The following is a 236,450-nucleotide window of genomic DNA, read 5'->3' on the forward strand; positions in this document are numbered from 1 at the left end:
ATCTTGCTGTAAGTGTCGGTTAGAGTACTTTTACTCATTGATTGTTGGTTGAGAGGTGGATCAGTGGATGGCTTTGGTGAGTCTTCAGTTGATGGGGTATTTTGTGGTTGACTGGGAGGTTTGGGTATCCTGGGCTTGATTGAGAGCGTTCAACAATAAAATGGAATATATGATAATAACATTCGTTGCATAAAATGTAGTCAGCACTGTGCTTAGTGGCTGTAACTATTTGGATAAATTTGGTGGCTTGAATGGTGTATTTGGAGAAAATTCGCTGAACAGCGTATATCTCGGACTTAGTTTGGCTTTCAATGGCACACTTGATTTTGTTATGGTGAATGGGTGGGTCGACGCCTCTAAGGAAAACAGAGACGAGATTGGGCTGACTTTAATTTCTGTATTCCAAGGTTTACATAAGTAGGTTAGGTCTGCTGGTGTAGAAGGCTGGAGGAGAATTCTGCCTCGATGAAGGAGTCGAGTTTTGGAAGGATCAATGGTGGCACCAGGCTTGTCACTAGTTTTCTTCCCGTTTCTCCAATGTATGTATCATTGCAAGAACACAGAATTTCATAGATGACGTTTTTCAGATTCTCTTTGGTAGGTCACTGTTTGTTTTTACCTGGTAAAACTTGCGACAATAATAAAAGAGCATAAAGATAATACAAGACTCATGAAATCACAAAATTCAGCAATTGCAGAACACCCCACGTCAACTGGACAAAAAATAAACTAGGAGAAAACTAAAATCATCGACACAGACAAATTCTGGAAGACAAGAAAAATCAAAGAATAATTTTATATTAACACTATCAAACCTTCACTAAACAGTGATTCCGGATTAGAGGTGAGTAACCTGTGGCTGCCAGGAAATCTTTCCTCCAATCAGAAACGATAATAATCCAACCAATCATAACACGTTCTTTACAATCCACTAGGACATTATTAAATATCGACAACACATACACACACACTGCGCTTGTCCTGTGAAAGTGGGTTTTTTAGGGGCAATCCCGTTTCCTCCCACATCCAAACATCAGACATTGGATCTTTAGATCACAGCCAAGGCAATATTCTTGCCCAGCCCTGTATTGGACTTTTTTCAGTTGATATCTCATCGGCTTTTTGGACTGTGGGCTCTGGCCTGGATTACTTCTCTTGTGCCGCCTTTATCTCGCTCCCGCTTTCTCATCCATCATTTTTATAATGCTCGACTGCACTTCATCACCTTAACTAAGTCAAAGTAAAACACAGGTAAATTCCCAAGCAAAATTAAATCTTTCATGTGAGGGGTCGAAGAGAACCACAACGTTCCTGACTACCCGTGTTGGGTAGAGAATTCTTCAGACTTCTCTCTCTAAACTAAACCCCTGCCAAGTTCGTTTGCGTTTACACACACATACTGACCTGAAGACGAAAGGCGGAAGACTTCCGAAACATCGTTCTCTACACGTGTCTCCACAACAGACAGTTGCCGTCTGTTCTACAAAGTTGCAACAAATAATATTTAGTTTAAATACTAATGAAATAATATTTATAAGGTCTCTGATCCCTTCTCAGCTCTCCATATAGTAAGTAACCCAAGTTAATTTAGGTGTGTGAATAGTATTATTGGATCTGTTGCTCTGTGTAGTATTGCTAAGTACGAATATTTTGATAACGTGTGATGATGTCAGTAAGAATAAATTGTTGCGTTTCTGTTGGATATTTATGTTTCAATAATAATGTTGTATTGTCAATGTTTACTTTTCACTCACCAAGTTTAAGTAAGACATTTTGATTAAGCCAGATCCTATCTTTATAATTTATCCACGTTTCATGAGTTCTCAATGAATTAAATTAATTAAGTATATAGCTCTGTCATTCCTTTATTTTTGGATGGATTCTCATTTTAATTCAATTATTTCAAATACAATACAATAAAAATTAATGAGGGCCTGTTAACATGATTTTACAATTTGGGAATTTAGATTTTAGTAATAAGATGTGTTTGTTTTTTGAATTTCACACAAAGATACTCGAGGGCTATCTGTGCTAGCCGTCCCTAATTTTGCAGTGTAAGACTAAAGGGAAGGCAGCTAGTTATCACCACCCACCGTCAACTCTTGGGCTACTCTTTTACCAACGCATAGTGGGATTGACCGTCACATTATACACCCCACGGCTGGGAGGGCGAGCATGTTTGGCGTGACTCGGGCGCGAACCCGCGACCCTCAGATTACGAAGCGCACGCCTTAACGCGCTGGGCCATGCCAGGCCTCAATAAGATGTGTAATGTAAGAGTAGGAATAGATTGTAATGATAGATAAACCAATAAGTCTAACTATACAATTTGTAAAGTTTATGAACTCGTTCTAGTGAAATTTAAAATAGTGTTGCGACGTTGTTCTTTTGTTGACAGGTTCTTTTATATTATCTCTCGAAAATTATTCAATGTATAGTGGAAGAAGCATTAATAATTTATTTTATATTCTTTAATTAACGTTTCAATAAACTTGAAGACTTGCACACTTCTGTAAACTGCTATAATTCTACTTTATAGATGGCTTTATACAACGTAATAACTGTTAATCAATTCATATTTTCAATTAATACTAACTGGCTCTCCTTTTATCTTCAAATAATCATACGTCTTTTACTGTCTTTCAACTCACTTTCTAACTGATCTGACGTTGCTTTACAAAAGCCGTATTTTTAGTCTAGTTTTTATACCTTTAACTAACAAATTGCAATATTAAAAATATAATTTACAACAGTAAGTTATGAAGATTTAAGAAATGAATAACATATCTATAAAGATAGAGGAATTAAAGACAATATTGACAAGTTGTATGTAAAATAAATATGAATAGCATTAAGGGCGCCGTGGCAAACTCACAGGGACACCGCGGGATATTTCAAATTTTCGAGTGTAACACAGTGATATCGACATCTATCGGACACCGCGAGAACTACCAGCTCGAGGTAGTTCACAGTTTTAATACTAGATTGTGCTACATTCCTTTCGATGACGTTCTTGAATTTTGATGTATGCTTCTGATTACTTGAATTTTCGGCTACGCCACTAACTTCTCGAACTTTGTCGTTCCTTAGATTTTTTATATAAATACCTGTTGACTCTCCGTGTCCGTTAGTAATTGAAATAACTGAAGCTATCAAGTGTCTGCGAGGTCTAGCGAAGTTCAGTGAATTATTTTGTTCATTTTTAGTCCTTGTGGATAAAAATGGAAATATTTAAAACGTTAATAAGAAGTGTGGGAGTGAAGAAAAAGATGGTAAACTACAGACCAGTGGCAAAGTTGTGAAGAAATGGAAATATCGGAATTATTAGATTTTGGTTTTATCTCAGTAGATGTGAATCATGAAGAACGTCTGAAGTGTGTATTATGTCTAAAAGTTTTGGCTCCAGAGTGCATGCTTCCAAGTAAACTAAAACGCCACTTAGAAATCAGTCATCCTAACAGGGTTAGTAAATCCTATGATTATTTCACCGGAAATTTAAAAGAATAGAAAAAAAACAAAAGGTACATTTTTTGAAACAAGCATCAATACCAAGCAATGCTTTACTAGCATTCTACAAGGTGGCAAATATAGTCGCAAAATGTGAAAAGCCTCACACCATCAGAGAAAAACTGACTTTATCGGGTGCAGTGAATATGGTGAACATTATGGTTAGTGAATCTGTGGGAAGACTGCTTTCAAAAGTGCCTTTATTCAATAATACAATCAGTCGTAATCCAACACATGGCCGAAGACCTCAATGATTAGCTAATTAAAAAATTAAAGGGAAGGAATTCGGGTTACCGCTAGATGAGGCGACGGATAGTAACAAGGATGCTCATTTGATCTGCTACGCACGGTTCGTGATAACATTGTTGAAGACCTTCTCTTTTGTAAAAGTATCACTGCAGGTACAAAGGCTCAAGACTTGTTTGAGATCCTTGACACTCTTATGTGTGAAAATAACTTAGATTGAACTAAGTGCATTGGCATCTGTACCGATGGTAGTCGCTCTATTATGGAGTGGCTGTTATGGAGGATTGCAGGCACTCATTCAAAGCAAATCTCTTGATGTACTGTGGACCCACTGCATAATCCACAGAGAAGTTCTTGCATCAAAGTACCTGAGTTCTCCACTGAACCCAGTCCTGGAAAGTGTGTTGAAAGTGGTGAACTTTACAAAACTCGGCCACAAAAAGGCGAGATTTTTAGAAAGTGCGTGAGGATATGGAATTTGAACACATCTTTGTTGTACTACTGTAGCTCGCGATGGCTCTCCCGTAGGAATATACTGTTCAATGGGTTCGAAGTACGACAGGAACTCTATTCTTATCTCAAAGAAGAACACGAATGTGCTAAAAACTTCTTGTATACTGATTTTATGTCAAAATTAGCATACCTGTGTAATCTCTTCGAAAAATTGAATGCGTTGAATCTCTCTGCAGGGAAGTAACATGCACTTTCTGAAACTCGCAGAGAATGTTTCAGCCTTCAGAAAAAGGTTACTACTATGGAGAATAAAAATGAATGAAGATGATGGTAAAGCCTGTTCTCCCTGTTGCAGCAGTTTGTTACATCCAATGAAGTTGACTTGACCCACGAACTAAAATCTGTTTTTAAGGAGCACCTAACACAGCTCAGTGACTGGCTTGAAAATTACTTTCCAGAAGATATGGAGAAGTTTGCATGGATCCAAGATCCATTCAAAACTAAGTCCCAATCTGAATTAACCTCTGCAGAAGAAGAAAATCTCATTGAGCTTTCTTATGACACTATTTTAAAAACAAAATTTGGCAGCATACAACTAACTGAGTTTTGGATATCAGTAAAAGATGAATATCTGATGCTGAGTGCTAAATCTCAGTGAATCCTGATTCCATTTGCGACGTCATATCTCTGCAAAGACGGCTTTTCAGCGGTTGCTGTGATAAAAAGCAAGTACTCCGTGAAAATCAGTGTGGAATAGGAAATGATGGTGGCGGTATTCAATCTGATTCTAAGGTTTGAGAAGCTATGCACACATCCCATTAGTAATTGTGGTTATTTAAAAATGAAATACAAATATTGTTTTTACTTTCAATTTACGTGTATTATTCTTTCAAACGGCTACTAAGTTATTATAACATAAACACTTATTGAGTATTAAGTTGTTTGGACCTAACTATCAGGTCATCCTAACAGTAATGTTCGAAAATTTAATACAAAAAGTGCATCATCATTTCTCTCTTTGTAGAATGCTTTAATGACTAAAATATGTAGTAGGACATGTATAAAATTGTTCAGACAAATAAAAGAAACTAACCCAACTCCACTTTTTCAGATCATTAATCAAATAAACCCTTATAAAGATAGATGTGTCTGACGAGCACATTAGGCGTATAATACTTTATGAGTTTAAAAAAGGCAATAGTGCACAGAAACTACATGAAACATTCAAGGTGTTTATGGTGAGGAGACTCGGTGAAAGAAAATGTCGAAGGTAGTTTCAGAAGTTCAGATCAGGTGGTTACAGCTTAAGTTATGCATCACGTTCAGGTTGTCCTGTTGAGTTTAATGATGACTTGCTGTTGGCTGCATTTAATGAAGATTGTGCTGTAACAGTTGAAAAACTATCATAGAAGCTTAATTCAACCCATTCAACAGTTCACCATAATCTGCTACTTGGAAAATGGAGTCCCCCATGATTTGATAGAAGCCAACCTTAGAGCAAGAGTGGGCATATGCATGTCTCTGCACTTTCGTGAATGTAACTCACCTTTTTTGGACAGGTTAGTGACTGGATATGTAAACTGGATATTTTATAAAAATGTTAAGCGCCGCAGACAATGGATCAGTGCAGATAAACCAGCTAAAGCACAGCCCTAAATGGACCTCCATCCTAGGAAAATCTTATTAAGCGTTTCGTGGGATATTGTTGGTATGATCCACTTTGAGTTGCTGCCATTCAATGTAACGATTACATCAGACTTTGTTGTCAACAGTTAGAGCGCTTGAATGTTGCACTGAAAGAAAAGAAGTCTGCTTTGATCAGTCGTAAAGGTGTTGTGTTACACCAGGATAATGCACGGTCTCATACGGCAAGGACCACATCTGCAAAGATTGAAGAGCTAGATTGGGAGAAACTTTTACATCCTCCTTATTCTCCAGACCTTTCCTCATCTGATTATTATCTATTCCACAGTTTGCAGAACTATCTTGATGGAAAAGAGCTTGGAACACATGAAGATGTCAAAACTACCCTCTCTACATTCTTTTTCTCCAAACCCCAAGAATTTTATAGAAGTAGCATTCAGAAACTTGCGAATCGTTGTTAGGAAGTAATTAATAATAATGGAACATACATTATTGATTATATAACATTAAAAGCATTTGAAATCCTTTCTCTCTTTCTGAACCTAAAATCGTACATTACTCAAGAGATGAACTGATACTTAATAAACGGAATTGTTAGGTTTTTCTTTTTGCCTAGAGGCGTCATGAACCGAGAAGGTTTGTGATACGCTGCGCTAAAGTATTTCGAACATCGCATTTAAAGGTCATGGAGATTTTAATGTGTAATGTATGCAAGATAATGTTCCTTAGATTTATGCAAAATAAAAGTGAACGATGCTTAAGTAAACATTATTTCTGTTTCACACGTTTCATAAGTTGAAAAAATGAAGCTTACTTATTAACATAAAATAATATAAAAATATCCCAGTGATGTAAACGAATATCTGTAATACAAGGACGAATACAGATAAACGTCATAGAACAAGCATTCATAAATATGTTTACCCAGCCAGTGTGCTTATTTAATATTTAATAAATTTTAAACACGAAATGTTAAATTAAATTGCAAATATAGTTAATCAGGGTTATTTAAATACACGGTAAAGTAAAATGTGAAAAATGTAAAAAGCTAAATCTTAAAAGGTACTTTTCTATATTTGAAAGAAGGATTTACAGTTCACAATGACTTCTGTAGTTCTAGTAAATATCCAGTAATTACCTAGCATAGTAACTTTTTCGGCCAACTATAAACAGACGTCTAGAAAACCGTCTTGAATAATTTTTTTAATACCCACTACAAACACAGAAAAAGTAGTCCGACGTTGCTGTATTATTTTAAAAGGTTATGCAGTGCCTCCCTTATGTACCTGCATGGTTCTTCAGAAATGACATTCCATTACTACAATTAGTTGCTTATCGTTCACACTTGATTCTAAGTATGTTTTCAAGAGGCTTAATGAACTAATTAGTGTATTAATGTTTTTGTAGATTATCAGTGATTATCGTTAATTTGTTATTATATTCTTTGTTTTAATCAAGCATATTTAGTGTAGTTTCCGTGAAATAATTGAAGATGAAATATGCATTTATTAAAAATGTAGCATATTCAGGGTTTGTCACGAAGAAATGATTCACGTCGATTTCACTGTGACCAGACTTCCACCCAGGAAGTTCTTTCCATTGAAAGTTTTTTAGATTCTGAGAAATCTTTGTCTCCACAACTGTCAAGCACAACGGACTTCTCTAAATTTGGCATTACTTTAACTATAGATAAAAATAAGGTAAGAAATAAATCATGATGTTATAATTATTTTTTCTCTCTGTTGTTAATCTAAACATTGCATTGATCTCTTAATAGCAGATTTTTGAATAACTATAGATAATAACGAAAATATTAAAAACTATGATTAAAATTTAGGGTTTTTTTTAAAGTTGAGAAAATAAAAATGTTGTTATTGAGGATATTGTAGAATGAAAAAAATATTAATATTTTTAATATTTTGTTTTTGGATATAAAATATAGTTTACCTCTAAAGTTATTCTGAGTTAATTACTATTCGGAAAGATTTTTATAACTATTGAAATTTAAGCTAAGGAATTTATTAGCTATAAGTTACTTTATGTATTCGTATTGAAAATTTTTCTGTAATTTGTCATGTACAAATTAGTCTTACTAAGGAAGATTTCATTAGTTATCTCATTAAATTCAATGTATTTCCAGACTCAAGCAGCAAAGTAAAAATAGCAGGCTTCTGAGTTAACTAAGCTCGAACTGACTTGCAGCTTTGCAGCCAATTTATTTCAAATTAATTATTCTGCCATCTGTTCAAAGAGTTATTGGTGACATTTGGATAACTTCCAACAATTCAATGTGAAAACGTCCTTAATTGTAATTTTTTATGAGTAATTACAATGTTTTGGATGAATTTAGTAATTTGTTTATAAAAGTGTTAAAGTAATTTACAATTTGATTTTTTTAATACATAGGTAAGAAAATACAAAATTGTAACACCAGTTGCATTTTAATTACCTAAGAATTATCTATTAACAGTAACGGAATCATAACAAATAGGTTTTAAAAGAAAATATTTATAATTCTCAGGAATTTTTCTAAGTTTTAAAATTTATGTGAAATTTTACAAGTTATGTATATTAACATATGTATATATATATACGGTTATGAGAGTTAAACGACTCTATTATATATATATAGTGTTACTATAGTTGAATCAATAGTATGAATATTTGGTTAGGTGAAGTATCAACCAAAAAAGTATAGTTACTATGTTACTTTTTATTTGCCTTCAAGAGATTATAAAGTAAGTGTTGTTTATTACACATTGCTCAACTACTCTGTATCTGTGTATATATATGTATTTGTATGTAATAACTGTATTTATTAAATGTATGGTTGCATACAAAACATGTTTAGAAAATGTATACGTTTCTAAATATTACTTAAGTGGAGTTAAAGGTTAGTAAATAAATACTATAAAATGGCAGTTTTGCTTGTCATGTTGTACGGGATTGTGGAAAAAGAAAATCATTCTATAATACAAAAATGTTTTGTTACTGATATCTAGTACTTATAAAAATATGTATACAGACTGAATGTCTGAAGAAAGATATTGAAAGCAGCTTAACCACGGTGATATTTTGTCAGTTAATAATATGTAACTATGTATATCACAGTTTTATCAACTGCTTTATACATATTTAAAAAGAATAAATATATAAAAACTGGATTAATGAAGAATACTAATCACAGTTTCTTTCTTGCGATATGTGATTGGTTAATTAATATATGTATATAAAGAATAAAATAAAAAATATATATAAACTAAATACTATTCCGTGGTTATTAAATTTATACTTGGATCCTAAAATTAATATAAAAACAATAACACATGTTTTAATATATACACTTACCAATTGAGGGAATTGAAAAAAAAAGGAGAGAGAATACGTCAAAAGAAAGGATAGCCAAATCATAGCAACACCTTGGATGAAATGTAACTAAATGTAAATTCACGAAAAAGAAAAAAAAAAAATCGTAGCCATAGTACAAACATTCAATACCGGGGTATAAGGTGTATCATTAGGTAATATGCCCTGGTTTTCTGAGGTACTGGCTGAAGTAAATATTGATTTGGGAGTACATCGTCCATCCAGTTTAACTTCAACTTCATTGGCTTCACATCATTGAAAAGAAAAAAATGAATAAATCTGGGTATTCTGGCTCACAACGTCCCACATCTTTTATTACCTTTCGCTGTTTGCAGCCAGATGTGATTGCTCATGAGAAAAAAAAAGAATACAATACATCAGTGGGCAAGACAGCAAAACTCTATTTAAAATTAGGACACTACATACGCAATGTACATTTAAGTGGGTTCCCCCGCTAGTACAGCGGTAAGTCTACAGACTTATAACGCTAAAATCAGGGGTTCGATTCCCTCGGTGGACTTAGCAGATAGTTCGATGTGGCTTTGTTATAAGAAAACACACACATTTAAGTGGGACACAATCCAAATGTCCATCTGAACAATAAATAAGTTTCTGTGATCCCATATTGTTATGAAATAATAATAATAAACTAAATACACAAAAATAAAACGGGTGAAATTAGTTTTAAAACATTCAAACTAAATAAACGCAAAACATCGTGAGTAAATCAACACTAAAGTTATGTCAAAAAGCGGTACACATAAATTATGTATAATAAACTGGTTAAAAATTCATCAACTGAGGAAAACCATGATATATATATCATGTCCAACATTTAATATTAAAAAAGAAACTACAACACAAAAGCGAAAGACGAAGTCAAACAGATAAGAAAATTGCTTTAAAATACACAATAAATACAAACATATCAATAAAATACAAGAATAATACAACGAACAAAAATAATTGAACAGTTAATTCATACAATATGCATATACAACGATAAAGAAAATTGATATGGCTATATACATATATTTAACTTGAAAAAATAAACAAGTGACATATTTTCTGAAGTAAATTTACATCAGGAAGTCCGTGGGATATACTTGAGGGTAACTGGAAAATGATTCAAAGCTACACCATGAAAACAATGTGTGTCAATATCAACTGCAACTTTGGATGTTCTTCCAATTAGCCTCAGTTATATCCCATACATCTCCTGATGTAAAATTACTTCAGAAAATATGTCGCTTTTTATTTTTTCAAGTTAAATGTATCGCACAGGCGATACCACAATTTTTTTATCTACACTCTATGACAGCTAATCATTTAATGGTAGGGTGCTATTTGCTGACTTGTTTACTTTCCTTTGATCAGTAAATTAAATATTATGGATGATGAAAGACTGTCCTAGCAGCTTTGGCATTACTATAAATACAGTTGATTTTATCCTTTCCAATAACATCTAATGAATGACGCTGTGGCGGAGCACAACTTTCATTGGGTCATATGTTTCAGCCTCTCAGTTTTCTTTTTGCCATTTTGTTCACTCTCCTAATTTGAGTCGTCTTCTGTGAGTGTTCAGATAGTCATCCACATAATAATCTGAGCTTGAAAGTAATGTCACCAGTTCATCATTCTCCTGGCTTCGAAATTATGTAAGATAATAGCCAAAGGAAATTAAAAAGGTCAATAAAGCTGATCTAGAGGATGCAGCCATAGTTGGAATCTAGAATGGTGGTGGTTTCCAGACGGAGCTTTGTTTTACCTTTCTTGCTGAGCAGGGCTTTTTTTCAGAACTAAGTGGAAATTTGCTCATAGTTCTTATATCGTCAGCTCAATAAACTGATAGTGTGAACATTTTAAGTTATCTTCCTTTTGGACGTTAGAACAGTTTTCGTTTTTGGGTAGTACCTTTCCTTCCCCTCTCTAATAGACAGAAAATCCATCTCTTGGTTTTTAGTGATCTAGATATATCCTGTGCCATCCTTTATAATTGCTGTTGGCCTGATTCTTGTTGACAATGAATTCATTAACTCCTTTGACTGGAAGGAAGATGCACCTGAATTTGTAAATGACAAATCCTATAACAAAAATAAAAAATTGACACGTTACTAGTCGGAGTAAAATTGTTTTCTCGTATTGTTCATCTGTATGTGGGAAAATGAAAGCAACGAGGTCCTCACTGACCACCTTATCCTGTGACAGTATAGGGTGATGACTAGAGAAACTTACACTATAATTACATATCTAAGCTTCCTCAGATCTAACAGTGTACAGTTGAATGCTAAAGTTTCGTTTATTTTATTTAACAAACTTCTTTATGCTGTAGGAACTTAGACTTTTCACCACACTTACATGCACATCGACATACAACAGTTGAGTACTGTTTTCTCAGCAGGTTAAGTACATAGTTCACAGACACCATGAACTAAAAGAAAACGTGGCACTCTGAGTAGCACAAGAATAAAAAAAAGAAAAGTACAGTTGTAGACTGTAAATAATAATTACAAATTCATCATTCTAGTATAGACTTTACTAAATTACTTTATATTGTTGCCTGGCCTAGCAGTAACTGAGAAAAGATGCTCGCTCTTCATTTGACCAGTAGTGATAGCAAGGGCATTAAATTAAATGCATACTCTGTGTCTTTACACTTCTTTATTACTGAGATGACACAATTCCAAGCAGAGTATCCATTTTTATAAGTACTGTTAATATTAGTAGTAATTTTAAAAATCACAGTTCTGGTATAAACAATACTATAAACGATATATGCTAACTGTCAGACCTCTGCAGGTAATTAGTATCGTTTCGATATTTGAAAGTAATCCAAATTTTCAAAATTTCTTATGAATTATTTATTTTATTGTTAAGCACAAAGCTATACAATAGGAGATTTGTGCAACGCCTATTAAGGGTGACGAAACCAAACTTTTTATTATCACAATTCCAGAGACTTACAGCTGAGCCAACGAGTGCTTTATAAATAGAAAAACTATGTTGAATTTGCTTCCTTTTTGAGCCATACTTTATAACTGTTAAGGTTAACTTTCCAAAGTTTATTACTGTAAAGAAGAAACAATTATGCTGTAACGATAAAATTTTTATCCAATATTCCAAGACCCCAATCACATCTCAGTAGTATATTTTTATTCTACGTACTGTTTTGTTTTGAACGTAGGTGCTTTAGCTAGCTTGTGCATTTTGATTGATGTGATTTATTATTATTATTACAGATAGTTGTGCATGTATATATATACGCACAACATAAACCCGCAAATTTTGATTAGAAGGAAAATATATATCACTTGGCTTGAACTTGTTCACAACACAATAGCATCATAATCCATGAATATGCACAATCATCAAAAACCAAAGCAATGAGGTCAACCAACTTCACTGAGATGACACAATTCCAAGCAGAGTATCCATTTTTACAAGTACTATTAATAATTAGTAGAAACTTAAAAATTACAATTTTAGTGTAAAAGACATTATAAATGACAGACGCTAAGTGTCAGACTACACTATGAATAATGTTGTCACGCAAATTTTAAATTTATACATGTATATAATGAAAATCTAAATACGTAGCTCTGAAGAACCAACATTATTTCTGAAGTGCAAATATAATTTTTCCACGAAATGCGTAAAAGTACACAAAACATTTTTAAAAACTACATTTTGTGAAAGCTACTTTATGGTATTAGGCATCAACTTTTTTGAGGAAATTAAAATATCACATTAATGTTCAGTATTGATCTTTACACGCAAAATTATCTGTTAGGATAAAAGCATGTAGTAAAGTACTTGTAACACGGCTTACTAACAGACCATGTACATTATACATCTGCTACTAGGTTCTGGTCAGTAAAACGTGTGGATCTAAAGTTGATGAGGAAGTGTACGTTGATGGTGACTAAAACTGTTATTGAGATTATACTATCCAGCTATTAAGTTCAAAGTATATTTTAGTTCTACTTCAAACATTGTATGAATTCCATGTTTGGAGACATTATTAATCTGAAATTAATAAAAATTGCATCTTCCAATATTTTCAGTATGGGTGTTAAGAAAATGTTTTAGGCAACTATAATCAGAGTGTATTCATACAACTTAAGCATATGGCAGAAAACCTTTTATGGTCAACAAATGTCAAATTATGTTATTTTCTTTTTAAGTCTGCAACACATCATCAAAATTCAGTCACATATTTCTGCTTGTATAACAAAGTCAGAATTATTTGGTATGAATAATAATAAACTGATTATCAATATCATCTAAAAAATCCAAAATACAACTAATATGTAAGATTAAAGAGGCCAACATTTCTGGGCAAATGCAACATGCTTCTGCCACACAATTCTAACACTGCTAAAAACACTGAAAAATCAATCACTCTTTCTATCACTGCTTGGGACCTGCAAAATGTATCATTGTACATATTCACATATAAATAGATCAAAAAAAGTTAAGTAACTGTTTAGAGTCCTTAAAATTATGGATTTATTTAAACTTTCAACCACCTTCATAAAATGACCAAAATGTGCATATTCCACACTGTTGTATGTACAGGACCCATAAAAAGTAGTTTGTACCTAATCCCATGTAAACTGCTTAAAATACAATGAAGTAATTGTCAAAAAAATCCTAAAATTGTTTTTTTTTGTTACTTGACCCTCCTATACTTAATAAAAATGGGCAAATCCAACATTTTTTTCTCATTGTGTGTTGCTTACAGCAAAATATCTTTGTATCACATTCCATATAAACTGGACAAAATATCAAAGTATAATTAATAAATAGTAGTTATTTTTAAAAATCATAATTCTAATGTAAATAATGTTATCATTATCCCTTGAAGTTAGCTTTCTTACAGAAATTTGGTGTCCTTATTAAAAGGTGAAACAGGAATTACAAGCCAATAATAGATAAACAATAAATATTACAGCTGAAACCTCACTGTATTGAGAACGTGGTTGCAACTACAACCTTACTATGTCCATTTAAACAAAAACTTTTCATGAAAGGAAATAAATATATTGGAATGGCTAATCTCAATACTTTAAAATCATGCAAAAAGGACAGTATGGGTGGTATTTAAATCATCCCTACATTATAACAAGGCACGAATTAACTTATAGTAATATATACAATTATTCAGTCACAGTTGAGTTTATCCTGTTTTTGTTTGTCAACATTCTACTACACTGTGCCTGTGCTGTTATGTTGGGATGACGCAAATGCCATTCATCCAATATTGTTTGCATTATTTTTGAATGAGAGATAATAGACATATCTATAATTATTTCCTTTTTTGAAAAGTGTTTTCTTTACTTGTTCCAAATTAACCACTAAATACGATCTTCTCTGCAAATGTATGAATATAGAGAACTGAAAACATCATGTTATAATGTTTTTGGAACTACACCATTTTATTGTAACAGTCTATGTTGTCACATCCTGACAATACTATCATATCCAAAGCACATCACTTTTTACTGCATGCTTTTCATAATCCATACAGTATACAAAGATGATGATTTCAACAGTCTTATCACATACAAATGAATAAGCATTGCATCTTCGGTGACTTAACCAGTATGTTTTCATATAAGATAATGTAAACGTCCATTTCATCCTCTAACAGCTCAAGGTATGCAACAGTTTAATAAAAGGTATGCTTGAAAACCTTATCATAGTAAATCTGACATTGTTAACCTCGGATGAAGATATTTTTTGTTTATTTTACAGTTGTTCTTCATGGTTTCTTTTTTTTTGTTGGGGGGGGGGTTACATGGACGATTTGTGCTAATGACCTGTGTGGTTGTGAATTATCACCTGTTACAAGACGACACACTTTGCTTGCCACAACTAGGGTACGTTGTAAGTCTTTTCCTGAACGATCCATGACTTCAAATTTATCCATATTTCTTTATTTTCCAATGTCATTAAGTATAAAGATTAATTCTGTCATTGCATTTCTACATCTTTATGATCTGAGTGTATAAATATTTTGCTTAGGAAGGAGGCTGCTACATACCCTTCCATAAATACTTAATATTTAATCGTATTGCACTATTTACGAAACACCTAACAATTTATATCTTATGATGACATTATATCATCTCTGGTTCTAACATGACTTTCTAACTTGTATTTTCAAAATAATTTTGATATAACTTGCTTAATCCTTTGTTTACAAGGCTATTTGTAAAATTAATTGGTCTATACTGTTGTACTTGCTAAAACAAATGATGTATAAGAAGGTTATAATATTTAATTGATGAGGTAACTAGAAAGTGGGAAAGGTAATTCTAATAAAAGTTTTACCAGGAGGGTACTATATTGTAATTTACATAAATTAATGTATAAAATAGTATCAAACAGTATGTATTCTGCAATAACAAATTACACTTGTTCAGTGTTGATTTTGTACTGTAAGAAAAAACAGTAAAAAGTATATTGTAATGACAAAGTACAGTATACTTATAGAGGTGCTCTGAACATAAAAGCTTTACTTCAGGCATCGTAATAACACTGGTACACCAGTAAGGTATTATTGATTGAAAGTGGCGAAAAAAAGAATATTCATTAATTAGGATTCTATTATGATTATAAAAATCAAAACAACAGGACAAGTTGTTCGTTTATCATGGAATTTGTTATTATCACATAATTTCAGAGAAAATAAGTTTCAAATAAAGTGGTTTTCATGTCAGATGTAGCTCGACCACAATTTGCATGGACTGTCAAAACATTGTCGGCGATGAAGCAATCAGCAATTATTTTTCATGCACACGACCTGTGTGCAAGTCTATCTGCTGTAGATTTATTTGCTATGAGGCCATTTGAAGTCTGATTTACTGTGTCGTGCCCGCTAACTTGACGGACCTTAAGCACGCCATGTAAAATGCAACTGCTGGAAGTGGAACATTATTATTCAGATACATATTACATCCTCTTAAAAACAAAAGCAATTCTGGACATGAAGATTTATAACATTTAATATTAATAACGCTGACTGTAAGTATTTCGTGATCTGTGCCCTCAGATGACAATCACTTTGATACTGGAATAATATTTTCTATCGTTTGACTGTTCCATCAACCAAACATTATGGCATTCTGTAGAAAGTATTTGAATTCTGGGCGTTAGAATAGAAGAATGAGCTTCATAATAATTTTGTACACACACATTTTCAGTAAGTAATAGTATTGTCATGTATAATATTTGTTCCATCTTTTCAAGAGTCTATGCACAATTCCGTGTAACTTATTCCAAAACTAGAGTAAGATAAGATCTTTTACTACTAATTTGAAATGTTTGGCTATTTTTTTTTAAATGTATTTCGTTTCATGTTAGAAGCAAAGGACTGAAGGTAAGAGAAAGGGAAAATGTAGTATGCTGAACAGAACAGATTCGGCAAAGTAGATTAAGTCTGTGATAAAATGTGGTTACTGACATTCGTTGTTTTTTGTTGTAAAATTCAAATCCTTCTTCGTCAAGCGTGTTAAGGCATGCGACTCGTAATCTGAGGGTCGCGGGTTCTCATCCCCGTCGCGCCAAACATGCTCGCCCTTTCAGCCGTGGGGCGTTATAATGTGACGGTCAATCCCACTATTCGTTGGTAAAAGAGTAGCCCAAGAGTTGGCGGTGGGTGGTGATGACTAGTTGCCTTCCCTCTAGTCTTACACTGCTAAATTATGGACGGCTAGCACAGATAGCCCTCGAGTAGCTTTGTGCGAAATTCAACATCAAACAAACAAACAAACCTTCTTCGTCACCTTATTAACGGTTTCACGGTATATAACCAACTTTATTGGAATAACTTTTATTGGGATGGAGAGTTCTTTTACATAACTCTAACAGTCACTTCGGGGAAAGGAAATTGTGTTAAAATGGCATAATGTGTGGTATTGGAAACTGTTGTGGATCCACATTCTCGTCTATGAGAGTTTCTCTACTCCCACTGGAGATTTATTTGAGTGTTTTATCTCGTCACTGTTTCTCAGACACGTTCTAATAATGTACTGAAAACAAGTTTCCATCACCCTTCTACATGTTTGTTATCGACATGTACACAGTAATATTTTCCATTACTATCCCTAATATATGCTCTTGTCACGTAATGAATAATACATCCTATTATCGTTCGTCTCGCACATTATAGTTCCACACCACTTCTATAAAGCCACGGCCTATTTCTCCAAAGTGTAACGTTATTAGCTCAATAAGAAGCTATCAATACCATACAAATACACTAATCCATTTAAATCTAAACTGGAACACTGTCATTCTTAAATCGAATATTGATACACATGTTTAGAGTGCATATTAAATGAAAATAATATCAAACATTCTTGAGTTTATACTGTTACAACAAATCAAACCAACAATACTAAATAAATAACATGTAAACTAATAAGAAAACTATTAACATCATTGGATTTAAAAGAGAATACAATACATATCCAAACCATTTCTTTATAATTGTATTGTTTAGTATTTTTCTATCTTATTATATCAATACAACATAAAACAACATCTTATCATATATTTCAACCCTTATAGGTGTGCATAAAGACTTCATCAAAATTAAAGCTGTTAAAATAAAACGCTATCAATGTCTCTACACTAAAGCCAACCTTTGTATTTATTAATTTCAGATTTTTGTTCTTAATTGAAATGGATTATTTATGTTTTCTCTCCAGAAAATTGTCATTTAGATAAAGTCTTGACATTCGAAAAGATAATATCCACTTGTGGTGGGCTATGCTCTTTACCATAACAGTCTGCAATGTCATTGTTAGAATTAAGGTTATGAATATCACACACGTGTTTAGATTTGTTTTTGAATTTCGCGCAAAGTTACTCGAGGGCTATCTGCGCTAGCCGTCCCTAATTTAGTAGTGTAAGACAAGAGGGAAGGCAGCTAGTCATCACCACCCACCGTCAACTCTTAGGCTACTGTTTTGCCAACGAATAGTGGAATTCACCGTTCTATTATAACGCCCCTGCGGCTGAAAGGGTGAGCACGTTTGGTGTAATGGGGATTCAAACCCGCGACCCTCGGATTACGAGTCGAGTGCCTCAACACGCTTGGCCATGCCGGGCCTATTTACTTGTTACTATAAACTTTATCAATCTTATGAATGTATACAATAACGACACCTCATTTTACAGCAAAGGGGAGAAGACGTGAATGGAAATGCAAGCAAACCGTTTTAATGGATGGCTTGCTATAAATACCAGTAATGATCTCTCCTTTCCTGACATGAACTGTAGTATATAAAAACGGTAAATTTTTACCTGATATGGCATAAGCAAATGTAAATTTTATGAATGGGTAAACAGTACTCTTAAAATCTTAAAACAGTAAAATCTTACGGATAATTTCAATAAAATTGAAATATATGTGTATTTTCCTCTTTAATTTAATGTTTTCAACCATACTTTAAAATGCGATTTTAACATTGAAATATAATGGTTAATGTATGTATTTTATGAGATATTTGTATTGTGTGTGTTTGTTCTAATAATATAAATATTAACGTTTCATATCACTATTAGCTTAGTGTGTCCTTACTACATGATGAATGGCGTATCTTGTTACTATTCCGCATTCAGGGTCTAGACATGTAATGAATAGCACATCCCATCACTTTTCCACATGTACTAGTCGTGTAATGTTGAATATTTCTCTTCAGTGTTCCAACTGCATGCACTAGACATGTACTGAAAAACACTTCCTATCACTGTTCCTCGAATATTTTCTATTCATCTGACAAATAATATTTCCAGTAGCTGTTCCGCATTTATGTTTTAGTCACGTAATGAATAAAATTTCCCATAACTATAATAAATCTATTACTCATATTTGTGGCATTATGTAATGAATAACATATTCTATTCCTGATCATCATGTATATAATGAATGAAATATCCCATCAATTTTTATATTTTTGTTCTTTTCATGAAACGAATAATAATTCCCTTAAATGTTCTTCGTGTATTTTATAATCATTTAATGAACTATATTGCCCTTCCTTGTTCATAATGCATATCCCAGTCTTGTAATGAATAATAGTTGCCGTAGCCATAAAGGTGAATTTTCAACAAATTTAATAATTGCCTTAGAAACTGTACTTTGGTTAGGTACAATTCCTGTGTAGTTGCCATGTTTTTAAACACTTTAATTTTTGAGTAAAAAATGAAACAAAATATGCGGGTCCTCGAACTCAACTTCCTCTCCGTCGTTCGGCTGTTTCCGTAACGTTTTACAACTATGACGTAATAGTTGCCAAACACGCTTCGTTGCACGCCGACCGTTTTGTTCCTTTCAGTGCTGGTGTTTTATGTAAATCTATCGGTGCTTTTTTCGGATTACATACTTTGTGAGACTATTTTTTGTCTTGATATTGCTACTTTATATTTGTTTTATGATAACATGGTTTACTGCGTTGCTTATGTTAGTAAAAACAGTTCGGCATTGGGCAAAAGCTTCTTTTCGTTTCCGTGCAAGAAGGAACCGGCAAAGTGGCGACAGTGGGTGCGGATGGTTAATAGGAAGAACTGGACTCCTTCACACCATGCAAAGCTTTGTCAAGATCACTCTGAACGCTCATGTTTTATGTCGGATCCCACTGTTTTGGATTCCGTGGGTTTCAAGCTAGGCAGGGTGAGACTGAAAAAACCATTGGCAATAGACAGGATCGTCCGCACCATCTCTCCTCATGTAGAGCTGAGGACTGATCTCAGCCTGCAGCGTACAGTTCCACCCCTCTGAAGCCATCCCTTGCCATCACGAAAAAAACAAACTTAAAGGTATGTGTGCAGTATAAAGCAATAAACAATAACTAGTATAATATTATAATTTATAAAGTACAAGTTTTTGAAGAATGTAACCAGACATACACACTTCACATTCATGAGCGTGTTTTGCATTTGTGGCACCTGAAAGTCAGTGAAACCTTGATTTCCTAGTCAAGACAGTGGACAAATCTATCCCAAATAGAGTATATTCCAAGTTTAAAAGCTGGTAGATCATTCTGTAGATGTTTTTGTATCATTTTTAAATATGGAAAAGTTTGAAGAATACCATTTTTCAAATTTAACATTTCAAGATAAATTGAAATAAGACTATGTCTTGAACATGTTGAAGTAATCAAGTACATGTAATGTATTTAAAAAAAACATTGTAAACTTGTAAACAATCAAATGTAAACATAACATATTTCCATAACTCATCATAATAAAATTAATCTTAACACAGTACTTTGACATTGTCATATTAAATGTAAATCTTATAAGCCTCATAAAGGATGTTGTTTTAATATATAATCTTATTTCTTCAGTACCACTCACACTTCCGCTACTCTCGCTCGTGGAACTGTCCTCATCACTAGAACTTGTCAGACCTGTGTCAAAAGTAACTGTTTTGGGTTCGTTTAGAGTAGATTCGAATTGATATGGCGCTACTCGACACTGTTCAGAACATAAAGTCAAAGCAGACTCCGCCTCTGTTTCTCCGTATGCGCTGACCACGTTTATTTACATTCAACGCGCTGGCGTTGGCGGTTTGTTTGGCAACTATTACATCACAGTACTTTTCCTAGCGGCAAACGTAAAAACTAAAACGTTCGGATTGCCGCTCGGAAAGGGCTCTTTCTGCACCAAGTTCTATGTTTCATTTATTAGTACATATGTTTTATAAAAATGTGAACCTGCAAAATTAATCAGTATGAGTAGTTCTTTTGACTGCAAAGTTTTCTTTTTTCTGTAAAATTCACCTTTAATAGACTCTTCTCGTCACTGTTCTTTATATACATTTGTGATTGGTAATAAATTACATATCCCTTCACTGTTGTTTGTATACATTCTAGTTATTTGCTGAATTACTTTCCATCACTGTTCCTCACGTTTGTTCCATTCATGTTTGCTTTTGTTTCTCATTTATTAAGCGATTCAGCGTGCACTAAAATATATTGAGTTTATGGTATAATGCATAAAGATGTTTATTTAGTTTTAAAACGAATAAATTTTGTTTGTTTAAATACATTCTATCTAAACTTTTCAATTGGTATACATATATATATATATATATATATCACTTTATTTAAGTAAATAACCATCAGATAAATTTCTCTTCCCACTTTAGTTAATATAAATAAAAAGGAAAAATTATTCAAAAATATCATAATAATATGTGGTAGTGTTGCACAAACATCGGTACCGTTGGTTGTTTGGCGTTTATTAATGCAAAAAATTAGGCTATCTGCACCAAACAACCGGTAAAAACATAAAAGCAAAATTATCATAACATGTAAAAAACCAACTTAGAACAAAACAATTGCTAAAATTTGGATAAAAAATTTAAATAGCCTTAAAAAAAACAATAGCCCTTAAACACTGAAAAATTATTCACTGATACCAATATGATAGGAGTAAAGAAAAATAATTAGTCCTGTCAGTTGGTTTCTAAAGTAATTGAATCAGCCTATGTGAACTTTTGTCAAGAAAAGATAATTATTTAGAGTTTTAGACAAAACTGAGATATCCTATAGAATAAAAACTTTTGTATATACATTTAACATGTTTTGAATGTACATACATATTATTTTAAAACAACTAGATTGTGTGCTGTCCATTTATTGTTGACATTTATTGCCAACAACTCACAGACATCTGCTGTAGAAAAACGTGCATATACCAAAAACCCTGACAATTTGCTTATTTAATATTGTACTCAAACCTTTGCAAATCAAAGTTTAAAATTTTAAATTCTACATAAAATAAAAAATGGTTTAAAATAGCATTCGTTATCAAACCATTTTATATCCATTCCTCCCCATCCTCCAGACTTATAAAGCTAAAATCTGGGGTTCGATTTCCAATGTCACTTTAATGTAAAAGAAGTAAGAAATCAAACAGCCATTGTCATCGAGTGGCACAGCAGTAAGTTAAAAAATAAGTGTCCTTACTCCTGACGGGCACAATACATATAGCTCATTTTATAGTCTTGTGTTTAATTACAACTGAACAAAATAAATGTTATATTCATTGTTACATCGAACTATAAAATAAAATTACTAGCTGCTTTTTTAGTAATTACGTTAATGAAAATAATATTTGGACAGGGATTTTTGATAAACATTTCATCAGCTTTTTCGGAACACATTTACGCAAAATGAAAAGTACAAAAATAATCCCTTATCTGAATTTTTTAACCTGTATTAGTAAAATATAACTGGGAGGTTAGGAGTGCAAAGGTTTATGCATTGCATAATTACAAAAAACAAAAATTCTGTTTTTTCTTATAGTAAAGTTAAATTGGACTATCTGCTGTGTCCACTAAGGGTAACATATCTCTCATTTTAGAGTTGTAAATCTGCAGACTTACCGCTCTACTAGTTGGGGACGGAAACAAAAATAAATAAATTGTTAGGAGTAATATGGAAGTTATAGAAATTAGAAAAGCTTACATAAACAGAGATGTATATCTTTGATTGAGACTTTTGATCATTTGTTTGTTCCGGATAATCAAAAACAAAAAGCTACACAAGGACTGATTGCTCTTTCTGTTACTAATTTTAATATCTAGTTCAACAGCACTCACTGCCAACGGCCTGGGCTGCTGAAATAAATTGGTAGAATTTCACCATTATTTTTATAATTCTCTCACGACTTCAAAGTGTGGAGTGTAATTTTGTGGCAATGAGACATAAGCCATGGATCCTTGTATTCATAGTCTAGTGTATTGTTTGTTTTTGAATTTCGCGCAAAGTTACTCGAGAGCTATCTGCGCTAGCCGTCCCTAATTTAGCAGTGTAAGACAAGAGGGAAGGCAGCTAGTCATCACCACCCACCGTCAACTCTTAGGCTACTGTTTTGCCAACGAATAGTGGAATTCACCGTACCATTATAACACCCCCACGGCTGAAAGGCGAGCATGTTTGGTGCGACGAGGATTCGAACCCGCGATCCTCAGATTACGAGTCGAGTGCCGTAGCCACCTGGCCATGCTGGACCGTCTAGTATACTAACCAAAGGAAAGTGCAACAAAGCAGTTTATGATATACACGTAAATTTAAGATTGTGTTTTTCAACACAGTCTTACTGCTTATATAATCTTGACAGTTAGTGAGTTATTTTTTTTTTTACCACTGCCTAGCTTGACTGCCAAAATAACAATGAGGGCGTGAATGTGTATACTGTTATAAGTTATATTTTAGTATAATTTAGACATTAACTAAAAAAAAATTATTAAGGTCGTAATGAGGACGTTAACTTAAACTTTGAAAGTTCTAGGTTAAATTTTCCAATACATTTGAGGTCTGTAGAGCATTAACATTAAAAAGAAAGTCGAGAGATAATTAAGATTTCTTGTCTCTTTCATTATTGTTAAAAACAAAGTACAATGAGCTATCCCTGTTGTATCAAAACACAGTTTTTAGTGGTATAAGCCTTGGAGAATTAAGATGAGAGTAATTTCAACACTGTAGAGATCTTTCTAATATTACACTGAATAGAGGGAATTTGTCAATTTGTTTCCAGTTCAGCCGTGAAATGGTACAAGTAAGTTTATTCGTTACATTAATATAGTGCAGTTAGTGTGATTTGTAAACTTGGTCTACAGCTCTGTATAGTGAATGCTGTTTGTAAAAAGGTTAAGGGAGAATTAAAATACCTTGCTACCACTTAAATTATTTTACCGCATAGTTTAATAGAATCCTCCAAGAAATGGTTGGTTGGCATTTATTGGCACAAAGCAACTGGGCTATCTGTGCCAAAAACCAGTTTAAAAAAATCTTAAAAGTAAAATCGTTGTAAAACGTTAAAAAATTAATCAAGGTAAAAACTAAAAACTTCAAAGACCAGGTAAAAACTTAAATAGAATTTAAATGGCCAATGGCTTTTAAAATTTTTAAAAACATAAGTAAGGTGGACAGTGTCACATAACCAAAGACCCTGTCCAGCACCTGGGCAAATCCGTGGGAAAGAAAAAACATGTTTAAACGTGTGCCGTCATTAAACGTGGGCTATTGTGACTTTAGTGTCAGAAAAACCACACATTGATGTATCAGTCCCAAATAAAAGAAAATGGTGAGTTAAAAACTGAGACCAATGTGTAGCCTTGCCACGACAACTTCTTCTTTTTGATCTATACGGAAACAATATGGCTAAAGAGCAACAGAGGTTTGATGTAGAAAAGCTTGTTTTCATGTTGCTCAGTCCAAGTTGACTGCCAAGTAGTGTTGAGCCGAACTCTAAATTTAAGATCATTGTCCATATGTGTGATAGCACCAGAGTGGACGGTCTTAGCTGCTGTGTCAGCGAGCTCGTTCCTGCAAATATCAGCGTAACTTTGTATCCACAAAAATTGGATAGAAACAGAATATAAAGAAAAATAGACCAGTCGGTTTTGAATATCGGTGAGAAAAGGGTGAGAACGAACGTGAAATTATTCCAGAGCTGGTAGAGAACTAAGATAGTCAGTACAAATAGTGCAACTGGTATACTGCATATCTTCTATGTGATCCAGAGCAAGAGAAATGGCATACAACTCGGCAGTGAACACAGAAACTGTAGAGAGGATTTTGTGTGCAACCACTGAACTACGACAAACCATGAAAGAGCTTACAAAATCACCTGATTTTGAACCATCTGTATAAATGGGAATAAAAAAATGGATCAAAAGATGTTTGGTAAATAGAATATAGTACCTCCAATCAGAAGTATCCACCTTCCTCAGATGACTCAAAGAAAGTTCACAGGTGAGGATGGTAATCAGCAATGGTGGGATGGGTTGACCAGTAGAGAAAGTAACCTCACCCAATGACAAACTCAATTCAGCCAGCTGCACCTGGACAGGAAGGAGAAAAGAAAGAACGGTAGATCATCTATTCCAAAAGAGCATAATCCACTGAGGAAGTATAACACAACCCCAGGTGTAAAGTTGTGGTATGGATCACAGTTTGAAGCATACTATAAAGAAAGTTGCAAGTATCAGAGGTAAGAGAAAGTTTGTGAGACTTGATGTACAAATTTTGCACTAGATAAGTGTGGAAAGCCTCTGTATATAGCCTAAGCTTCAGATTGTAAATGGGATACATCATCAGAAAAGTGTCGATCCCACACATACTTGGAATCGCCAGTATACAAAACATTCTGGATAAAAATGGTTAAATGGCCACAAAACCCATATGAATGTAGGTTTTGCAAAATGCTTTACCTGCACATAGTATTTTAAGCCTTCTCTAAGTCAAGGAATATGGAAACAAGATGTTGTCATTTCAGAAAAACTTCCTTGGTCAACCTTCCAAACTGAATCAGGTGGTTCATGGTGGAGTACTGTCATTGCAACCCACACTGGGTAGGCAAGAGGAAGTCGTTTGATTCGAAGGTCCAAACAAGACAAGCATCAACCATCCTCTCTAAGACCTCACAGAGACAGCTCGTCAAAGCAATTGGACTATAGTTAAAAGGAATCTGGGAATTCTTTCCAGGCTTAGATAAATGGAGGATAATAGCCTGGCGTCAAGTATCAGGAATAAATTTTCCTGCCAGAGCTGGTTAAAACAGCTGAAAAAATAGTAGGAGAGGCAGGATACAAATGGCGCTGCATCTCATGGAGAATGGAGAAAGAGTAGGATACCTACAAAAGATATCCCAGACCCGTTTTTGAATCTTCTTTGCCATTGGGGTTATTGCCATCCCCACCTGTGACCTTTATCTGAGTCATGTGAAGATGGAAGAAACTCCCAATTGAAAATACTATCTTCTATTTATCAAACATCTTTGAAGCATTCTTATATTTCAATCCATTATATGGATGGTTCAAAATTAGGTGACTTTGTGGGCCCTGCCATGGTTTTTTATAGTTCTGTATGCCAAAGAGTGGGATACCTATGAAAGATATCCAAGGACCATTTTTTAGCCTTCCATGCCATGTGTCAGGCAGGACTCCACACCAAATGAGGATACCATGAAAAACGTGTTTAGGATTTAGGAATAGACTGAGCAGCTGCCAGACAAAACAGTCAATCACTGCTACCAGGCAGTCGTCTACTGATGGCAAACAGACTACAACAGAATCAAATTCTGAGAGAGCAGTAAAAGGGAACTAGCTGGTTCGGTCCAACTTTCACCAAGACACGTAGATGAGATTCTCTTGATCACAGTCAGTCTTTCTCAAAATTATAGGAAAATCATCACTGCCCTGTGCGTCATTGTTAACCCTTTAAGAAAAGTGAAGGGGAGCAGACAGAGAGATCAATGACAGTAAAATACTGACTAGGCACATGAAAATAAGTATAATAACTGGTATTAAACAGAGAAAGGTTATTATTCAAGAGCATATGTTTTATGGAACAACCCCACCTATCAATATCAACACCAACCCAGAGGGGATTATGTTCATTAAAGTTTCCAGGATTAAAAAGGGAAATGGCAACTGTTCGATGAGATTATCATAATCTGATTGATTATAGGTCTCTCTAGGAGACAAGTAGAGAGAATGAACAGTGATGGCACAATCCAAGGAAATACAGATGGTTACAGCCTCCAAAGGTGTATCAAGCAGAGCCACCCCTCCATGTACCCGTTCATCACACAACCTGTCATTTTGGTGTAAAGAAAACTTCTGAAAGACACACAGGATGATAGGTATCAATTAAAATGTTAATGGCATGCAGATTAGAAAAGAAACCTTGACAGTTCAATTGTATCAATGTGTCCATTTTTATTTGTATGGGGAAACCTGGGTTGAGAACCCTTTGGTTTATGACCACGTTGTTTTTCTTTATTAGAATGAGATTTTCCAACCTCCATGGATCCTGCTCAAAATCAAGCTGGCAGGCCTTCATCAGTAGGTGCAGATTTCAGCGACTGAGGGCAAGAAGGAATAATCGTTCTACATCTTCTATGACCTTGATCATATGCCAGTAGCCAGGACCAAAGGAAATATACATGAGCAGTCACTGAAAGGAATGGTTGTAACAGAGACAAGAATAGGCGTGCACTTGTCAATGCTCATATCCAAATATGGCAAAAGACACTGTACATGGTTTGAGAACTATTTCTTGGAAGCATGGAAAGATCTGCCTGCACTCCCACAGAAGCAGTGTCCGAGATAGGAGTGGAGACAATAACTTCCCTGCCTGAAATATGTTGTGAGCCATTTTGAAACATTGTACCTCTTTTCCTCTACCAATATAAAGCAAGAATGAACGTAAGAAGAGTGAGAGTCACTACAATTAAAATAATGAATATTCAATTCGACTTGTGGCCATCATGGTCTTTGCCACTGCAATGAGAATATTGTGACCAAGTGACCAAACCACTGACACTGGAAACATCTAAGAGAGTTGGGAATATATGGCTATACCTTATAGCTCAAATAACCTATATTGACAGTGGCAGGTGGATATGGTAGCATAAATCTCAAAAGCAAAACATTGGTAGACAGCATAATTTCATCCTTGCAAGTGAAGATATGCCTCACCGTAGAAATTCCTTGGTTGGAGAAATTAGCGAGAATCTCTGACTCTGGGATGTTCTTCAAATCAATCTCAACATTAACTCCTCATGAGTAATTCAAAGTAGCATGGGGAGAAACTTCAATGGGTATATCCCCAATGGCTTTTGAATTTAAGTGAAGTTCACTGTGTTTTGGGGTGGATGTTTCCACCAAGATGTTCCCAAAATATAGCTTTTTGACTGATTTAGGAGAGCCAGTAGGCCACTCTAATCCCTATTGAATAGAAAATGGAAAAAAACAAGCTCTGAAAATTTGTCTGACAAAAAAAATGTAGTAAGCGAAGATGATGTACAGGCATAGAAGAAGGTGAAGACTGCTGTTCAGAGACATCAAAACATGATTGTTTACCAATGAACTGTTTTTATTTGGATTTGGGGATCCATAACGAAAATAAAGATTCAGTATCTACTGACCCCACCCACCGTGAATCCCTATGAATGGATGCAAGGTAATGCCAAACAATGACACTGCGGTAATGCCAGGATTTTTTGAACATTACACCAAAACATCAGCAAGAAACACATGTCCATAACACCCATTGAGAACATCCAACATTGGTACTCGGTTGACCATAGCTCAATTTGACCATCTGACTGTGTTTGGGGGCCACCCCATGGCTATCCGTTTACAGAGGCTAGACCCTTCAACCACCATGATCCTCTTTCTCCTTCTCACTGGTTGCGACGGACAGCACACACGTGGGTAAATGTTCAGACCCCAAAGGAATTAAAAGGAAAGTGCAGAAACTTCTTCAAGACGTCCCCAAACCATGTACAGGAATCCACTTCGAGGAGTTCTTTAACGAAATTTATATCTACGTATATTATTACCAAAAACATTCAAGTAGTCACCTATAAAATTACATCCTATGAAGTAGTCTTCGAAGTTAGAAAATTGGTAGAAAATAGTAAAGAAGAGAGAAAAAAGAACAGTTAAATATTGTAGCATTTTATTATGTATTTATTTAGTATTTATCAATTTAAGGCAGAAAATATGACCAAAATTAATACTAGATCTTTAATAAACTAAAAGATAATAATCATTTATTGAATCTTATGAAAGACCGTGTAATAATGTATTTAAATGTTATTTTTGACTGCTACACGCAAATACACACCCACTCTGTTCTTGAAATCATTTATTTATTTTTCAAATATACATAATACCTTCCCTACCCAGGCCCGGCATGGCCAAGTGTGTTAAGGCATTCGACTCGTAATCCGAGGGTCGCGGGTTCGAATCCCGGTCGTAACAAACATGCTCGCCCTTTCAGTCGTGGGGGAGTTATAATGTTACGGTCAATCCCACTATTCGTTAATAAAAGAGTAACCCAAGAGTTGGCGGTGGGTGGTGATGACTAGCTGCCTTCCTTCTAGTCTTACACTGCTAAATTAGGGACGGCTAGCGCAGATAGCTCTCGCGTAGCTTTGCACGAAATTCAAAAATAACAAAATAACAAATAACCTTCCATAACTGCTTATTCGTGTATGTTCAAATAATGTATTGAATAATAATTTCCCTAACTGTTCCTCATATATGTTCTGGTAATTTAAAATGATATTTTCGTTTAGACTTCCTCGTGTATATTTTAGTCATGTAATGAATAATATTTCACGCTACTCATGCATGTTGTAATCATGTATTGAATAATGTTTCTTATTACTGCTTTCCATGCATGTTCTAACCATGTAATAAATAATATACCCCATCACTCACCGTATGTGTTCTGTTTATGCAGTGAACTAAACATCCCTTCACATTTTGCCATGCATGCTGTATTCATGCGATGAGTAATATATATACCGTTTCCTAACCACATATGTTCTAGTCAGGTATTAAATTTTACTTTTCGTCACTATACCTCATGTATTTTCTTATCATGTAAAGAAACACGTATTTCTCACGGTTTCATGATAATGTTCTTGCCATTTGATGGCATGTTCTAAACATATACTTTTAGAGTTCTGCAAAGATGTTCCACTTTTGTAATAAATAATCTTTCACTTGAAAGCGTATATGTTGTCGTCATTGAATATAACAAGCTCATAGTTCCAAGTTTTGCTACAGGCGGCGTGTAGCTAGCCCGCCATGACAGGCTGTAATGATGTTACTTTGATGAAATTGCAGCTCGATACCAGGGAGACAATTATGATGTTACAGTGTTGAATTTATAGTTTAATACCAGATAGATGACTATAATGGATGATTACATAATAGTACCAACAAAAATTTATTAAACTGTCTTAAAAAGGATTCTTAATCCTAATTCGTTAATTAATTAAGCCATCTTAAAAAGGGATGCTTAGTACTAATTATGTTTATAATTAATCGTCCTGAAATAGATGCTTAACACTGAAACGTTAAGTAATTTATAATTAACCCATTAAATTAATTATAAATAAATTGTCATAAAAATGAGTGTGTTTTTTTTCTTATAGCAAAGCCATATCGGGCTATCTGCTGAGTCCACTGAGAGGAATCGAGCCCCCTATTTTAACGTTGTAAATCCGTAAACTTACCAATGTACCAGTGAGAGACTCATGAAAGGATTCTTATCAATAAATTATTTACATTTCTTCACCATTTAACTAGTCTTGGACAATATCACCAATGTACCAGTGGGAGACTCATGAAAGGATTCTTATCAATAAATTATTTACATTTCTTTACCATTTAACTAGTCTTGGACAATATCTTAATTAAAACTTACTCAACCATCTGATTAAAGATTTTAGTACTATATTATTACATTTCCTGCCTTAAAAGATATTAAAAATTTCATTAAATTAAGGTAGAAATGAAAACATCTATTTCCCCGGAACACCTCAAAATAGTATCTTAAAGAACTTTTTCAAAATATTTTAACGCAAAACCATCAACATAATTTCACAAAAAAGAAAACTAAGAAACAACTTCACACGAAAATATATTAATTCTATAAACAACCTAAAAGAAGACAACAGCATCAAAATTCTAAAATAAGATAAAGGCAATGCTATAGTTAAAATGAACACAAATGAGTGCATCCAAAAAATGAACGACATGTTATCAGATATAAAGAAATGTAAACAAATACACACAAATCCAATAAAAACACATGAAAAGCAACTAAATAAAATACTACTACAAATGAAAAAACCAAAACCATCTCAGAAAACCTTTGTTCTTACCTACGCAAGACCAACTCACGCACACCACAACTATATCTCACCTCCAAACCTGACAAACCAGATTTTCCACTACAACCCATAATGTCGAGCTATGAACAATTCAACTACAACCTTGGTAAATACATAGCATGGGCATTTTCTAAATATGTAACATCAGCCAGCTCCTTTTTCAAAGACTCTTTTAACTTTAAATCTACTCTTGACCAACTAAACCAGTTTTGATGTAATTTCCCTCTTCACAGAAGTCCCAACTACCGAAGCATGCAAGATAACTTAGAACTTTATATCCAAGACCCCAAACCATTGATACGCATTTCCAGCAACCAATTAGCAACCTCTATAGAATTCACTATCACCAAAATTAACTTTATGTTCAATGACCAAAGCTGCTTACAAATAAATGGCTTAAATATGGGCAATCTCGTGTCACCAGTTCCAGCCAACGTTTACATGGCACAGGTTGAATCTCAAACGATCAATTTAGCCTCACGTCCACCATTACATTGGTACAGATATGATGACGATACAATTACTGGATTCACATCTACAGAACACACACTTAGTTTTTTAACCACATTAACTCCATACACTCCAACATTAAGTTCACCTGTGAACATCGAAATCTAGCCAAATAGCATTTCTCAGCCTTGAGATCACCAGAACTGATATACATTTCAAAACAGAAATCCACAGAAAAATTACCCAAGCTAGACTATACATTCCCTAGGACTCAGCACATGAAACAAAACAAAACTCGACATATCAAGAAACAAAAATACATTGCCACAAAATTATGCTAATCCGATAAAATTTACAATGAAAACAAAATAAAACAACACTTTTTCAACATCAACAAATTTCCTTCAAAAACCGTCGAAAAAATTATACACACACACCTAGATTAACAACACGGTCAATAGCAAACAAACAATAAATCCCAAGAAACAACAAACTACAAAACTTTTACACATGTTCCCGATATCAACGAAAAAATAATCAACATTCGGAAAAACTTGTAACAAAACACAACACTCCAGTAAACGCCAAATTTATTCAAAAAATTAGGTACAAAACTAAAGTCCATATTATACAAAAACACACCAACACTATTTATAAAATACAATGCAACTACTACCGTACCTTTTATATTGAAGAAACAAACAGAAAAATGGAAACCAGGTTCAAAGAACAAAAAAATCACCTTCACATGTTTTTGAACACTGCAAATCAAATAAACACAACATAACCATAGAAAAACCCAGATACTAAGTAGGGAAACAAACATAAATAAACACAAAATCAAAGAAGCCCTACTTATACAACAAACTCTCTTTGTTAACCTGAAGATGGCCATGAAGGTCGGAACGTTGTTTTCTGCTTTATTTTAATACCCATATCAGCCGTCTTGAGATACACATTTTACTCACATGCATACAATACATAACAATAGATTTAAATTGCCTTAAAAAGGACAATAACACGCATTGATTAAAATTTATACCATTTCAATACAAATTAATCATAAATCAATGTGATGTTTTTTATGATGATTTCATTATAATTGATTTAATGAATTAATTATAATTTTTTAATTGATTAGTGTTAAGCATCCTAATTCTAGTCATGGCGGGCTAGGAACGCGTCCCTAACGACTAAACTATGACATATTCATCTTCAATGATGACACACGCACACGTAATGGTCTTTGGAAAACTAAACTAAACTAAACTAACGTGGCAGGGGTTCAGTTTAGAGAGAGAGAAATCAGAAGAGTTCTCTCTCCAACTGGGGTGTTCAGGAAATTTGTAGTTCCTCTTCGTCCCCTTACATGAGAAATGTTTTAAAATATCCATGGAATTTTTACTTTATTTTTAACATTTCAAAAAATGGAGTTGTGTATTTGTGAGTGAGAGGAAGGACGGGAGAACTGGACGAAAGCAGCGAAAGTGAAGTGAGCCAGACCTTGGCTCGAGGATGGAGTACCCTGGCGGCTGGCGAATTGGTTTTTAAAATTTACTGTAATTGATTAGATACCCTTGACTGGGTAAACGGCCCTTTTCAGAATGAGGCTGGGACCTACAGGTCCGATGCCAGAGATTTTGCTGTGGGGGGAAACGGGAGTACCCCGAGAAAACCCACTTTCACGGCCTGGGCGCCGAATAATCTACCCAGACCGTGCCCGGAAGTAGCTGGGGAAAGAAAAAAAACAAAAAAACTGATGAACTATGTTGGTGGTATACGTGGAAACTGTTAGCTGCAGTCTTGTAGATCGGGTGGTAACTTCATCATGAACTTGTTTCCACACTTGAAGCCCATTGGTGCAAGTGAGAAACGTGGTCTTGGTGGTGGAACTACTGGCTGTTCTTCGGTGAGTTGTTCTTCGCTGGTCTGTGATGCTTTGTTTCTTCTCGAGATTTTGGTTTGAGTTTTCTGCGTGGAGGTAGATTGTTTTTCAGTTTGTGCTGTCGCGTCGATGGTTATCTTCGTAATGGTTTGAGTCTGGCTGGTTGTTGAATTCTGTGGAACTAGGATTGAAGTCTGGCAGGAACTGTCCTTTTTCTTTCTTGAACTACTGGAACTTGGCGTGTTGCTAACAATGGGTGTTGTCGTCTTCTGAGTCGGGTTGTCTGAATCCGTCTTCATGTTTCTTCTAATACAGTCTGGACTCGGCGGTATTTTGGTATTTTCATGTTGGAAGATTTTCGTTGGTTGTTTGCGATATCTGGGTGCTTGGCTTGAACCATTCTTGAGTGGTCGTCGATGTGGGCGTTCGGCTCTAAAATGAAATATATGATAATAAGAGCCATCTCGTAAAATACAGTCGGCACTGTACTTCGATGTTGTCACTATCTTCATGAAGTGTGTGGGATGATTACTGTTCTTAGAATAAATTCGATGAACTGCGTATACCTTGGCTTGTATTTGGGGTTCTATGGTTTGTCTAATTTCTTCTGGTTGAATTGATGGGTCGACGCCCCTGAGGAATACAGAATAAAGATTGACTGGACTTTTAGTAGGGGAACAACTTACTTTAAATTCAGTGTTCTATGGCTGGCACAGATAGGTTTGGTCTGCAGTAGTGGCTGGTTGGATGAGGATTCCTCCCCGGCGTAAATACGGGTCCTGGACGGTTCGATGGTTGCCCCGGGCTTCGCTCGGGCGATCAACGTAGCGACTTGGTACGGCGTGAGGTTCGGCGGTATGCCGTCGACGATTACAGGCGGCACTAACGGCCTGACTGGCGAGGATGAACGTTTCGTTCTGAATAGCATATTGGCACGTCTGACTTGCTCGGTGACTAGCTCCTCTAAAACCTCTTTGGAAAATATTGAACCATTACCTTATCATCTTTGATGACATCACCCTTCCCCTCAGGCAACCAATCAGCGTGAGGTGGCATACTTTGGTTGTTAAAGTGCCTACAGTACTACTACTATTCCTCGTTTTCATCCCAATTATGTACTGAATAATATTTATCGTAACTGTTCTTGATGTAAATTCTGTTCATCCCGTCACAGCTTCTTATGTATGTCCTAGTCATATAATGAATAATAGCTCATATAGCTATTGCTAAGTAATATTACATACAACTGATCTATATCAAATAATAAGTCTGGTTGAGGAATTCAGCTAGTAAAATTACCTGGATATATTTTCTATTTAATGAAATAGTGTTTGCTTTTACCCTTTTCTCATTTATATAATATTTCTTCCAAGATATAGACATCATTGGGGAATTGATAATATGTTGTAATTTAGATTCATAAAATGTTACAAGGGGTGGTTTGTAAAACGTTTTACACACTACAGTGATTAACGTCTATTGGCAGCATTTTAATACTGAAATTATACTAACTATTACATACACTGATTAAATTCAACTATAGACACTTTTGTTTTATTATGCATAAAAGTGAATGTCTTGTTATTTGATATAACATTGAAATTGATTAGTAAATTTTATTTTAGTACTGCTTTTAGGTCTACAAGTTTGAACTTGTTTTAAAATATTAAAAAAGTTTTAAAATGTTACTCCTTTCTTATCTTTCAAACGAACAACCCATGTTTATTTAGAAAACACATCAATACACGTCAGCATATACTTAAACTTTTTATTATAGTCATTTGACTTAGACAGATCTACTAAATCAGCATGCCATTGTTTATCAATACAGGCAGAGTTCACCCAGTTTCTTGAAAATGTATATTTTACAGGTTGTGTTAACATTCATGGTGGATTTTTATTCACTCTATACTTGTTGAAATACTGTGAAACCTTGTATTGTCAGTGATGCCCACATGCAATTGATAAGAATATTTCAAGTTAAAAGTCTTGATGGAGACATGAATACTGAAGCATTTACAAATCCTTATTATATCAGTTTTTCATAACTGACTGCATATGCTTACGTGAGATCCTACTAAACCTCAATCTACACTACAAAACAGGCCATCATCATGATGCACTAATTAATACTAAAAATAAAATGGCCAAAAATGCAAGTGAAAGTGGCTAAAAATAGATCTATTCCAGCCTGCCTTTATTATAGAGATTACAGATCTCCAGGGCCCAGGCTCCGACACCAAGTCAGCTTGGCCATTATGACATCATCTATGCTGGCTCTCGGCACTTGCCCTGCCTGTGATGTGTCAGTTTAGGGTCACGTATTCACTGAATTTATAGATCTGTCTAACGCTTGGACGTGATTGGGAACATGCAATGATACCAGTGTGGGTGTCGGGGATCAGCTTCTGACTTGTCTGGGTAGGGGTAGTACCAAGACTTGTTTTTGTTAATATTTTGCGTATTTGTGGGTCACAACTCTCTTTTATGTTTTTATCCTTGTGTTGTTTAAGAGGATAAGCACTGATAAAGATAAAATTAGTCTGTGAGACTCACTAAGTATGTTTGTACCTTCAAATTTTAAAACTCACAGAGCTAAACAATAATTAAATGATTATTAGCTTCTGCATACTAAAACAGTTACCAGCCTTTTCCTCTTCCTCAGTCGTCACCATTTCGGATATAGTTGACTCCCAACCCATACCCGATGACAAAGGGAATTATGTGATTTGGGCCTCTCAATATATTTTAGCGCTCTATCTGTCTTTCTTTATACATATGTATATAATTTCGTGCACATATTATAAAAGCAGCAAATCTTTAACAAATACATAACAAATTCCTTTTCTTTCATTTCCATTCTGTTATTTTTTCGGAATGCATATATCTGTTTTTTTTTACCGCCACATTAGAAAAATCACATAATTTAAATATTTGTTTTTTATTTGCATTATATATTAAGACCACATATATAGGTTTTTGTTGTGCATTGATGTCAGGGTGAATAAGTGAAAGAATGTTCTAAGACGTATCCAACCTTTAAGGTTATCAATCTGACTATTTACAGCTTGCATGTCCACGATTCGGATATGATACATTTATGAGTAGCTACTAGAATTAGACTGGAATACCCAAGGATAACTTCTCAATCATCCCATTACAAAAATATGATTCTTATATACTTGTGAGCGTTTGAATTTCTGGTGCAACTTGATGCACCTGCATGCAAGTTACCTCTGCTTTAGGACATTTGCAACAGGCATATGTATACTTGAACTAGAGTGTAATCTCATGCTTAGGTTGTGCATGTTATATGTTGAAGTAACTTTTGTACTGAATATATAAACATACACTGTATATCAAGATAGCATGTAGAAAATAAATGTATAATAAGTAATAGCTATGTGTAAAATGATACGTGCAGTCTGTAATGTAGGCTTAAAGAACTATTATATATTAGTACACATTAAAACATAATTGATCCCTTGTTTTGTATTTCTGGTACTAATATTACACTATTACTAATTGTTAAATTTACATGTATTTAAACAGTAGGCCTGTTGTTTAGAATCCATGACATTCTCAATACAAATAACTTACGACTTTCTTAACCAGTTATCTCCACTTTATTATAATTAGAAAAAATGGGTGTTGTTTATGAGCAAATGCGCATTTGATCAAAAATATCAGACATGCAGCATAAAAGGTTGTCACAAGATTTCTTTCTCAGCATGTGGAGACTTAGACTGGGAAAAGAGGAGTTCGTCTGAAAATTAGGAGTGTTGTGTTATACTCAGTGACTTCAATCATAGCTAATCTTGTTACTTAAGAAATGTACCTGACTTAGGAGAAGATATTTGGACTTTTCTTGATCAATACTATTACTTGGAACTAAATTCAGAGCTAGATCCTGAGGAAAATACAACATTAGGTTCCCTGCGCAACAATCCTCTTATTTGAACAAAATAATATCAGATTTCACACAGGGCTGTTGATGATTTTCTTAAAATATTATACAAGCACGGAAATACAAATCCTGGGATTGAATATTTAACTCTGGTTTGAAAATATCACTGGAAGGGTATGTTCTAAAGTATTTCACAGATGTGTCGAAGACAGAATAATGTTGAAATTTCTTTCAATATAGACTGTCTGCCACTTTTTAAGATAGCACAGTCTTCTCTTTGGCTCAGCCTTTGTGTTATTCTTTTGAATATACTAGTGATACTTTCAGTGGCACTCTTACTGGGTTCATCAAAATAAAATATCTAAAATTTCTGAATAATACAATACAAACCCTTGGCGAGCTACAGCATAATGATGTTGGTTGCATCAAGCATCAAATTTGGATTAATTTAAGATGTATTGTTTTGACATCCTAGCAAAGGTCAATGGTTAAAGTAATTAAATAATACTCTGGTTATTATGGGTGCAAGAGATGTATACAAAAAGAAAAGTGGTCAGCCACTTATCAAGAAATATATAGTTTTACTTTTCAAACAGCCTAGTGTTGCAGAGTGCAGATTCAACAAAACCAACATTGTAGCATCCTCTTTATGATTTATATGATTAATAAGTTTCTGATTCACTACATATATCAACCAGGGGCGTAGATCCTGGGGGGATGGGGATACATCCCCCTTCATTTTAGGTGGGGGTATGGTGCATACAATCATCCCCCTCTACAGTTTGGTCTGTTGAATTATTTTATTACTTCACAGGCCTACAAGTTGTGTGTTTGTTCTTGTAATTCTCGTGTTCTTACCAATCGAATTACATAATTAGGCCTCGATGTAGGCTTTTCAGTAGCCGAAATGTAAATCTTTAATATAGGCGTGCTTTTAAGCTTTTCGATCAAAGCGATAGTTCGTAAGTATCAGTCAGTAAGCCTATGTATATATGCAAGTATCGTGGCAACAAGATTACTCTGTGACTGCATGTTTACAGCTTTCAGGTCACGTAATCAAAGATTACCAATTTGCAAATTGAACGGTCCACATAAGTGCTTGCAAAAATCATCCCCATCGGGTGTAAAACATCTACGCCCCTGCATACCATCACATGTTTGGTCCACTCCACAAAGTTGGTGACCAGTTATGACTTAGGCTCTTTTAGTTTCCCAAAATTCCAATTGCAATAGCTGTTATCTACTGTTGGCTCTTATGAACCTGTTGCATTGTCAATCGAAACCTGTTGAACCTAGCCTCACCGACTCTCTACACCCGTCAAGTCTCTTCTAACACTAGTCTTTGGTGTTTGATATGTACTCCAGTTAATTTATGTCACCATTCGTTAGTCCTTGTATCTTTCTCCCTACAGATTGCTTCCGGGCACGGTAAGAACAATTTTATTCGGCGTCCTGGCCATGAAAGTTGGTTTTCTCGGGTTACTCCTGTTTTCCCCACAGCAAAGTTTCAGTTTCGTTGGATCTATTGATTCCAGCTTTGAAAATAAGTCCGTCTTTAAGAATCTAAATTTTCGTAAACTACAGTCACGTTTATTAACTGTACCGACGTACTCGTTTCATCTCACTGCTCTTTCTGTCATGACCACAACTACGCCAACAAACATTGTCGAGAAAATGGGTGCTGTAGCTTCACGTCTGACTCATCATACGCTTTCCGGCTCGCCGAGCCTTTTTCACAGCATCGACCGACTCGTATCAAAGAGAACGTAAACCTGTCAACGGTAACCAAAGTAATTTTCACTTCTACCACTCTAGTTCTGTTAATGTTTCACTCCTGTTCAGTTAATAAGTTTCAAAGTATGTGCTAAACTAACTTCAGCCGCGTGTGGGGTGAAGAGAAACAAGAGTTTCTGTCCGTCCCAGGTTAGTTTTCGTCCCCCCTTCGGGAGAAAGAAATAATAATTTAACCCAAATACCTACCAAGGAATTGGCAGTCGTAAGTATGAGTCCGTAGGCCTAAGTATACATGCATGGCTTGCAAGCACTATCACAGAATCTACCTACGTCTTGTACGTAGTGTAAGATTAAGTAAAATTTTCATCACAACAGATTGAACAGAGCATGAAATTCGAAAATATTACTCCCAAGCGTAAACTCCTGTGATCTAGATGTGGCAGGTCGTTTGTAGCTTATAGCTGCATCAATCTTATGTGTATATTGTACGGTTTTCCTACGCCATTTGTTCTTATACATGTCTAGCCGGTTTTATTATCGAACGCCTTACTCTCCTTAGCTGCTGAATCGCTGACCATAGTGTACGTTTAGTGTACAGTTAACGACAGGTTCGGGCCGCTCGGATCAAGACGCACCCTACATCACCCCCCTCCGCTCCCTTTATTCTGAGCCTCGATTTTACAACAGGGCTCAATAGAACAATATATTCTCTTATCATAGATAATAAAAATATTGTATTATCTTGTATAATTAGAATACAAAAGGAGCGATTTCAACAGCCTGAAGCCTCTACTCGAATTGTATTGCTAGTTTTTGTTTAGGTGTTTTTATTTAATAGACTTACTTATAGACATTATATTACAACGAGTTTGCCTTTTGATGAGCTTTAACAGGAATATAATATATTTGTGATTGTTTAAGTATTTTTCGAGAAACTTACAATTACTTGTGTTGTAACTAGCACACATAATTGTCCCAGCGATGCCCAGGCGGTCAGCCGGATCGGTAGTCACTATGAAGTTCGCGCGTTCGACTTAAATACATTGTAGAGTTCAGTCCTACTTCCATTCTGTTCTATCTTCGTTCATTGTACGTTAGAATTTTTCAATAAAGACTGTATATTAGCCTGTTGAATCATCTGGGAAACATATTCCAATTATGACAAGCAAGCGTCTGAAACTTTCCGATATTAGACAGTTCTGCAAGCCAGTTACTAGTACTACAAGTGACAATGCAGATGCAGATAATCCAACAACCTCAAGCAAAGGAATAGAAACTTGCCATACAGAGGAAATATCATGTTCATCAGAGGATGAGTCTGAAAATGCTTGTGCAACTATTGCACATCATGAACCACCAGATAGTTGTGAAACAAGTTTGTGCAGTAATGAAAAATCTGACACTCCACAGATACAGTGTGGAAAGCCATATCATCCAGATGCACAACTAATACCACGACAGAAAGCAAAATCTCAAAATCTCAACTTCCAGGGCAAGTAGTTTGATGAGTTACCATGGCTGCACTTCGACAAACAGACTCAAAAAGTCATATGCTTTCATTGTGCCAAGGCGGAAAATATAGGTCTTTTTACAGGGAAATTGGAGAGGCCAGTGGAATATACCTTCATATCCACCAGTTTTGGAACTGGAAAAAGGCAAAGCAGAAATTCTACGAACACCAATCCGCTGTATCTCCAGAAGGTTCACTTGATGTAACTCCAGTGACTGTCCAGCTACATGATGGAAAAACAAGCAGCAGGAAGAATGCAAAAAAAGTCTAGCTAGAATATTCAGAGGTTTACGTTTTTTACTGCGTCAAGGTTTAACATTACATGGACATAGTGATGCAGAGGGGAACTTCCTGCAGTTAATGAAGCTCCTGAAAGAGGAAGATCCATAGTTTACGGCCTACTTGTCAAAGAAAACCACATTCACATCACCCCAGGCTCAGAATGAAATAATGGAGATGTTCAGCCATCAAATACTGAGGAACATAGCACACGAAGTGTAGCAAAGTAAAATCTTTGCATTAATGGTTGATGGCACTTAAGATGTTACAAGTGCCGAACAGGAAGCAATATGTGTACAATACGTAGATGAGAACCTTGACGTCCATGAGACATTTCTTGGTTTGTACAGTGTTTCCAATACAACTGGTGAAACAATATCCTCGACTATACTTGATGTACTGACTAGACTAAATTTACCATTGTCAGGATTAAGAGCACAAACTTATGATAGAGTCGCTAACATGAGTGGTGCATCCAGTGCATGCCAGGCAAAAATAAAAGAGAAGCAACCATCAGCTTTGTTTTTTCACTGCGGAGCACACAAGACTAATTTAATAATGCAACATGCAGTTGAAGCTTATGAATGTGTTCGAGATTCTATCCAGTGGGTACATGAACTTGGTGTCTTGCTTCAGAGGTCAGGCAAATACAAGACAGTTTTTGAAAACATTGTATTGTCAGACAGCCACAATGGGTCTAGTTAAATGCATCCGCCCACTGTGTCCAACACGCTGGTTGTGCCGCCTATCTGCAATTACATGTACTAATGATCACTACAGTGACATTGTTGATTCTTTGTCTGAATTAGCAAATGAAAAATCAGATGTAGCAGTGAAAACACGAGGTCTGCTGGACAGATTTGACAAAGGAAAGACAGTTTTAGGATTGTTGATGGCTCAGCGTCCATTAGCTGCATTAGAGGAACTAAAGCATGCATTCCAAGCAAAATCAGCGACAGTTGAGCAATTGCGGGTCTTGCGAACAGAGGAAAATTACAACAAGATATTTGGTGAAGCTGAGAAAAAAAGGTAACTTTCCTAGATCTGGTGCCTATTGAACTACCACGCATTCGCAGACCCCCCAGAAGGATCACAGGTGATGCCTCAGCACACCATTCTACAACAGCTAGATATTACTACAGAAGCCAATATTTTGAATTTGTGGACACAGTCATGAAACATTTGACCACAAACTTCAATGCAGACAACAATGACTTGAGGCAATATCTAGCACTTGACAACATCATCACATCTGGCAAGATTGAGAACTCGGTTATAAACCTCTATCCAGAAATCTCTGTACAACGGCTCAAGTTTCAATTGCCCATGTTCAAAGGAACAACAAAAGAAGTATCTCTGAAAAGTGCGAAGGATGCTTACTGTAAAATGCATGAAACAAGCCAGTAGATGTTTAGTGAAGTGTTTCTTCTCAAGAAAATTTTGCTTGTATGTCCAGTATCCAGCTGCAAATGTGAACGCAGCTTTTCTGCATTAAGAGGGTTGAAGACATGGTTAAGGTCAACTATGTCTCAGTGCCGCCTCAACCATGTGGCAGTTTGTCACACTAACAAAGGTTGACAAGATAAATATAGAAGAGCTTATGAAAGAATTCATAAACAGATCATCACAAAGGATGTCTACGTTTGGGAACATGTAGACTAGAGGACTAAATGAATCTTACTTCAATGAAAAGTATGAATAATTATGTGCTACATTGTATTGATGTGTAATTTTCAAGAGTTCGCAAAGACATTTTAATTATTTTTATCAAACAACATGAACAGTTTTTCAGTAGATATAAACTTATCAAGGGTAATTACTAATTTTATTAATACTTGAAAATGTAATTCATGCAATGAAAGTTATTAGTAACCTTGTCAAGTATGATGGCCATCTTTTATACTGTGCAGTGTGCAGGAATAAATTCATGTGGCAGTTAATTTGTGACACATTTGTCTTTATTCTATTAACATTTTGAAAACTGTTCACATCACCTCACTTATACAAACCTACATGGAAACCTTGAACTATTGTGGCAACAAGATTACTCTGTGACTGCATGTTTACAGCTTTCAGGTTCACGTAATCAGAAATTACCAATTTGCAAATTGAACAGTCCACATAAGTGGTTGCAAAATTCACACCCCCCCCATCGGGTGTAAAAAATCTACGTCCCTGATGTCAACATTGTATCAAGATTATGAAAAACCTATTACTTATCTGGTTAGGGAAAAAAAGGAAAACCAGAATATCAACTGGTCAGGTTAGTTAAATAAATTAAAACTTCTCTGAGATGAAACCAATCATATCCAGTTTATTTCCCCATAAATTGATCTGAGACAATTACGTCTCCATGAAGAGAAAGCGGTATTGAAGGAAAGTCTCATGACCACTTCCTTGCTTTCATCACCAGAATTTACGTACTGATATGTTCCAGACTCGTGCAAGAGCACAAAGAATGTGCCAAAGGCTTACTGTCATTTCTTGTTCAAGAATTTGTCATCTATAACGTTTACAGTATGTTTCATATAACAGCAGTTGCAAATCAAGTGCATTTTCATTAGAAAATTAGTTGCACCAGATCAAGAAATTGTGTCAGTTTGGGAAAAACATTTCTTAGACAAACTGTGAAAAAGTTGGAAGACCTTGATTCTGGAGTCTGTAAATAACAAAAATGAGGATAAAACATCATTGAAGAAAGCACAAAAGGTATACATATTAAATGACAGCACCTTTTGTGAAGTTATTGAGTCCACCAAATAAAACGTTGATCATCATTCAATGTTGTATCTTTGCAGAGTGTATGTTCAAATTGAATCATATTCTGTACATCTATGTGATTCTTGATTGATTGGAGCTTTTAGGTGTGATTTTAGATATGCAAGAGTGGAGCAAATAACGTACTGGAGGTTGCTAAGAAGGGTAATATCGTTTGAAGAACATGGAAGAAATTCTGTATTTTTTTTGCAATTCTTCATCACACTTGATAATCAGTAAATAATTTATTTAGGAGCAGATGTGATGGGACACGTCTGTAACGGAAAGTAAAAAGAAATATGAATGGCCACACAGAGACATTACAAGCCAATGTGTGTTGCTGCATATCTAAATGGTTATCAATATTTTCGTGCTATGTGTTTAAAAAGTGTTTGATAATTTCATATATATATACATAGATACGTGTATTACTATAATGTAGTCATTAGAACTAGCTTTTCCAAATTTTCCTAATCCGACAAACTAGTCTAACAAATGAGTGATCAGTACCAGAAAGACAGGTAATAATTCAAATTCTGACCAATAACTATACTGAAATTTATAATGTTAACTTGTCTATGTATCAGGTTATTTAAAGTGATATTTAATAAGTGATTATTTCTTTTCACCTTCTCATAATCACGGCCACCGGATATATGGTTGTAGAATTTAAGATAGTACATCATTGTACAAGAAAGCTGAAAAAGGCAAATCTTTATTTATATCCAAATAAATTATGAACATAGCTTATATAAATAAGTAACATCATGGTATTACTTAATTAAAAGAAATTTTGTCCTTAATTTCTCAGAGGCACATTTTTGTGTGTAAATTTAAGAAGGCGTCGCTTATCATCGATATATCACTTTCAACTTCATGTTGTAAGTAATACCAATAATGTAAGTAATGTTGTACTTTGAAAGAAAACTGGAAGGAAACACTGAACTAGATTATAGGAGAAAAGTTTTGTCTTGCTTTAATAGCGATTGTAAAAAAAATGTATATATATAATGTATCCCACGATACGAATCATGTTAGTTAGAAACTGAAAACAATATTAAATATTGACTAGCGTTTTACTGACTATTTCCAGAACATGTCATCCAGGCATAATTCTTAGTTTTAGCGAGACTTGGGGTCTACCCATGAATTACGAAACTTTATATATGTTTTTATTGTGGTTAAATTGTAATTATAATATAAAAAATTGTAATTAGATAGAATTATTTGTGGGATCATATTTTCGGCTTCTGCCCGCAATTGAACACAAAATCTTATGCCTTATTTTAATATGTTGACCCAGCATTCCATCAAAATATTAACAGAGCCAAGTATATTTCTAAAAATATCACATGTGAAAAGTCTGCAAATGTAGATAGTGTACTAAGATTGAGGTCCTAATTATGACTGCATGACTACTATCAAAACCAGAAACTGTAATTATTCACTGGAAATTTAAGTTGGCAAAACATATAATGTCATTCAAAATAAAACTGTATTATATTTATTATATAAACAAATAACCTAGAGAACACTTATCATGCTTATGTAAAAGATAAATACAAATGTATTTACACAACTACTATCACATCAGATGGTTAACAATATAATATTCAATCAAAACAATTTGTTTTTTGTTAAGCATGAAATTACACAATGAGTTATCTATATTCTGCCCACCATGGGTATCAAAACTCGGTTTCTAGCATTGAAAGTCCACAGGCATACTGCTATACCATTGAGAGGCATTAAAATAATAGCTTACGAAGAATGAAATAAATGTTTATGTTAATAAAATTTCAAATTTTATTACAGACACCTGTGACACTGTTATAAAGAAGGTAAAAATTGCTAAATATATCTCAAACATGGAATTAAATGACAATTCAGCGTGGAAAGTGAGGAAGTCAAAATGTTTTTGCTATAGAAACCAAGAGATGCCAAGCAAAGAGTATGTAGATGGTGAACATCAAAATATCATATTCATATTATCTTGAGCCCCCTCCCAAATAGTATAGTGATATGCCTATTAATCTACAACGCCAACAGCGGATTTTGATACTCGTGATGAGCAGAGCACAGATAACCCATTGTGTAGCTGTGTGCTCAATTCCAAACAAACAAACAAACAATTCTGAAATTTTGCGCTTGTCTTTACCTCAACACATCTGTCAGTCTGAAATACTAATAAAATTAAAAATCAATAACATAACAGTACTGTATATTGATACCATCTGAAATTTTTCTATTCCATTTAATCATAATCTATTTCAGCATAAATTCACAAAGCCTTTTTTAGAAACAAAATTGATCCAATAAATCACTTAAATAATAAAATGTCGAAGTAATAAAATGAATATACGTAATAATAAAAAACCAAAAATTAGTTTTATCTTTGATGCATGACCAATATTGTATGGAGATTTAAAGAGGGACCAAGACCTCCGAGATGTGTAAACAACTTTCTCCATAACATCATGAAGTTCCTTTAAGGTGAATATCATCAACAACTTACCACAATTATCAAAATGTGTAAGAAGAATTGTGACTGGTCATATCATATGACAGCATCCCTGTCTCTTTTGATTTAATGTGAAAGTTTATACCATTGTGCAAAGTAGCACCACTACGAATATTGGCGTCAAAGTATCTACTTAAATTCTGGATTATTTTTTCCAGATTCTTTACACCATGATTTAAATATTATCCCTCACACCTTCACAAGGATCAAGTCAGATATTTTCAGCTTCAAAAATAGACAGTAGGACATCTCAAAGAGAAAATAATTTAGTAGAATAGTGTGTGGAAAATTGTTTAAAATTTAATAAATAGTAAAAATTAATGTTTTACATTTACACAATTTTTAAAACTATACTAGAGTCTTCAATAGCATGGCAACAGTAAGCTACAAGAATTTTATAGTTATTTAAATTGTAAAAAGCATATTTTCAATTCACATAGGAAATTCAAGAAAATGATAGCTTACATTTCTAGATATACTAATCAAAAAAGAAATAAATACTAACCCTTTGCTGTTATTATGTTCCATACCAAGGATTATGTTATATAAAAATGCAAAAACTCTTTGCCTTTTATAATTATATGTTTACAAATTGTTCGATATACAAGACTGTTTAGTTTATGAATTATTATTTAGTTTATTTAGTTATTTAATACTTAATTTACTTTTCTTAACAAAAGTCTTAAAATTATTTATTTTAAAAGCGATAGCTACGACAAATTTGGCTGCGTAAGTTGGGACGATTCTTAAGTTGTTCACTCCATTGTTGTAGTTCGGCATGGCCAGGTAGTTAAGACACTCGACTCATAATCTGAGGATCGCGGCTTCGAATACATCGTCCTTTCAACCGTGGTGGCGTTATAATGTTACGGTCAATTCCACTATTCATTGGTAAAAAAGTAGCCCAAGAGATGGCAGTGGGGGTTGATGACTAGCTGCCTTCCCTCTATCTGCTAAATTAGTGACGGCTAGCGCAGATAGGCCTCATGTAGCTTTTCGCGAAATTCAAAACAAACAAACCATTGTTGCAGCAGAGTTGGCGCCAAGTTACTCAAATCTTAGATATTTTTTCTTGTTACATTAAATCAGTATTGTTACATTATAGCGTCACTCGCGAAGTTTACAGAATGTTAGAGGCCTCAGTGAATGCTTTATAAATATGGGCGACCAAATGAGTGCAAGTCAAGTAAGTTCAATAAACTAAGATGCAGTGAAAATAAAAGTTCAGTCAGAAGAAACGTTAGCTTTTTGCTTTGCTTTTTGGAATTTCGCACAAAGCTACTCGAGGGCTATCTGTGCTAGCCGTCCCTAATTTAGCAGTGTAAGACTAGAGGGAAGGCAGCTAGTCATCACCACCCACCGCCAACTCTTGGGCTACTCTTTTACCAACGAATAGTGGGATTGACCGTCACATTATACACCCCCACGGCTGGGAGGGCGAGCATGTTTAGCGCAACGCGGGCGCGAACCCGCGACCCTTGGATTACGAGTCGCACGCCTTACGCGCTTGGCCATGCCAGGCCGGAAACGTTAGCAAACGGGAAGTTGGCCAGCGTGAGTGAATAACCATAACAGGCGATACATTAAAGTGCGTTTCACAGTTTAATAGAGATAAGGAATAAAACATGTCTAAAATGGTGCCGTTGTTCAGATTGTAATGCTATCATGACAGTTAAACCTGGGATATTGTGACTTGAGTGTCCCAAAGGTCAAACATTGGTGCATCAGTCCCAGATAAAAAAAAATGATGTGTTAGAAACTGTTAGCATTGTGTTGCTTAGCTAGGACAAGTTTTTTCTTCTGATCCTTAAGGAAACAAGATGGCCAGAGAACAACAATAGGTTTAATCAGGAGAAGCTTGTTATGCTGATGCTCACCCAAAGCTATTGCCAATTGGTACACAGTCGAGCCTTGAATAGAGGCCGTTTTTCCATATATGGGGCAGGAGTGGCTGTTATAGCACCAGACAGGTAGACTTAGCTGCTGTGTCATGGAACTCGTTCACATAAAAACCGATGTGATCTGATATCCAAAAAAAAAAACAGATAGAAACGGAAGATAAAGAAAAATGGGCCCGCTAGTTTTGAATATTGAAGAGAACAGAGTGAAAAATAACGTAAAGCGATTCCAGGACCAGTAAAGAGTCAAGAAAGTCGGTATATAAATAGTACAATTAGTGTACTGCAAAGCTTCTATGTGATTTAGGGCAAGTGAAATGGCATAACTTGGTAGTGAACACAGAAACTGTAAAGTGTATTCTGTATGCAACCACTGTCAGTTCACAGCATCATTTGATCTTGATCCATCTGTATAAACGGGAATAAAAGAATGGTTTGAAAAATGTTCGGCAAATAGAAGATGGCACTTCCAATCGGGAGTATCCACCTTCCTCAGATGACTCAAATAAAGGTCACAAGTGGGAATGGCAATCAGCAATGATGGGATGGATTGGCTGGTAGAGAAAGCAACTTCACCCAATGACAAGTCTGATTCAGCAAGCTGTGCCTGGAAATAAAAACCAAAATGAAGAATGACAGACCATCTATTCTGAAACTGCATTTCTCAGAGGAAGGAAGACACAATTCCACATTGGATGCATACTGCAAAGAAAGTTGTAAGCAGCAGAGGTGAAGAGGAGGTACTTGGGAGTAAGTGTACAAACTCCAAATTCTGGCGTGAAGAAGTGTGGATAGCCCCTGTTCAGAGCTAAGCCCCAAATAGTGAATGGGGTCCAACATCAAGGCCAAGGTCTTGGCAGAACAAGTTTGGATAAATGAGGACACAATATATCTTGAGCATAAAACATTAGTTTGCTCACAAAGAGGTGGAAAGGAGAACACAGAGAATGCCCAGTGCCCTTGTACACCTTACACGTATGTGCTTGATGTATGAAATGAAGATCAGCTTATAGTCAAAGGTAAGACCCAAGATCTTTGGACCAGGGACCACGGGAAGAACAGCATCAATTAGATAGAGCTCTGGATCTGGGTAAATACCCCTTTGATAGCAAAAGTGCATGCAAACAGTTTTAGAAAGAGAAAAGGTAAAACATTTTGCTGTGGTACACTTCAACAAATGATTGAAGGCAGTTTGAAGCTCAATAAACCTCACATTTGACGACTATCACGAAATACGGAAATCATCAAAATCGATCTCATTTTCAATGGTAGGAGAAAGTTATGCATTGATAGCTCTGGGGACTTTAAGTTCCTATTTAAAAGAAAGAAAATCGTCGAGCACCTACGGCTTAGAATCGCCATTTCATTAAAACGTTCCAGATAAAAGTTGGTAAATGGCTGCAAAACCCATATAAATATGGGTCTTATAAAATCCCATGCTCCATGTAGTATCGAAAGACTCCTCAAGGTCAAAGAATATGTAAACAATATGTTGTATCTTGAGAAAGTTTTGTCTGATCGACGTTTCAAGTAGAGTAAGGTAGTCCATGGTTAAGCACTGTCATCAGAATCCACATTGAGTGGGCGAGAGGAGGTTGTTTGATTCGAGACGAAGATCAACTATCCTCTCTAAAAATTTACAGAAGCAGCTCGTCAAAGCAATTGGACAATAGTTAAAAGGAATTTTGGGATCCTACCAAGGCTTAGATAAAGGGAGGACAGTATTCCAATGCCAAGTACCAGGAAAACATTCTCCTGTCAGCACTGGTTAAAAATAGCTGGACGAATAGTAAGAGATGCAGGAGAGAGATAGTGCAGCATCTCGTAGCAAATATCATCATGTCCATCTGATCTACTACCAGACCAAAAAAGAGAAAATTTGAGTTTTTCCACTGTAAGTGCGTGATTATCGTCTCTATGACTATAAGATATGACGATCGGCCCAAAAGGAAAAAGATGACTGCTTTGCCAGAGACTTGATGTCTAAAAAGATGAAGTACAAAAGAAGTGAAAGATTGACGAGAAAGCTCTCGCCAAGAGTATCGGTAATGTTCCCAGTATTACCAACTTCTTCGCCATAAGAGAGCAATTTCAAAAGAGGGAGGGAAATTTACTGCCCCTGACATTTCGAATCTTGTCTGATATGATTTTGGAACTGGTGGTAGAATAGATACTAGTTGTAAACTTAATACTAGATTACTTTGGCTTTGAAATTCTACTTACAGCCTCACTGGCAAACAATGCAGTTTGAAAGTGTGGGATAGCTACGAAAGGTATCCCAGGCCTGTTTGTGAAACTTTAATGTGATTTGACCAGCTGGATTCCAGCACGAACGAAGATACCATGGAAATCGTGTCAACGTTTTAGGAATAAACTGAGCAGCCACCTTGACAATACAGTCAGTCACTTCTACCATGCAGTTATCTACCAATGGCACATGGATAACGGCAGGACCATGTTCCGAGAGCACAGTAAAAGAGGACCAGTTGGCCAAGTTCAAATTCCACAGAGGCACGTAAGTCAGGTGGCATCGACCACGACCATTATCTCTCAAAATGATAGAAAAATTATACATGTACGGTGGTTCACTGTCAACTCTCAAAAAGTTAGAGAAAAGTGAAAAGGAGCAGATAGATCAATAGCAGTAAAAGACTAAGTGCCTGAAAATAAATATAAGAACTAGTATTAAAAATAAAAAGCTTGTGATTCGAGAGTATGTGGCCTATAAAACTATCCCTCCTATCAATTTCAGCACTGTCTCAGAGGGTATTATGTTCATTAAAATACCCAAAGATTAAAAATGTAGATTACAACTGTTCGATGAGACCATCAGGGTGTAAATAATCATATGTCTTTCCAGAAGACAGGTGGAGAGAACAAACAGTGATGGTACAATCCAAAGAAATAGAAATGGCTACAGCCTCCAAAGGTGTATCGAGTAGAAAAGACAGAGTGGGCACGTGCTGGCTGAACAGCAATGCCACCTCTTCATGCACTTGTCCATCATAGAACCTGTAATTCCAGTACAAAGAAAATTGCCAAAATATGACAGTATTGGAAGATTTCAAAACGTTTCCTTTAAGGAAAGGCACACAGGATGATAAGAATTAATCAAAGCCTTAATACAATACACATTAGAACAGAAACCTTGACAGTTTCACGGTATCAAAGTGGTCACTTTTACTTAGATAGAGGTGAACAGGGTGGAGAACCTTCTGCTTTCAAACATGCCATTTTTCTTTTGTAAAAAGAGGTCTCTTGATCTCCATGAATCATGTCTGGATTGAGTGGGTAGGTGTCTGTCTATGGGTGTGGATTACAGTGACCGAGGACGTGAATAAATAACCTTTTCTGCAGACGCCAAGAGGTGGAACCGAAGGGAGTGGATTTAGGGAGCCACTGTGGAACAGTGGGGGCAGAAACAAGAGTAGATTTTGAACTGTCAACTCTTTTAACCATGGAGGGCAAAATATTCTTCACATGGTTGGAGAACGACGCTGTCAGAGGCAGAAAAATATCTGTCTGTATGACCACTGTAACAGTGGAATGTATTACAATGGCATATGTTCGAGAAGGAATGTGGGACAGTAATTTCCGAGCAGCGGGATAGGAAATATTGTTAGCAATTTTTAAAACATTGAATCTCTTTCTCCTTCACCCACTTAGGGTAAAAACGAAAGAAAGAGTGGGGAACCACTACAGTTAATACAGTGATGTTCGAGTTTGTCCTCATAGGCATCTTGGTCTTTGCCACCACAATAAGCACACTTCAAATGACTGAACCACTGACAATGGAAACATCAGAGAGGGTTGAGAATGTGTTGCCATACCTAACAGTTCAAGTGATCTACTATGATAATGGAATGTGGACATGGTGATATAAACTTCAAAATAAGAACATTTATACGCAGCATAATTTCACCCTTACAAGTGAAGATATGGTGCATCACAGAAACATCTTGGTTGCAGAAACCAGCGAGGATATCCGACTCAGGAATTTTCTTTAAACCCCTCTCAACAATAACTCCTCTTGAGGAATTCAAAGTAGCATGGGGAGTAGCCTTTATAAGTATATTCTCAGTGGCTTTCAAATTCAGGAGGAGTATGTTTTATTATTAATGGTAACATTTTGATGGAAACATTAATGATGAAACACATCATAATTTTTAATGAAAAAGAGAAACAAGCCCTAAGGATTTCTCACATAAGGAATGAAGGAAGAAAAATCAAAATATTGAATCAGATTCTGGTGGTGATTGTTCAACAAAGTCGTACATGGATGGTCATTTTCCAATTAGCTGTATTTTTAATTTTTTTCGTGGATTGAGTTATTCATAATAAATAGAGAAAATGTCATTGCCTGTTGACCCCACCCACCATGGAGCCCTATGAGGAGTCGCACAACAATGCCCAGCAAGGACACTGCAGCAATGCCAAGGTTTCGTGACCACTATATCCAAACACCAGCAGCAGACACAATGCCCACAACATTCTCTGAGAACATTCAACACTGGTACTCACTCAATTGACCTTGGGTCGCCCATCAGTAGGAATTCCAGGCAGAAGTGGCGTGTTGGGGTTGGACCCTCAATCACAAACATCCTCTCCTCCATATCATGGGTTGTTATGTGTAACAACAAACACATGGGCGGATGTTCAGATTCCAGAGGATGTAAATGGAGAGTAAAGAGCCTTTTCTTGGAGGTCCTTTTACCATGTACAGGAATCCACCTCGGTGGGTCAGTATTAAAGAAATGCTATGGGAGTTGAAGAATATTTGGAGTGATAAACACTCTTTGTCTTGGATCATACACTCAATCTATACACTGATGATTTGAATTTAATTTGATAAATCATTACTTAGCATTATAAATGTTCTTGTCTATGCAGAATTTCAGTCCTATTTAAAATTATCAGTCTAGAAACACTATCACTGATATATGACAAGCAATGAATAGTGTAGAGATTTATTCTATACTTTCACAAGACTTGTGTATATGAACGAAGCTGGGAAGTGTGTTTGCTAGTGAACAACTATCTAATCATGCAGACAAACAGCACTACATTGTCAACTTAGATCCAAGTCATAAAACTTAAGCCAGTTGAAATTGAAAAGCAGAATATTTTGATTCCATAAAACATTCGTAAAAAAGAACTGTTATTAGAGATGTAAACACTTACCAAAACAAAATATTACATGCATTTGGATATCATAATTATATTAATGATATGTTTGTTCATGATTTTATTACAAGGAAATTTAAAATAAAATGACTTCACTAGATTAATTTTTATGTAGATCAAATATCAAATTTATTATTGTATAAAGGTTAATAAAAAATTTAAAAGGGAAAATATTGTCAGAGTGATTTTAATTAATCCGTTTTATAAAGCATTTATTAACATTTTAAATCCTAATAGCCTTAATTGTAGATCACATGATGAGCAAATGTGATGAAAATCTTTTTTATTTGTTATAATGACATAGAATACAATTTCTCAATCTTATGCGTTTAACCTTTTTAAAAGAGGAAATCAGATAGCTCTTGAATAAATTACGATTTTCAATAAAATCAATGGGCATTTAATTTTTAAAGTCATGTATGTTTAGTTTACTAGCTCTATTTTTAAAAATATCTTATAACTTGTTTTTCAAAATACTTTAGTTATAGTATAACATCATGCATGTATGAATAGTTTTACTAGGATCATTGATTTTCCAGCCCATCAGTTCTCCTTTCTTAGGTTTTCTGTCAACTTTGAATAACAATTGTTAATGTTATACTTAATGCAATTCGACGTAGTTTTTTATTGGGTTTGTTGTATTCGATTGAAATATATTTGTTTTTGTTTGTTTGGAATTAAGCACAAAGCTACTCAAAACCCGGTTTCTAGTAACATTGACATACTGCTGTGCCACGGTGGGTGAAGGACGATTTAAATATAAATCAATAAAACAAACACGTTCACGCAACCAACACAATTATAATTTTTTAAATTATAAGGATTGATATACAGTTATTAACATTATATTATATTGTTGACACGACAGAGATTTCTTGACACGTCGCATAGAATAGTAATATTTTTTTTACGATTAGACTAAAGTCTTCTTCACTGGATTTCAGATTATAGTTCTGGTCACTGATTGTATCAATTATTTAAATTATGAGTAAACTTTATACTTCTTTGCTAGGATTTAACATGCCATTTCCGTAGTCTCTATATTGACAGACATGTATCTTCGCTTCATCATTAACTAAAACTATGCAATATACTGGTAATTTCTCAGTGGACATTTGTGAGAATATTGTGATGGTTTATCTCTGAAAAGGTATGGCGAATCATGTTGTTACATCATGTGTGAACGTGGAAGTTTACTAGATGTCTGTTCAAGAAATTAATGAAATTTAAATATGTATGAGTCATAATTAATATTGTTATTTCTTAATAATAACAATGAAATATGTATAAAACAACAAAAATAACCGTAATGAAAACAGAATATTTTAAATAAAGATTAATTTTATCTTTGTGTTTTTCATAACGTACAGAATATATAAACTTTTTCTTCAACAATATGAAATAATAAACGTAAGCTCCTATTCACATCTTTTTATACATCTTCCACAGGAAACTTACAATGCCATATCCTGCTTTTACTCTCTGTTGTTATCAATAATTGATGTTATGTCATGGAATAACAGTTGCCAGTAGACTACCTTTATCTTCATTGACAACGGCAACTGAAGATTTATAGAAATCAGAGAATGAGTTTCTACAAACAGTTATTATCTGGTTTGTGCAAAGTGCTCAGCGTTGTGAAGGTTCACATTTCATTACACCATCCATAGTCCAATGTTTAACTTAATGATTAATACAGATGATCAAATATATGCTTGTCAAGTATGTGAACCTCTGTAGAACTAACTGTGATGAGTATCTGGGATACCATACAACTGAGCAGAGACCAAAAGATTACTTACCTATCATACTTATGTTTAATTATGCATGAACAAAAATGCATGTGGATGTGATGTTTAGCCTACATAATTTCAAGGCACAAATATGCCCTTGGGTACATGTGGAATGGTTGACAATGACCATGGCTGATGCAAAAGCATTAATCCACCAAACTTAGGTAAGACAGCCATCTGACACAGTTAAGGAGATTGAGTGTGACAGTAATATGTATTTTCAACACAAGAATCATTACTAAATTCTGGTTAGAGCCCAATCTAGTACCTGTACAAATTGATACTCTTACCTATGAGACCCACTATTTCGGGGGTGTGGAAGAACCTCTAGTACTCTGGCTACCCTCAAGTTAAGCAAAACTAATTGGTTTGGGAAAGACAAAGCTGTCAGTAATAATTCCAGCTCAGCTGATAACGATAATGAATATGTGAATATATGTGGTCGTCTTGATGAGTGATGTGAGCATTCACATGACAGTGTGATGTATAGCTTCAGTGGTCAGCCAAACTGCTAAGAACAACCTTCCTTGTTTCATATGGATATATTAAACCCATCTGCCATTACTTTGGTTAGTAGTTTGGTTGAAAACTAACGACTAAAAGAAAAATTGTGCCTCTTTGCTCTTAGAATGCATATGATCTTTCAAATGAAGATTACCACCCAACAAAATAACAGCCACTTGTTCACAGCTGTTACAGAATCTCTTTAGTATACAGCAAGCTAGGTTGACCTATGGGTTACATTTTGTGGCCAGTACTCAATCATTAATATGCATCCTTGTTGGAACAGTAGTGGGCTGTCCAAACCTCCTACGGCATTTCTCATTTGTAACTATCAAAGCTGTGCCAGTTCTTCTGAACCAGCTGCAGCGTTTCTCTTTTTACAGCTAGGAAAGCCATTTGTCATGCAGCCAGTAACTAAAATGGAGAAGTAACACTTATATTTCAAAGTCTTTGAATGATGATGTGCAATATAGGGTATTGCAATGCACTGTACACTTACACTTCATGTAATAGTTAGGGCAGTTCTTTGGTCAAGATGTCAACAACTGAAATATATGTGGTGCCTCCTCTTCTTTTCATACCCCCAGTATAACAGTAGTAAGTCTTCAGATTTACAAAGCTGAAATTAGGGGTTCAATTCCCCTTGATGGACACAGCAAATGGATCAGTATGGCATTGCTATAAGAAAACAAGTAAGTCACCTTTTCTTTCTAATATCAAAGTGAGCTTCAAAGTAAATAATGTCACCATTAGAGGAGTAGCAACAATTTGTTTGAGTATATTTTGGGGTCTCCAAAAAGCAAAGTATCAACTATGAGTGTAAGAATTTCATATTATGATAGGGTTTGTGTTTCTGGAAAGTATTGGCAGAGTAAAGGCTTTTGGCACAAGGATTGAGAGAATTTTAATTGACTTGTAGTTCAGATAATTCCACAAGCGTTTTTGCAAGGTGGAAAATCTGTCAGATCTCACAACTTAAAGATGACAGCATGTTACTGAATCTTAAATGCAAAAAGTCAGTTTATGAAAGTAGTATTTGTGGTTGCTATGGCAATACCATGTGTGTCTAAAGCTACTAGCACATGTGGCTATGTATTTAAGTTGGGCGTTTATATGTATATGAGAATGAGATGTGGGAAAGATATATGAAACTTTACACAAAAGTATGAAGTTGACTATAAATGATTGCCAGACAGGCATTAATAAAAAATAAGTGAATTTGCTGTTTTCATTAGTGTGACGAAGGAATAATTCAGTTTTGACATTGAAATGTTCCACAGGTACTCAAATTGGCTGGAAGAGCTGATAGTGTTATAATCTCCCTATACATGTGTATGTTAACATGGTTCAGAATTTGTTGCACATATGATAGCAGGTTATGTTTTAACTTTTGAAATACTGAAACATGAATAGCAATGTGAAATTGCTTGTAAGATGTATATTTAAAATACTATATTTGTGTGTGGTGAATGTAAACTTGGGTTCACCCAAGATATATCTTGAATGACAGATTAAAATATTTTCAAGGGTATATGTTTTCTTATAGCAAAACCACGTTAAATTATCTGCTTTGTCTGCTGATAGAAATTAAACTCCTGATTTTACGATTGTAGATCTGAATATTTACCACTGTTCCAGAAGAGGACATGTTTTTAAGAACTCAGTTTTAAATATATATTTGACATACATTACTTGGCAATATTGTTAGCAAAGTCAAAATTCAGATTTCAGGATACTTTCAATGAACAATGGAAGGTAAAAACAGGTAATACATCAACATTTTATTGGTCTCTATATTTAGTGCAACAGAAATTCAATGGAAGTACTTGAGTTCAGCAAACAGTTAATACTTCGTGTATCTTCCTTTTGCCTTAATAACTTTAGTAATTTTTGATTTCTTAAGTTTTTGATCTATCAAATCACTGACATACTCAATTAGGTTGAGATCAGTGTTCTGTGGTGGTCATTGCATTATTTTAATGACTCCAACAACTTGTTTCTCAGCTAAGTAATTTCTGCATAGGTTGGATGAATGTTTGTGGTCCTTATTAAATATTAATAATCCTTTACCAATAATATACAAACCAATGTATATACCATGACAGATCAGTGTCTGATGGTATTTGCACTGGTTCATTATTCCATCTGTTTTGTAAATATTTCCTTCCACTTCAGCACAAAAATACTCCCAAACCAACACGCTGTTTCTCTACATGCTTCATGATAGGTGCTATGCACTGTTTGTTTGTTTATAATTAAGCACAAAGCTAAACAATGGGTATGGAAATACGATTTATAGCAATATGAGTTCACTGACATATCACTGTGCTACTTGTGCAGAGGTGCTATACTTTGAATTTGGTAATCCTGCAATTATTTGAGAACAATGAATATTTAGTTCTATATTATTTTCTGTGGCATTACATTTTTCATTGAATTTTATTTGGTTCATATACTGTCATTTATAAATGAATTCAATCCATTATATTTCTTTATTTTTTAAGCATGACATCATATTTATAATTGAATGTGATAGGTATTGGAAGCTAGGAAGAAAGAAATTTTTAAACCAATTTTAATATTGAATTTTAATGTTTGGAACAAGAAAGACACCGAGATATTGGAGGAGTTGTTGAAGGTATGAGAACTACCAATTTATCAATCCATGATTAGTGAAAGAAAATATCTTTATTTAGATTTAATGTTTAATTTTGGGGACTTTTCATGCAAGTATTCTGCATTTACTTAGTTAAAATTATCATAAATAGGACATGAAAGGTGTTAGTTAACCTTGTTTTATTATTATTATATCATAGAAAAAGATTACATGATACTTATACTTACTTGATCATGTACCTGTGTCATTATTCCTCTCAGGTGCAGGTTTTATTTGATATATGATACAGAGATTTAATCAGTATAAACTGTGAGTTTTCCTTCAGTATACATATACTATTCACAAACATTACAATCTATTGATGTTTCTTAAATTTGTTTATTATAAGTTTATCAATTTTCTTCAAATTTGGCATGCTTACTGTAAAGTATAACACTAATCCTTGCATGTTTATGTACCAATGATTACTTTAGTAATAGGCTCTTGTTAGAAAGAGTACAAGCTCTAGAAACCAATTAATTGAAATTGAAATCTGCTTCAAGAGAGCCACACTCAGATTGAAGTGGCACAGGTAATCTTGAAATTAGATTCTGGTGCAAGCACTAGGCCAAAGAAATATACACAAGCAAGTGAATACAGATTTGTAAAAGGGTTACTGGTGCAACAGGTGATCAATATTTGTAGATTGTAGACATTTGAAACTGCAAAAACAGCACTAAGGGTCTCAGGAATGAGCTTCAGAATGCCACTGGAGTGCATAACTCTCAATAGTCAGAAACAGACTCCATGAGGTTAGGCTCAGGTTTGGAATACTAATTAGAGCCTCTGTACTAACCCTAAGATGCTGAACAGTCTGGTTGGTGTTTGCCCAGAAACAAGTCAACTGGACCCTTCAGTATTGGATTCCTATAACAGGTCAGAGAATAAGTGGCCACATATGGATAGTATGCAGCACAAAAATTATGCTGTCCAGAACATTGTGTTGTAACTGGATATTCTGACCAGTATGGTACTTGAAACCAGTATTTCAATTTATAATGTTGCTTCCAAATGTATGGCCAGTGAATTCAACCAGTTAGATCTGAAAACAAAATCAAATAAACACAGTATAATCAGCAGTACAATGTTCCAAAGCAACACTGATAAAGTTATCAAATGACTGATGACATGTAACCAAATTAGATGGCCTAGATGAAACTTGAGAGGAAATGGCACTATGTACTCAAGTTATCCAACCCAAAGGGCCACTTGAATACAAATTGACACATTCAAGCTTTCCAGAATGTAATACTTCCATTAGTACTTTATAAAATGAAAACTTCAAACACTAAACAGAGTAAACCTGCAATATCTTCCAGCCACAAAGTATATATTGTGCAAAACTGAATGTTCAAATAGAATGCACACATACCAATGTGTTCAAATTAACTTTGCCAAGTTTGGCAAAACTTTGGAATTACTGGAAACAGAAAAAAAATGAATAACTGAAGCTATGTCTTCTTGCTTATCTTCCCATTTAGATAACTCTGGAGTTCTGTGTTTGAGAAAATTCCTATCATATTGAATACTGAATTGTGGATAGTTAAAACTGAATTACTCTTGGCACGTGAAGACAGAGAAAAGACTGTGACTTCCCCTAATTTAAATGAAGAATTTGTGATTTAGAAATAAATGAAGTTTTAACCATTTTCATGCCATCTTGTGTAATACTTGTATCAAATACATTTGTACTGAAGTTACTGACAAATGGCATGAATTACCCACAACCTAATAAACATATCTAAGAAAACCTAGAGATTTTTAATTGAACTACTGTTATTTCTAGTCTCAAATGCAAAACTAGAAAGAATGTTTCCAATATTAATGAGAACAGAAATTGATTTTAGATATTCAGGTGATAAAAGGCTAACTCATTTTCTTAGGATCACAAAAGGTTTTCTACCTAATTCCTTTGATGTGATCCTAATAATAAGGCCATGTAGTGAAAGAAATGTAAGAGGCCTAATAAAAAGAAAAGGAAGAAATATAAACAAAGATATTACCATAAGGATAAATAGAATGAGTTTATCAAGACGTATGTAGTGTGTCATGTAACCCGCTACAGAACACACTGTGTCATTAACAGGAGTGATAGTTTAGTAATTTTCCACTTTCAGTAATTCAAATTATCACATATTTTCAGTAGATGTTCTCTATATCCCAGATTTAAAGGCAATCCATTAAAAAATACCTGCAACACAACATTTCCTAAAGTACTGAAACTTTATTTAAAATAAAAACATACAACTTTCAGATAGATCTTTCAAACCTACAAATAGGATTCTCATTTGGTTTAAATAAAAGCCATGTGCAAAACCACTCAAGTTTGATGAAAATTGTTTAGCATTCATACACACAACTCACACAAGCTATTGTGCTAACATGTTTACTATACAGGGTGGCCCGTAAATCCCTACCCATCCATATGTTATTATGTTATATTCAATAATACTAATGATGAATTGAAGGCAGCTGTTACTGCATCATTTGGAACAATAACCCCTGCTATGTTGAGGAAAATGTCTCACAGAACATGGCATTGCATAATATAATGCAGCAAAAATGAGGGACAGCACAAAGATACACTGGATATATAAGATGTATGGATGGGTAGGGACATATGGGCCACCCTGTAGATTCACCAAATTGTAAAAGTGGACTGTTTTAAATTTTTTGTTATCATTCAGAATAAAGGCAGCTGATTTAGAGCAGCAAAACTATAAGGCATAAGAATATGCAGATACATAAGTAGTGGTCAGGCCAGGTAAACTAGAATAGCAGTTTTATCTCAAGTTTTCAAAAGAATGACCTGCATGGATATTATTATTGACTTTTCACTGCTAACTTTTCAACACAAATTTACTAAAATTTATGTAATAATCCTAATATAAAGACAGTTTAGTGTCATGTAATAAGCAATCACCATAATTAATGATGCTTCACAGAGATGTATCAATTGCATGGGGATGACAACAAAAATACTCTCTAAGTTTTGTAGTGTTAGTAGTATACAGGAAACTAACAACACTGTTTTAGAGAAGAAAAACTACTGCAATAAATTTTAAAGAATCTCGTTGTTTCTGTAATGTAAAGGTCTGTTCGAAATAACAGGACTGCAATCCTAAAGCTAATACGAATTACTATCAATTGCCACTTTCTTACTGTGGTTTGTTGGTGTGTATTGACAAAAAGTCATATCTAATGAAAACCACCTTAAGTGTGAAAAAAAAACGAGTGAGTGTGTGACTTAAAAGAATGAGATCAAAACTAACATCCAAACTGATAGCTACACTTATAGCAAACATTCATTCATTAGTTAGCTGGATCGCATATTATGTTTTATCTACCATCACATCCAAAGTTTAACAACAACAAAAAAATGTTCTGTCTAACTAATGAATGAATATTTGCTGTAATGATGCCCAAAATTCTGTAGAGTAAAACATACAACCAAATTTTGACATCTGTGGTTGCCATACCAGATACTTTTTCTGTGATATTTCAAATTATTTCTCTTTGCAGAACTTCTGACACTTTTTGTTCTCTGCTGATATGGTTACTGTATACCCAAAATAGAAAGAGATCAAAAGTAGCTACAACACAAGATATATACATATGATTCAACCTCATGAACAACATAGCCATCAATGCAACAAATCCTTCACATCTATTAATTTTTCATGATAGAAACTGTGTAGTAACTATCTGCAATGACTGAGCATAGTTTTTCATTTACTAACTAGTTGTATATGACACTTTTAATGAGAAGTTATTTCCTTGCATGATAAAAATTTGCATAAAACACATCAAGTACTGTAAATATTTTTTTATTCCACTCTCAAAAAAATTGTGGTTTTATACACTTGTACAAATTATTTAAAATAAAAATAATTTCTTAAAGACATAACAAATTTTCAAATAAGTTTGTGGAATATCAACAGCAAGTCAAACAGCAGAACGTGTAAAAGAGCTCCAACATCTGAGTTCATGTTTTTGTAGGTGTTCCTTCCGTTTGAATGTCTTTGCACACATAGCACAAATGTAAGATACATTTCTATGCATGAAATAGTAGTGGTTCCTTAAATGACTGGTTGTTTTGAATACCTTCACACACAAAGGGCATTGGAAATACTCTCCTTGGTTGGTAGCTATGGCCATTGTCTTCCACTTTATTCTTCCTGTGATAAAAAATCTGAATTTAGCGCTTATTTAGAATTTAATATTCTAAGGATGTGATAATGGTATAAACACAGAGGTTCAAATTATGAACTACCAAATTTGAATAAGTACTGTACACACATCTATATATTTTTTCTACACTATAGCCATTTCAAAATGTTACTTCTAAGACCATAAAGCTTGTGCATATACAACAAAATTAGCTGTGAAATACGTGACATAAGTATCATTATATATTTGCAAAATTTATAATACAGGCAAGAAATTTCTGAGTAATAATTTTTAACCAGCCATTTAATTAGAGAAATGCTATGTTTTTCATGCATCACTACTTTGAAATTGGATTTAAGCTGTTCAGAAAATTCAACCTATGATTTTTGTTGTAAATGGATCTCGTATGTAGCAAGATCAGCAAACAAGATGAAATCAATTACCAGAATATTACAAACACAATGCACACACACAAGTTTTGTAGCAAAATACATATTTTTATTCTTTAAAAACATATACAATTGTATATATAAATATAAAATGTTTATCAAAAAATATCAGATAACCTTACTTTCAGGCAAAAGTGTATGGATTGTTTGGTAAAAGAAAAGTTTTTTAGTTGCATATATAATGGTTATACAGTGGTTTTTTGAGACAAGTTTCCAACCAAAAATTGAATCAAATTGGCAATTTCACACAAGTTCATTTTACAATCTTATCTGACATGATTTATGCTCTTTTTAAATGCATTATGTAAAGTTGGTTGATACATCCAATATGACTGTTTGCTTTGAATTTTTGCACGAAGCTACATGAGAGATATTTGCACTAGCCATCCCTAATTTACCAGTGTAAAACTAGATGAAAGACAGCTTGTCATCACCACCCACTATCAACTCTTGACTAATCTCTTTTACCAAAAAATAAGTGGGTATGACTGTTACATTATAATGTCCTCCCATGGCTAAAAGGGCAAGCATGTTTAGTGTGATGGGGATTCAAACTTGTAACCTTCAGATTACGACTCAAGTGCTCTAACCACCTGGCCATGCCAAACCTCAGTATCAGTGAATTGGAGGTGAATGAAAAGGTGTTTGAGAATTATAAAATTAGTTAGTTGAATTATAAAAATATAGTCAGACTAATTTTATAACTGACTTGTGACTACAACCTACATATCATATAGTTTTTTTAATGCTTATGTCTAAATGATTTTTGCTTTAGATAAGTTTAGCACCTGTAAAGCTTCTAATCATTTCTTTTTAATTCTAGTTACTATTTTGTGACTTAATATATTCTCTTCTTATATAAGTAACATCAAATTTACAACTTTTATGTAGAAGTACACAAATATACTACCTTTGGTATATTTACATCCATCCAGTTGTTAATACCTAGAAAGTGTCATTTTGTTCTTAATGTGTGATATCTTTGGTCAAGTATTTTAGGTTTTCGAATGACCTAAAAATAATGCATACTGAGTATATAAAATGATAAGTTTAAATGATTTTAAGTTGTAGAAAACATGAATTTATAATGGTATGTAAACATATATTTTCCATAATTTAGAATATTTTACTTGTTTAATTACTTTACAAAGTATATATATGCATACCATAATATTAAAACTTAAGCTATACAATATTTAATTTACAAAAGGTAGACAAAATTAAAATGTGAAATTTTTAGTTAACTATATTATTTTTAGTTAATTATATTATTTTAAAATAATATAACTGTGCTTAATTTTGTACAAACAACAAGTAATAGATCTAGATAATGATACACCCTTTTATGTATAAGGTTGTTATATGGTGGTGTCCCAAATTTTGTTGCTAAAGAGAAGCTCAAGAATTTTTAATGAATAGAGTTGACCAAGTGTTTCAAAGTTAGAGATGGCTAGCATAGATATCTCTTATGCAGCTTTGCACAAAATCATTTGCTATTCACAGAGCATACACGTTGTTTTCATGCTGACATGCAATAAATCAATGTATGAATGTTGAATATTGTTCCAAATACTTTGTATTGCTTCCCATAATTCAATATTACCTTTTCAATTTTTACACAATCCTACACAACCTCAAGAATGTTCAAATTAAAACTTTCTGCAGACAAAGTCATTGCTGTGGGTATTCCATCAACCTATTTACTGTTAAGATTTTGTTAAGGTATGCTTGGAATTATTGTCTCATCAGAAGATAAATCCATCCAACATTCACATTCCTAAGAAAATGTCATGACAAATCAAAATGCACATGTACTTGTCAGCTTTCAGGATACTATCAATTATGTGAAGATCACTGACCATATTGCAGCCTCAAACTTCTAATGACCCCCCATTACACTTCACTACATGTATTTTGTACTATAAAAAAAACAAAAAACTGCTACTGAGCAACTCAAACTTGCATTCATTTACAAAGGGCACAATGTCTCCACCACTGCTCATTTCACTGCCTTTTGGTTAATTGCATATTTTAAATTTTGGTTTACTTAGCTCATTCCAACAGTAAATTTCTATTAATGATAGTGCCTGTTCACTTATTTTCTTCATATATTTCATACAGCTCTTACTGAAACATGAAATCTTACTGCACTTTTTCACATGAAGCATCCAATGTTATATTTCTACATACTAGTTGTGCACTATTTATGCTTCTGAAGCCATGACTGAGTCACACTATAACTGCATGTACTTTTATAAGCTACATTCTGTTGTGACACTTTTTATTGGCTGGAGAAGAATCTATTCTAGTTTAAACTATCAACACATAACTGTAGTCAGGTGTAATTCATTTTCACTTACAGAGTTACCTTTGTTCTTTAGTTTCCATAACTATTTTCAAATTCTATATAATTAAACAGTATAAAATTTTTAAGTAATTTGAAATATAGCACATCCTAATGGGCAATATTTTTTTCTTTACAAAAGCTTTCAAATTTAAAAACAGCAAATATTACATTTTATAAAGGATGTGCTGAGAATTACCCAGCATCAAGGTAACAGAAGTTGTTGTTTTTCTTTCATCTTATGCTTGTTCCAAAATTTTAAAATTTCTTGTAATAACTGTTGTACATTATTTATTTAACAGTGTATCATATCACAAGCCTTACTTGGTGGTACTTACTATGTACCAGTGTACAAAATTTAATAAAATCTTTACTGCACCACCCTAAGAACTGTATATACATGCTAATTTCATATGCAGATGTGTAATGTGTATAATATTAAACAAAAGCACTTGAAAATAACAGTTTTTGATCATATCACTCTTGGAATATTTGGAACATTTTGATTAATCCAGATAAACAGGCAAAAAAAAAAACCCAATAAGATTACTATTTTAATTTAAACCAAAAAGTATTCCTCAGTTGAGATGTTAATATTTGTCACACTTTGTTTGGATTTATCTTGTCATTCACTTGTTCTACGAACCTTCTTTTCACTTCAGACATCATTGGAATTTCTCATAATGTCCAAAATTATACCAGGTATCTCAGAAATCAAGAGGTTCCATATAAGAAGAGATTAAGGTAAAAAATATATTTCTATAAGATAAAACATAATAATGGTTTTAGGGAAAAAAATATAGAAGTACACATTAAAAGGAAAATATGATAAATGCTAAAAAATCTAATTGTCCCTAGTGAAAAAATATGATAAATGCTAAAAAATCTAATTGTCCCTACTGGGTAAAAGTTGATTTCTTTTTCTTACTTTTGGTAGCCTTCAAACTGTTAAGTGCCAACTAACTGATCATAACAAATCATATTGATAAAATAAGAAAAATGTTTAAAATTTTAATTGGTCCTGTCAAGCAATTATTCTTTTACTATTTTACACAGTCTTCTAGCTGGTCAGCTCCAAGGCATCAAAAGAATGTATTTATTCAGAATTATTTTTCTTAGTTTCTTTTATTGTTTTCCTTGGAATATTTACAAATTAATGGCAGCAATCATAATTTCTATTAACCCTATATGTGCAGATGGGGGTCAAAGTATGCATGCCATGACCTTTTACAGATTGTCATTTAACACAGTATTATGTTTTGATTATAAATGTACCATCACCTCATTTTACCATACACTGCTGATTTAGTAACAGTTTATGGCAGAGGAGAGTAAATATCAGATATAATATACATGGACATTGAAAAAATGTAGATAAGCATTTCAATGGTTCTAGAGGTTATCTAAACACAATATTCAAACTGTACAATGAACAAAGGTATTTCTATTGTTCATATTAACAACATAACCTCACTCTTCAATTTGAGAGTCTGAGTCAGCTTGACATCTCAAGTACACATACATTTTAACACATCTTTTTGGCATACAGCAGACTTTTACATTTCACTAAAAGCTTGCCACATTTTATCTAGGTATAAACAGTAAATTTGAGAAGTTTGTGTTTGTGTGTTTTTTTTCTTATAGCAAAGCCACATTGAGCTATCTGCTGAGTAAATTTGAATTTGCAAGTATTATAGTCAATCGTCCTTCTACAATATGAGTTAGATCCAAAGGACCAACACCATGTGTACATATGGTTAAAGTTATGTATTTGATTGTGCACACTTGGTCAGTTGTTAAAAAAAGTTTCTGAATAGATTTGCCTATATATTTTCAAAATTATGATAAGTTAAATCTGGAGAATATTTACTATCCTAATAAATTTTCAGTTTCCCTTCATTATATGATATATATATAGATACACACACACAAACAGTTTTAGATAAAATGCCTATCTGACAATCATTTCAATACCACTTTAGGTTTGAGTGAACATAAATGCCCACTGGAATGTACACAATTTATGGGTAAATTATACAATTTAAAACATATTTAAATAATTGTTTTTCTAAAGACAAATCAAATAATATGTTATGATAAAATTAAAAAAAACTTATTTTAATTTGATGGCATCTATAACACTTATTAATTTGCTGGTGCTCAATGCTAATTTCTTTCTCTTATCAGTTGCATTGTTAGACACTGTTTTTGTACTACATGCTTCATGTTTTATTTATATCAAAGTTTTCTTTATAATTTCAACAATGCATTTAAAAATAAGAGTTGTCATTAGTTGCTCTAGTAACAGTAACTGTACAATCATTAAAACATTAGTAAATAAACAAATACCTACCTGCATGATTGGTATCAATACAAATAACTATGATTCTTACACTTTTAAAACTGCTTCAATGTCAAATTTAGTTTACAGAAAGGTTTTAATTTGTTTTTTCTGGTTTTCACTCTTGATGAAAGAATATTTATTTTGTTGTTTAATTACTCTTTCCCCAAAGAAGCTATTTTAATACAGAAAATGTATAAAATAAATTTTGATTTCATTTGGCAAAACAACAATAAAATATCAATAAACATTTTCAATATTTATGTAACAACTTATACCAAAGAAAATTCTTTACATTCAAGAATACTCTGAAATCTCTTCTAGTTATACTTAAGTTTTGTATATAGACAAAAATATTTTGAAAAATTAAGTTTTACTGTGTTAGCTATATGTTACACACATATATAGAGAATATTTGTACATATACAATTGTGTGTGTGTGTGTGTGTGTAATTATAAATTATTTTTAATGACAGGACAAACAAAAATGCTGCATTATTTTTTTTAGCTAAAAAAAACAACAAACAAAACTCATGACCAAACAAACAGATATATATCTGGATGCTTGGAAATAATTCTCAGTCCTGACAACAGATGGCTGTGTTTTCCCTTTTCCTGCTGTTTATACATGTACAGTCCTTTAGAACATCTTATGACAAACAGAACAATACAACACAGTTCTGTATTTGGTTTGTACCATCATTACTTTTCATTCTTTACATAAAAAAGTTACAAGTAATAAATGGGATGCATGATTTATGTATTGAAACTTTTTCCTACTATTTAAGGAAAATGTCACATTTTATAGTATAAGATATACCTATACCTAAAATACTCTCAGTATTTTATTTCCCAGCAAGACTGGTGCACACAAACAATTATACTCTTTGAGTAACTGCTTATATTCATTACAATCCTTCTCTACTGTTAAGTATATATTAAGATACTAAACCAAACTTACAATTTTTTAATCTGCTGATACTACTACACACAGACTTATGAATTATAGGAAATAAATACGTCTCATAATAAGTTTAAACATGAAACATCTTTAAAGATCTCATGTTCACTAAACAAATTTAGTAAACGGGTGGATATATATACGTGTGTGTGTGTGTGTACATATATTTATACACACATACATAAATATGTTTCTGTACATACATCGATACATATAAAGGGTGGGGAAAGTTAACTATGCATAAACTTTCATATCAAATAAAATATTACAAAAACAACTGAACCAATTTGATCATTTCAAAGTAATAACTGAAAATTACACTGTAGTAAATGAAACAATTTTATAGTTATTTTTGCTCCAACCTATACGTATAACACTCACTGTTTGTTTCAGTATAAATTTACAGCAACTTTTCTATCATGCCTTTTATGGTTATGATACACACTACAGAGGATTTTAGCAAAAGAAATGGCTCTTTTCTCTCCAATTATGGAGTCCTGTCACAGAATGTCTGTCAGTATGAAAACCAGATAGCACAGTACTGCTCTTAATTTTGATCCATAAACCACAGGAAACAAGAGTCAGCAGCAACCTAATGTTGTTTTTTTAATGTATGTTACTTCACTTATTTATTTTTAGTTTCTTTAATTATTTATTATAACTATGCATAATTTTTTACATCAAAATTCAAATAATATAGGATTATGATATATGAATTTCTTTATTAGCAGCAAAACCCTGTTATAGTGATGGTTGAGACAACTTGACTTTTAGGATAACTTCCATTTCCTTACCATGGACAACTTCTCTATCTTTTCTTCTTGATGTTAAAGAACCATTGGAATAAAATTTAGAAAAAAAAATACCTTTATACTCCAGATGTATATATTGTTTTTTATATATTTTAACCAATATTTCACCTTTGTGGATTCCTCAGGCTTAACATGCAAAGGGAATATCATAAAATCATCACTTAACATTTCCACTATCATGATTTGCACAACTTTACATGACACAAGTATTCACTATCACCATAAGGTACAAACTGATAAAACATTTACTTTCTTTGCACAGACAAATGACACTACTGAAAAGCTTGCCTTGCCATGCAAGATGGCCCACAACAGTATTATTGGTAATACTGTAAAGTTTCTCAAAATGTCAAGAACACTGTTTCTACTCATAAAAATATTTTCTTTTATATCATAGATACACTACCACTCATCACATGATTGTGCTCTCAATAATAATAAAGTAGAAAAGAAAATTACTAATGGTTGCTTGACACTATAATAACATGACAAACTCAAACCAGTTGAGCATGAACATATAATTGCATAAACTGAGTATAGTAATTGAAATTTATAAGTTTGCTGTCAAAATTAAATAGAATATTAACAATAAATAAAAGAGAATACAAATATTTTTAACAAACGCCAATGAAAACAATTTATAAAGCTTTTAATAATATTCCAAATACCTTTGACTCTGTTCATTTAGTAAAACAATTTTATGAAAATGAAGTTAGGTATTTTGCTTAACAGTAATCAGGGTCAACACAGTTTTCATTCTTCATTAACTAGTAATTTTATATTTAATGTATCTTCTCAACACCACAGCAGCAGAGCATATATGTATAAGCCTATTTTCATTCAAAATACCACAAACTAAATAAACTGATCCAAGTCCACTATGATATTCTAAATATAACATAGAATTAATAAGAATATTTTTAAGAAATTAAGAAGAATTTTAACTGAACCTCAAATAAAATACTAAGTACTGAAACTTATCTTTCTATAGTCACCATCATTTTAATAAGAAATTTCCTCTTTTTTAAAGTACAGTAACTAACACTGAAATCATTGTAACAATGAACACACTGTTTTTGATCTAAATATTTAAAATAAAGAAATATTTTGCTCTCCTCCAATTTTAATATGTATGACTTAAAATTTGTGGTTGTTCTGTTTCTTATGTTGATTAAACATCGTTATTACATATGTATACGTGTGTTCACACACTCATTATAAACATTAAAATATTCAACTCATATCCAAGTATTAAAACAGGAAACAAAGGCATTTTAATTAAATAAATGTTACACTCCTACCTAAAATTATACAACATAATAGCTTCTAAGCACAGTAAGCTATATACTAACTTAAGCCATCTTCAGTTAAAAAAGAGAGTTTACCACTAACCATAACATGAAACTTTAATTAAAATAAAGTACAGAATATGTTAGAGAAAAACTAACAATTTTAAGAGATACAAGGTGAATACTTTATTCCATCAAATCAAGTTCTGAAGTAATTGAACCAGCATGAGTACACTCTGACAAAAGGGACAGACAATATTTATTTAAACTACAAAGGTCAGACAATTACTGGTATGTAAACACAAGTGAATTATACATGGAATACTAGTGTGATAGAAATAGAAAGAGGTAATTCGGCTTGTCAACAGAAATTCTAAAGCAACTGAATAGGCCTAAGTGAACTTTTGACAAAAAGAAAACTATATAGTATTTATGATATACTTATGATATCTATAGCATAAAGAAGGTGAAGTTGTACATACATTTAACTAGTTTCTAATATATATTTTATTTTGAAACAAGTTGACTGCTGTTCATTGGATTCTTAATATAACACCAACAAGTCACTGACATCTACTGTGGAAAATTCCAAAGCCCAAAAACAACAACACAGTATATATTTACCCTATTAAGAAGTATAAATGCCTTTAATTGACAAATGGCAAATATAACACACCTTTAACATCTGACAACAGGTGAGCTACAGCCACAGTTATACAGTGGTAAATGACAACAGAAGAAAACACAAACAACAACAGAAATCATTAGTCCTATGTATGCACAGCTGAAGTAGTAGTGCAAATACTGTAGAGATTACAATCACCCTATATGACCTTATTAAGTGGTTTTGACTAATGGGTTGAAAGAGGAGAACATCTATGGTTAAAAGACAGTGGCCTACAGATGTATTAAAAATAACAAAAACTAGAAAGAAAAAACTACAGACAGTAAAGAGAGGAAGAAAGACTCAAAGTAAAAAGAGAAAAGAAAGACTGGAAAGAGAGAGAGAAACAATAAGCACAAACTGAGATCAAAAAGCTCACCCACTAGAAAAAAAAAAAAGATCCAAGAATGACAATGAAGTCAGGGCCAGCTGATTTAAGCTGTGTAAATATGACAAACTTAAAGATGATATGAATGCCTTTATGAAGAAATATGAAGACTAGCTCAAAGTCAGAACTGGAACAAAGGCAACTGAGCACTCTCTTAGCTCACTTCTCACAGAAACAGACCTACAAGTATATGTAGACATAACATCAGAAGACACCATGGATTATGACAAGTTTAAAGTGGTTTTACTGAAACAATATGAACTTGCTGAAGAACGTTTTATCAGACGATTAGAGGAGTCAAACACAACACTGGAGAAACTGTATTTTAGTGCATGGCATATTTACAGCAGTATTACACCAGATGGACTGACATGGCCAAATGTAAAAACAGTTTTGAGGGACTGGCAGACCTATTAATGTGACAACAGTTCATTCTCATGTGTTCAACAGACATGTGACTGTTATTAAAGGAGTAAGCACCAAAAGATGTGTAGGAGATGATTTAGCTGACAGAGAAGTGTATGGAAGCCATGGAGGTAATATAACAGGCAAGTCCAAGAATATCCAGTTAAATTTGAAACCAGAGATTGCTTACCAGAAGTAGGAATTTATGAAAGGTGACAGGAAGTTAATAAATAGAAGAGATGCTATGTTTGTTATAAAATTAAACATACTGCACAGAAATCATAGTATATCACTAGCAAACAACAGCAAAAATCTCAACATAAAGAAGTTGGAACTATTTACAAAGACAGTACTTGTAAGGAACAAGAAAAGCATGGCTTGCACTATGGATTCTGCCATTAGAAGAAAGAGAATTAAGACAGCTTGTCAAATTCAATATATGAAGAAAACATGATTAATTAATAAAAGACTAATGGTCAACTCAAGTAGGCAAATGGATCAACAGTGCCAGTAGTAATGGGAGCACATGACAGGTATCAAGAGGTGTCAACAAACGATATTATACCAATATGGAAAAGCTATACTGGGGACAAGAAAGTGATAGTTCTATGAGACATTGGGTCCAGTAAGTGCAGCAGTGGGAACCAGTCTACTATATGATGATCACATGTCAGATAAGGTACACCTTTTTGTGCTAATCAGTCCAACAACAAGAAAGTTCCCCATGACAAAAATAAAAGTGGCTACTCCCTGTTACGTAGGAGATCTTGAGACCATGTGTATCAAGAAACCACTATATGACTTGGTGATAGGATACATAACATGCAGTATAAGTTGAGAAAAACTAGACAGGAAGAAGGCTGTTGAAACAATGCAGTCACCAGAAGAGCTCAAAGGAAAAGGTCCAAGCAGGATATCAAATCTATCAGTCTTGAAGAGTGACAACTTGAATGTAGTTTTAAAGGAGCTGAAGGAAGTATGGAAAAAATACAGAAAGGAGACAGAATTGAGGACTGGAAAGGAGTATTAAACCAATCCTATCAAAATAATTTTGCTGGAGAAGCCAAACCTACAGAAAGTCAGAAACTTTTATTATAACAAGAATTGACATTTCAAGGTTGAATAGAAAGTTTTGGTTCTGCTACCTACAGACAACAATAAACTCCCCTGCAAATGAAAAGGACCTTTCTCACTACAAGAAGTGGTTAACAGAATTCATTACAGAATAAAAGTAAATGGAATGACTAAAGTCTACCATGCCAATCTGTTGAAAAAATACTTCAAGAGAGAAAAAAAAAATCTTGTTGGTGTAGCTATATATGTACAAATGGACATGCAGGATGTGGCTATCCTTGAAGCAGAATCTAAAGACAGTGACTTAATTACAAAAGAAACTGCTAAACCTGAGAGCAGTGAATGGAGATCGAGGATACAAAGATGTCAACACAAGTTTCAAGCCAACTGATAAGGAAGAGGAAGAAAATCTACTGTGTCAGTATACAGATAGATCATAAAATACAAGATCATAATAAAGATCCTGTTAAGGAGAAGTCCTAATGAAGGTCCTGCCCAAAAAGAGACAGAAAAGGAAACTGTAAATGTGGGTGTGGACTATATGAAAAGATTTAGTATGTGAACTGAAAACAGTTTTTGAAAATAGTGAAAAAAAAATATGTCATGACATAAAAGACTGTTCATTCTAGATTTTTAATTTATTTTGGGAATTAATACAGTATGGCTGTTTAGTTTTTAATTATTATTAAAAGAGGGTTGAAAGCAGATGCTTATTGGAAGTTGTATTTGTAACTTGCTGATGTCAAGAATATAGCAAACAGAGAACTTAGTAATAAACATATAAATAGTATGAGATGGACAGGAAACAGCAGACAAATAGAGACAATAGCAAAAGAAAGTAGTTATGGCCAAGGAAAAGTTCAATGTAAAAGTGATAGGCCTAACATTTAATGTAATAGGAAAATTAACAGTTTTAAAAAGAAACAAAGTGTATTCTACAGTACTTGAATAGCTTAAGTGCACTTTAACAAAAGGATCAGACAATACTTAAAACACAAAGAACCAGACAATCACTAGAAGAGCACTATACAACTGCAATAACTTACATAACATTTGTAAGTAAATTATACATGGAATACTGATGAAATAGAAAAGTAGTTCAGCTTGTCAACTGAAATTCTACAGCAGTTGAATAGGCCTAAGTAAACTTTTAACAACAACAAGAGAACTGTATAGTGTTTGCAATATGCCAATGATCTCTATATTGTAAAGAAGTTGTTGTACATATGTTTAACTAGTTCTGAATATATATATATTATTTTTAAAACAAGTAGAGTGAGTGCCTTTTATTGATTTTTGAATTTATCACCAATAAGTCAAAGACACCTAGTGTAAAAGAATCCTAGGCTCAACAACAACAAAGTATATATTCATATTATTAAAAAGTATAAGTAATAGCTTTTAATTGACAAGTGGCAAACACAACCTTTAACATCCAACACCTCAACCATTAACAATATTTCATATGAAAAACCTAATAATATCTCTCAAGGTTTGGGTCCCCGAGTGATATAGCAGTATGTCTGCAGACTTGCAATGCTAAAAACAGGGATTTGGTACTCTTAATGGGTAGAGCACAAACAGCCTATCATGTAGCTTTATGCTACCTACAAACAAACACAAGGTTTGGATTGCTAAGGATATTTAGATTAGTCTTAAATACATATACTAAACTAACAGTGCAAAACAATTTTAATACTAAGAATAAAACTAAATACATTAAAATTCCAACCAATACTATTACTGAAACAAGTAAGATATCAAAATACACAGATAAATAATATTCATTATCAAAAGTGTATATTTAGAGAATAATAATTTGACATTGCTGTGTCCCAAATGTGAATGAACCATAAGGTAACTGCAAATTTAATCAGAAAGCCTACAAAGAACTAAATAGTACATTTCAACTTAATTTTCCTAACCACAAAAAGTATGGATAAGAAGAAAAACAAAACAAAACAGTACAGCTTACAAGCTTAAAAAGCTATCTTGCAAGTGTGTATACAACATCTAATCACTAAAAAAGTGCCTTTTTAAGAGTAAAAGTAATATAAATACATATTTTGCCACCAAATTGTGTTCTACCACTTTTTTTACTTTCCTTTGCTAGAGGAATGAACTCATATGAACCTGGAGCACAAATACTTAGCAAATTAGAAAGCCAAACTAATGAATCTTCAATAAAGCTTCCAAAGAAAAATATACATTAGAGCATGTTTTAGCAAAGTATATCTAATCATGTACACATGTATATGCATATGTATTAGTAAGTTTGAAAACTCTTGAATTTAGTTCTTAAATAACACATATTAAAAAAAAAAGCTTTTCTTTTTTAATATTCTGTGTAATGTGGTGCACTAATGGCTACCTTCTTGACCACCTGAATCAACAGCTTAATTGTGATTACATAAAATTTGAACAAATGTTATAAATGTTATGATTACTTCATTGGATATTTACATTGAAATGTAATTTGTGTAGTAATCAACTCCCTGCAGGCTGCAACTATCAAGATACTAAGACTCTCAGTTAAAAACACTGACAAATAACACCTGAAGTTTAGAAATCACATTACTACATGAAATTAAATTTCACACTTTAAATGAAACTTAGAGCTATAAACATTTTATAACAGAAAACATCTGAGTAACACTTAGCTCCTGCAAACCAGGACTTAATGAGTAGAGATAAAGATAAAACAAAATGATTGTACAAGTTCATCTCAATCACATTTCTTAAAAGCAATAAACTCTATACAGCTTTGCTAAAAAAGTATACATAACCAGCAATATCTAGATGAAACATTATATTACCTAAATTACTAGTCTATATTTTAAGAAATATTTCAGTCATCCCTCTAGCAAGGCCATTACAAAAGTGGTTCATATGCATATAAATATGTATAGAACATGGTAATTATTCCTAACAGTGGTAGTCCAATACCAGGTGACTTCTATTTTTTTCATTAAATTTTCATAATAGATGCAAGACTGAAAACAACAAATCATTTGATGCATTAAGCACTGGGATGACCTAACAAAAGATTTACAGCATTACATGTTTCACACATTTGATTACATACGTTTGATACATTCTCAGAATCTCATAAAAAACAGTGAGACAATGGTAGTCTTACAGTTCACAGTAAACTTTCAGGAGAAATCTTCTCAGACCATTCTTCATGATAATGCATTAGAAAATAAGATACATGATAAAATAAAATTTTAAAAATATTCATATCAGGAACAAAACCCCTAAAACAATACCATAAAGCCCCTGTGAACTTTATAACAACTAAATAATTTCACAAAAAACAAATGATATATTTATCACTTTATCATATTCTATGGAAAAAATATTTCAAAAACTTGTTCAAAATAACTCTAATAAAATTTATTTTTGAAAAATAAATGTATTTAAAAAGAATATAAATATTGAGCAGGAACAAATACCCCAGAAAACCTTTCCTTATCAATCAAATAAACACAAATGTTAAAGTCTTCTAGATAAATCTACGTGCATATAGATAAATAACAAATGTTAATAAATGTGTGTTTGTGTATATACTTTAAAGATTAACTCTTAACAGCACACTGATGTCACATTACAATCTGATGCTCGAAGTTTTAAATCTTAAACTACAAGTTAATTATAACAAATACTTAAATTGAGGTTCACAGTACTACACACATCACAAAATTACAAGTAAATTATACTGTGTACTAAAAGTCAGAAAACAAGAGATTAAAAGATCAGAATTAAATTTCTTTGGCTAACATACTTTTTTTCCCTTCCACATATTTTGTTTTCAATATCTCATCATATGTAATTTTGTTTGGGTATCTGTTATTTGATTGTATTACATATGTAACTGTTTAATGTATATATTTTTCCTGTAGATTAAAGCTATATCATAAAAGGTAGTGTAGGTTCACATAAAGTCTGAGAAAACTGCATACACATCACTAGTTATACTCTCAGTAACAGAATATATAACATATTGAACTACTTTAGTACTAAAAGTGATTTTTAGAGAACAATGTTTTAGATTAAATTTTTATTAACTTTATGTAATATCACCATAACAAATTACTCTTAATAGCTCCTTGAAAATCTTGAAGTGTTTGTTTAATTGTTACTTCTGAATTTTATTCTCAAAAGCCAAATTACACTGTAGACTTCCAGTTTTCACTGTAGTGTATTACTATTTATATACATGTATGATACACACATTCCACTGTCAATTGCTTATCATTAATCAATGAAGCAATACATAGAAACAAATGGAATTATATTCTGCATGGAAAAATAAGGTATAGGTGTACCTTTTCATTTATAATAAAACAGTTTTTGCACCACAAGAATTCATCATATAATGCCTCTTCAGGGAGGAATTACGAGTGAAGACTCTCTCACACAACTTACAAGAGTAGATTTTTTGACTCCTGTGTTTAAAGAAGTGATGGTTTTGGAGTGAGTTCACTGACCGAAAAGTTTTATCACATAATGGACAAGGATAAATCTTCCCCAAAGGTGTGATTACACCATTCTTCCATGATGGCCTCCAGACCCCTAAATATAACAATCAAATCTTTATTCACTGAAGTTAGAAGTTTAATCACTTTATCATAAATACAAGATATACTTAAAATTTATTTATAAAAGGTGTGTTTTACAGTGCATTATGAAGTTGCAAGCTAAGATGCAGTGAATATAAGAAACAATAAAATAAGCAAAATTAAAAATATCTTGGTTACATTATGTATCCAATATTCATTATATATATATATATATACATTGAATGCTTTAAAGTATATGATGTACACACAGACGTGAATGTATAAATTCATGGTTTATTTAACATTTGTCACTTACATATTTCCAACTTCCAAAGTAACGATTAATGATTGAAATTAAATATATATAATATACATATGAAAAATCATCTACAATTATATGCATGACACACAAGTTTCCACTTTCGTTTGAACCTCTCCCCACAGTGTCGACACACATATTTTGTCTCTGCTTGATGCATGTAGGTATGGTGTGCCCGTAAAGTAGCTGTGGAATGAAATCTTTTGGGACATTCAGGACACTGATAATGTATTCCTTTGAAAGTATGAACAGCCATTGCTTTCCAGTTAAAACGAAATGATCCTGAAAAGCACAAAGAAAGTACATAACAAAGTATATTAATAACATTAATCAAACAAAAGTTAGCCAGCACAACTAATTTCAACATCTTGTGACTTTAAAAAAGGGATAAAGAATATTTTAAACTGTATTTTTACCAAGTAAGAAAATCTGAAATCTGTAAATTTTAATATGCAACTTGAAATACCAGATAGCTAATTTTTTTAATCATGCACAATTTGTATTCATAGTGTGATCAGTTCATATTACAGCATTTGTAATTTGCAATACGTTTTTATGTTGTCAACAGCATTTCCCTGTTTTTCACTCAAACACACCTGTCTTAATAGCCTATACATTGTACAACAAACAAAATTACCATTGTACAGTGAAAAAAAACCACGGAAAAAATTACTCTCTGTTTGCATTAAGTACTAAAAGTACCACTTCCTTCTAAAGCATGACCAAAATTATGAAATATTTCAAATAGTTATATGAAGGTTATGTGAGAACAATAAATTAAGTCTTACTATTGTGTCAAAATCCAAACATGTTTTTTTTTCCAAAAACTGTACTTTGAAAGAAAGTTTCCCATTTTACAAATATTAAAGTAAATATTGTGCAAAGTTTCAATATTAGGTACGTAGGTAAACAGTCTTAAAAAAAAATTGTACCAACTAAGTATGATTACAGATTATCATGTACAAAAAACTGATAACTCTCACAGTACTAGGCACTGCTTCAAAATTGTACACACACCAATAACAAACAAGGCAGGGCAATTTTACAACCTTCTTTTTTTCTCTCTTGTATTAAAGAAAGAAAAAAAAATATTTCTCACAATGTGGAAGTAAACAAGTGCCTTTCTTGACTCCATTTAAGTAACTAAATAAACATATGGAAATCTCTCAAGCTATTAAAAAAACAACAAAAAACCCTGAAAATGATATTAAAACCAAAAAGCTTTCATTACAAAACTATTATTTGATATAACGAGTGGTTCTTTAACAAATATGTTTCGTTACACAATCAAATCTTATACAAAACATATCAATGTGTTATTCACTTTCCAACTTAATCAGTTTTTAAACAACTACCCACATTTTCTTCTAGCATTTGTGCAAAAACAATGATTATTTTAAATTTAGCTGTAAAGTTCAACTGGCTAGCTTGATATCACCTTAGCATGTATCAAATGAAAACTAATCACAAAAAGCTCTCAAAAATACAAATCTAAACACACAAAAAATAAACATTAATGAAAATCAGAAAATAAAAGGATATTTACAATTGTATTGATGTAATTAACTTTTGAATAATTTGTAAGGCTGATAAATGTATATAGTAACCTGTAATAGTTCAGTAATATGTCCTCTTATAATAAATTCAGAAAGATATTCAGTTGGCATTCACACTTAATTCCTGGAAACAGCACTGGGTAGCTTACTAAGCTAATTTATCAAGAAACATTAACAGCTACACAAGTAAAACACTGAAAGATTTTATAAAAGTCATGTACATAAAAATTTTAAAACAGACATCTTCCAAGTTTAACTATTTTTTAATTGCTACTCATTGCACATAATGCAAAAACCTGAAATCTATCAAACATTAAGTTTTAATCTCTACTACACTCAGACAAATTACAGGAGCTCATAACAGTACAACTACATAATAAATAAAATATATACACAAAAATACTCAGAGTTCTGATACCTAGGTAGGATTACCAGGAAAGATTCACATACTGCATATTTTCCCTGTTTATCTTGCTCAAACATTAACTTATTAATTAACATAACATTTCTTCTATTATATATAAAATAGAATATGTTTTGTAATAAACCTGTTTAGTCACTTAAAAGGAGGTGGAATGCACGGTCATGGTTTTATTTACCAGAAACACTGACTAGTGTCTATATGTGTACCAAAGTTAACTGACATTAATCATATTGTATTTAGTTATGTTATTAGCAAAAAACATAGTGTTTGCATGGATGCGTAATACGTATATTGATATTCACAGTAACTTTTCAAATGTCATTCATCTAATAAACGTCAGTTCAAACACAAAAACATTTCACAGTGTGTTTGTTTGCAGTACTCTTCATAGCAATTACATTCTTGGTGTTATGACACCTTACCATAGTTTTGACACTTGTGGATCTTTTCCTTGATATGAAAACAATATATGTAGATATATTTTAATAACAATCTTCATACATATATCACACAGAGCCAAAGTAGACCACATTTTGTATAAATTCCAACAGATAACCACTCGGTCCTTTAACATTTAAAATTTAAGTTGATATAAGCAACAACCATAAAATGGCTCTATGGCCTAGGCAGTGTGCTGTTTATTGCATAAATGTATAAGAACTTTCTGAGCAAATGAGATGAACTATAAAATTTTAGAATGTAAAATTAGAAGTTTATTTATTAATAGGAACCATAAAAATTCAAATTTCAAATTGCAGTTTTACTCTTTTAATATTTTAAGTATGGTTGTACTTAATAGTAGGAACTGACCATGATTCCAAATAATTTATATGCATATTATATAATATTATGCATGTACGTAAATGTCCTTTCAACCTAATAAATGGTACTATATATGCTATATATTTATGGCTAGACACAGGACAATTTCTGAAAGTAAAGTATATACTTCATACAGATATAACAAAAATATACAAACAAAAGTATTAAAAACATGCATTTTAAAATTAAGTAAGGATACTGCTACAAGAAGTAATAAATCAAGAATTAAAACCATAATCACAAATTTATAAAATGTAATCCCAACTTTGGTTGCTTTATACACTTATTTGAAGATCACAGTAAGGACTATAAATTTGTGGTTCTAATTCTTCTTTCACTACATTTTGTAGCAGGATCCTTATTTAGGTTTAAAATCCATATTTTTAAAATTATTTTATCATACGCATTAGCTGTCACAAGTGTTTTTATAAAGGTTTGCATATTTCAGCAATAATTATCACATCTTAATAAAAATCAGCAACTAATAAAAAGAATTAGAAAAAGAAAAGAATGATCCAATGTTATCAATGTCAAAAGTACAGACACAAGGTAGGGATGGATGTACAAAATCCTACAAAAACCTCTACATAAGTAATCAAATCTTTCAAATAAAAGACTTTTAACTATAACTAAATTCTGAATTTCTTTCATTTGCATGAATCCAGGTTTGAATAATGCTAGAGTCTTACAATGGCTAATTCCCATAAGCTTGTAATTCTGAATTTGTACTGCAATTCACATTAAATCATGTGAAATTAAAACTCAGAGTTATACAAAAAAGTAACAGCATGCAAAACTCTTTGGCAGACATACAAGGAAGACAGCTAAACTGTGTGCAAAAATGAGATATTGTCTTATAAATTAAAGTACTCACTAACCTTTCTGTTTACATCAACTTAAATACAATACTTAAGCTTTCCTTTTTTTTTAATTTTGGTCAACAGTTAAAAACATGACAGAGAAAAAGTTAAGCAGTATTACATATCTACCCATTTGGCATTAATTTCCCAAAGTAATTTTTAGTTAAATGGTTGAATATTGTTTATATTTTGTAATATAAAAGTTAATATTTAAAGTAAATTCCATGTATATTTTTAAATGGTTTCTCTAAGTTCTTTAAAGAAAAAAAACATGTTACCCAAAATGACATTACACAAGTCAAAAAAATATGTTTAAGGTAAGGATGATAATACTAAAAATACAGGAAAAATAAGCACTTCACCTTATACATTAAATTCTTTAATTTAATATTATTTTTAAAACTCTGAAATTCATCAGCATTTAGGGAATAGTTCACAACTTAATACATCACATGAATATTTCCTGTGCAAAGCTTTTTATATTTTGAGTTTAAAAAAATTTATAAATGTATTTTAGTGTGTTGAAAATCTAACAAAAATATTTAATATTTATAGAAACACAAAACGTTTAAGCATATTTATCAGCTACATTACTCTGAACAAAATGATGATAAAATAAAAAGTTTTATTATTTGATATTAAATTGTGTATGGAAGATTATAATCACTGATGACCATTTCAAATTTCTTTTTACAATAAATAATAATAATACATTAAACACTAAAACAAATAAAAAAGCAATTTAAACATGTAACTGTTATATATCATTTTGACAAGCACAGATAATAAATCAGTAAATTCTTCATCTTGTTTAAAAAAATACAGAATCAACATTTTTAGTTGCTTATATTATATGGACTGAAAACCACTGAACTCCCCAAAACAAGTTTAAGGTATTTAATTTTTTTCCTACACTTATAACTATTTATTTTCAAATATGTGGAATCTTAACCAGCAATTTTACACAGTTTTAGATAACTTGGGAGGATCAACAAAAATATACAAACAAATTTTCATCAACTTAGTTATACTATTTAAATATTTTATAAATATGAGTTTGGTCTCAATACACCCAAGATTAAGTCAATTTCTTACATTAAAAAACATAAAAACAAACATATATAATGTAGTATTTGCACTAAATTGGGCAGGGTCGGTGTACTTGCAAATAAATACAGTAAAATGCACAATACTAAACAGATGAATAATGCCTCACTTTTTATTTTGTTTGTTTTAGCACAAAAGTACACATCTGATATATTAAAATATAGAAGTTTAGTCTTACAAGTCCTGAAAATACATAAGCATATATGTATCAACCCAAAATTTTAACTTGCACATTTTAATCAAAACAGTTAATAGGTATTTGCTTAAAATGAAGGCCATATATTACATTTAACTTGTTTGCTTGAGAATGATTTAACCAGTGATAAAAATGCTGTACCTGTACATAATCTTCCTTACTACAAAAGCTGTAATTTGTGATGAAATAAATTTCATACTCTGTAAGTAAACTCAAAATCTATAAAAAAAAAAAAAACACTTAGTACAATGTCTAAAAAGTCAAGTCACTGTGAGACATTTCCCAATTACCTGAATATATTTTTCATAGAAAAATGCAAAGAGCAAATTATATGAAAGTGTCCAAATTCTACACATTTGGTGCATGTTCATAAGGTGTATATGTGTGTTCCAGATCTCACTGTGAAATATTCTAAAATAGGCAAACATTGTTTCCATCATGAAATAGCTTATCAGTTGTTAACTAAAATATGGACTTTTTTTTGAGATTACAAGAACTCTTTTCTACAAAACTACAACGTAATGTTTCCTAGCATTTCATTATACTCATCTGTAAACATTTAGAAGTCTTTTAACAACACCTATATGAAATTGGAAGTAACAAACAGTAAATAAAACTGTTTTTGTCAATAAGCTTAGGTTTCTCTCAAAGACAAAAAAATAATCAAGCTAGAAAATAATGAAATAAATTATTGATGATAAGAATTAGTAATTTTACACATTATTCTGATGGAAAATAAAAGTTATACCATTCACTGCACTCTGAAACTGAAAACACAACAACTTATTTTTAGAAGTATTGAATGGCAAATTATTAGTTAGTTGAGCATTTTTTAAGTTCATATAAGGTATGAAATACATAAATAACCATGAATGTCTCACTTTTTGATTCGCATAACTTTATTACAAAACAACTATTTAATTAATAAGTTTACAGCAGAAGAAAGCTATGCAATAAATATATTTGTATCATATCTGTCCTCGACACTGATGATTCTTAAAATTACAGTTCCACTTGAAACCTTTTCCACACAAATGACACCAAAACCTTTTTGGAGTTCTATGTTCATCTAGGTGATGACATCTAAGTGAATTGGTGCTACGGAAACATTCTTCTACATATGGGACACATGTACTGGCACCCACTTCCTGTGGTTATTGCCATAGCTTTCCACCGGTATCGATATGATCCTGGAGAAAAGAGGTTATTGGTTTTAACATATTAATATTTACATAATGGAAACAAGCACCAAGTGAACAAAATCTGTATCCTTGAAAGCATCACCTACATTAAAATAGCTATTAAAATTAATGTTTTAAAAATATCATGTCCAGATAGCTGAAGAAATATTTTGTGTGTAATATTTTAATTGATAGAGGATCTTGTAACCAAAACGTTCCTTTACTCATTACATAAAAGAATAAATTGGTTTCATGTTTGAACCTAGCACCATTTCATTAATTGTTTTATACATAACATCATTCATTTCCATTACAACATTAATCAGAAATATGTGCTGCTTCAATTAGTAATCTCTAATCACACTTAATGTAATACTCCTGTTGTTAGAATGTAATTCTTGGTAAAAAGCATTCGTACTGGTGCAAATAAATCCAAAGTTAAAAGTTTTCATAAAAATAATATGAGAAACAGTGACTTTTTAACTTTGTTAAAAATACTTTATTAAACCATCAATTTTACAACTTACTTTTAGCAGAGGTAATGTACAACCAAAACAGTTATTCAAAATGAAAATTTATCTCTTCCAGCTGTTAAGTAATAATTTTATTGAATGCTTTTTTGCAAAAATAAAGCTGTATTTATACTAATCTATTATTACCTAATCCATTTTTCGCAATTTACAACCAAACGAATGTCGCTTCATATCACCATTCCTAAGAAATCCTCTACCACAATAGTTACAATGGTAAAGGTTTTGTTTCCTGTGCTGATAGTAATGGTGAATCCTTAAGCTCTCTGAAGATGCATAACACTTCCTACATGATGGACAGAGGTATCTATATCCCTGTGGTGTTTCAACCAACATTTTTTCCCACTCCACTTTTTCTGAACCTATAATATAAAACAAAATATAAAAAAAGATTGGGTGCTGAGGCTTTGTTACAAGATATTTAAACACAAATTTAATTCTTATTATAAGTAAAAATACTAAGAACCATACAAATATTTTGTTGGTTAAGAATATCTGCCTTGTGTTAGCAGCTAATTTTTCAAAAGCAAGTTATTTAACAAGGAGATGAATATTTAAAACTATGCTTGTTTTTAAATGTAATACACATTTCTGAACATGATATTTCTAATCTCTCTACAGTGAGTACTAATTTTCTGTCACACTTGTAACACGGACATTCAAAATACTTTATAACAGTGGATTATAATAATAAATATATAATTGTTAGATATTTCATTGCAAGAATAATAAATGTTATATAAAATTTATAAAGTGTTTGGACAATCCAAACATTTGTAAATATTCAACTAACAACTTCCTTTAAGGTCCACACACATACCTTCTACAACAAATTATACCTGTTCATTTTCAAAAAAAATTTACTCCTTCACTTAAAATGAGAGTACTGTAGAGAAATAACAATATCATGCTCCTTTCTTTTCAGAACTTGCAAAATGAAAAGCAAGTTTTGTTAAATGTTCAGTGAATTCACTGAAAGGTCACTTGTTAGGCCACATTTGAAGTACTGTGTTTAATCTTAGTCTTTTTGCATTAGGCAGTATATCCAACTGTTCGAATGAATGAAGAGGAGAGCTACTAAGATGATACAAAAAGATTGTCATGTAACAACAGTTTAAGAACACTGAAATTGCTTTATTTTGAAAATAGGAAGTTTTATGGGAACTGATTGATCTGTTCAATGCTGTTAAGAAAACCGACAGTAACAATGCATATCTTTTTCATACTTAATGGTGAGAATGGCATAATTATGGGATATAAATATAAATTACAGTAGGGTTAAAGTCACCTACAGATGAAACAGTTTTATTTTTCTGACAGGATGGTTAGTCTTTGGATATGGTAGATGCATTCAACTTAAAGGGAGTTTAAAGGAAAGCTTAATAAATTTTTGAGTGATAAAAGCCCATTTTGAATGTTTTATTTTTAAAGTTTAATTCAGTGAATGAAACAGCCTAGTTGAAAAAATTTCATGTTTCTTAGTAATTAGGTAGTATCTGCAGTTCAAAGCATACAAGTTTGGTTGCATAAATTAAATTGGCTTGATAAATACTATGCAACTTATGTTGTCTTATGATGTAACATGACAGATCAGATACTATAAAAAAAAGTTCCTACATTTAATTTCCTGATTTAATTCAACAACCTTGAAGTTATGTTCAGGTACTCTAACAGAAGGACTGTGGTAAATGTATCACCTCCAGATGTTAACAAAATTCATTTATGACTTTATTAAAAATTGTGTAGCAAATTTATCTTGAACAAAAAGTTCCTACTACTTTGAGACACATTTTATAATAATGTTGGATTATAATAATGCTTCAGAAAAGGTTTAAAACACAATATTTTTGAAACACTTTTAGCTAGTAAGATATGCATACACTTAACATAAACAATGAATTTCTGAACAAAGTCAAGTCTTTGGTACTAAAGAACAAATAAATCATAATATTATTTTTATATGTTTGTGCTCATGTACTGAGAAACATATTGAAACCTATCTGAAAAATAGCCTATAATGACACCATTCCCCACTCAAAAAAAACTGTTTATTGTCACAGAAATATTAATAAATTCATCATTTGACACCCAAATATCTATTACATATTTGTTCATATTGTATATAACATAATAAGAAAACTACCTGGCTGGTGATGTTGCTAATGAAAATTACATCAAAATAAGCACACACACAAATAAACAGTTATGTTTCACAAGTACATTTTCAAACTATAAAATAATTTCATAATTATAGATGTTAATTTTAATTAAAGTAATATCAATGGACATGAATAAGGAAACTAGGTTATGTTAAGCAAACTACCCAGTTTAGTTATGCATTTTTTAAAGGTTATTTTCAATTAATCATTATTTCTTGCTTTGTAATTATTTTTGTATTTTTCTTTTTTCATATATTTTTGTTCTGTCTTACTCTGGCATAATAATAAAAATATATTTATACTGGCATGATCTTTCTTATCTTAACTGTATGCATTAATTATATTATGTGCTATATTATAATTTTTAATGATACTTATAACCTATTATTAAAGACATATGTAAAGTTTATTAGCAAAGTAAAATTGTGTAAGTTGCAGATGATATGTTTTATTTCTTCCTTTTGCAGTTCACAGTCAGAAAGTTAATTGAAATAAATAAGTATCGAACTGTACACAATTAAAAATTAAGCTAATAACAAATACTTGTCCCCATTCAAAAGTCTACATATGAGCATTACTTTTTGAAAAAAAAATTTAACTGGTGGTCTTAACATACTCTCATCCTAGGAACAATTTTTATTTTTTACATGCCGTAATCATTTGAACTAATGTAAAAATAAACAACTTCTAAATCTGTAATATTAATTTTTCAGTCATCAGATGAAATAATAAATACTATGAGGTTAATCTGCCTACCATTAGTTTAATTTGTTTCTCTCAGTTTAGACAAAACAATAACTATTTCAATCTATTTGCTTATCTCACTAAGACCTCATCTGAGGACCATCACAGAACCTTCATCAATACACACACACACACACTTGAAATCAAATTGCACCTTCATGCAACTTTTAGCATCTTCTATTATTCGAGTCATATGTATAGACAAATAAAACAATACTTCTACTGTAAACAAAACATAAGAGTTAAAATAACAATTAAGCAGGTCTATTCATACAAATATACTAAAATTATATCTAACTAGCATACTGCAACAGGATTTGCACAGCTTACAATAAGCATCAAATCTGAGGCTTTTACAGAAAACTGCACTAGTGAATTGTTCACAGAAAATAAGAAAAGTACTATTTATAGTTTGAAAATCTAAAATTTCATATGTTGATCAAAGAAACTAAACTGATGTCCGTTCTTACACCTATTAGTAGCTAATTCAAGACATGAAAGTAAAAATTAGTTGAAATTTAGTAAAGCCTTCTTTTACCCTTGACCTCACAGTAACAAAAGCAAACAAGTAAAACTTTGATGAAGAGGTAAATGAAGCTCAGAAATTCATATATCCATCATTTGGTGAACAATTCTTTTGTGTTTGGCCAGACTAATTTTCCAACTAAAAGGCCTAGAACAAATTTCACAACGAAAACTCCAAGCAGCATTTTGGTGCACCATATACTTGTGTCTGTCAACCATCCATTTTCGTTTAAATGTTCTACGACAAACATCACAAGAAAATCTCAGAGCACCAATTATACAGTCTTTTCTCTCTCCAAGATATTTCCTTTCTTCTAAAGATGATCTCTCTTCCAAAGTAAAAGTACCATACAGGTTTTGTTCTACCAAATAATCTAAAATAAAAAATATAATCTCGTTACTTTAGAACCCACACTATTTGTTGATATTTTTATATGCATAATAAAATTAATTATGGAATGACAGTGTTCACCATTTTAGTCTTAATTAAAAATATAATGACTTCACACAAGAATAAAAAAAACTTGGAGTAGAATTTCAAAACACCCTATTAAATAATATGTTGTTTCGACAACAGAAAGTTACATCTGAATAGCTACTTAATTTTCTAATGTAATAAAAAAATTAATTTACAATAATCATAGGAATAACACAGAAAAAAAAATTCAAACAACCAAATTATAAATTAAAGTATTATCAATACCTTAATTTGTGAATAAAGGTTTTCAACAGTGATATCATTATAAAAGCATATTAACTTCAAATGTTTTCAGAAAAACAATGTTCATTCTTATTATCACTATTTGCTTGTATTTGAAATGAGTTTTAACACTCCTACAAAAAGACGTTTCTAGTCCTGATTTCTCCAAGCCCGTTCCCCTGGCTGTGGTTTCGCTAGATAGTAGATAGGGACAGTGGGAATCTCGTTAATCCATTCATTAATGGATTTAAATGGCAATTTCATTTAAATACAAAATTATTAGCCTAATATTAATAACCTTTCAAGTTGCTCTGGGGCCTATTAGGCCCCACTTTTCATAGGAGTGTTAATAAACATCAGCAAATATAAAAAATACTAATATAACACTTATATATGCAAATGTAGTTATGTATCTTTAAAATTTCATGACATGAATATAAATTCCTGAATATAGGACAAATGTCAAAATAGTTCTCTTATAAATCATCAAATTATCCATACAAAAAAGTGAAACAGTACTGTAAGTAATACAAGCTCTTTAATATTTCAGTTGAATACATTACATATAAATAGCAGCTTGTTTTGAAAATGAAGTTTTCTATTAGAATTTGTTTTTTGTATCTGAAAATATTTCATAATTGAGAATGATATGGAAGAGTCTTGAAAAGAAGCTGTAGCATTCAAAGTCTTGTAAAGGACTTTAATCAGCTGAACCTCGAAAATGAGTGTAAAGATGCTTCCCAAGATCTCCTCTACGAGTAAATCCTTTACCACATGTTGAACATACATGTTTTTTTGGAGCCTTGTGTTGATAAAGGTAATGATTTCGCAAAGTGTGTGTTGTAGCATATGTAGCATGACAAACTGGACACATGTAGCACTTTCCAGCATTTGTGATTACTGCAGTTTCTTCCCATCTCATCCTCTTACAGACTATTATGAAAAAATTATTACATTTTAATCTGCCTTTCAAGTGAGTGTATAAATAACTTCACAAATTATCAATACTGCATATTAAAAAGAGCAAAATGAAAAAAAATCACTTAATTCTAGTCAAATTTTAATTATGTCTTTATAATAATTTATAAAGTCTGTACATTATTTGTCTTCTTTTTTTCTCAATCACATGTAATGTTTAGTAACTTGAGGCTAGTATTAAATTTTCATATATATAAACACTCAAAACTAACTAGTCAAATGTCATTCAGCTATATATACATATATTTCAAAATATGACCCCACATAATTTCAGTTCATAGTTAACACGCTACAGCACTTCTTCTGAATCCATTCAATAAAACATACGTTTGCCCTTCATTAAACTAAGTGCTGTCAATTAAACATGTTCTACTTAACAAATATATTGAAAAAATTTGAGTTTTATAGAAAAACTTTATATAAGTAAGGAAGTAAACCAAACTCATACCCCAATTATGAAAAGTGAATTAAGCTTAGGCAGTGTTTTCTTATTAAAATAACAAAACAATAATATAAAACAACCATTTGTTAAACATGAAGCAATCAAAACACTAAATTTCTATTTAAAAACAAAGTAATGCAGCATAGAATACACATCTGCTTCTTGCATATTAACAGTTTTATATTTATCACTCTTTCAGTTACGAGATGAGAATAATTGATTCAGGGGCAAAGATGCTAACTGTCAGATTACACTATAAATAATGTTGTCACACAAATTTTAAAGTTATACATGTATATAAAAAAATCTGAATACACAGCTCTAAAGACCCAACATTATTTCCTATGCATAAATATATTTTTTCCAGTTACTTTACGGTATAAGGCATTAACTTTCCTAAAGGAAAACATAATGTTCAGTATAGATTCTAACATGAAAAATTATCTGTTAGGATAAAAGCATGTAGTAAAGTACTTGTAACACGGCTTACTAACAGACCATGTGCATTATACATCTGCTACTAGGTTCTGGTCAGTAAAACGTGTGGATCTAAAGTTGATGAGGAAGTGTATGTTGATAGTGACTAAAACTGTTATTGAGATTATACTATCCAGCTATTAAGTTCAAAGTATATTTTAGTTCTACTTCGAACATCGTATGAATTCCATGTTTGGAGACATTATTAATCTGAAATTAATAAAAATTGCATCTTCCAATATTTTCAGTATGGGTGTTAAGAAAATGTTTTAGGCAACTATAATCAGAGTGTATTCATACAACTTAAGCATATGGCAGAAAACCTTTTATGGTCAACAAATGTCAAATTATGTTATTTTCTTTTTAAGTCTGCAACACATCATCAAAATTCAGTCACATATTTCTGCTTGTATAACAAAGTCAGAATTATTTGGTATGAATAATAATAAACTGATTATCAATATCATCTAAAAAATCCAAAATACTACTAATATGTAAGATTAAAGAGGCCAACATTTCTGGGCAAATGCAATATGCTTCTGCCACACAATTCCAACACTGCTAAAAACACTGAAAAATCAATCACTCTTTCTATCACTGCTTGGGACCTGCAAAATGTATCATTGTACAAATTCACATATAAATAGATCAAAAAAAAGTTAAGTAACTGATTAGAGTCCTTAAAATTATGGATTTATTTAAACTTTCAACCACCTTCATAAAATGACCAAAAATGTGCATATTCCACACTGTTGTATGTATAGGACCCATAAAAAGTAGTTTGTACCTAATCCCATGTAAACTGCTTAAAATACAATGAAGTAATTGTCAAAAAAATCCTAAAATTGTTTTTTTTGTGTTACTTGACCCTCCTATACTTAATAAAAATGGGCAAATCCAACATTTTTTTCTCATTGTGTGTTGCTTACAGCAAAATATCTTTGTATCCCATTTCATATAAACTGGACAAACTATGGCCGAAAACCTATAAAATTATGTTGTTTTTTAGCTATGACCCACTATAAAGTAACTTGAAACAAAAAAATCTAACTTCTTGTATATCAGTGTGTCAGTCACATGAAAATTGATATTTGTGCCAATTTTCATCTTGACTGCTATAAATATAACTGCACCAGAGTTCAAAATATACATTTCTGGGTTGTTTGACCTCTGACACCATAAACTCCTAAATCATGGCCTAAATCAAAACATGAAAAATAGCTAGACAATTTGGAACAAGGTATAACCTTATTAAGTTTCAAGTTAATCCAATGAGAAATAAAGGAATGACAGTCAGTTGAAAAGGTTTTAGAAGAAGAAATAATAACAAAACAGTATACCTCTCTGAAGAAAGGTAAGTACTTAGTTTCCATTGATAATAACTACAACAGAGTCTGAATATATTATATTAGCCATGCAGTTGTATTGCCTGTGTGAGGAAGGCTCGATTGTTCATCAAAATGGTATTTTAAATATCTCCTCAATGGGTCATCAGAGCTTTAAAATACTCTACAGTGTTGCCTTTTATAACAATATCTATGTAATGATTGAGTCACAAATTCTGGAAACACCTGAAAGTATAATGGCAAAAAGTTTTAATTTCTTGTTCTTCTTTCTCCTACTTCTTCTTTATTACACAAGTCAAAAATCAAAATTAATTGTGTCAACCAATTTCTCTGAGGTGACAGTTTCAATGGAGTATCCACTTTTATAAACATAATTAATAAATAATAGTAATTTTAAAAAAATCATAATTCTAATGTAAATGCTATTAGCCCTCTTACATAAAATTGGTGCTCCTGTAAAAAGCTTAAGTATGAGGTGAAAAATAATAGATAAACAATAAATATTAAAGTTGGAACATTTTTAGAACTTGGTAATAAATTCAACCTTTTTTTGTCCACTAAAATACTGCATTAAAAAACAACAAGCAAAGTAGTAAAGAAAAGAGTTTCAAAGAAAGGAAGTAAATGTAGGGATGGCAAATATCAACCCTACAAAAACAATACAAACAAGATAGTAGGGATGGAAAGAATAACATATAGCCATATATACAACTATTATATCACAACTGAGTTTATCCTATTTTTGTCTGTTAACATTCTACTACACCATGTGCTTATGCTATTATGTTAGGATGATGCAAATATCATTCCATAACTTGTTAGCATTGTTTTTGGATTAATATTAGTCATTCCTACATTTACTGAAAAATTTCTATTTACTTGTGTATAATATGAATGCTTTTTTGGTTGAGTTAGAAGACTAAAATCTACTTACTGCTGGAACTACAAAACAATTTATAGGAACCAAAATGCAACAAGAATTGAAAAAGAAAAAATAGCTTTAATTCTAGTGAAAGTAGAAAAACATGAAATTATACAAATATTTTTCCAGATAATGAAATTACAGGTCAATGCAATGACTACTCCACTCAGTGCTCAATACATTTTTAACTGCAAAGTTATTTCAAATATAGAAATATTTCACGTTTATTTAATTTGGACAAATTCAGACCAAAAATTTTCAGTTTATTTATTTCAACACCTGCTGGAGTTGTAAGATTAGTTCTCTAAATATTTTATGTTCTGTTACTTACAAGCATACATGTAATAAAAAAACAACAACAAAAACTAAAACACGAAGATATTAGTAACATAATACAAAATACATAACAAAGTGGAAAACTGTTGATTGCATGATGCCAGTCTTATTATGTTCTAAATAATAAATTTTGTCATAGTAGGTCTTGAAAGAACAACAATGTTAACTAAGGATTGCTGTAATACCTAAATGGGTCATAATTTAAACCTATCTTCACATATAAAGATTACTGCAAACATTCTAACTTTAAAAATCAATAAACACTATCTTAAAAGTGAACTCTCTTTTAAACACATAAGTTTACTTTGCACATGCACAAAGTTGAGCATACGCTGTAAATTGAAGTTGTGGTAAATACAACTCAAGATCAAAACTGTAGTTTTGTACATTTTTCTGTATACTTGCCCAAGTTAAAAGTGCTTAAATAAAAAGCCTTAAGAAATGTTTGTTTGAGATTACACACAAGATTAAATGGCATTCCAACAAAAGATGCCACAATCATATCACAGACACAAAGATAACACCTTGAACTAGTTTTGTATTTTATGAAAAGGCTGTAAATTTATCTTATCAATTTAGAAATGAATTGGCTTGAAGAAAAATCTTTCAGGAGCTAGGCTGCCTGTTCTAAATCATAATGACTGTGTTTTTTTTCTCATTTTAACAATTATTATAAATTCAACTAACTTTGTTCACAATTATGCACTGAACAAATTAAACCCCAAATGCATTATTATTGTGTTACCTGATATTTATCTGATACATCAGTTATTTTTGCATATGCCCCCTGCTACTGGTTTTGCTTATCTTTTATTTTTGAAGTGCAAAAGGAGGAAACAAAATAAAAGTTGTCCAATTAGGGTCAAAGTAAAAGATACTGAATATATAACACTTACTGTACTTTTAAGAAAAAGGCAGCAAACCTCACAAGAAGTTTAACTGAATAAGTGTAGGCATTATGCTTACAATTAAAATTATATAGAATACAGGTATACAGCCTAATGTTCTGGTATGGAATGAAATACTTCTCAATAAGTAACTTGTGGGAGACAAAAGATAGATAAAAAATGTTATTTTTAAATAACTCAGATTTGAAACCCAAAATGGACAACCTATGAGGACAATCTATGTGATTTTTATCACAAATGTTGGGTCTACTGGTTTCTAGTGCTTTGTAGCTTTAAGGGCTTAATGCAATTTTGAATGGACTGGTTTCTTTGTAAAATTTAAACCCATGGAAATACAATCTTCAATAAATCTTATAATTACAAGCACTTCAGTATGATTTAAAAGTACACTTGTTCTTTTAGCACTTAAAGATAATAGCAAAAATTGTTGAGCATTGTTGGTTTTTGCTGGTTAAATCTAGTAAGACCAACAACAGATAATAACCTAATTGTTTACATCTGATCATAATAAAATTCCCCAAAGATACCTATGACCATACTTTAACAAAAAACATCAATAAATGTTCCCTACACCTTCAAGTCACTCTGATATCCTTTTTCACAATTTTGAAAAATCAGGTACTCACAAGGGTGGACTTTGGTCTGTTAAATAGAAAGACCTGGATGTAAGTTATCAATATAAAATCCCAATTATTCATTTCACTTTCTTTTAATGTTTCACAGTAGTGCAATGGAATTTTACATTATTCTGTAGAGTTATCACTATTAGAATTATTCTTATATGGATCATATGCAGACAAAAACATTAAGTTTGAAATAAACCAATCAAATTCACACATGAATTTAATCTCTTTAATTAAAGAAATGACTAATAGAAAAAAGACAAAATAATAATATTTATACACTATAAACTAGCACAAGAAATATTCTTGGACAGATTTCAGTATTACAGTAAAACAATTTATCCAGACAACTATTACTAAATATTTCACATCCATTTCTGTAATAACAATTTGAAATAAACATAAAAATGCTGTACTGTCCAGCTTTCTTACAAATCACAATATAAATATCTTGAAGTGAAAATACGAATAACGTTTCCAAAAGAATGAAAAAGTTTAGATGGTTAAAAAAACAACACTGTATGAATTCCCAACTCCAATACAAAATGGGTAAATATAAACTGTTGACTTTTAATGCTTACTTCACTGTCTGTTAAGACTATGAATTATACCATTTTAAATGCATTTATTAGGTTTACAAAAATCCTTCTGCACTGTTGTTTGACCTACTGATCACTACATAAAAAATTAATCATTTGTATAGATCATTCTCCTGCTTATCACATATCTAACAAATCATTGTGGGCATTTTTCTACCAGTCACTAAACATTTTACCTGGAATATCAAATCATTCTTTCATTGCAAGCTGTTAATCCATTTCATTGATCTCTTTTCTATTTTATAGATCTGTGTTAATATTTTATATAATTCATTCCAATGCTTACCAAATTCTTAATCTAATCACTAATAATGTTCTTTCTATTGTTTACAATTAATTATGAACACAAGTTCTTGTGTGATTCATTCTATTACACATACTCAGTAAACTTCTGGAATGGTTTTCCAACTATGATCTTGTATCTTTAAAACACTATTATATTTTCTGCAGTTGAAGTAGGCAAAACAGAAAATGTTAAGATACTAAAACTTAATTTTATACTGCTTTTTCCTATTTGGTTGTTCAGTTTTGTACAAAGATACTTGAGAGCTATCTGCACTAGCCATCCCTAATTTTTAAGTGATACACTAGAGAAAAGAAGCTACTCAACACCACCCACTGCCAACACTTAAAGTTTATTTTCCAATGAACAATGGTATTAATAATAATAAAGTGTGATTATCATATTCCTTTTATTTTTCTTATTCTGCACAGTAACTGAAAATATTTCATAATTCAGTACAAATGCCCTTTCAACAGCCAGTATATTTCCAACCTTTCTCTAAGTTGTATTGTAAATATAACTTGACATGGTATAAGTGTAGGAAATCTTCCTACAATGCAATTTACCCTCACTGAGAAAAAAGAAAACCACAAGTAGAAAAAAACAGGCTACTCTGAAAGTTTAGAAAATAAAAATAATCAAAACATTTTAAAACAATACTCATTAGAAATGCAAAAGATGTATTCATGTCCACCATGCCCCTTGTATTTATTTAAAAGACAATTTTCATTTTTGTGAAATTCACAATACTTGAAGGTATTATCTTTGTTAGTCTATTTAGCAATAAAAGAGAGGTGAACAAAAGATTTATTAGAAATTAAAAATTGAAGCTAATTTGGCTTGTGTTTCTATTTCATGGACAGTTGCAGTGAATACATATCAAATGTTTTGCACTTCTGTTAACAAACTTTATTTAAATATTTAATTAACAGAACAAACTTTCAAATTATTTTCCTTAAATGTTAAGACTTGCTTAAATTTTACCAGAAAAGTTATGATTCCTTATATTTAATTACTTCAAATTTCATTTCAATATTCACACTACATTAAAACATAACAAAGTATGATTACTCAACATTCATATTCACAAACTTAAACATAATAAATTACAATAATAACTGCTCTTGTATTTAAGGATAATTAACAAAGAACACTGAAAAGTTACCTGTATCAATAATTTATAACTAACAGATATTATAATTTTTTGGATACTACAATGAGTAACTTTACTCCAGCACAGACGAACAACAGTATATTACAGCAAAAACTCGGTCCTCATTTTTTCTTCAGTTTTTTTTCGAAATGCTCTAACCAGATCACATAACCGTGTTCTTGTAACACCAAAGTTGGCAGAGGCTTCTCGATATGACATGCCTTTGTCTATAACAGCATGAATAGCAAGAATCATTTGATGAGGAGTCCAGGTTCGATTGCTATAATCTCTTGAACAAGCAGTTCCAACAAAATCATATATATCTGTAAATAATAATAATAAAAGCAAGTCAAAATCTGTAGTTTAGTTCACAGTATAGACAAACATATTATCATGAAATAAAATAACTCTAGGCATAACTGCTGCTCAAAAAAACATTATTACATGTAGACATTGTACAAAGAATTAAACATTATTTCTTCAAAGATACATAACATAATACATATAATAAAATTTTTCATAAGCTTCCCCAAAGATAGCTGGAAGAGCTCAAAGAAACAGCAATAATCATCCATGCTTGAAAAAAAATATCCAGCTTACTGAGATAAACCTTCATATTTTCCAAAGCAAAAATACTTTATGAACGTAAATGCCATGATGTATTCAGCTAAAAACAAAACCAACAAGTATATGTAATTAGAAAAACTGAGCACAGAAAATTTGAAGAATCTTTATGAGATGTAACAAAACACTGATAATGTAACATGTATTTTCATCTTCTAATATTACAGTATTTACTACTTAATTGCATTAAATGAGATACTGCTGATATACCAAAGCATCTCCCACAGAAACTTACCTAATTAAGTCAATCTGTTTTAACACTGTTCACAACATAACAGCAATCAAATAATAATACAAAAACGATAACTAGAAAAAAGATAATAAAGATCACTATACAGGCCTATAGCACCACATTTTGTGTTAACAGTATTATCTTAATAATGCCTAGAAAGAAGATTATGAAGACTGCTATATAGCCCTACATCACCACACTGTATTAATAACAGTATTTCAACTACAAACACCAACTCAATATTGTTGTTTCAACAGTTTTGTGGTTAACAACATATAAAAACATGTTCAAAGAAAATTTACTGTCACTGTTGTGTCACTTTTTTTTTCTTCAAAATATGTACTTACAAACTGAACTTACTTTTTCTGTTGTTTTAAATTAGAAACTGTAATATTCAAGAAAAGTCTGTTAATATTAACCTAACAATCAATCCTATGACAAGGAATTTTGTTACACAAGTTATAATTTTCAGGAGGGGTTGGATGGACTCAAATTCTTGACTTCCTGCCCTTATGCCCCAATCCTTACTCATAAAAATTGTCTATAAATACTAAGACATCTTGACTGATTTGCACATTATTAAGGAAAAAATATTTAAGTCTTAAAATGAATACCATACAAGGATTTGAAGTATTAACAATAAAAAAAGAAATAATATCACATGCTATTAAGTGTAAAACACAAGAATCCATATTTAATTTTAGATTTTAAAAGTTTTTATAAGATCAACTGAATGGGAATAAGACAGAATGTTTGCTTACTTTGGCTTTTTATCTTACGTGTACCAAAAGAAACCCATGGTACCCACAGTTTCCACTAATTCACCTAAACATCTTGCTTTGAGATGCTTGAAAAGTACCTTGTTCTTGTAAATGAGCCCTACATTTTACTGTCCTCAGCTATTACACTCATTAGTAATTATGGTAGAAAACAAGTTTAAAACAGAAGAACTTTAATACAAATCTTGAGAAGTATTACGATCAGTGTCCTTGATTAACAGCATGCCTAATTATTATAAGAAAAGTATTTGTTTTTAGCCCAAATCTTATTACTATTTTATATGTCTGTTTTTGTAACACATTTGACATGCATTCACATTAAATGGTATACATTTACAAATCACATCACTATGGTTCCTGCTGATGTATCTGTTTTACCTGAAAATATAGTTCTCCAAATAACATTCTGAAAAACAAAAGAAGTCTGATTACACTTTACTCTTTAAAAGTTCAGTAGTACCTTCGTGTTCAAAAATAAAACTTTGCATGTGTAGTATATGTTAAAATAATAATCATACATTGATATCAACCAGTTTGAAAGTTGATCTACTCAAGAATGGGCAACTCTGTTATTTTTAACAAAAGGTACGTACCAGTTTCCATACTAATAAAAAACAATAATTGCATTACTGATCACAAAATGATATTAGGCAAATATGAATACATTATCCACTTTAATGAAGTAGGAAGAGTAAAGAACACAACTCCTGTTCTCCAAAATAGTTTTAAAGCAAAACTGGAATCAGTGATTAATCCAGTTTTTCTCATACTGCTTTCCCCACAACTTGAATAACATTTAAACTTAAAATAATTTTTGCTTATAGAAAAATCTAATTAAGTCTAAACTATTATTCAATTGTTTATGAGATAGCATATTTAAGAAAATGTTTCACATGATACCTCAATCATAGTAATATGAAAAACTGTCTAAAAATCTGGAAGACACAGAAATTTTTTCCATAATCAAAACATTTTTAAACTATCCATTTGAAAGTTAACAAATATGCAATTGTGTTTATAAGGTTCTTTTGTCTGTACTTGTAAACTAATAAAACACATACAGAAGCAAGTTATTTCTCAATACAAAATATAGAAAATGTGCTTAACAAATGACATCAATACATTAAAAGTGTCATTGACAATTATCTATTATTTCTAAAGAGTTACATATATATTCTTGAACCTTCTTGCAACACCTTCAGGTATTGTTTTTTCACTATTTTGCTAAAATAAACTGCTGTATTTATAGTTTCATGATAAGATGCTAAACTCCTGCATTACTGTTAGTATTTTAGAGAAAATGGAGTCTATACATGGTAAATTTCAAACATATATCATTATCAAAATCTTCAACAACTCTACCTTTTGGAAAGACAGACAGGATGGTAATTTTCATTTGTTCCTAAAAGATGGTACCAAAATATGTCTTAAGCTTGCATACATAAGAAATTTTTATACAATTTTAAAAATTAATCTTCTAAGCTACATGCTACGAAAATTATCCAGAAATCTAATTTACAATAAATAATCCATTCAACTGAAACAGTATTGTTGTTTATTGTTTTCTGTACCATTTTCATTAGACACTGTGGTTTCATCAATATTCTTTAATTAGCTTTCTGTTATTAAGGAATTAGTACAAACAGTGTAATCTACAACCTGCAATCTCCGAAATAATTTTAAAACTAGTTGTGAAAAAAGGTAAGAATATATGTATATAGAAATAAATTGTGAACTTTCTTTAAAAAAAAAATCATTAATCTAGTAGAGTCAACTATTTCTATATCTGAAATGATTTCTTGTTTACATTTTAATTCCACCATTTGCATGAAATAACAAATGAATTTATTTTGTTACCAAAATGAACCAACATAAATATCTGCATCAACTACTTACTTAAATCAATCTTATCACTGCAGGTCACATGTCAAAGGCCATGTCATGTTAATGAAGTACTATTTTATGAATTTATGTCAATAAGTTTAGCATCAAACTGCAGATTACAGTTCAAATTGCAGTAATAATCATTATTCAGTTTTTTAACTTAAAAGTAAATATAATAAAAAAACATATTTACAATGATTTTTGTGTTACCAGTGCTGCATTTAAGTTACATGTTTCTGATGTTAGAATACAAAGTCTAAAGCTTTATACTAATAAGTAACTCAAATTACTGATATTAAGAGCAATATAAAAAAAAAAAATTCTACCTTTCCTATTTGCTGAAATATCACCCATGTACTGAATCAAATACAGTTGCCAAACTTACCTCTTTCCATTTTTGAAAATGTTCCCTTATATACAATTTTGTATTCAAGATGTGAATAATTAATCAAAAGCCCATAATGTCCCCTTTGTGGCTTTTTCAGACATTTTCACTTGTTAGGATGCCATCTTGTTTTATCAAAACAAAATATTAAAAATTAAAATTTCATACTTTTTTAAGACTGAAAAATAGCTTAGTTACAAAACTTGATAAATTACACTGGAATTTTATGGTAAAGATATAGTAATTTATGATATTTTTGTCATTCATATGTATATATAATACCTAAAACAATTTTGTTTCACATCCTCCATGTGTAAAATTTCTTAAGACTCCACAACCTACAAGTAGCAAAAAACCAAGAACAAAGGTTATAACAAAAAGAAATGATTTGCTTACTTCTTCATTCACTGTTCTATGAGTTAAGAAAAATAAGTTTAAGAACGTATTTTTGAATAGTAATTATATACATGTATAATGTATAATTAATGAAATGTTACTGTATTTTACAAAATACTTGTCCACTAAAACAACCAAGACAGATCATTTTGTAGAGACTAAAGGTCAGCTTTATTTACTGGACATAAAAACGAGTGCATATACACCATATCATTGTATCTTCTTTAATATTAGCCAGGCATGACTAAAAGGTTGTTATAATAAAAATAATAAATATATATAAATGTATAATATTATGAGATTTAAGCTATTTAGACTAAATATATGTGTTTTCATGTTATAATCTGTAGAAATTCTGGAGTAAAAACGTATAATTTATATTTCAAAATTTTTATGGTTATTACAAGGTCAGTCAAATTGACAGACCCTCTATAATTAGGGCAGAAAAGATAACAAGCAAAATATAAAGTTACTGAAAACAAGCATTTGAAATGTATTTAGGAGGGTTTAGGGATTACAAAAATAATACTTGAGATTTGTTTGATGAAAAATAGTTTTATAATAATAACAATTTGCACTTCGAATAGTAATAAAACAACTAGATATTTTCACAAAATCTTTAGTAAAAATACTTCATTATTTGGCAAATCAAATGTGTATTTACATTAGTCTACATGATTTTTATTTTCTTATATTTAATATTTAAAATTATTTAAACAGTATGTTCTGATGTTTGTTTATGGCAAGGCTACTAAGGCTATCTGCCACCATTCCTAATTTTGAACTACCTATCTCTGGGAAGGAAATCAGCTTGCTGCATCCACTGCCAATTCTTGAGCTACTCTTAATCTACATAAAAGCAGGATTAACTATCACATTATTACACACTCATGGCTGAAAGAGTGAGAATATTTCAGGCCAACTTTTAATCTCAGGAATACAGATTGCATGTAAAACACCCTAAACACTATGTCAGTAAGCTCTGATGTCAACTATTTTTCTCAAAATAAAACCAAAGGGTGTAATGAACAATTTCAGAATTTGTAATAGTAAATAACACAAGTCTTGTCTACTTGTTTTGTGCATATTCTGCTAACATCTAAACTTATCTATGCTCTGACATCAAAACAAAATTACCTGTTTAACCTTTTCAGTACAGCCACATTTCAAACAATGATCAAGCAATATTACAATCACAATAATGTATCAAAACTTTGTTTCAAATTAATTAATTTATTTATTATTTCCAGAAAGTATTTAAAAAATTTCTTTTAAAATTGTATAGTGAATTTGACTACTCTTATCATTTTATGTAATGTTATTAATAAATTAATGCAACAACTGACACTTGACAAAATCTACCCAACATTTTTCTTGGGTCAAACATTACAGATGACTAAATTCTTAAAACTTTCATCTTCAATACCCATCAGACTCTGGAATTACAATAGGTTATTTCTACTCTAACAATACCTCAAAGTATAAAATGATAGAGGTAGGTGAAAAGATAAAAGTGAAAATAAGAAATTTTATTATTCACATATAAATTGAAAAATATTAATTTGGACATGAAACAATATGTCTGTGCTTGCAAATCTAGTAAACAGTATTATTATATGATAATTTCTTAAAATGAAAAAAATGGGTGATCTACGACAATAAACAATTGTAATTAAACAAACAAAATTAGATCATTATCTCACACAGTAATTACAACTGATATTTTCAATCCTTGTTCATAAATTCTGAAAGCAACACTTTAAGATGTGATGCATGAGAATACAGAAGAGATAAGACTTACTTTTAAAACTAGAAATTATTAAAATTTGATCCAAGAAGTAATATTATTAGATGTACTATTTTTAAAAATTTCAATATGATACACGTACAACTGATTGCTTCTGGGGTTATTTAAATAAATGGTATCACTGATGGATTTAAATCATTATCTAAAAACTATGGTTTGTATTCAATTATAGACAATACAATGAGTACAGATCACTTACAAAATATTATCTCTTTAAATCTGGATTACTGCTTGCATTCTCTTGTGACTAAATTATAATTACTGCTTGAAAGCTCTAGACAATAATCAAAACAATAAGTAATTACAAATATTGAAATTACAGGCAGTAAAAGTTATACAAAACTATGTTATCCATCTTCATAATGGATCACACAGATAGAAACTCCTAAAAATAATCAGTTTACATGACATTATTACTAATCCAAACTGACTTTCATTTGCTATATTTAAAAAAAAATCAAAAGAACTTTCAATTTTACAAAAACAGTTTGTCTACAAGAACAGTGCTAATACAGTATATACCTAGAAAGTAAACATTGAATAAAAATAGTGTTGCAATTCCAGGACCTTATATGCTAATGGGACACCCAGTGTACTGGAATTTATAGAAAAGAATCCCATGATTTATTAACTCTTTTTGGACTGGAGGGGTACAACTGATATCACAATTTTTTTTTCCTTCTCACACTAGTAATAACTTAACCAAATTGTATGAGACTTTGGATAACTTTCTAAATAATGTTTAGTTTCGGCTTTCAAAAATCAATAGAATTTGATTTAATATTTATTATTTTTTAGGTTAGGAAATGTTAACATTTTCCTTAATTCAAAATGTACTTTTGATATATATTCATCTCTGTACACAAAAAGTTATTTTCCTCTCAAAGTCATATTGTTCTGCCTTAAATGTGTGTCACACCAGAGTTGGTTGCTGTGAGAAAAGCCACTTCAGGTTATTTGCTGTGTCTACAGAGGGAAATTGAGCCCCTGATTTAGCATTGTAAATCTGTACTCTATCTGCTGTGCCACTGGAGACAAAATTCATGTAAAATACATAAATTTGTGCTACTGTGTGATGATGTATCATGCAACAAAACACTCCATCAATAGCAGTGTGACACAGATCCTTGCATAAATGTACCTCTCTGCATTCTTGCATGAAATTCTTTATTTTTGACAAGATAATGAAGAAAGGTGCACTGGGAAAGTGGAGAAGATGGGTGGGAACATGATGAGGAGAGATTCACAAAAACATTTTCAATTAAGGAAATAAATGTTAACTTCTGATAAAATCACTCACCATCATACACAGAAAACTAGAATCCCACACTGAGTTGGTAGCTGGTCCAGTGCAAAACTTACCTGGATTAGCTACCTTCAGCAAGCATCCAATGGGAGCACATGGGGTGTGACATCCAATGGCAGGGACTCCATAGATGTGCCCCTATGGAGTCCCTGCCATAGGGGAACATCTATAACAGACTACATTGCATCTCATCCAAAATATACCATTTGCCTGTGAGTAGGATTAGAATAGGTGAAAGCCTGACATAACAGATACCAGAACATATGTGAACCCACACGTTTAATGGTCATTAAATGTAACGAGATTGGGGCTCATTCATACTGTATCTCATGTGCACACCTCCACATACCATCAGTCTCAATGGGTAAAAACCACCTGTGGAAGGTCACTCGTGGTAAGTACACATGCTCAGCTCCTCTAGAGTCAGACATTTTGAGTCCCTTGCCAGTTGTGGAAGGAGGGCATTGTTTGTTCATTACTTTTTCTTTAACACAATTAATATAGATACTTATATAATTACAATTCAACCATTAGACACTATAGACCACTTGTCTGCTCAGAAAGTAGGGTGTGTGAGCAATACATTATAGTTGGGTATTATATACTATTATCTTCTCTACCACCAAACACAGAAAGAGGGTTCATGCCATTGCAGGAGTAGAAAGTATGATAAATACAGACAGATACACAAGCACGATACGTGTCCAAATTCTACTTTGAGATTGTGATGTAGCTATATGTAATAAGATGACCTGCATTATACCCTGGAAACACTCCTGCTTCATTCTCATGATAGAAGGATTCTGCATGGTCTGCAACCCCAGTGGCCGGGAGTTAGTAGGTGGCAATGGTCTCTAGCACTCCTCTCAAAGAGAGTAGGGAAAGGACAATTTAGTAGGAGAGAGCCAGAGGATGTGTCCAAATCTTTTTCAGGTATTTGCAATCTACTAAGGATAAATGTCAGAGAGTAAGTAGCCACACTTACACATTGATGATGGGTGACAACATAAGAGCAAATGCTGACGTCTAAACTTTACCTGTTAATGTTACACAAAGTAGTAATTAACCAATCAAATCATTATAGTCTGTGTGGACATGTGAAGGGGTAGAGAACCAGGATGAAAATTTACCTACAATTAGTACTATAAAAAATTATTATTGTCAATGTGTAACATAAAAAAGATAAACAATTATATGTAAACCCAACTTCCAATGTCATGTAAAGAAGTAAAGAGCCACCTGATGATGAACAGGGTCTAACATCTTGAAGGCTGAGGTCCTGGCAGAGCCACAGACCAGAGACCTATAGTTCAGTTTCAATCAAATGAGAGCACGATATATCTTTAGCAAAGAGCATCCATCTGCTCCCCAAAAGGTAGAAGAGTGGACACGGAGGATGTTCAGTGCCCTTGTACACTTGACTTGTAGCTGCTTGATGTGTGGAATAAATGTCAGCTTACAGTCAAAGATAAGCTCCAAGAACTTGGCCTAAGGGACCACGTAAAGCATAACTTCACGAACACGGAGATCAGGGTAAATACCCCATTGGTGGCAAAGTGCATGAAAACAGTTTTAGAGAGAGAAAACTTAAAACTGTTTGCTGTGGACCACTTCAGCAACCAATAAACCCCATGTTTGATGACTGACACAAGTGGAAGTTGTCAACATATAGTCCATTTGTAACAGTAAAAGGGAGTTGTGTCCAGTGATGACATTAATCTTTATACTGAAAAGTGTGACACTCAAGGCCTGAAGAACTCCAAGTTTTTGTAGGAAAGAATGGGAATGTGTCGAACCTACACTAAGTTGGAATTGCCTGCCCATTAAAAAATGTTTAATAAAAATGGGCAAATGGCCACACAACCCATATAAGTGGAGGTCTCGCAAAATGCCATACCTCACGTAGTATCATAAGCCTTCTCAAGGTCAAAGAATACTGACACAGATGTCACTTGAGAAAGGCTACTCTGATCAGTGTAGACAGTAACTTTTGAACCTCGAGGTAAGAAACGTGAACCATTTTCAAATGCTGTACCTCTTTTTCTTCCACCCTCCTAGGGCATGAATGAAAGTAAGATGGGTGGGAGCCACTATCATTAACACAATGAGGATCTATTTCACAGTCATAGATATCGTAGTCCTTGCCATCACAATGAGCGCACATCAAGGAACAACAACATGTCTTTGAGTGACTGAACCACTGCCACTGGAAACATCTAAAAAGGTTATGGAATTTATAGCTATAACTTGCAATTAAGATAGCCTACCTTGATAGTGGCAGGTGGATGTGGTGATGCAAGTGTCAAAATTAGGTCACTGATGGGCATCATAATTCCATCTTTGTGAGTGAAGATGCACCTCAAAGCATAAACTCCTTGGATGGAGAAATCAGCAAGGATCTCTGATTAAGGGATGTTCTTCACATCCCTCTCAACAATAACTCCTTGTGACAAATTCAAAGTAGCATAGGGAGTAAACTCAATGGATATATCCCTAATGGCCTTCAAATGCAAGAGGAGTTCACTGTCTTTAGGGGTGGATGTTTCCACCATGATGCCACCAGAACAAAGCTTTCTGACCAACTTAGGAAAGCCAAAAACCCCTCTAATCCCTTCTGAATAAAAAAGGAAGAAAAGAAGAATGCAGTATCAAAAAATGAAGTACAGGTGTTGAAAAGGTTGAAGATTGCTCCTCAGAATCTTCAAGACATGGTCATTTAACTATGGTCTGTTTTTTCACTATTTTATTTTGTGTATCCATAATAAAGAAAAAATACTTTGGTACCCACTGACCCCACCCACCATGGAGTCCTATAAGGGGACACACTACAATGCCAAAACAAGGACATTGCAGCAATGCCAAGGTTTCATGAACACTATACCCAAGCACCAGCATCAGACACAATGCCCAAAACACACTTTGAGAACATCCCACACTGGTACTTGGTTGACCATAGCTCAAGTGGACAAGCTGATTGACCCTGGGGTTAGCCACCCCAAGGCCAGCCATATACAGGGATTCAAGACCAAAGTTAAATGCACACATGATGCTTCATTGCAGTTTGTATGTCAGCAAGGCACGACTGAAAGTTCAATATAATAATATATAAGTATAATTTTATGAGACTTAAGCTACTTATACTAAACATTCATATTTTTGTGTTATAATCTTCAATCATTCTAAAATTAAGAAAGTATAATTTATATTTATTTCCTAATTTTTTATGGTGGCTATGAGATCAGTAAAATCAACTGAAGTATTTTTAATCTTAAAAATAAAATTACTCTGCATGTTGGACAGTCAATACTCAAAAAGAAAAAAAGACATGACAAAAACATTTAAAACGTAACTAAGAAATGAAGTTCTATGTATGGTGACATTATATATACACACACACACACACACGAGTAAAGTATTATTTAAACAATCTGATATTTTGCATACAGTCCTTGTAATGTTTACTGATAATTTACAAAATTTCATGAAGATGCATTTACTAATTTAAAAGTTGTAACATAAAAACTATAACAAACACAAAATCATTACAGTATTGATTCATGGAACTAAGCCCATGCTGAGAGAGTTAAAAATTATGTATAAATGGCAAGGTATAGCAAATTATGCCAAAAGTACATGTGAAGAAGTAATGAACAAGATGTATACATTAACTTCTGTTTGGACATATACAGGAGTAATAAACCAGAATGAAATATCAACAATTTCTGGCATGTAAAAGGGCAACAAAATGTTACTAAGCATTAATATCTGTTTGCATGGCTAAAAATAAGGAAATATGGCCAACCATCATAATCTATTTGCACATCTGTAAGAGACAAATTATGACTAAAGATAAAAGCATGGAGAACCACAATGATAATCCAATTAAACAAAGTAGATAAGGAAGGAATAAATGGCATAGGAGTATATGTTACAGAGTAAGTAGCTGCATCTGAACATTGTATGAAGCAGAACCTGTGTCTAAACCCCATTGCTAACGGTACATGAATTCACAGTGAAAGATCAAGAGAAGTGTCCAGATCCCCAATGGACCACCAACAGAAAAGGTCTTTTACTGGATACAATACAGCAGTTGACTGCAAAACCCTTTTTTTTTTTTAAAGGTGGGCAGTCACTTCCCTAGTACCAGCATTTTCAAGATACTTCACAGAAATGGTACAATCTGGACTGAATGAGTGAGTAAAATTTACACCATAAAGATACCTCTTATGATCTTGCAGAGCACTCCTTGTTGCAGTGGGAATTGGTAGAGTCATAGTGGATGGGTTGAGTGCTTTTTGTTACCCCTAGCTCAAAGCAGATTTGGGGAAATAAGTAAACCCTGAGAAACATCACCAATCTCCAGGCAGGATCCAAAAAAGAGCAAGATGGCTCTGAAGAGAAAAATGTAATAACCCTATCAAAGACCATACACAGATGCAGACAGGTCATGAAACAACAATATGAAGAAAATAAAGGAACACAGACGTGTACAGGTCCATCCACATGCTAATCTGAAAGGTCTTGTCCAAGGGCTGTTAAGAATTGGACACCAGAAAATAAGACAGTTTATGAATCTAATGCAATGAAATGTAAAAGGACAATTATCCACCTGGACAGCTGAAGTGTTAAAAAAATAACTTGGTAAGGGTAGAGGAAGAAACTATGGTGAAAGAAAGTGGAGGAAGTACTGAAAGCATAGACTTACAAACAATGATAACGGGAGAGAAAAAGAAAGATGAAACAATGAACATAAAATCAACAATTCAACACAGAAAAGTGTCAAAATTGCAAAAAAAGATCAAGTTAGGAAAGGAAGTAGGAGAAGATGGATGAAGAAGGATCAGAATAAAGAAGACAAGATAGGAAAAGAAAACCAAACAGCAACTGGAAATGCAAAATGTAATATAAAGCTGCTAAAAAGCCAGAAAACTGGCAATCTGTGGTCATACAACTAGGTGGAAAGAGCTGAAAGGTTATTCACAGTGAGACTTGTCAGAGGAAAGCAGAGGCAGATGGATCATTGTCAAAAACCCAATACAAATGACAGACAGAGGTGAAAGATGATATAAATGAAATTAGAAAAAAAACAACATGATTAAAGAGGACAGCCTTGTGGAAAATGGAGCAGATATACCTGATGCACAAAATGTAGGGACCACACCCTTGTAAGAGAGAGAGAGAGATGTGGTAGTAACAAGAGAGCAGGGATGGGGCAGAGAAAGAGGGTTCTCAGACACTAAATGAATGAGTAGAGTAAAGCACAGTTGAGCTTCCAGAGGCACCACCACCAACACACAGCAAGGAGAAAGGTAGGCATGCAGAAAGAGAAAGATCAGTCTTGGCTAAAAGAATCAGAACGATAAAGAACTGACAACCATGATATGTTGGCTGTCACGTCAACAACAAATAATGAGCACCATAACTCAAAGATGTAAGTAATGCATGCAGAAAATGCCATTCTTTACATTTGAGCTGCATAAGTAAATTATATAGACCCCAATAAATTACCACAAGTATCTCTCTAATCATCAGTCTAATGGATAGTTGCCACCCATTTTACAATCGATTCAATCTGAACACTCTGTCAAATAATACATTGATATTACTCATTTCATTTTGATTACAAAGTAGTTTACACTATTGGATGATGAAAATTTATATATAAATATGTCATTCAATGCAGTGGATGCAAGAAAAAAAAAATTACACACACACTCACTCACAAAATGCACTTTCAATCATTACAAAAGATTCATGGTAAAGCTTTTGGGATCTCTTGAAACAGTTTCCTCAATTTTCTTTCTTCAAAATCCACAAAAAATACATTACTGTTTCTTGTGACTGATTCATTGAAAGGGGAAGATAGTTTAAAATTAAAGATGACTATGCTGAGTAACATTTATTTATACAACTATTTCAAGTTGTACTTCATCCATCTTCAGCAATTCTAGAAAAAAAAAAAAAAAGAGTATAATATACACACGTGCACACAATTTTTCAAAAAATTTGTTTGTTTGTTTTTGAATTTCGCACAAAGCTACTCAAGGGCTATCTGTGCTAGCCGTCCCTAATTTAGCAGTGTAAGACTAGAGGGAAAGCAACTAGTCATCACCATCCACCGCCAACTCTTGGGCTACTCTTTTACCAACGAATAGTGGGATTGACCGTAACATTATAACGCCCCCATGGCTGGGAGGGCGAGCATGTTTGGTGCGACGGGGATGCGAACCAGCGATCCTCAGATTACCAGTTGCACGCCATAACACATTTGGCCATGCCGGGCCTTTCGAAAAATAAAATATGGAAGTTAAAACATTAAACTTATGAAAAGTAAACAGGCTAAAAGAAAGTATTCAATTGGTCAGAACTAACACATAGCCCAGTATGGAGAGCTAAAATAATTTTAGTGACAGGGAAATTAGGTTGATGTTAAGAAAATAGCAAATTTTTAAGATTAAAATTAATACTTTCTTTTATGAGGGGTTAACGATTTGTTGTAACAGTAGCTAAAATTTTAAACTGGTGTAAGTTGATGTTGTGATTGATATCCAATTTCTGTTTTTGAATGGCAGAGTTACAAGGAGAACCAGTCTTCAAGGACATTTTCATAATTCATGGGAATGTACAATCAAAACAGCAAACAATGTCACCAAAGAAGATATCCTTACAATCACAGTATACATGGTGTGTGTGTACACACACACCAAAAACTCATAGATGGTAGAAGGAGGTCATTCTGTTGGGAAAATATCAGTTGAATTTCAAATTAAAATTCTCAAACAAGTTTATTTGTTTTTAAGTAGAAAGTTTTATCTACCAAGGTAAGGTGTGCACAGGTAAAAAACATTTATAAACCTAAAGAGATTTAGGTTAGGTTGAAATCTATTCATTAGAAAATTGAAAATGATTGTGTTCAAAATAGTTAGGGGAAATTCAGTTAATCTTACAGTGTCTTTTATAAGAGAATTTTAACATGAATGTCAAAATAGTTATAACAAATATGGAAGGTTTTAGTAACAAACAGTATATATGATTCAGTTTGTAGTAATTTGGAAAAATGCTGTTGAACTATGTTTGTATTTTTTTCTTATAGCAAAGCCACATTGGAATATCTGACATGTCCACTGAGAGGAAATGAACCCCTGATTTTAGCATTATAAATCTGAAGACTTACAGCTGTCTCAGCAGGGCACACTGTTGAACTGAGTGAACAGACTAGTAAATGTTTTCTTCTGGCACACAGAGATTGAAAGACTGCTAGGCTTACATGTAAAAAGGATTAAGAAAGTTTAGGGAGATCTTTTGTTATTGTTCTATTTTAACTGTAAACCATATACTGTGGTGTTATGAGTTTAAACAGATTAAAATAAATTAATACATTTGTTCTTTGGAATGTAAAATTTGAAAGTTTCATCAACATATCTGTTGTACAGAAGTAGTTTAAAACAACCTGTAAAGCACTCTTAATCACTTGTGTTCAAAAGAAGATCTGATGGCTCAGTGTTCAAATACATAATGAATAATTAAAAACTGTCTTTGGTAAATATTTACACCATTTACTTGATATCATATCTTCATTAATAATATACAGGTCCTTTATATTTTCATATTTCAAATGGTGAACATCATACGCTGCAATGTCAACCTTACATGTTCTAACAAAGCAATTAAGTTTTTAATACACTAAATTAACTTGCACATTTTTAAAAAATTAAACACAATGTAACATTACTTAATACAGATAGTTCTGTTTTATGTTATTATGATATGCACACAAACACACACTATCTAGATATTATGCACATGGTCTTTTTTTAATATATAGTCATATTTTATCACCCAGATAACTGTTAGAGTTGAATAAAGTACCTTTAGTGGAAAAGCTATGTTTCAAAATTGTTCTGTACAACAAATAATAAACACATAAAAAGGATATCCATAAAATAAAACCAAAAAACAACTGAAAATATATTACAACATTTTATATTATTTTACATGTCAAATAAAAAATTAAAACAACATAAACTAACAGCAAAAATTGCAAAATGTCTGCAACTTAATTGGACTAAAACTCTTAAAAAAGGTAGACTGAAGAAACGTGGAAGTAGAGAAACTTGTATCCATGTAAATGTAGTTTATATATTTAATTTTATACTTTCAGTGCATAACTAACTGGACTTCCAAAGCTTACACTTACTACCAATAATATTCATGTTCATATATTTATATTTTACACATTTTCACTTCATACCCAAATAGGTCATCCATGTAGACATCAAAGTCTTCCCTCATTTGGTGTTAAAGAGAAAACATCTCTGAATCTTTTTGTTAACAGATATTTTTCTAAGATCCAATCTCTTCATTCTTAGCTATACAGCAATATCCTTACCGTAATACTATCAAAACATTACAAATACAACTTAGAAAGCATAGATAAAATTTAGAAAACTCAAATAAGTTTTAACAACATCTGAATTTGCTTAGTAAGTGTAAAGCTAAAAATCAATGTATCTGATATTGAAGTCCCTTCTAATAGTTGGTAAATACACAATACCATGTAATGTAGAGTTTAGATCCACTACTAAACAACAAGTAAAAATCCATGTGGATACATGTTTTGACACTATCGTGTGTCCTCCTGAGACTAACTTTGGACTAAACTCTAACAAAGTTGGAATGAAGAAACACGGAAGTACAGAAACCTGTATCCACAAATTTTATTGTTCTGTAACAGTGATTCTAAACTACTGAAGTCATGCATACAAGCAAGAAATTTAAAAAGGAAGGACACGAGAGAAAATGAATCAAAATGAATTGGAGGAAAGATGTATGACAAGGGATATTGTGAACTGTCCTGATATACGTAATTACAGAGAAAAGTAATGTCTGAAAAATCCTTATTTTCATAAACAATTCTTTCTTCACCAACAAGCAGTAATGATCAGCTTTTCATAACCTTGGCATCACCATAACATGAAAAAAAAAAGAAGACTTTGGTTAACTTTTAATGAACTGAAGTATACAAGTTTAACCCCAACATTTTAATTCTTTCACTGGGAAGTAAACGTCCCAGCCGCAGTGAATGGGTTAAAAAAATATTTAAACTGTTTAGACACAAACTATTTGTGAGTCCCTGTCTTTACTGGTTACAAAGGGCTAAAATCAGCATGAATTTAATTAAAAAAACTTTTAATAAAAAAATACAATAATATTGTAATTATTCCTACAAACTAATTCTATGGTGTGTATAAGCCCAGAATTCAGAATTTGAGGGTTATCACAAATTTGTTTTATAAGTTTTCAAAATTTTTTACTCAATAACATACCAACATTTCAGAAAAATACAGAACCAATTGTTTATAGTTTCGCTTTTTCTTATAACTTCAGTTAAAACTATGAACATGAACAAAAATATGGATCATTTTTTTCCATTCATCTAATTAACTAACTTCTAGCATGTCAAAACTAATAAATTTATAGTTTTCTTATTTTAGGAACAGTAAAATAAAAAGCCTAGATACAGCTGTAAAATCACTGTTGAAAAAAATTAAAAATTATGAGTTTTAAACAAATGTGCATAGGATAAAATCTAAGATGAAGGCAAAGTCCACACAAACACAGAAAGTGTGGGAATGTGACAATTGCCTGGCCTTCCTAATGTACTTAAAATAATGATTTAGTTCAGAATATATAAAAACTTGAAATTTATGTATATGTTGTCCAGACTACACACACAACAAAATAATTAAAAACATGATGACCTGACTTTCGAAACCACTTTCTTCTCTGTTACGTCAAGGGTAAAAAATACACCTAATTTCAGTGAAAAATAATTACACATAATTTAAAATACGTATAAAATTAAATTATTAGACTCATTAATTTGCAATTTGAAAACAGAGTTGATCAAATGTATTTATATATCATGTTAATGATGGATTAGTCTCTCAATCAACAATCTAACAAATATTTCAGTCACAGTAGATTTTAAAAATTTGGTTGGTTGATTTGGTGTTTTATGGAACAAAGCAGCTAGGCTATCTGCACCAAACATCTGATAAAAAGTTCATATTAAAGTAAATTTCGTAAAATTCATAAAAGGAAATTAAGGTATACCAAAACAAAGTTTAAAACAACATAAATAGCATAAAACCAATGTTTACATCGAGTTATGATAATTACAATTATGCTACAGAAAGTCCTTTACAGTCCTGGTTCCAAGTTATTTGATGTTATGGCCATTTTCAAAAAGTAAAGTAATAAAAGTTTTAAAAGACTTGTAGCAAAATTTTAATAATAACTCACCAGAATGACTAACAGGTAGTTCAAACAGCAGCATAGTCACCTGAAATTAGCCTTTCCAGTCCTGATTTTGAGTTATTTTACATTACAGCTATTTTCTAATTTTAAATCAAACTAGGTGGACTGTGATTCTTAAAAGGGAATTACATTAAAAAAGGTCTAATGTATAGATTAAAAACTTAAAATGGCACTAAAAAGATTAATGGCCTTTAAAAAACTAAAAACATTTCAAATTTTTAGCATCTCTGATATGTAGCACTGGGCAAAGGACCACATTCAGGGCATTCAGTTCTTTCTTGTCAATCAGGAATCAGTCCTGCAGAATTGTGTAAAGTTTGATCAACTTGAGCACTATGATAAATGCAAAACTGTGGCAGGTATTAGGTCACATCATAGCTTTATTCCCCACTCTACCAACAAATTGTATATGAGAAGGCTATCAGATGATGATGTGTACAGTTGTAACTGTTGGTAGTAGCAGTGAAAGTGATGCTGCAGCAGCTCAAATAGGGTCTAATGATAGCAATGACAATTATCAGCCAGGGAAATATGTGGCATGCATATATGATCATGAATGGTATGTGGGAAACATAAAAGATAGATCAGATGAACATTCTGATGTGTTGGTGTCATTTATGAAATCAAGAAACAAACTGTTCTCATGGCCTGTAAGGCAGTAGTGCTTGTCACTATGTTCTAAGTCAAAGTGATCTCAACATAATCAAACTTGAATTTCAGAAATTTATTCAAGCTGTCTGAACAAGGCAATATTTATTTGATGTTGTTGAGGCTAATTTATTGCCAAAGTCATTTTTGAAACATTTAATTGTCATGATTATTGCAGTTTGGTGTGGCTATAATCTTTCTCAGTTATCCCCTGTTGTAACATGGTGCTTTTTGTGTCTGATTTACCTTTGAGTTTAAGATTCATAATATAATAAATACAGCCATATCTGCATGACTGTACTGCACACACAATATATTTGCATTGCCATGTGATCTAACTAGTTATGCCAATAAACTTGTTCAGAAATGAATTAATTCTTTCTTATTCCTTACAACTTCATTATTTAACATTGTGAAAGGCTGGTTAGAATATTTCAGTGGGATTCATAAAATTCTGACAGGTATTTTTCAAAACTGTATGGATATATTTCCACACAGTAATGCACCTGAACTGAATTTTTTTTTCAAGTAAACAACGTATGGTCAGAGAATACTTTAAAAAATTATAACTCAAAAAGTAGGTTGAACACCATCTGGATTTATTTTGTAGATCATATTCAGAGATGTAAGAATATATGGTAAAAATCTAAAAAGGCTGAATAACTGGTGACATAGTCAAACTGTTGCCTGAAGTACAGCTATTTTTAGCTAAATCATAAAAAGTTGCATGCAGCTAAAACTTTTTACAGGAGATATAACAGACTTTTAATTTCAACAATTGCTGAGTTATCAACTGATATGTTATAGAAAGTTAGAAAAAAAAACGGCTTTGTGTCATATTAAGTCTTAAGAGTTATGATTTATTACATAAACCAATGTTTTTCACAATCTTGGGTTTTCAGGTGATTTTACTGCCTCACTATGCAAATCCTAAGAGATAAACTTGGTTTGAGACCATTTGTGAATTCTGTGAGATTTTCATTATATGGGTAGATGAGCACGTGAATTTTTTTCAAGGCATTCTGTAGGGGTTACCTGCAGCCCCCTGGATGATTTGACATGGAATGACCCTCATGAGACTATGTATAAGCTCTAAGCTGGGGAAGTGCAGAAAGCTCCAGTGTAAAGACAAAATCCTTGATGATGAATGGGGTCCAACATCTTTAAGGCCAAGGTTCTAGCAGAGCCATAGACCAGTGATCCATGGTCAAGTTTAGATCAAATAAGAGCACAATATATCTTTATCACAGAACATCGATCCACTACCTAAGTGGTGGAACAGAGGACATGGAGGATGTTCAGTGCTCTTGTACATTTTACCCATAGCTGCTTGAAGTGTGGTATAAAGATAAGCTTACAGTCAAAGATAAGACCTAAGAACTTTGTCTCAGGAACCACAGACAGCACAACTTCACTGATATGGAGTTCAGGATCAGGGTGAATACCCCGTTGGCAGCAAAAGTGCATGCAAATGGTTTTAGAAAGAAAAAAGTTAAAGCCGTGTGCTATTGTCCACTTTAGTAAATGATTGAGGGCAGTCTGTAGCTGCTTCTCAATATACCTCATGTTCGACGACTGACATGAGATGTGAAATTTGTCAACATAAGAGTCTGTTTGCAGCAGTGAGAGGGAGTTGTTCAGTGATGGCATTAATTTTCATACTGAAAAGTGTGACCCTCAAAACACAGCCCTGAGGGACTCTAAGTTCCTGTAAAAAAGACTGGGAAAATCCTGAACCCATATGAACTTGGAATCTTCTGTCCATTAAAATTTTTTTATTAAAAATAGGCAAATAGCCACATAACCCATATGGAGGTCTTGCAAAATGCCATACTTTCATGTTGTATCATAAGCCTTCTCAATGTCAAAGAATATTGATACAAGATGTTGTTATTTGAGAAAGGCTTCCCTGATTGACGTTTCAAGTCGAATCAGGTGGTCCGCTGTGGAGCGCTGTCTTCGAAACCCACACTGGGTGGGCTAGAGAAGGTTGTTTGATTCGAGGGACCAAACAAGACAAGCATTAACCATCCTCTCTAAGGTCTTACAGAAACAGCTTGTCAAAGCAACTGGATGGTAATTTGAAGAAATCTTGGGATCCTTCCCAGTCTTAGAGAAAGGTAAGAGAATAGCCTGGAGCTAGGCATCAAGAAAAACATTCTCCTGCCAAATCCAGTTAAAAAGAAACAAAAGAATAGCAAGAGAAAAAGGAGATAGATAGTGTACATCATCAGGTCCAACCAATGTACTGCCAGACCGATGAAGGGCCAGTTTGAGTTACACCAGTGTAAAGGGAAGATTACAGTCACAGAGACAATCAGCTTAAAATGAAAGAGGTGATCTCTCTGCCAGAGTTTTGATGGCTAAGAAGGTGGAGGAAAAAGCAGAACCACTAGACACCCAACAATAGCTATCCTCTAGAGGATCGGCAATGCTCTGGGAATCATCTAAGTCCTGGCCATCAGAGAGCAAGATCGAGAGGAGGACAGAATTATATTGTCCACTGACATTTCAAATCTTGTCCCATATGACTTTGTTACTGGTGGTAGAAGATATGCTGGTTGTGAACTTAATCCAAGATTCTTTCTGGCTTTGATGTCTTACCCACCAAGCATGTGCATGGGCCTGCTGGAAAGAGATGCAGTTCGAAAGTGTGGGATATCTACAGAAAGTATCCCAGGCCCATGTTTGAGCCTTCCGTGCCATATGGTAGACAGAAATCCACCACGGATAAGGATATCATGGAAAATGTGTGGAGGTTTTAGGAATACACTAAGCAGCTGCTTGTATAATACAGTCAGCTACTGTGTGGCAGTCATCTATTGATGGCTTACAGACAATGGCAGGATCAAGTTATGCGAGAGCAGTGAAAGAGAGCCAGTTTGCAAAATCCAGCTTCCACCAGGGCACATGGATGGGGTGGCATCAGCCACGGCCAGTCTCTCTCAATATGAAAGGAAAATGATCACTGCCTCGTGGATTACTGTCAACCCTCCATGAAAAATGGGAGAATAGTGAAGGGGAGCAAATTGAGAGGTTAATAGCAGTAAAGGACTGACTAGGTGCATAAAATAAATAGAAGAACCAATATTGAAAAGAGAAAGGTTGTGATCAGAGAGCATACATTCTACAGAGTGACCCCTCCTATCAGTATCAGCCCTTCCCCAAAGGGGATGATGTCCATCAAAGTCTTCCAGGATTAAAAATGGAGACAGCAACTGTTCAATGAGAGCATCAAGGTCTGATTGATCATATGTCTCTCCAGGCAACAGGTTGAGAGAAAAACAGTTGAGGTATGACCAAAGGAAACATGGATGGCTATGGCCTCCAAGGGTGTGTCGAATGGCAAAGACAGGGTGGACACATGCAGGTTTCAGAAATGTTTCCTGTAAGGAGAGGCATAAAAGATGGTAGGAAGCAATCAGTGTTTTAATATCATCCAGATTAGAACATAAACCTCAACAGTTCCTTTGTATCAAGGTGGCCAGTGTTATTTATGTGTAGGCAAATTGGGTAGAGAACCCTTCTATTTATGACTACATCTTTTTTCTTTTCTGTCTTTATTTGAGGGAGATCTATCGACCTCCATGGATCCTGCCCTAGGTCAATTGGGCAGGTCTCTGCTGTTGGAAGAGGATTCCATCATTTGCCCTAAAGGTTTGTCTGAAAGTGAATACAATATAAGAAAATAAGGTGCAACAGGTGGTACAGATGGTGAGGATTACTGCTCAGGATTTTCAAGACATGGTCGTTTACCTATAGACTGTTTTTTTCACTATTTTATTAAGATTTTTAAATTGAGTATCCATAATAAAGAGAGGGAAATTTTGGTGCCCACTGACCCCACCCACCATGGAGCCCTACAAGGGGATGAACTACAATGTCAAACAAGGACACTACAGCAATGCCAGGGTTTTGTGAGCACTATACCCAAACACCAGCATCAGATATAACGTCCACAACACCTGTTGAGAACATCTAACACTGGTACTTGGTTGACCCTAGCCTGAGTGGACCAGCCGACTGACCCAAAGGGAGCCACCCCAAGGCTACCCGTCTACAGGAATTAAGGGCCAAAGTAAGTGAATGTACCTATGACAATTTTTGTGTGTGAACTATGAAACTTGTATTAAAAAACTCAGGATTTCATGTAATAAAAAATTCTAATATACTAACTGCAGTCAGCCTGTCTAACATTTACAGCTGTCAATACTTTTCTACAGATAAACAACTTTTGTTAACAGTCTAAACTGGACATATCCAACACTTCTGTAAATCTCAAACCTATAGCATGCCTTACAACATTTGTAAGTTATAACATATATTGTCTTAGCAGTAATTTATGAATAAAAGTTGCAAATCTGTAGTACTCATACCTGTACTTGTTGACTCCTATGAGGGACTTAAAGTATTAAAAAAACTATAAAAACATAGTTTTGTGTGTAAAACCTCTTAAAGAAGATAATGATTTTTAAAGCAAAGTTCCACAGGTGTAGAATACTAATTGTGTAGCAGAGAGAAAACTCCCTCCTATTAACCCAATACACACAATCATTTGGAAAACAAACATGCCCAAGACGACACAAATGTGCAAATAAATTTCACTCTGCTGAATTTGATAATGAAAGTAAGAGTGTAGCTTCAAGTTCTTGATTGTTTACCACAGAACAAATAATTTAGGGGGTTATAAAAAGAAGCAACTAGGGGTTATTAGTGACTATTGTGCCAAAAAAGTAAATTATGCAGTTGGTGAAATTGCTACATTAGACATCCAAATTGTTACATTTGTTCACACAATGAAAAAAAAATCATAAAACCAAGCAAACTTTTTATCAGAAAAAATGAACAAGATATACATGAAAGATTCAAACTTGTAAATTCTGGTCATTCTTCAAATGTTAATGCTCTTTATCAAATTTCAATTATTTAGTTTCAACAATAAACAATGGTTTTTATTTATTTCCCAGGACAATCAATCATAAAACATATGAATTTGCAGATGCTGCTCTTGAGTTCCAAATATTTTCAGAAAGTCATAGTGGTTATGCAATAAGAAATATGTTGAATTATCTTGCAAATTTATAGCAAGTCAAAAACAAAAATATTTACCATTTAGAGAACAAAAATAGGAAAGAGAAAAAATTCAGCAAATATTATGAAAGGTCCTAATGAAACTGGATTAGAGGGGCCAGCACAGTAATTTACTGAGAGTAAACAAACATACTTGTAATATAAACAAAACTTTACAGAAAATAAAAGTTCCACACATTGTCTATAGCACCACAACAAAATGCAGGTAGACCCTTAATCTTCAGACAGTTCACTTTTTTCCATGGGTGGAAGACATACATTTTGCTTCACATTAACCTTTCAACTGCTACCTTTGTGTACCATGTGTGATGTTGCTATGCTACATTAATGAGTCATGCTGCTGCACTGAATAAAAGTGAAAGATTGACTTGTCACATTATAATTGATTATTTTAAAAAATTATACTTAATTTTAAGTATCTTATTGGTAAGAAATACATAAATAATATATTAATTGTAAATACTTTTTTCAAATATTTTCGAGTTTGCAATACTTGGCAAAATATGAAACAACATGTAATACCACACCATACACACTATACTGGACTCTTTATGCCTTTCTGATCTTCTTGAACTATTACTGCAAACATGCTTTGTAGGATTTTCTTTTGAAGCTGTTAGTGTAACTAAGGATGTAAAATACCTCTCTGTAAGGCATAGAGGCTTCAATGAATTAGATGGTCTTCCTCATTTCCTTCATGAAGATTGCATGTTCTATCTTATTAGTAACTGCTTCAAAAGTTGTAATCAAAAGCCTGCAATGAGATGAGTTTAAGCAATCACATACAGAATGTGAATTTAACAAAACTACATTAAAACAATAAAGAAACAACTTCTTATACCATTTCTCTACATTTTGAAGGCAAAAATTGAACTCAACATCATATGTGACGTATCTATTGCACCCAGTGTTCTTACTGTATTCCAAAACGTATTTTGGTTTCTTTCTCTCATCAATGTGATGATCTTTCATTCCAGTTTCAACTAATACTAATTATAGTCACCATATAAATTTATCTTTCTATTACAATCCTATCACTGAATCAGTGTGCTTCATTTCAACTTCACCTTTTTTACCAGTTTAGCATTTAGAAATAGTAATTCTTTTGTGTTTTTTATAGTGCTACAACAGGTTGTTTTGCTTCATGTAACCAAACCAACTAAATACAAATGGGCTTGTTTACCAATTGTCAATGTATAAAGAGTGATGTTTGTTAAGGCAAGAGACAAAATATTTGGATTTGCATCATAATTTGCAAATAAAAACAACCCCAGTTGCAAATCACTTTCCCCTTTGCTTAGCATATTGTGTGAATCATTACTTTCTCTCATATGTTGTTTTCAAGACCTTCAACAACACAGAGAAAGTGATGAATGTTTCCAGTTTTATATATCATAACTAATGCTCATTTCTCAGAAATTACCACCAAATGAACATACAGTATTTTCACACTTTGCCATTTGCATGTCGTATACACACACTTTGTAGTACTCTGTTCATAACATAAAAAAATGCCTAGTCGTCACTTGCAACCAAGCAAACTAGACCAGAGCATGTGCCAATGTATATACACTGCACATTTAGTATTGAGCCAATTACGAACTCACTCAATAATGGTTCAGTCCCAAGAATCAACCCTGTGAACATTTTTACCTATATATAGTTTTAATACCATAACTTTTGTTACAGTATGCTATTTTCACTAAATATGACCCACTTTTATAAGCATTACAAATTGCTTGTACACATAATTTGTACTGAACACATCAAGTCTTCTTTCTTTCTTTTTTTTTAACCTATCTGAATGCAAAATGATCTTCAGGTTATAATTAAAAACACTCTTCTTCATCTCAGATCCTATTTCTATAATCTTTAAAACCTCCTAAATACATTTCAAATATTTTTTTAGGTAAAACTTTATATTTTATTATTATATTCTAGCTATATATAAAGTTAGTCATATATCCTTATTTCTTTCTAGAATCCCTTGAAATTGTTACATGAAATTACACACACATATATATATATATATATATGTGTGTGTGTGTGTGTGTGTGTGTGTGTGAATTTTACTGTTTTATTGTTCTTTCAACCATGTCTAATTAGAATTACTATTCACAACATAAGTTGTAAGTCACTTGGGAAACATGAAGCTCATGTTATGCTATTAAATTACATTACCCACAAACTACTCCAACCTGTTCATGTGCATGTCTCCTGAAGGTTGTTTATTATATTATTATTATTTATTTTACCTAATTAACTTTATTTAACCTAAAGTGTTTCCCATTTTCATATTTCAGTTACTTTTACAATAACAAATAAAGAATACACATGAAAAACAAGAGAAAGGTACTTACCTGCATCTTGTTGTTTTTTGGGCTTTTTTCTGTCAACTTAGAATGACACTTAACCAAATAACCAAACAAACGAACTTCAAGGCAGTGAAAATCATGTTTTATCTGAATAATGACAATATTATAATAAGTAAGTTACATTAATTTCATACTTCTTGGAAAAGTGATAAATAAATTAAAGAAGAGGGTATGTCTAGAGTAAAAATGTCGCACTTCTCACATCAGAAAAAGCTTTTGTTTTTTTTTAAATATTGTCTAATAAAATTAAGAACTTAAAACTTGTATACTATTAAAATATGGATTATTAGCTATAAGTTTATGCTATACTAATTGGTATAACATTAATATACAAAAAGTAGTTTAATTCAATTTTAAATGCAACTCACTGAAAGCTTCTTAAAATGCATACTAAAAGATGGCCATGTGAGAGGGGTAATTACTGCTGAACAGTCATTAGACATTTTCTTTTTAAAAAAACAAAAAAAAACACATTGTGAAGAGAGTGAGGAGGTCTCGCCAAAGAAACGAAATAAACTAGATTAACCTGAAATATGACTTGTGGCAATGTAGTTCAGTTGCAATACTTTCAAGTTAGTTCCTTCTCTGGTTAAACAATTTTGCATTATGTTTTGATGACTAAGGAGTTTAGTATTTCTTGCAATTTTGAAGTTTCACTCTATATACCAGGAATATTATGTTACTGAAATGCTATATGTGGTAGAATATTAGGAACTGGAGTTGAGTAAAAGTATTATTAGAATAAAAACATCATTTATCTCTTTTTTGTTAGTGGATGTACTTACAAAGAGTTCAGACTTTTATTGCTGTATTTAGTTAACATAATATTGATTAACAGTTTTTGCTTATCAAGTTCACAAAATTATTTTGTTCTCTGCACGATAAGACTCTAATAACATTGTTATTATGCTTCCCAAAAACTCTAGTTTCCTAGGAAACATTAGCCTAATGACCAGTATAGAGTTTAACACAAAACCAGTTTCTACAAAGTACAAAAAGTTTTATGCCAAATAATTTTTTCTGAAGGAATATTGTTGCTTAAACCTCATCTGTCATTAGAATGAAATCAAGCTCTCACAGATTTTCAACTGGATACATTATTTCCTGACAATTATTTTTAGCATACATTTATTACACACTTTTTCTAGTCACAATTCTCATTCACTTACTCTTTTGAGTTATCCCAAAAATGTAAAAAATGGAGAATCAACAAAAATGTATATGTGGAACACAGTGAAAATGGGCATTTCCAAGATTTTATCTTGCAACCAGTATTAATTCCATCTTAATTTTTTTTCTCTAACCATCAACAAATGTAAAGCTATGAAAACATTGATTTTATTATCAGTTATGTTATTACAATGTTACAAATGCAAGTGTTCACTTGTGACCACCATTGCAACTACAAATTTATTGTTTCTGTTCATCCCCTCTGCAATAGTTGATACAAATGCAGGTAAGATAAAATGTTCAACACTTCACATGGTGTTGTGTTTTTGACAAACTTCCTACCTTGCAGTCCAAAACTTGTGTTGTCAAATGTGTGCACTTTCAGCTGAGAGTTACTTTCTTTTTCAAGAAACACCTTTTCAGTTTTTTTCCATTTTTATTCATACCATTGTGCTCACTCACTGTTTTTGACATTGAAGTAAGTGGTGAGTAGACCTTATCATTGACACAGTGGTCTTCCATTCAGAGACCTTCACTGTAATTTTCACCGCTAACTGTATATTCTATACTCATTTAAAATTCTGAATCTTCCTCCAAATGAGATTCAAGAGTTGTAAGCAATTCAGAAACTTCATTTTCTGTAAGAGATCAACATTTTCCCTTTCCATTGTATGACTGCAAGATTGAATACATTCTACTAGGTGCTAGAACAGTGCAGACATAAGACAATTCTGATTCTCTGAATAAAGCAGAAGAAAGAAAGCATTTACTGGATCAAAAGAGTGATAAACATCAGTACCAAATAGCTGCCCTTCAGCTCAACTGAGTTTACTAAGTAGACACAATGATCAAAAGTAAATAAAAATCAAGTATACCTAATCAAAGCACCACAACAAGCTAAACGAGAATAAAGTGTAATTGATAGGAATGATTAAATGGGTAAATAAAACAAGATTTAATTCAATGTTTAATAAGTATTAACTTGCACGCACGCACGCACACACACGTTTACCACTCCTTGTAAGGATGCTGGAGTTGTGCAAACCAAAGCTTTCATATTTAAAACAAGATAATTAAAAACTGTTAATTTAAAAATGGGAATGGAAATCATCAAAAGAGCACAGAAACAAATTGCAAGGATTTTATTTTAACACCTACGACTAGGAATCTAAAAGACGTAAACAAACTTAGCTGTAAATAGTATAAATACCTTATTTTCTCAAGCTACAGATCTCTACCTTGACTTCATGTTTAGAGTACTTGTCCATTTCAGTGGAGTCATAATTAGGATTTGCAGCTTGAAAAATTAAGAGTTATAAACTGGACAATATACATATTGCATTTTGATTCAACTTGTTTTGTTTCTACACTTTTTTTTTTATTCTCCTTTTTAAATTAACAATTTCTAATTAAGTATTATGTCTATTTATGGACAGTAAATTTTAAGCTACAATGTACACAATGCATTCAGTTGAATGATATATGTTTTTCAACAGGCCAATGAGCACTTGCTTTTTTTCTCCACCCAACCATTATTTACTAAGACAGGTGGTTTTGTGCCCGAGGTTTCATGTAAACATATTTAACAAGAAGTACTTAAAGCAGTAAAACAAATCTATTATGACAATCATCTACCATTAGAAAACTCACTCAAATAATGTTTGAAAACCAAATACAAAGTTCAACAGTGAAGTTGACAAATGATAAATCAACATGGAAATTTCCAAATAGTGCACTATTTGCATAAGTTAGTTTAAAATTTAAAACACTCAACATTTTAAATAGCAGAAAGTGAATTACTTTGAGAAATTCTTCAAGACAAAGAACAAAGGCACTCAAATTAATCTTAAAACTACCCTATGGCATACACAATACTGCATTCATTATTACTTTCCAGGTTTCAGTAAAATGATCATAGCCATTTTTTCTGTAGAAGCTTTTAAAACTATACACACAAATAATAAGGCTGAAGGAACTGTTACAAATATATGCATTGTTACTATGCTAAAATGAAGCATTTTCAACTAGCATGATGGTGCTTAAATGGTCTCTACATTTCTGCAATGCTTGAATGGCTTCAAAGAGTTAACAATAGCAAAGAAAACTTCAAAACAATTTTAAAAGGGTGGAAATCTCAGCTTTCAAGAACATTTAAAAAAATTAGTACTACAACCTTCACAACAGACTGTTCAGTAGCTGTGCATAGATTTTGGAGCAGTTTACCAAGGCATTTAATTTTTGTTGTAGGCTCAGTGCTTGAGTAGTTTCAAAGGAAAATTTGATCAGTATCAATGCAAAAACTGATAAAATCTCTCCTTCAAGAATCAACATAGCTTTATGACCTATGACAGAATTTTCTTAGTAGGTTTGTTCAAGTTTGAATAAAATATTCTAAAACCATTTATTCAATGGGCTTGTAAAACAAGAATAATAAATATGTGAAGACCAAATGGATGAACTTTGCCTGACAATCACAAAATCAGCTTTCTTTTTTATTACCAATATTTTAGTAGCCTTGGCTACTGAGATAGAAGGACTTGAATGTTGTTTCAAAAGTGAGTCTACATTTTAAGATACTCTTAATGTGGTATATTTTATTATAATAATTGGGAAATTCCTGGGCAAACTACTGTGAACCACAATTGTGGCTCATGTTAGAAGACAGTGGGGAGGAAGGGCGATATGTGTAAGTAGCAGAAAGTATCTATTGTAAATACATTTAGAAAAATTATAACTTTTGATACTGTACTCTCCCTCTGAGCATAATATTAACTTGAATCCAACATTAAATTAAAAGAGAGACCACTGCAAGGGAAGCACAAGCATATCCTCCAAAAATGGCCAAAGAACACCCCTTAACTGAGAGAAATAGATTCGAAGATCTGAGGAAGAGTACCACACCATATCTTAGCCAAGTACCTCTTAGCCATGACAAAGTGAAAATGTCAGAAAGACCAGACATGGTTGAACATGAAAAGAGAATATCCACATGGGAGATAATGGTGCAACAAACAGACATAAGTGGAATCACTCAATCCCATGATGGAAGGTGGGTAAGAAATGGCATGCCCCAAGGTGTAGGGCAGCTAGAGGCCGACAGACTTAGAATTAGTAAAGACTTATTTATATCACAGCTGTGCATAAATTAGGAAAATAGCCACAAGCAATAGGTAATACCCTCAGGAAAAAGAAACAGTGATGTGGTGTAGATAGTAGGAGATGACCATGTGCAGTGTCCTCTACATACTCTATTGCAGAATTGCCTCCAATGGCCAACAAAGATAAGATGCAAGAGAGAAGGAAAGATGATGTAGTTGATGAGAGGAAACATAAAAGAGGAAGACAAAGAGGAACAAGCCACCTGGATCAAACATCAAACCAAATTGGTTCGGGTAATCAGGGAAAGATAACAGAAAGAGGAAGGTTGCAAAGGGAGAAACAGGGAAAAATGAAGATCCCAGAAATAAGCTATGCAAACAACATAATAACAGAGAGCACAGACAGGACAAAGGAGGACATAATGAGAAACTGAGTAAAGGCAGATAGTAGAAAATTAGACCTGAAAGTTAGAAGCCACAGAGGCTGTAGAAAACAAAGAATGATCCAGATAAAAATAAGGGATAAGAAACAGTACAAGGACCTAGGAACACTGAGGGCAAAATTAACCAACTTATGACAATGACAGGCGAGGAGCAGGAACAAATATGCCATCAAAGAGAGGTGTAACAGAAAACACATTAACAGAGATTCAAACAAAGGTAAGGAGAGAGTATGAAGGACCACAAGAATTTCACAGACCTGGAGCAACAGATGCTTCAGTAACCAATGGAGCTGCAAGGAATGGATCAACATAGAAAGAACAAAAGGAAGAAAGAACCATGCAAAAATGGAAAAAAAAAGGCATGGGATAATGCCATCTGATACCCAAATCAAGGAGACTGAACAACCTCTCTCAAAAAACAGAGTGAGTCACTCAGAGACACAGGCAACTGTTGGGTGAAAAGCCTGGAATCCCTGAGTCAATGTCTAGGAGTAGCAAAGGCCACACTTGCATAAATAGAAGGCCAAAGAAGAATGACAAACTGAACAGGCTAAATGTGAAGTTACTCTGCAATAAAGACTGGAAAACCACACCAAAGACCTGACAAAAACAAGGTAGTAAGACAGAGGATGGATGTTGTGTGATGGACCATAGATGACTGGGTTAATAGGACATGTTGGAATGGAAGGGATGAGAAAGGAAAAGGACCACCTGCAGTTGGAAGAACTGAGACAACCAAGGTTAAGCATGCCAGGAATGAGCAACCAAAGTAGCATGGATGAAGGAGACACTCAAAGTAGTAAATGGATGGGAGGATAAATAGATGAGAACTGTCCTGGCTAAAGACATTGACTGTCAAGGTTGAAGGATGGGGAACTGGAACCAAACCCAAGGTAGCTGGGATTGAGGGCAGTGGCAAAGGTATACCAATAAGGTATCAGGATGCAGACAGACACCAAAAAAGCAGCAGGATACAGAGATCAAATCTGGCATAAACAAGACCTGGAAAGGAAATACAATTGACCAATAAAGTAAAGATACCCATGATATGACAAGTCATCAGAAGAATTTGGTTAAGTGGATCCAATAAAAAAGATCCATACTGCCAAAACACAAGAAATGGAACCTTGTATCCCCTGGATGATTGATAGAAGCCAACTGGTAACAATGTCAAAATGGATCATTTCCTGCCTGCAGTTAATAAAAGAAATCAAATGGTCCAAAGCCTGACAAAAAGCCAAGAATCCAAAATCCAAGAACACCGATGTTAAGAGAAATCTCCTACACAGACCACTGACCCCAAGTCCTTCTGCAATCGACCAATGCTGCAAAGCTCTGAAGGAAATCATCCAACACCAGGCCACAAATGGGGAAACTGAGGTTCTTGACAACACATGGGCCTTATCCAATGCTAATAAAGACTAACAAGCAAAAAGAAGGGAAAAATCAATAAAAGCATACAAGTGATCCCATAGAAGTGTATTCTCAAGACAACTGGGAAAGATATCAAAAAATGTTTAATTAAAATAAAGTACAAACAACATTTCCACCTTCTTAAGCCATCTTCTGGTAAACAAAGAGAGTTTGCAACTGAAAATTGCCAGGCATGTCTTGGGAACAAGACTGTAAATGGATACGGGATTCTAGGGAGCATTGCAGTTAGATGTTAGGTTATTCATCAGTATAGTTATAAAGGTATTCCTTTATATTGGTTTAGCTTTGTTTTGAGTTGTTGTATACATAAGGCTTTTTTGATTTTGCATTTGTATAAATTTGTTTCCCTACTTAGTATCTGGGTGATTTATATTATGTTGTGTTCATTTGATTTGCAGTGTTCAAAAAGCATGGAGGTGGTTTTTTGAATCTGGTTTCTATTTTTCTGCTTGTTCCTCCAATATAAAAGTCATGACAGTTGTTGCATTGTCTTTTATAAATAATGTTGGTGTTGCGTTTTTACACAGTATGGACTTCAGTTTTGTACCTGGTTTTTGAATAAATTTGGTGTTTATTGGAATGTTGTGTTTTGTTGCAAGTTTTTCCAAATGTTGGCTATTTTTTCACTGATATTGGGAATACATAGCATGCAGCAGTGCAAAGTTTTGTAGTTTGTTGTTTCTTGGGATTTATTATTGTTTGTTTGTTGTTGACAATGTTGTTGATCTAGGTGTGTGCATAATTTTTTCAATGGTTTTTGAAGAAATTTGTTGATGTTGATGAAGTGTTATTTTATTTTGTTGATTTCAGCATTAATTTTTTTATCGGGTTAGCATAGTTTTGCATCTGTGTTTATTTGTTTTTTTTAATATGCTGAGTTTTTGTTTTGTTTCATGTGCTGAATCCCCTATGTGTGATTTTTATGTGGATTTCTACTTTGAATTGTGTATGAATTCTTGCAATCTTGAGGTTGAGAAATGCTATTTGATTAGTTTTCTTGTCTCCACAGGTGAACTCAATTTGGTGTGTATGGAGTTAACATAGCTGAAAAAACTAAGTGTGTGTTCTGTAGATATGAATCCGGGAACTGTATTGTCAACATGTTTGTACAAGTATAATGGTCTGAATTGATCACTTGAGATAAATTTTGAGAATCGCTTGAATCTCAAGTGATCAATTGAGCCTTACACCCACCATTATATTGACAAAAACACCCTTATATACAAAGAATTAGAGAGAATAAAGGAAGGACCTCACCAAAGTAATCATCCATCCCACCTACACAGCTTTGAGAAGGAACTGACGAGAAGGACTGGCTGACTCCCTTTTGTAGCACAGTCTCCAAGTGATGAACATGCCAAGCAAGAAGGCAAACCACTCAACAAAAATGTACAACATGGAAGCAAAACCCAAATTAGTAGATTTACACTGCAACTTCATTATGTCATTAATAATTACTGAAAAACAATTACAAATCGCACCTGTAAATCAACCTTTTGTTCCACAAAACCTTCTTACTTAATAAAAAGTTAACACAATGTCAGTGATACATATCAAGTTGTAGATTCAACTGGTAGCTTGATACAACATAACACTCGTATCAAGACAAATAAAATGTAGTCCTAATAAAGTCCATTGCTTTCAAACTCATACACAAGTATACCTATTAACTAGAAAACTGAAATAAAAAATTGCCTATAACCTCAGTACCTATGAAGGAACAAAAAAGATTTTGTAGTTACACTGGTTGCAAACTTAAAAATACTGTGATGAACCTGTATTTACCAGCAGTAACCTCCACCTCGTCTATGTCACATCATGGTGCAATTGATACCTCATTCAGAGACTATTGTACCACACATTCTTTCACTCCAGCCACATTCAATAATATTATGTATATCAGGACAACATAGTCTCTATGCCCAAAGATATAAAGAAAAGCAAGCAGTGATCAGAACAATGCATTGGCTATTTTCAATCCCCATACATTATTTTATGACTTGCAATCCATTCAAATTAGGTAGATACATCTTTTATGAGTTTATGCTTTATGTAATCTGCACTACAAAGTTTATTGTGTGGCCTTATTTCTTGAAATTCAATGGCTAAAAAGAATTTTAAATTGTTTAAAGTTTTGTTTGTGTTTTTAAAAAGTAAATGGACTATTACAAACCAAAGTAGAGCATGAAAAAGACCTATCATTTGATGTCTCACTGATCCTTGTTAGTCCTGCCAATTTGAACCAACACTTTTTGGTTTTAACATTCACTCGTTGATCAGTAACAAATGGCAGACAATGGGTTTAGCAATCCTTATGATAATTTCAAAGCCAATTTAAAATTAGTGGGAGTACAGATATTTTGAAATAAATCATGAAAATTCAGCGAGTATTAGTACTGTCAATATTTCATTTGTTTTTTGTTTTTTTACTATATAATAATTAGTATTTTGTTTGCTTGAGATTTATATATTTGCAACCGAGATATTGCATTCACATACTTCTGAGGCCATGAACTATGCAATTTGCACACGTGAATCGCCGCATGACATATGTAGTTTTTTATGATAATGCCTGCAAGAAGTAAAACATATAAACTGGTGTATTTAAAAACATATAATAAGCCAAAGAGGTAACTATTTCTCTATACAAATTTTTAGTTACACATTAGTTAACACACTGTACTGAACAGTTTCAGTCTCCTTCTTTGAGAAATGATACTGACTTATAAAGAAAAAGTTTCAAATTACAATCAAAAGAATCATTATAGAGATGAAAAAATTATATTATAAGGATAAGTTAAGATCTTTTGACATTTTCTCTCATGAAAAGAAGAACTGATCTTTCAAAGTTTATAAGATGATCCTGGAAATCCATAAGGTAAATACCCAATTTCTTTATGTATTTTCACAACAGAGAAAAAGAGTAAAACCCTGGAAAATATTGGCTTGGATCCAGGCAATCTTATTTCTTAAGTAATGAGCTATGGAATGAGATGGCATAAACAGTATCACAGGTTGGCATTTTGCAATAGTTTGGAAAAATCAATGATTTTTCTTAAAAATAAAGGAGGGGTTTAAATGTTACTTTAGGGGTGGTGACACAAAGGCATTCGTAAAGTATAAAATGGTCCCTTGTAGTCCTTACAAATGGAATTTCAAAATAATGCCTTATATCAATGTTTCAGTAATTCTCAACATATCTTATACTTCCATTTCAAGAAAAGCCTTCAACTAATTCGCAACTAAAAGTATGTATTGGTAGTATCAACATTCTCACTAACTGTTTCTTACATCATTAGTTTCCTAATACCATTTTTAATAACTTCTCTATTATTTCTCCAGTAATTTGCCTTTTCACAAACACAACATACTTCTTTATATTTCCAGAAATATATTTATTCACACTGTGCATTTGTGAATTTGTTTGCTCACAAATTTAGAGCTAGTAGGATAAAACATAGCAGGTAGATTTGGGGGGTGTTCTTATTTTTATGGCATAAAAATTTAACTGGGGTGCTGAAGAAGTGTCTGAAAGATGCCCTGAATGTCACCCAGGTATGATAGGATTCTATAATTAAATTTGTAGGGTTGCTGAAATCAAATTTGACATGATATTAAGTGTTTATAACCCTTATGTAATCCTGGGAGGGCTATGTTGAAGCAGTGTTCACACCCCCACTCACAAGCTAAGGGAACCAAACTTGTTCTAATGTATGCATTTTTAAATACAACACTCCCTTTGAGGTAGTTATAGAAGTAATTGAGGATAATGGAGGAACTTGTTTAATACACTAGGGCCTCTGAATCCCACAGTAGACACGAGTATTTTATGCTAATTTGCAGTAATTTTGGTATAAATATTCCAACTCCAGACAAAAACACGTTAACAACCTGTTACAATTAACCTGATATAATTTCTTCTCTTCTTATAGAATTATTAAATAAGTACTAATAAATTTACAGTAGAAACAAATTGGCAAAAATGAAGAAAGTAGTACAAATAAAAATAGCTGGTACTTAATACTCAAAAGATCAATATCCAAATTGTAAAAATCAGATGTCTCCTACATTTGCATTATGATTAAATTAAGTTATAATTAACTCTATTATGTGAAGGTAAAAACAGAAAGCACCAAACTCATATGTACATTGGGCAAACATAACTTAGGTTCTGTGAGAAAGAAAAAATTCATTACATTATTTCTTTCAGTAACGCATAAAAAAAAACCTTACTTGTACAAGGTGTAAGCCTTTGAATTTAAATTTAAAGGGTTCTTTGCAAAACCACATTTAAATTATATATTAGTTTTTATTAAGACTTACTTGTATTGTTCAAGGTATCGGTATTTAGGTCTTATTATAAGTTGTATATCTAGGAGGGTCAGGTTCAAGAGTTAAGTTATTTAAAACGTAAATTCAAAATAACATCGAAGTCACTAATAATATAGTACTATTAACAGTAGTTTATCTGTATCATTTTTTTTAAATACAGAAAAACAGTTTTATAAATCATAAACTACAACTACAGATTTACACTGATACATTCATTCGTTATATCCTTTACGTACTATTGCTAAGCCTAGAAAACAGAGCCATCATAAACACATTCTGAACATAAAAACAAAAGTTTCGAGTAATACAATCTACTTACGAAGTCTAAAATCTATACGAACAATATAATACGTGATATAAAATTGAAATCCTGTGTACAATTTTTGGTAACAAATCGAAAATAAATAAATATAAATTTAGTTATTACAATTGAACACTGTTCCGAGTAGAGATACTAGGAATAGGATAATTCTGGGAATAAAAAGAAAAGAAAGTTGAACTTAGTTAATTTTTATTTTTCTTATAAAAGCTTTTCCTTAACGTCATAAAAAATGAAAGGACACATGAATAACAAATTTACCTAAATCTCCGAAAGAAAACCTTAAAATACAGTAGCATAAAGAATCTTTAACACAAATCATTGAATTTTTCAATGCTCTATAAATTCATTTAAAGTAATGTTTATACGTTATGTCATGAAGTTTAAAAGTTAAAAACAAATACGAAAGGGAAGATATGAACATTGGATACAACAAAATATTTCTTATGAACATAATAAATATGCTGAATATTAATAAATAAATACTCCAGATAAAGCCTGAATTGCACTTTAATGTTATTAATAAACACAACGTTTTTTTAGTTATTTTTTTTAAATGAAACATTTTCAGTATGTACAAAATGGATCACTTCACTCGAATCCCTTATTACTGATGGTTATTAAATTTAAATTACACTGTAACAACCATAAATAACGAATTATATTCAAAATTTTTCTTTTTATTATTTTTCAGAACTGTAGTGCATATTTAAGAGATTTTGACATTTTAAACACCCGTTAGATAAAGCGATTCTTACCTTTTTTTTTTTTTCAACAGAACTTGTAGTATATAATATCTCAACACTTAGTCCGCAGACTTAAGCCACAATGCTGAGTACCTAATTTCAATTCCCAGGGGTGAAAAGGGTTCAGATAGCCCATCTTGTAGGTGTGCACTTAACAACAACCAAACTAATCCTCCCAGTATCCACAACAAATTCTTTAAAAAATGTGAAAATAAAGTAATATTCTCAATATTATAAAAAGCATATTATGACAGTCTTGAAAAACAGAATATCAAAACTCCAAAAAGATTTCATGTGTTAATTTATCATTTCATATTAACCATTTTTTGTACGAACCTGGACGAAAATGCAGTGGTAGAACATAAGTTGAAAAAAAAAAATTATTTATTGTCTTCAAATTAAAAGTCGGTTACTTTTTAGTTGGGCCTGGCATGGCCAAGCGCGTAAGGCGTGCGACTCGTAATCCGAGGGTCGCGGGTTCGTGCCCGCGTCGCGCTAAACATGCTCGCCCTCCCAGCCGTGGGGGTGTATAATGTTACGATCAATCCCACTATTCGTTGGTAAAAGAGTAGCCCAAGAGTTGGCGGTGGGTGGTGATGACTAGCTGCCTTCCCTCTAGTCTTACACTTCTAGATTAGGGACGGCTAGCACAGATAGCCCTCGAGTAACTTTGTGCGAAATTTCAAAACAAACAAAAAACTTTTTAGTTTTGTTGTCAAAAGTTATATTCGAATTTAGCTTTGAAACTTAATAAGGCATTTTAATTTTTAAACATTAAAGCATAACCTGGTAGAATGTGTAACTTTGAATTTCCATGTGAAATTATACCATGGAATAAACTTCCTATCTAAAAGCCCCCCAGTGTCTCGGCGGTATGTCTGCGGACTTACAACGCTAAAAACCAGGTTTCGATACCCGTGGTGGGCAGAGTACAGATAGCCCATTGTGTTGCTTTGTGCTTAATTCAAAACAACAACAACCTATCTAAAATTATAGTTTTATTTAATTCGCATTTACGGTATATGACGAGTTACAAGGGATTTCATAGCTTTATAAAGCAGTGAGATTTTCAAACAGTATTTCACAAATACAAAAAAAAAAATCAGAACTTAATTGAAAATCTTCAGGTTGCACAAACATTAATTGTTCCGGTACAGATATCCCTGCCAAACGTGCTAGCCCTTTCAGCCGTGGGGGCGTTATAATGTGACGGTCAATCCCACTATTTGTTTGTAAAAGAGTAGCCCAACAGTTCACGGTGGGTGGTGATGACTAGCTGCCTTCCCTGTAGTCTTACACTGCTAAATTAGGAATGGCTAGCGCAGAAAGCCCTCGAGTAGCTTTCTGCGAAATTCAAAACAAACAAACAGTTCTTAAATCAGTGATGGGAATTTTTTTAAAGTCTGATAAAAAGATGTTTTAAAAAGTAATTAAATAAAACTTACGAATTCGCTGGACAGTCAACATTGTTTCATTAGGGGGGAATGTTACTTTACTACTCCTTTGATAATGTTTAAAAAAGCTACTACTTATACAAAGTTATGGATTTTGTATCTGAATCTTCTGAAACATTTAGTAAGATATCACCAATAAGGCTTCTTTTTAAAACAATTCTGTAGATGTAAGAAGAAAGCAGAGGGCCAGGTGATTAAGGGACTCAACTCATAATGTTCGAATCCCCGTCACACCAAACATGTTCGCCCTTTCGGTTGTGGGAGCGTTATAATGTAACAATCAATCCCACTATTCGTTGGTAAAATAGTAGCTCAAGAGTTGGCGATGGGTGGTGATGACTAACTGCCTTTCCTGAATCTTACACTGCTAAATTATGGACGGCTAGCGCAGATAGCCTTCGTGTAGCTTTGCGCTTAATTCAAAAACAAACAAACAGAAAAAAGAGGATTTATGTGACAAACTTGTTAACTCAGGACTTAGTGTTAAGATTTTTTTTCGTTTTCTTTAGAAAAACGGAGCTGGAAGGAGTTATCTTTAGATGTGGTGGTTAATGCAGTAAATTTAAAGGAATTTAAAGAAAGCTTGATAAATCTTTGAATTGCAAGGGTTGGCTTTCTGTTTTTATTTATTCTTTATTTTTAAAATTTTGGTTTGGTTGATTGGAGGGCCGAGATAGATGAATAGATACTTTGTTCTCCTAAAACATTGTATTATGATATTTTAATATTCTTTTTAATGTTATATTACAATTCAGTTTTCAGTTATATTACAATTCTACTGAAATAACTAGTAAACTAGAAATACTTTAAAATTATAAAATAAATCAGCAAAACAGCCAAATTCGTATCCTGATTCTTTGGATATGTGGGAATTCGTGTAATAAATTTGAACTTGGTAAATATGACGTTACTACTTTATTTGACATGTTACAACAGACTTGAGGACTGAGAATGAAATCATTAACACTTCCAAACGCAAATTTATACCTTTATGCAATGTGTAGCTTGAACTTATACGAAAAATTTCCATCATATCTTTTCATCTATATTGCAAAAAAAACAAACCGTAAATAACAAGTTGCAACTGATTCCTAAATTATCAATTCAAATAACGAAATTTCTAATTAATATTTTATAAATTATTTATATTAGTGTAAAGTTACATAATGGGTTATATGCGTTATGTCCGTCTCGTTTACTCAAACACCAGATTTTAGTGTTGTAAGTCCATAAAGTTACCGCTGACAAGAGAATAACTTGCAAGTGGAATATCAGTCTGGTGAGAACTCTATGACTCCTATAGAGACTATTTCGAAAAAAACATCAGAAATGGAACGATCGGTAGATTCACTTAATCGCATATATAGAAATAATTCCCCTGGCTATAGGACAGTCAGTGACAATAAGAAAAAAAAAAAAGGTCACAATATCCGTATAACACGGACCTTGGAAGAGAGGAATAACAAAAAGAGCCGGTGAATGAAAGCATAGTACACTGCTTTATTTGTATTAGTACTGTTCAAAGGAATTCACAATTCATGAAAGGACAGTGATGAAAACTATGTTTTATTTTTTTAGATATTTGCTAGAGAATGCATGATGTTAAGATAAAAAATATTTATAATAGTAGTCCTAAGATGTTCGTTAATTTTAACAATTTGGACACTGAGAAATATTTAAAAAAAGCTATATTATAAATACAGCTTTAAATCTACGGATTTACAATGCTAAAATAATGGGTTTGATTTCCCTCAGTGGACTCAGTTGATGGCCTGATATGGCTTTGTTATAAGAAAAACACACACACACATACATTATAAATACAAGAACCTGCAAATATCAAAACAAAACTCGGCTACCTCAAAAAAAAAAAAAAAGAATTTTTACATCAGCAAAATGAATGTAACAAATACAAACAAATTAGATATAAATCTAAAAGAAGAAAAGTTATCGTAACACATAATGATGAGCAATGGCAAGCAGATGTAGTTGATATGAAACAATTGAAATATTGCAATAATAACACAAATTCTATTTTAACAATTATAGATATGTTTAGTAAATATGCTTGGAGGTTTCCAATTAAAGATAAAAGCGAAGAAGAAATAACAAAATCGTTTAAAATCATTTGTAAAGAGAGAAAACTAAAAAACTAATAAAGGAATATAATGTATTATTCAAACATTATGTAAATGAACAAAAATATTCAATAGTTTACAACTAAAAGCGATGTTAAAGTTCAGATTGTTGAAATACTCAATTAAACTTTGAAGACTAAAGTGTGTAATTGATTTGATACTTAAAATGCAAATACACAGATTGATATCTTAAATAAATCAATAAAAAATATAGTAATGTTCATCACAGATCAATTAAGATGACTCGAGTTGTAGCAAGTAAAAAAAAACAACAAAAGTTAAAGAATATAATAATATATATAATTTAAAACAATTCCCACTACTAAATATAAAGTGGTGATAAGGGTACAATTTCAAAAAAAGGTAACTCTCAAACTTCACTGAAAAGATATTCCTTATAACTGACACTTTGCAAACAGATTTTATAACTTATAAAATGATCAAAAAATTGAAAGAAGCTTCTACGAACAAGAATTAATTAATTACAGTAAAAAGGTAAAGTTTGTAAGATTGAAAAGTTAACGTTGCAAATATATCTGAGATGTTTTATTTTTAATTGTAATATATCCATTACTAATTTTTCTTTCAAATCAGATTTGGAATGGTTTCCTTGATATTTTATGGGTAGTTATTCTCTCATTCTATTATATAGATTGATGCTATTACGTTCATGGAGAATTCTCAAAATACTTTCCACCTCTAGATAAACTCCTAATCATTCTTTTACTCTTGAATTAATATTGCACTTTCGAGTTCTGATAGCATAGTAAGAATACTTCCTCAAATTGTTCACCATTAAAACAAACTGTTGATGCTTATTAGTCCTCACTGTTACGTAGTGTTTAATTTCTGCATGTTGAATTATTCGTGCTGAGTTAACTAAACATTACGCGTTTACCATCTCTGATGCCTTAAATTGTAATATCTTTACTAAGAAGCTTTTCATTTAAGTGTTCAATGACCGAAGAAGGTCGAAACGTTGTTCGCTCTTCTATGTAAAATATTTTCTCAACCCAAACGAGCCGTTTATGCATATAAACTTATTATTAAATATTAATGAATTTTTAATACGTAAAAGTATTTGCATTTATTTAAATACTATTTTATTTATATAACCTGGATTTTAGTAAAATGAAAATATTAAAGGACTTCAAAATAGAACTCCCTTATATTAAGAGACCAATCTCTTATATTTACCATCAATTTCCATTTTTTTACGATTAATGGGTTTAGGTAGAACCATTGGGATTTTATAAGTTTTAACTTTTCATATGTTTTCACATTTTTTCGTTTTTACCTGAATTAATTTCTTTTATTAAGTTTAAAATGGTTGAGGGAGTTTGCTAAACGAAAATGACATAGTTGATATTATAAACTTGAAATCAATGATTTCATAAAGTTCCTTACTGATAGAAACGAAAGAAAAATATTTTCTAGAATATATTAGTTTCATGAAATTTAGTTTATAAACTGAAGATACTTGGTCAGAAAGAGATAAAGTGTGATATATGCGAAAGCTATTAATATTATAAATTATCTAACAATAAAGCTCACATCGAAAGTCATAGGAAAGCATTCCATAAATATTAAGCTTTTCAAAAAGTTGAATCAGCTTACGAAAAACGGTTGAAAACTTTTTTAATAGCCAAAGTTAATAATCATACTCATGAAAAATACAAACATTTTGATTTTCATAGAACTGATGAGCTATAACGGAAAATAAATTTAAAGTTAATGTTAAATGTTTCATGATTATCGAAGGCAAGAAAAAACATAAAATTTTCCTTAAAATTAAATAATTATAGTTCGACTGATTTGGCAAATTATCATAAAGATGTTGTCAACAAACTTTTAAGAGAAAAAAGACAGGTTTAAACGAAAGGATTTGGATGGACCTTAGAAAACATAGACAGGTTAAAATTTCGAATCAATATACACCATTAGGTGGTTCATTGTACATGGAATTACATAAAAAGATACAAGAAAACACCGTATTAAAAATGATTATCAGTATTGTTTCATGTATTGTGTATTAGTATATTAATATCCAGTAAAGAGAAAAAAATTATCCAAGACGAATTAATGATAGTAATAAACCAGAAAAACTGAAACATATTAAATCACTCAAAGGCCCTGTTGCCATAAATGGTATTAGAAAATTTGAAAAGGAAGAATATACCAGTAAATGTCTACAGTTATGATGAAGAACGTAGTATTTATTCATTAAGAATAACTGAATGTAAACGAGTTTGTGTTTTTTTCGTATAGCAAAGCCACAAAAGGCTATCTGCTCAGCCCAGCGAGGGGAATAGAACCCCTGATTTTAGCGTTGTAAATCCGGAGAGATACCGCTGTACTAGCGGAGGGCGAATGTAAACGAGAGCAGCATGTTAACCTTTTATATGTAATATAAAACTAACGCACATTACTGTCTTATCAAATAACAAAGCATGAAAGAAAAATATATTCATAAGATAAATGTTTACAGTATTTTTGTTCAGAAGATATTTAAAAAAACACGAAAAAGACTTATGAGAAAGGAAGTTGTGAAAATTCAGTTAAAGATTTTAAATATTCAATTATAAAATTTGTATATGATAATAATAGTAAGCAACTAGATTATTTAACTGAAGAAGAATTTAGAAACAATCATATTTTCATATCTGTGATTAACCATTTGATATTATAAAGAAAGTTCACGACCGTATCCATTTAACTGGAAAATACATAGGACCCGTTCATAATAGGTGTAATAAAATCCTTCATTCGTCAAAATATTTATTCATAATATGAGTGATTGTGATAGTTGTCTGTTTAATAAAGAATTACGTTAGGATGATAAAGAAATTTATCTAATTCAAGACAACGCGGAACAATATATTTTATTTTATAACAGAAATCGATATACGAAAATTAAAATTTATAGATTCTTCACAGAATATACAAAAATATTATAGAATATTATCGATGTCATAGTTGAATTTACCCAGGAAAGACATGAATCAGTTGGTGATCAAAAGAAAAGTTGATATGATGTTAATGCTAATAAAAATCGGTTACGCTAAGGTAACATTATATCGCTGTAAAGTTACCGCAACAAGAAAGGTGAATCTTAAAATGAAGTAGGGGTTGAAAAAGATGACATATTTGGTATTAGAAAAACCAGTGATTTGGTTCACAAAATTCAGAAGGATAAGCGATTCAAACCAAAAATTATGCACCATAATCACTTTTGGATTACATTGGTGAAAGAAAGGCCAATTTGATAATGCTAGTAAAGAATTTTTCAATGAAAATTTAACTCGAGAAGCCCACGGCTTCTGTTGAAAACACTTACAGTGATGAAACCGCTAGAAGATCCACTTGATCACTTGTCTAGAGAGATCTCCCCTAGCAAAGGACATTTAGTGACAACAAAGAATAAGATGCCATTCCATCTGTATCTCAAAAAGAGATAATATGAGTAATGGTGGTCTAAAAACACGTTCAGTACTTTGTGACATAATCATCCATTCTGGCTTCCAGTCTGCTATCAAACAACAATTTAAACCATCCATAAGCTAATTGCGCCTTTTGTAAGACACTCCATTAAACTATACTATCATTACCGCTTGTCAGGGTGGCCCAGCAACCTGTCTCTGAAGACGAGCTATCTGGTGACAGCCTTCGGAACTATGTTTGTTCCAGACTTACTACTGAGGTACCCGCGAAAGGGGAGATCGCATGCTACAAATACAATTTTTTAATTTTTCACGGAAGCAAGGAAATATATTCGATGTATATATAAATGTATATATACAAGTAAGTATATTCGATGTATATATAAATATATATACATAGTCTCTGTCAACATGGATCTTTATATTCTATTTTTATTTTGTTTATTTCCAAAATCATTGCATGTGAGTGTGTGTGTTTTTACAGCAAAGCTACGTGGGGCTATCTTCTGTGTTCACCGAGGGGAATCAACCCCTGATATTAGCGTTGTAAAACCGTAGACTTACTGCTGTTCCAGAGGGATACTCAAAATCAATACAGCTATTGTTTCTTTTTTCACAACGGTTTTTATAATTATGTAATAATCTGCTGATAGAAAAAGAACATTAGTGGACAGTAATTCTATATTTATACATCCTTCTACGCATGAGCGTCCACAGGGAGTGGCGAGAATTGGCACTTGCCCTTCTTAGAAAATTAGAAAAATAATTCTTCTTCATTCATTTAATATATGTATGTAATTTTTAAGTTTTTGTTATTCACTTCACTATTTCACTTTACTTATTACATTTAATTTTCAATCCTAATTAAAACCGCCAGGTTTGTCAGAAACATCGCTTAAAATCTCTAGATTCCTTCCCTGTAGCTAAATATTGAGAAGTGTCTCTACCATGGTGGCTATATATTAATTTGGCATGGCAATTGTCACTCGAGTCATCAAAGAGACTGACACGGCATTGAAAACATCTCCTGAGTCTCGACACAGTATGATCGGGGTCAATCTGTTGACACCTGATAGTAATACAGGCAGCATATCATTAAAGAGACCAACGTTGTCTTTCCAACACCTCATTAGACAGTATGGTTGGGGTCTACATTCCGCCGATATAATACAAAGAGAAGTATCAACGTCAAAGAGATCGACGCGGTCTTGAAGACATCCCTGGATCCTGACACAGTGTAATCGGGGTCAATCTGTTGACATCTGATAGCAATACAAGCAGCATTTCATCAAAGGAGTCAACGCTGCCTCGACGACATCTTCTGCAACAGTGTGGTTGGGGTCAACCTTCTGCCGATATAATACACAGAGAAGTATCAACGTCATAAGCGTCAACAACGATGTGTCATGAGTTAGATCATAAGTAATATGCCTGTTCTCAGCAAGTTACTGTAGTTTTGATTTTGGGGAGAAACACATTACATGTTGTCAATTTACTCATCATAAGGTAAAAAACATTCAAGCTAATTTTGTAAAAGCACTATGACTTTGAATATGAAGTTTTCGTTATGATTACGCTCAGAGGTGTATCAACAACTTCAAACTACTCGCTTCATTGTTATTAAGATTAATATTTGTTGTTTCTTGCTGTAATTCACGGTCATCCTATTTCTAGAACGAAAAATGCGAGGTCAATCAAGTTGAAAAAACCTTTACAGATGGCGCAGATAATTTAGTTGCTTTGCACCATACAACACCAAACCAACCAACCCTTACAGGCTCGGCATTGCCAGGTGGGTTAAGGCGTTCGACGCGTAATCTGAGGGTTGCTGGTTCGAATCCCCGTCGCACCAAACATGCTCGTCCTTTCAGCCGTGGGAGCATTATAATGTGACGGTCAATCCCACTATTCGTTGGTAAAAGAGTAGCCCAAGAGTTGGCGGTGGGTAGTGATGACTAGCTACCTTCCCTCTAGTCTTACACTTCTAAATTAGAGACGGCTAGCGCATATAGCCCTCGAGTAGCTTTGCGCGAAATTCAAAAACAAACAAAAAAGCAAAAAAACCCTTACAGAAATGCGATAGTGAAATTAACAGGTAACAAATAAAGTTTTTTCTTTCTAAACAAAATGTTTGATAATTATCAGGAGGCTACAAAGATTTTGCGTTTGAAATTTGAAAATTTTCTAATGCATAAAAGTGTTTTTGATCTAAAATTACTTTGCAAATTGCACAGCCAACATTCGAAAAGAAAAGGTGAAACAGCAAATTATTTAAAAATCTTAAAAAGGGATACAAAAATCAAAATTTTATGTACGATAGCCTTGTAATGTTTATTGATAGTCTGCACAATTTCCTAACGATTTGTCTCATTTAATTTTGAAGTTTGTTTTAGTTAACTTTATATTTACATGTACATTACTTACACTGTTAGATCTATATTGCAAAATTCCGGCTCATTTACTAAAATTGTAGAAAATTCTCAAGTGTAAGAATAAACACTGGTGCAGCAGCAACAGTGAATATATTTTTAAGAAACTTTCCTACTCAAGCATCAACACTATGTTAGACTTGAAGTTGGTGAGGGTGAACCAACCATCCACTCATCTCAATATTAGCATCCAGTGAAGTGGTGGGACCATCTTACTCCTCCCAGGGTTTATATGTTGCAACATACATTGGTAATGTCTCTGCCCTCGCATCATCCTGGAAGGGAGAAGCAAAGCTGTTGGTTTCGACTGCCAATTCCTTGGTAGGTATTTGGGTTAATTTTTTTTTCCCCGAAGGGGGACGAAAAATAACCTGGGACGGACAGAAACTCTTGTTTCTCTTCACCCCACACGCGGCTGAAGTTAATTTAGCACATAATTTGAAACTTATTAACTGAACAGGAATGAAACATTAACAGAACTAGAGTGGTAGAAGTGAAAATTACCTTGGTTACCGTTGACAGGTTTACGTTCTCTTTGCTACGAGTCGGTCGATGCTGTGAAAAGGGCCGGCGAGCCGGAAAGCGTGTGATGAGTCAGACGTGAAGCTACAGCGCCCATTTTCTCGACAATGTTTGTTGGCGTAGTTGTGGTCATGACGGAAAGAGCAGGGAGATGCAAAACGAATACGTCGGCACAGTTAATAAACGTGACTGTAGTTTACTAAAATTTACATTCTTAAAGACGGACCTCTTTTCAAGGCTGGAATCAATAGATCTAATGAAACTGAAATTTTGCTGTGGGGGGATACGGGAGTACCCCGAGAAAACCCACTTTCATGGCCAGGACGCCGGATAAAAGTGTTCTGAACGTGCCCGGAAGCAATCTGTAGGGAGAAAGATACAAGGACCAACGAATGGTATACTTAGGCCAACTGACTGATACTTACGAACTATCGCCTAGATCGAAAAGCTTAAAAGCACGCCTATATTAAAGATGTACATTTCGGCTATTGAAAAAGCCTACATCTGGGCCTAATTATATAATTCGATTGGTAAGAACACGAGAATCACAAGAACAATCACACAATTTGTAGGCCTGTGATGCAATAAAAAAATTCAACAGATCAAACTGTAGGGGGGATGATTGTATGCACCATACCCCCACCTAAAATGAAGGAGGGGATGTATACCCCCATCCCCCCAGGATCTAGGACCCTGATGGTATGTATACCTTGGACCTTTGTAAATGCCTGTCATAGAAAAAGAGCAAGACGTAGTTTTCCATTGACACAGGAACATCCAAAACACCAGTTGATTCCGTGGTATATCAGGCACTTTTAGCAAACCCACAACTTTGTTTTATTGAAACAAATTCAATTATGGCAAGTAGAAATAAACTAAACATGAATGAAGAGGTCATGCTCTAACTATGTCTATGAGATTCACTTGCAGAGTGAAGTAATTATTACAGGCTTTTGTTCTGATAGCACTCTTGGAATGGATATACTGCAGAGCTTAAAATCCAATTTCACCTTTCTAATTGATGACTGATGCTCCATGGTAGTTATTCAATGCCAGTCAAATGAACCCAAGGAGTAGAGAACTTCATGCATGTAAATGAGAGGGAGAGGTAGTCACAGTACTCCCATACACCAAAATGATGTTCAGTGGTTTACTATGTACAATTTAGGCCCAGCATGGCCAGGTGGTCAAGGCATTTGACAAGTAATCTGAGGGTCGTTGGTTCGAATCCCCGTCGCACCAAACATGCTCGCCCTTTCAGCCGCGGGGGTGTTATAATGTTATGTTTAATCCTAATATTCGTTGGTAAAAGAGTAGCCCAAGAGTTGGCGGTAATGACTACCTGCCTTCCCTCTAGTCTTACACTGCTAAATTAGAGACGGCTGGTGCAGATAGCCCTCGTGTAGCTTTGCGCGAATTTCAAAAAACAAACAAAAAATGGACAATTTCTTGTGATTCTAGTGTAATGAGATTATTGAATAAGACTGTTTTCTACCCAGAAGGTAAGCAGCATTTGCTTGAGTAGTCATCTGTCTAATGAATGATAAAGTCATAGCGTTGTTCTTTAGTTTTGAATTATCACTTATGTAACTACACGCTGCTTGATAAACAAAGCAGAAGTAGCTAGTGCTAGGAGGTTGTGTTCTTCACGCTGCATCCAAAATAACCACTTGGATGCAAACACATCCGAGATTTCTAGGTGAGGATTTTGCGTACAATCCGCACTGAATGTAGCAGTAGCAACTCAACTGGTTTGCAGAAAAAAAAAAAGCGTATTTATTAAATCAGAAGGCTCATTTGGTCGAACCATAATGACATAACATGACAAATACAAAGACATCAAAATTAAACAGTTACTACACAGCCTTCCCTGGAGCACCAGATAGATAGTCAGCAATAAGATATAGGCGTTAAGGTACGAAAATATATAGCCTTGTGTGTGTGTGCTTGGTCATCTCCAATAGTGATTGCTAGAAAGAAGGAAAATATTCCCAAGTTCTGCATAGATTTTAGATTAATTAAAACGGAACTTACATTGACACTTTCTCATTGCAGCAAACAGACAAAGAGGAATGAATCATTTAGTTTAATACTTTAGGCCTGTTATCTGGATAATGGCAAGTCGAATTGATTAACAAGAGCAGATGTAAAACTGCTTTTATCGTGAAAGATGTCTCGTACACGTTTTGCATTTCTCCGTTCAGCCGCTATAACGTGTCAGCCACTTTCTAGATGCTAATGAACCTTATACTCACGGAGTTTTAATGAGAAAAGTACCTGTTTATGTTCGCAATATCTTGGTTCGTGGCTACAAAGGATAACTTGAAATGATATTCTATTGTATAAAAAAGGCAGGCTTGAAACTGAAAATAGGAAAACGTGCATTAATGTGCTTGGAAGCAGAATTTATCAGTCATGCTTTTGGTAGAGAAGATATCTGCATGAATCATGCTAAAATAGCAATCATGCAAGATTGGTCTCAAGCTGTAATCGTTAAAAAGTCTAGTTTTCTTTGTTTCATGTTGCATTACTGACAGTGTGTGGTCAATTTCTTCAAAATTGTCTGATCTTTAATACTTCTTACTCAGGTAGAGATGTACGTAAACTAAAGTAAGAAATGCGAGCATATATTCTTGTCACTGTAATGTGCTTTAGTAGAATCCCCAGTGTTAGCATAACCACAAAAAAATGGTTAATTCCTGTTGTCAGTGGAAGTGAAATTAAAGTCGTGTTGTTGTAGTCGCATTTACTAGTCGTATACTCACAGCTACTGAACATAGATACTATGTGACAAAGAAAGAATTGTTTGAATTTGGTGGTACTTATATGGTAGAAATTTCATTGCTTAAGTGAACCATGAATTACTGAAATAGTTCGTGAACTTTTCAAAGTGTCTACTCATAAAGTGACGGGGTAACTGCACTTTCTTTAATTTTGGTTTTAGTTTCTGTCAGTTTAATCACGTATTCACATAATTTATTATCTCTCTTAAACGAAAATATATAGCATCTAATTTAATGTTTGTTTTTATGCGTTTATTATTGATGTGTCAAGTATGTGACTTAATAATAATGTGTCGTATGCTTTCTTTTATTAAGGATTTATTGCTGTAATGATTGGGACATAATATTAAAGATACTGTTAAAGCAATTATTGTAATCATTTATTGAAAGGTTTGTTTGTTTTTTGGGATTTCACGCAAATCTACACGACAGCTGTCTGCGCTAACCGTCCCTAATTCAGCAGTGTAAGATTAGAGGGAAGACTCAACTAGTCATCACCATACCGCCAATTCTTGAGCTACTCTTTTACCAACGAATAGTAGGATTGATTGATACTCTATAACTCCCACACGTTTAAAAGGGCGAGTATGTTTTGTGTGACGGTGATTATAATTGGTTTAGTGTTGCTTGTGTCACGCGTTTTGGGGAATAACTTCTTGTCTCCTGTAAAACGTAAATACTTTTAAATTTTTGTTACACTCTGAGAAAGAGACGTGATGTGAGTATGTAGGCATACCATGGTATTCAACCTCTAAACTAACGTAAAATGTTTCTAAATTACTGGTTACATTCCATACAATTGTGGTGGCAACACATGCTTACAGAGTTTACAATGTGATGGTTTCCACTAACCAAAAAAATCAAATTAAAGTTTAGGCTTCAGGCATAGTTTCTTTATCCAGTTTTCTCCAAGTTTATCTATAGTAAAGTCTTGTTTAGTATCACAATTTGTAGTATTTAGACTTAAGAGAAGGAATATTTCAACACAACACTAACTAGTAGGAAAGAGCAATGACTATCCACTATTATCTGTGGGTACAAGAATAAAGTTTTCTTTTTGTATTCTGTTTACTTGTTCAAAAACTTGTCCAGTATGTTTATTTACGAATTAAGAGCATTCAATCCCAGTATTCCATCAAATGCATTTTCGTAAACTTCCGGAACAAACTCTGCTGTCAGTGTGTAAAATTCTGTGTGCTACTTATCAGAAAATTGATTTTTTTAAATGAAATACCACAAATACATATTCAGCCTGCACACAACAACAGAACATGATTCATCTCCAAACAATGTCAATGATAGAGGAATAGGTTACATTACTCCAGCAACTCGCTGATAAATTCATTTTACGCTTGTCAGTTATATGTAATTTATATTAGAGGTAATCATTCTCCTTATTATCAAATGTTTTCTGATCATTTGTTGGAATTGAAATATCTGTACTATGAAATACATAATTGTAAACATAGTCTTCAGAACTGGTAATTTCTATATTACATAAAATAATGTCATCGTATACTATTTTTGAATAAAGATTATCTGAGGGGTGTCATTGCCATTACTTAATAACAGTAGTTGTGCCATTTACTGAACAGAATATTGAAGACTACATTTATCCTTTAATTCTTATGAGTAATGAGGTTAGTTGATCCTTGTACTAGTGACTGAAACTTCCTTCATGCATTAGAACTCATGTTAGGGTCATATTTATGTACAGAATGGCATAAAACTTGCACCCCATAGGGATTTTGAATAACAATGATAAACATAGTCACATTTTTATTTATCAAATGTTGAAATTGATAGCCATTGACTTTGAAGCACTTACTGATACAAAGTTAATGGCCAGCAATTCAAATATTTATAATAATTAATAAAAAAGTGTTTTATTCAAAATCACTATGGGTTGCAACTGTTATGCCACCATGTATACTTTCAGCTTTAGTTTCTTCAGCAAATGGTTTTGGTTTACGTTGCCATTTTCACAAAGCTATCAAGGGCATCAGTGCTAGCCATCACTAATTTTGAATGTAGAAAACGGTAATACAAAAGATTATTAAATTACTTGTTTTGACAAGTGCACAGTTTTGTTAAACTTTCAGAATAAGTTTCCTAAGTGACAAACTTTTTTATTCGTTTGACTTCCTGATATACAAACATAATCAATACGTACAAGTTGAAATGAGATAACACAATTCCAGCATTATGCTTGAGAAATTATATAAATGAGACTTTAGCAGAAATAATCTAAAATACATTTATTGCTTTGATTTAGACACTGTTTACAAGCAGAGCACAAGATAATCCTCACAGATATATCCAGTAGCCAATCTGCAACTGATATAACAATGAATTTTTAGTTATTCTGTGAATAATCAAATCTACATTTCATGTGAAAATTCAAACATTTCCTACTTTCACTTTATATACAGAAGTAGCTCATATTTTTATACATTATTCTGATACATTTTACAATTGTAAAAACAAATTAGTCTGATGTTCCTCCATCCCTTACTGAAATCACTATGGCATGCATCTTCTTCTCATGGGCTCTAAGATTAGCTTTCAGGGTATAGGTTTTTGAGCAGAAAGAACAATGAAAAACATCTCTGAAAACTAGATGGGATTGCATGTGTCTTTTAAAGGAGGATTTGTTGAAGAATCCACGGTTACAGTAAGAGCAATATGTTTCACTTTTACCAAAAGCAAGTTTGGACCTTAAGGACTGTTTAGTGGGCCTTCCTCTTCTTGGAATTACTCGAAACCCTCGTTCTAGGCTACAGTCTAATATCAGAAATGCATATTATATCATTAGATATACTGACATGTAAATGATTTATAAAGCTGTAGACATTCCATTATTGTAACTCATAAGAAATTATTTGCAAATAACTTTCTCTGATGTTATATTTTTTCACTATGTCAAAGAATATGATGCAAGAGATTAGAAATATATTTATCAAACTAAATAAAAAAAAAATATTCAAATTGGTTACCATTAATAAAATGGTAATGTATTACAAAATTTCCAAAACTTTATTTTCATTACATTAAAAACTATATTAGGTTATGTAATACAAACTTCAGAACTGAAAGGAGAGAAAGAAAAGTTTAATTTTATTTCTAATAACAGTAACAAAATGCTGATGGTAAATTCAACAGATGTTTTACTTATGTCTGATAACTATTATTGCTACCTTTACAATAATTTTTTCATTGCAAAATTGTTTTGTGACTCACTCTTTTTCAGCTAAAGAATTTAAAATTAATGATGGACAATTAATTATTATTGTGATTTAATAAGCAAAATATATTAAGGTTATTCTTTAAGTTTTTCAGTTAAGATTGTCACTAAATTATGAGATTGTTGGAAAAAATACAACATATATTTCTATCACCCAACACATACATTTTATCAGCTTCTCATGCTTTTCTCAAAATACCTCTTGCAAATTGAACGTGTTGTATTGTTTAGCTCGAGTGACTTTTAATACTGGTTTCAGTTTCACAACTCTTATTTTCATAAAACCCCAGCTGCTCTTCATCCTTAATTCAAACAACTATTATAAAGTTACTCTCAGGAACATGGGCAGTGCAACACTTATTTAAAATTTGTCATGTGTTGCTTAATGCTTCCTAGGAATATGTTCTTTTATATGAATAGATAGCTACTTAGTGGTATTGCCTTCATATTATTTCTTAGAAGTAAAATATGCAAACTTGCAGATAAGGAATGTGCAAGTTTGATTTAATCCACTTTATAATCTAATGACCCTTTAATTTTTCAAACTGAATTGTCGGAAAAATATTTAATTTCTGCATGATATTTTCAATAAATTTTTTATTCAACAGTTTCAGAACACCCTTTCCATAATGAAATACCATTAATCCTGCAATTTACACGCTGTGATAAACATTTTATAGACAATTAATGGAGATTCACTAATAACAAATGGTAAAATTTCAAACAAATTAAAGTGTTCTTATTTTCTTATATTCATTTTATTACTTCAACAGAGTATAATTTCATAATTTAACTAATTGATTATATGCTAAGAAAATGTTATGACAGTGTTACTATATATCCATTTGTGGTATTTTAACCAGTTGACACATATTTGAAGATCAATACAGTTTCATAACTACCAGCTTAATCAAAGCTCATCTTGATATTTTTCATTGTATATGAAAGACATTTTTGGACAAAACATTGTATTTCATACTTTTCCTCAATTATGGATATTTATTGTGCAAATGGTGAGAATTACAGGTATAAAGAAAGGAACCATTTAATTTTTCATGAACAAAGTAGTAATACCAGTGAACTATGAGAAGAAATCAAAGTAATTTTTGATGAGACAGTGTCTGGCCCAATTAAGATACCAAACAGCTGGAAATATTGAAATTATTTAACACTCCTACGAAAGGTGGGGCCTAATGGGCCCCAGAGCAACTTGAAAGTTTATTAATATTAGGCTAATAAATTTGTATTTAAATGAAATTGCCATTTCATTTGATTCATTTCATCAATTATTAAGCCCCATTAGGGCCCACTTTTCGTAGGAGTGTTAATTTCGAATGACTGATGATTTGAACATCTGTTCATGTGTTGGAAGTTCCACAAATTGCAGGGTAAACAAATTAGGGTTACCATATAATTTTATTGTTAAATCACCAGGATCATTTACTTATTTACTGTCAAGTTCTCTTTATACTAAGTTACTGAAATATTACAAGTTATTTTGAGTATTTTATGTTAAAGCTACAGTATGATAGTAGATGTTTATAATAATTTGATTTTTTTATTGTTTAAAGTAGTATTATTTCAAATAAGTTAAAATGCAACTCATATTTTACACTTACAGAAATTTATATCTTGATTATTATGACAAGTTTGTTAATGTTATCAATTTAGAACAAATCTACTCCCAGTGCAACTAAATAGAACAAGTATGTCTTTCCTTTGTTTGAATATAGTAGAAAAAATAACAAACTTATATACATGATATTATTTATATCTTTAAAAAATATGTATATAATTTATTGGTTATATTTTCAACTTTTCACAAATCTAGATCTATATGTAGTATATGAACACTTTTTTACCAACAATAATTATTTTCTGGTAAAAATATATACAACAGAAATGACTAAACATATTTACAAGTTATGAGTATGCATGTATGGTTTTTTTAGTTGCATGATTACCTCAAGAATAAAATTAAGAAAACAAGAAGATCTTGGGAAGGTATTTTTGCTAATAACCAAAATTTTTTCACGTAAGTATAATGTTTTTGTATTGTTTGGTGTGTGTATGTGTCTATATATTTACATATATTACAATTTAATAATATGTCTAAATAGTACTTGAAATTACAAAGATAACTGACCAGAATACTAATAACTTTTAAAAACGTTCTTCAATTCATCATACAGTATACAAATTTTATCTTTTGGCATGAACATGATGTTGAGAAAGCATTTAAACTTTTAAAAATCAGAACATGTTGTATCATGTCTTAATTTTATAAATTATTTTCAAATCTACTTGCATGTATACTAATAGATGTATAAACAAAACATACATGTATATTATCACTAAGATGGAAAACTGATTAAACCACATTTAAATCACTAGTTAAATAGTCTTCCATGAAACTTTCTTTCATGAGCTCTAAGATTCGTTTTTAGTGTGAAACCTTTGTGGCAAAAACCACAGTAGAAAACTTCCCGGAACACTTGATGAGATTTCATATGTCTTTTGTATGTAGACTTGTCAAAGAAGCCACGTTTACACAAAAAACAGTATGTGTCCAAAGCCATTGCTGTTGACTTTCGGGATATTTTAACAGGTTTTCCTCTGACAGGAAGTGGTCTCAGTCCAACTTCAAAGTGAAGTACTAAAAATTTACAAAGACTAGTTTAGGATTTACTACATAACAGTCATATAAATAAATAATAAACAGTGCAAGTTTTGTTTCTTTCTAGATGATTGTTTTTCATAGTTAGCTTGTAAAAAGAAATTTAAATTTCAAGACTAGTTATAATAAGCACAGCTTTAGTTACAAAGAGCATTTTGAATAAACCACTATATTAAATACAACAAAAAATATTAATATTTTTAATATACATTTCCAAGTAAAAATAATTTACAGTGACATAGTTGATACTGAAAAATGACAAAACAAATATGTTCTAAAGCATAAAACAGCTGAAACTGCTACCTCAGAAAACGAAATTCAGGCAATTTATGGCAACAAATTAATTTGTAATACAATGCAGTCAATGTAAACAGAATCATAATACAATATGAATAACCCCAAAAAATCTTTACAGGTCAAAAGTATGTATGCATACGAAAAGATGCAACATTCTACCTAGTGTCACTCAGATGTATTTTGTTGTTCACAATCTAGTTCATATCACAATAGTGCAATATACAAGTAAACAGCTAGATGAAGTTATAATCACTAAGAATTATTTTTAATGTCACCAAATATAACAAAATACCTTAATTTAAACACATTTTAAAACACAAGATAATTTATTTTATTTTAATGTGATTTCCTTGCTATTATGTTACAGCATACAATTTTACAAAGACTCTAACACATTAAAATACTTCACTGATGATTTTGCAGACTGATGAATTTTGAAATGTTTTCTGTTGATAGCAAAACAGTTGTATTATCAAAATTTTCATATAGTATATGGTTTTGTGAATGCAGAGACATCGGAACATAAATGACTTATATAATAACTGTAAATTATATCCAGTATTAATTTTCTTAAGAGCTCCTTATACCTGCAAAATGACAAATATGTTGGTTTAGCCAAGCATCCTCACTTTACAGCTCATTCAAACACCAATAGGTGAACAACTAGTACTGGATCATTAAATATTGGGATATATTATTATACGCTTTGTGTTACGGCAAAAAATACTTTCATTCTACATTGCACATAACAAGTCACTCACAATATTCAACACAGAATATACAGCTAATACTCACACTTAAATGTATGACTATCATCCATGTTCCCCATAATTATTGAACTATCCATATTGATTATTTATATGAATGGATTAGAAATCAATGTATCAATTACTGAAAAGCATAATATTTCTGAAAGGTACTTCCCTCTTCTCACATGATTAGCTTTTCCCATTTTGTGATGCCCTGTATATGTAAATTTTTTTATAATGCATGGCACAAGCCTTCTGCACTCCCCACCCAATTGGAATTAAAGATTCCAACGTTTCGCATGCATATCAACATGCATCATCTCTCAACAAATAAGAGAGCATCATCATGACATGACATACGCGACTATCTCCATGCACTACTACCAAACTATCCCTTCTCATTTAGTAGTACTCACGTTTCAGGTGTCTTTCTTCTGTCTCAGTTTTGCTATGAAGTGGTTTACTGTAGTTTAACATACACAACACAAATCACACTCTGTCATGTTGATTTGTTTGCTTTTTCCATAAGTCCACATGGTCACCTTTTAGATGGGATGTTTCAGAAGATGACTGGAAGGTTAATTAGTTTTGCAATATATGCTTCATAAATAGGCCCATCCTAGGCCATACCGTTCATGGATGGCATGGGTGAAGCATCAGACAATATAGCTGCCCATCCCTTGATTGTCTACTTTTCAAAATAGGGTATCATGATCACCCATTGCACGTTCTCAGGTGTAGTAGTTCCTCCAAACTCTACAATGCTCTTTCCCTCCTTTTTTCCAGTGAAGTATGAGAGTCTTTATCACTTACCACTTCTAAGCTGCTGGAGTGGTTAACAATGGACGTCCCCTGCTGGATATGTTCCACATAGATGGCTATAAACATGGAAGTTTAAAGTAGGGTGGTGATGTTCTGCTGGTGTAGAAAGTCTACCATCCTCTGGATGTAGTGATGCATATGGTAGAGTAAGATGTCTTAATGCAATTCATCCTTTCCATTGGGTGCCCTCATCCTACTCTTGTGCAAATGTCAGTGAACCAGTCAACACACGTCCTCACACAGGTTTGTGATTGTCCATCTTCTTCCCTTGATTCTTTCCTCTACATTGTGGATCATAGTTTTCTGTGAGTTGTTTCCATCTCTCTTCTGAATATTCCCTCATTTTTTCTCACAAAAGTGATATTATTGACCTGTGCACATTTTGAACCAAGCTCATTGTTGCAAGAATGGACTTCACTTGTAACCAGATGCCACATTCCCAGATCCCTGGCTCAATGCTACTCCTTTGTCATGTCACATGGACCTTGGTAACCAACAAGGATATTTGGGATGTAATTGAATTAATGAGTATGCCCTAGTCATTCTACACCATGGGATGTATCCTCCTTGGCCCACTTTTCTTCTGTGGGATTATTTATTATCACATTGGGATTACTTTCTATTTTTCTGCAGAGTCTCTCCTCAGATAATCTAACCTGGTTGTCTCATAAACAGAAGTATGCTTCGGACACTTTCAAGGTGTAGGTCTGTTCTTCCCTTGCACTGGTTCCTCCTCCTTTTCAATGTGGGATTGCAGCTAATCTTGGAAGTAGAGGGAAGTTTTATCAGAAATACATTTTCAGTTTAGGAATATTATAACTTCTGATGTGAGCAAATAGTTACTGACTCTGCAAACACACAATTTATCAAACATATTCATGTTCCAAGTGTGACATTAAACTTCTTACTACATATGTATATTTTATTCATTAAATTTGATACTTGTACACCTAAACCAAATAGAGCCCTCTAAAACATAAAATGTATCTTACAAGTAGGAAAACCTGTTAAAATGAAGACTTCCATTTGGCTTTATTGTGAAAAGTACTTTTCAACAGAGGTTTAGAAAGGTTTGCTTGAGTATGTTATCAACACAGAGATACACTGAAAATGTGGCACAGAATAATATACTACAAATATTTGCTGAAGACAAAAGCCAATTATATGTTCCAAAGATAGATACTGCTCAATGTTAAGAACTTTTTTTCATCAAATAATACATTTTCTCAGGGAAACAAGGGAAGCAATTATAAACATTTTCTAGGATAAACTACAGCTTTCACTGCAAAAGAGTTGAATGTAGAAGAAAATCACAAATAGGCTGTTAAAAACATCAAGCAAATGATGCCATATTTTAAGGAGATACTGAGGATAGTTATTCTTATCTAAAGGAAACTCAAAGAGAGAGAGAGATTTCAGCTGTAATTATTTGAATACAAAAACATCATTACAGTTTCAAATCATTGTTTAGGCAATAATCATTCAAAGTTTCACCAACAGTAAGTAGTTCTGTATTTTTTAAGTCAGATGAATGAATAAAAATGTTAAAATATAAATGAAGCACAGATAGATGAGAAATTTTAAAATTACTTTAATGAAGTTCAAAACACCTGAAACTATAAGTAATATGCTTCCTACAATGAAACATCCACATAAATCTATATATCATTTGAAAATATGTATCTATTGCTCCATTGGACAGGTACAGACATTAAAATAAAATTTGACTCTTAGTTATACATCAAAGAACGTGCCACAATGCAACACATTTTCTATATCTCTATTTATTCATTTTACCAATACATTAAAAAGCAATGGTATTGTCTATAAGGTATTTCCAACCCCACAACATAACTGCCCATGCAATACCTTAAATATAAACCTAATTTTGACACTTAATACTTCTAAATTTTAAATATTAGAAAGAACTATGTCTTTACAGTTCAAACAAGATTTTTTATCAGCTGTATGTAGTAAAACTTTAATTTTTATTCATAACATTTACCTGGCACAATCAGGTGGAATACCCTTGTGATTTCCAGATTTTGCTCAGTTCCAGCTTTAGTATTCAAAATAAAACAAGCTATTATTTTTCCACTAATCTTCAATGCTATATTACTTAAATATTAATGTATGGAATTACACAAAAAACAGAGAATCTGGTAATGAATGTTTTCACTTTTTCAGTATCAAGAGTTACCACTTTTGTGAATTATTTCAAATTGTTACAAAGTATGATATACAACTTGCTTTTTTAACTAACATAATGCAGACCACAAACAGTATGCATCAAATATGCTTTCATTCCATTCACTTTATTAAAGTTTAAAAATTACAAAGATAAAAAAACACATCTTATTTTGTTCATCTCTCAAAAGTAATTTCTTAGAAACAAGACCACAAAATGTCTAATAAGAAATTTATTCATTGAACTATGCTAAACATTGATTTATACTGATACATTTATCACACACACCCATAAAGCTATGAGTGATTATATGAACCTTAGAATTTATAAATAACTAGTACGAAGATGGTGTCCAAAAATTTGGTGTACTGTTCGTCTGTGTTTAGAGTAACTCTCGGGATGATGATAAATTTTTCCACATAGTGAACAGTGGAACACTTGTTTCTTTCCATGAACTGTTCTTCGGTGTCTGTTTAGTCCTGAAGCCCATGCAAATTCTTCATTACATAGATGACAGACAAACTTGCCTCCTAAACATATTAACATTTTTATTAGTCTTAAATCTATGTTCTGAAAAGTTACATAATAAAGTATTTTAACAAAGGTTTAACACATTTGAAAAAATTACTAGTAGTGTGCTACCTATAACACAACATTAATGTGTGTGTTATAGTTTCTGTAAAACAGAGATAAAAAAATCAACTACTTCTTGAAATATACACAACTATGGTTTATTCTAATAAATGCAAAACAAGTACAGGTTAATCACTTAACACAGAAATTCCAATATAAAAATAAAAAAATTTAAAATTAGAATCTACTGTAAAAAATAAGCTAAGAAGTTTTGGTGCTGATTCTTGTAAATATCTTTCTTATTGTTTGTTTTATAAATAATTATTTGAATGTTACATGTACATAAGGTTTTTAAATTTTATTCTGAGAGTTCAAAACATTAACATCACATGCAAATAACCTAGTAACATGAAGTGCTGTTGAAAAAATTATTATTTTTCAACTTGTTTATTAATGTGTCATAATTTCACAATAATAATTTGTGCAGTACAAAATTTTAAATTCAAAGTGGTGAAAATATTAATAAGAAAACATCATCACTGCACATAATGTAGTTCAATAAACAGTAATAAATCAATTTACTTATATTTTCAACTGAAATGCTGTATTCTGGTGGCAAAACAGTATGTAACATTAAACCATGTGTACCATTTAATGGAAATAAAAAAAGATGCCTATAGAAAAAAGCTGAAACATAAAGTTGGTGTCTTCTGGCTTCACTTTAATACATGTTTAACACTATATCATTGTATTTATCATACTACATCAAACATCAACATACAATATGACAGCCTGTGCCATGCTAAACATCTTGAAGTAATCTTTAAAAAGCTATAATTACATTAATTCCAATATATTTCTTTAATATCTGGCAAACTATGGCCATGCTATTTCACATATCCTGTAACCTATTTTTTAAAATACCAATATATCAATAGAGTAATTCTGATAATACAATGAAAACTAGTCTCACACTGATAGCTTGTTTTAAAATCTCAAAATCACAGTAGACAGTTTTCCAATCACCAGTACTAACAAATAGCAAATATTTATTTTTGAGGTTCTAGCTCTTCTTTCAGCAAGTCTTAACTCTACATTTACAAGAATTAAGTGCTTCAGCTATCTATAATCTTAAACTGATAGACTATAGAGAGGACAGCTAGTCACCCACTCTTTAATTACACTAATAAAATAATAAGATTTAACTGTAACCCATACAATGCACTCATGTCTCAAAATGCAAAGTGAAATTTTGTGTCAAAGGACATAAACTATGTACCCTTGGATTCACAGTCCAGGATGTTAACAACTGAGCCATGCTTGGCTTTCTTTGATAAAAAGTAGCCTTAAGGTGTAAAAACAAAAAACTTTGTATACATATTAAAATGAATTAATCAAATCAAAGTATAAACATCATGTCTACAAACCAAAACCCAAAAAATTACAAAAACAATTTTACAATTAGTTTTCAACAATCATAAAGGAGACTGATGAATGACAGATATTATACAGAGTGATAATAAATATGATTATTGATGAAATTATTTTAATCCTAACATTTACTCGTATTGTATTCTCTTTTTCAAAGGATAGTTACATAATACGAGCATAGCTTTAACTAATTTCTAGTCTATATAGATATGATGAAGCTCTCCTCTGATAAAGCTTGTACATTGGAATAAAAATGTTTATTTTGGTGAATTGTCATATTTATTATAACTTTTACAGTATTTGACCTATGTCAGATCATCTTATGCTAGCAGCACAAAAATTTATGTATTTCTTAGCATATTTTTATTCAAATATGAATGTAGTAAAATTTAAATCTGATATGATATTCATAATGTACCATTTCATTATGTCAATTTTCTACATTTCGTACAAATATCTTATGATCTATTCTTCGGTGTCGTGATAAACTTTCTGGGTGGGTATAGATCCTGCCACACAAGCTACAAACCCAAGTTCTCCTCTCCCAGTGCTTAAACCGTTGGTGTCTGTTCAAGGCATAAGATGAAGTAAACCTGGCTTCACAAATTATACATTGAAATCTCTTGGCTGAAAAAGAAAAAAAGTAAAACTACTTTCTGACAGAAAGAGAACAAGAATAATTTTTTCTCTATGTATTTGTAACAGAACATTTTTGTAATATAACCGTACAGCAACATATATCAAATAACCTTTCTCAGAAATCATAGTTCACCTAAAAACTCAACAGTAACACATCATTGAGTTGTTTTTCTATTTGTGGGAACAACTGTGAAAAAATATTCCATTTCATATTGGTAATTTATACATTCAAATGAAGAACAAGGAAAATTTAAAAACATACAAAATTCAAATACAGATAACAGGAAAACCAACTTCTTTTACTTCACCTGAACCTTTACAGATACAGTAAAAATAACAAAAAACAATACTTAAGATGGTTCTTTTATGTGCTGAATGTATGTATGTTCTACATTCTTTTCAATTTTACCACAACTGAATCTTTAAATGTTAGAGGTAATCTTTATTCTGATTTTTCTTTTATGTATTTAAGGTGTTATTGCTTGAAAATGTAATATCAATACTTATACTTTGCAGCCTTTCAAAGCATTAAAGTTCACCATTCTTATATATGCTCCAAACTATTTTCTATTGTTTCAAAACCATACTTTGATGATCTATCCAGTATCTATTTTAATAACAAATACTACCTCTACTGCTTTTCCATATCATTACTTTTCAAATATCTTTAAAATTAGAGAAAGAGAGAAAAAAAATTAACTCTCCATAAATAAATAAGAAACTAAACTGGTAGTATAAAATGATCTTTATTTTTTGAAGACAATGGACAATCATGTAATGTTTCCTCTTCATATATCAGGGTGTCTAAAGGCCTTTCTACAGGTGTCACAATGTGAGCCATATTTATGTGTTGGAAACGATGTCTACAGAGTGCTGGCTAAAAAGTAAACATGGAAGAACTTATTTTGCACTATTTTTTCTTGTTCTGTAAAATGGGAAAATTAAGCATGTTATGAAAGTACATCTAAAATTTAATCTATCACTATATATTAAGTGGAAATCTTGTTAACATACTCTCTTTTATAAAATCATGCATCATGTAACAAATACAAATAATTTAGAAGATGGACATATTCATAAAAAAATATTTGTTTAATATTTAAATCGTTTCCTATAGAACACTTTTTACACAACATTATGTTTACAGAATATTAAAATTTTCACGGTTGTTTGTATATTCTAGTGTAAACAACATTGTGTAACCTTTATGAAAGAGTCCAAATGAAAACTAAAATACTTACCACACTGTCTCTGTTTCATAGCTATTTCAAATATTTTTGCAACCTAGTTTGTAATTTGCAAGGTATGCTGAGGTTTAACTTTTCTTTTGTCAATAATGCATGTGTATGATGCCATATGTATTTCCACATGGAAATGGAAAAAAAAAATCCTTATCACACATAAGTAGTCCCAAGTTTACTTATAACATTTACATGAATCTAGAATTATACAAATATCTGTATTAACAGCACCCCATATGTTGAATATATTCATGGAAATCTCACACCCTGAGGCAATATTTCATTATATATTTTACTGAAATAAAAGTATATAATGCTGCTTTTCTAAATTATTAGGACAAACAAGTAGACATGTGTGTGCATATGTATAAAATACAGCTTGTTAACTGAGTTCCATTACATTATCAGCCAATCATCAACTTAAGCCAAAACCTCTGTATAAACAATCTCAACCTTGATAACATGTTATCAACAGTAACATATAAATTCAAATGGACAGAAATATAATTCTTAAATTATAATTCACTACTGATTAAATGTTTATATATGCATATATTAAAACAAAAATACATTATACTAACTGGTATACTCATTCAATGCAAATGGAAGATATGGAGAGAGAGAGGGGAGGTTCAGATCTGAATAACAACCCAAACATATCACTACTGTAAAGATATAGTTGAATCTTCATACAACTCGTATAATGCTCTTAAAACTAAAAAGTGTGAAGCACAATTTGTTTTTTAATGGTAGTGTGGCATGAACTATGAAACATCAGATCAATCATGCAGTGGGCTATGCTTTGGCTTAATTTGAAATGAGCAACATACAATATTAACATAATTGCATATAAGCATTTTTTAAATTAAAAGTAAGGAGAAAACACACTAATGTTAAATTAATTTTTCTGCATTTATTGGTGTAGGAGAAAAAGACCATTTTTTTTCTTTACTATTAAGACTTACTGCTGAATTTTTAATTCAATGTAATTAATCATGTTCACCAAGAATCAAGTAGAATAAAGAACATTCATCAAAAAATAGCTGAAGCCTTTCAAGTTACAGTGAATTATAATGTACAACAAAAACAACTATGCATTCACTAATACTATCAACATTTAACCTCTCACATCCTGTGTAAACCAACACAAACTAGTTCAAGATGTTTTCAATAAAATATCAAACCTTTCATATTCCACTTCAATCCAGAGAATAACAAATGGCTATATATTTGTATAATTAATAAAGTTTCACATAATGCAATATATCAGTGTGTTCATCAATGAGAAAAAGTTGACAGTATTTTACTGAAGACTGCAGAAAATTTCATCCATTTAGGCAAACATTAGGTTTGCATAAAATTTGTCTTAGAAACTCATGTTTTTTGTTAAAAACCTAGGTTTTTCTCGAGACAGAAAGTGGTTTATGTAGAACAAAAATGAAATTTAAATGTTGCTTTGATAATACTTCATAATATGAGAAAAGTGAAAGCTTCTCATCTTTTTTTTTTTAATTGAAATTAATTATTTAGTAATGTGAATGATAAATAAAAGTACAGAATTATTCATCACATTATTTTTTGGTGTTTTACTTCAATTATATATTTTGATCTTATTTAATGAAGATTTTAATAAAGAAACCTATCCTTTTAATTTTTCATCACTTTAAAAATTTAATCCTAATTATTGAGATGTTAAATATACTACTATGTAATACACAAACACAAAAACTAACCTGTGAAACTAAACTTTTCATTTTTACAAATGATATGGCTTAAGTGTTAAAAAGTATAACAATAAGAAATATTTCAGACTTAACTATAGAAAACATATACAGTTTCTGCCCTATATCAACATGTTTTTTAATTACACCTGCAGAAAAACTCTTATTTTTATCTTTTTTTGAATAACAATACTAATAAGGCAATGCTAACTTGCTACTTATATCTAAAAACAGATAAAACTTGTTTTCATTAAATCTTTATCATTAACCTAACTGAGCTTATGAGAGATCACAGTTTATGCACAAAACGTACAAACACATAATACTAAACCAAGATTTCAAGCTAAACAACTACAGTTTTTCTGCTAAGAGTGAGAAGGATATACACAACATAAAATAAAACCTCTACCATGCTGTATCCAAGATCTTAGGTAACTTTATAATCAAACTATCTGGGTTGATCAGAGCTGAAATGGTTTGAACCTACACTTCTTAGCTGAGGACTGTATATAATACATAACTGAAAATGAGCAAAGAATAATTCACAGAATACAACTAAGGATGTTATATATCATAGTACATCAAACTTTGTTATTTTAATGATAAGTGTAGAACGTATAAATACTTATATGCTGTCATTTCAGGTTTATGATGAACAACTGTATTTTGCATGATTGAAAAAAATTATCTGGCTTCTACTAAGCTTCTCATAAAGTAAACAAGCATATCTTTTTATAGTTCATACATGCATATACTTCATATTTCACTAAACTTTAATGAATAAAAAGCAAATAAAGAAAGGGTACAAGAGATGCATGGGCTCTGGTATTGTCAAACATATAAAAATTACATTTCATAATTTATGTTTTGAAAGGAATAACTAAGTTTTACAATTGTATCAGACCAACCATACAATCATAACTTAATGTTAACCTCTTTTTAATTTTAGTTATTGTAAAAGTAGTCAGAAGAAAATACAACATAAAGATCAAAACTATTATTTAAAGTCTAACTAAAGTGTAAAATCAATATTAAAAAAACTTTATATTGACAAAATAAATTATTGTTAATAATTTTAAGTTTCTACTTGCCATTTCAAAATATAACAAATGTGTACACTGAGAGAAAAACAATGCTTCAACTGCATGTACAAATATTATAAAATTCCATAACAATTTTTCCAATGGAACTTTAAATACCTAGGTCAACTGAAAATGCTTGAGACTGTCCTCATTGAAAAGAGCACAATTAGAACACATGAGGTCTTTTCAAGTAAGGTTGTTTTTCATTTTGATACTTTGCATACACACTGAGTCTTTTTCTCAGAAATCTTACAATCAATGATTCCACAAAAATTACAAATAATTTGTAAATTAATTTCTAAATAATCTGTTAAAAATTGCCATAGTACTATATCAAACTTTTAAAAAATACAGCCAAAAGCACACAGGGGCAGTAACTTACATTGCTTGTTCATGTTTTTCTTACCTAAGTGAGCATACTCTGGTAATTATTCATTAGTTAATATAAGTTAGGTGATTCAGGCACAAGTAAATAAAACAAGTCTAATTATACTTTTTCTAAAAAATACTGCAAAGAATGTGAGAAAAAGAGAAAAGTAATAGTTAAAATAAAAAAAAAAACATTTTCTAACAAAATTGAAACAGCAAAATCATAAATGGTATCAACAGAAATAGTAAAAATTTATCAGTTGAATTAATATTTTTTATATAAATATCATAAATGCAAATAACTTGTACTTAATATATCTAACAAGAGGTAAAACTGATATCTTTGCAATCTACATAATTTTTTTCTCCTGGGTTCAAAACTCTTTCATGAAGAAAAAAAAAAAGAATGTGTGAATACCAAGCAAATATAAATATTCTTATACAGATGTTCAGTACATTATATTAAGATGATTTTGGAGACTTGCATGTCATTACAGTTCATTTATAATATTTGGTAATGCTCTATCTGATGACATCTTGACAATAGCCCTACTACACAGTTCCTATTGCAAAAGACAATATCAATAAACTATCATGTCCAAAACACACTGCTACTTCATACATATTTTTCATAAGCCATCTAATATATAAATATAATAGTTTCAAGCACATATTTTAACAGTTGGATTATACAGAGATCCACTGATGCAGTTGTCAACTTGACCATTATATCTTCACAGGAAGAGAATTAATATCATTTTGTTTTCTAATTCCTTTACATACACAGTAGTTGAACAAACAAGTTGTGCAAGAAATTTGTGTTACTTTTTCAGTCTAAAGATTCTTCTTGATGATGTAGTGTGCTGCTGCATGGACAGCTTTTGCCACTAACCTTTGTATTTGTGGATTTTCCTATCTTAAAATATGATGACTTTGCTTACCATGGCTGGAGTGCAAAAACAATAAATTTTCAGTGGCATCACATCATTACCCAAAAAATGTGAACAATGTCAAACTATAGTTCTGATATAGACAATACTATTAACCACCTACACAGGATGAGATTGACATGTATCTTGCTGATTTTCAAAATTGTTTTAACAATATACTCAACTCTCTGTTTATGAATGCTAGAGCATACAATTTTTAAACTTCTCTTTAATAAAAACACATAACACTACAGAATAAATCATACATTATATAAAGTAAAATGTGTAGTACTTTTCAAACTAAAAATATTAAAAGGTTATTATTTACACATTTATTGCACTAGGTGAGAGTACATTTTATACTCCTTCACAAAAACGAACAAGACAGTATTAAAATTGTTTTCTCAATATCTAATAAAACACTTCTTACACAAAAGTCATAGAGAAAAACATATCTGCAAAAATTCTTTAAACAAAATAATTACATGCATTTATTAATATAAATGTTACAAAATTCAGGTTGTGTAACACCTTAAACAATTTTGTATACTGCAGTTATGCAATAAAAATATTTGCATAAAATTGAAAACAATTAAAATATATCTATCAGATAAGTAATTCAGTGATCACCCACACACCACAAGGTTTAAAGTGCACAGTTTACAAAAAAAAAAAAAGTACTTTCATATTTTACTTCCATGTCAGGAAATACTAGTTTTCACAACAGAAGTATACTTTTCTTTCATGCCCCAACCAAAACATATTTTTGGTACACTTTAAAAAAAAAAAAGAAGACAAAAACTTGTCATAAAATCAGCATAGCTTTCATCACATGTAATTTTATATATGTTTACTACATGTAGAGTTTGTCATGGATAATACCCTAAATCAGTGGTTCTCAGCTTTCTTCCAACAGAGGGCCAGCTAGTTCTGATCCCAAAATTTCATAGACCTTTTCATACAATATTAACATTTAAAGTTCTTTTATATTACACTGTAATAGAATATGTTTCAGTAGCTATATTTTGAAACAAATTTCTATGGAATGGTAGTTGGGAGCAACTGGCCCATATGATCATCTAGTATACTTGCTACTTAGCAACTGTCAGAAGTTTGTCATGGTTAATAGCCTATTCAATCAAGTAGTCTAATTATTAGTCTGTAACTTTTTTTCTAATTGTATGTGAAGCTTGTCATAGTTAATAGCCTATATAATCTACTAGTCTAATTACTATAGTTAGAAACCATTTTTATAACTATATGTGAATTATGTTATGCTCAACAGCCTATACAATCAGCTAGTCTAATCACTAGTTAGTAACTGTTTTCACAGGAATGCATAAATTTTGATAATAGTCTATACAGTCAGCTAATCTAATTTCTAGAAAATAACCATTTTTACAGTTATGGTTGTTAGCCTCATGTAATTAATAATTGATAACTGTTTTTACAATTATGAGTGAAATTTTTTGGCTGCTAGACAACATAAAATAGTCATTTTTAAGATTTTTCCTGAAGAGGTAGCAAATCAGCAGCTAGAACAGAGAAAAAACATAAATGGTAATTTGTACTTAGCTACACCAAAGTAAAAAAAAAAAAGGAAAGATATATTTAATAATACTTAGACTAGGTGATTACATAGGCTACTAACCTAGTGAATGTGATGTAGTTGCCACAACCTTGCTGTATATACTTATGTGAAAAATGTGGTTTTATTCTTTGTAAGCTGCTTAAACAGTGAAAAACTTTTTATCAATGAAGCAACTCTGTAATCAGTCATGACAAGTACGTGGTGAGATAATACATACAAGAAGATAAAGTACAAGAGTGAATAGTTAAATTCATAATTAAAATTTTAGCTTGCAAGGATACAAAGTAAACAAATAAAAAAATAGTGAAATAAATGTTAAAAACCAGTATTTTACTATTTTATATAAAACTTGAATGATATAACTTTAACTATAATAACCAAAGGAAAGAACATACTAACCAAAACAAAGCATTACTGTTACTTTAATATTATTTATGAATTATTGTAGGAAGTACAAAACAAAACATGTTTTGTAATAAATGTTTATTATTTTGTTTTTCAACTTTTTATTGCAAGTTGGGTTAATATGCATCTTTTCTATAGATTTTAATAGTTAAATATTTTACTCTTTAAATATTAAATAATGATTGTACTTAACAAACAAACAAGAACATTAGCATAATTAACAGTAATTTCTACACATTATGCAAGTGTTTGTGGTTGGAACATAGAAGACCAAATCTTGTTGAATCAGAATAAAAAGTTATATGAATAAGTAGTTAATAAGAAACTATATTAGTATTCAGATACCATTTAAGTTGTGCTCAGCTTAACAAATGCAAATAGAAGACTGTGCCAGTTAAGTATGTAACAAAAAATGTCTTGACTTATGTAGAATGAAAGAAAATGTTGTTAAATTATGGCACTTATAACTTAAAAAAAACAACTCTGTTACAGTTTATTATTTACACAATCTTCAATAAATCATCAAGAATTTATTTTTCAATATATTTGTACATCAATGTACCCTCTGTCACTTTAAAAGACTAGTCAAAACTCATCACATAACTAAATCTTTTCATCTTTGTAAAATGCTATAAATCTACTTTGGGAATACATTGATTTTCAAGTCTACATTCAGCCTTCAAATTTTGATGATAATAGGAAATTCATATTAATATAAAACCTGTACACATTCAGGTATTTATAATACCACATCATACACTTATCACCAGCTTCTTGTTAAGTCTCACATCAGAACACCTTCTTTCAAGTTCCTGTTTCTGTCAAATGATGAACAGTTTTCATATGAGAAACCAGGGTATCTGGTCTCTGGTAACCCTTTCCACAAACAGTGCATACTTGTATGATAGTTTTCCCATGTATAAATTTTTTGTGCCTGCTCAGACCCGATGTGAATGCAAACCAGGCATGACATATGTTGCATTTATACTTCTGCCCTAAAATGAAGAAGAAAAAAAAGTAAATTAACAATAACTGTGATTTATTTTATTACTTTAACTTCTTTTTACTTTATGCCATAGACTGATTATTATGGTTTTTCCAAAGTATAATAGAATAGGTTTCACAAAAATACAAACATGTTTTACGTGAAAAGTATGGTTTATATGGTCTATATTGTACAAATAAATATTAGTGCTATTTAAGAACCCTAGCATCAATAAATTGGATTGACTCAATATAATCTCTGTACAAACATCCTACTCTCCACAACATCACCTGAAAAACTTATTTCCACATTCATTCACATAAAGGCAGAAAAAATAGAATTATTTAATATTTCAACTCTACAAAATTACATCTTACATATATTGTATTTAGCCAAATTATGTTTTTCTTTAAAATCACTGAATAGTACTGTAGATTAATCATAAAAGTTTATACAGATAAAACTAACTGGTGCTTCAGCTGCTATTGAAGTATGTTTCTTCAGCTGTTTTTATTTGTACAATCACATTCTTACAGTTATGACAGAAAGTGTTCATTCCCCTGCATCATGAGTAGTTTTTCCTCATAGCTTAAAAGTATCACAATTAGGATAATGAAAGTAAAGTATATTATAAATATTATACTAACACACATCTACATAAATGTTTATGTAAATTGAACAATTAATAAACTGTTTATAAACAAATAACCAAACATAGGAGGGGCCGGAAGTGTTCGTGTGTCTACTTTAATGGTCAGTTGTGTTGCCTTTCAGGTGAATTACGTTTTCAATTGGGTGACTGTGATGGCCACTCCAGAATGCTTATACGGTTCCTCTGCAACCAGGATTGCACATATATCGATGTGTGCTTAGGGTCATTGTCATGCTGGATAATCCAACGATGCCCAAGCCACAAGTTGCGAGCATCATTCTTGATATAAGTGCCTAATATATCAATGTACTCTTCTTTTTTCATGATTCCATTGATGCAGTGAAGGCTGCCTACACCAAAAGAGCTGAAGAAACCCCATAGCGTGATCGAGCCACCTATGTGTTTAACTGTAGGGACGGTGTTCTTTGGAAGATTTCGTTCCCCCTTCTTACGGAAAATATAGAGAACATCATTGTGGCCGAAAAGCTTGATTTTAGTCTCGTCTCACCAAAGAATACTCTTACAGTAGGTAAAGGGTTTATCTACATGCTTTCTTGCATACCTCAAATGTGCTTCTAGATGAGCAGGCTTTAAATATGGAGTTCTACGATGACGGCATGCTTTGAACTCAGAAGAGTGTAACATGTTCGTAACTGCAGAGGTGCTTACTTCAACCCCAGTTTCCCTTACCAGTTTCTGTATGTCATTACATGTTAAACGAAGGTTCCTACTCACTTCAGAGATAACCTTCCTCCTGGTTCTCTCTGAAATTTTGGTGAGGCATCCTGAATGAGAGAGGTTAGCAGTTGATCCTGTAAGCTTAAACTTGACAATTATGCTTTCAACAGGAGATTTTGGCACATTAAGTTGTGTAGCAATGCCGGAAAGAGACACACGAGGCTTGTATTTTACAATAATTTGGTTCGCCATCATGACCAAGCAGATAATGATAGATACGGCGCTAAATTGCCAGAAGTACATTTTTTGCTGGCTAAATTCCAATAATTATGAACCCAGTGTCTAGTTCTGGAATGGTATAATGTAGTTTATTCACCAAACTAAACAAAATTTTTATGGGAATATCAGTTTTGTCACACATTCTGAAATGTACAAACACTTTCTGCTCCTCCTATTTTTGGTTATTTGTTTACAAACAGTATATTTGTTGTTTAATTTACATAAAATTTTATGTAGATGTGCGTTAGTATATATCTATAATATATCATACTTCAATTAGCCTAATCATGATACTTTCTAAGTTATGAGCAACAAATCACTTGGGACGCAGGGGTACGAACACTTTCTGTTGTAACTAACTGACACACACATGGCAAACTTACTCTGGGTTAAAAAATATTGATTTCTGTTAGCTACTATTTTAATATTCGCATTTTTTCCTAATTATTCAAGACAGAATACTATCCTATATAAGATTATGATAGTCTTCTGATGTTTTTTAACCTTCAGTCTCAACCTACAAATCATGTAAAACACAGACATTTATTATTTTCTCTCTTCAGAGTACACAACTTTATTTACCTGAAAATACAAGTTGTTTTATTCACAAAATACATACATGATGTTAAATTCAGAATTTTGTTATATGAAATAATTTTCAAAGTTAATATCTTATAGTTCTATGTGAAGAAAAACATAAAATATATAAAAGGCAAAATTTAAAGAAAACATTTCATTTTTTTCCCAGTAAGAGAAAATTTAGAAATATAAATCAATTTATAACTGAGAAATTAACTCCATTATTACAAATAGTTTTAACTAAAATATATGACATTGTCTACTTGATCTAAAAAAAATTTTGACATTTGAACTTATTAAACAAAATTAGTTCTTGAAATGTAAATGAAACAAAGATTATTAAAAGGTTAGTTTGTTTAACAGTAATTTGCACCACAAAAAATACAAGTTCCCTTATTTACTTGAGGTGACAAATACATAAAAACACCTGATTGATATATGTTGATCCAAAACAGTCAAGATTACTGATTTTAATGAGTAATTAATTTTGATGACATATTTTAATCAGAGCTTTCACATCTGTTGGCCGACTAAACTGTTTGAAGCAAAAAGAGCAATGAAATTTTTTCCTAAATGGTTGGTCCATCAGTTGATGTTGTCTGAAGCAAAGACGTACTTGTTTGCAAACAATTGTTCATAAACTGCACAAAAGAGATCTGAATCAGATCTAGGTGATTTGCCCATAGCCTAATTACCTAGTCCTGAAAGCAGTGAATTACAAAAAAAGAATTGAATTTTCAAATACACCTTGTAATACAGAGATATGAATCTTTATTTCAATTTATCTATAACGTAATACAGATACATTTCATATGTATCTTCAGTAAAAACAAAATACAGCAAACAATATCAGCTAATTCTTAATATGTATGACAACTACTTGTGTTATTTACTTCTTCATATTGATAACACATTTCTTTGTACAAAAAATCAGTTACGGTTACAGCAAATTACATGTTTGTAGAATTTAGAGGCATCGCTGTGTACTCAAAAGACATGGGGCTCAGGCCCACAGATGCAAAAATTTTCTGTGTTTCAGTATGATACTGATCATGGTTTTCTATTCTACATTTTCATGACACCAAATGGAAATTTGGGGCATGGGTCACTTGTGCTAGTGCCTAACAACACATATACTTTTTACAAAAGAGATAAACAAGCAAATACATATCAAATATTTCTAAAATCTGTGTTCATTTCATAGTTGTACTATTAACTGATGGTTATACCTTTATCCATGTTGTTCATTTTTAAACTCAACTATATCTAAAAAGCCTAATAAAAATATATTTTTAGAAAGAATGCAACACAATACTACAATAAATGCAACTGACAGAGCAGAGTAAATCTTGAAAACAACATACATTAATAGTACCTCTCATAATGCACATTAATAATGTCACTTCATGTGTATTAAAAAGTAGTAACAAAATATGTACAACTTGTGAACAAATAACAATATCTTTCTGGTGCTATGGTGCAAGTGATAAATGTATAACAGCCTTTTAATTGTTACTGACAGAACTTGTTTTCTATGATTACTGCAACAAAAGTAATTTCTTTAAAAACATACTGTGATATCAATGAAATACTCCCCTGGCTACACCAGCTAATGGTAATAATACATTTTCTTTTAATACTGTGAATTACTGATATAATACTAGCTAGTGTTGTTTTCTTGGTGAGTATTCCTACACAATATTGTCAATATAGTGGATTTATTAGTTATACACGTACAGAGATTGAGTATGTCATATTATAGCAATTTTAAAGCCTCATAACATTTAGCCATGACCTATCTGATGACCATTCACTTTGACAATAGCCCAAAAAGTGCAGTTTCTTTGCAAAAGGATCCATTTCAAGAGGATCATGTCCAAAGCACAACAACCCTAACTGCATAATTTCCATAGATCATCTTGTGTATGAAGATAACAGTTTTCCAACACCCCTAACACAAAAAAGTCCATACCTATTGTGTCTGGTGGCTTGACTGATATATGAATATCCATTTTCCATCCATTTGAGATATATAGTAGTTAAATAGATGTTTGTTTAAAGCAACTTTTAAAATCTTTGTCTTTTTCCAGATGAAGATCTTTTATGATGACATTGTGCACTGTTTTCTAAGATACATGAACAATTTTGTGTTTGTGGATTCTCACCTGTTAAAAAATACCACATTTTGCTTATATACAATGGTAAGACATGTTGCAAATTCTCCTTCTGGATGGTCCTTGTGACCCAAACTATTCAATATTTCTTTGTTGATGCCATTAAGTACAAGGAATATCCCCTATTAGAAATTCTTAATCACCAATATAAACACATTTTTACGATATACGTGCATGAATATTTTGCATCAGAAAAGGCTTTGTTCCTTTCCCAACAGTGATACAAGTTGGGTGGCATCAACAACCTAACAAATGTCAAAATGAAGCTCTCAAAATTCCATCTCACTGTGACTATACAGCAACTGTGTTGTCATATGATTTACTAATTTGAATAATCAAATTAGTTTTAATAAAAATTACTGAACCTCTTGCTCACCTTCTTATGAATGTTTACATGACAATGTAATGCCCTTCTCCCAGTGAATTTTTTCCCAAATAAAATCATTAAAAGTGGTAATTACTGTTGTGTTGGTTGTGCTTGTGATCATAGTAATATTACTTTCCATAGGCATCACAGTTCATATTGGTTGATTCTGATGTCTCTTGAAAATCTCTGTAGTACAATAAATTCTATCTGCAAAACAAAAATCAAAATCAGTATATCCACGTAACTACAATATTTTAAATGGATTGTTGAGTTAATTGTTTATATATAAAACTAAAGAGAATTTCTCAAATTATGAACAAACAAAATTTCATTGTGAAGCATTTCAAGTATTGATTATGTTTACTTTTTGTGATTGACACATACATTTTTTTATTTTGAAATATGCATTTATATATAAATATGTGTGTATATATATATACACATGTACATTTTTTCCAACAAACCTTTTACAAATATGGACATAATGTATACTATAATATACAGACTGACCTTTTTCTGTCCTGATTTACTCATCTCAACATAGCAGAATCAATACTGACAAAATGAAAATTAAATTTCTAAAGATTCTACATAATGTGACATTTCTTACAGTTTACTAGCAAATGGTAATTTTCTACTATACCTTGCTTTATCACCTGTACGTTTATCAGACTAGACCCTACATTCATAGAAGCTGCCTGATAACACTATGTCACTGTTGAGAATTTGTAAGTATTGTCACTTATTACCTTCTATCATCATCTTTGGACTTAAAGAAATTGATATTGCTAATTTTCAGCTAACCTTTATCATACGTTCTTTCTGATGTCAAAATTTCCTATTTAACCAGCTTTCTTGATATTTTATAACATTCTAAATCTCTTGTCATAATACTCAATTTAAATTTCTTAAATTTATGATGCTTTTCTTTAATTTCATCTCTTATACTATCTGTGAGCCAATCTGATTTGCTAGTTGCAGCCACCCCTTGTTTTCTATAAGGAATATGTTTACCCTGAGCATTTAAAAGTGTATCTTTAAAGCTTTTTCATATTTGATCAGTTTCCAAATAACTCAGGTGCCCAATTCACAACAGATGATTCTTGTTACTTTGCTTCAAAGTTTTCCCCTTTTGGAATTTGTAAACAAAAACTCATTATTCCTTATCTCCACATGCAGCAAAACATCAAACTTAATACAGCAATGATCACTTGCACCCAGATATTCTCCAATTTCTATCCTCTTGATCATTATGATATATGAAGTTAACAATAAATCTCTGATAACATTGTTTCTTGACCAATTGTTGAAGAATATCACCTTAAACAATTTTCAAAACCTTTCTCCCAATCTGTGTGAATGAAATTAAAATCACCCAGAAGTATGAACTCTTTAACAGCAGAAATCTTGATTTCACTGTAAAACGTTTCACTAATTTCATTAGTATCATTTAGTGGTCTTTAATAAATTTCTACTTAAAGCCTTTTTTCTTCATATCCACAAATGAAAACCCAAGTGGATTCATTCTTCTTACTATTATCTTTTATGTCCTCTACTTCAATGGGATGTAACTCATAGTTTACATATAAAGCCATTCCTCACCCATCTTTAATATTCTATCCCTATTAAATAGCCTGTAACCCTGTAATTCAAAAAAAATTCTGTCATCAAAATTATCTATATTTAACCATTTTTTTAGTTATTTTCATTATATCAAAATTGTCCATTCCTAACAGTACCCTAAAAGTATCTATTTTATTACCTATACTTCTGGCATTATAACAGTTACAATAAAGCTATTCTTAGAACTACTTCTATACTTATTTCCTATGCTAAACTTTTCTTTACAATTTTTTTTTCATTTAGTTTATCCTGGCCCTCACCACTGTTTAGTCCTAGTTTAAATGTTTCCTTAAAGATGGCTTAATAGCCCTTGCAAACAATCAAGACCCTACCTTCTTTAAATGTAAACCATCCATTACAAAAGTTCTCCCACTGAACTTATCCACAGGTCCAACCAGCCAATCTGCTTATCCTTACACATTAACATAAGTCTAGCATTTAGCCCTAGTAAACTACCCACAATTTCTGTTGCTTAATATAAGTTCCTTATAAATAAACACACTGCATTTTGTTTTAACAATAATAATACTCTTTCTCAAAATAATTGTTAGCTGATGTATCCTTGCGTGTGAAAGCTTAAGCTCATCTCAAAATCTTGCTGCCATTTCCTTCAGGTTGCCCTTCTATTTATCTGTTGTCTATACTTTAATTAAGATAGTCTTAAACTTCTCCTCCAATCTACAAACTTTACATACAAACTGCACATCTTCACTACTAGTACTAGACTCCTTAATGTACACATCTATCCCAATCTCCCTAATAAAACTCACTTATTACACCTATCACACCTAACAAACTCTAGATGCTTAACTCTAACACTAGTTTTAACCACTATATTTGTAGTCTGGAAATAAATATTCAACATTAAACGTAAATACCAGTACCCTATTTCCTATTAAGCCAAACAAATATATTAGTTTTTTATCATTACTTTACATTCACACTAAATTAATTAAGTTTATCTTTCATTTTATAGAATTTACAAATAACTAGTCTTTATTTAATATTTATATAATACTAATATTGATAGTAATAATACAATGTATTTAGCTTGATTTATAACCTACCTATAAACTGAATTTAAACTAATGGATCTAGACTAAAATCAAATAAAAAATAATCCTTAACTAGTCTTTAAACTGTGTTTGTTTCATAAAACAATGTATTTAACCTATTTTAAATTTATCAGTTAAGCCTAATCTAACATTGTAGTACAGATAACATTACTAAGCTCTCATTTAAAACTTTAACCCTACTGTTTTTATTTACCAATCATAATAAATTTAGTCATTTTTTTTGTTGCAGCAGGATAAAAGAGCAATAAAGAACTCAGCATTCCAGTAATCTAATCCTATCCAATACCACAGTAAAAAATATATATATATAGGAGATTAAATGTAGAGAAAATGGTTCTTATAAGAATGGTGAAAAGTACCAACTGCCAGAAACGTAGAGTATGAAATTGTAATGGAGACCAATAAAGTGGGTGAAAGTATTTGTCTGTCAATCTAAAACATCTATCATAGGATGACCAAGCTGTTTGCACAACAACAATTGAAAAACTAAAGGACAAATGGTTCACTCTGTATGGAGAAACTGAAGATCTCTGAAAAGAGCATTTCTAAAAATGTTCACAACACCTGGCACACAATAGGCTTGGAGATGGATACTATGAAAATAGAGCTGATAAAGAGAGACTACAGCTAAACAAAGGACATGAAGTCATGCTCCTCTCTGATTGTTGGTAGATGTTACCATTGTAGAACTGCCTGTGTGAACCAAAACAGCAGTGATGTAACAAGTTTATAAACTTCAGGCAAAGCTGCTGAATTGTCCAAGATTTCAAAAGATTAATATAAAATTCTTATTCTTGAGAACACCAGAAACCCTAATGGTGAAGAACCTCTAAGAAAGCATCCCAGCCTCTAAGTGATCCATTAGTGAAGAGGTTTAGATCTGGATGAGACTGAAGAAAAGGGGAACCTATAACATCTTACTCTTGATTAAGAGTCACCTACTGAAGTTGTCTCATGTAAGTATGACCTAATACAATTGTCTGAAAGCAGATATATTGTTTTTTAGCAAATGAAATAGAAGATAGGATTTGGTATACCCAAGACCCAATAGATTCGCAAGTCATAGAGAATAGCTGACTTATTTTAAACATGTTTATCCAAATTCTCAGATGCACCAAATAATGATTGAGAACAAGATAAAACTAGAGTGAAAAATCAGTAAGAATGAGTCATTCACCTGTTTAATGATAAAAACCATTATTATGTGTGTGCACGAGACTCACAAAGGCATACAGAGCTGAAGTTAGACTGAAAAGAAGGGTGCTCAACTGATAAAACACTCCACAATGTCAGTAATGACGAAACTGTCAAGGAGATAGATGAATCAAAACATGTGGATAAGCATCTTTGATATTCGTTTCCATCAACCAAGGACAAGGCTGAAGGAATATCTTTGAAGTACTCCTGTTTTCCATCTTAAAATTGGGAATGTTTAGATTACAATTGAAAAGGGAAATATCTATTACCATTTTCTAATTTCCTCATTTTTTGATGCTACAAAGAGATGAGAATAAAAACAAGAAGTGTGATGCACCATTCTGATGGCCACATTACATAAAAGTTTCAAATTTTTGGATCCAAAATGTATATACAAATTAGACTGGACAGAAGAGAATAAGAAACTAAAGTGAAGAAGGATAAAAATGAATAAAAAAATGTGAAGAATCTGATGAACAAAAAAGGTTTCAAGATACTGAGAGGAGAAGAAAGATTATTCAAAAGGGAAGAAACACTGCCTGGGTTGAAAAGGCCAACATGGCCTAGCAAGTATAAAGAAGCAAAATTAATAAGAATTAACAGCATCAGAAGATTCAGAGGAAGCACATAATGCCAGAGAATAGCTATTAATAACTAAACATCTAACAGTAGGAATATAATCAAAAATTAATATTTCATGTCAGAGCCCTACGTAGCTGCTAAGTTGCAGTTTTAAGTTTCTCCTGATTGAGATATCAATACCCATGCAAAGAAAGTACCAGCAAATACTTAAGACAAGATAAAATTTCTTGGAAGGTCAGCAAAAATACTGAATATGAGGTTTGTTGTAAAACAATTTAACAGGTTAGTATCCAAAGAATAAACAAGTTATATAGTAAAACAGACTACATCAGAAAGTGTGTAAAGCAGTCACTCTTGTCAGAAATAATCAGAAGAATGAGAACTGCTGGAAAATTAGAAGCATTTATTATTAGCTTCTTTAACACCAATTTCAAGTCTTAAATTATGAATGAACAAATTCTTTATTTATGCAGAGGTTTTGTTCATCATTGGGCCCTGCTACAAATACAGCCTATCAATAAAATAAATTCTTCTCTCTTATAAATTGAGATATGAAATCAATGTTCAAGGAGTTTGTACTACACTATTTCTAATTTTATAGAAATAATATACTGTCTTTTGTTATATAGTTTTATAGGATTGCTAAAAACTATTAGCTGTAGTGTAAAAGAAATTCATAAAATAAACATAATCATAGCTCATTGACAAAACTACTGATAAAAAAACAGTGTGGAAAACCCCAAACAATCAATTTGACAGTTAAAATTTCAAATGTGTAGCAAAGAATATAAAAGCAAAGTATTGTGTACAAAATAACTAGTTTATTAGCACAAGAAAAAGACTGATGACTAGTCAAACTAGTCATTGTAAGACCATGATACTTTCTAGTCATTCATATGAAGAATTAGCATTAACAGTCCCAAATATATTAGGGTATGCTGACAACAGAACCTCAAAAGCTTTCTGCCATGGGAAGACTGTGAGAATAAAGCTTTAAAAGGAGTAAAATGATTTCTATTGTTGATACAAACATTCAGAGTATTAAGTGAAATATTATCTTCAGAACTGACATAAACTTAAGAATTCATAACCAAATTAAGAGTACACAGTTTTAATAACAAAACTGAAGAAACCTGAATTGTGATAGGAAAGCAAAATTTATGTTGTCCAATACATTAAGTGTAAAGTGGGGCAGTGGAGAATCATAGGTAAGTTGATATCTATTCTGCAATGCATCAAACACATTCAGAACATCAAGTCACATTGCTGATAATGACATGAAATTAACCCAAGAATAAGCTGTCAGTATTTTAAGGCAAGTCTACTGGATTTGAATTTGAAAATCAGAAGCTCTCTAATACATTCTTTAGTCATGTGGTTATATATGAGTGTGTTGATGTCCTTAAATTTTATATTAAATTAGCCAAATTTGAAGAGCTACTTAATAGTTCCATGTGCTTTCAGCAATTCCATATGTTAAATAGTAATTCTATGAAGCATAGTTTATAAATTTATTGCATATCACATGGAAAGCTTTTTTCTGGTAAATCCCTTTTTAAATGAATTATTTCAGTTTTTATTTCATTATCTGTGTTTTAAATCCAAGAACAAACATAATTCCTACTTTTCTCCAAGCTGTACAAAACTGAACTTGTGTTTTACTAAATTATCAATTTCACTAGGCCTTGCTTAATCGTGCTGGCCAATAAATTTCATTCCATCTTTAAATTAAACAAAATGCAAACTTTCAATAACTTTATCAGGATAAACATCGTGCTATAAATATGCAATTTTGTAAGACTAGGAAAGTGTATTATCTAAATTATGATTGGTCAATAATTGCAACAGTTTTATCCAACATATGGAGATGTGGTGAATATGTCCTTGTTGTATAGGATTAAAATATGGTGGTGTATGAGAGTGTTACAGGAATGGTAAAATTAACAATAATGTATTACACCACCAAAACTTTCTTTCCAGATTATTGTGAATTTCATGAACGGCATGGGTGAAATTAAAAAAGAAAAAAAAAATGCCAATCAGCAGAAAATTCTCATCCCTGATTAACCCATGTTTGGGTGAAGAAAACGTTTTTCTACAGAATTCTTAATAACAATACTAAGTACATTTAAGCATTCCTTCAGTAAAAAAGACAGTACAACTGTTTTAAAAAATTTACAGCATTTCTTTCCATAACCTAGTATGAATATAAAGATCTGCTGGGGCATTGTTTTCCATCATCAGTTTACCTAAGCTAATGAGAGCTGAAATAGTTCAAACAATATTCAGCTGATTAAAAAAACTAACACAAACAAACATGAAGCCTAGTTTAACATTCCTTAAATAAATAATAAACTAAAATTTATTTACTGATTAGATAAAAAATAAAAATTAACATTCCAACTTTTCCTAATAACCAAAAAATTTACAAATTATTCATGGCAAAAAAATAATAACATTTTCATTAATTTCTCCAATGGTGAAGATCATGAAGCAAACTGTATGAGGAAGAAAAATACAACCAACACTTGTGTAAAGATTTGTGTTGAGTGGTCCAGTTTGAATACAAAATCTTTCACTGGGAACTGACACCCAGGTAATGGTAGGAAAAGGAATACCAACCAAAAGGGAGAACTGCAACATGACAGATCTACTCCAAAGCAATATCATCTTCCAGATAGGACCACATAAAGGCTGAAATGAAATTGCAAACTATAGGTATCCTATAATGTATAAAGTGTTGTTCGCATGTCTGACTGAACAATTTCCTCTAATAGATGACAGAGATGAGACACTAGTAAAGAAATAAGTTACCAGACCTGGAATAGAATATGGAAAGAAAAGAACAGGAATGAATAGATCAACTGAATAAAACTGAGGAACCAAATTTGTAAGGGTAGTAGAAGAAAATGTCACATACAGATGATTGGTGCCATGTGGGCAGTGTAACGATGTGGAGCATGTACTGAAACAAATATCCTTTTGGATCACATCAGAAATAAAAGTAGGAAATGAGCTGAAGCGAAATCAGCAAGAAGGAAGAATGAAAAAAAATTATAAAGTGAAATGTTAACAGCAAATGTATCAGACTAATGATGCCCATAGACTAAAATAGAGCAGGAATAAGTTTGAACAGATGGGTGAAAAGAGCACCATTAAAAAAACATCTGCAGTCAATCACTGTCCAACAAGAAGCAAGTTTGGGAGAATTTGCTAAAGGGAGTTATGTGTTGCATGATGATTTGCATGATAGATGCAGTTGAACTACAGTCGTGTGAAAAAATTGGAACACACTATATAAAAGCCTGTGTATTTGTGTAACATTTTTGGATATATAGATATTTAATCTCAATTTCAACAATACTGAGAGATTATAGGAATATAACTAAACAATTAAAACTGAAGAAATGACTTTTCAAGATCTTTTGTAAATGTAATTCTACAAAAATGCATATTCTAACTGAGGAAAAAGTTAGAACACCCTACCCCCTAATAGCTAATGTTACCTCCTTTGGCTGAAATAACTGCAGTGAAACGCTTCTTGTAGCCATCTACCAGTCTCTGACATCAGTCTGAAGAAAGTTTTACTCACTCCTCAATGCAGAATTCTTTCAGCTGTGAGATGTTTGAGGGGTTTCTTGTATGCACAGCCCATTTCAAGTCACCCCACAGCATCTCAATTGGATTAAGATCTTGGCTTTGACTCGGCAATTCCAGGACTCTCCATTTCTTAGTTTTCAGCCAGTCCGTGGTGGATTTACTGGTATATTTTGGGTCATTGTCATGTTGCAGGGTTCAGTTCTGCTTCAGCTTTAATTTTGGTACACATGGTCTCACATGATCCTCAAGCACCCTCTGATACACAGAAGAATTCATGGTGGATTCTATGATTGTGAGCTGTCCAGGTCCTGCTGCAGCAAAGCAGCTTCAAGCCATGACACTTCCACCTCCATGCTTCACAGTTGGTATGAGGTTCTTTTCCTGGAATGCTGTATTTGGTTTACGCCAAACATGTCCTCTGTTCTGATGTCCAAATAATTCAATTTTGGACGCATCTGTCCAAAAAACATTATTCCAGAAGTCCTGGTCTTTGTCTACATTCTCTCTGGCAAACTTCAGTCTGGCCTTGATGTTTCTCTTAGAGAGCAAAGGTTTCCTCCTTGCACACCTCCCATGCAAGTTAAACTTGTGTAGTCTCTTTCTGACTGTAGAGGCATGCACTTTCACATCAACAGTAGCTAGAGTCTGCTGTAGGTCCCATGATGACATGTTAAGGTGTTTGGAGACCTCTTTTAGCATCTTGTGGTCTGCTCTCGGGGTGAACTTGCATGGACGACCAGACCTGGGCATGTTGCCAGTTGTTTTGAAAGCCCTGCATTTGTTGACTATTTTCTGGACAGTGGAATGGCTGATTTCAAAATCTTTTGGAATCTTTTTAAATCCCTTACCAGACTCATAAGCTGCTACAATTTGCTTTCTGAAGGCCTCAGACAGCTCTTTTGCTCTCACCATGGTGCTCACTCTCACTTCAACAGTCAGTAGCACACCAAACTAAATGTCTGAGGTTTAAATAGGGCAAGCCTCATTCAAAATGCTGAGTAACAATCTTCTAATCATGTGCACCTGGTGTGATACACCTGTGTGTGAGTTGAACCATTTTAAGTGGGAATAAATGTGGGGGTGTCCTAATTTTTTTCCTCAGTCAGAATATGCATTTTTGTAGAATTACGTTTACAGAAGATCTTGAAAAGTCTTTTCTTCAGTTTGAATTTAGTTATATTCCTATAATCTCTCAGTGTTGTTAAAATTAAGTTTAAATATCTATATGTCCAAAAATGTTACAAAAATACACAGGCTTTCATAGGGTGTCCTAACTTTTTCACATGACTGTACACTGATTGTGGAGTACATAGAAGTTTAAGACTCAGGGGAAGCACTGACCAAGAATAGCTATACAAGTGTGAAGAAATAATGAATTGTACCAAAATACTGTCCAATTTAGGCAGCATCTGTAATATTAATATAATAGCAGTGCACTATATAGAAATCGAAACTCTATTTCAAACACATTTAAATTATAAAACTACTTGGTATATTATTTATTTCTGATTATATATATATGTATACACACACATACAAATAGATATACTTCACTTTTTAAATACTTGTATACAGACTTAAAATTTCTTAATAGTACAGGGTGTTCAGAAAGTCACTGTGCACTTATATATGTGCATGATTACAAAACTGTACAGTGACTTTCAGAACACTGTGTATAAGCTTTCTTGTAATGATTTTCAGCTAAATGGAATCACTTATCAGGAAAGAAATTGTACTTTCAACATATCTATAAAAAAAATGAGTTTCTACATAGTATAATGCAGAATTTAGATAGATCCTGCTCCTAAAAGTAGAGTGCAGGCTAAATGGGCACTCTGGGCCCCCACTAAAATTAAAAGAGAAAGAAAAATAACTTACTTGTTTGGACCTATTCTTCATGTCACAGTAATAAAGAATTTATGATAACTAGTAATTAATCAACATCAATCAAACTATATATAATATAGATGCATAGTGCATAGTTACATGATCTTATTTCTTTCCAACCATTAAAAAATCTTGTACATTTACAATAAAAAAGTAAAAAGTAATTAAAAACTAGATTTATTGATCTGTAAAAACAGACATTTGCTTTTTCGGAAAATGTATTGCACATAATAAAATTACAAAAATCTTAAAATGCTTCACAAACATTCCTTAAGCATGGTATTTATTCATGGATAAAATAGTTTCACCAATTTTATAATTATCTATGTCATTTGGTGCATCATTCCTAAAAGTTATTCTTTCCAAATAGCAAACATTCTTTTTGTATGATGTGTTTATCAAAAACTGAAAGCTTCCAGATATAAACTTTAAAGAAACATTGATCAAAAGATGCATTCAACTGCTTGGACTTAAAACACAAACCATTTTCAATAACAACAACCAACATTCACTGCAAGCATTACAAAATTTTAATTATTTAACAACCCTTCACAATGAAGATATGTCCACACATCTTTAATGCATGTACTACAGTTTATACATTACACTTCACTTTTTATGAAAGTATCCAAAATCAAAATTTAAGAGAAAGAACACCCAACATTCTATGTACAGTCTACAAATTTGTACATCACTTCAAACTTAATTTGTAACAGCAAAATAATGGTTTGTAATATTTTCACAAAACAATACAGCAAAAAACCTGAATTTAGCATGATATATCTTGGGTGCTATAGGAGTTATCTGCAATTTAAACAGTTTTACTTTTTTTTCTTCTAACAATGTGGTTGATTTTTGGATTTGTTGATTGCAGTAAATGCATAAAAAAGATCTTTTTAAAATTTGGATGAAATAGCCCTGACATATCCTAACACCCCTTACTGTTCCTTAAATGTTATGCTGCATTTTCAATTAATGCTTAATACTAAAACCTTGTTACTTTTATCATCTTGTATTAATGCATTGTAAGGATTTTCTATTACAGTGGAACCCCTCTAAGCAGCCACCTCTTGAAAGCAGTCATTCAATCACAGTTCCTTTTTTTTTTTTTTTTTCACATAATCCCTAATTACATACAGTGGAACCCCTCTAATCAGGCCAGTTTGTCTAAGTCCCAAAGGTGGCTGCTTTAGAGGGGTTCCACTGTATTAATTTGAACAAGGAACAATTGCATTTTTATACATGTAATGTTAGATACTTTCAATAAATAATATATGTCTATATACAAATAAAAAAATAGAACATGTATTTCAAAATTCTTAAATGTCTCCAAGTAACTGACAGATTAGTATGATTACAAATACTTTTCAAAGTATTGCAGAAGTTTAGTGGTTCATTCTTTTTTTTCATATGATACAACTTTCAGTTCTTATAATCCAAATGTTTTTTACTCTTTTTCTACACAGTTTATTAATCCTAATTTACACACATGTTATAATCCAAATGTTTTTTTACTCTTTTTCTACACAGTTTATTAATCCTAATTTACACACATGTTGTACATTGCAACTGGAGTAGTTAGTGGTTAGCATTCTAAACACACACTGCACATTTTAGTTCTGTGAAAGCATAACAATTTGCAAGTCAAGCCTGTTATTCAGTTGATACTTTTCTCTTGTTGACTCTAGCACTCAGGCAACACAGTAAATGAAGCCTGGTCAGTTTTAGTAATAAAATATTGTGTTGCTAAATAAAGAATTTTCTCTTTAAAACCACATTTGTGATAACATGTTTCCTCTACTATCCATGTTCATTTTAATCTCTGCTTACCAATTCTGAATCCACACCTTCCAGAAATGTTTGGCTTTTCTACTGAACATAAGTGTACCAAAATACCATAAGTGTGCACAAAGGTAGTTGGTTAATAAATGATAATTGCTATAGGCTAGTAGTCCTCAACGGGTAGTCTATGTACCACATAAGACTCTCAGAAGTCTGACTTAGGATTAGTACTATGATGAGAGATTACAAACATATGTAAAACTATATGTGGGTAATGATGTACTCCTCAACAAGCCCAGGTCCAAGCCTTGGCTTTTTGGTCATCATTTGAAATTTACTACTACCATCAGACCAGTCAGAGGAAATTAACGACCAGCTTATGAATGAAATTATAATTGCTTTTCAAAAGGAGTAAATTAAGGCAGATTTTAATTTCAGGAACATTCACATTAATTAAAAGTATTTGTAGGGTGAGATGGTACTGAAAAATATTCCATTTCAATATTGTTATTTTCTTTTTAATAAATAGTTTAAGAACAACTAGGGAAGAACCTATACTAAATTTATAGCTATCAACTAATGAGGATATAGTTGCTGGTGTTTAGATAAGATGTTTTGATACAAGTGATCACACAAAAATTACATTTGCTCTTTTGCTGCATGTTAACTCCCACAATAAAATAATCTGTTTAATAATAAAATTTTTGCTATTCATGATTTCAGGTTTTTTGCGATATGTTGCCATCATTTTTTTAATGTTGTTTTGCACAAAATTTTTGTTTGTTCAGAGAAACTGGAAATAAAATACTTGATATATTATGAAAGTTCAGCATTAATATTTCATTTCACCAAACCAAAAATTAAATGTGAATACCTGAAAGTTATGTTAATTTCTAATAACAGCTAATACATTTACCAGAGAATGAAAGCATGTGCTTTCATTCAAGTTCAAAAAGCCAATATGCATTAACTCTATGGTGCCCTGATGAATCCTGCTCTAAAGACAAAACTACACCAATAAATTAATATTATTAAAAGTAAATTTATAATCCTTCTCCAACAAATTAAAGAAAAACTTTAAAATTGAAATTACTTTAAAAAGTTTTGTCTATCTAATCTAAAATAAATACAATATTGCATTTTTCTGTATTTTTGGTTGAATTCAGCAAGCTACAAATGTAAGTACTGGGTTACAAATTTACTGAATTTTTATCTAGCATAATACAAAAGAAATGGGTAATTAATGGAATTAATTAATTATAATCAACTGAACAATTATTTTCACATGAGACTAATATTCATATTTTAATCTTTTTTTAAAGACATCTCACATACAACAATTTAGAAACAAGTTACTTTCTTAATCTTAAACTTTTGTAACTGAAAATCTATTATAAATTTTTGGCAGTAAAAAGAGCCTACATTACTAAGTAGTTAGGCTGAGAAAAAGAGCATAGGATTTTTACAGAAACTGGTATTATTATTACTCAATACACTAATTCTTCATTACAAACAATTGCCCTTAATTTCATTTGATACAACTTCTGCACATTTTTATCACAATATGCAATAATATATAATTCACTGAAAACAAATTCACTTTGATCCCACAAAAACAAAGACAATACAATGTTTACTGTTTGTACAGTTGGGTGATTAATGCAATTGGTATAATGAACATAGTCAACTAATGAAAATTAGCATTTCTGGTTATTACTGTTTTCAATTCTTCCAACTATCCATACAACTGAAATATTGCCATTATGATTTCTCATTAATGATTTCAGTGTCATTACTCATGAAATAATCAACTAATCAAAATCAGTATTTCCAATTACCATTTTTGATTAGACCAGCTCCTGAAGATAATTTATTAATGAGCTCCATGATTAATGGGTCATCAAATTCCACTAACTGCCCAACTCTAATTGTTATGATGCAATAAGATCCCTTTCCAGAATTTAGAATTATTCATAGTGGAAATCAAGACATATTTGAAGCATAAAAATATCAAGTCTTCAGTTACTTACATCGTGGATCTTTTGCTTTTAATTTCAACAAAACAACTTAAAAATAATTAATAACTTTATAAGCAGAAAAAACAAATTATACAAAAAGTTGATATCAACAAATTTTTGAGCCAATAAATTTCTAATATTAACTTAATATATTACTAAAGCATTCTTACCCTGAGTAATGCATGGTATATTTATAGATCATAAGTACAGTCCTCCACAAATTTTGTAAATTGTAACCATTCATGTTCCCTTACAAATTTTATATTTGGTGCATATGACATGAGAACAGATTCAAAACATTATTTTTTGCTATGAATGGACAAAAACCATAGCAATAACTATTAATCATAAACTGACATGAACAAATCAAATTCTTTTTTAAAGTATTAATGATCATCCCCATGAGAAAACCCAGTGTATATCTTAAGCAGCTCAATAACTATAATTAGATAATCAGTTGCCAAGCTGTCACACAATGTCTACTACAAAGCAAAACATCAACTAAAAAAAACTATAAGGGTAACTTCCTTATGTATTAAAATTTCAGTGTTGTTTGGAGCTGATTTAGGCCAAGAAGACAATGCTAACAAAAGTGTATAACTGTTTGTGTTAGATAATAGTATTCTTTTTTATTTATTACAAATACATCTTCATTCATACAAGTTTTGTGATTTTTTAGCATTATTTTTAAAAACTGAGTATTTTTTAATAATGGTGAAAACTTATAGGTATGCAAATAAGCAATATCTTAAAACTACACTTTGATTAGTGCAAACAAAGTAATTAAATAACATGTATCACTATGACTAGTGATGTAACCAACAGCCACTAAACCATACCCCTACATTTTCAAGTTGCATATAACCAAAACAGTATGCATACAACTGTACGTGTGTAGCTGAATAAAAATGAGTTATGGTAAAGCAAAGCTCCTAAGAATATCTCTGCTGTCCCTAAGTTTTAACTGCAAACCAGTAGCATCCACTACCAGTTCTAGGGGTATTTTATTTACCAACAAATATGACTGACTCCCACACTTCCAAGTTTCTTGATTGGCAAGGCCCTGCTACTGCCTCATGAATTGAAGTTCATGAATTATACTGAAAGCCAACTCCACTAAACACGTTTTCCTATCAGCTATAAGAGTATTTTAATATCACAATTAATGCCACTATTTATTGGTAAAATAGTAGCTCATAAATTTGTGGTGGATGCTGACAGCCAGTTGCCTTTTCTCTGGTGGGCAGTTCCAGAATGGTGGTAAATAGTCTTAGTAGAAGAGGAATTATTAGGTACTATTACATGAAGTCTATGCCCCAATTCCATATGACAGTTCCCAGAATCCTCAGTTGATGTCTTGAAAAATCAGAATAGAAAACAATGACAGCATTTAGCATTGCAAGTCCATGAACTTACAGTTGAACTATTAGAAGACATATACACATAGTTCTTAGGATTCAGTGTAAAATTTTATACAAACACAGTCACCTTTAAGTGATCATGAACTGTTTTACTACGGCTATGAAATCAATGGAATTTGCTAATGAATTAATTTTCAGCTCATTAATAATTTATTCTCAGAAAATTAATGTATTTTTAAGTTTTTTGTTGTTTTTATGTAGTAGGATAAGAATTTTTTTTTGTAACCATTTGCACACTTTTTAGGCTTAAACATTACTCGATTAAAAACTTTTATCACACCTTTTTTCAAAAGTAGTCTACATTTCTTACTTAACAAACTACTAATATCAGGATGGCAATGCAGTCACAGTTTTGTACATTTTAAAAATATACTGTAATCCTCTAATGATCTTATGTAAATCAAATAAATTAACAATCAAATAATGAAAACATGTTTTGCTACCACTTATAATACTAATAATGTTTTAATTTAAAGCATATCATAATTGAGATTAGAAATAATTATGTAGCCCATTAAGCAATTCATTTATGCTCACTGTTTGAATAAATAAAAAAATGTCAATAATTAATAACTTGAGACATCAGAATACTTTGCCAGGTACATTACTCATTAAACCTATTATCTCTAATGTCTTCTCATCAAAGACAATTTAATACATCAGTACTCTTAGAAACTAAAAGAACATTAAAAAATTCTTGCAAAATTCCCAGTTCTGTTGTTTCCTCCCAAGCCTTCAAAACTTCCCACGATATGCCTTTGGTTAATGCTACAGTAGCTCTGACTAAAAAGCTTTCCATGAAACCATAAATTACTGCTTAGACAACTTTATTTTCACTATTACAACAATAACAAGTATAATTTTTATTCTGTCTAATCACCTTTAAACTCCATCATAAAATGTCAACTAAGTGACAACTGAGGCTTGTACAAAAAACAAGCAGAAAAAAAAAAATGAAACACTTGAAAACCAAAAATTGGATAATATATTGTCAAGTAGTGGTATTTTCGTTACAAAAATAAATTTACTCCTTGGGATAGGCAGAGAAAACATTAAAAGTGAAAAACTACTTCAATTATAAGCCACACTCTATAGCTGTGCAGAAATTAACATTTGAATGTTTTCCATTTTTCTTCAAGAATCACACCAAATAAATGTTATAAACAGACAATACATTGATTTTAAATATTATTTTTGAGTTAAAATTGTTATATAAAGTGAGACTTAGCATACAGAATTGATTTAAAAATTACTTACAATTACAATAAAATTACTTTTGTTGAAAAGGGTGACAAAATGTGTAAATTTATTTTTATCTTCAAGCAAACTACTTCAGTGCTTTATGTGCTAGATGTCCCTAATTTAGCAGTGATAGACAAAATAGAAGGCAACTAGTTAATACCATTCACTGCCAACTCTTTAATGAATGGACAGTGAGACTGACATTCGCATTACAACACCGCACAGCTGAAAGAGCAAGCACGTTCAATGATCAGGGTTGAAAAGTGAGAGAAAACTCACAGAATAAGTTACTGATTTAACTTGAAAAGATATCATACATGCAATGTTGTACAAAACTTTAAACTACTTGAAAACACAAGTAATAATGTTCCATTGATTTTACCATACAAATTTATTTCACTATTAAAATTACTGAGCTTTTGAAATAAACATTACATCAAGATCTGGTTATAAATTAGAAAAATACTGAATAAAACCATGACAGGTGAGATTACTAGTAGATAAATGTAAATGCAAATTACACAGACTTAATTTTTGGGATTGAGTTCAAGATTTTATATCAACACAACTATACCAAGACAATCAATCATGTGGTGGTGAAAATAACTTAGGCAATCATGCAAGTGAATGAATATTTAGTTGCACTTTCATTGTACGAAGAGACAATAAACAGCAAATGTCACTTATTAGAGGTAGTGAAGAATAAAATTATCATTGGTATAAAATGAGTAATTTTTTTAGCCAACAATATTATAGGTAAAGTGAACCAACAATTTAATATTCTGAATCATCAAAATGCCAATTCCATAAATCTCTGTCTTTACCAGTTTCTTATTTGTGATTACATTTTAGAGAAAAAAAAATACATTGTTGTGACAGTAATGACATGTAAAATTAGTGTAGATAGAGTTTTTGAATTTATTTTTAGTAAACATTATAGAAAATGTTTATTATGCATCATATTTAATTAAGTATTAAGTTACTTTCAGTTTTTTTATTATCATACTTGTTTGTTTAGTAAATATGCATATTTCTTTCATTATTACAACCAATAAGATCTATGGATTATAAATTGAAATATAGTAATCTCAATTAAGATATACTAGTGAATTAGTAGTTTTAGTTGATTTATTTGTGCCATGCAAAATCCACTTCTTAATAAAACTTAGTAATTTTTAATAGAATTAGCATTCATTAACATGCATTGTGTGTTTTTAATACAATCTAAAAAAATTCAATTTAATTAAACTAATGATATAAGGATTGCAAGGTGTTTATTTTACTGTTTCACAGTAATATGAAAGTAATGTTGAATGTCTGAATACTTCCACTGCAGCAAAACTTTTTTTTTAAATGTACAATTACATACTGTTAATATGTTAATATCAAACAAAAGAAAAACCACAATTTTTCAAACAATTAAACAGGTTTTCAAACTATCAAAAAATAACTCCATATTTTCCAAACCTTTACAAACCACATTATTTTCAATTATTGCACTATCTGTACATTTTAAAGTTAACACTTTCCAAAATTGAAATTGTATTTTTGATAGATACTTATCCAAAAAGTTTTTCTCAACTGATATGGCTCTCTATTGCAAATTTTTACTTGCCTCTAGCCTCGATACTCCCACTTACCTTAAAATACGTTTACATGAGATACATGCATACTGACATGTAAGTAATTATTCAGCAATCCTCCACCAACAGGAATGTTACACTACTCCAACCATAACTAGCACCCTCTCTAATCTTGTGGTTGTTAAACACTTCAAGATTGGTCAGATCAAACCAAACCACACCAGAAGTGGGGGAAAACAAGTAGGAAGTGTGCGTGGAGGTATCTATCAGAAATATATTTTCAGTTTATGAAAATGTTAAATTCCAATACAATATCTTATATCTGCTCACAAAAAGCTAGAATTTCACATTGAACAGGTGAAGAGCTAGTGAAATCTCTTTGCCTGTCATTAATGTGTTATCAAAATAGCAGAATCAAAAGAGGGATGGATTCTATGAAAAGTTACAGAAATATAGGGACCTCTTAGTGTAGAGTGGCTAGAAAATGAAAGACTGTAATTGGGATTTTGACCTCAACTAACACTTGGCAGCATTTGGAATTGTACATCAGGCCCACAGTGGAAAAAGGGTACTTGACCTTTCACTTCAAAAATAGGTTCTGAAATGGAAGTAGAGCTTCTGTACCAAAAACCAAACCACATACCCACTAGAAACAAACATCTAGCTAAGATGGTGAATCCAGATGGGTGTTCATTTCCTTTTCATAACCTGGCAGCATATGGAATTTTTTGTCCAGACTACAGTAAGATCAGGGTCCCTAGCCTTATACACATTGTGTCTTATCCAGCTACAACAATATCAGATCCACCAGGAACTGACATTCACCAGACAGAAGGAAGAGGGTCCACTATTTGATATTGCACATCCAGTTCAAAACCTGGTAGTATGGGGAAAGCATCATCTGATCACAGGAGAAGGGTAACCATTCAGACATGTTATAACTTGTGTGGCTAGTCCAGCTCCAACCAACACTAGATCTGCCAGGAACTGGGCTTCAGTAGGAAGGAGGGTGCTTCATCTGGAAGAAGAAACTGCAATATATGGTGAAGCACTACATCCAATACCTGGAAGTTTCTGGAATTATATATCAGGTTCACAATAGGAAGAGTATCACACTATCTACACCTGTGGAATGCTGCTTCCCTATTCTCAACTCAAATGTATTGTGCACTCTCAAAAAGACAGGCCTCCACTAGAAGAAGGAGGGTAAAAGTGCATTGGAAAATCCAGAGGATTGAAGCATTGAGACAGTGCAATGGGTAACTGTAACAACCTGTTTTGAAAAACAAGAGAATTCATGATGACTGAGTCAATCAATCAACACCTGGCAATGTTTGGAACTACACACTAGGTCTGCAGTAGAAAGAGCTGCAAATACCATGGATCATCAGAGATGTACTGTAATATCTGCTTTATTTATGTTAGTTTATTCATGTACAGTCTGTAACAAACATACTTATAAAGAAAAATATCATGAGGCATACTTACTAGTGATCTTGCAGGACACTGCATCCCAATGGTGAGCTTAATATGACCTGGTTATGTTACACTATTTTGTAAAGCAGAGATGTGTTTGATGTAGTTGATCAACCAACACCTGGAAGCATCTGGAGTTGTATGTCAGATCTACCTGAAGAAGAGCCTCAAAAACATGGACCATATGGCCAAGCAACACTTGTGATAAAGTGCGATCTGAACATGTAAAACAAACCCTGCAAAGAAAACAAACTGAATGAAGTACTTAACACTTACTAAGAAACACAGGGGTTATAGGTATAAGGAGTGACTCACATACCAACGATGATGGTGTCCATTAGAGAAGATGAAAATGCAAAGCAAGAGACATGGTAAAGTGATGGGATTGATGGGAAGAAATATGAAACAGATAACAATCCTCAGTAAAAAGGGAAGAACATGCCAGTTGAATCAACTGGTGAATCCAACCTATAAGGGTAAGAGAAGAAAGATCACAGGAAGGATTAAAAGTTCAAGGAATAAACAAATAGAAGAGGGAACTGTGGGGTGGAACACTATGTCATATACCCTTGAAGAGCCATGACCTTGCAAAGGAGGCAACCAAGATTTGAATGGTGAGAAAGGTGGGATATGGAAAGAAGGGAAATGGGCATGAATGTATAACTATCTTTTCAAGCATCCAAATTGTTTAGGTATACAGTTTCAATATTGAAAGAGCAGAACATAGGAACTATTACATAAAAACACAACCGACATCAACTATGAACACTAACTGAACCATAATGTCCACACAATAAGAGCAAGAAAAAAGGTACTTAAAGGAAGATGGCATAAACACAAAAACAAAGGTTCATAAGTAAAACTGTTTCAGCACGCAGTACCACAATGAGATTTCAATCATGGAGTGAGGCAAGGTGAGGAGGACAGGAAATGTAGATAGAACAAATTGGTATGGCCAAGGTTGATGACCAGAAGACAAAAGGAACCTCATACATGGCTGATGAAGCCACCCAATAGCCCAAATCAGAGAAAACTTGCTTTGGAGCAAAAGTAGGAGAGTCAGAGATAAAGCAAGAAAAAGTTGGGGCAACATCAAAAGCTAATGCTTCAGTGGAAACCACGTTTGAGTCAATCAATACAAAGACATCAACAGAACACAACATGGATTGGTCTGAATTATGACAAGGAGACATGGGAAATAATTAGGATGATATGCATGTAAATATTTCCCCCAGCAACCCCGAGTAAGCTCAACTGAAGAGGAGAGACATTGAAAAATTATGCTATTACAAGCTTATGAAAATTATTTAATATTTATATCATAATTTGTAGATATTTGGATAACACAATAATAACAAGATATAGTAATTTTGATAAATAAAAGTAAGACTAAAAGAGTTTAGTAATGACTACTATATTAAAGCAGGCTTGGTACATGTAACAATACTTTCAGCTTAGGTATATTTCAACTTACTGGTAAATCATAAAACAAGATAGATACATTGTTTCATTCAAAAATACAATCTAGAAACTAGTTTATTGTTTCTTGGTGTTTTAAATGCAGCTCATCATTATAATTTATTAAAATAAATAGGCTATAAATTACACTAAATATATTTTATCATTAATGTTACATATATTGTTAGTTCTAATAAATTATTAAGTTCAGTTTCTAAATTCTATATAATTATAAATAAACTTGAGTGTGTAATTAAAGTAGTGATCAAAAAACATTATTGGTTCTTAAAAATTAAGCTTAAATGTAACAATTTTAGCAACACGATACTGGTATTTGGTATTAAGTATTTATTTTCAGGCTATAATTAATGGTTATTAATTATAAATATTATGGTAAAGACTAATGTAGAAGTCAAACATTCACAGTTTTTTTAGGTGTAATGGGTGCAATGAGTGGGTTTTATTTGGAACTTGGGACTGGCATATATTTCTTAGGAAGCTAGTAATTATGATGTGCCATTTTTGTATAATGTTTGTAGGAAAGAGGAGAAGTTTGAAGCTATCCTAATCAAAGTAAAGGCAACAAATAAAGAGAAGTGTAGACCATTGGAAATGGCACCAGAATGTCAGGAGGAGCTTAAGCATTTACATGCAAATGATACATTAGATAATAATGACTTTTAGGAAGTTATAAAAGATACTATTAGAGTAAAAAGTAGTGTATTTAGTTATAATGAGCTTATTCTGTTGAGCAACAAATCTCAGGTTTGACTTCTCAAGAAGGCAGAAACTACTGGAGGAAAGGAAAACAAAAGAGTCAGAAGGATGTGGATGATAAGTAGGTTATAATTGTAGGTGATTACTTTACAAAACATATGGAGAGAATAGTTCGTGAAGTATACAGGGAGGAGAGAATTAGATTACACTAGTCAGAGTCACAGGTGGAGAATGTAACTGATAAAGCACAATATATATTAAAGGAGGCTAGCAGACATGCAGTTTTAATGCTACACATAGTGGATAATGACAGAGGAAAAGCTGAATCACAGAAGCTAATTATTAAGTACAATGGTGTGATAAAGGTGTTTAAAAAAACTTACCACAACTTTTGTTAGAAATATCACACAAAATTAACCATGGAAATAAAGTTGAAAGTAGGTCACTAGGGCTAAATGTTAGGCTAAGGTTAATATCTGAGGATGAACAGATAGGCTGGTTGTACTTGTGGATCAATTCGGTGGAAGAAGGGTACTTTTTGAAATGGATAGTTTGCATTTAAATAGGGTAGAAGATGGATTATTTTCAAGGGCTATTAATGAACTGTAAGAAGAGTTTTAAATTACCACTAGACAGTTGTGAGAAGCAGGAAAAAACAAATGCATGAAGAATACGAAGCAGAGTCAAGTTTAGCACAAGAAACAAGTATACAAGTAGTTATAATGATAGGCTTAATTGTTACTTATACAAAATAAGATGTATCCCGTTACAAGAACAATACATACACAATGTTGAAAAAGAGCATTTCTAGTTTATTTTACACTAAAGAATACATTTCTCGGCTTCCACTAGAAAAATAACTCTCTTAGCCACTGTGGCTAAACAAAGTAATTTTCTTTTAGCCACAGTGACAGTTGTTTAACCACAATTTTAGATTGCCAAAAACTGTGTGGTGTGTGACTTTTAATATGCATCAATTCCACCCAGTAAAAAATAGTTGTAATTTTGTGAACATCTACAAGACATTAAGTTTTGTACTATTTTTTTATTCCCCAGCAATCTTCCCTGCCAAAAAAACAAAACAAACAAAAAAACAAAATAAACATGATAAAGAAGAAAATAGAAAGATACATTTCTCAAAATAACACAGAAAAAAAAAAGACTTACAATTATAATTCGGTAGCATGACTAGTAAGTAGATAAATCCAATTGCAGCTCTTCAGCCAAATCATTCTCAACAGAAGATGTAGTAGAAGTTGACACTTGAGGTTCCGAAGCACATTTCTTCAACAGAGAATTGTACCCACGTCTGTCTTTGTGAGTGACCCAGTATATGAATGCAGAGTTGAAGTTAAAATGATCTAAAGGTTTGGACTCCATGGATAAGTTCAGTAACATTTCTGTCTTGGCCACAAACAGATTGCTCCTGGCATCTGTTTTGATGCTGTTGTACCTGCTAATTCCCCGCTCACAGTCAACAGATGTAACTGGAATTATTAATCCAATTGCTGCTAGCTGAGACAGATTTGGAAAAGTTTGACGGGTCTGGTGAATGTATTCCTTGCAGAAGCTCTTCATGTTTCTGTTTTTGTGAGCATCCTGTTCCATTATGTTCCTTAGTAGCAGCCACTCAGTCAGTGCCTCATCCTCACTGACAAAAGGAGAGAAGTGCTGGATGAGTTACTTCAGATCATCCTCATCAGATACTGCTCTGCTGTGACATGGACTAAATATTGAAAAAAATGACATGATGTTAGTGTCTAGGAATGCTACTTGTAGTCTTGTGACAACCTCTTCAACAAATGATTCAGCAGCTGATCTGTACTTTTCATGTTGTTTATCAATATCTTTGATGTCATGGCCTCTGTAAGAAGTGTAACCACTGGCATCAGGAGCTTGTGGGAGTTCCTTCAGTGCAGTCTGTGTGTAAGGACCAGGGATATGTACCAGTGACTGAATTGACAGAATTGGCCCATCAATAATTCCTTTAGCCTGATCATAAAATAAATCAGCTCTCTGTAGAGATCTTGACAAAAGTCCAAGAATGCCAACAGCATCAGCCAAAAAATGTGTCATCATGACAAAGCTGTAACATGACATTTGCTGGACTAGACCATGTAGCAAGGCTCGGCCTGGAGTACTACGTTCCATTGCTACAACCTGCAGGCAGCTTATCACAGATGCAATACAGTTGACTAGTGCTTGGACGGAATCATTAAAAGAGAGCCATCGTGTGAAGAACACTTGCTTGATTTTGTTGCTTTTCTCTCCATGCAATGCTTTGCTCTCTTCCAGAACCTAACAGAACTTGGGAGAATATTTCAGGCTTTTTGCAAACTGGTTCAAACTGAAATGTACTTCACAAGGTATGGCACCTGGTTTGCTGCCTTTCAAGCTGCCAACTGTAATCTGTGTGCCAAACAATGACTTGTTATTATCCAGGGGCATTCCTCCTTACATTTTGTAGCAACACCTGTTTTTATTCCCACCATTTGCACCATCAGTTGCAAGTCCAACCAAGTCAACATCAAACAATCCTCGATCTGCCATGACTGAGCACACTGTGTTGTAGATAAAAGCAGCCCCAGTGTTGGTCAGCTCACGCACAACAAGGAATTGACTTGTATCCTCACCTAATGATGAAAGTGAAAGATACCTGATATAAATTACCAGTATAGAGGTGTTTCCTGCATCAGTTGCTTCATCTGCTTCAAGGGCAAAAAATGGGAAAGGCGATGCCCAAAAGTCTGCCTGTATTTCATCCTGAACCACATGATTTAGGGCACTGTACATATCATTCAAAGACTGGCTGTGGGTGTATATGAAGCTCTCTGTTCCACTTTGTGACTGAGTCTGTAGTTTCTTTAGAGAGGTCGCTCACTCCCTGTTAAAAAATATATAAGAACTTGTGTTTTGAAATAAGACCACCAACTAAAGTAATAAACAAAGATATTTGGAAGAGTTGGCTAGCTTCTTAATTTTTGATAGATATTTCCAAAATGTTTCATTTTTAGAAAATTGTCAAATTGCCTTTTGTTTCAAGAAAATACTGTAGAAAACAGAAAGTATCTTATTAAGACTGGAATGAAGAATATTCTTACATAGAATACTTGTATTGAAAGGAGGGAATGAAACTTCACAGTTGGGATGGCTTCTTTTGCTTGTACAAGTAATGTGGCCATCTGTGCCTGAATGCCACCTTTACACCCCACATACACATTCACAACAGCAGTTGACATGTCCTTCTTCAAAATGTGTGATGCTATTGCACTGCAATGATCTTCTGATCATGCATGCTTCATCACGTAGTCGCTTTTAGGCTAAGTAGCAGTTTTCCCAGTGGTAGCATAAATATTTGTCTTCTTCTTGTCCCTGCATAAATTGCAATGAAATGTATTTTGTTGGAAAACACATTCCAGCCAAGGAAACTGTGAAAACCAAGTTTCTTTAACAACTCTGTGAAAATCACAAGTATATTTTTTTTAACACCAACAGGCTGATCACTGCTGCAAGCTTCAGTTTCTTCAGAGCTGTCTTTTCTTTTGGAAGTGGATTTCCCACCATCAGTTGATGTTGTTGCTTCAACCTTCTTTTGAAACAAACTTGATATATCTAACCATTTAGATGCCTTTTTATCTGATCTAGGAGTTGTCATGATCTCAATTCAAACACATGTCAAACGAAACTTGGGATTTCCACTTTGATACAGACCATATGTTGGCTTGACAAAAGTCAGGTTTTCTCTGATTACTGTTTGTATACCACGGGCAGAATCAAACATGTAGTATAAAAAAAATGACAATAAAAGAAATCATCTGCACAGCCGAGTAATAATTTTTAAAAAATTTAATTTGTTAGTTGTCATATCCCTGAAATCATAAAAATACATAAATAAAGAAAATATAGATTACAGTCAGTGGTAGTTTTTAAAGATGTTTCTTGTTTCTTCAACTTGCTGGGGGGCACCTCTGGTCATTTGTCATCATTAATGGCATGGATGTTGATAAAAACCACGAAAGCAGTTAAGACCGAAACTTGAGCAGAATAAATAAAGGAAAACCATCCAAGACTGAAAAATTATTATCTTTCACCTCTGTGGCATAACCAACACTAGATTTTTAGCCACAGGCTGTTCTTTTTGCCAATGGTGATGTGGCTAATGGCTAGTGGAAGCCTAGCATTTTATGCAAGTTATTGTAATTACAATATAACACTATGCAAAATCAGTAATTTTACATCTAATTCCACACAAAATAATATAATTAGAAATATAACATGATGTAAAAACACAGTAAATTTACACTTTGCTTAATAACACTAAAATTGTCCAAGAGTCAGTGGTGAGTACTACCAACTGTTTGCCTTCCCTCTGGTTAGCAGTTCAAAATTAAGGGTGGCTGAAGTTAGTCTTAGTAGCTTTGCTATGATGCAAAAATAAATAAACAAATATAACTTCCCTGTAACTGAAAGGTTGAGCATATTTGATAATAATGAGAACTGAAATCAAGACCTTTAAGTCATCAGGTAAATATATCCCACCAATCATCAAACCATGGTGGCACAAGGCTGAACCAATTTGGATTAAAAAAATAAGTCAAAATGATCATTTTCTTTTTCACCACAAAGATAAAACTGAAAATATCACCTGTGATATAGAGGCCTCAGGTGTTTTTTGATTGGTCACACTATAGACTGCAGTCCTATTTATTCAAGGCTCATCAGAATAGTTCAGGTCAGCATACCAAATAAATACAGACACACCTCTTCAAAAGGGGATATGTAAATTATTTGTGGTTTTTGAATCCTCTTTAATTCTTCATATACTAACCTGAATTGATTTAGATGTGTGAATAATATTATGGCATCGCAATTAAATTATTCAATACTATACCCTATACCCTCTGATTACTGACATATCATGTAAGTTACAAGTTTACTTTCTATGTCACAGATATTTTATGTTTAATTTCACTCAATAAGTGTTAATGCTTTCCTTACCTGAAAACTCACCTCATCACAAAGTTTAACTCTTCCTTGCCACTAGCCTTGAGGCAATTCCCACCTAATTGCATGTGATTTAGTGTGAATTGTGTTACTGCATAATGGCATAATCATGAAACAACAGGAAGGTGACACACCTCCAAGAGCAATAAACAAATATATCTACAAGAAATACATTTTAACATAAGGAAAATGTTAACTTCCAAGCGTATATTTCAACTCTTGATAAAGATTAGCTAAAACCTAATACTGAAGTAGTGAAGACACAGGTACGAATTTTATCTAGATGAGTAGCCTTCAGGACATACTCAAAGAAAGCCCATGGGATCTAGCACCTGATGGCAGAAGCACACCCATGTGAGACTGCACCCTGTCTCATCCAGGGTGTACTATTCATCTGTTAAAAAACAAAACAAAAAAAACAACAAGAGGTAAAAAAATCATGTGGTTGAACTTTGCTATGTACTGCACATTTTGAAGTTGTTTTTAATTGTGTATAGTACAGATGTAATCTGGTGTATGCAGACCAGTGGGACAAATTTATTTATTTAATTAGTATTATCATTTATTTATTATTTACTGTACTTTTTTCATTAAATTCTAATCAATTTCATGTATTTTTTTCAGAATAACTGATATCAATCACTGATTGATCATGATAACTCATTCTAAGGATTAACTTTGCAAACCAGATGATGGAATTAAAGGTACAAAATTTACTTCTAAATGACAAGTTCTTTCATTCTTTCTGTGTCTTCACATTAAGGAAGATAATTAGGGAAAGTGCCACAACAGTGATCATAGGTGTAACAGAATTCTGGGAAAAGCAAGAATTCCAATGATCTGCAAAGATAATACAGTTACTAAAGTAGAGAAGCTGTACATAATTTATCAAAGTTTGAACAAAGGGAAAAACAGAAGATTAGCTTCACAGATACAGAAGGAGAATGACTTGACCAACTACTTGACATAGCCACCTCTGATGCCCTAACAATAATGACAAATCAAGAAAACTGAGAATTCCCAACTGCTCAAATGGAAACAGGCAAGAGAGGAACAATGGGAACAACTGATGCCAAGCAAGCTGCAAAAGACAACAATTCTTTGAAAAGGAAGATAATGGAAAAACAACAAAGAAGTCAATGGAAGAAGGAAGCCACAGCATCATCAAGAACAGTACAACTGGAATCATCTCCAAATGATGATGAAGGTTCTGCTGTTGCTGTTGAAGAAGCTAGCCTTTCAAAACATCTCAAAGCCAAAAATAACAGAGTATTTCAATCACTTTCTATGGCTCTTGACAAGATAAAGCTGTCAGACAGGGCTGCTACATATGTTCTAACAGAAACAGTATGCTCAACTGGTCAAAATCCTGAAAAATTTAATATCAACCTCTCCTTCATCCAACACATGTCAGAATCGCCAGAAAATTCTCACAGAAACCCTGAAGGCTGAGTTTCAAGATAATATGCCTTTGATCGTTCACTGGGATAAAATATTCCTCAGGAACTCGACAACCATGGAAAATATTGACTGCCTACTAATTATTGTTACTGGCAATGGGATCTCTCAGCTGCTGGAAGTTGTCAAGTCAGCAAGTGGGACAGGATCAGAACAAGTCAAGACTGCAATCTTAATGAATGGGTTTTGAAGGAGAAGGTTATAGGATTGTCATTTGACACAACAGCTGCTAATACTGGGTGAAAACTAGGTGTATGTGTTCTCATATTAACAGAAATTCATAGGCAACTGTAGCTAATGACAACAAGATAGCTGATTTCATCAATGACCTTGAGCTAGTGCTTCTTGTGCTTAGCTGTTAAAGTCATAATGAGCTGATGGATTTCAGTCACCTGAGCACTTCAAATAACTTCTCACAGCTCCACCACTAAAAGACTGTGGGAAATGCCTTCTTTTTAGCCAACAAACAAATCCAAAAAATTTCAGTTCAAATTTAAAAAAAAACTTGATTGGTTAGTTTATTTTTTAACAAAAGTTTCACCTGCTTGGCTCATGAAAGACCTGTTAAAAATATATTTACAATACTATAAGACATATTTCTAACTAACAGAAAGAACAGCTTTTTCTTTACAAGACTACTTGCAGCCCATAAGCCTCAATTTTGTTTTTCTACTCTGAGCAGGTAAAAGAAATTTTTAAACCACTTATAACTTAATTAGAAAGACATTTAAATTTAATTAAATTGGGGACATTTTATTCCAGTGCCTGAAATATTTTTTGTGTTCTAAGATGAATATTCAAAAGGAACATTCATGATTTTGTAGACAACAAATATATGAAAAACTAGTGCTGAGGAAGTACACTCTTTAGCACAAATTACTAAAGTAGACTTTAATGTAATGTACAACTTAAATTAAATTTAATTAAATTGGGGACATTTTATTCCAGTGCCTGAAATATTTTTTGTGTTCTAAGATGAATATTCAAAAGGAACATTCATGATTTTGTAGACAACAAATATATGAAAAACTAGTGCTGAGGAAGTACACTCTTTAGCACAAATTACTAAAGTAGACTTTAATGTAATGTACAACTGTAATGTAAGTCTAAAATTTCAGACTTTTTCACATATGCTTTCTTTATCACTATACATGTTTTCATAAAAGTAACTAAAATGTGAAAATTAAAAACATTAGCATTTTCTTACACTAAATATTATTGAAAATACATTTTTATCTCCTCTCATACTACAGCTTCATCCCTATGAATGTTTCTCTTCTCGGCCCATTGGCATGAATTTTATCTCACTTGCTCCAGTTTTTATAAACCACTGTAGCTTCATCCCTATGAAAGTTTCTTTTGTTTGCTTATCTAAGAGTTGGTATGTATCTTACTTCACTCATTCCAATTTTTATACCCCACTATATTGCCCAAAGCAAGTTTAATTTTGTATTTACTCTTATAGGCGATTACATCAACATTCCTCTATCCCAGATCTATACATAAGCTCTGATATTACTTCCTATTCACTGGCCATTTTGTGGAGAGGAAGGGTGGAATAGTGTGACAATATTGGGTAACAATTTCTGAAACACATTTTCTCCTACTGTAACTAAAATCACACACTAACAAAGTGGAAGGGTTGGTGAGGGCAAGATCCACACAGAAAGCATCTGCATAGAAAAGAGGTGTGTGAAAATGAGATATAGCACTACTTCTGGAACAGGTATGCTTTTTGCCTGACCAATAAGAAGTCTGATTCTTAAGTGATAAAGGCTGACTGAACACAAAGGCAAAACTGTAACTTCTTCAGAACATGAATTCCTTCAGGCCCCAACCAAGCAGATGAGGTCCCACCTCTCATCATTCCAATTACAGAGCTGTGGACCCAAATCTAGATCCAAGGTATAATATCTATGGCATGAGAAATGCTTTTTATTGTCTTTTTTTAAGCAACATGATGTTATTGAAACCCAACCTGAGAGTTGCATATCAAGCCACCAGAATTACGAGGAGAAAGCAAGAAACACAAAAGAGGACAAACCCTTGCCATAACCCAAAAAGGTGCAAAGGAAACAGATTATCCAGCCAGGAATTACAAACCAAAATCTTAACTTCCCAACCTGAGAGGCAAGACAACATCTCGAGCCCCCAAAATTAGGAGAAGGATGTGCAACTGACTTAAGTTCAACCAATGGAATAATAATTCTTGTGGAATTACAAGGAGTCAAGGACCTTCCTTCCTATTCATCAAAATTAAGAGAATAACCATAAAAAGAAGGGCCACATGCAGCTCAACCAGAATTATGGAAAGGCTCCTGTGTAGACTGGTCCTGCTCCTTCCATACATCTGAGAAAACCATCCAGGGCTATTGGTAGGAGGGCACCCAGCTTCACACTCTTCTTCTTGAGTTGAATAATGAGTTCAAGCATCACTCATGAGGAATAAACCTCTGTTTGGAATATGGAATGGCAAGAAATAAAAATGCACCACTAGGAGAAATAGAAGGACAGTCACAATGGGGAGTCCCAAGGAATGATGCTTAGATAAGTGCAATAGGTGAAGCATGTTCCCATTTTGAAAAGCAAATTAGCTCCAGTTTATTCAACCTTGAGAATAGGAAAAAAACCCTTAAGCTTTGCTCATAATAGTCCACAAGTAGCAGTCCAATAGTGTATATGTCTTTCTATTATAATTGTTTTCCACCCAGAAAGTGCACAAGGTGGTCTTACCAAACACCTCATCTCAACAGAACTTCTTGCTACCAAGAAATTTTTAATAAGCAACTGTTAGCTTATGTACAATTGGAAGGAAGCATATCTGAATAGGCAACTGAGTGGGATTCAAATGAAAATGATGAAATTGTTCCTGAAAAGGAAGAGAAATAAACATAAAATAAATGAAGTTACTCACCAATTTGATAAAGTGGCCAGAGCATGTAGAATAGCTACAGAGGGTAGCTGAAAACTTTCCAATGAGTCCTGTGAACATGAATTGCAAACACATCCAAACATCAAAGTCTTATCACCAACAACAGAATTAAACAAAAGATTCTAAAAGTGAATGAAATAAGGCATGGAAAAGCACTCTGATATCCCAATTTGGAACCTAGAAACAATGTTAAGGACAAATAACCTGAAAATGTATTACAAGCAAAAACAAAAGCAGAGCCTCAAAAACCTTTTCTTTCAGAAAAACAAAAAGTGGTGAGACAGCTGCCTTATTCAGAGAAACATGGTATGCTGGTATAAGAAGGACTGAGACCATTAAAACCATGTCTGAGAGACCACTGATGATAAGTAAACCATTTCCATTCATAAATGTCCAACACAGAATGCTAAATGGACAATATTAGTAATGATGCTACCTGAGAGGTCAATTCCTGACTTCATACAATGGACTGTATAAGAGCCAAATCAAACTTAGAAAATGGTGACTGTCAGAGGATAAATGTCTGACTGAGGGTAATGTAAGAGAGGAAGCAGAAAAGGTTGGCACTCCTGAAGGTACTGAAGAAGTGGAAACCAAGGCTAACCCAGCCAATGTGGTATTACAAGAACTCAACAGGATGAGAAGCAAATCAGTGCAAAAACTTTAAATAATAGATAAATCAGAGGGATGTACAGTGGAACCCCTCTAAAGCAGCCACCTTCGGGACTGAGACAAACTGGCCTGATTAGAGGGGTTCCACTGTACATAATTAGGGATTATGTAAACAAAAAAGGGACTGTGATTGAATGACCTCTTTCAAGGGGTGACCGAATCTGAGGGGTGGCCGCTTAGAGGAGTTCCACTGTATAAAGATGAAGACCTGCAAAATCCTGGCTGAGAGCATTTATACATAAAGTTGGAGGGTGAGATACAGGAGACTAGACAGCAGCTGGATATTCTGGTGTGTGGTGAGAACAGTAATATAAAGCATCCTGAGATGAGAGCAGATCCAACAAAAATTATGTGGCACAAGCATCCATTATTTCAAAAGAACTCTATTGGGACAAGATAACTGATCAGTCACTAAATTCATTAAACCCTAAACATGAAAAGCAAGGTGAAAAATTTGACAATTATGGGTCCAAAACAAAGAGACCTGGAGTGAATGCTCCCTTGCTTGGAAATGTAAGAGACCACAGTGGAACACAAATCAAATTAACACCTTCCCTCACAACAATGCCAGAGCCCGAGATATACCTCTTGGAACTGTTAAAAGCTGTAATACTGACATGAAAAGAATATTTCTCATCTGTTCAGAAGCCCATACCATTTATACAATGTCCCAGTCCTAGAGAGAAGCATCTATGTAAAGATGTATCTCTGGGTATGGGGTGGGGAGGGACATCTACTGTCATGTCACTGTTCAACCACTAGTCAAGATCAAGCAAGCTGGAAGACAATAGAATCACCAGATAATCCAATGCATCCATGCAAATGTTCCACTTGTGTCATAACAACCACTGAAGGGAATGCATTTGGGCACAACCTAAAGGAATGAGTGTTTCCAAGAACCTCTATATCCTCCAAAAGAGACAGAACCTTATGAGCTGGTGGATAAGGAGATAAATGGGGCCAACTGAGAGGGAAATTGAAAAACATCTGGAAATGCATGTGGTACTGGACTAGACTTCTCCATTGTGATGAGAAAAACAGTTGTTGCAGCTTTAGATAAAAGAACTAGAGTCTGAAGTTCTGTTAAGTGTTTTTCAAATGTTTCATTTTAGACAGACATTATTTTCAAAACAAAAATTACACAAAACCTCCTGTCTGGATTATAACCAAAAGGTTAAAAACACTTCAGACTAATCATGTCTGCTTTGTTTAAATAAAATGCAACATCTAAATGTGATAGCATAATTCACCATAACCTAAACACTTAATAAATGAAGAGACAGAGTTCTTCAAAGACTAGCTAACACAATTAATATACAAATTTCAAAGTTATATCTTTGGATAAAATACACATGAATGAAATCTTTGTAAATATACCATTCTCTAAAAGTAACCTATGTTTTATGATACTTAGGTTCAGGTGATCTCAAATTAAACATTTCATAAACACTTATTACTGTTGCATGAGAACAAATAGGAATACCTCTCTCTATTTTCATAAAAGTTTTAACACCCATACCAGCTGTCTTTAGAAAACAAATAGGAATACCATATTTGGTAATTCCAATTTTACAAATTTGATCTAGCTGTATTCAAAGAGCCTTATCATAAACTCTTGTCAAAGAATGTAACAAGTAACAGTAAGTAATTCTATAAATACATTAAAAGTAAGATGATAGGATGAAAGCAGGAACTTTGTGAGATAATATAGCAGGGCTAAAATCACATGATTATGAGATGGCTAGTAAATTTACTTTTAATTAAATTTTTACTGATGAAGATTCGAGCAATATTCCTCATCCTGAAAAGTTGTTAGATGGAAACAAGACTGAACAAGACAATCAGATTAATTCTTAACTTGTCAAGAGAAAAATAAAATTATTTGACTAAATAATATGTACCCATGGGTTATGAAGCAGATAAAAGATTGGATGTGTGGACCACCTCCTGCTATTGTGAATTATATGTTGGTGCCAAAAGACTGGCAGTTGGCTAATGTTGCTCTTCTTTTTAAGTGAGGTAACAAAAATTGTTTCAATAATTACAAACCTATTATCAATGATGGGGAATTTCAGAAAGTATGCTAAAATGTGGTTTACAAAGTCATTTAACAAAGTTTAAAATTTTGTGGAATAATCAGTATGGTTTCACTAGAGGAAAATCTTGCTTAACTAATATTCTGACATTCTTAGAAGACGAATTACTTCTCTAGATATGAATACAGGTGTGGGTTTGGTGAATCTGGATTTTCAGAAAGCATATGACAAGATGCCACATAAAAGGCTTATTAAAAAAATATTTTTGTAGGTGTGAGAAATAGGTTGGCTCATTTGATAGAAAATTGGCTAAATGCGAGAAATCAGAAGTTTGTTATAAATGGAGTTCATTCACACTAGATTAATGTCACAAGTGGGGCACCTCAGGACTCAGTGTTAAGACCTCTGCTCTTTTTGACCTATATCAATGATGTGGATAAAGGAATGATCAATAAATCATTTTAGTTTGCTGATGGTGTTAAAGATTTTATTGTTACTGCCTGTAAGAAAGATGCTACTGCTTTATAAAATAATTTGTACTATTTGATGAACTGGGCAAATAAGGAACAGCTTGCTTTTAATTATAATAAATACAAGATAATGCATATCAGAACTTGAAGTATAATTTCGAGGAATAACCTTAACAGTGACACAGTAAATTACATTTTATGTTGTATCGACAACAAGGATGAATTCAAGTCTAAAGAGGTTATAATTTCATTTAGAGTTCATTGATTATGCCACATTTGAAGTATTGTGCTCAGTCTTGGGCTCCTTACCTTAGAAAAGACACTGAATTGTTAGAAAAAGTTAAGAGGAGTGCTGGTAGGATGATATCTGAGATGGAAAGGCTGTTATAGGAGAGGTTAGTATCTCTAAAACAATTTTTTCTTAAAAATAGAAGAGTTATAAGGGTTCTGATTGAGACATTCAAGGTTATTAAATGCAGAAGCATTATCTATTTAACATTTCAATGGTAAGACAAAGGTAAGTCTTACTTACTGTATCAAATGTAATGAATTTTATTTTAATATTCATTACTATACCTTTATTATAAAGACTGATTTGTATTATTAGCTCAGAATTTATTTTATGGCTAACTTTAAACATATGTTGGCTAAACTTTGAGATATTTTTGGCCATAAACATAATATATCATTAACAAATGCAATATGCAACTGACAAAATAATGCATTCTGATCTTTAAAAATAAAAACATAAGTATATTTAATTAGCTAAACTGAATAACAAGTTAATTTTTAGTTTTTCTCGAAATATACAGATAACTCCAATTGGAAATTATTTAATGGCATCAGCAAACTTAAGCAACTAATTGAATATTCTTTTATATATACTATTGATGTAAATAACAAAGAACAAAGGTTCTAATGCTGAGCCCTGACATATCCCTCTTTGGACATTAACTCCATGCATATCAATCCTCTGCTTTATTCTTTCCTGCTACTTTTAAGCTAATTTTACTGTAAATAAGCTTGTTACCTTAACTATCCTATCAATTAGTATATTCCAAATTTAGTTTAAAACTATTAAGGAATATATTTAGAACTTCTCTAAACATCCTACTGCCTAAACTATTTAATGAAGCCTACCTTTAGCACGTAATTCACAATTATTCTGTAAACTGTTCCACAGATCCAGAAATGCAAAAACAAATGGAGTTTTAATACCAAGAGTAATTAGAAGTCAGTATATGTGAAAAATCTAGAACTGGGTACCTACTGTAAAAAACATCTAACAATGTCATGTCTTGTTTGGTTAATATAAAACAATAATTGATCATCAATTTTTAATCTCTTAAGTGCATACTACATAATTACTCATTTTTTTCAAAGAACATAAAAACTAAACTGATAATTATATGCATATTTATTGTTACATAATGATGGTAAGAGTTATAAAAGGCTAACAAAAGATGTTATGCAAAATCATTTAACACAGTTCAAATATCTGTTAGATAATGAACAAATTCACTCATAATAAATCATGTATTACTAATGTTTTTCTTTCTTTATAATTAAACACAAAACTACACAATAGGTAATTTGTGCTATGCTAAGTACAAATACTGGAGTTTGTTTGATTTTAGAAAATAAGCCACAATGAACAATCTGCTATGTTCTCCATGGGGAAATGAATCCCTGATTTAAGCATTGTCAGTCACTAAACTTACTGCCTTCCTACCAGAGGACACACTGATACTGAAAACTACATTTAGCATTATAAGCCTTCAGACTTACTACTGAACCACTTAAAGCTTTAATCCTTTGAACAGGTTACTGCTTAAATCGATCAGGGTAAAGATGTAGATCTGGTGTTTCTGGATTTTTAGACATACCACACACATCTTTAGAAAAAAAACTGTATAGATGCAAGAGAAAAGTTGGCTAAACAAGCTGGGAGAAAGTAGGCTTTTGTTAAAAATGGACTTTAAGCACACTGGGGTATCTCAGGGCTCAAAGTCAGAATCTTTGCTCTCTGCAATTTGTACCTGTGATACAGATGAAGAATTAGCCAATAAATCACTTAAATCTGCTGGCCATATTAAACTCTTAGGTTTTTCTGGCTGTGACAATTATGCTGTTACTTAACAAAAGTTTTAGAATACTTGGCAATATGGGTAAATAAATGGCAGATGCCTTATAAAATATGCAAGGTAAAGCACATATGTTATGATTTCAATTATATTTTAATTGGAATAACTTTAACTGTGTTATGGAAGAAAAGAATGATGCTTTTTTTTGGTTGATCATCTTTTCAGTAAGTTTACTGGATACAAGATTGGCTAGATGAAAGAGGGCAACCAGTTGTTAAAAATGAAGTACAATCAAACTGTGTTAATGTCACTGCTAAGATACTTTGATTGTTAAGAGTTAGTGAGGCTTTTGTTTGATTTTTAAAGTTTAGTTTAGTAGATAAGATTGTCTCGATTGATCAATTGGCCCATTATTGTCTTTAAATTTTATATTACTTCAACTATAAAATACATGAAACTGAGAACAATACCTTCTATTGACATTGTGTTTGCATTTAACTACAAAAGATAAAGTGCATAATATACAGATTGAGACTGTGGTTATGCAATATATGCAGTCTTTAAGTTTAATTACACCCAGCTGAGAAGAAATTCATATTGCTAAAAGTTGTAAATCAAATGACTTGCTTTACAGTTGATGTTTACAACCTAGGCATTGTATAATTGCTTAATTATTTTACTTATATGTGTGTATCTTACAGTTTCAAGGATATATTTTTCTGAAATGTGTTACAAGAGTATATTAAACATGAAGATTCTACAGAGAAATGACTTTTAAGTGTCATTATTTGACAGCCTATTTTAAATTCAATGACCTAATCATGGCTTATGATGACCAGAGACAATACATTATTTTGTGTAGTGTAAGAATAATATTATTATTATTAACCTTTTCTGGGTTTTTTTTTTAAATAACTAAAAAATTCAGGTTTTTAAATTTGGCTTTTTTAATAACCTATATTTGTGTTATTAAAACAAGTCTTTTGTAATTTGTTATATATCTACACAATGCAAATCAATAAATGAATATTACATAACTGGATTTATAAATGATATATATTATTTCAATAAAACAAATCCTAAATGCCATCTAGCACTGATTATAACATACAATATGTGAAGAAATTCAAGCACATAATTAAAAATATGCCAAAAAATGGTTTACCAAAGTTAAGTCAGGTAAATATTTTTTAAACATTGAGAGAACCAGAATTGTATCTAACAAACCAAGTAAAGTGTTAAAAGTCAACACAGGTACTCACCAGGTCTGGATTAAGTGACCAGACTTGAGTTTCTGTTTTAGAATAGAATGGATGTATTTAAATTTTTACTTTACTCAAGAGTGTGCATGTTTGTGTTTATATATGTAGGATGAAATGGTTTATTGCATATGTCAATCTTCCATTTGTTTTCCCACTACTAAAATAAGACTAACTGACCTATGATTTTCAGGGTTATTAATACCATCTCCTTTGTAAAATGAAACTCTAATCCCCCAGATAAAACAGACTCTTTTAATATTGACCTCCTTTACAACTTTGTATGGTAGTTTTGCTTTGTTTTTAATCTCTCAGTCTCTCTACATACAACCAAGGGATTGATATTTACATGATACAGGTCAACTCCTATATTTCCAATAGAATGGTCAAAGTCAGGAATATTGCTAATATTATCTTTTCTGAAAACCTGTGGAAAAAGTTTAAAAGCTCAGCCATTTCACAATCTTCAACAATATTTGCATCATCTCCCATTCTAACATTCTGCTTATGTTTAATATAATTTTAAAAAATATCCTTGCTGTTATTTTAACATTATCAGTAGCTGTTTTTCATGAGCTTAAATTTGATGATAATTCTAATGAAGAAATCCTGCTTTATATTTCAACTTTGTGAGTTGGACGAATAAAAGGCAGATGGTTTTTCATTACAATAAACTAGGTGGAGTACTTGTCCATTAAATGGATGAAACAAAAACTCATTTCCTACAAAAAATCAAAATTTCTACTTCTGTTTTTTCTTAATATAACAACCATTAAAATTATAATAAAAATGTATAAAGGTACCAGTACAGAAAAGAAAGACAAATTGTTTTCAAGAATTCTATCAATATGACCTTTGTCATGTCATTATCCATCACTGTTTCAAGTTTGGTGCAAACTGATCAAAAATGAGGAAACATATAAGGAACAAATGGCTAAAAGGTGCAAACAAACTCAGCTTATATACATTACATGGAAAATAATGTATGTTGACTATCATAATTTTAAAATATAATTTGATGGAATTAGCTTTAATGGTGCTATTAAAAAAATGAACCTTAGTATTTAAATCAGTGGTTCCCAATCTTTTTTATGCCTCGCACCCCTAAAAAAATTTAATATGTTCTTGCACCCCTCACAGTAATTATTTATTTAAGAATAAAAGTGAAGGTGGCCAAAACAAATGTTATCTCGCACCCTCTGGAATGCTATCTCGCACCCCTGGTTGGCAACCACTGATTTAAATGATTTTCTCTTCAGTCATTCGAGCATTTTGTTGTTACTAGTGGTGAGGAAAACATGGTTAAAGTTTTATCTAGAGAAATACTGAATATATATATATATATATATATATATATGTCTGTATTCTTCATTTAAATTTTATATTCATTCACGGGCTTCTTACTTTAAGAAGAACATTGAACTGTTTGAAAGAGTTCAAAAGAAGGTTATTGGGATGACACTGAGAATGGAAAGGTTGTTATACATGGACAAGTTAAGATCTCTGATATGGTTTTCTATTGATAAAAGCATTTGGTTGAGGTGGTAACAATTGTTAAGAAAGTTGACATTGTTAATGTAACATCATGTTTTGTGCTGGATAGTGTAAACAGTAGGACAAGCCATCTGTTTTATTTTTCTAATATGGTGGTTCATCTTTTGAAATAGTTGCCTGCAGATCTTATTTATGCACTACATTTAAGGGTAGGCTTGATGAATATTTAAATGATAAGGGCTTGCTTTAATTTTTTTTTTTTAAGAGTTTGGTTTAATGATAGGACCCTAATTGGGTGTAAATGTTATATAAGCTCTTTCAGAATTCTTTACCACCTTTTTAAAACAAATCTGTAGCATTTTCATACTTCAAAACATCTTTCAACCTTTCTACCAACTTGAACTCATGGCATTTAGATCTGATTTTCTCCTTTTTTTGTTTTTAAACTAGGTAGGTGTAATTTTCCTTTTTATTCTTTTTACTGCTAACATATATCTCAAACTAAAAACGTTTTTTTAAATTTTCCAAATTTTAACCCCACCATCTTTGAACTTTTGTCCCAATTCCCTGATAATAAATCTTGTCATACGACCTCAAAATCAGATTTCTGAAAATTAGAAACTAAAATTTCATTTCTTTTGTCAACATGTAGTAAACCATTATCTAAGAAGAAAAACTGACTTAATGTTTTTGTTCTTTTCACCATTATTCATAATATTTGAGAGACAATAACAGACCAATAAATAATTTGTCAAAACCATCTCATTCATTTCATACTCATGAAATACTTTCTTGAACTCTCCCAATCTTCATGTATTCACTTTGTCTAAAGGTAATTTATTTTAAAGTTAGATCATCCTGTTTGAAAAATAAAACTGCCTAATTTGCAGTGACTTCTACCCAATGCAGTTATTTATGTAGTTTCTCACATTCTTGACTTGTATCTACCACTGATTTGTTCCAAATACTTCAAGCGTACTCAAATTACTGAGGGGTAGCAAAAGTTAAACTAATATGAAAATAATTCTTATATATATGAAACAAATAATTTGATACAAATTAAAGTGGCTAGACCTTGTAAATTTAAAAAATTGGGGAAAAGCCAAAAAAATAATTTCACACAGCATATAAAAAAATAAAATCTTCTAATCTCCAAAAAGAAAAGAAAAAAAGAGATCAGGCTATATATTTTAAACTTCAAAACAGTTAAAAATAAGTTTTGACATATGATATTGATAAACACCAAAACAAATTTAAAGACAAACAAAAAGTCCATTTGATCATTCCACTTTCAAGGCTGTATTTTTGTACTATTAGAATTTACTTATTCATTTCTCCAACTATTTTGACAACCTAACACAAACATCAATAACATCACACTTCAACTTAAAAACTTAAATTTCAACACAGATAACCCACCCACGAAAACCGAATCTTACTTAATAATATCAACGGTAACAAAACAATTAGTCACCAGTAATAGTAGCCCTCTTCTGAACCCTTTTCAATAATAAACGGATATTAACTAAAATTTATACTAATAATATTACTGGTAGTACTACCAATATTACGTAAATTTCCTTAAAGACTTGACTTAGTACTCTCTATTAGTAACTATGACTTATATTTTAAATATTGTAACTTAATTTACACTGTTAAAGTAACTAACACTAACAGTATTATCACCTAATACCACTATTGTTAACATCGTTTCTAACATAATGATAATGTTATACTATATTCAGTATTATATTGATACTTTACCATGAACTGCTTTATTGTTAATTAATAAAAACTATTATTCAACTTGACGCAAAAAATGAGTGAAATACAAATACTAATACATATCATCGGAAACTAAGACACAACACACACCTGCCCAAATCTTTCAAACAACAGCTTGAAAAAGTAAGTGAGCGAAATTATTCAAACGCTCTTTTTTTTTTTTTGACAACCGCTGAAGTATGTACATATATTTTTTATGATATTTGTGATTTTAGTTGGAAATTCGTTCAATATACGCAAAGAGAATGTTCATATTTTAGTTGCCTTAAATAAAATAATTAAATATTTCTGGTGAATCAAAAAAGCAAAATAAATATTGAAAATAACAATGAATGTGGTATTTTTAGAAATACCGTAGACAAAGAGAAACAAATATAAAATGACTGTAGCTTTGAAAATGTGCTTCGTCAATCCCACTACGGTACACTAATTAATCATATTAGCATATTCAAGGGTCCTTATTTACGATCATTCTCCTCTGCTGTTACCAGTATAGCTCTGGCCTATACAATTAATAATTAAAATGTTCGCTTTCAGTTTTTTAACACTTTAACATGTAATATGTCAAGCTCTGGTATTCTCGAGTGCTATGGTTTACTTTCACAGAAATGAGCAGATTAACCAGCTTTCCGCAGAAAACACGAAGTACCAAAAAAAAAAAAAAGTGTCACATGATAAACCTGAGTCAACCCAGCTTAGTTTAAATCAAACACGGAGATTAGATGTAACCACAGGCGGTCTTACTTATTTGGCAAACTGGACAATTGCTCGGGACCCCTTTTATGAAAGGGTCCTTAATGCAATGTCGTTTAATCTGTTTCTGAGTTTTCTTATTTACTAAATTCTATCTGGAACTACAGAATGACTAAGACTTCACCTAAATGTAATGCAAGCTGTATTGTTGTAATAATTCTTATTCAAATAGAAAAGAATCCAAAGTTTGTATTTACTTGAGAGAGCTCTCGGTGAAGTAGAAGTATATATTTGTTTTAAGTATTTCTCAATAATTCCTTCATAATGGTTCCACACTGGGAAAATATACCTTTTTGTATACGAAACAATAATACTATTATTCTTATGGCATGTGCACAACACATGTGACTGATGTCATTCCTATTGAAAAAATAATGGAGTTTGTTACTCAAAGATATCGCCTGTTACTTATTTGGTCTATATGGTCGATATGTGACTGCTGTGTAAACACAGGCAAAGAACACATATCTCAATAGTGATAAAAACTGCCAACAGTTATAGCAAGCAGCACTCCTTCATTGCTCTCTCACTCTAATTGTGGGTTTCAATACCTCTCCATCTACAACATCAGAAAAATCATAAGAGTATAATCAGCATATTTCTACGATTTGTGTGTGTGTATATATATACACTGCTGGCCAAAATCTTAAGGCCAATGAGCATAAAGATAAAATATGCACTTTGCGTTGTTAGACTCAACCACTTATTTGAGTTGAGCTTCTAAAGATGAAAATTAGAAAAGGGAAAATAAAAATAAAACACTTTTTTATCATTTAGTAGAAAAAATGTGAACACTATTAAATTAGCCTAAATATTAGCTGGTCAAAGGTTTAAGATTATACCAAAAATAAGTCCTGAACAGGGTAGGAAATGCCCAACAAGAAGTCTCAGTAGTGAGTTGCACGGCCGTCATTACGAATAACTTCAAACATTTGCTTTGGCATGGTCGATATAAGCGTTTGCAGAAGGCTGGCTGGAATGTTATTCCAAGTGGTTAAGATGACTTCACGAAAATCATGCACTGTTTGGAATTAACGTCAATTTCTATAGACTTTTCTTACCATCCACCCCCAAACATTTTCAATGGGGTTTAGTTTGGGCAAACACGCTGGATGGTACAAAAAATCACGTTATTCGCCATGAAAAAGTCCTTTAACCTGAGGGCACTGTGGATTGCAGCGTTGTCCAGCTGAAAGATCCAGTCATTTCCACACAAGTGAGGGCCTTCAGTCAATAAAAATACTCTCTCCAACACGCCAATGCAGCCAGCTGCTGTTTGACGCCCCTGTATAACCTAAAGCTCCATTGTTCTATGGAAGGAGAAAGCACCCCAGATCATGATGGAACCTCCTCCACTGTGTCGTGTAGAAAATGTCTCCGTGCCAGTAACGTTGGAAACCATCTGGACCATCCAGCTGCTGTTTGACGCCCCTGTATAACCTAAAGCTCCATTGTTCTATGGAAGGAGAAAGCACCCCAGATCATGATGGAACCTCCTCCACTGTGTCGTGTAGAAAATGTCTCCGTGCCAGTAACGTTGGAAACCATCTGGACCATCCAGGTTAAATTTTTTCTCATCAGAGAACAAAACCTTCGTTCACTTTTCTATGTCCCATGTTTGGTGCTTCTCAGCAAAGTTTAACCGAGCTGTTTCGTGGTGTGGAAGGAGGCGTGGTCTTTGAAGACGTTTACGGTTTTTAAAGCCTTTCTCTCGTAGATTCCGTTTTATTGTTCTTGAGTTGCATTCTGCGTCCTTAAGGGCCTTATTCTGATTCGACGATCGGCTGGTGTCTTGTCGGACAACCCGTCGAATCCTCCTGCTCAACGCCGGCGAAATTGTCGTTGGCCGACCACTTGAAATTTTCGTTTCGTATCCCTCAGGGTCCTTTAAGAAATTTGCAACAGCAGTTTTACTACGCCCAATCTCACCAGCAATGGCACGTTGAGAGAGACCTTGCTTTTACAGCTCGACAATTCTGCCACGTTCAAACTCTGTCAACATTTTAGCCTTTGCCATGTTTTACCCAATGTAACACAGGAGATGTCAGTGGGAGATGTTGACAACGCTAATGCTTGAACACAAATGACTAAATTTTGTTATGTGTTTAACGCTTTGTTTCAGTATGGTCTTAAACTTTTGACCAGCTAATATTTAGGCTAATTTCATAGTGTTCACATTTTCCCTATTAAACGCTAAAAAAGTGTTTTATTTTTATTTTCCCTTTTCTTATTTTTATCTTTCAAAAATCTACTCAGATAAGTGGTTGAGTCTAACAACGCAAAATGTATATTTTATCTTTATATTCATTGGCCTTAAGATTTTAGCCAGCAGTGTATATGTATTGAACTTATGTTTAATAGTTGAGATGAAAATACTATATTAGTGGTGATATTATTATATTCGTATTATTATCAACAGCAGAAAACTAGCTGTGATCATTCTAGATAGGACTTAATGTATACATAATAAAACTTTTTGGGTTTAATTGATTCATCATGTAGTATCAATGGGGTGTTGACAATTGTTGCTCTCTTCTTTAATTTAGAATTACACCATTTGACTATGAGTCTTTTTCAGAGCCACTGCAACTGCTACTATAGGTTTCTCTTATTTTTCAACGTGTATTAAGTTATGAGATCAAACCTCGCTGATGCTGACACAGATTCAGCTAGAAGCGTACTCTCTGACTCTCAAATGGTGTCACATGAACTCATTAGGAACTCCCTAAAATAACTTAGTGTTGCAACCACCTACTAAAGTAAATTATACAATTAAAGTATCACAGCTCATTAGCACATGTGCCAACGTTTTTGTGTGTAACATGCTTACAAGCCTTAAATTCTCTTTTTATTCTCTTCTGTCAGGTACTGCATAACATCTAATGCCAGACCTTTTATACTGTGCAGTGTCGTTTGGTCTTACATATCAGAGGTTTCAAGCAGCTATGTACTGTAACAAAGACGCTAAAATAAACAACATAGATTTTATACTTCAATCCCTTAAAGAACTGGGTTATATTCATTTCACTTTGATACATTTTGCCAGTTCTAGAAAGGGTAACCTCCCACCATTTATGTTATTTGGAAATAGATTGACTACGAAATTTTAATTTATTCTGGCGTTAACATACTTCTAGTAACTGAAACGTACATATCTGACCAAATAGCAAACTCCTGCCGAGTTCTGAGTGATGAGTGCTCACAACAATAAGATCATCACCCACGATTACATGGACATGAATATCTTGTTGGCACTTAACATCACTAACTCTCTCTTTATGAGAAGGTTTCTAGTGTATTAAGATAAACCTTGCATGATATTTGTGGTGATCATAAAGTGATAAGGTGGGTAGGGTTGGCAAACATTGCCTGTTTATTGCAACTTTCCTCTAGCAACGTCTAAAAATCCTTTGAACATGGAACTCAGGAGTATTAGATGCTGATACACATGGCTGGAACGCATTACCTTATAGGGTCTATATTCTTTGAGTTTTCCACCATTGTATTCAGGAATAGCACATTACAATAGAACAGCTGATATTAACAGCAGTTCTCAAGAGATCACACTGCAATTCACTAAATATCTTGAAGCTATAGAAAACCTATCAAAAAGCAAAATAGCACTCAATACTTAAAATAAGAAGTATTCGAACCAGATGAAAATCTTTTAATCTTACTTTCAAATCAGTATGACTTTCTTTTCTTCCATTAGCTTTCCAGATTGCTGAAACATGCCTGGAGGCAAGTTGCAAAATAAAAATTAATTTGGGAGTATAAAAGAAACAGATCAGATACTATTCCTCTAACAATTTCATCCTAAGCAATGGTACCAAAGGTTTGTCATGAATGAAGTAAATTTTGGCATTTAAGAAAACCCAAACACCCATTTACCTGATCTTTCCTAAACAGAAAATTTTTTGGAGTTACTATAATTAACTTATTACTTTTGAAACTGAAACTGAAGGGTATTGGAAGATGCATGGCAGCTAGACAGATCAAAACCAGGTATAACAACTTGGTGACACTCCAAAATTAATAACATTAAGTGGGTTTCAACTCATTCAAGAGAGAAATTAACTTGATTGAAAATAACAAATCTAGTCTTATATTCCTCAAATTTTCAGCAGCTGTCCTGCCAGAAAACTAGATCATCAGTATCTGGAAATATCTCTGTTCTACATGATAGTCGAAACGCAGACCCACACAGTCAAGATAAATTAGAATAGGATAAAGTTAGTTCATCAAATAATAGGTAGTTTCTGTGCCTGGATTCTACTACAAAAAGTAATATACAGGAAGGAATTGGCATACGACCTCAAGTAGATTTAGTAACTTAATAAATTACTGTTTTAGAAACATGTTAATCTTTTGTAAGCATGAAATATATGCATGTAATTAAATTGCTGCTGACCAGAAACTCAATCTGGATAAAAAATTGCAAGATGAGAGGTGCAAATAATACTTCTTCATCATAGAACGTCAGAAGTAGTGACCTTTGATGAAATATACAAATAGCCCAATGTCAAACACTTATATAAAGACAGCTTACCACCTTAATTACAATAGTTGTATGGCTAAAATTGCAGAGGACTTACAATTGACTGTTACTATTGGTTAAATAACTTTCTCATACAATATGAAAACACCTTTTTCAGTAAGCCTCACGACTTAGACTTAATGTGTAATATACAACCTTGTGCAAATTAATTGAAGCAAATAGTCATTTTACAATATTTTCAGCATGGCGGCCGGTGTAGGCTCGCTGGACCTGCTTATTTCCTTTACTAGTCATTTTTTCACACAGACGGCGTCATTAGCTGTGTTTTGCAGTACGGTTGATCTAATTTTGGGATATATAACGAAATTTGAGGAATATTACGTCATTCGAAATTGCGTTCGAAAGGCAAGGAGACCTGTCAAAAAACAACTTTTTACCAACTCAATGAAGAAAAATACAAGAACTGGACGCAAGAACAATGGAGGAAGGTGTTGTTCAGTGACGAGACTCATTTCTTTGTACAGGGTCAAAGAAGTCTGCATGTTCGCAGATCTCCAGGTGAGAAACTTCAAGAATCTCACATCAATCAGTTCGTAAAACATCCCTTGAAGATGTTTTGGGCTTTTTCAGCTACTATGGCGTCGGAGGCTTGCATATCGTAGAAGGTATGATGCAAGGACCACAGTACATCGAAGTTTTGCAGAAAAAAGTCGTTCCAGAATTGCAAAAGAGATGGATCTGACATTTCTGAGCAAGATCTGGCTCCATGCCACACATCAAAACTTTTGAAGAATTTTATGACTACAACGCGAACAAAGGTGCTGGACTGGCCTGGAAACTCTCTGGACTTAAATCCTATTGAAAATCTTTAGGCAATTTGTAAAAATAGACTTCGGAGAAAAGACTGTACTATGAAAGATAAGCTAATTGAGGTCATAATTGAGGTGTGGTGCCGCGATCCAAAAATTAGTAAAGATTGCAGTCAACTCGTGACTCGATGCCAAAGCGGTTTAATGATCTTCTGAAAAATAAAGGCGGTCATATCACGTATTAATTTGTGAGTAATTTTTGGATTCTCAGAAATAAAACGCAAAAAATTGAAAAATCGTAATTTTCCGTCTTGTTTCAATTAATTTGCACAAGGGTGTATATCAGAAAATTAAAACTGAAGATGCAGCTTCAATACATTAGTTAGTCAGATGACTTTCAGTTGCACAACAGACTGGAACATTAAAAAAGATAGAAGTCATGACATAACAGGGATAGAACCAAGAACTAGTCTTTGGCATCGCTTGTTGTACTTATTAAGAAAAATCTGGATCAATAAAGCTCTGTAAGAACTATCCGAAGATTAATGAAGTTATGAAAATGGCTGCCTATCCAGTACCAATAATTGACTCTACCTTGGATACTCTGTTTGAGTTGAGATGTTTTTAATGTTCTATCATAAAAGTGGCTATCAGCCAATGGAAATCGATATAGCAAGTAGAGCGAAAATAGCCTTTACTACAGGAAATTAATTGTAGTTATTTATCATTTTACTTTTTGGATTATGTAATACTCCTGCTACATTTCACAAGTTAGTAAAGTCTTTCATGTTTGAACACAACCTGGAATGTCATACTCATCTACTTGGATGGCATAACTGTGCATAAAAAGTCATTTTAATAAGGTTTACAAATATTAAAGGGGTTCTAGACTGGTTTAGGAAAACGAACCTTAAGGCAAATCCTAAGAAGTGTGAATTGCTCTGTCAACAGGTGGGCATTCTGATGCATGTAGTCAGCAAAGTAGGAGTGTCTACAGGTCCATTAAAGGTTGAGTCTGTCCAGGATATGTCAACATCAAAGAATATGCAAGAGACAAGAGGATTTTAATATCATTATTTTGTAGAAGTTTCTCTGATGTAACTATTTCTCTACACAAACTACTTAAGAAGTTAAATAAGTTTTGTTGGACTACTGATTGCAAAGAAGTGTTCAGCAAACTGAAGAAGGAGTTGAAAACTACTCGTATATTAGCATACACATTTCTAGAATATCCATCGTTTTAGACACAGATGTCAGTGTTTTTTGCAGTGGGGAAGTTTGTCACAATTGCGATATGTGAAAGCACATGTGATTGCCTGCGTTAGCTTGTCAAGGGATTAAACATAGAAAAGGAAATATACAACTCAGAAGGATCTCCTAAGTGTTGTTCTATCCTTGAGTCCATTCGATCATTATCTTTATGGACAAAAGATTAGCTTCAGACAGATCATGCAGCTTTTAATCAGCTGGTAAATTTTGTAATCCAGAAGGCCTTATAGCAAGATGGCTCTAAAAGCTCCAGGTGTATAAATTTAATATCGTACATTGATCTGTTGGAAATACTGAGGCATTATCTTAAAGACTATGTTAATGACGAGTGTAAAAATTTCAGCCATTGGCTTTGGCAGATGAAGAACTATTGACGAAAAGGAAAGCAAAAAGGTCAGAGAAGGAAGTAGATAAAAAGCAGGTTATAGTTGTAGGTGGTTCTTTGAAAAGGATTGTGGATAGAAAAGTCTGTGGGGTAAATAGGGAGAAAATAAACAAATTATGTTACCAAGGAGCAAGATGAAAATATAACTAACATATTTTGAAATATAATAAAGTGGACTAGCAGAGATGCTATTTTGTGGTGCATGTAGGTTGCAGAAACAAATTTAACAAGTACAACAAGAATATCATAACTTAATACTGTCAGGGATATTGCTAAAAATGAACTGTGAGGATGAAGTTATAAGTAGGTCACTAGAGCTAAATGCTAGGTGGTTGGACTTGTTGGATGGGTTCTGTGGAAGACAGGAGTTTTACGGAACGAATGACTTGCATTTGAATAGTGCAGAGTCTTGCTTATTTACTAAGGTTATTAACTCAGTTATAAACTGTTATAAAGTTTTAAACTAGAACTAGACACTGGTTAGGACCAGGAAAAACCAAATGCAAAAAATAAGAGGTGAAGGAAAGTTCAATTAAGAAAATGAGTATAGAAGTATTTATAAGGATAGGATTAATTGTTACTTTCGTAAAGCTAGACGTATAAGAAATTAAAAGGAGGATTTCAGAGCATTAGTAGGAATGGAGAATTTTCATGTAATGGGAATAGCTGAAATATGGTTAAATATAGATGATTTTGATGATAGATTAAGGCTAGTTAATAGGTATATAATATTTAAGAGGGGGAGGAATGGCTTTATATGTAAAGTGTGAATTATATTCTGTTGAAGTTGAGTACAGTGAAGATAATAGCAAATGTACTGAATCCATTTGAGTTTCTATTAATGGATATGCATTTTTAGTGGGAATTTGTTATAAACACGAAATGATATTGCTGAAATTAGTGAGACACTGTGGGTGGTGTTAATTTCAGACATATAGACTGAGAAATGCTAGTCAAACTATGAGAGAGAAAGCTTCTGGAAACTGTTCAAGATGGCTTTTTTCACCATTTAATCAAGAAATCTAATAGAAACAATGTTATTTTAGATTTATTGTTAACTTCAAATATATAAATATACAATAGTTCTATTAGGTTTTAGGCCTGGCATGGCCAAGCGCGTAAGGCGTGCGACTCGTAATTCGCGGGTTCGCGCCCACGTCACGCTAAACATGCTCGCCCTCCCAGCCGTGGGGGCGTATAATGTGACGGTAAAAGAGTAGCCCAAGAGTTGGCGGTGGGTGGTGATGACTAGTTGCCTTCCCTCTAGTCTTATACTGATAAATTAGGGATGGCTAGAACAGATAGCCCTCGAGTAGCTTTGTGCGAAATTCAAAAACAAAACAAATCCATTAGGTTTAATGTTTTGTTGCATACGGAGATAATGAATAATGATATTTTGGTTACAAATTTTGAAGGGATACAACAATAATTACCCGTTGTAAATTGGACAACTTACTTATTTGGAGACATGATCAGATGTAGTACATGTTTTAAAATATTTTTTAAATATTTAAGGCAAACATATTCCTTATAGAAAGAAAAGGGTAGCAGAATGTAAAAACAGGTTGACTTACAAAGAATTTAAGAGATAAAATTAAATAAAAACATCATAAATGTAAGAAATTTGAACTGAGTGGTATGACAGGAGACTTAGAAGATTATACAATATCAAGAAAATTGCTGAAATAGGAAATTCGGACAGTAAAGGGAATTTATGAGAAAGGGTTGGCTGAAATTGTAAAAAATTACATTAAGGATTTCTTTAAATACGTTAATGGTAAACGAAATGTTTGAAGGAGAGTAGGACTCTTGAAGGATTATAGAAGAAGATTCATCTCTGATGGTAATGAGATGGTTGGATTAATAAATTTTGCTTTATCATCAGTTTTTACCGGAGAAGGTTTAAGTAGTATTCCACATCTTGATAAATGGAAGTGAGATCAGACAAGTTGACTGAATTATTTTGAAGTTTGAGAAACGATAAAGCTTCTGATGTAGATAACACTTCCCCAAGGGTTTTTAAGGAAGTTAATGGATGGATACGTGAGCCAATTACTACTATTTTTATCAGTTCTTGAACAGTGGACAAGTAGCAGAGGATCTGAAGTTAGCAAATATGACTCCTCCTTTGAATGGGGTGATAAAAATTGTTCTAGTAATCATAGGTCCATTAGTCTTACAGCAGTTATGGGAAAAGTTTTGAAAAGTCTGTTCAAAATGCTTTGTGAAGTTATTTAATAAAGTTTATAGTTTTATTGGATATTTAACAAGGTTTCACTAAGGGGAAATCTTGCCTTAGAAAACTTTTGACATTCGTAAAAAGGTTACTGGTTATGTAGATGAAGGTAAGAGTGTAGATTTGGTGTATCTGAATTATTAGAAAACATCCAACGAGGTACTACATAAAAAGCTGGTAAATAAATTGCTTCTATAGGTGCGAGGGACAGCTTAACAAATTGGATAGAAGAGTGGCTGGATGAAAGAAAGAAGAACGTTGTTATAAATGAAGTTCAATCAAACTGGATTAATGCCACAAGTTGAGTGCCTCAGGGCTCAATCTTAATAACATTACTCTTTTTGAGTTACATCTATGTTACAGATGAAGAACTAATTAATAAATTACTTAAATTAGCAGATGATATCAAGGTCTCGGGTGTTGCTAGCTGTGAAAAGGATGGTGCTGCCTTACAAAAGGATTTAGATTATTTATTAAGTTGAGCAAATAAATGGCAGATTGTAATAAATGCAACATGATGTATGCGGGTTACCAAAATAGAATTATTAGTATAATTTGAATGAGAATAACCTTAACAGTGTAATGAAACTAAGGAACTTTAGGGTAATGGGTGATCACTCTCTAAAGCCATCTAAGAAGTGTGCTGCTGCTACTGGTATGGCAAATAGGATTTAAATTTGTATTTACAAAAATATTGAGCATAAATCTAAAGAGGTTATAATCTGATTGTACAGATCACTTGTTACGCCACAATTGGAATATTGTGTTCAGTCTTTGGCTTGTTACCTTAGGAAAGACATCAAATTATTAGAAATGGTTCAGAAAATGGTTATAGAATGACGTCTCGGGTGGAGTGGTTATCATATGAGGAGAGGCTGAAATCTTTCAAATTGTTTTCTCTTGAAAAGCGAAAAATTAGGGGGAAGTGATTGAGGTGTTTGAGATTGTAAATGGAACTTATAGTGTTGATGCATCATCTTTTTTTTTCATATTTAACAGCGAAAATAAGAAAACTAAGGGATACAAATATAAATTTTGACAGGAAAGGATTCATCAGTTTTAGTTTTCTGAAAAGGTTGTTGGACTTTGGAATGAAATGTCATCAGATGTTTTACAGAAAATAAATTAAAGTTAGATTAAGAAAAGCTTCATATATATATATATATATATATGAATAATAAGGACTGGCTTTTATGTGTTTTAATTTAATTTAGTTTAGAGTTTGGAACAGCCGAGATGGACTAATAGGTTCCTTGTTGTCCCAAAATATTATGTTATGTTGTGTTATGTTATATCGTCCGCCTATGTACTTGTGTTACTCCACACCGTTCAGTCATCTGTACTATATCAAAATACCAACTCCCACCATTAAAATAAAATTTCTTAATAGTATTTGCTCTTGCAGGGAGACATTGATGTGTAGTCACCAGTTTTGTTACTGAATTCCTTCTAACATTCTCACGGCTTTGCTAGCATTAGTTCAAGTAAACTACTTTATTTTTACTTTCAGCATCCAATACTATACCAATTAACGGTTCTTTTCCTTGTTCTTGACCTTTTGCCAGCTTAGACGTTCTCTCTCATACCATCACCTCCCATAAATGCAGTGTACCCAGAAACCTTATAGTTTGTACATTATTCTTCATCTTTTATTTAATTTTTTCTGAATCATTTGAATATATAATAATGCTTAATATCTAAAAATGCTTCAAGACGTCATTTGACATCCTCCATTTGGATAAAAGACAGTGGGTTGTTTTGACAATCTCAATTTTACGAGCGCTGAGAATAAATGACTCAAAGGTTAACACATACATACACATGGTAGTCAAAAAATCAATATGAGTGTTTGTCTGCAATCAGATATCTTTTTACAGAACGAGTTATTGCCTAATAGCGTAAATTTAAAACCCTGAATCGTGCAAAGTGAAGATTCTTTTTGTATTATACCAAACAATGAATTGAGATTCAAAATTATACTGCAATACGTTTCTATTTGTGCTAGAAAAGTCAAGAGCTGCTAGTCAGTTTGTTGCGTCAAGCGCTAAATTAAGGATTCATTTTTAATTATGTCAAACGATGGATTTGGATTCAAAAGTGTAGTACTGCACTTCTATTTATGCTAGAAAAGTCGAGATCAGACTTTAGTTGTTCTATTGCATGTTAAATCATTTCAGAAAGAAAGAGATAAATATTATTTGAAATATATAATGTGCAACTCGTTTTCAGTTCTCCAGGAAAACTTACAACTCACTATTAATAATGCATTTTAGGTTAAGCACCTACATGCACAAAGCTACAAAACGTTATTTAATTGAACAGGAGAACAGTTTCAAGATCAAAGAATTGATATAGTATAACACAAATACTCAGAAAGATTTTCACCATTTGCCTTCGATTTTGCACTGGATACATCTGTTGAGATTCTCACTTCAACTTGGTGAAACTGGCAAATTTACAATTTGAAACATATTTTGGTCGTACCGTACCAAAAAATTATAAATGTTCTAGCATATGCAGAAAATCGATCAGTTCTAGAAATGGATCAGTCTAGAAATATTATATCTGATATCTAAGAAGCTATAATACATTAGAAGTTTATTCGGTTCTCTCACAAAATTTGTGAATGCAAAAGAAGTTTTAAGGTGTATTTGCCAGTGACCAATTACATGATGATGCACAATGGGTAACTAGCAGAAAAACCTTAAAATAGTATGTTTAAAAAAAAACACGTGAAAAACGTGTAATTTGATACATACAGAATAAAAATGCAAATAACACACGATAAAAGTAAATGTAACAGAGAAAGATCCGAAACAATAAGAAAGACGTCAAACTACATCGAAAAAAGGAGAATATTTTAGTCTATTAGGACTGCTTTCACATGATTTTAACATAAGAGAATTCACCAAAATAACAGTCGAACATGGACTTACAATAAAAAAGTACTGCAGGGGCTATATTCGTCTGTATATGGACAATATTGTGGCTATTATGCTTAATATCATTTTCAACATGTGTTGAAAAGTAAACCTCTATCTAAATTTAGATCCCATGAATACAGTAATGATACATTTGTTCATTATATTGTCGTGAATCATGTTCATGTAAATACATCCTTAATAGATGTGTCTTTTTGTGTATATGAGATTGCATTTTTTTATTATGAGAAAGTTGATAAATTGTTTAAAAAATAGTGTCTAGAATTCTTTGATAGCACACACACACTAATTTGAAGAGGAAAGGCGGAAGACTTTCGAAACGTTGTCCTCTACACTTGTGTCTCCACAACTGGCAGTTGCCGTCCATTCTTCAAAGTTTCATCAAAGTATCCAGAATTTTTATTATAATCATGTTACTGAAAAATCTTTAATCATTTGTTTAATAATTAAAAAATCAAACAATAATATTAAATTTTGTATGATATTTAAATAAATGTCATTTCAGGATAATTTAAAAATAAATAATCAGGAAATGCATAGAATTAATGAATTAGTTTTTTTCTATCAACTGTATTAATTGTAGTCTTGTTGATCAAACTTGTGATGGCTCCACTTTGTGGAACTATGAAGTCGATATATGACGTCTGTCATATCGGCCTGGTAATGATCTCTCTGATGACACTTTATAGTTTGTTTGTTTGTTTGGAAATTTCGCACAAAGCTACTCGAGGGCTATCTGTGCTAGCCGTCCCTAATTTTGCAGTGTAAGACTAGAGGGAAGGCAGCTAGTCATCACCACCCACCGCCAACTCTTGGGCTACTCTTTTACCAACGAAAAGTGGGATTGACCGTCACATTATACACCCCCACGGCTGGGAGGGCGAGCATGTTTAGCGCGACGCGGGCGCGAACCCGCGACCCTCGGATTACGAGTCGCACGCCTTACGCGCTAGGCCATGCCGGGCCTGACACTTTATAGAACTATAATGTCATCGTCTCTATCCATTCCTACCTCGAGGTGGGCATCAGTTTGGTACTTTCTAACTGCGTGCCTGGTTACTCTCTAACTATTACCATGAGATAACCTATGCTATATGTCTCATTATGGAGCACATAACAACAGACAAAAATAAGTAATAACGTGCAAAGGTTTGGAATTCCATTCAGATATATTTTTTTCAAATTGTATGAAATGTTTTCCTCTTTAACTTTTGGTGAAATGTATATATTCAATTCTTGTTGATTGTTTGGAATTGAGCACAAAGCTACACAGTAGGCTATCTGTGCTCTGCCTACCATGGGCATCAAACCCTGGTTTCTAGTAGTAAGTTCGTTGTATCACTGGAGGTGCAAAAAATGTATATACATATGAAAACTTTTAGTTTGTGAAAATACACTGTGTTTTAAACTATATTATAAGTGTAGGTGTTGCAACTGATAGAATAATAATTAGTGAAAGTTATTAAATCATAAATAAAATAAGCGAATTATGAAATTAGGCAGTAGTTTGACCATTGTTGAAGTGTTCAAAGCACATCAGTTTAGAATTACGATATATAGCAAGTATGATTTTTGTAATAAAATACAGATTTGAGAAAAAGAGTATTGACAAACTTTGTTGTAATTTCCCATTATAAATTTGTAATTCCAATTTGTTATGCCGATTGTATTTTTTGATCAACATCAAGTATGTTTTAATTTTTATTTAAATGTTAAACCTTCAATACCATTTGAAATTAGTGATATTCAATCCCACAGCTACACATAATATTGAAGAAAGACCGTCGCGTGAGGTACCCATAATGCTGGAAAACAACTCAGGATTAGCATATTGTAGTGCGACTCAACCAGACCTTACTAAAAAGTGTTCATGAAATACCTCTTTGTCCACTGAGCTTTCAGAATAGTCTGTAGTACGATTAAAGAAACCAAAAAAGATACACGCAGTTATCACATTAATAGGTATATTTTACTGCAGGAAAGCATGTTGAAACATTGTCTGCAATTTTAAAGGACATGGAGGATATTCTTGGAAACGAATTGAGGTCTTTTAATAAAAAGAATTAAAACATGTAAGACCATTATCTAAACATACGAATCTTTCCGCTGAAAACTGAAAGAATCACTTGACACATAACACCGATCTTTATAATGAAGTCGATGAAAGTATTATGCTATTCATAGATAAGAAATTTCAGGTAAATATTGTTATTTGAATATTTTATTTAACACACATTTTAGTCGGAATTCTTTCCTTAAGAGTCTGTTGTTTAAACAATACTGAGCTCTTTGTCTTTGTAGGAACTTTGTCATATTCTTGCTATATGGATATATACCTTCAAGATATGATTCTATGTTTAAAATTTGGTTTGAAACATTACCATTTTATTATATCTTATGATTTCCAAATGACGATCTTCTACACTTCGTAGCATCTATAGGGTTTTATCTAGATTCATGTCCCTGGATTATTCAACAAAAAGATAAATGTGGATGAATATTCAGTTTTTTACATATACATATATATATTTGTTTTGAGCCTTTTTATTTACAAAATAAAACAGAGAATGGCTAGATTTGTAAACCAAGAACTTCAAAGCAAATTTACATAAGTAGTATAAGTCCCATTTTACCGTGAAAAGAATGCTGGAGGCCGAGTGAAGAAGGGAAAGCGCTGTGGTTTGAGGCCATGAGGTTACACAGCCTGTGAATCACTAGCAGTCAAGTACAAAGAAATATCACGCTGGCTCAGATGGTGAACACTACCAGAGAGTGAATAGTTGCATTAAGTAGCACAAGATGGAGTCGACTGTCTCCAGGATGTTATCTGGATATTGGATTAGAACAACATGGTATACAGACTATGTCTGACTTTGAATGCAAACGTATTGGACATGATATTAGTTCTGCATTATGTTTGTGATAAATATTTATACCTTATAAGCACAATATGTATTTATTCAATAATAAAAAAAATGTTTGAATGTGTAAAATTAATATAGTATGTATAATAGTTTGGCTGAATATGTAGCATAATACATGTTTTACACATACTAGATTAATTTACAGTCTATATAGTCCTGAAAAGAACGGTTTTGCATATTAACATCAAAGATTGAAACTCCATACATGTAACGTACTCGTCATATTAACTAAAGGTTGTATAGTACAATTTGACTTTGCTGTTTACCCGTATATATCTCATTCGTACAATAGTTAATATTAACTCTGCATTATCCTTTCGATCAAACTTTATATTCCATACTTTTATTTCAGTATCCCACAGTTAGTCAGTGGTAAGTTAACGGACTTAAAGTGCTAAATTAGATGGGTAATTCCCGTAGAAAGCAGTGTACAGGTTATACAACTGTATAGTTTTGTACTATGGTTTAGCGATTTAGGTTAACACGATAAACAGCCTTTATCAGACATGTGTATTTATAGATTAAACCACTGTATGAAATATATATAAACTGTGAAGTTAAACTGTACTATGTTACCTGTGGTTAATATGATTTATTATGATAAGTATCTAAAGGTTGAATAATTTTCTGTTACAAATACGCTCCTTTTTAGGACTGTATAAATTGTAGGTGAAATTAGTATATACGTGTAAACCATGACTTAAACTTCATATTTAGTGAAATTACATTTTTTTTTTTTTCATTTACACGCTTTATTTGTTATTCATTAAATGGTGTTTTGTTTGTTTATTGTCGAGAAAAAGCAACATAATTGGGCTGTTAGTGCTTCACCCTGATGAGAATCAATCCCCAAATTTTAGTGTTAAAGTCCATAAATCTCTGCTGACCAACTAGAGGACAATGAAATGAAGATACAAAATAGAAAGTTTAACCGCATAAGTTAAACTGTACTTTACTATTTTTAGATATAGTGATGCATGCCATATTTGTCTAGAGTTTGCACATTTTACAGAAATATGAACAGCAGTTAAACCAATATATGTCTGTAAACGATTCCAAGCTATTGTATATAAAGTGATGATTTTATGCATCTAGACATTTTGTTTATTACAGAATAATTGGATATTGACATTATAAAGTAGAACTTCTGATCATAATTATAAAACAGAAGTACTGTCAGATAAAATAAGTGTGCATGCAAGGTCAAACATGACATATTTACAGACTTAGATATGGTTGTTTATGAGTAGCAACTTAAAATCACACTATTCGTCTCCTGGTAACACTCCTTGATACTACTCATTTGTGAGGTAATAGAATCAAACAACATCCTTTCTTCCTCTCACGCCAGGGGCTATATCCTACTCACAACATCACATCTAAGTTAACCTAAAATGAAACTCGAAGCATCATATATTACGTCTACAGTATGTACAACTAGTAACAAGCAAGTGCTTCATTTTGGTAATAAGGATGATGGTTTATTGTATTTAGTAAGCATAATAAAGGTAAAGAAAAACATAAAACAAGTCAAACTTTTTTATGAACACAATAAAATTAGTTAAGTATTAATTCTTATATTATAATAATGAATTAGTTTTATGAATATTATTAACAAACTTTCCTTACAGTTGTGTTTTAAGTTTATTTACTGATTATAAGTATTATTTTACTATAATTTACAAATTTTACAGCAAAGAATAATATTTTAAAGACAGGTATGACGTTTCAAACACTCGTGAGACCTTTCTAAAGTGCATGCCTTGCTTCATTTAACGTGGTATAGTTGTTAATGTACAAAGTTCGAAACACGTGTTCATATTTTTAGTTCAGGTTGCATTATAGGAGCCAAAGTCAGTCCAGCTATTTAAAAGTGGCCATTTCAAGCAGCAGTTAGTAGTTGCAAATTAGAAATGGCTATATTTGAACCATATAATCTCTCACATGTATCTCAAGATAGCTTGTGTAGGTATTAAAACTTTTATTAAAATAAAGTAGAGAACAACTTAAGATGACCTATGAAGGTCAAGACGTTATTTTCTACTTCATTTTAATAAAAGTTTTAATACCTATACCAGCCGTTTTGAGATATAGTTTTACTTCAAGTGGGTTTCTCGTCATCACGAATATCTCCCATGACTGTTGGTCCATCATGTGCATAAATGTTTCTCAGCTGAACAAACAAACTTGTATTGTTTAATCTATTACAATCCAGATGAGCTTAAATCCACTCATCAAAATTTTTAATAATCTTCTCACAAAAACGATGATATTCCTCAAAAATGAGTCTAATATACCATTTAATTTGCTACTTTATGTAAGATATAGACGAAAAACTTCAGAACAGCAACGTTTTTCTACTAAAATAAAAACTTCTGTTTAAATTGGAAATTAACACTTATATTAACAATTGATTTGACTTGAGACAATATTTTTTAAATACATTTGTAATTTTGAAATCTTTCATCAAAAATATATATCAAGTTCAGTCTTTTTTACGACAGTATTTTATCTGCATAACTTATAAAGTCATTGTAAGGAGGTGAAGACAAGAAATTCATTATGTCCAAGCTGCCATAATATTTTACATGTATAGATTATATTCATACGTACGTAACATGTTTGGGTTAAATGAAAATCTTTGTGTGTTTCTGTATAAGCAGTAGATATTCTTTTATCTCTTATTTAATTGTATGTTCTATATTAGTTCTTCTGTAAAAGCAATGGCTCTTGTGTTAGCGTGTCGGCCTGTATAGCTGAGGTTCCGTGGCTCTTATCTCATTACTGCCACAAATTACACTATGTAACAAAATTTTTACTTTTTCTTGTTCCTGGACAGAAAGTGTTATTTCCCAATTGCTTATGCCTAAAGTAAATGAAAATACTTATTTTTCTCTTCAAACTTTGCTTTTGTGACCTGGGAGCGTATAACGAAAACATGATGAAAGACTATATTTGGAGGCTGATACGTGAAAGTGATTTACATTACAGTCATAAATCTCGAAAAACTACTCCCTTCTAAACATTTGTTTCATTTTTGTATAACTTTAGTATAGATACATGTAAATCTTGATTCATATATTGTTTTATTCAGACCTTATGTAAATGAAAATGTGCAAATTTGCCCGTTTTTACAAAGAAAATAGGTTAAATTTCTAAATTTCTTTATCCAGGTCACAAAAGCAAAGTTTGAAGGGAATAATGGCCATTTTCTGTACTTTCACAACATAAGCAATTAAGGAATAACACATGCTATCCAGGAACAAAATTTGTGTTACACAGTGTTATTGCTTTCCGTTATGGATGCGTTTTAAATTTAAAATAACATTTAATTCTACTATTTAGTATAACAAGAAATAAATGTTAATTGTTTTCACTAGTTGCCTTCTTTCTAGTCTTAAAAATTAAGAATGATTAGACCAGATAGCATTCTTATATTTACCAACATATGGTAAATTTCTCGAAATTCAGCAAACAAAAATAATTTTATCCTCTTCTTATATCTTTCAAATTTTTTCTTTCTAAATATTTAAAATGTCTGTTTTCAGATATTTAACTATTTTTTCTTGATAAACGTAATTACGTCAACAACAAGTTGCAACTAAATTTAACTGTAACTTTGATGACATCAAGACGTGAGTCAACTCCTCATTTTCAGTACTTTTATGTAATTATTTTAGTCTTTATCTGTTATACAATCTTGCATATGATGTGTTTCATAGATTTAAAAAATTATTTTAAAACTTTTTAATGCTGATTTATAAATTTAGTAGCCCCTTTCATGTATTTTTGTCATTGTATTCCAGACTGTGGTAATATTTGTTTATCCTGATAAATTGGCGTAGAGTAAGTATGTTGAAGAAAACATTTCAAGTAAATGATTCAAAGCCATTTTCAGTTAAAGTACATGTTTCTCGTGGTTTTAGAGTCAAGGTTATTTTAAGTTTGTAGTGAGTACCTGTTTAATAAATGGCACAGGCTGTTCTAAGCAAAAGCTCTATTGTCTTACAGCAAAGGGAAATAAAAATTATAAATTATAAAGATAAATTCCGCCTCATTCTAATGGAAACCATGTAAATTTGATTTTTATTTATTTTATTTTTGACGATGATCTTGCAGTACAAATACTGAAAAGTATTATAATTCTTTTGATACATCTAAAATATTACATTATTTACCAATCAATCTGCTTGACATGGTCTGGTGGTTATTATGCTCAACTTGCAACCCATGAGTTATAACCTGCCTGTTATAGTCTGGTGGCTTTTGCACTCGACTCGCAAAATATGGGTTACAGAAGCGAAGTGCCTCGTCGCACATGCTAGTCTTTTCCAGTTGTGAGAGCAATATAATGTGAATATGTTGGTTAAGAGTAGCTAAAGAATTGGCGGTGAGTGGTATCGATAAGCAGCTTTCCCTCTAGTCTATCAACTGAAAATTAGGAACAGCTAGCGAAGGTAACAGTTGAGAGGCGAATTTCAGCAAACAAACCAATTTACTTTGGAATATAATTCACTACAACAATACAGGGCGTCCCAAAAAAATGTATACACACTTTGAATGATTATAAGTATAATGTTTATTAACATATATCTAGGTTTTATAATCTAAGTTTAAGGAGACAAGTGTAGAATGTTTTGGGTTAGCGCAGGTGTTCGAACTGATGACTGTTCTGATTCAGGCACTGCTGATAACGCGGACAGGTGGAATTACAAACTTCACGAATCATTTCATTTGGTATTTGGGTGCATTCTCTTTCAGTTGCTGCTTTCAGCTCATTGATTGCTGCAGGTTTTGTGCTATAAAATTAATCTTTGACGTATCCCCATAAAAACAGTCCAGAGGTGTGAGGTCTGGTGGACGTAGAGGAAATTCGGTGCTACCTCTTCGCCCAATCCATCTGTTCGGCACATTTTCGTTAAGATAGGCCCTCACATTACGATGGTAGTTGGAAGGTGCTCAATCTTCCTGGAAATAAAACTCCTCATCTCCAAATTGCTCTCAAATGCGTGACACAACAGATTCTTGCAGCAAGTTTAGACCAGTGACCAGTGACTGTGTTTTTGAAAAAGAATAGCCCAGTTACACCCAACGTTGATAATCCACACCACACTGTAACCCCTGGTAAGCTTACATGGTGTTCAACTGTAACATGCAGGTTCTGAGGTGCCCTGTAGGTGCAATTGTGGCGAATAACTGAGTCATTTAACTTAAATGTAGCCTCATCGCTCCAGACAATTATGTTTGGAAACTGTGCATCCTCTGCAGATTTTGCCAGGTACAAAATTCAACTCTCTAGTCAGGATCATTTTCAACGAAGGCGTGGACTAATGCCGGAATAAAACTTTTCCAATGAACGCCTTTCAATATGGGATCGATGGACGCTCGATTTTGGAATTCCTGTCTCATGGGCTATTTGCCGAACAGATTTTCTTGGAGATCGGTGGAGACTTTCCGACAACTTTGCTTCTCGTGTGGAATTGGTAGACGATAGCGGTTTTCTAAAACGCCCTTTATGGAAATCTTGAACAGTTCCATTTGTTCCAGACTTATCTCTGATGCGAATAATGGTGAGTCGCGTAGGCGGATCTGTTTGCAACTCCCTTTTAAACCGTCTTTGCACTTCAGTCACGTTCTCGCACTTTCAGTAACACTTTAAGAAAAATGTCCTTTTCTTAAAGCTTAGTCTTGCTTCTGCCATTATTTCGAATCAGTTGCACCTGTTAGAAAAGAAACTTTGAGTGAGTTATAATTATTCAAAGTGTGTATACATTTTTGGTACACCCTGTAGATATGTTACTTGTTTTAAAAAATAGGAAGACTAAAAATGCCGTTTTTACTTATGTAGTATAAAATTTGAGAAATAAGCATCCGCTTTTTCTTGTTGATATAATTTAAATGTTATCAACGTGTGTGTGTGTGTGTGTTGTTTTCTTATAGAAAACCACATCAGGCTATCTGCTGAGCTCACCGAGAGGAATCGAACCCCTGATTTTAGTGCGGTAAATCAGTAGATTTACGGCTGTACTAACGGGGGACAGTTATCAACGACACTGGTGCACCATATCAGAGCACTGTAATAAAATCATTACTTTATAAAGTAAGTTTCAGTCAAGTGTTCGTTTAAGTAACATAATTTTCCAGATAGCATAGAAGCTAACATTATTATTTGTTGAAAATCATATAAGAACGATGTACTATGTAAAAACTATACTGACAAACACAACACCAACATAATTTATAAAATACAATGCAACAACTACCACGACTTCTATATTGGAGAAACAAGCAGAATAATGGAAACTAGATTAAAAAAACAACAACACCGTCACACGGTTTTGAACACTGCAAATCAAATAAACACAACATAACCATAGAAAAACCCCAGATACTAAGCAGGGAAACAAATATAAACAAACGCAAAATCAAAGAAGCTCTACGTATACAGTAACCAAAACCAAAAGTAAACCAATACAAAGGAAAACCTTTATACCTGTACTAATTAATAACCTAACATACAACTGCAACGCCCCCATTTATACTCACGTCCCAAAGACATGTGTCCGGCAACGGTCACTTGCAAACTCTCTCTTTCTTAACCTGAAGATGACCTAGGAAAATCGAAACGTTATTTTCTTCTCATAAATAAAAATGTTAATACCCATATCAGTCGTTCTGAGATACATTTTTATTTCAAGTGGGTTTCTCGTCATCAAGAAACAACTTTTATTTCTGCATTTCTGCCACCTCTGGGTTATTAAACCTAAATACCTTCCATGATTGGATTGGATTAGAATTAGCAAACACACTTCATTCTGACAAGTAGAGATAATCTAAATGTTAGTGGAGAACTGCGTCTTTGATTTCAACCTGGTAATATAATTTTATGAATAAATGTAGTTCTTTCTGGTCTTGGTTGAAGCACTGGTGTTAATGATATACCTGCTGCAGTATTTGCTAGTTGCAAGTTACTTTAATTTGTGTAACATGTGATGAATGCAATCCTATGGAGAAACTATCAACTGTTTAGCAGAACGAACGCAAAAAGAATGGAGTGCATGCATGTTCAAAAGGAAATTTTCGTTAAACCAAATGTGTAAGGATAGAGTCGAGCACATTATTGTAGTCTACTGTTGACAGGGCTGATAAATGAAACAATTCTTTACTTTTGTCCAGAAAGCAAGCTGTATTCTCTCGAACAGTTATCTGTTCAAGATACGATGCTCTTCTGTAATTATGAAGACTGAGCTATTTAGTTTCAGACTGAACGGTTACTGGCACAATA

General features: G+C 32.5%; 1 protein-coding gene and 1 long non-coding RNA gene across 65 annotated transcripts; both read right to left on the bottom strand.

Moving 5' to 3' along the window:
- Positions 1 to 61,828: 61,828 nt before the first annotated feature.
- On the bottom strand, positions 61,829 to 133,700 carry LOC143253052 (uncharacterized). 29 transcript variants are annotated; one of them, XR_013029333.1, is made up of 11 exons: positions 133,310 to 133,481; positions 122,499 to 122,600; positions 120,781 to 120,892; positions 102,973 to 110,026; positions 100,853 to 100,908; positions 99,664 to 99,703; positions 96,679 to 96,989; positions 84,601 to 88,273; positions 77,868 to 83,950; positions 77,243 to 77,489; positions 61,829 to 62,195 (listed from the first exon to the last, which is right to left on the bottom strand). It is a non-coding gene; the product is annotated as an uncharacterized LOC143253052 (long non-coding RNA). The 29 variants fall into 29 exon arrangements; XR_013029329.1 differs by having other exon boundaries at positions 77,243 to 83,950; positions 102,973 to 103,047; positions 109,799 to 110,026; positions 133,310 to 133,480; XR_013029330.1 differs by having other exon boundaries at positions 77,243 to 83,950; positions 84,601 to 84,833; positions 87,913 to 88,273; positions 133,310 to 133,480.
- A 15,364-nt stretch (positions 133,701 to 149,064) lies between these two features.
- Positions 149,065 to 213,933, bottom strand: LOC143253054 (uncharacterized). 36 transcript variants are annotated; one of them, XR_013029345.1, is made up of 7 exons: positions 213,329 to 213,443; positions 191,993 to 192,216; positions 172,588 to 172,700; positions 160,683 to 167,774; positions 159,221 to 159,429; positions 157,115 to 157,328; positions 152,929 to 156,669 (listed from the first exon to the last, which is right to left on the bottom strand). XR_013029345.1 is itself a non-coding variant. In XM_076506195.1 (7 exons), the coding sequence occupies exon 2, from the start codon at positions 196,304 to 196,306 to the stop codon at positions 195,836 to 195,838; it is 471 nt and encodes a 156-aa protein (XP_076362310.1). In that variant the 5' UTR covers positions 196,307 to 197,039; positions 213,329 to 213,444; the 3' UTR covers positions 152,929 to 156,669; positions 157,115 to 157,328; positions 159,221 to 159,429; positions 172,588 to 172,700; positions 191,993 to 192,216; positions 195,323 to 195,835. The 36 variants fall into 36 exon arrangements, 23 of the variants coding, with proteins under 23 accessions (XP_076362321.1, XP_076362324.1, XP_076362319.1 ...); XM_076506195.1 differs by lacking the exon at positions 160,683 to 167,774 and adding an exon at positions 195,323 to 197,039 and having other exon boundaries at positions 213,329 to 213,444; XM_076506204.1 differs by lacking the exons at positions 157,115 to 157,328; positions 159,221 to 159,429; positions 160,683 to 167,774 and adding exons at positions 150,648 to 152,721; positions 195,323 to 197,039 and having other exon boundaries at positions 156,616 to 156,669; positions 213,329 to 213,444.
- Between the last annotated feature and the right edge of the window lie 22,517 nt (positions 213,934 to 236,450).

Source organism: Tachypleus tridentatus, chromosome 6 (genome assembly GCF_004210375.1).
Source record: "Tachypleus tridentatus isolate NWPU-2018 chromosome 6, ASM421037v1, whole genome shotgun sequence".
Classification (NCBI taxonomy): domain Eukaryota; kingdom Metazoa; phylum Arthropoda; class Merostomata; order Xiphosura; family Limulidae; genus Tachypleus; species Tachypleus tridentatus.

Bases quoted from the DNA above. Each gene is read 5' to 3' on its own strand.
- LOC143253054 (XM_076506209.1), bottom strand. From the start codon at position 196,306: ATGGAACGTAGTACTCCAGGCCGAGCCTTGCTACATGGTCTAGTCCAG.